Source organism: Canis aureus, chromosome 8, assembly GCF_053574225.1.
Source record: "Canis aureus isolate CA01 chromosome 8, VMU_Caureus_v.1.0, whole genome shotgun sequence".
NCBI lineage: Eukaryota > Metazoa > Chordata > Mammalia > Carnivora > Canidae > Canis > Canis aureus.
This window is the reverse complement of record NC_135618.1, coordinates 29,651,292-29,939,649: the sequence shown is the minus strand read 5'-3', so window position 1 is coordinate 29,939,649 and position 288,358 is coordinate 29,651,292. Positions and strand designations below refer to the sequence as shown.

At 35.5% G+C, this 288,358-nt stretch overlaps 2 protein-coding genes and 2 pseudogenes across 2 annotated transcripts; 1 reads left to right on the top strand and 3 right to left on the bottom strand.

Annotated features, from left to right (window-relative positions):
• Positions 1 to 64,302: 64,302 nt before the first annotated feature.
• LOC144319165 (ADP/ATP translocase 2-like) lies at positions 64,303 to 209,037 on the bottom strand (annotated as a pseudogene).
• Positions 209,038 to 243,590: 34,553 nt separating this feature from the next.
• On the bottom strand, positions 243,591 to 258,249 carry LOC144319164 (uncharacterized). Its single transcript, XM_077906995.1, has 3 exons — positions 258,240 to 258,249; positions 252,169 to 252,824; positions 243,591 to 246,012 (listed from the first exon to the last, which is right to left on the bottom strand). Exons 1-3 carry the CDS (start codon positions 258,247 to 258,249, stop codon positions 245,860 to 245,862), a joined length of 819 nt encoding a protein of 272 aa, XP_077763121.1. The 3' UTR covers positions 243,591 to 245,859.
• LOC144318567 (uncharacterized) lies at positions 247,929 to 252,095 on the bottom strand. The gene is made up of 2 exons (XM_077905643.1): positions 250,854 to 252,095; positions 247,929 to 248,058 (listed from the first exon to the last, which is right to left on the bottom strand). Exon 1 carries the CDS (start codon positions 251,545 to 251,547, stop codon positions 250,996 to 250,998), a length of 552 nt encoding a protein of 183 aa, XP_077761769.1. The 5' UTR covers positions 251,548 to 252,095; the 3' UTR covers positions 247,929 to 248,058; positions 250,854 to 250,995.
• Positions 258,250 to 260,801: 2,552 nt separating the features above from the next.
• LOC144318058 (tubulin alpha-1B chain pseudogene) lies at positions 260,802 to 262,482 on the top strand (annotated as a pseudogene).
• Positions 262,483 to 288,358: the final 25,876 nt, after the last annotated feature.

The following is a 288,358-nucleotide window of genomic DNA, read 5'->3' as shown; positions in this document are numbered from 1 at the left end:
ACACTTTCACAACAATAAATATTCTCTTACAATGTAATTTATAGTAGCACCTTTTTTCTAGAATAAAAACATATCTTTTCCTATTTAGGTAGCTCTTAGCTTTTTGAAGTTGAGATTCAATACATTTAATAACACAAAAAACACTACTCCCAACATCCAGTTCAATATAATTTTGTGCACCTTAATATTTTCCTTAAATTTTTTCTTGATATAGACATATTTAGTCAGATCATATATACGTTTAATTCTTTAGCTAAGTACTGTGAAATTTCTCCTAATAATAATTATACTAACTTCCTCTTCAGTCAGAAGTATCTGAATCTATTCTATCTCCTTATGCAGTTATTGCACTTTAAATATTTTCAGCATGCTATGTGAAATTGGTATCTCATTTTAATTTTCATTGTACAATAGGCTTTTTAATTGCAGAAAGATAGATATACAACTATTATTTCTAGAACTATTAATATTAAAGTCTGGCTTATGAAAGAGATAAATCTGTAAAATAGGAAAAAGAACAGCTTGTTGCTTCAAACTAATGGGGGTGATGGTCTCACTATAAATAAGTTCTAAGCATCAAATACTTTCAATCTGGTTCCAAATCAAAATTTTCTCATTTATCATAAATGATTATACAATATCTAAGCTATATAAACAAAATTTCTTTTAAGAAATTGTCCTTAATCAAATAGAATTACATTGTAAAATTACAGTTGATGTGCAGCATATGTCCACCTTTAAATCCAAAACACTTGAGGTAACTTTTTACTTTGCATAGAGAATATTTAAGATTTTAAATATTTTACATAAAAGACCAATGAAGTGGGGAGCCTGGGTGACTCAGATGGTTGAGCATCTGTCTTTGGCTTGGGTCGTGATCCCAGGGTCTTGGGATCGAACCCCACGTCCAGACTCCTTGTTTGGCGGGAGTCTGTTTCTTCCTCTCCCACTTCCCTTGTCCCTCCCTGCCTGTGCTCATTCTCTCCCTCTCAAATAAATAAAATCTTAAAAATAAAAATTAAAAAAACCCCAATGAGTATGTATGTATTGTTCACATTTCAACACTAATAAGTTGTTTATATCATTCACAGTACTCATTCTTGTTCATGTTCATGGGACCATGAAATGCTTCAATTTAGTCCTTTTTAGATTAGCATTTATTTCTCAATTATCTGGTCACTTTTGCTATTACTCCATAGGTGATTTCACAACAGAAATGCTGATTAAGCAAATCCACCTGGCCTCCACCTGAACCACAAACTATATCCAGGCATAATTTTACATTCTATGTTAAATATGAAACTCAAAGTGCAATTTAATACCTTCACCAAGTGTAGAAGGATAACGTTGGTAATTTATAACTCTTTTTGATAGAGAAGAATATTATATAAAATGTTAGGGGTGGTTCCCAGGTGCTATAGTTTCACAGTGATTTATAATACGATGTTGTTTCCTTGTCTTTTATTGCAGGGAGTTAAATAGGAAAAGATTGATTTTGCTACTATTGTATTTAATCAAGATTTTTAGAAAGTGAAAGACAGCTGTCACTTGCTACATGAAATGCATAAAGAAAGAAACCTTTGCTATTTTTAGATACTCAATTCAAAGAGCTTTTTATTTCCTCCTGTGAGATACAGGCCCTTGACACTATGATCACATTTTTTAATGGATCTACTTTCTAAATACTAACGAATAAAAGCTTTGGAAATAAAATACAAAGCTTTTCCTCATGTAGATAAAACGACAGTCACTGTAGTAAGTGGTCACTTAATAGTTATAATGATTATGGCCATTTCATCATATGAAATTTTCTTGAATCACAGTTTTGGTTTTCTTCTGAGATCTGTCCCTTGGAATTGAAGAACTTGTATACTAAACATTTGTTGTATAATGTTTTGAGCTCCATAAGAATAAAGTACTAACTGTGTCTAGGCATGCTTGGGGAATGTATACTACACAATGACATGCAGAGCATTACTCATGGGCCTTTGGCCACAGTCTAGTAAAACCTCCCTATAATTCACAAGCTATCGAGACAATTTTTTGGTTTCCTCGGATGGATAACACATGGTCATTTCTAACTCTGCAGTTCTAGCCAAAGTATTTTAAATTATTGCCAGAGGAGCCACTGGCAGTATGATTTTCTTAGAATTTAGTTTGGTTGTATGACTGAAGACTTTAAAGATAAACTTCTACCTAAAGAGTAAGTGTCTCAGAAGTTAATTGGCACTATGCCAGTGTTTGTTTTTACTAACAAAATCTCCATACATTTAATGCTTTAGGTTTTTTGGTTAAATCAGTATGTATATAACTTTTGGATATACCTTTTTTAAATGATTTTAAGAGATGAGAGAGAATGTGTGGCAGAGAGAAGCAGAGAGAGAAAGAGAGAATCTCAAGCAGACTCCCTGATGAGCACAGAGCCAGACACTGAGCTCCATATCACCACCCTGAGATCACAACCTGAACCAAAACCAAGAGTCAGGTGGTTCAACTGACTGTGTCACACAGACGCCCCAGATGTACTTTTGCTTAGTCTTACTCCTATGAGTTGTTTTCATTTATACTTACAGATGTATTAGGCGCCTAAATGAATGCATATTCACTAGTGTTCTTGTTTTTTTTCAACTAATTGGAATAGATTTGTCCCATTTTGGGGTTCCCTTGATGTTTTAAGATTATCCTATTACTGATCTCAGCAAGAGGTACAAATTCATTTCACTATTTTACATTTCTACCAGAAAATTATGAGAGTTCCAGCTGCTCCACAGCATTGTTAGCAGTTGTTGCTGTTTCTAATTTAATCCAGATTGATGAGTTTGTTTTGTACTTTTGGGTTATTATTTGATTTTTGTGAATGATTAATGATATTAAGAAACATTTTGTATTCTTTATGGCTTTAATTTAGATCCTCCATAGTTTATTTTTTAGTAAACCTATATATAGGTTTACTTGATGCAAGTTTTTCTTTAAAAAAAAAAAACAAGATATGTATAGTGAAATATTTTCTCAGTCAGTGATTTACCTTTTTAGTATCTTACTGGTGCCTTTTAGTGGACAGACCTTTATACTTTTTGTACTGATTTATCAGTGTGCCTTTTATTGTCTGCGCTTATTGTTTCATGGTGAAGAAAAATCTGCATGGGGCCCCTGGATGGTACAGTTGGTTGAGTCGCTGACTCTTGATTTTGGCTCAGGAAGTCATCTCAGGGTCACGAGATTAAGCCCTGTCTTAGGCTCTGTGCTCAGCACAAAGTCAGCTTGAAATTCTTTCTGTCCCTCTCCCTCTGCCCCTCCCTACTGTGCTTTCTCTCTTTCTAAAATAAATAAATAAATCTTTTTAAAAACATGTATATATATATGAAGCTATTTTCCTGTAATTTTTATGGAAGCTATATATTTTACTTTTCACATTTAGATCAATGAACTATCTGGAATTTTTTTTTTTTTTGTATGATGTGAAGTAATGATCAAAATGGATTTTTTTCTCTCATATGTACACACCCATGGATGGAGTCTGATTTGTTGAAAAGACCATCACTTTCCAAATTCACTGCTCTTTCATCTATTTTGTAGTCAGATGGCCTTTGTGGAGGTGTTTTTTTGATTCTCAATTCTGCACAAGTAGTCTATCTATCCTTGAATGAATGTCATATGGTTTCAATTTCTATACTTTATAATAATTAATATTTTCAAGTGCAAGTCCTTCACTGTTCATTGTCTTAGAATTTTCAAGGCCTCTTTCAATTTTCAATTTTCTTTTAAATTCTAGAATTATCTTATTTCCAATGCCCCATTCCTACACCAAGAAAAACAAAAGAACAACCTTGTGGTATCATGATGGAGATTGCAATGAATCTCAAGATCAGTTTGAGAAGAATTAGCATTTTAACAATTTTAAATCACCCAAAACATCAATTTGGTATCCTTAATTTATTTTTCTCAAATATCTTTTATTATACATATTCATAGGTATTTGATCTTTTTTTGATCTTGCAAGGGATTTTTTTAAAACTCTTATTTATTAAGGTATGATTTATAGACAGAAAATTCACACTTTTTAGATATACACTTTGATGAGTTGAGACAAATGTATAAAATTATGTGATAACTAGCTCAATTAAGATATAGAATAGTTCCATCTCATGAAAAAAACTTTATTTGTATCACTCTATGGTTAACCCTACTCCTTGTTCTTAGCCCACGATAATCCCTGACCTAACCCCTATTCTGTAGTTTTGCCTTTCCCAGAATGTCATGTAAGTAAACTCATACGGTATATGGTCTTTGGTGTCTGACTTCTTCCACTGAACATGATGCTTGTATCAGAAATTTTTTCCTTTATAATGCTCAATAGTATTCTATTGTATGAAAACAATTTGCATGTCCATTCATCGGTTAATGAATGTTTGAGTTGTTTGCAGTTTTGAGCTATTATCTGTAAAGCTTGCATAAACATCCATGTGGACATATGCTTTCTTTCTCTTGTACCATATGGTAAGTGTATGTTTAACTTTATAAGAAACTGCCAAGAAGTTTTTTGAAGTCACTATATACCCTTTTGCATTCCCATCAGCATGTGAGTTGAGGTCTTCAGCTGATGTGCTTCTTTGCCAGCATTTTGTCTTCTGGTTGCTGTTGTTTTTAAAATTTTTAACCATTCTTCTAAGAGCACAGTACATCTGGCTGTGGTCTTAACTTACTATACCTAAAGACTAGATGTTGAACACCTTTTCTTATTGTTATTTGCCATCTATATCTCTTCTTTGATGAAGTTTCTGTGCAAATCTATTGACCCCTTTTTTTACTGGATTGTTTTTCATCTTACTAATAACTTTCAGGCATCCTTTATATACTTTGTATATAAATTATTTAACGGATATATGTCTTATGACTGCAGGTTCACAGCTTGGTTAGCAGAGTTTAGGGTGGATTTTAGCTTCCATTTACTCCATCAGCCAGATTTAACTGTGCAGGGAACATCCTGCAAAATGTATACAGCAGCCATTGGATATTTTTAGAAAAGTAACTCTATAAGTTTATGATACTGTTCATTTCTCTTTAATCTACTATATCCTGAAAAGCAGTGTGGGCATTGTTTTTTTTTTTTTTTGGTCTTTGTTTTAATTTTAATTGAAGAGAGGGAGTTTATGAATGAGAGAACAGATTTCAGTGATAGGAGAGTACACATGATACCAGGGTTAGAAGGCAGCAAATTTACAAAGAACTCTTAGGTTTTCATAAGAATGGATTAGTGGATTTGGGCCAGTTAATAGTTACAATTCTAAGGAGGTACATCATTGGGATTGTTTCTGTTTCATTACAAAAATATGTATATTGTTATGTAAATCTTCTCTATATGAGACATATTAAGCATTTTCCTGGTAATCCCATGTTCAGTTTAATGACCTTAGTGATTTAAACCAAAAACATGAAGCTTTAAATATGATATTATACCATTTTTATATAAGTATAAGGTCACTTGAAAATTATTCCTTTTAATACTAATTATACAAATATATCCCATAAAAACGTGTCTCATATTTTTCTTCTTTTAAATTTGTACTACTATTTGGCCAAGCAGAAATTTTAAAATAAATTGTTAATGTTCATTTTCTTTAACTTTATAATTAATCTATATAATACTTTTTTTTTTTTTTTGACCACCTAACTAAGATCCTTGCTAGAATGTCTTCTCCACCGCACCACCAACCCCAGGACTCATTAGCTATTTCAGGAAAATAAAACATGGTAGAGCAGCTTAATAGAAGTATAACAATCATGATTTATGAGTTCTGTAATTCAGGTCAAGCTAATAGCAAATGGTATATTTTTATTTCTGTATGTACTCACATACTGTATACTATATTTAAAAACAAAATAAAAGATAAAGTGTTTATTTAAATATAAACAGGTACTCACACATATTCTGGGTAATGATCTTTTAACTCTATGTTACCCTCTGACCAGGGCTGAGATATACACTGAATTTCAATTAAATTTGAATCTCAGATAAATACATTAACATGTGTGTGTATATATATATGTGTGTGTGTGTGTGTATACACACACACACATCCATGCAATGTTTAGGACATATATGTAGTACAAGCTCTCCTCTAGGTTTGACTCAACTCCAGACACATTGGACCATCAACTGTTTCTTAATATCACAGGTCTTACTGAATCCCAAATTTGGTTGCCTATTTCTCTAAAGGCCAATACGCAGTGATGACTATTGATTAGAAAAGGAATTTGAACTTTATTCAGAAGGCTCGCAATCTGGGGAGAAGATAGGTTTCGTCTAAAAGCCAGCTCCAAGTTTTCTGCTTAGCCAAGGGGGTTCTAAAGGGACAGGGTGTTGTTAATCAGTGAGGGGCAGAGCGGCTTGTGACCCTTCCGGATTCCATGTAGATTTAGTGGTGCCTATTCAGTTTTCAGTGCTTGCAATGGTGCAAGAGGTCTAATTCCTGTTCTGTGACATGTGAGAGCTTTCTGTTCTCCTAAAAAGAAATGTCAGATTTATAAATACACAAGCAGAGTTAATAAATCTATAAATACACAAGCAGACTTAATAAATCAAGCATGTAAACTTAAGTACATCTATTAAAGATCCCAGGCTAGTTATGAAGCAAGGCAGCCTCACAGGCATATGTACCTTAAAGCCTTGTCACCTTTTCTGATATACTGAATGTTCTTTACCAGAATCCACTTTTACTTTCTTCCAATCTCTACTCCACCACTTTCTCAGTGTGAGACCTGTTTTCACCGTGTTATTTACAACTGCATCCCCTACCCCTCATCTTGCTCTACCTTTTTGTTTTTTCATGATACTTATCAAAAATCTTCTTATAATTATTTTATTTCCTGTTTATTGACTATCTATCCTTGCCATAATGTGAGATCCATAAAAGCAGAGATTTTTCTGTTTTGTCTGTGACTATAGCCCAAACATTTAGGCCCATAAGAGACACCAATAAACATTTATTAAATAAATTAATGAGTGCACAAATAATGATCTAAACACTTAGAGAAAAAAGGTTTGCTCTTTTTGATTGGAGATATGTGGATTTGCATGATGCATAGAAAAATTATTACAAATCTACTAAAGTAACATCCAGAATATTTCCATGAATATTTATTTGAATCCCATTCTGATATTTTTATTTTTAAGCTTGGGTCATAACTCAGCTGATTTTTCCACAGCTGCATTTTTTAAATTAGTTCAAAAATATTCTGAGAAAGCTTTTCTCATTTTAGTGACAATACATATATGAATAAAGTTTGTAATGACCTGGGAATATTTTGTAAGCTATATAGTATTAATTGCCTATGAACTATTTTATATGGTGGTCTCTTAAACACCAATACTAGGCCACCTATTAAGCCATCAACATGTTACTTTGCTTCTATATATCATTTTACCTCCCTTTTATTGAAACCATAAAGATTTTGAGGATCTTCACTATATTCCACATGAAAAATATGTAATTATAAGTACTAGTGTTAGGAATAGTTTAGCTGCTTCTGACAAGTATGGCATTAAAAGCCTTAGGACAATGTTGAATCATATAAATGAGTGTATTTTCCTTTGCCCTGGTTGCTAAAAGCTCAGACAAATTTATGCCATGATGCGGACATTGGGCTAACATAGTAAGCTCTCTGATCCCAACTTCTTAATTCTTTTTTTAGTATTTTTAAGTTTTCTTGATTTCTCGTTTAGTCTTAAGATCTTGTAGATGTAAATGCATTTTTAAAGCTATGTTCAGGGTTTTTAAGGGAAAAAAGAAGGACATGACTAAACAAATGAAATTAAAGGAAGAGTATAATTTCATCTAGCATTTTCCCTAGGAGCTACCTGCACAACCTGACGGTATACAAGATGTCATCTCTGGAAGACCCATTTGTCCCCACTTATTCCTTAATGTTGCCCCACAGCTTTACTCAGGGACTACATGCAACCCCATCAGATATAGCAATTATCATAAAATCAGTCTACATAATTCTAAAAATGGATAGAAAATTTGAAAATCCCAAAGCACAGTTATCAGTTTCTACAATTTCAAACCTATTACTGGTTATGTAGCTGGTATTCCCATGCAGTGGTTGAGTTTCAAACTACACTCAGTAATCCTAGTGCCTTAAGAGGCATGACTCTTCAATCATTTTATTTCCCATCCAGGCTTCTTATACTCTTTTATGGACGATATTTATTCAAGAAATAGCTATTTAGCTACTATTAAAACCCTCCATCATTCTAAGCCATTTAGACATGAATTGGTCAAATCTTCAGTTCTCCAATTTTGTCTTTACTTCTGTTTGACATTTTTCTTACAAGTAATAATGCCTTATTTTTTATTCACTCTCCTTTTCCTGACCAGAACCGATGAAATTAAACATCTGAAAGTCAGCAATGCTAAGGATTTTGTAAACCCACAAGACACATTTTATTTTCAATTTTATAATTAAGACAGCTTTTCACCCTGAGATTTAAATTGTATGACTCAGATAAAAAGAAAAATTTTTCATTTTTAGTAAAAAGTGTGTGACCCCAAACCATAAATCATACTTATGGGGCTTAATTTACAAGACCATCATCATTTTTCCTTCACTTTTAGAAAGCATATCTAGCAAAGAAGTTAAACATTATAGCTCTCTGTGTATTTGTGAAAGGGTTTATGTCCATTAAACTCTGGGTAAGAAGTACATAATAAATATTTTTAAAATCTAAACTTTTCAAAATGTCAAACAACAGGTTAAGTTGTTAAATAATTTTCTACTCAACCCATTACAAAATAATAACTATAATTTTTTATTCTGAGCATTTCCACTCAATTTTCTCTTACCACATACCACATCAAAAATCTAATTACTCATTGGGTATCAGAAACCACTAGCTCATCTAGAGAAAATGTTTAAATATGAATTAGCTTTCTCTCTGGCCAAGACTTTCCTTGCTTACTATATGATAGACAATATATTTCTGGCACAATGTCAAAATTTATGCCTTGAGGTTGATTTGATCTTGCAATTTAGGACACACCTGTGCCCTAAACCCAGTGTAGCATTGTTTCACCATGTCTGGCATTATTGTTTTACAGGTCTCTTCATCTCTCAACCCAAATGTGAAAACCATCATGAAACCCTTAGGCAATTCATTTGTTCCTCTTCAGTGCTCTGATAATGTTGAGTATGTACTTCTATTTCAATACTCATGACACTGTAATTGTATTATAATTTTCATTAATATGTTTACTGAAAACTAATAAAATACAGAGCATTTCTGTGAACTGGCTAAATAGTGACAAATAAGACAAAACCCCTATCACTGAGATGATTGCATTGACTTCGAATTCTTTATTTTTATTTACATCATCAAATTCTAAGCCTATTATGGGCAGATATCATGGCTTACTATTCATTTTTACACTTGTGGTATTAGTAAGTTGGTACACATACAGAGTACAGAAAACATTCAGTAATTAAAAATATGTATGACTGGTTGGGAAAATGAAGTAATGGAGGTATCTGAAATCATTTTACAGAAGTTAACATTACTGTAGACAGCTCTAGAATTGAGAGTATTTAAATAAAAATACATAGTTGGAAGGGAAGAAAAGCCTGGTATTTGGTCTATAACATAGGCATCTGTGATATTTTGCAAATTGGCACAGGGTCTCACAATCATTATATAAGACAAAAACCTCTAAATTGTAGTTAAAACTGTCAAAAAAATAAAATAAAAAATTAAACTGTCTTAACTCTTACATTAAAAAAAAAAATTGTAGTTACTTCTCCATAAGGCTTGATGTGAGATTGATGTTTGTCACTCTTACTTCTACAGCCACTGAAGAGGGCTGTGCAAACCACAGAGCATCATTCTTCCAGATTAACTAGAAGCACTCCCACACAATGTTGGTTAAATAGTCGAGACAAGCCCTCCATTTATGGGGGACAGGGGGTTGAGCACCATCCCAGAAACGAATTCTGGTTGTTTGTACTTTTTTTGGAGGGAGGTTAACTGGGATCTGATTTTTTTCTCCAAATCAATTCAGAAAATGAAAACAATAAAACACCTATCACATTAACTTTTGACTCTGGGAGCAGCTCTTTAGCTTTAAATTTGCCAAAGTTATCTTCAGTGTCTTTGGTCCAAAGAACCCTGAATTGATAGTGTACAACAGTAAGGAAAGTAGGTAATCAGATTTTTTTTTAACAGATTATTTAAGGGAGGGAAAGACTCTAAGCAAATGATAAAAAACAAGTTCAAACCGTGGGATCCCTGGGTGGCGCAGCGGTTTGGCGCCTGCCTTTGGCCCGGGGCGCGACCCTGCAGACCCGGGATCGAATCCCACATCGGGCTCCCGGCGCATGGAGCCTGCTTCTCCCTCTGCCTGTGTCTCTGCCTCTCTCTCTCTCTCTCTCTGTAACTATCATAAATAAATAAAAATTTAAAAAAAAATTAAAAAAAAAAACTGGGACACAGATGTGAGAACAAGACAAGTGGCATCGAGAGCAGATCAGATTAGAAGCTGTTCGGAGAGAGAAATATTTAAATCAAAATACTGCTGTACACATTTTATAGTTATTCCTTTAAAGTTTATAAAGTTGAACTGAGTTTCTGTACATATATAGACCCCCCCCCCCCATTGTGTTGATTAAGTACTTTGCAGTAATCACTCAGCTTCATAAAAATCTCGAAAAGTTCCCACAGGTATTGGTGAAGATCGATGTCTAGATCGGGTTGGTGTTATTTAACTATCTCAGTCAATGTTGTTGTTTGTAAGGTGTCAATAACCAAGTACTCTATATTCTGACAGACTTTGGCATAGTGTCTGGATAAGTTACAGTATATGTTCTGAAAAAAAAAAAAACACATGTGAGAAAAAGATAAAATTGAGAAATGCTCTCACATTTAATGGATGATTTGGTAATTTACCCTAGAAAATAATGTTTCTAAGGGACAAGTTAGATCATTGAATAAACTGGGGAAAAATGGGTATCAAGCCTGGAATCCAAACTTGTGCAACATTGTGACCTTCAAACTCATAAAAATCCTATGCCCCATCTTGCTCATTTCACAGTTCTCTACAATTATTTTTATCAACCCCAGAAAGTGTCTTTTGAATTAGATTTTAATAAAATTGCTGGATTGTAGCTACCAGTTGAGGATGAAAGGATATTGTCACAATGTTTGTGCACAAACAGAAACCTGACACTATTTTATTTTGCCTTGTAAATATAAGTAAAAATACAGGTGAAAAGCATATGCTAAAGCAATTGGTAAAACTGAATGTACTTTTTTCATGTGATTCTCCCCAGAGACTCCTTAAAAAAAAAAAAAACTAAATACATACATACATATACCAAAAATCTACTATATAAAACCCTAAATATCAAGCTTACAAGCTGTGGGTTAAAGCTAAATGTCAACCCCTGCTTTTACACAAGCCTGACATGTTGAATCAGAATAGTTTGAAGGAACAAAGAGATGAAACATGCACAAGTGAATTTGATTCTCTGACAAAACTAAGAATTTCATACAGATCACTCACTTCTTTATAACATTTTGTGTAGGATCCATTCAGTGCATAGTTTTAAAATAATTTGTGTTTTAAACCTAAGCATAGCAAACAAAGTACATGTATTTATGTTTGGAGATTAAAAGAGAAATGAAAGAAAATTGTCCTCTTTATGAGCATTTGATCTCTGAGGGAGAGTTCTTTTCATTCGTTTATCCAGACTGAATAAATAAAAGTAATAATTTGCTTCATTTAGAAATTATTTACCCCAAAGAAAAATTGGAAAATTTGAAAAAAAAATCTGTCAAATCTAATTTTTCTCTGATAAGTGAAATAAGACAAATTATAATCTTGTGAGTATTAAGTAAGGTATCTGAGGCATATAGCATATGCTCAACAAATGTTGTCCAATTAACCCACCTACAATAAGATAGAAAAGAAACATTATTTTACTGTGATAAAACTACAGCTTAGAAACACATCTAAACTAATTGAATTGGACCATTTTGACATGCTTACTCCGAGTGTTCATTACATTTCAGCCATTAATCATGACACAATAAACATCAAAACTTTAAAGATAAGTCTGATTTATGAATAAAGTGTATTTTCTGATATATGATATCTAGCTAAACGTGTAATACAAAATGCTTACTATTTTACAATTACATCTCACCAATAGGTGTCACTATTGGTGAGTTTAGTGCAAATTCAAATTACTTGTTACTTAATCACACAAAATAATATTAAGAAATGGTATCAAGAGGAATACAAATTGATAATTTTCAAGAAATGAAATGAAAAAAAACATTGCAGAGTATGTCTTTTTAAGTAGGAATCATTAAATAATCACAAATAAAGAAGTATAAGCATGAATATTATTGCAGCTGTAATGTAGTATACCCACACCGCTTAATGGCATTTAATTTTACCCTTATACCTGCGAAATAAGGGAAAAAATGGTTTTTTAAAATCATCTGTAATCTTCGACTTCTGGGATAAACATATCACTGAGTGCAATACAGTGTATTCCTTCTCAATTTGGGTTCAGAATGATGAGTAAGTGATACACATACACATGTAGATGTTGTGTGTGTGTGAGAGAGAGAAAGAGAGAGATTGCATGAAATGTCAGAATTTACCCTAACTGCTAATTGTCTCTAAGCATAAACTGACTTTTTTTTTCTTTTTTATGGCCCGTACACCAAAACTATGATATTCTTCACATCTATGCCTTTGCCTCTAGCAATAAATCTCATCAAAAACGGCAGACCATTTTTAAATGAAGCCATCTTGACCAGCTTCCCTTGAGTGTAATTTCTGTCCCTTGGGACAGCCACATCTGCCTAGCAGCAGCCAGCCATCCGCCTCAAAGAACTTAGGAACATCAAGGAGCCTAAATGTCCAAAGATAATCAGAAGAAAGGTCATTATTAGATATCTAAGCAGCACTAACTCACTTCGCTAGCAAAACTCTATTGTTAGCCTCCCTAGAGTCTTACCCAACTAGAAAATTATACCTACCTAAAGGAAAAAGAGGGAGAGAGAGAGAGAGAGAGAGAGAGAGAGAGTTTAGTTTATTAAGGTGGTCTTTTTTTAACCTAAGAATACTTTTTATTAATTTTTCTTGGATGTGAAAGGAAAAAGATCTAGAACAAAAGCCAAAGAAAACAACTCCAATATTCTGGTTAGTTTTCTCGTTCAGACTGTAGAAAAGCTATAGCATGATACTTGAGAATGATGGTTGGCTAATACGGGAGTCTGGGGTATATTTTTTATTAATTTATATATATAACTAATTATTAAAGTTCCCTTACAACTGGAAGTTATTATATAATTGCACTTTTATCAAATTATGTTGTAATTATTTGCTTTTGTTGGGACCGTGCTTCTCAACGCACATTTTTCTTTCAGATATTCAACTGTTGTCACATTCCTAGTCTGAATGAAATTCTTGACCATTTTATGGTCATGTAAGTGATACACGTAAGTACGGGATTTATCCTTACATTGTTGGTGATGTGCATGTAGCATAATGAAATTTTACACTCTTCTGGGTTGTTCAATGCATGTGAAAATCACTATGTAATGAGTGAAAATGTTTATTAATCGGACCATGTACTTCACTACCACTCAGTGCCATTCTTCAAGATACCAAATGGGAAACGTTGGGCAAACTGCCATCTCTCACTAATTCCTGTCCTCTGAATCAATACCTACCCCCTTCCTTTCCCTCTCAGTTTCTTCCTTCAGAGGCAAGTGGTTAACAGCTTGACTCTAGAGTCTTATTAACTTGACTTTAAAGTCAAGCATTGCCACTCTCCCGCTATGCACACTTTGATTAATTTTTTAACTTCCCTAAGCTTCATTTTTCTCTGCTAAGTAAAATAAGAAGAATGGCAACCTCTTCATTGCCATGAGAGATAAGTAAGGTATTTGAGGCACATAGCATAGCATGTGGCCTCCAATATGTGGTCAACAAATGAGCAATTACCAATTAATCAAGGAATGTTTACATTCCCCTCCTAATTATTTCTTCTGATGCGTTGTCTCTATAACTTCCAGCTCTTACTAGCTCTCTTATATTATTCTAGTAGTCTCACAACTGGTCTTCTTTTCTTTATCCTTCAATGTTTAAAAACATGTGATTCAAAAGCAAATACCTGATTTCATAACTTTTTTATTTTGCATGACCTTCCACCTTCTACTACCATCCTCTTCACGTACCTTCAAAATACTCACATATACTTATTTATAAATCATATACAAGACCTAATATGTTGCAGGAATTATAAGATATAAGATATAAACAAAATCAGGAAATAAGGTGAGATACATATAATCAGAAAACAATATTTTTCTCCAGACATCCCAGCGAATTATCTTGCATAATTCGTAAGGGGATGTGTCCAAACTTCGAGGCTCCTGAGAAGGTGGCTAGTGAGTTAAAGCTTCTTAGCAAGCCTTTACATGTTATCATACTTTCTTTGCCTTTTACTACCTTTCCCTGAAATGTTAATCTCTAGTAATATAGAATAATTCTGCTGCACAAATCCTGCTGTTTCTAGTCTGGGTGATTTTCCTATTCACATTTCTGGAGCACGTTCTCCAGACTACGCTCACCCTTCATTAACTTTCTCCTTCTTTTGCCACATGCAGATTTTATTATTCTTTCTTCAATATTCCTTTTAACATCATGCATAGTCCTGGGTTATTTTTTCACATTATTTTTAATTATTTGGTTACTTCTATTAAGCTTTTAGATTAGATTTCTTACAGGGAAGAAATATTATTTTTTCTTTGTATTACCTAAGAATTACAATTCCATAAACATTTATGGAATTAAATTATTCAATATGTATTTTCTGAACTAACTGAACCATTTGTGAGATTTCATGGACTTCTTTGCACGCTATGTACTAGACGGTGTGTTCAACTCCTACTCATTTTTTAAGACTCAGAGCAAGTATTTCCTCTATAATATCATTTTTTGGTTTTTTGATTTTTCAAGGTGGAGTTGATTTTCTCTTCTTGGAATTATTCCTTTAGCTGATACTACATATACTAGTGTTTACCTCCCAAATTGAAATTTTTGCTTTATAGGTCTGATTTTTTTCCCAAGAAAACTTGATTTTATTCAAGTCAAAGACAATGTATCTATTTCTAGCTTGTTTCGACATTGTTTCTTGATTGAATCAATAAACAAAGAAATGAATGAGAAAGTCTTCAAATGATAACTGAATAATTCAAGATTCACTGTCTTAAGTGGTCTCATTTTTCTATTACAAATCTTAAGAGTGTTTGAAATATTTAATTACAGAAGGAAAATATTTTGTGTCTCCATCTGGAGTCAGAAAGACCTAAATTCCTTAAACCCTGGTATGTAATATCTGTACATATTAAAAATTTAACATTTATTTTGATGACATATGAATAGAATCAGAATTATATATTTAAGTTTAAAACTTCACTAAAAACATAAATAAAATCATGGAATTTTTTCCCTAACTGTCCCCACATTTGCTTCAAATAAAATCATAATCATCAATACTGTCATCCTGATTATTATTACTGATATAATACTATTATTCACTTAATCTAAATATGGTTGTTGTGAATACATCCAGCCTATTGCTCTTTACAGTTTAAAGGCATATGCAAAGATGAAATTAATCTAAAACCAAATGAGAGATATATTACAACATAATACTTTTTACTCTTTTTTTTTTTCTTTGAGTAGCTATAAAAATGGGCACAGTGGCTAAATGCCACGTTTCTTAACACGCTATTGGCCATGTCTCATATAATATTATTGTTCCTGGTGGGCCCTTTAAACTTAATTAAAACGTGCAGTTTTGCTACAACTTAGAAAATAAATCTGACATGCTATAATTCAAATATAAGTACCCTCTTGGTGGCTATCAATAATTGGCGAAGCAGAGAGAAAGGTCTTTTTTTCCTCCAAATTGTGCCTTATGAAGGACTGTTATGTGGTAAAATCCCATGTTTTACTAAATTCAGCTGTCTCATGATTTTATCCTTACAGTATAAGTTCTTATAACTGGTACTCTGATATCAGAACATAAGCCAATATATCAGGTTACTGTTTTAAGATAGGTCAAGTTTAAGTCCATTTTTTCCTGAACATCATGTAATTAACCACATAACTGATTAATTAATTACTCATTGACTGAGTGGTCATAAAATATCATGATTCACTTACTAGGTGAACAACTTTGGACAAATTGCTTAACTTCTCAGCGTCTCCTTTGCTCATCTGTAAACCCTTTCTCATAGATTGTTGTGAGAACAAAAGGCTGGGTTCATAGAAAAGGACATATTTATTTTTTGCTAAATTCTGACCACACTGCATTCAAATCACCATGCTTGTCTTACATTTAAATATGAGTAGAAGAAAAAAAATATGAGTAGAAGAAAATGTAATTTAGGATCATCTATATCAGATAAAGGGTTTTTTTGTGTTTGCCCACTAATGAACAGTCACAGAATTTGAATCCCAGACTCTGATTAATAGCTTTTGAAGACTGCAATTAACATAGGCAAAATTTTGATGGATGGGCCTAAATTTATTTTTCTCTGGATTCATTTGTTGTTGGATGAATGAGGGTGCTGGCCTCCTGGGACTTCATTATCCAGGGTGATAGAGTGATAGGGTGATACGTGAGATTTGTCAGACAGAGAGGTGGATCAGAGAGACCTGAGGAAAGTCCACATGCTTAAGCTTGGAGCTTCTGTAGCAGAAAGGAGCAGAAACTGAAACAGGAGGCAGGAAGACAGAAGAGAAGAAACAGTGACCGAATATTGGAGCAGAAAGTTTGGCCATGGATTGCTGCCAAACTTGGTGAATAACTGGCACATTTTTCATGAAAACCAGTAAAAAACAACAAAACACTGAATTTAGAGATGTGGATCATGAATATGACCATGTGTAGGGCAATTTGATTACCATACAAAATATAGTCACATGCCTCAGATGTCAGAGAAGGGGGCATACAGCCCCATTTCATCTACTAAAGGGTGACAAGTCACTCCTCAAAGGGATGCTGTAGCCAAAGTAATCAGGAAGGATGTCTGGCGGGCCAAACAACAGATGCCACTCCGTGATTTATTTTCCCACAACTGAAGCTAAACTGTGCATATATTAGCACCTGTTCATTTTGCCTATTATCAGTGAGGCGGTGCTAGGATCTCAATGTTGGTGCACTCCCAAAATTCACAGGTTGAGATCCTAACCTTTAAAGGTGATGACATCACTAGGTGGGTGGGGTCGTTGGGAGGTGTTTGCATCATGAAACCCTCATTACAAGGTTAGTGTCTTATAAAAGAAGCTCCACAGAGATCCCTAGCATCTTCCAAGAACTCTGCCATCCAGAAGAGCACACTCGCCTGACATGCTCACTTCCCTGACTCAACCTCCAGACCGTGAGAAATAAATTTGTTTTTTAAAAACCGTTCAGTCTGAGGTATTTTCATAGACAGCCCAAGAGACACATACTGCCTCCTTCTCCTAAAGACTAATCCCTCCACTTGTCTCAATTTTTCCTCCTTCTCCCTTTATAAAGGCCCTTGCAGTGAAAAACAAGGAATTCTATCAAAAGCTTCTTAGACCTTTAGGAAAATAAGTCACAAAAAGTGCCTCTCTCTATGAAATCATACCTACCTGGTTTTCATCCTCATTCTTAGATTGTTCCTTCTTAAAATTCTTTACTGCCTCTTTCTCACCCAAGCTGAGAAAGAGGCAGTAAAGAGGACTTAGAGGACTTTCTCTGTGTTCAGTCCTGAGTGTCCTTACTGTACATGATCAATCTATCACTTCCTATGATCCTCCGCACACGCCTCTCTTTGAGGGCCACGTCCGTGTACTCTACTACCTCCTGAATATTCCCATACTGATTATTTCCCATGCATCTTCAATTAAATGTCAAAACACAGTGATCAATCCTCAATGACTCCGCCCGGTCGAAACTGCTTTTTTTGTTCCTTGTTTCCAACAACTGTAATTCGCAAAAAACACACACTTGCTCAAGCTAGAGACGTGGAAGTTATTCTCAACATTTTCCTCTTTTCCTTAACTGATCCATCCAAATTTCCAATGATTCCACCAGAAAATATGTCTTGATTTCATCCATCTCTCTCCAACGTTACTGCCACTAAATCCTTACAAGGTACCATCAACTTACATGTGTGTGACTGTATCATCTTAAATTGGTCTCCCTGTTCTACTCCCACTTCCATTCAATATATTCACCTAGTAGTGACAATGTACCTAAAACATAAATTGGAGCATGCTACTTTTCTGCCCCAAAATCTCTAAATGGATTCTTATTTCATTTCAGAGAAAGAACAAACTCCATATTTTACATGTTTATGAAGATTTTCATGAACTGGCCCTGCCTATTTCTAGTTTCGGTGAATATCCACCAATACAATATACCATCCTGCCAATGAAGTCGACCCTTACCTCATCGCTTCCCCTCGAAGGCATTTTCTGAGCCCCCCCAAAGAAATGAAATCCTCTGCTATTTCCCCTCATAATACCTGGTACATTTGTATCAAGTAAAATTACAGTTTAGTACTATGTATTTATACTATCATTTACTATATTTAATAGTAGTCTTTTAATGTATAATACATTTAGTTTCTACTCCACTGACATTTTCTTTTTTTTTTTTAAGATTTTTATTTATTTATTCATAGAGACACAGAGAGAGATAGATAGAGAGAGGCAGAGACACAGGCAGAGGGAGAAGCAGGTTCCATGCAGGGAGCCAGATGTGGGACTCGATCCCAGGTCTCTAGGATCAGGCCCTTGGCTGAAGGCAGCAGCGCTAAACCACTGAGCCACCCAGGCTGCCCTCTGCTGACATTTTCTTAAAGATAACATTTGGTTCGGTTCTAAATTGTAACTTGAGGGGGCACCTGGGTGGCTCAGGGGTTGAGCCTCTGCCTTTGGCTCAGGTCATGATCCCAGGATCCTGGGGTTGAGTCCTGCATCAGGCTCCCTGCATGGAGCCTGCTTCTCCCTCTTCCCGTTTCTACCTCTCTGTGTCTCTCATGAATAAATAAATGAAATCTTAAAAAACTAAATGAAAAAATTGTAACTGGCACATATTGGACATTAATAAATACATGTTGAATGAATAATTAAATAAAACTAAAATTTCAAAGGTAAAACTACACAATATTCTGTCCCCTAACATAGATTTCCTTTATTTTGAAATTTCTGATATTTTTCTTTGGTTCTAGTAATCCTCTTGTCTGTGTCTTATTAGTGACTTCTTCTAATGCTTCATTCTTGAATTACAGGACATTTTTACAACTTTATCAACGTGATACTTAGTTTTGGAATTTAAAATTTATCAATATTGCTTTAAGCATCAAAGTCTATATATTGTGAAGTCTTTATCAATTGATTTCTATAGAGATTTGTTGCCTCTTATTTATTATGTAAAACACTTTCTATGATTTCACTTAACTAATGGCATCTTTCTAATTTAAGAGCTTTTTTCTGTCCAATTCAGAGTACTATGCAAATGGAAAGTCTTTACGGATTAGTGTCTAATCTAAAAATGACTCTCTTCACCATGGATTGAAATATGAATACCATAAAGTACCCTTAAATTAAAATGGATACGGAGGAAAATGGAGATTGAGGATGACTTAACTAGTATTTGTTTTTTATAATATGTACAAGGTTTATTATTTAAGCCTTGCAAATGATAGTTTTAACAAAGCTCCTCAGTGTCTATCTTTCGTTGACTATCAAGTGTCTTTATATGTCCATATTGGATCTCTATGAAATATATGTTAGTTAAGCTTCAGTATGCCTTTTGCCTGAAATTTGATATACTGCTGGATCTAGGTTGATGAAATCTGGCATATAGACTTTTAGAATGACATTGAAGTTCCACTAGTCACTTCTCTAGAGAGAAGTGTCTTCTAATATATTTACAAACACTACCCTTCATGTTATTTTAACCTTTTACCTTTACACCCAATGTTTCTATGACCATAAAACAAATATTTATTAATATTTTGAATTCATTTTCACCATTACCATAATTAAAAATTCTAATGCAATTGAATTTTTTTTTTTTTTTTTTTTTTTGCAATTGAATTTTTAAAGTACCTAAATTATTTTAAATATCATCACTCATTAACTACATAATACAAGCAGATTTTTTTCACGGATAAGGAGAAATTTTTTAGTTTCATATACATTTTGACATATACTTGGCTTCACATATAGATATAGTTTCGTATATATTTTTTGACAGTGGAAATGATCTCAGTCTGCCATCTTGCTAAGTGGGACCCATCTCTAGTTTTTACTCAAATATTGTGTCTTATATACTTTCTGATAAGACCTCCATTGAAATCTCGAATTTATTAAAAAGAAAAAAAAACAAAAACAAAACTTTCAGTTTAGTTTTCCCAAAGCAAATGCATTTGGCAAATGTCTCCTCCCCTCTTTTTTATTTCAGCTATCTCTCCAAGCATCCAATATTTTGAACTTAAGAGTTTAATAAAACCCATGTGTTCATCTGCTCTGGTTATGTCAGAAGTATGCTTTGTACTGACGAATTTTCTTCAGAACGTGACATAGATTTTTAAAAAGTTATTTCTCAAATTAATAATTCCATTAAAAATGTTTAATTTTGCCATTTAGGAAGCTCTCGGTGGTATAAGGGTTGATGAGCAACTGACAGTTCTATAAAAAGATGCTGTTTACATTCAAAAGGATGTTTATGTATACATCATAACATTACTCACTCTGTGTCATGATTATAAACTCTGCTGAAAGGAACATTTCTTTTCCTCTCCTGATCTTCCTTCTCCAAGAAGGGAACTCAATTAGCATAATACATTAGCATCCTTCAGTCCTTCAGCCCTTTATCTCTCTCTGCCCTAAGTTAATTTGAGTGGCTTATCTAATTGGTGAATTTCAACAGAATGGGGGAGCGGGGAGGAGAAGATTGCCTCTTTTCCAGACTCTTCTTGCCTGAGAGCAAATGTGTTCATTTATTTCAGAGAAGAGGAAATTGCAGAGAAATGAGCCTGAGCAAGTGTGTCCAATTTCCCTAATGTCACTGCTGGTTCCAAACCTTGTCTGCAAGGACAAGATTCCAATAAATTCCACATACTACAGGGCTTGGAGGCAAAGAAGCTGAGTTTCCATTTGTGGAATCATTTGGATTGGTGAGACAAGAAGTCTGACTTCAGACCCAGCCATGTGAGATGAGCCTTAGTAAAGTCACTGGGCTTACAGCTGAAATCTCAGAATGGTTATGAAGTCACCTGAAGAGTGGAAAAAGGAAAAAGAGCTACGCAAATCTGAAATTGGCCCGCCCTAACATAGCCTAAAACCAAACCTCCTCAAGCAAAATGATTGGCCAGCATTCCACCAAGTACCAGCCTTACAAGGACACCTCTCAGGAGGAATGTATCATTCACCCTCTGCTTCATTGACCAACAATTTCTGAAACCAATCGAAATTTACAAAAGCTAAAAAATGTGAATAAATGGCAAAACAAAAACAAAACAACAACAACAAAAAACCCAGGAGAAATAATTGAAACTTGAAGTAAGAGAAAAGTAGAGCGATTTTAAGTAGTAAGACAGTACAGGGCAGCCCCAGTGGCTCAGCAGTTTAGGGCGGCCTTCAACCCAGGGTGTGATCCTGGAGACCCAGGATCAAGTCCCATGTCAGACTCCCTGCATGGAGCCTGCTTCTCCCTCTGCCTGTGTCTCTGCCTCTCTCTTTCTGTGTCTCTCATGAATAAATAAATAGAATCTTAAAAAAAAAAAAAAGTACAATCACTAGAGCTTCTGGTGATTGTAGATATCAAGAGAGGAGTTGACTTGGAAGCTAGATTGCAGGCTTGGAAGAGAAGAGAAAGAGCAGATTTGGTTAGAAGGGGAATAAAATAATTTCAGGCACACAGAATTTGAGATATTTGTGAGGCATCACATTTCAGAAGTAATATTAGGGACTGCATTCTCAAAGTTCAGTTCAGGGATACCTATTATGGTGGGATACATAGTTTTGAAATAAATACTAGTGAAAATACTAGTGAAAATTATGTGACTGGATAAGGATGCCAAGACACAAATTATTGAGGTTGGTAAGGGGTGTTGGAGAGGAAACTTGGAACCCTAGCAAAGGCAAGAGAAAGAAGAATCAGAAAAGAAAACACAGGGCATAGTTTCAGAGGTATACATGGAAGAGAGTAATACCATAACAGAATCTATATTTTGCACAAAGACTCAGCTTCATCAGATATACTCAAGTCTATCCCAGATCATTAATTATATTATCCAGCAGTAACACATAATCCTAGATATATTCATTCACGGTTTTACTTGAAATTCAATTCAGAATTTAGAAAGGATGTATTGTTTTTAGAAATAAGCCTTCCTGAAGCTCGGCTAAGCATATATTTATATACCCTACATAATACTTGGAAAAAAATTTAAAATAAGCCAAAGACCTTCCCACCTAGAATGTGAAGTCAATTATTTGAAAACAGACTCATAGGGTGGGTGACCTACAGAAATAATTTCGTTGAAGTGTGATTTCGTTTTTCTTGTCACATGATTTTTAAATTGCCTTTATCATATACTCTAGTATAGGTAGTAGGTTGGGAGTATTTTGTGTAAATAAGTTACATAAGAGGAAGAATTTAGGGATCCCTGGGTGGCGCAGTGGTTTAGCGCCTGCCTTTGGCCCAGGGCGCGATCCTGGAGACCCGGGATCGAATCCCACGTCAGGCTCCCGGTGCATGGAGCCTGCTTCTCCCTCTGCCTGTGTCTCTGCCTCTCTCTCTCTCTCTGTGACTATCATAAATAAATAAAAAAATTAAAAAAAAAAAAAAAAAAAAAAAAAAAAGAGGAAGAATTTAAACATGTTTAAGTTTTATTTCTACCACAGTTAACTATTAAGCAACTCATCTGGATTTAAGAACACAAACTCCTAAAGTGAGTTTATATCATGTGGTAAACCTTACACTCCGTTTGTTTCCATTTTGGCAAATGCTTCATGGAAGTGCTTTCAGGAATTATTTTCCTCTCAAAATCAAGCTATAGTAGTAACAACATTAGACTTGTAGTCAAGAAGCCTGAAATCAAATTTGCACTGTGTCACTCTGTCACTATCTATATTATTGTAGACAAGCCACTTTCAGTAGTGAACCGTCTAAAGTGTGTAAGTGATCTATTTATTTCATACACCATGTCCGTTGCAAAATGAGTATACATGTTTCAAGAACTACAGTGATTCAAGCATGTTGTATTGTCGAAAGATCTGCTATATTGTTTAAATATGCATAGAAAGGAACACTTTCACAAGCTATGTAATATTAATGGGGAGGAAAGCTCATATATTCAGTTGGTTGATAGTATTAGGCAGTTCAAATGGAGAATTGTGTCCATTATTCATATAATTAATGCAAAATATAGACTTGCCACAATTCTAGTGAAGTTTTAAATCCAAACTCTGCATATTGTATCATAATCTATAAAGGTAAATATATTTTATTTCATTGATGTGGCTTTGCCTGTTATTAAGTACATATGAAAGTACATATTGTTCATGTCTTTACATAATTTGTTTACAGGAATAGGGTGTTTTATGAAGATTCTGGGAGTGCCAGAGATCTAAGTGGTTGTTGGCAATAAAATAGAACATAGGGAGACGATTATTAATTTTACCTACATATGTCATAATTATGAGAAATATCTGCTCCTAATTTATCAGTTTTAAAGTGTAGCTTTTTGCACACTGTACATGTAGTTGACATACTGAACAATAGGTCTCAAGTAGATCTTATAAAAGTAAATTTTGTGTTGAATAAGTAGGGGCTTTGCTATTTCTCTATGATTTTTCTAAGTATACTAGCTATCCTGATGAAATATAAGGCACTGTACACAATTCTTTGGGGGTATCAGAATCATGGAAAGAGGTGAAGTATATGGAAATGAATATCTGAATTATTAAAGGTCCAGTAATAGGTTTTGTACTTTGCCAAGTTTATTTCTGCTTTTAGTCACTATGACAGACTAGTTATCACCCTAAATGTCAATAATTATTCTTTGTTTAAAACATTAACTTGAGAGTTGAACTAAAATTTCTACCTTTCTTTTTTTAAAGATTTTATTTATTTATTCATGAGAGACACAGAGAGAATTTCTACCTTTCTAAAAGTAAAGACTTATGTTAGTTACAACATACTTCTAAATGTTCTCTGTATTTATTTTTGTTTAGCTGTATTCTGTGAAAATTTTATTTTGTTAGGGTAACGAATGTTTACACATTAAGATGGTACATAACCCGGAATAAAAATACATTAACAAGAATCGAAAAACTTTACACCAAGTACATCAGCACTTACCCTTGGGAAGGAGAATGAAAATTTGAGAGGAATTTTTCACTGTATTATTGATGGTCCTTGAATCTGGTTGCAATGAATCAGTTTGGGTATTCTAAGATATCATATTAATTCTAACCCATGGGAGCAAAACATTAAAGTTAATGATACAGAAATGTGGTGAAACAAATTTTTGTATTAGCTGTAGTATTCGTCAATCTCTTTTTTGTCATGAACATATATGAAGGATGCAAAAAAAATCAAACAGAAAATATCCAATGAAATTTATAAATACCTAGGAAATTCATTCAACTGAATCATTATATTTGTTAATACAGGTCTTGGAAACAAATATTGAAAGACCGAAACCAATACTTTTGATATATGCTGTCAAAAGATGTGCAATTGGTCATGGAGCACTTTCCAGAGGAGTACAAGATAAAAGCTTAACGATCAGGCTAGAGAAGAATGGCTCACTGACAGCTAGGAAATCTTTCAGCTTGACAGTTTTTCATAGATAAAACATTAAAAAAGAAAAAACCTCTTAGTGAATCTTGTTGGGTAGGCAGTTCAATATCTATCAATCTATAAAAAAGAATTATAGAAGGAAATACTGAATAAAAACAAGTAAGTAAGTAAATAAATAAATAAGTAGCAGAGGAGGAAACACTTTCCAGTTCATACTTTTGAGGTCAGTATTATCTTAATACCAAAATCTGATATAGTAATAGTAAGAGAAAACTGCAAACCAATGGCCTTGATGAACATAAACCAAAGCACTTTAATGAAATAACAGCAGGTTAATTATAGACAAATCATATATATATATATATATATATATATATATATATATATACTCATAACCAAGTGTAGTGTATCTGAGTTATCTGAAGTTGGTTCAACTTTCTAAACCAATTAAAATAATCCACCATATTTACAGACTGAAAAGAAAATCCATAAATGATCTGAATAGAACCAAAAATTTGTCAGAAGTTAACATCCATTCTAGATAAAAACTTTCATTAAACTAGAAATAGAAGGGAACTTCTTCAAACTATAAAGCAAATGTTGGAGGCTAGCAGCATGTAGTATTCTCCATGGTAAAAGACAAGACGTTCTTCCTAAAATCAAAAACATGTCAAGAATGTACATGTCACCACTTCTTTTCAACTTTGGCTAAAAAGTAGTATGACAGTGTAATAGGGCAAAGACATAGTTTACATGACATATTACACTAGAAATGTAATATGACACAGAAAAAATACAGCAGATGGCACAGAGAGTGAAAAGGAGGAAAAAACATAATTATCTATGGAAAGAACTAATCAAACTGAAAGACTTTTAAAAACTACTAAAATGAATACATGAGTCCAACTAGGTTGCAGAATAAAATAGTACATTAAATTAAATATATTGTTATATGCTAGTAATAGACAACTAGAAATTTAAGTTAAAATAGAATATCATTTACAATAGTACCAAAAACATGAAATCATAAAGGTAAATCTAGCAAAGTATGTGCAAGATTTGTATGCTACTAATTATGACATTAATGAGAGAAATTAAAGATATTCTAAACAAATGGAGAGATATAGTGTGGCCAAGGTATGGAAAACAGTATTGTTAAGATATCAAATCTCTTCAAATTGATCCATACATATAATAATAACAGTAAAAATCTCAGCAAACATTTTTTTAGATTTAAACTGCTTTCAAAGTTTATAAGGAGAGGCAAAAGATCTACAATATTCAAAACAATTTTGGAAAAGAGGAATACATTTAGAGAACTCACACTTCCATGCTTTAAACCTTTTGACATCTCCCTCTTTCCCTATAGGATGAAATCTAAACTTGTTGGTGGAGCAAGCAAAGCTCCAAATAGGCTGGGGCAAGCCATCTCTTTCATCATTCCATCTTATAAACCCTCCCAACCAGCCATTCTGCACTTCTCAGCAGGTCTTAACATGGCCTTTCCTAGATTGCTTATCTTTGTACCTGTTACCTCTTTTGTGGAAATACTGACACACACCCACACACACACACACACACACACACACATACACCTACCTATCCTTCAAGACAAACTCAAATGTCCCTTCTGAATATTTTTCCCAGACCCTCCCATGCAGTCAGGTGTTTCTGAACAACTTATTTGTGCCTCCTTCAACTATTCACCACATTTTATATCACCTTATCTATTTTAAGACTCAAGAGCATCATTTGGAAACTAGCTTCTTTACATACTTAATTGTGAATACTATTTCTTTTTTCTAATTGCAATATAAGAAGTCTCTTTATATTCCTATGATTGGAATCACATAACATTTTGCTTTCAAGACAAAGGTAAGATCACATATGTCCTATAGATTCTAGACCATGACTAAATTAGTCCTGCCAGCTTAAATGATCCCGCAGATTAAAATGTGACTAACTTTAGAATGAGAGAATTAGACAATGAGGAAACAGTAGTTAGAATTTTAAAGTTTTTATAATATTAATGATTTTTAGTTTTTTCAAGTTCCAAAAAAGTAGCTGGTAACAAAGATGATTATTATTGAGTCTTAAAAAATTAAATCTCAAACATTTAATTGATAAATAAAGATTGTACTTCAATGTGCTGCATTCATCTAATAATAAGAAGAAAGAAAACTGAGGTTATTTAGGGAATGATTTCAATGTTATAGGATTGAGCCAGAGAAGGTTTTTATTTATATAAGAAAGTTGGCATTAGCTTATTTGGATACACTGTAGAGAGGAAAGGGTAAGTTATTTTAGCAAACATCATTGTAATATTTGAAAGCCTTAAAAAGAAAAACACGAGTTGGAATTTGTTAAGCTATTGAGAGTGATGTTTTATGTTCCATAAAAAAAGTGTGGTTGTTGTAGTTCAAAAGTATATTTTAAACTAGACAATAGTTTAAGGAATGACAAAATTTGCTTGGCTAAAACACATAGCTTAGAAGAAATTAAGTTGGTGTTAGCAGGTGTTTTAATTAATTAATTAATAAGTATCTTATACAAGAAAAGACTCTAGACCTTTATATATATATGCTTAGACTTGTTTCTTGAATTCTGATCTTCTCTGTGTATATATCAAATCAGTCACAAAATTCTATTAATAGTATCTTTGCAGTATAGTTTGATTTTTCTTGTTTGAATTTCATTCACTTCTATTAAATGCTTCTGGAATATTCTGATATGACAGAAAGGAACATGAGGAACATTAAATATTTAAGACAGGGAAATGAATTTGTGGAGAATGTCTACCTTGTTGCATCAATATGCAATGCTTCAACTATTTTGTTATAGTGAGAGCTAACTTTTCTATAGTCAGGGTTTAATCTAATTTCAACTGTGTATTTTCAATTTGTTTTACATTTTCTTTTCTTTTAAGAGGAGTGAAGTAACATGGTCTGCTAGTTTCCTCTCACAATAAAATTCAGCAGATGTCACAGGAAAACTAAATATAATTTGGAGGAGAATTTTTTACTTATTTTCATATCTCTTTCCTGCCCCACCATCAGTGAGTCTATTGCCTTGCTAGTCATCCCTAAAAGGAAAAATAAAGAGAAAGTACTACTGCTTAACACTGAGCACTGGGTGTTATACTATATGTTGGCAAATCGAGCTCCAATATAAAAATATACCAAAAAAAAAAAAAAAAAAAAAAAAACACTAGCAGCAGAGGCACTAATAATCAGCTGGAACAGGAGTCAGATAAAAAAATAATAAAAAAATAAACTTATTTTAGGCTATTGTTTTAGGGATTATGTTTGAGTCATTTATGTAATATCATGTATCTTACTATTTCTTACACATAGTTAATAAAATTTTCAAACTAAAAATTAAAATGCGATATGCAATACAAGTTTTCTAAAATTTTTAATAATTCATGTAATTATATGAGTCTTTGGAGAAATGCAATTAAATGTTTTCTAATAATTAAAGAAATCGATTGCATACAAACTATTCACCAAACTACATGGAAATCATTATTAAAAGTTTTTTAGATCCTACAGGCTGCTCTGGAGTTTAGAATAATATTGAGTTATACACATATACATGTATAGATAATTAATATACATGTATGTGGGCATACATATAAAATATACATGTATAAATACAATTATTTAATCTTCAAAAATTCCTATTTTGTTGATGAAGCCATTTGGTCCCTACAAATGTTAAATAATTTACTTCATGTTTCACAACTAGTTAGTGAAAGAACCAGAATTTAAAATCTGCTCAGTCTAAATCTAAAACACTTCCTGTTAAATATTTTTAATATTGCACTCTTCGCCTCCTAGATAATTTACACAAATGTGGGCTTTGATTAAAGATCTGGCATAGATTTTAACTAAGTAAGTACTGAGATGCAGGAAAAGAGAAATCTTAGTCAAAGAGATCAAGTTTGTACAAATTGATATTGGAGACAAAACACAAACTCAAACTCCATTGTTTTCCACTCAGTTTTCATTGTTTACTCAACTATAAAATGGAGATAATACCAGTATTCTTCTCATGAGGTGTTGCTAGAACCTATGAGACATGTGCCTATGTATATGCATGTGTGTACATACATACATCTTATGTGTGTTTGTGTATATTACATATATATACATGCATATATGGTTACGTATAACTGTGCTGGTCACACAATTAGTATTCAATGAAGGTTAAATATCATGTTGTGTCTATAATTTTATATAGCCTGATTTACACCTTGACTTTTCTATTAAAAAGCTATAATTCAGGCAATATCCTGAAAGGTGTCATTTTTTAATGTTGTTTTTATGTCAGTGTAGTATGGTTTGAAATGTGTCTAATAACCTACAGTGGGAGGTGGGAAGCAAATGACAAGACATCTTTTGGCAAGCAAACCGAGTGACAGCTTAGCAGCATCAGCAGCAAAAATCAGAGCCACCCCAAGGAAAATAGAGGCATTCCAGAGTCCCCCAGTCCCAGGCAAACCAGGAAAATTGGTCGCTCTAACATTGATGACTAAAAACCAATGCCAAAAAAAAAAAAATAATAATAAAAAAAATAAAAATAAAAAAAACAAAACAAAACAAAAAAAAACCAATGCCAAAGTATATATGGTGGCATAAGGAGAAGCTGGCCATGACCAGAGAGCATCGGGCACAACAGTGGCAATGACAGAGATATTTCTTCTATAAAAGCAGATACTGCAGAATATTCTCTCCGTCACATGTTTGATGGCTAATGCTCCCTGTTAGCTGGAATTATATTGCACTTTTAATAGAAGGAGCATCAAAAGGATTTCATAGCCTCAGGCCTCTTGGTTCTGGATTCCTTTTGATAAGTACCATATTTCAGAGATTCACCGACGCTTCTCTGTGTATAAGTAGTTTGCCCCTTTTTATTACTGGGCTGTATTCTGTTACCTAGATATGTTGCAATCTATTTATCCATTCATTTGTGATGAACATCCTTATTGTTCCCTGTTTGAATTATTTTTTTTTTTTTAATTTATGATAGTCACACAGAGAGAGAGAGAGAGAGAGGCAGAGACACAGGCAGAGGGAGAAGCAGGCTCCATGCACCGGGAGCCCGACGTGGGACTCGATCCCGGGTCTCCATGATCACGCCCTGCGCCAAAGACAGGCGCCAAACCGCTGCGCCACCCAGAGATCCCTGAAGTTTTTTTTTTTTAAAGATTTTATTTTTATATTCATGAGAGACACACAGAGAGAGGCAGAGACACAGGCAGAGGGAGAAGCAGGCTCCATGCAGGGAGCCGGACTTGGGACTCGACCCTGGGTCTCCAGGGTCACTCTCTGGGCCGAAGGTGGCGCTAAACCACTGAGCCACCCGGGTTGCCCCCTGTTTGAAGTTTTTATGAATAACATTCCTATAAATACTTATGTGAAGGCATCATGCGACTTATGCTTTTATTTCTCTTAGGTAAACATAGTGGTGTATGGGATCATATAGTAAATGTATTTTTAACCTTATTAGGAAGTACAAAACTGGCTTTCCAAATGGTTGTATCATTTTACAATCCCACCAACAATGTCTAAGGGTTTCAGTTGCTTCACATCCACACCAATTCTTGGTATTGTGGACATGTTAACAGTAACTCATTGCTCAAGTCTTTATTTTATTTCCCTTCTCAAACTTATGCCGTTGAGGATCTTTTCATGTGCTTATTGGCCAATTTCTTTTGTCAAGTAATCTATTCAAGTATGTTGCCTATTTTTTTTTTAAATTTTATTTATTTATTCATGAGAGACACAGAAGGAGAGGCAGAGACACAGACAGAAGGAGAGCAGGCTCTCCACAGGGAACCTGATGCAGGACTTGATCCCAGGACTCCAGGGTCACGCCCTGGGCCGAAGGCAGGCCTAAACCACTGAGCCACCCAGGGATCCCTGTTATCTATTTTTTCATGGATGATTTATCTTACTGAATTTTAAGATGTCTTTACATATTTTGGATATGAACAGTTTGTCAAATATAAACACTGAGAAACATTTTCTCCCAGTCTATAGATTGCTTACTCATTTTTACTGCTGTCTTTGAAGATGGTAGTTTTTAATAATTGATGTATAATTTATCATTTTGTAAAGATCATGTTTAGTGCTGGTCTGAGAAATATTTGCTAAACCTATATGAGATTAATTTTACATTTTTTTTTAGGTGACATATAGTTAGAGCTTTTCATTTTGGTCTACCATCCATTTCAAAATGACTTTTGTACATGAGGTAAGGAAAGCTTTAAGGTTCATTTTTCTCCTATGGATACCAAGTTTTCCAATCATTGAAGGAAACTATCATCTTTTCAAAATGAAAATTTTGGGCATTGTAAGACACACACACACGCACACACATCCTTTTTTGACTCTACTTTGTTCCATTGGTTTGTATATTGGTTTTTATGTCTACTTTTACACCAATACTCTGTATAGATCATAAAAGCTAGAAATTAAGTCTTGAAAGTTTTCCAATCATTGAAGGAAACTATCATCTTTTCAAAATGAAAATTTTGGGCATTGTAAGACACACACACACGCACACACATCCTTTTTTGACTCTACTTTGTTCCATTGGTTTGTATATTGGTTTTTATGTCTACTTTTACACCAATACTCTGTATAGATCATAAAAGCTAGAAATTAAGTCTTGAAATAATAGTCAAAATTGTTTTGGCTGACCTACATCCTTTGAATTTCCACAGGAATCTTAAAATCGACTTATTAATTTCTACCAAAAAAAAAAAAAATCGGAGTTTCAATGGAACTAGTGTTGAATGCCTAAATCAAGTTAGAGAAAATAGATATAATAGTCCCTGGGTGAGTGGTGCTGTAATTGTTAATTTTTCAATTTCTGGGGATTTTTCCAAATCCTTATTATTATTGATTTAAAATTGAATTCTATTTCAGTGAGAAAATATGTTGTATATGATGTCAATCTTTTTAAATTCACGGAGACGTGTTTTATGGCCTATCTTCTATGTTCACTTCACAAGAATGTATATTCTGTCCTCGTTGGGCGTAGTGTTATATAAAAGTCAATTAGGTTAAGTTGGTTGAGTGCGACGTTCCATTCTTGTATGTCTGTATTGATTTTCTGTCTACCTGTGCTTTCAGTTTCTGAGAGAAAAAAAGTTAAAATCTCAAACTGTAATTTCGAAGTGTTCATTTATCTTTTCAGGTCTATCATTTTTTGTTTTACATATTTTTTTTTTGTTTGTTTTACATATTTTAAACACTTTGGTAAAGTGTATAAACATTTAAGATGGTTAGGTGCTCTTGATGAACAGACTTTTATCGTTAAGAAATCCTCCTTTTTATTTCTGGTAAGGTCTCTTCTTCTGTCTGATATTAATATAGCCAACTTTCTTATCATTAGTGTTTACATAATACGACTTCCTCTTTTTATTTTTATCTGTGTCTTTTTATTTAAAGGTCAGATATTGTAGGCAGCATTTGTCTGTGTCTCATTCTTTCATCCATTTTGACAATCTGTGCCTTGGAGTAACCATGCATATGTGATGTGATTATTCATATATTTGAGTTTACAACCACAAAGATGTGACATATAATAATCGCTGCAGATTTTTCTCTTGGCAGGTACCAATCTTCAGTTCTAGATTATTCCCATATTTAAATGATTTCCATTTCTGCCCAATGCTAGAATTACTTATATACGTTTTACCAAGAAGCATTCTCAACTTCCAACTATTCACACCCTTCCTCACTATCTTTTCACCTGGAAAATTTCTACTTGATTTGCAAGATTCATCTTATAGGGAATGAATCTGCCTTCCCTATTTTGAGCTACCAAATCTGTCCTCTGTCCTGCCATGTTTCTATTGTGTGCTATATTTTCATTTCTTTTCCTAGCACTTACCACATTTTTATTTTTTTAACTGAGTATTGTCTGTTCAGGCTTCCATAACAGAATACCACAGACTGGGTGGCTTGAATAACAGAAATTTTTTCTCATGTTTTGGAGGTGCCAACGTCAAGCTGCCAGCAGGGTTAGTTTCTGGGGAGACCTTTCTTCCTGTCTTGCAAAGAGGCCTTGTGGCTGTGTCCTCACATGGCCTCTCCTCTGTGCACATGGACTTCTGGTGTCTCTTCTTCTTATAAGGACATCAGTGTTCTTGGAATGAGTCTGTGCCCTCATGGCTTTATTTAACTTTAATTACCCCCTATAAAGCTCTATTTCTAAATATAGACACACTGGAGATTTGGGGTTTGGCATATGAATTTAGGGAAAGCATAATTCAGCTTTTAATATTCTTCCACTGGCCCCCTCCCCCCAATTCATGTTCTTCTCACATGCAAAATACCAACACCTCATCCCAACAGCCTCAAAATTCTTAGCCTACTCTAGCATCAACTCCACGTCCGAAATCTCATGTAAATATCATCTAAATTAGGTACAGGTGAGACTCGAAGTATGATTCATCTTGAGTCAAAAATTCCTCTCTAGCTGTGAACCTGTGAAACGAGGTAAGTTATCTGCTTCCAAAGTCTAATGGCGAGACAAGCATAGTATAGCTATTCTCATTCCAAAATGGAGAAATTGGATGTAAGGACAAAAAGGGTGAAAGGTCCTAAGCAAACTCCAAACCTAGCAAGATGAATTCCATTAGAGCTTACGGCTTGAAAATAATCCTTTTTGGTTAGTGATGCTCTGCCTTCCAAGTCCACAGGGTGGTGGCTCTGCCCCCCTTGATAATGGATGCAGCCTGGCCTTGAAGTTCTCAGCAAGGGAGGCAAGTCCTATTGAAATTTAAGAGGAGGCTCCCCTTTCTGAAAGCAAAGAGGAGACAGCATTGCCCCCAAAGAGGTCAGCAAGGCAATGGCAGCCCTGTTTAAATACCCTTGGGATCATTTTTCTTTTTTCTTGAAAAAAAAAATTTTATTGGAGTTCAATTTGCCAACATATAGCATAACACCCAGTGCTCATCCCGTCAAGTGCCCCCCTCTGTGCCTGTCACCCAGTCACCCCCACCCCCCGCCCACCTCCCTTTCCACCACCCCTTGTTCGTTTCCCATAGTTAGGAGTCTCTCATGTTCTGTCTCCCTTTCTGATATTTCCCACTCATTTTTTCTGTTTTCCCCTTTATTCCCTTTGCTTTCAGTCAAATAGCTCTATTGTCCTGTCCAACAGAATTCCCAAAGTCCAAAAGCTTTCTTTTGTATCCTCCTTTCTTTTCCTCTTTGATCCAAACTAACAGTGGTATAACCCTACTTCTATTCCTGGCTTCAGCTGAGATGGCTAGTTAAATCAATGGGTCATTTTTTTCAGAGAGATTGGCCAGCCATACATTTACTGCTCTCTCCAGAATACATGTCCCCATTTTTCACAATGTGGGTAGTCTGAGAACCCTCTACATCTTCATGGTTCCTTCTTGCTTAACAGTTCCTTCAGTTCACTTCTTTCTTGTTACATTTTACTATAAGCAATAAGCAGGAGCCAGGAGGGCTTTAAAAAAATAAGGAGGAGCCAGGTGGGCTTTAAAACTGCCTAGGAATCTCCTCTGCTGGGAGTCCAAGATGTCCACAGTCTCTTTGAAGTGATCTACGTTATTTTCAACAGAATTCAGAAATTCTCCCAGATTCTGTTCATCACTCAGTTCCAAAGACCACTTCTCTGTTTTTATATTTTTACTACAGCAGTGCCCCGTTTCTTGGTACTAAAATCTGTGATAATATGTTTGGGATCCCATAACAGAATACCACAGATTGGTTGGCTTAAACAACAGAAATTTATTTTCTCACAGTTCTGGAGGCTGGAAGACTAAGATCAAAAGACCATCAGGTTTGGTTTCTGATGAGCTCTTTCCTCCTGGCTTACAGATGATCACTTTCAATCTGTCCTTAGATGGCCTTTTCTCTGTGCATGAACAACTCTGGGGTTCTAACATTGCAGCTTAGGGCTGCAATATATGAATTTGCAGGGGGACATGATTCAGACCATAGCAAGTGTATGCTTGTCTGTATCAATTACTAGACTATAATCTTAAGAGGACAAGGAATGTGTTTATTCTGTTCACAAATCGTACTATGGCTTAGTACAGACAACACTACAAACCCTTAATTAATATTTAATGTATCAAATTTCATTGAAGTATGAAACATGAAAAGGAATTATAGCCATTAGCCTGGTAAGAATCAATTTTGAAGGTTTCCTGAAATTCCCTTAGCTAAATTTTAGTAATCTATCAAGCCATGTATTTGGTGGATTTAAGTATGGGTGAATAGTGACAGCAACTGCAAGGAAAGATTGTGTTCAGCTGTGATCATCGTTAGAGATTTAAAAAATATAAAGGCGATAGTGGAGGAAAATGAAACAAGAATTATCCATAACAGAAGCAGAGGCACGAGGGAGGGCCCTTTTTCTGAAGTGGCATTCTTGCAGTCATGTCAGATGGCACTACAGCGAAAGTACAAAACGGATAGCTCCAACTGAAGAGTAAACACTTGATAGTATTGAAGTAGGAATAGGAAGCGACAGTGATAGTGGAATAAGAATATAAATCACTATGTGTGTCTATGCATGGGGTGACAGTCCGGTGGAGTGGAATTACAAAGAGTGTGGCTGTGGCAATTGACTCACTGGGCAGCAAAGGAAAGAAAGGAGTCAGATTAGTACTAGTCCATTATACCTCTAGAAATTCTCCTGTATAATCAATGGCTATAATTAAGCAGTACTGGAATATTGGCAAACGGAGCCCACAATAGTATGGAACTCAGATGGCTGTGGTGAAAACGTTAATTACAGAGTCTCAGTAGTTAGAAAAGTAAGGCTCAGAGAACAACAGGCAAAAGCAGGGGTTAGTGATATTCTTGGGACACCTTCCCGATTGATGCTGCTGGGATATTGAGCCAGAGGGTGCAGGATATTTTTTATTTATTCCTGTAGGTTCATTCTTTACCCTTCCATACTATACTCTTGATCCCCAAAGCCTTATATGTATGGACGCTATTAAAAGAATCTGTTGCCCACTGCTTATTGGTTGAATTCTTAAAATGAGACATCCAGAAGAAAGTATCAGGGCAGGAGGAGAAGTTTGAGTTATTTATTTTTCTGGATCTTTCCTTCTGTGGCCCCCTTTGCTGACTGCATCATTCACCCGAAGGTCATCTTTCCCTTTAGGATCCCCTTTCCATTTGAATTTCTTCATTCAGGTTTTGGTGATCTTGGCCCTCCATTGACACTTCTGGCCTAAGGACATCTATGGCCCCTTCTTTCCTTACCAGATTCAAGATATTGTATCATTTTTCCTGGCTTTACTGTAAATAATTCACATAGAAATAATACTTCTGCAAACTTTCCTTACATTACCCATCTTGTGTATATTAATTTCTGCTTCAATTCTGATGAATACAGACAGGGGCAACAATGATGTTATTGTACTAGAAGGCCAACCCATGTCTGTTCACTGCAGGTTAAGTCAAGCTCACTGAAAAATACAACAGTTAGTTTCCCAAGGGGGATTTTGGGCTCAAAACTCTAAATGAGAAGGGCCAGGTAGTAAGAGTGAGTCTCAGGAGACTTGAATTCCTCACAGCATGCATGTAAAGATCTCCGGTCCTAGATTTGTGGACTAAATCAATGACTTTTTTTACTTAAATTATTTGACAGCTACAACCCCAGTGCATCAAGTTATATCATCTCTTCCAGAACATGACTAGAGATTAGAAGGACTGACATGAGGATGTTAATCATGTTCAAAATGATGACCGTGGTGTCACCTATTTTCTTTTGCTCCTTTATGTTAATTATATATTTAAAATTCAGTTAAGGACAATGGTAACTCCAGAAATGACAATGCTCTGGCATTTTCCTTGTTTTTAATGATAACTTCCATTACTCTTTCAGTAGGTAAAATTATGCTCCCCTACTGGTACCTTTTTACTTGATTTCATAAGTACATAAATTAGAGAAGATTCTGTAATGAATTTCTTTCTAAGAGAAGGCATACGTGTTCCTTTATTATATATGTCTCTAAAGATTGCATGGAGTTTATTGGTTCAGGTCTCTTTTTATTTGCTAACTAACTGGTATTCTAAAAAAAAAAAAAAAACAATGCAAACTAGGAGCTCAGTATCTATGGTGAGTTTAGCAAGTGTTTTCTTATTCATTTATTATTTACTGTTTGTTACTCATATATTTTACCATTAAATAGGAGCTACTCTTAATTGTTTTTTTCTCCCACCAAACAGTTTGAAATGGCTTTTTGCAAATTTTGTACTGTAGGACAAATTCACAAATTTCAAAAGTGACTATATTCTCACTACATAAGGAAAAACAGGGAGACTACCAACACTGGAAACTTACAACATTATAGATGACAAATTGGCTGATAAATGTTAGAACATACTGAGTTTTTACAACAAATAGACGCAAATGAAATCAATAGTATCTTACAATGTTTATGGTATCTGTGGCCATCTGAGAAGGGTCTATTATCTATTCAAAATGATAGATGAGAACAATGCTATGGGGATGCAATGATCAGCAGCTATCAAGGTGCTGTAGGCTGAAGGGTGCTGAAATAGACAACCTCACATGAATGTGCTTCATAGAAATGGACATTCCCACTTATAAACTACAAACTGGAGGTAAGAGTTGTGGTTAAGAATCATTAAAACAACAATAATGACAAGATGAGACAAGAAAGAGGAAAGTAAGCTTTAAGGGGCAATCCAAGAAAATACAGGCAAACATTGCTAAATTCAGGATAGTGCTGATAAATGCAAGACCTGCACCATTCATTTCAATCAAAGGCCATTCTGCATAAGAATGCAATACCATATAATTACATTCATCTGATCATTTCATCCATATTACTTTTAAAAATGTATTATCCCCTATGCCCCATATGCCTTTACTTTCTTGTATTGATCTTCATAGTCATACAGAAAAAAAATAGTCTATGGAATACTGTCTCTAGAATTTTAAACCGCAGTGAGTGTGAGAAAAAAAAATCCCCCTTCGTTTATAGAAAACTTACTGATTTGTTTTTGCAGAGGTTTTTAGATAATGTTACAATAAATGAGGTTCTTAGAATCATGACTGACTTAACAATGTATATATTTCAATGTCTTTTCATTAAGCTGTCATGAGCCATATGTCATCCTTCAATTAAAGGCTGAAATTAAATGTTAGTGACAGAAAGAATCTAGTTGAGATCCTTGAAAAGCAATTCACTATCTTCATTTGACAAACTTTTTGTAAGAAGTTAACCTGTAAGCATCTAAGTGTCCGTTTTGTTGCTCTTGTATGTAATCAAAGAATCACAGACTTTAAGATTAGCCATTCAGTTTACAGGGAAAATTTTCATTTCGTTTTCTAGCCTGATACTCTTTTCATTTTTTCACGAAGAATGCTAAATATGTGAAAGAAATAGGTAGAAATATCATCGGTCCATTATTTTAACTGAGAAGGATTATAATTGAAAAGTCCTATCTTTTATCCAAGCTCCGCCAAGAGATGTCCTATTGAAAACAAATGAGAAAGTTAATAATGATAATGATGATGATAGGTAACATTTTAAGATATTTATTATGTCAACAAATTTGCACATATTACTTCATTTCATTCTCATAACAACCCCCTGAGGCATGATGTGGAAGTTAATTAGATTACTCAGGAAGCAGAATTCAAACTCAGGCTGTTTTACATCAGAGGCCGTTGGTTGTTTTTGCTTTTGTTGTTTGTTTCTGTTTGTTTTTTAGTTTCAAATTTTTATTTAAATTTAATTCGTTAACCTATAGGGTAATTTTAGTTTCAAGAGTAGTATTTAATGACTCATCACAAATGTAACACCCAGTGCTCATCACCAGTGCCCTCCTTCATACTCATCACACATTGAGACCATTGTTTTAATCACGAGGCTGTACTTCAGATAAGATGTTCTCGCCCATTTCCTCAAAGAGGAACTCTTACATCAGAAGTAACTGACTTTTCTTCCTGTAACTGTCCTTCTGGTGGTGTATTTGTATTTTCTTTTGTCTTTATCCTATTAACTAACACATCTCTTTGTTACAGAAATTCATTTAGTACCCATTTTATGTGCTCAGAATTCTGACTCCTAGACACTCTTGTCTCTACAGCTGCAAATCTTTCACTGAAACCTTGTATTCTCCAGGTTGAATGACACTCTAAACACCTTTTTAGTTGAAAATTTAGCTCAGTGAATTCATCTGAAGGAGCTTCTACTCCAGCAGCGCTGTAAATATCCTTGTGCCAACCAGCAAGCTGTGTGTCAACAGTACACCAGACAGTATGGTAGTTTCTACTGATGCAACCATTTCCATACTTAAAGCTTCAAAAATAGATTTTATTTCTACTTTTCTCCTCACAATGCAAGGTTATGGTACACATTTATGCCTAGATAAATAGAAAGACTGATATATACACATACATCCACATACAATTCTCAAATATGCATACTTTTCAAGAGATATATTATTTAAAATGTAACCATCATATAGTGCAACCTAAAACAATAAATATTTTTTCAGTAACTGATATTTGTAATTCTAAAACTAATAAATGGATTTTTTAAATGATGATTTACAGATATGATGACAAATGAATTTCCAGAATCTTTTCAAGAAATATGCAAAGGAAACACAAAGGCTTAGGGTCAGATACTGTTAAAACATAATAGGCAATCTGCTTATTCATTGTAAAACAAACTCTTAATAAATTCTATTTCCCTTCTATATAAACTTTTATATGCTTTATTTCCATCCTGGTTATTGAAGTATTAATACCCTTGTGAAAAGGAATGAGAATGTATAAATTTAATTACCAATATTGATTATATATATACATAAGTATATTCTTCTTCAGTGAATAATAACTATTCCAATTAGGTTAAGGACTCGAAAGGGGAGACCAAATCTGAATGAATTACTTGAAGTTTCATAATAATCTAAGAAGTAGCTCCAGCTTACTTGTTACTTATTGTTAGCACTTTCCTAAATTCACTTGCGTAAAATGATTTATAATAATTTCGTTGGCCATTTTACATTATAAGTTTGTAGCTTTGTCACATAAGCAACGTGTGATATTGGGGAACTATCTTCATATTTTATTTGTAGACAGCTTCAAACATAAGTGACTATTAATTGTTCTTTCGATTGCAAGAAACAAACACACAGTGGCTTTATCCGTGTTCATTGACTTTCTCAAGTATTGCTATAAACTTTTCAGTGCTGTATACTACTGAATTTTAGTGTTCCATCATTGAAAACTTAACTTCTCAAGAGGTTGTCTCTGGTTCTCTTAAAGCTGGGATCCCTAGCCCTAGACCAATCTATTATGATCACTTGGACAAGAAAATTTGCACAGCTTGACCTCTGGGAAAATCTTATGAGCAGAAGGCCATTCCAATTTGTATGTATGGCAGACTAAGTGATATTCAAGGTAATTTTCAACTCTGATAAAATATTCTATTCACCAAAATAGGTTAAAGGATAAAAAGACTTTTATAATTTCTGTAACTTGTTAAGTGATGTGCTACCATTTATGTCTTGGCCTCTTTCTTTAACCTCAACTCTAGATTCTTTCCAGCTTAGGTCAAGTACTGTGGTACAACACATGAGACCTAATATTCATCTGAATTTGTTATAGATCCAACATTTCGAATCAGGATATTATCTGTTTCCAAAATCTTTTCAAAGAGTACCCCTGCCTCTTTAATCTTTTCTTCTGGTCTATCATGTATTTTGTTGTCGAATGATTACTTAACACTTCATCTTAATAAGGCATACCCAAAGCAATAAAAAAGACACCATTCCTTTTATATAAAAGAAAGAAAAAAAGCTTTTATTTCTACTTCTATGCATCCTTTTACCTCAGCAACTATCTGCTCCCATGTCCTCTAGGGAATTGTTATTTCATCTGCCCACCTTCTTCTTAATTTACATCTTTAGTCTCCTCATGAAATATAGCTTCTTTCATACATCTAGCCATCTATTTTATAACTCTTGAGATAAACACAGAGTTTCCCCTTCTGACAGTAATCATTTTCTTGCTGGAAAATACAATTACATGATGTTCAAGCTTTTCAACCTAGCACAAATAAATAAAAACCTTATCTTCACCACCAACTTCTCTAGAGTATGGCTAATTATGTCTATTTCTTACTGTAGAAAAGCACTTTCTAAAATTTTCCAATGTTTTCATAATTCTTTTTTTTTGTTTGTTTTTTGTTTTTGTTTTCATAATTCTTTGCCTAACTCAAATGGTGAAATGTGATTCTAATATTAGGCTTAAAATATTACCAATCCTTCAAGATCCCTTCCATGAATCATTTCTTTAAATCTTATAACTGATTGGGATTTTTCTTCTTTTCATTCTTTAAAAGTTGAAAGTTTTTTGTTTGAAGTGCTCTTATGGTATATATTTTCTTGGACTCCAAAATTTAGGAAAGACATCATAATGTAATTTTATAGCTATGACTGAATGCTATCATTCAGATCATACTATTAAGATAAGAGGTTTTAAACAAATGAAACAGCGATTATCAATTTAAAAAATATCCTTTATGTCTGTGACTGATTTAGCTCTTTAAAAAATTGTATTATTTTATGTAAAATTTACAAATAGTTTTCTAAATATAAGTGTGTATGTGTAATAAACAACATCCAAGTTGGTGATGTCACTATTTTACCATTTCCTTATTCCTATTTATGGTGGCTTCTAAATTTTCTTCACCATCCCAGTTATCCCACACTATTACACTAAATATATTTTGCCACACTATATTTTTTCTATAATGCCACTTATTTAATAATACCATTTTCAACCTATTATTTCCCCCTTAGTAAATAGTTCTTCACTGCATGAGTTAAAGTTAAAATTCTCCAGGTTTGCATTCAAAGCTTTTCCCATTCTCATTCACCTCTGCCCATCATTCTGAGTATATTTCCCACTTTTCTCTCAATGAAGATTTATAAACAATACAATGGTTTTTGCTTGTAATATCATTTTTATGTCATTCTTGTAACCACTTCTGCAATGTTTTATATGCTGTGGTCTTCAAATGAATCTATTTTTCCCAAGCTATTCTTTACATATCTGGATTTATACAATTTCATTCTGTCTTTTCACAGACATATGCCTTGTATCACACACTGGGTTTACTATATTTCAAATATTTATAAATTAGTAAAATCACTTTTTCAAAGATCTCATAGTCTTTCTAGGGAAGCCATTAACAAATAATTGCCATCTAAACAAATAATCACAATGCAGTTGATAATGCAAACACGAAGGGACATGTAAACTCAAGGGGACATAAGTTTATTTTTTTGACTTTTTTAGAAGTTTTTATCTATTTATGAGAGACATAGAGAGAGGGGCAGAGACATAGGCAGAGAGAGAAGCAGGCTCCCTGCAGGAGACCCTGATGCAGGACTCTATCCCAGGACCCTGAGACCATGACCCAAGCCAAAGGCAAATGGTCAACCACTGAGCCACCCAAGCACCCCAAGGGGAAAAAAAATTAAATCTCCAACAGAATGTAGAAAAGTCAGGGGAATTTTTTGAAACTGAAGATTCTTAGGACTGTCCTAAGGTATTTTAATGTAATAGTTCTAGGATAGGGATGTAAAATTCATGCAAGACACCTAGAGAAATATTTCTGTTTTCTCAAGCTCATCCTGTAATGGGAATAGTATGAAGAATTAATGCAAGACATAGATGAGACCTGTTTTAACAATATAGAATGGTACTTTTGCTAGGAATAAAATGATAAACTGGGGATGTATTTTATTTTAAAAAGGACTAAAATTAGTGTTCTTGGTGCCAATAGGTTAATTATTCAGAGAAATTTTTAAAGTTTCAAAATCTAAAAAGTGTGCTTGGTATTTTTTCTACTTACTTTAATATGCTAGATTTAGAACGTCACTCTGTATCTTACAGAGGATCATAGCACTAAATTTTAGGATGGCTTCCAAGCAAGGATAAAACTTAATGACTAACTGGCAAAACTCCAACAGATTTTAGATAAAAATCCCTAATTAAATCTCTGCAGTATAAGCATAATTTATTGCAGATTTTCCCAAAATTCCCTACAGATTTCTACTGTCCTTGGAAATACTGCCTGAATTGAAAATTGATTCAATAATTTTCAAGTCAGGTAATAATAGCATATCCAATGCTTTAAATAATCAAGATTTTCTACTTTTTATTCTTCTATTAAAAATAATTATATTTTAATTGATGATCTATTTGTTTCACTCTTTCTCCCTTAAAATACCTTATGTATATGTAACAAAAGGATATCTGGAAATACTTTGGGGAATTAACCATACTAGTGCATTCAAGGAAATCATTTAACTCTACTTTTTACACTACTCTATTTACTATGACAATCAAATGGCTAGCATTCCATATTGAGGAAAGAGTGGCAAGGATATTATTTTTAACTACTCTATAATGTCAAAAACATATAATCCCTTGTAGTTCTCTATTTAAACAGTTAAATAATTTTGTAATAGGAATAATGACTTGGTTGCATGGGTGGTGCTAACTGGTATCATGTTTCAAAACATTTAAAAACGTTTACAAATATCTTACTGTAGCTGGACATCAACCTTGCCAAAAAGGTTTTCTTTTTATAAGATCGATTTTTTAAATTTAAGATACACGCATGGATTGGGAAAATTGGACAGCTACATGCAGAAGAATGGAACTAGACCATTTTCCTACACCATACACCAAAATAGATTGAAAATGGATGAAAGACCTAAATATGAGCCAAGAACCCATCAAAATCCTAGAGGAGAACACAGGCAGCAACCTGTGTGACCTGGGCCACAGGCAACTTCCTGCTGGACATGTCTCCAAAATCAAGGGAAAAAAAGGCAAAAATGAACTATTGGGACTTCATCAAGATAAAAAGCTTTTGCACAGAAAAATAAAAGTCAACAAACCAAAAGACAACGTAAGAATGGGAGGATTTATTTGCAAATGTCTTTTCAGATAAAGGCTAGTATCCAAAATCTATAAAGAACTTATCAAATTCAACTCCCAAAGACCAAATAATCCAATCAAGGAATGGGCAGAAGACATGATCAGACATTCATCCCAAGAAAACATTCAAACAGCCAACAGATACATGAAAACATGCTCCACATTGCTCAGCATCAGGGAAATACCCCTGAGATACAGTATTTCATCAAAACCCCAAAGAGATACCACCTCACACAGTCAGAATGGCTAAAATTAGCATGTCAGGAAATGATAGATATTGACAAGGATGCAGAGAAAGGAAAACACTTATACAGTGTTTCTGGGAATGCAAGCTGGTGCAGCCACTCTGGAAAACAGTGTATAAGTTCCTCAAAAAGTTGAAAATAGAACTTGAAAATATGACCCACAATTGCACTACTAGGTATTTACCCCAAAGATACAAATGTAGTGATCTGAAGGGGCACCCACACCCCAATATTTATAGCAGCAATGTCCACAATAGCCAAACTATGGAAAGAGCCCAGATGTCCCTTGACAAATGAATGGATAAAGATGTGGTATATGCATATATATATATATATATATATATATATATATATATATATATATAATAGCATATATGTATGTGTATACACACACACACACACACAATGGGCTATGACTCAGTCATCAAAAAAAATGAAATCTTGCCATTTACAATGTGTATGGAACTAGAGGGTATTATGTTAAGTGAAATAAGTCACTCAGAGAAAGACAATTATCATATGATTTCACTCATATGTGGAATTTAAGAAACAAAGCAACACAGGGGCAGGGAAGGGAAAATAAAACAAGATAAAATCAGAGAAGGAAACAGACCATAAAAGACTTTCAATCATAGGAAACAACCTGAGGATTGCTGGAGGGGAGGGGTGGGTAATGAACATTAGAACATTAGAACATTAGAGAGAGCATGTATTGTAATGAGCACTGGGTATTATATAAGATTAAGGAATCACTGACCTCTACTTCTGAAACTAATAATATGCTATATGCTAATTTAAATAAAAATTTAAAAAGAAAGATATGATACACACATGGAGTGTTGGGGTCACAAACTTAGATGCATATGATAAGTGACAAGTGAAAGGTTCAGCTCATGGTCCGTCTACTGAAGATTGTTAACACCTGGCCTTGCTTGCATGTAGCTCCAGCAATGGGGTCATCTTTCTGATGATCTTCCTTCCTGAGAAGATCTATAAGGAAGTGAGGTTTATCTTCCCTACAGATGTAGAAGGATTGTTACCTATGTACCTCTTAGAACTAAAGGGAGCCCTAAAATTAATGCAGCCATGGAGTCATTCATTCATAAGTTTCAGAGTTGGCCTTTTTCAGTGCTATTCATTGATATGCCCTCTAAGGGAGGAAATCTGCCTCCATGGAAATCCCTGGGTGGCTCACCAGTTTAGCGCTGCCTTCAGCCCAGGGGGTTGATCCTGGGGTCCCAGGATCGAGTCTCACATCAGGCTCCATGCAGGGAGCCTGCTTCTCCCTCTGCCTGTGTCTCTGTCTCTCTCTCTGTGTCTCTCATGAATAAATAAATAAAACCTTTTAAAAAAAGATCTGCTTCCTATCTATCTATCTGCCTCAGGTCTATGACCAGGTAGACAAATTAAACTTCCATAAAACAGATTAACAAAAGAAAAGTGTACAAATCTTATTTAATATTTTTATATGCACACAGGAGTCTTCAAAAGGAATACAAAGATCTGAAGAAGCTGATAGCTCCAAAGCTCATACACCATTTTAAACAACATGACATGTTGTGGGGGTGGGACAAGACAAGGGGGCTTGGAATAGGGGCAGTAAATTGGGGACCAGTAACTAGGAAATATATGGTTGAAACTAAAAGAAGATGAGGGGTGTTTTAGCAGGCAGGTCTGTTTACAGAACACAGTTGTTTACAGCTAGTTAGTAGTCCAGATCCATTCTGGTGTCAACTCCCAGTCTCTGGTAAGAAGAATATTTCTTCTCTTCCTGCTAAAAAAGATGATACTTTTCTCATGAGAGTTTTTATGACATGCTTTTAGGGAAAGAGGCAGAGGTTGGATAACACCTTTCTACATGTGCTATTTTTAAAGCACCATCAGTTGAGAATAACCAATATGCCAAAGTGGCATATTTTGGAGTGGCATGTTCTGAACTCCCTCAACACCATTTTGTACATCAAATTTGCTTGTTATAGCGTTGTTTACTCTAATTGTTTTCAAATCCTCTGTTCACTATGGAAATCAAATCAAGTTAAATACATAATCATGGAATGCCTGGGTGGCTCAGTGGTTGAGTATCTCCCTTTAGCTCAGGTCATCATCCTGGGGTCCTGAGATCAAGCCCCACATTGGGCTCCCCATGGGAAGCCTGCTTTTCCCTCTGTATATGTCTCTCTCTCTCTCTGTGTCTCTCATGAATAAATATTTTTTTAAAGTTATATGCATAATCATAATCCTTTTTTTCATGTTATTATCATATTGCCTCTGTGATATACATTCCTAAGCAGATGTCACCTTCTCATGATATAAATAATTGATATAAATAATTATAGATAATTATAGTGTAAAATCTTGATATAAATAATTATAGTGTAAAATCTTTCTTCCATAAAAGATTGTAACATTTTCATGTTCACTGTTTCAGATACCTGGAGACTTACTGAAATTTGACTTTGTAGAAGATACTATTTTTTTTTTTTTTAAGATTTTATTTATTTATTCATGAGAGATACACAGAGAGAGGCAGAGACACAGGCAGGGGAGAAGCAGGCTCCTTGCAGGGAGCCTGATGTGGGACTCGATCCCGGGCCCCAGGATCACACCCTGGGCTGAAGGTAGATGCTCAACCACTAAGCCACGCAGGCGTCCCTGTAGAAGATAGGTATTACAATTGTTCTTACTGCTAATTACCTAAAGATGAATTTTGAGAGATAAACAGAAGCTAGAATGTAAATCTTTGTTTGACTTGCTAAGAGATTGAACTTCACTTACAAATACTGGAGATCACTGAATAGTTAATGAAATGAGCAGGATATGACATGATCAGATCAATAATTAATTCAATTCGACCAGATGTCTATAACATAATTTGGACAATAACAAACCCTGATTGGGAAAGGGCATGAGTGGAAAGCAGGAAAAAAAAATATGGATTCTAGCTCTTATTGAGATCTAGGAATTACTATTTCCTGACAGAGCAATTCTGAGCCATAAAAATTCTTACTATATTATAAGTATACCTACAAATAATCATTTTTTGAGGCAATTCAGTTGCTTAAACTATTTAATCTCATAACTGTAAATCCAAATTGCAAAAACAAAAATATCTAGTTATTAATAAAATTTAATTAGCCAAATTATCTGTTTAATGGACAATTTTGTTTTACAAAGTAGGTTTGTTTGGAGCTCTGAGAGATGTGTGGGTATTTCATGGTGCTGTATTTATAGATCCTTGCATTTGCTTCGTTCATTTATTATTATGATTATAATTCTCTTTTTAACCAACTTGGACATGGTTTTAATTTTTTTTCAGGTTTGAATGGTGTAGATAAAAGTTTAATCACTTTGTACCAGCTAAACGCAAACTTATCCTTTCTTTTCAATACTAATTATTTCTCCTTGACCAAGGTTATGCTCCTCACCATTCTCCTAGGCTAGAATGACTTTCCTTCACTAATATTATTCAGTCACTCCTACTTAACAGGGCACAGGCAGGCTTTCCCTAGCAATTCTTAAAGCTTTTCCAAGTGGACAAGAGGCTGCCAGTTCTCTATCGATAATTTATTGTCCCTTCTATGGAGCAGAATTGTTGCCTGGCCATGGCTTCCCAGGTGGTAACTACATTTCCCATCCTCCTTTGTTTCTGGGTGGAGCCAGTGGTATATGGGCAGAAGTTATGATTATCACTTCCAAGCTTAATAAACCTTCGGATCTGTCATTCACTCACTTTATCTTTCCCATCTGTTGGCTAGATATTGATCCCATGGGTGAGCTTAGAAGCCGCAGATTGAATGTGGCAGGGCCTCCATTAGCCTGAGTCATGAATGGTTGCACAGAACAGAGCTCCCCATTATTCCTGCTGACTTTACCTGGGTGAGAAATAAATTTCCATTTTCTTTAACTACTGAGAGTTCATTGTTGATTGGTTACAGCAGCTATCTAGTGTTACCTTAAATTAAATAATACAACAGGGAATTCTGAACCACAAGCTGTAGATAGCTTAGGCCCTTGGGTTGAGTCTCCTGTTAAAAATATCCCCCGAACCAGCCTTTGATAAAACTCCAATCTAACTTTGTTTGCAAATCAGGTTTCTCTAACATTAGCATCCACAGGTTCCTTTAAAGAAATATGGAGAGAAAAGGAAAGTGGCATTGTTGGAAACACACTATGCATTTAGTTCTTTAAAGGTCATCTCACTTATTTCTCATAGAAACTCTGAACTATTCCTATGTGAATAAAATCAAATAAGTCATTTTAAAGTTTAAAAAAACCCTGAAGATCAGAGAGATTAAGTGACTTGCTGAAGGTCACAGAGCTATTGTTGGAATTGGAGTTTATACCCAGAATTATATAACCCATGCATGTTCTTTCAACTACATCACACTATTTTCCAACAGATATAGCTCTGAAGATTTCTGTTTCTCTGTTTCTCTACTACTTCTTAAAGAGACAAATAAAACTAATTTCAAAAATTCATTGCTCAAAAAATATAAGCTCTGAGCAAACATTTCAGTGTAGAAATAATGACTATTCAGGGGTACCATAACCCACAACAACCACCATATAAAACAGTGTCATTTATTTGAAAGATGTATGTTTCTTCTTTTTTTTTTATTGAAGGATAAAAGATGTGTGTTTCAGTAAGGTGCAGCCATGCCTGCAATTTTGTTATTATGTATATTCATTGGCTACAACTTTCAAAGGATTAGGAAAGAGCAATCCCATTTGTAATACTCTACACGCACATATCAATAAAAAGACTCCCTGAAGGTAATATAAAAGCCAGTGAAGATTGAAAAACCCTCTCAGAAATACAGATAGAGTCATATGGGGTCACCTGCATTGTCAGAGAGAATATAAATTTATTTGAATACACTGAATCTGAGAACACTTATAAAATAAATGGTAAGAATATAAATTCAGGACCAAAGAGCTTTGTAGAGTGAAATAGATAATCTTGACTTGCTTTCTGTTGTAACCCTTTTGTGGTTTCATATTGGATGAGGATAGGAAAGTGGGCTTACTTGGTATAGAAGGTACTTAATGAAGCACATTTTCCTTTACAACCAAAGTTGACATAGAGCCTAAAAAAAAAAAAAAAAAAAAAAAAAAAAAAAAAAATCACATATCTGCAACTCATCTATTGAACAACCAGACTGTTATAAGAAGAAGAAAAAGATGAGGATAAGTAGGAGGATGAAGAGGCTAAGGAAAAAGAACCAAGGCATATAATTTTAAAAATAAGTCAAGGATAGCTGTCCTCCTCCCTCCAAAGTTACACCATTTTATCATCAATAAATGATGGTGTTTCACTAGTAGTAAAGAGAATCCCTCAAGTCCTACCTTCCATAAGATCAGTTAGAGTTTTATCTTCTGGTTTCCAAATCTATATAGAAGTAAATTAGAGAGCTGAAAGAAACTGCAGTGATGTCCATGACAAATGCCAGCATGACAGCAATGGTAAAAGAGGAAAAATAAAACTATGACAGTAATACTTGAATGCTCCAAATTGGAGATATTTGGTACCATTAAAGAAAAGCATAAACACATTTTATATACCCGAGAGCCTCATTATATTAGGAAATATGTTATTGTTTCCATTGATGCAGCTTATTCTTCAAGAAGTTAAGTTGCTTGTGTTCTTTTGAGGGAAGATATGGATATATGCCTTAATATACTTTAAAAGATCTACATACCTTCATTTATTCAACCAATATATATTTATCATCTTCTATTACAAGGTCCTAAATGTTGGGACTTTAATAACAAAAAGAAAGGGAGAAGCAAACCAAGAAACGTAACTATAGAGAACAAACGGATGGTTACCAGAGGGGAGGTGGCTGCGGGGGTGGTTGAAATAGGTGATGGGGATTGAGGAGCACACTTGCTCTGATGCCCTCTGGGTGTTGTGTGAAAGTGTTGAATCACTCTATTGTATACTTGAAACTAATATTACATGTTTGGTAACTACTTGGAATTTAAATAGAAACTTTCAAAAATAAGACATATAGACCCTAATCTCTAAGCTATTAGGGTTTGGATAATGGGAGGCAGAAAATTATAAATTGTTTTAAAAATATTGCTATCATGATGTGCATGATGCAGAGGAGGAAGATTAGTGTCCCCAGGCATCTTCATGCAAATTGGAAAAAGACATCTCTTCTTCCTTGAACACCATGGAACATCATGGAGCATAGCTTGATGAGTGTATTATATATAGGTTGCATTTCAGTCACCCTTTACCGGTTGCCACAACCATCTGTTTGTTCTCTATAGTTATGTTTCTTGGTTTGCTTCTCTCTTTCTTTTTGATATTAAAATCCCAACATTTAGGACATTGTTTTTAATAGAAAATGATAAATATATATTGGTTGAATAAATGAAGGTATGTAGATCTTTTAAAGTATATTAAGCATATATCCATATCTTCCCTCAAAAGAACACAAGCAACTTAACTTTTCTTGAACACAAATTTGCATCAGTGGAGTCAAGAATATATTCTAAAGTCAACCCCATCGAAATTAAAGATGTGATGGTTTTTAAGTTCTAGGGTGAGCTAGTGAAAAAGTACTAGTACATTGTTGGGGGAGAATTTTTTTTTTTAATTTTTTATTTATTTATGACAGTCACACACAGAGAGAGAGAGAGGGGCAGAGACACAGGCAGAGGGAGAAGCAGGCTCCATGCACCGGGAGCCCGACGTGGGATTCGATCCCGGGTCTCCAGGATCGCGCCCTGGGCCAAAGGCAGGCGCCAAACCGCTGCGCCACCCAGGGATCCCTGGGGGAGAATTTTTAATGACTTATGTGCATTATTTCAGAATTTGTGAATGTTTTCCTCTGTGGCTAATCTGTGTATTTTTCTCTATGATTTGTTGTATACTGATTGGTGCCTATGGAAGTTAGGCTCCTACCTTCCCACAGATACTGGAAGATAGAGGAGGTTTCTTTCCTGATGTTTACATTTCAAAAAAAAATGGCTCCTAGGTCCTTGGGGAAGATATTCCTTGTTTTCAACACTGGCAAGAGGCTTTTCAAAAAATTTATGTATAGGAACGCACCTAGGTGGCTCAGCAGTTGAGCGTCTGCCTTTGGCTCAGGGCGTGATCCCAGGTCCTGGGATCAAGTCCCATGTTGGGCTCCCTGCATGGAGCCTGCTTCTCCCTCTGCCTGTGTCTCTGCCTCTCTCTGTGTGTCTCTCATGAATAAATAAAAATCTTTTAAAAAGTTTACATATATATCAAAGGGATAGAGAAAGAATTCACAACCACAATTTTCTTAAGAAAATGCTCTGATGGGACACCTGGGAGGGAGCCTGCTTCTCCCTCTGCCTGTATCTCTGCTTCTCTCTCTGTGTCTCTCATAAATAAATAAAATCTTAAAAAAAAAAAAAAAAGAAAAGGAAATGCTCTGAGAAAAGGGAGTCAGAGTCTAGAGTCAGGAAGAAACCTGACTGAGGGAAACAAATCTGAGGGAAATATTAAGGCTGTCTTGTTGAACCCAATTCTACCCTTAGTTCTAAATTTAGACCAAGTCACCTTGTTCATGAAGGATTTCTTAATCTTCTAAAGGTAGGTTTTCTTAAAAAATATTCTTGTGACTCTCTCTTTGAAATGTAAAAGCCATATCCATAACTTCAGCTATTATGTATAAAATTCATTTGGTTTGAGTATCTAGTGAAACAGACAAAGACCTTATATTTGTTAAGAAAAAAAACAAATCTGGATTTAGGTAAGAAGAGATTTTTATTCAAAAGATGACTGCAGTAGGGGGAAATAAACTATTACAATAGAGAAAATGTTTCCATGTTAAGTTCTGTAAGTACCTCAAAGGTCAGGCATAAATGATGAGTAAGTACAGATAGAAAGAGCAGGGTATGGGGAAATGGGATGAGCAGATGGTGCGATTGTACAGTTAAACACAAATAGGTGTTGTTCTAGGATCCAACATTTAGTTAAGTTTCCAATACTTGCTCCAAATCAAGAGTGAGTCAAAGTTTAAGGACCTGGGGAGAAGAAGAGATGCCTGAATAAAGTTTGGCCAGTCAAACATTTAGAGGATGTTTAATTTATTTAGGTTGGTTGGAACAAACAATTGTTTAGCCTTGTCATACGTAAAACACCAGTCACCTGTGAGTCTTTGCTCAATCAAATAGGAAAGGATGGTTCTTTGCAATATACCATTTTCTAGGACACAAAATTGGGACATGAGTTTTTAACCATCAATATTTCCCAGGAGCACAAGCTTAGATAAATCTCATCATTCTCATATTAAAACCTGGGCATAAGAATATAATATATTTTTATCATTTGATATTTGAATCCATAAATTCAAGTTGTAAGTAAAAGAAATTGAACCAATAATGAATTATTGTGAGATTACCTTCTATATCTTTTAAAAGTAAATAAATCAAGAAATATAATTCTTACTTCTGCTATTACAATATTGGAGAAGTTGGAGCAATTTGAGTTAGGACTCCTTCAATGACCAGGACCTGTATGGGGCACTTAAAACTATCTGAGCCCTCACTGTAGGTTGGAACATTTGGTGGTTGAATTGCATTGATCCAGTTTCACTGAATTATTGATATTACTTTTACATTTCAAAGAGACAATCACAATAATATTTTTTTAAGAAATCCTACCTTCAGGACCCTTCATGAATAAGGTGACTTGATGTAAATTTAGAACCAAGGGTAGAATTGGGTTCATCTGAGACCCAAACTTAATTTTCAAATTTTCCTCTACCTAAGCAGCAGTTACTGGGGGCCAAGGGGCACAACAAAGTAATCATGATGCTAGTAGAGCCGTTAAGACCACCTCCGACAATACTTCTATTAAAATGTTTCAATTTTGATGCAACATTCTTTCTATTCATGTCCCTCACAACACCTAGCACCTCGTCTTAGCCTATGGTAAACTGTCTTTATCAAAAATCAGGGCAGCCCGGGTGGCTCAGCGGTTTAGCGCCGCCTTCAGCCCAGGGCCTGATCCTGGAGACCCGGGATCGAGTCCCACATCGGGCTCCCTGTGTGGAGCCTGCTTCTCCCTCTGCCTGTGTCTCTCTGCCTCTCCTTCTCTCTGTGTCCCTCATGAATAAATAAATAAAATCTTAAAAAAATAATAAAAAATAAAAAAAAATAAAAGCACCAATGAAATTCTAGCTCACTATTTACATAATAACTGTCTTGTGTATTGTTGTTCTTAAATATATTTAATTGTTGGAAGTTATATATTTGTGAAACACTTTACCTATCAGACTAGAAATTCCTTGAATATGAGACTTTGGAAATCTTTTTCAAAGTCCAATATTATTTGTAAATAATAAATTAAGATGTCATTTATTATTTAGTTTTTACATATGTTTCATAAGCTTGCCTCATTAGTGTATCTTTAGATATTTTCTGATATTTGATAAGTTAATATGTTATGTTTCTTATAAACATAGATTTTTAGAAAGCATCAGACACTGAAGTTTGTTTAATTCAACTCATTTATTTCACTGAGGGGGAATTTGATATCCAGAAAGATTAAGTTTTTACCTCAGTAACTAGTTGGGTAGCATGTAATAAACAGTTCTGATGGCTACTTTATTTAAGTAATGATATTCATCATTTCTTCATCTATTCAAAGGGTCTCCTGACCAGCCCAGCAAATGGTTAAGAAGTACTGACCTAGATGATTTCTTGGGGCTGCCATATTCTCACACAATTTAAGTACCATTTTGCTCCGTATAGATACTCATGTAAGTGAGAAGTTGAGATAACTAAGTTATTCAAATTGCAATAGTTCAAATAACTCAGTTCAAAGTGTCACAGTATCTGGAAACATTGCATCAATTCTTTAATTTATAACTAAATCTATCTTTGATGAAGCATTGTTGCATAATAAATGTTTCTACCCAGACCAAAATGCTTTACAATTACAAGACATGAATGATTGTTGGCAAGATTAAGCCCTTCAGGCCATAGATAACCCACTGCAATCTCAGTCACAGGAGATGCCGGACAAGTGCCTGCATCAGTAGGAATCAAGAATAATTTGAGGACTCATGCAAGCAAAGAAAGGCATATTTCCTTCCAGAGGAACACAGAGACATAATTAGATACAAGCATGCCACATTTAACTCTTACCTGTGCCTTTTAACTAGTTACTTAAAATTATTGAACTGCTATTTCATCATGGACTAAAAATAAGTGCAGGTGTACATAGTTCTTAAATTAAAGAAATAGTTCCTTGGAATAAGCAGTTAGGAAAATATTACAGAAATGCAAAATTCATAGACATGAAAATTGCACAAAATTAAATGGTAACTTGTGAGATTTGACATTATGTTGCCTCTATTCAGAGGCCTTCCCTGCTTGTCTACATGAAATCATTTGAGAAACAAAAATAAAACAAGCAAACAACAGAAGCACCTGGTATATCTATTATCTATTGATGATAAAAAGGGATAATATGGATAGATTATTTTTTAAGTGCCCTAAGGTCTTAAATCATATGTGTGGGAAGGCAAATATTCTGCATTAAAAAATATATATGCATAAGAAAAAATTTTGCATACTTCTTGCAGTATTCTTTATTAATTCCAATTAGGATTAACTTAATAACCATTGACTTGACCTGGATAAAACACTTAAATTCTCTGAGGATTAGTTCCATTTTCTATAAAAGTTATGCTAAATTAAAAAAAAAACTAATTTGGAATGCAGGGGGAAAAATCTACTTTCTTTTGGTGCTTTAATAATGCATTTCCTAGTGATCTTCACTCTTGAAAAAAAATATTCTAATAAGGCTTCAGCATAGGATTAAAAGACTATTGTTTTTAATTTCACCCTTTGAAACTGAGTCACAATTATGACGTTTTCAGCTGTCTGTGAAATATAAAGTTGAAAATGTTCAGTCTTTGTCTTCAAAGAGCTTACAATTGAATATTAGAATCAACCGTATGAATAATTATATTACTGGATAAATGAAATTAAATAAGAAATATAAGTATATGGAATCATAAAAGAGTGAAATAACTCTGCTAGAGAACATGAAATAATTACTAACAAAGGGGTAAGAACTTTGTCTGCTAAAATATATTTACAATATATAGTAGGGTGAAAAGGCTAGTTGGAGAATGGCATGGAACACAGGACACAGAGTTTATAAAGAATTAGGGAATGTCTGAGTACTTTCAAGAAACAAACTTGTTAGAGTCCAAAGCAAAATGCTCAGAATGATTATCTCTGTATGATGTTAAAAAAAATTATTCTGACCCTTCTTACAATGGTAAAGAAGACTATATTCAAGACTGTTTTAATGGGTGGAAGTGTTAAGACCATTGCATTTGGGGAGAGATCAAGCTCTACTCTACATACAAAGAGAACAAGGGGGATTTATAGCCAGGAAGCGGGTTAGGGGAGACATCAGCGGATGGAAAATTACTAAGAGGAGACATCAGGGGAAGAGGAATTCTTGCTAAAATTAACCTAAAAGGATTCTTGTTGAAGGCAGGCCAGGATGAGGACTCATGCAAGTAAAGAAAGGCATATTTCCTTCCAGAGGAACACAAAGACATAATTAGATACAAGCATGCAACATTTAACCCTTACATGTGCTTTTTAGCTAGTTACTTAAAATTATTGAACTGCTATTTCATCATGGACTAAAAGTAAGTGCAGGTGTACACATTCATACATTAAAGAAATAGTTCTTTGGAATAAGAAGTTAGGAAAATATTATAGAAATGTAAAATTCATAGTCATGAAAATCCCATCATATATCCCCAGGTGGGAAGATTTTCCCTACACTGACATAGTGGGATTCTTGCTAAAATGACTCCTAAAGGATGATCACAGAAACCTAAAGTCAAGGCCTAGTCAAGAAAAGGGCTCAGAGGAACCTGACTAACCTTTGTTCAAGGAGAGTGTTTGTCACTAGTAAGTGCTAAGGGTGGCAGGAGTGGTTGAATATAAAGGAACAAGAGGGAATATTTGGAATGTGATAGTGCTTATACAACTCTATGTATTTGCTAATATTTGTAGGACTGCACATTAAAATGGGCGTATTTTCATGTAATTTATATTCTACAATAAAAATATAAAATCAAGAAATTAAATGTATAAAATGTAAGATAAATAAATGTGTGCCCCAGAAGGATCACACACACACACACACACACGCACCCTGAGGACTGCTTTGCTGCTGAACAAGCAGATGATCTATTTATAATCTGGGACAGTAGAAATATATAGGAAGAGCTAAAAGGGAAACAGGCAGATTTTTGCTCAATTAAAGAAATGCTGGTAATTAAAGTATCATAATAGAGTATCAATGATACTGTATCATGAATATCATTAGGAAGGGATTTGAACATACAATTGGGATTGTACTAGATAATCCAAGCTTCTTCCACATCCAAATTCTTGTAATTCTATGATTTTAAGTTTTTCAATCAAAGTGAAGAGTGCTGGTGGTTTGTCAAACCTTCTCCAGTGGGAATCAGAGAGGCAATCATAGAACATAAGCAGAGAACATAGCATAAAAATAAGCTTGGAGCCTTCCAAAAGACCTTTCTAGTTCTATTGATTGGAAAGCACAACACAAACTTGAAGGGAAAATGAGTCATACCTCTTACTGTCCTACCTCCTAGGAGCATGCAAACCCATTTTTGTATTTGGAGGACACTGCAAGAGTAACACTCTTCTTTTACCCTAGATATTTTTGGCTCTTGTTTGTTTTCTGTCTATATTTTAACTGTTTTCTTTTTATGTTATGATGGACAAAGAAGCTATGTATACATGGTAACTACATCATTCAAATGGTTATAATAACTTAGATAAATTTGACATTTTATGCTCAATGACTTAACCCATTATATGGGTAACAAATATTCATAAGTGAATGTGGTTATAAATTATGAGTTTAAAACATTTACTAATTGATTGCAAACAAAATAATTCAGCAGAGTATTATCAGAAACTTTTATGACTCCTAAATGCAAAGATGAATTATTGCTTATTATCTAACCTTTGATATTTTTTATATCTTACCAACACTCTTTAATGCAAAGAGAGATTGATATAATCTTCCTTCTTAATTACTTTCCATAACTAGAGGCATGATACAATTCCTGACAACTAAGCTTTCTTATCTGTTTTTCATGTAATTGTTGGCATAATTGGAAATTTTCCTTCTGAAAATCTGTGTTGATTCCCCCTGCCCTCTTTTGATTACAGTTCCCAGAATTATATTCTCTGTACTTCTCTTTTCAATTTTTCAATATTACACACACATAAACACACATGCATTTTAAGGAAAGAACACAGTTAAATTCTTTATAATCAGTCAGAATTCATGTAATATATCTAGAATAGCACATAGAATAGAAAAAAATATAATTTAATAATGATATATTTATCTTGATATATAGATATACATATATAACTATATATATATATATATATATATATATATCACCATAGTTCATAGAAAAAAAGTATTATTGTCAAAGAGAGCCACAGGAGGTAGCTTTTTTATTCTTACAAAGTTAGAATCCTAATTCAATCCATACTTCCTCAAGATTACGTTATATCTCCCCATAACTTAGTGGCCTAAAAATGGAAAACAATCATAAAAAATGAAATGTATTTTCTTTTGGAATTAAAAATACAGTAGAGATATAGTAGAAGATCATTTTTAAATAGCTTATTTAATATGGATTTAATATCACATTATATTCACTATTATGTAGGCAGATTCCTTACAGATACTAAAGTTCAGCAATTGCATTTAAACCTATATCATAATCCCTAATAAATAAAAATAAGTCATATAATTGTCAAATTCTTATTTGAAATCAAATAAAGTCTTTAAAAACTTTTTAATTTAAATTTGATTTAATTAACATATAGTGGGTTATTAGTTTCAAAGGAAGAATTCAATGATTCATCAGTTGCGTACAATACCCAGGACTCATTACTTCCAGTGCTCTCCTTACTTTCCATCACCCAGTTACCCCATCCCCTACCCACCTTCACTCTAGCAACCCTCAGTTTGATCCCTAGAGTTTAGAGTCTCTTATGGTTTGCCTCCCTCTGTGTTTGTGTCTTATTTCTTTTTTCCTTCCCTTCCCCCATGTTCATCTTTTTTGTCCTTAAATTCCACATATGAGTAAAATCATGGTATTTGTTTCTCTCTGACTTATTTCACTTAGTATGATGAATGCCCTCTAGTTCTATCCAAGTCATTGCAGATGGCAAGATTTCATTCTTTGGATGGCTGAGTAATATTCCATTGTATAGATTAAGTGAATCCATCCAACTGAGCCTCTGATAAGGACACTATCAGGGTTTTGGGGTGGCTCTGTCAGTTAAGTATCCAACTCTTGATTTCAGCTCAGGTCATGGTTTCATGTTCATGAGCTAGAACCCTACATTGGGCTTCCTACTCAGGGACAGTCTGCTTCTTTCTCTCTTCCTGTGGTCCTCTGCCCATGCAAGTACTCTTTCTATCATTCTCTCACAAATAAATAAATAAATCCTTTAAAAATGACCATAAATAAATAAATAAATAAATAATCTTTTCAAAAATTCACCATCAACCAAAAAAAAAAAAAGTGACTAATTAGGTCCAATTAGTTAGACCAAGGACTAGATCACAAAATTCTGATTCTCAACTCGTTTTCTTCATTATTTATCAAGTACTATCATATATATTTCAGAATAATTATCTGTGTGTACCAGGGATGTTATTATTAAACTCTTTTTGTAGGTAAAAAAAGTGACACTTAGAATAATTCTGTGATTTTACTGGGGTTGCACAGAAGGCCTTACCTCAGAAAACCTTCTGAGACATTATTTAACTTAAAAAAATAATATAGATTCATTATCTCTTGAAGCTTCTTAAATAGCTTTCTTCACCTTCACCTCTGTAATAGTTTGAATTCAGTCCAACTTTACACTGCCTGGAGGAAAAACTCTTCCCTACCACCTTAGATTCACTAACTGGGGATTTCTGAATTAAACTAATAAAAGACAAATTAATAGAAGAAAAGGCACGTAATTTTTATTAATATTTATGTGCATGGGAGTTCACAGAAAAGAAACAATACTCATGGGGTATTAGAATTGGGACCTTTTTAACGAAGGCAAGGGGTTTGGGTTTCAAGGGACAGTAATTTATGGGGAAGTAACTAGAAAACTTATGAGGGAATTCATAATGGAAGGTAGGAGCTATTTTAGTAAGGGTTGTTTACACAAATTGATCTTGGTATCAACTCCTCATCTGAGATGATAAGAGTCCCCTTCTCTCTCTGATATAGGATTTCCTCAAAGGGAAATGTATTCCCAGCTTTTGGGCAGATAAGAGAAGGAGGAGAACTTTTTGCATCTGTGAGTTCCCAGTTGGATTCAGATTAAAATAATACTCATGCCAAAGTGGCATATGCAGGACTTGGAGGCGTTGCACAGTTATCAGAGACCTACATCCCTCCCATATATCTGCTTTCAATTCCCACTGCTGTCAGAGCATTGGTCAGATCCATTACAGGCTTCAGCAAGAAGGGTGAGGGGACAAAGGGCATATTCCAGCTAGCTATATCCCTTTTGTAAGGAGCATGACTTGAAGTTCCACCCAACAATTTCTATTCATATCTGAAAAAGAAGGTAATCCTGTGGCTATGCACAGATAGATGCAAGGACATTAGAAAAGCAGTCTTTTGGCTGGGTGTAAATGAGGACCATTTAATAAACAGGAAGGAAGAAAGATAAGCAGTTCTGCTGCATGATTTCTATTTGCTCTTCCAAACTACTTCATATCATTGTCTACTCTGTTTTTCCCTTAGGAGGTTAACTTATACAAACTGCATCATCAGTAGACTGTTACCCTCTGGCTGCCAATTAGATTTAGCCAAGAGGACAAAGAAAATTGAAGAAGTAGTAAGTGTTGTGAATATTTATTCTCCATGCTTCTCTCCTGCCAGCCTACAATTATTTGGCAGCTGCATTAAACTTAAGACCATCGCTTCTACAAGGGAATCTTTTTACTACAGTTATAACTGCCCTTGGACCTAGAAGTGGGGACAGTTCTTTGATTTGTTAGTCTGGAAGTACTCTACCATTCTTAACTCTGCCCAAACATTTATGAATAGACCTGTATTGGTTTGCTCAGGCTGCCATAACAAGTACCAGAGACTGGATGTCTTAAACAACACAGGTCTATTTTCCTTACAATTCCAAAGGCTAGAACTGTGAGGTCAAGGTGTTGGCAGGATTTCTGTATTCTGATGGCTCTCTCTTTGGTTTGTAGATGGGCATCTTCTCCCTGTATCGTCTCATGGTCTTCCCTCTCTACCCATCTACCAGCATCCATATTTCCTCCTCTTATAAGGACACCAGTTATATTGCTTTAGGGCCCACCCTTATGACCTCTTGTTAATTTTATTACCTCTTTAAGTACCCAATCCACAAATACATACACATTCTGAGATACTAGGGCTTGAACATAGAAATATCTGGGCAGGGAGAGATACACAATAACAGCTTATAACAAGTCACTTCAATAACATTTCTTCAAATACTCCTTGGGAGTCCATTTGTCCTTGCTGGGAGGCTAGCAATCTCTGTATTAGTCTCCATAGTGCTTATGGCAATGTTTCTCAAACTTTAATGTTTGCACATTACTTGGACATCCTGATAAAATGCATTTGGATGCAGTAAGGATCCTGCATACTTCGAATGATATCATATAATATACCACATCTTGAGTTGCAGAGCGCGCTCTCTCTCTCTCTTTATATACATAAATATTTATATACATAAATGGAGAGAGTGTATGTATATGTATACATACACACACACACACACACACACACACGCACACTTTTTAAAAAATTCCCCCGTTGCTGGCATGAATAATCATTCCACTCAGTTGGTCTCACCTTGGACTTATTGAGGCTAATTGATGTTCTGTTCTGTTTTGTTTTTTTTCTGGGTTCCCGCTAAACATCTTGACATGAGGATTCATACATCTTTACTTAATAGAACAGTGTGGCCTAACTTACTGGAAGTGTGAGTTCTGGTTTTCAGTGCAGTTCAATATAACATAGATAATGTTTATTGTAACTTGTTTATTAATGTCTCCCCAGAGTAACGTTAATGAACTTTTACTTTAATTCTTCAAAGTTGTTTCAACTAGAATACATTCTAAGTGACATTATAAAATAAAGATTAAACATAAAATAAAACATTATAAAATCTTTGTAAATTAAATACATTGACATTTCCTGGGCTCTTCTTCTTTTATAATAGCTCATTAGCACAAAAATAAAATTATTTTAATTTAGACTTAGGAATTACTATCAGTCACTCTTCTGGGAGGTAGACATTACTGGTTTTCTTAGGAAGTTAACATTTTTAATCCTAAATAATAATGGAGAAGAGGGATGCTGCTGCCAGCATTACGTTAAATACATAATGGCAGGCTTTTAATAACCATTACCTTATAAAACTAATAAATACTAACATGTTAATTGAATAAATGGATGGATAAATAAGGGACTGATTGGTGGAGTAAGTTAGTATGATATATTTACAAGGTATCTCAATATGGGTAGCAAAACAGTAAAAATATAGTAAAGCTAGCTTCAGTTATACCAGCAGAATGCAGAAACAGCAGCCCGTATTCCTCAGTTGAAGGAAACTCATGTGTTTATGCACGCTCCTGAGAGTCAGCAGCAGAGCATCTGCCAATCTTCTCTGTTATTTGTTTTCTTTAGACTCCGGATAGCAACTCCTGCTTCTTGTCACAAGCTTGATACGTTCTATATTGGCATCATCTCAAATTTTTACTGTCACCATTTTGAAGTGAAGGAATAGCCCTATTACCAGACAAGTCAGAGCTGCCTTAGGCTCTGAGTGAATGAAGATACCTCTGGTGTAAGAAAAACACGAGGAAAATAAGAAGATGAATCCGGGGGTAAGATCACTATACAAATATACACTGTCACATTCTTCTTCACACTAGCCAGGGGTAAGTCACAAATTATCATCTGAAAAAAAAAATCAGCTACATTAATCAGATTATATTCAACCATAAAACTTGCCATTTGTTGTATATAGGAGTATTTTTCAGGCGCTGGAAACTACTGAGAAAAATGTGCCCCTCAAGAGTTTCTCAGAATATGGCAACATGGAATGTGACTAGCATTATTGCCTGTCCCATAGACATTATTGAATGTATTGAATATGTATTGATTTATATAATCGGTTTGCCAAAACACAAAGTAGCTACAACATATTTGTTATAGTTCCTCAGTGTAGGCTAAATAGATATTTGTATAGCTATATAAAACTAATTTAACAAAGAAAAGAACATCTAGATTCTGAATCTTTAGTGACCTGACTTATCCGAAGTTTAAAATTTAGAAGATCTAGAGAAATAAGCCTATTGCATTTCTTTCAGTAAAATGTGTTTACTATCCCATTATTATGGGCTGAGGATATGGTTTCATAATTGCCTATAATTTCCCTGATGAGAGAAGCAGCTATTTTGAATCACTAGTCTTGGGTGGCAAAAAAATGTACTTCAAAAACAAAGTGGTAGAGTTCTCTAATTGTGAGAGGAAAGACCTGTCAATTTGGGATCTTTTTTAAGTTTATATGACTTACATGCCACGTTAACTCAGGGTTCACTTACTGTGAAAGACAGTAACCTCTTAGGTACTGAGGAAGAATAGGAATATGAAGAGGCTGTATCTACAGCTCATAAAATAAGGTAAAGATTTGGTAGACACAATAAGCAGTTTTATTCGTCTAAACCCAAAAGTTTGTTTCAAATTAGGTTGCATGGAGTCTATAAAATTATTGTATACACATTAGAAATTGTACTCAATCCTCTAAGTAGGTTATATTAAAAGAGAGAAAGTGAGCCCCACGACTCCAGGAAACTGTTTTCTAATAATTACAGTGACCCAAAAGGAAGTGGTTCATGCCACCAACAATAGGTAATCAATTGTTCTACAGAATTAAGTTTAGACAGTCCATGGAAAACATTTGAATTCTTTCAATACAATTAGGAAGGGATATATCTTTCAATTTATTTTTGCTTGTAATATACTGATGTTTGCCCATATGTTCAGCTACTTAAAAAATAAATAAATGTTTCCATATCCCACTAGAATTTCAGAGCTCCCTAGGGTATCTATTGAGTGAAAACATTTGAAGGTGTAACATTCAGTGAATGAAAACATTCAGGGTAGCACTTAAATAGTTTTAAGAAGGTGTAAACATTACTCACAAGTTCTCTAAAGAAGTACAGACCTTTACAAACTAATATTACGGGTTCGGTAAATGGACAATGTCTTTGAGGGGCACATACTCTAAGGCAAGCCTATTGATGTCCATTTAATTAATTTGGATATTCAAACATAAAGCTGGTTTCTTAACTACCGCTTATCCCTAGAGAATTATGGTGGAAGGATTTGCTAAGGGTTAGAGCACAAAGTTACTCCCACTGCTTAATAGAAAAGGGGCTAAATCACAGCGAAATAATTGTAACAGGTGGCATGAAAGTAATGTAATCATAAAGTAAATCCAAAGACAAATCTGTTTACAAATGGATATGAAATTACTGAAATCAATAATATTCTGAGAAAGTTCATAAGAAAAATTAGGGGCATTCTTTAAAACAAAAGATTATATTGAAATAAAATTATGTAAAAATAATAGAAATGTTGAGAATCTTCATTTTAAATGTTGATCTTCATGGAGTGATACTATCTTTAGTTCAAGTATACTCCTAGAGCCTAATCATGAATTATAATGAATTAGTTACAAAGAATTTTGGAATCTATTCCTTGTTTGGAAAAAAAAGGATCAATATTCATTACGAAAAAAAGTAAAAGTAATTGTTTCTAAAAGGCAGTATTATTTCATACATTTTTTTATTTCTTCAAACAAGAGTGACTGAAATAAAAATATAATTGTGTCTCTTCATCATGGAAATGGCTTTAAGAGAAAACCAATCAGATGGATATTATGGCTTCCCATTTGGAACCAGTAAATAGTTACCACCGATAAATAGACAGCCAATAGTCTGTCAAGAGTGTTTAGGTATATTGTATAATACAACATGCCTGTTCACCAGGGGGAAAACTAGGAAATAACTTGCCTGAACTTCTAGATTTCATCACACGACAGGTGCAAGAGCACCACCCATGCCTCTGAAAACATTGCACCATGCACCCTTGAAAAAACTTTGGCTCCTTCATCATGAGCAATCGTCTTCCAGCAGTCAAGCCTGCCTGCGTACATGATGTCAGTCCTTTGCCCTCTACCTGCATCATCATACCACCCCGGGAAGTCAGCCCAGCAATCACTGTGGTGGATTGTGCCATCGTTCAGTTGATGAAGATGTGAGTACTCTTGGGATCTGGAAACATGCCCTTTAGATACCAAGGTAGGCAGCTGGGTAGATGATAATACCCTGCACAGATTAAAGCCAGTTCAGGCCCTTAATCCTATTGGATTTGTAGATCTTAACCAGGTGGTCACCAAGCTGAATTTCCTTTCAGTTCCAGCTTTGCTGACATCAGCTGCTTGATGGGTACGGGCAAAATCAAGAGGATACACAAAACACAACGCTCTGCCCCCAGTGGCACCATCTGGTGCTAAATTCCCTGTAAAATAGTGACCAAACTAGGTTCTCCTGTCCACACAACCCAGGAAGACCTTTGAAGGCAAAACTGAAAGACTGAGTGAGGAAGTATCTGATGACATTGGCCAAGTTACCACACCAGAAGAACAGGACTCCCTGGTCCTTGGGGAATCTGAACCACACAGTCTATAAGGCCCTCATACTGCTTCTCTGTGTGATTTGCCTGCTGGCAGGCTGCACTTGCAGCAGCGGCTTGACCTGCTTGATGGGCACTACAAAGGCCCTGGAGGTGGCCACCGCCACTCCACCTGCCAGACAGTCCTTGACTAATGAAGGACACTAATGAAGGACACGCCATCTGTCATGTTGAAAAGAGAGGCAGGAGACCATGGGACTGTGGTAGGAACTGGCTGGGACTTTAGGAGGTATATTTTAATATTTAGGGAGTCATTGTCGACTCCATAGAGCAAATTAACATGCTTTTGTTAGCTTGCAATTTTTAAAAGCTTTAAAAAGCATTATTGTCAAAGAAATCATTGACAAAATGAATTACATGTATTTAAAGCTCTAGGAGCCCTTTTTAAGATAATCTTTGTGACTATCTGTATAGACAATCATGTATTTTACTTCTCTTTGTCTATTCTATATGGCCTTTATTTTCCTTTTTCTTTTTGCCTTATTGCAAATATTTCTTACTAGCACATCAACATAATGTAGAATATGAGGAGGGAAAGGAGGCATCCTTGCCTTATTCCTGATCTTTTTTTTTTAAGCTTTCATTTATTTATTCATGAGAGACACACACAGAGAGAGAGAGAGAGGCAGAGACACAGGCAGAGGGAGAAGCAGGCTCCATGCAGGGAGCCCGATGTGGGACTCGATCCTGGATCCCAGGAAGGATCACTCACTGAGCCAAAGGCAGACGCTCAACAGCTGAGCCACCCAGGCATCCCAGTCTTATTCCTGATCTTAGACAGAAAGTAGACTCGTATCTAATATAATGTTAGCTGTAGGATTTGTGGATATTCTTTATTGGATTAAGAAAGTATCCTGCTTCTAGTTTGTGGAATGTTTTTTTTTTTTTTTTTTTTTTTTTTAATCAGGGACAGATGTATGATTTTGCCAAATGATTTGATTCTTCATTTGTTGATAAAATGTTTTTTTTTCTTATTTAGTAAGTCTATTAATATGATAAAATACATTTTTTTTTCAATATTGAACAAGCCTTGCATTCCTGGGACGAGCGTCACTTGGCTGTGATATAGGGCTGGGTTTGGGTTATCTTCAGTGCATCAAGCCTACAAATTCCTCTAGTAATACCTTTTGTTTGTCTTTCTACTTAGTTGTGAATTGTCCTTTGCACTTCTTCCTAGAGAAAGCCTGTGTCTTGGAGTTCTCCCAGATGTCTTCCACTATTAGTTTTACTAGTTGTATATTAGCTTGTTGGTAGGGTATTGGGTGGGGTGTTTGATGCTCTGACCAGCCTCAGTCTTAAGCAGACACCATGAGCCTTGACCTCAGCCATGTGCCCTTTGTACGTATACTGTCTCTTCTCCAGATACAAAACTAGAGCTAGTGCATTCCCTAGCTCCTTCTCCAAGTAGAAACTTTTTAAAAAATTCTTTGTTTTCATCCTTAACTTCAGTACTTTTCCACTAATGCTGTTAGTTTATAATTTTGAGGCCCTAACTCCTACAGATTAAGGATTTTGCTCCTTAGATGAGATAGGGGATACATCTGGGATGGGGAAGGGTGGCAGCCACCCATTTCCACCTTGGGTTGCAATGAATTTCCACCTCTGCACCTAATCTACAAATTTAATTGTTTTCTACCCGAAAGATCTGCAAAAAAACAAAAACAAAAAAATATTTTATTTCATAAGAGAGAGAGAGAAAGAGGAGTCTGGATGGAGTTCTGGCAGTGGTTATCATTCTTCAACCCCAGGAAGAACCATGAAGGAAGTTCTTCTGTTTTTGTTTTGTTTTGTTTTGCATTATTCAGATTTCTCCCTGATATTCCCTGAGAACCTCGTGGGGCTCCAAGAGAAAATGCTCTGCAAAAGGGACACGACTATCTTATGTCTGTGGCCCTCAGGGGCTTTATAGTCTAACATTAAGCCTACTCAGCCTTTTGCAATTAATTAAAAATGTCTAGCTTAATATTTTCACTGACTTATATGGCATTTGGTGGCATCTAACTCAAGTAAACAAATGGCTGTGTCCTGTTTCTCCCTGCTTGTGCTGCTTTTTCTCCAGATTTTGGATGAACTTCTTTCCTTGCCATTCCAGTTCTCTCCAGAGTTCAAGAAAAATCTAATTTGCAGTATGTTCAGCTTTTTTTCTCTTGTCATAAGGGTGACAATGACATTCTAGCTCTCTATATATCTGAGCTAAACCCAGAAGTCTCATGTAATGAGATTTGGCTACTAAATTTACAAATGATGCTGTTCTGAGACATCTAATATGCTGTCTGCATTAATATATTGTCCAAAGAGGTTGAAGTAATGGAGAACAAAATTTCTGTGTTTTTTTTCATTGTATACCCATGCCTAGAACTTAGAAAAGTGGTTAATTCAAATTAACCCTATTATATTTTCTGTTATGTATAGCATGTATACACTAGAAAAATTCAAGAAATGCAAAAGAATACAAAAGACAAGTTAAAAGATTAACTCATCAAAATCAGCATAGAATGATTTCTTTTGCCTGAATAGGAGACATTTAAACATGACCATATCAGTACACAAAAAAAGATTTAGATGATAAAATTTGAAAATATTGGTGAGGGAATAGATCATTACTGGAGCATGTGCTCCAAGGCAACAAGAAGAGGTATCATATAAATTTAAGGCATTGGGATTAGCCTTAGATGGGAGGAAGACTATTACCTTTTCACTAAGTTAGGATGAAGAGAGAATAAAGAAAGAAAAGTGGAGGACGGAAAATAGAAGATCAATTAGCTAGAGATGACAATCACTTTTCAGAAGACAGCAGAGAAAAAGACAGGATTCCTACCATGATTTTTCCATGAAAGAGGAGCCAAGATCATCTAAGATCAGAAAGTGTAGGGTAATAGGACGTTGGCAGATCGATCTATTCAGGAGAAAAGCAAGATGGAGAAAAATACATAAGGAGAAATGATTGACTTGCCTCATGCAGGAAAGAATGTAAGTAGCACTGAAGGAGTTGTGGAAAGATTGGCAACTGTCAAATTGTAGTAGTTTTGTAATTTTTTTTTTTTGAATTAAAGTGTTTGGTAATCAGAGAGCAAAAACCAAGAACTCAGGTTATTGGTTTGAATTGAGTTGGATTCAATTGGTTTGAGTTAGAAGGGAACCATTGGAAAGACAGTAGTTATAAAGGTAATAAGGCAAAATAATATTCCCAATTATAAGGCAAAACCTGTGATTCTAATATATGCTACAAAAATAAAGAGGCTTATATTCTGGTTGCCATTTGCTGTGTAACAAACCATCTAAAATTCAGTGGTATAAAACAATAATTTATTATGGTTGCAAATTCTGTGAGTCAGTAATTTAGAGATGGCAGGGGAGAGTAGAAAATCTTTGGTTCATGTCTGGGGCTTCTGCTGGGAAGACTTGACCATGTCGGGATGGTGGGGCGGGAAGGCATTGAGCATCATTCTCTTGCTCTATGTAGTATCCAGGCATCTTTACATGGTCTTTCTGTGAGACTTCTCTGGCATGATAATCTTAATCTAGAAAGACTTTTTTCATGAAGCTCCAAGAGTGAATGTTCCCATAAAAAAAGCAGAGGCTGCATGGTCACTTAATGACTTCATTTAGGACATGACATTGTGTCACTTCAGAAATACTCTATTGACTGAAGCAGTCACAAGCCCACCAAGATACAAAGGGAATGGAGTTTAAGCACAGCACCCACAGAGAGGCACCAAACAATAGTCGTATTCTAAAATTGTCACAGCTGGACAAATATTGTTAATACTCAATGGAATGCTTAGTATATGCCAGGCCCTGTTCTTGGCATTTTTCATATATTAACTTATCTAATCCTCCCAATACTTTATGAGGGTGAAATTATCATGACCCCCAATTTGTGATATGGAGTTTATGTAATTTGACTATAATCACTGCTGGGGAAGCAGCTATTGCATACCTGTTGCCCTTCACTGGGCTTGCCCCATCAGTGCCCTGGCCCTGGAATATTCCCCAATATGGAAGCCATGTCCTGAACTATATCATTGGTCCATATTCTTATTCTTATTAAGAGAAAACATTCTGTTCTGGATACTCAGTGAGCTTCCTTGTATAACTTAAGAGTATCATATGTCACCTGTCCAGTGCCCTAGATGGAAGGAAATGGAATCTTCCCCTACAGCATGAGAAGGGTGTGTGCATTGGGAGAGACCTACCAGCTGTGGTAGATCAGCACACACCAGCAAATACCAATCTCATTCTGTTGTGTCTCTTCTGCTTTCTGTGAGTAAAATATCTCAACCAATGCTTTGTGTGTTGAGTCCTCCTCTGGGACTCTGAACAAATAGAAGATGCAGTGAGCCAGTGTGCAAGCTCCTACTTCTGGTGGCTGGCTGTTCTCCATGAGGTAGGAATCCTCACTTGAGATTGGTAGCTGGATATTCACACTTGACGATCACATCATCAGTGACCTCTCTAAGATTAACCTAGCCAGGCAGGCTGGTCTCAGAGTTTTGGCCTGAACCAGTATAATATGTCACCTTTAAAGCAGATAGAAAATGATAATAACAGTTCGAAATAAGCCTTCATACATTCATGTATCTCAAGAGAACAGGAAGTCTTTTCTTGCTCTAAACATCTCTTAACCAAAGTGGTTTTCTCAGAAACCCTTGCCAGTTCTCTATGAACAATTCTTGTTCACTAAATTGCTATAGCTTCATGATCTACATCATGGTACAGACCAATAATAAGAGAATAACATTTCTAAATGAAATAAAATATTATTATAAGCCAATCTGTGTATTTGTCTAAATAAAACTTGTATACCAATTCATCCTTGAAGTTAAAGGTGAAGGCTAATAATCTGTTTAAGAAAGAAAATAAACTAAAATATGTGGCTAGAAATTAGAGCACCAAGAGATACTTGGGTGGCTCAGTCAGTTAAGCAGCTGACTCTTGATTTTGCCTCAGGTCAGGGTCTCAGGGTCTTGAGATAGGGCCCCAGGTGGAGATTCATGCTCAGTGGGGAGTCTGCTTGAGATTCTGTCTCTCCCTCTGCCCCTCCCCATTGCTCTCACTTTAAATGAATGAATGAATGAATGAATGAATGAATAAATAAATGAATGAATGAATGAATAAATGAATGAATGAATGAATGAATGAATGAATGAATAAATAAATAAATAAATAAATAAATAAATAAATAAATAAATAACATCTTAAAGAAAAAAGAAATTAGAGCACCAAGAAGAAATCAGGGGCAACAGGGCATAAACTTTGGTTTATGAGAGCATAAACATCTATGTCTGAGTTTGAATTCTTACTCAGATATTTAATGAGCTGAATGATTTGGAGTTAATTATGTAACATTTAAGGCCAAGTTTTCTCATCTCCAACAGGGGAATATACTTACCCAAATGGGTATTTTAAAGGATTAATATAAAGTAGATATAAAAATACCAGCAGTAAACACTTAACTTCATGGATTAGACATTGAATAAGTTATAGTAACAAGACTTTCAAAGGTTGACAGGTAGGTCATCCAGAGAGACAGAGACATTGTGTAACAATTCAATAGAAAATATCAGATCAATACAATGAGACAAAGTGCAGTGATTCAACCTAGTTTACGAAATACTGCAATGTCTTATTACAGGCCAGGAAAAAAAAGGGCCCGAGACATTCTGAATTGTAAAAACTTGTAAATTCTTGGGAGTAAGAGATTGGTAATTGGAACCATGACAGCATGTATAGATATAATTGTATATAAACTAGAAACATATGTAGCTTTGCACATTTTTAGTAATAATAATAGTTAATATCTATATATATTACTGTGTCCATGTGCTTTTTAAGGATTTTACTTACACTACTAACCCATTTAAACTCCTCTCTCCTAAATACAAACTGATGAGGTAAAGATAAACACAATCCCTATTTTACAGCCAAACAACGTGAGGCACTTGTTCAAGGTCAAACAATAAAAAATGATTGGGGACACCTGGCGGCTCAGTTGGTTGCATCACTGACCTTGATTTTGGCTCAGGTCATGATCTCAGGGCAGTGAGATTGAGCCTCTTGTCAGGCTCCACACTCAGCAGGTCATCTGCTTAAGATTCTCACTCTCCCTCCCCTCTGGGCTTCCTCCTTCCCTCTCTAAAAAATAACAATAACAACAGCAGCAGCAGCAGCAGCAACAATAATAAATGATTGACCCTTGTATTTGAAACCAGAGACTATAACTTTTTCCCAGTTTCTTAATCACATCACCATTTCACCTCTGAAAAAATTTTTAGTGATAGGTGTCTCTAAACTTGGTTCATATTAACTTTAGTCTCATGTAACTGCAATGATACAATAACTGCAATGATACAATAAATGGCCAATCTCCTTCCTTAGCACTGATGGAAACATCCTAATTAATTAATTATTATTATTATTATTTCTAATTAATTAATTATATCCATACTTCCTTTTTCAGTCATCCTTAGCAGTGAGCAAAAACTTCTGTCATTATATCAACCATCACTGATTCTCTTTAAAATACCCACTCTTCCTAACAATTCCACTTTAGTAATAGAATAACTATGAGAAAATCCTTAAAAAAGCATAGATTCCCATATTATATTACTTGAATCCTCAACTTCCTTACCTTTCATGATATTTTCCTTAAATATTTTCACTTCATATTCATCCTGCAATCTCCTTCCTTAATAATGGGAGCAGGATAGCGAGCTCCCATTTAAATCATGTAGATGGGCACCTGAGTGGCTCAGTGGTTTAGTCTTTGCATTTGGCTTGGGTCATGATCCTGGGATCCTGGGATCAAGTCCTGCATCAGGTTCCCAGCAGTGGGCCTGCTTCTCCCCCTGCCTATATCTCTGCTTCTCTTTCTGTGTCTCTCATGAATGAATAAATAAAATCTTTAAAAAAAAATATCATGTAGAAATACTTAAGGAAAGTTGAATGTCCCACCAGAGTTAAAGTATTTCTATAGAGTTGAGAATGCCAAAAATTCATATTTTATTTATCCATTCATGCCTTAGGATATGCTAAATACTAGGTTAAAAAGCAAATTCATTAATTAGAAAGGTAGCACACATTAAATCATTTTCATCTATTAGTGGTTTATTATGATTTGGGATATGTAATTAGCAGGCCAGTAACCTAATGAGGCTTTGAAAATATGAAACAAATTAGTAGTGACTTTTAGCAGTGAGAAATTAGCAGGGCAAGGTGCAGGGTATTAGCTTCATTTGAAATGTAGAGGCTTCAGGCTTCAGTAACAGAATATTGGTAAACAGGGAATATGGGGTTTCTGGTTGTCTTCAATTAGGGGTTCTGTAATTGGTCCACACTAGAACCACCTGGAGACCTCCCCCCCCCCCCCCCGGGGAACTTTTAAACCATACAGAGGTGTGCCCTTTTTCTGGACCAGATATTGATTGAATCCATTTCAGTTGGGCCAAACAGCCTTATGTGTTGAAGTCTTTCCTGGTAGGTTGTAATATGCAGCCAGAGCTGGGAATCCCTCCCTTAGCTGGAGATTTGCTATAAGGGGCCCATCAAGGGCAGCCTGGGTGGCTCAGCAGTTTAGCACTGCCTTCAGCCCAGGGCCTGATCCTGGAGACCTGGGATCCAGTCCCACATCAGGCTCCCTGCATGGAGCCTGCTTCTCTCTCTGCTTCACTCTCTCTCTCTCTCTGTGTCTCTCATGAATAAATGAAATCTTTTTTTTTTAATTTTTTAAATTTATTTATGATAGTCACAGAGAGAGAGAGAGAGGCAGAGACACAGGCAGAGGGAGAAGCAGGCTCCATGCACCGGGAGCCCGACGTGGGATTCGATCCCGGGTCCCCAGGATCGCGCCCCGGGCCAAAGGCAGGCGCCAAACCACCGCGCCACCCAGGGATCCCAAGTAAAATCTTTAAATAAATAAATAAAAGGGGTCAGTCAAAAAGGTCTAAATATATTTACTTTGCATTTTCATCCAAGATCTGCCCTAGGTGGGGAAGATCACTACAATTTCTTTCCCTTGAAGTGTCTTGTGCTATTCCTTTTTGCATCTACTTGGCTGAGACAAACAGCATGTTGTACTCCAATAGTTAAAACTGGTTAACTTGGTAAGTTCTATTTAGGCCAAATAATTGTTTTTTAAAACTCATAATTCATAACTTGTAGGTAGTCATTCTGTTAGTAACCATCACATCCTTGATAATTTAATAGTAATGAACATTTTCCCAGCTTACAGTCCTTAATAAGTAATTAGACACATGATGTAGACTGGATATGGTATTGCATTCAGTAAGATATAGTACAATAAATGCTTTAACAAGTATTTTTAGAATTCTGTATTATGTAGAATTTCGTCTTATCATTTATTTTTTATTTTTAAATGAGAAACCAAAGTATGACAAAGATGGCATATAAAAATATGCCATCTAGAATCATCACAGTGAATTAACATGACTGATGTCATTCTGCCACAAGTAACAAAGAATGCAATACGTACTATATGTCTTAAGTCTCGATGTGAAAATATATGGTGTATATATATGGTTTGAAAATTAGAAAAAGAAAACTTCTTATGTCATAAATTCTCATTACAACCACATATATAAACAGATATGGGAAAATAGGCTGGAAATAAGAAATGTGAAAGGTAAAGATAACAGAGCTTGCTATTCATCTGTTCCTCATCGATATCTTATTTCCTGGCGTCCTTTAAAGATAGAATATTAATGAATTCTAGAATCAATTTATCAAGATCATTTGGCCATAAAGAGTGCTTATTTATCTTAGAAGCCCAGTTTTTCAAATAAGTTTTGGACTCAAGTAAACATAGGCAGTATTCCAGCACAAGAGAGAATCCCATAGCCTGGAAATGTGGCTTTATCTGAACTCCAGAAGTAATGGTCACAGTTCCCCAGTACACAGGGGAACTGTGGCTGTCACTTTTATTTTATCACAAATAACAGTATCAGAACAGCTCCTGTAAGTCTAATCTTAAGGTAGTTTTCACACAGTGGATGTCATTTAGAAGATAACAGAATTAATTTAATATATCTTTTACTAAATCTCCTCCATTTTTCTTTGAAACTTACCTGACCCTAGCTACATGAATTTCAAACATTCTAACCCAGTGCAGTTGGATATAAATGTAATGTGAACTACAGACTTCTAGATTTTCTAGCAGTCCAAACAAGTAAGAAGAAATAAAATTACCTTTAATAATTATCTATTTTAACCATTTAGACAAAATTAATATTTTCAGTATGTAATTAATATAAAAAAAGATTCATGTCATGTGTTATTTTTTTATTTTTCATACTAAGTCTATAAAATCCAGTGTACATTTTACACTTATAGCATGCTATAAATCATACTAGCCAATTTCAGGTGCTCAATAGCCTCGTGTGACTAGTAGCTACTTTATTGTTCCGTGCTGCTCTCACTTCCTTAGTAGTGCATAATGTAACCTGAACACAGAAAATCATAAAAGTGAGTTTGCAAATCTTATTACTAATACAGTAATAATTTAATCCTATTTTCTTCAGAGCACTTGATTAAAAAAGAAATTTTAAGATTTTATTTATGTATTTTCATGAAAGGCACATACACAAAGAGAGAGAGGCAGAGACACAGGGAGAGGGAGAAGCAGGCTCCATGCAGGGAGCCCGACGTAGGACTCAATCCCGGGTCTCCAGGATCATGGCCTGGGCTGAAGGCAGTGCTAAACCGCTGAGCCACCCGGGCTACCCTCAATTAAGATTTTTATGTGTGAATCTCTTTAGATTAATATAACTCTTGTTATCTTGAAATACTTGGGCATAGATAGCTCAAATAAAAAATACGAATATAAAGAGGTAGATATATAGATAAAAAAATAGCCATTGGAGAGCAATCAACCAACAGATGATATAAAATACACATTTGCAAACAACTTCTAAGTTGACTTTTAACCTAATTTGTACAGTGCCCAGAAGAGCAATATGGAATATATGTGTTCTAATGATGAGAATGATGATTATGGTGACTGATTGTAATTTCGTAAACGGCGAATTAATGTGTCCTCAATGAGAGGACATTCTGATTCTCTGTATTTCATAATAAGTAGTTCTGCCCAACACGTCAACATCTAGTCATATACTGTTATGTGTTGTAACCACTTTAAGATTTAATGATAATACCATTAATGAGAACATTTCTCATTTTCATGTGTATTCCCTCACCCATGGAATGCTATTCACACCTAAACAACTGGGATAATGTCTTTCAGAGTGCTGTATCTGTAGAATATTGAACAACTACGGACCTACAGTACACCTATAATTTTTCCTTAAGGGTATTTCATTATATCTTATTTCCCTTTTAGTCTGCACACAGAACTGAATCGTTGATGGAATGGTGAGATCCTCTCGCAGGAGAACAAAAATAATTTACAGTTCAGCCGCAGGCCTACAGAATAAAATCAGATATCCTAGATAAAAGATGTAACCAAGGGCAATGCTGTAACAACCATTTAAATATGTTTTGTTCTCATACTTCTGGAGAAGCTATAAGCATATTTTGTTGAAAGCAAATTTGTTGAGATCCCAAAAGTAATGTAATTTTTGCAGACATACCTGGGAGAAAAAAATGACTAATTTTTGAAAGGTAATTCATTGTATTTAACTCAGAGATGGGAAACTATTCCATCACTTTGTGTGTGAACTCTCTTACTTTAAGATATTTATATTAATATAACTCCATATATATATAATATATATATCCATATGTTTACTCATTACTTAAAGCTTTCAGAATTATATTTCTCCTGTTTGTAATAGTAATAATACTATTAAAACACATCAACCAGTATTTTCTAATCACTATTAGAAAGTATGTTCTTATTGACAATAATTATAAATAACACTTTTAACTCTAAATTACAGCCCTAGTCAGGGTAATATTTACTGAATGTAGATGCACAGCTTCTCCCACTAAATGCCAAGTGTATGCTTAGAGTTGTAATAAAATAAATAACAGAATAAAATTTGTGCCCTCAGGAGGTTAAGAGACAAACACATGCAAAGATCATTTTAATAAAATTCATAAAAACAACTACCATTTTTGAGTCCTTACTACCTAACAGACACTAAGTATTATACAGATTATATATGTTAAATTCACTGAGAATACCAGGGAGTAGGTGATTAATTTTAGCCCCCTTTTAGGAAATGCTGTACTGATATGAAAAATGAGTTGAATCTTAAATGATGATATTTCCTGGAAGGCAGGAGGGATTGGTCACTCCAAAAACCTTTGCTTAAAGACACAGAAGCTTGCTTAGGATTGAGAATGTGTTTAAAGTGGCTAAAGGATGTGGGGTACAAGAACAGAATTTTGATGGCAATAATGGATGGACAGGAGAGTTGGATAAAAAGCTACTGCTATCACTCAGATGGGAAAGAAAATTACCATATAGTAGACTGAACCAGTGTTGATAAGAATGAAAGAGAGTGTGTAAGAGAAGATCAAGAAAAGGTATGTGAAATGATAAAATGGGTTTAATATTGCTTGTGTTAAATGTGAGATCGCTTCAAGATATCCCCTTGAAGATGGATAGAGGCCAGCTAGAAATAGAGGTTTGCATATTATGGGGAGATGGGATTTGGAGATCGGATCTAGGGGTCATCAGCACACAGGACTGATTGAAATAGTTCAGAGGTATAATGGGCAGTGCATCTTGTAAGATGTCCAAATTAGTATTCACAAGTTTATAACCAGGTTACAGAAAACATCAGTATAACTTTTGTGTTTTAACTTAAAGAGCTGAAGGCACATTAAAAAATAAGCTATAAAACTATGAGAAGGAGATTCAATATATATATAAGGTAACTGTATAGACATTACCAACCTATAAAGTAGGTTTTATGTAAATAGTAATGTCTTCTGGAATATCTAAAATAAGTTTTAAGTGACAAAATTCTCAATTGTTTCATAGGAAAATTTTAAGAAATATACTTACTACATAAATAAGGCACACCTAAAATCTAAGAAATACGTCTTTGTAAAGTATATAATCTTCCAATTATGGCTACACAAAACAAAACAGTAACAAGGTGGCCTTCCAAATACTTTTTCTATGATAGAAATGTAGGCCTCTCTCCATCTGCTTCCCCTCTGGTAAATTATAATTGAATATCTCCTGAAAATGCAGTTGTGCAATACGGTCCTGATGCTTGCCATGAGTCTAATAATACACTGTGAGGGAGGAAAACTTTTTGTTTCTTCCCTTCTAGGTTATTTGGCTGGTCTATTAATTAAATTGACATAAAACAGATTAACAGGAGAAAAACAAATTTAATCTCTTATGTATAGGAGCCCCTAAAAATATGAGACTGAAAAAAATGACCAAAGCAGGCAGCTTTTATACCTTTTGGACAAAGAAACGATAAATTTGTGAAGAATGAACAAGATAAAGAAGTGTGGGTTTGGGGTAGTAAATTAGTGAGAAAGTAACAAGCTTTGTTTATACAACCTTCTAGGCCTTAAATTTCCTCTCTCTGGTGATGAGGATGCTTTCTACCTTTCTGGTACAGGGAGGGTACCTTTCACATGAAAGATTTATTTCCTGCTTTCGGAGGGACATAGTGGGGGTCAGAGTGTCCTTCTTGCATTTGCTGTTTCTTAAGTAACTTTAATTCAAAATAATCAATATGTCAAAGTGGTATATTTTGCTTCCCTTCAATACATAATTCCAGCAGTTTCTAGTTTCTACAAAGTTATATATTTTTTATGTTTTGTTTTGTTTTGTTTTGTTTTTCCCTAAGGTAAACTCTCCATTCTGGAGTTTGTGCAGGAACGTGGTTTATCATAAAGTCGGGAGAAAGTTTAAATTTAATTGTTGTATCTACTCACCTCCCAAACTATTGTAAACATAGGCATTTTACTAAAGGTCTCTTGCTGCTTTCTTTTGACTTGGTGGAAATATGATTTATAACCCAGAATACCATGCATAATTATAATAAAAAGTTGTGATATTTTTATTTATAATAAGAACTATATTCAGTCTTCCACTGTTGCTGGCACAGAGCTCCTAAAACTCTTGGAATTTCCTGTGATAGGAGAGATAAAAGGGTCCTTTTTTATGTTAATGAGGTGACTTCTGGGAAGCCCTTAGGTCACCTAAGGATGAGTTGCCCTTGGAACCAATCCTGTGATGAGAGGGTTGGAAATTTTTAGGACCCCCTTAACCTCCAGGTAGGGGTAGAAGCTGGAGGTTGACTTAACCACCAATGGTTAATAACTTAATCAGTCATGCCTATGTAATGAAGCTTCCATAAAAACCCACAAGGACAAGGTTTCAGGAGCATCTAGGTTGGTGAACACATGGAAATTTGGAGAGAGCAGTGCACCTGGAGAGCTGGAGAGGAATGGGAGCTCTGCACCCTTTCCCCATGCCTTGCTCTCCGTGTCTCTAAGATCTGGCTGCCCCTGAGTTATATCCTCTTATAATCAACCAGTAATCTAGTAAGTAAAACATGTCTCTTCGTTCTGTAAACTGCTCTAGCAAATTAATGGAACCGGAGGAGAGGGTCTTGGGAACCTCTGATTCACAACCAGTTTGCCAGAAGTGCAGGTAACCAACTGGACTTGTGACTGCTATCTGAAGATGGGGTGGGGACAGCGGGGGATTTGTAGGATGAAACATTTAACCTGTGGAATCCGAGGATCTTTCTGGGTAGGTAGTGTCAGAATTAGTTAAATCCTAGGCTGCCTAGTTGGTGTCTGAGAATTGCTTCTCCAAGTGGGAACCCACCTCCTCCCCACCACATACACAGGGATTGGTACCAGACCTATTTAAAAGACCCTCTGCATTTTAATTTATTTTGCAGAAGTGTTCTTAAATGTAATAATTATGTACCTGAATATGTATTTAGCGGAAACCGGGCAATCCGAAACTACAATTTCATAAACTAGAAATTTATGTATATGTGTATTTTCATATACATAGAAAATTTAAAGCAGTCTAAAGACATGAGAAGGTTTGGGTGGGGAATAGCATACTATAATGAACAGTTCCATGATTTACTCCTTTTGTACTTAATTACTTAGACTTTGGCTCATTAAACGTTGAGTACATGTGGAAATTCTGATGTTCGTGACTTTTCCCAGATTTTTCTTGGCTTCTTGAATTTTATATGTCTCTTAAAAATGTAAAAGAAAAAAAATCTGCATAAGCGATAGCAATATGCTAATGAACATTTTTCCTACTATACTTTCAACATGAAGAAACAAATACTTCAATCTTGAAAATATCACTTAAAACCAAATTCTGATATTAATCTTATGCTAAAATGAATATGACAAACATTATTGAATGTTTTTTATATAGAAGTTAAAATTAGGGATGCCTGAGTGGCTCAGTGGTTGAGCTCAGTGGTTGAGCCTTTGGCTCAGGGCATGATCCTAGATTTCTAGGGCAAGTCCCACATCGGGCTCCCTGCATGGAGCCTGCTTCTTCCTCTCCCTGTGTCTTTGTCTCTCTCTGTGTGTGTCTTTCGTGAATAAATAAATAAAATCTTTAAAAAAAAGTTAAAATAAAATGATAGATATTAATTTTCTTCTTGAAAATCACAGACAAATATAATGCAAAATTAAGAATAGCAAGCTATACTTCTAGATACTTATTTCTTACTACTTGTGTCGTGACTTTATTTTTGGCATAACTGGCATGATTTAATGCAAATAGCCTTATTATTGTAGAGCAATGCAGAAACACATCATAAAATGTGGGAAATATTCCACTAAATAAAGAGTAAAATATGCTTTGCTTTATTTTTCTTCCTCTGTGTTCTTTCACCCCGACCTTCTCCTTCAGGAGCTCTCAGAGCTATTTTGTAATTGAAGTCTACATATCTGAGCCCTTTTCAAGAGTTTGAATGTGTTAACAACACACCAAAACAAGCCAAAAAACTCATAAACAAAACAAAACAAAACAAAAAGATAAGTTTCCTATTGGTATTTTTAACCCTTTTATTCTATGGGAATATTATAACATCACCAATCATTACTTTTTGAATGACACGGAGAGATAAGAGTTCTTAATAAGAACCTTTATTAGTGGATCCTTTCAATAAACAACTCTCCTCCATGCAAAATAAACTCACCCAACTGATGCCCCCAAAGGTGTCATATCATTATAGCATCCAGCTCAGATCTTCCCAACCAAATCAGGTATAGTTTATGATACCTCACAATTGTGTAGGTCAGAAATTTGGACAGAGTGTAGCTCGGTGTTTTTTTTCTACTCCCTGGCTTGCACAGAGGTCATTTGGTAGAATCAAACATTTAGATAGCCTTGTCTGGAGGGTCTGAAACAGCTTCAATCACCGTTGGAATCTTTGATGGTAATAGCTGAAAGCCTGGGCTCAGTTGAAACTGTTGAACGGTAGGCTTACTTGAGACCTAGCCAGCAGAGCGGTCTCAAGGTACTCAGAATTGTTATATGTCAGTCTAGAACTCCCAAAGAGAAATTCCAAAAGAGAGGAAGTGGTCCCTTAAACTGGTACAGCATTGCTTCTATTATGTTCTTTTGACAGAAACAGAGCCCATGCAAGGTTCAAAATGAGTGGCAAATAAAAAAGATATGGTTTGTTAGATACTCAAAAGAATCTTCACTATTGTCAATAAATAGGAAGATGATGGCTGCAGGTCCTTCAAGAGTTGAAGCAATAGGGTTAACTGGAGATGGAGTTTGATGTAGCTGTTACTTCTTTGGAGTTAGGCACATCTGGGCTTGCATTCTGGCTTTGCCATTTGCTAGTTCTCGGAGTTAGCAAAATTACTTAGCATTTCACTCTCCGTTTTCTCCTGATGATGGTAAAATCTATTTTACAAGATTAAGCATTAGTCAAAATATTTCCGTGTTAAGTCTTGGCACAGAACTGTGAACATAGCAAGCATTCAGTGTCTTGCAGTTATTATAATTGAACCGTCAGTGGATTGTTAGTAAAAGTCCAGGCATTTCCATGCAGATGTGCAGCATGATAAGAAGAAGGCTTGGTCAAGAACAAGAAAATTCATTTTATCTGGGAATTGATAATGTTAACAATCAAATCTACCCTTATAGTTTACGGTAAAAAGAAGGCTAGAATGTGTTACTCAGTGTAAAATGCTCTATGATTGATACATTTAAGAACTAGTAATATGAAATTTTTAGGCTGTTAAAAATTAAGCTACTCATACAAAGTAAGTCAGTAGAGAAAGACAAATAGCATATGACTTCACCCATATGTGGAATTTAAAAGACAAAACAAATAATCATAGGGAAAAAAAAAAGAGAGAGAAAGAGGAGAACCAATAAATACACTTAAAAAAAAAAAAAAGACTTATTTGAGAGAGACTAAGAGGAGGAAAGGGGCAGATGGAGAAGGGGAGTAAGATCCTCAAGCAGACCCCCCCACTGAGCAAGGAGCCAGCTGGATGCAGGCTCAATCTCACATTTGAGCTGAACTCAAGAGTTGGGCATTAACCGACTGAGCCACCCAGGTGCCCCAAAACATGCTCTCTTAACTATAGAGAACAACACACCAAAACATGGATGGTTACCAGAGGGGAGGTGGGTGGGGTTTGGGTGAAATAGGTGATGAGGATTAAGGAGTGCCCTTGTGATGAACACTGGCTTTTGTATGTAAGTGTGAGATTGCTATATTGTACACTTTAACTAGGATTTAAATAAATATTTAATAGAGAAAAGAAAAAAAATAAGCTAGTTATAGAAGCTACTGTTTGGTGATAAAAAAATAGATTGAAATTAGTTTGAATAGGGATAGGTCACAAAATTTATTTGCGATGGTGGGACTAGTGCAGAGATATCATTTCCTATGACGCAGATACTGAAAAAAAGTCTTTCAAGCCCTCCCTTACTACCAGGATCAACAATCTTTAGGAATCCTCCCAGATGCATATATAGCATTCTATAAATAACACACATAAAAAACAGATCAATATAATCCTTTTAGGCGTTACAGCTCTAGTGTTTAACTTTTTCAGAAGTTTTAAAACTACTTTCCAAACTTAATTTATATAGAAACATTTTGAAATCCTACTTAACCCTAACCTAATGTTAATTCATTCCCTCAAGAGTAAACTTGGTGCAACCCAAAATAATTCTCCTGAAAAGCCACTTACTCTGATTAAACCAAGTGTTTTCATAGAAATCTACTTTATTGGAAAGCAATATTCCAAGAAATGGCCTAAATGTTCCTTTTGCTAATGCCACTCGAATGCTGTTGGTCCTGAAGGAAAAACTTAAAGAGATATAAAGTTAATTAGAAATGCCACATGCAAACGATTATGATTACTTAATTAGCAGTATCCCTTAAATTGGCACAATATGTAACCTAATATGTAGCTTAATGGCTTTGTTATTAATCAATTCTTAATGTAAACAGTTTGAAGCTCTTGTTGTTTTGTAATGTTCATTATAAATAGTCCCTGTGGGAATCACAACTTTATTTCATTAAAACTCCTGCCTGCTGCTAATTGCTGCTAGGAAAACATGCACGAATTAATTGTGTTTTAGAAGCCAATGATGTAAATTTATAAGCTTCTGCATTGATTGCTGGGGACTGCTGGGTTGTAGATCATTCCTTCCCACTGTGATAGATAGCATGCTGTAGTTGGCAACACTGACCTGTTCTAAATCAATAACACTCGGTTAGTAAGTCTTACTACTATAGAGGTTAAAAAAAAAAAAATCTGAAAATTCTGTTTATCATGCCAGCTGGGGCATTATATGAATTTAGGTTATGGGCAATTAATTTGTAAGTTTTAATGACTTCTTGTGCAAAACAAACATTTGTCTTTAGCAAAGATGACCGACGAACATTAAATTGGTTAGTGTTTTTAAAGAAATACTGAATTTTTTCAAAAAGATTGCTCAAATATAAATATAGTCCTGCTTGTTGACAATTCCCCCCTAATCTTTTATTGTTACAAATGGCCTGTCCAGTATATACCACATGAGATGAATTTAAAACCCCAAATATTAAAATGCAGAACTGGAGGGGAACAAACCACACTTGGCTTTCAAGTGCAGATTGAGACCAATGAGAAGAAACCTGTTTGTATTCTCAGTTGATTGCTGATGTCTTAGCTTGTTGTTTCCACAATATTTCAGAATAATAAGACCATCTGTCAACAGGGAAAAAGAATAGCAACAATATGGGCAGAAATGTCTTTATACATGATGAAATAACATTTGCCTAATGTTTTCTTTTTGGGGGGGGGAGCGTTGGTCTTAGATGATATTGTACACACATTTTTTTTGTTTGCTTTTTTTCAATTATTCAAAAATGAAATAAAATTATACGTTTCTGACTAATTGTTTTCATTACACTAATCCTTACAATATTTTTTTGTGAAATTGGCCGTTTACATTACCTGATCTCTGCTAAAAATACCCTTGGAATCTATGAAAAACCAAAACACATGTGTAAATTGGATTTGTAGCACCCATAGCCTAGTTAAATGGGGGAAGTGAGCAAATCATTAAGAATCATCAAACACATTATGTAAATATTTTACCGAAATAAGATGAGAGATGAAGCACAACTGCCTTTGTCCACCTGTAAAAGTAATTAATTTAGAGTTACAGATAGTGATTTTTACAATTAGCTTACTATTTTAAATTACTATACTTAATTTTTAAAATGCTTCAACATATATGTGGCTCAAAAACCGAAAAGCATAAACAAATTATACTGTGAAAACATTCTTTCACCTCCTGCTATTTTCTTTCCTTCCAAGACAGGGATCTGCACACACTGTAATATGCTTTCTTTTATTCATGCCAATGTGTATTTTGGAAAGCTTTCCAATTCAGCATGAGGGTTTCCTGATTTTCTTTGAATATTTTATAGATGTACCAGAACTTAGATAACCAGTGCTCTATTAATGAATTCTAATTTCCTGTATTGTGTTAGAATTTTGTTAGTGATAGTAGTAATAATAATAACTAATGTTTATAAATAATCCTACACATATTATTTCGCACAGATGTGAATATATCTCTAAGAAAAAGCTCCTCTGAGTAGAATTTCTGGTTCAAAGGGTATCTACATTTTTATTTTTGATAGATATTTCCAGAATGCTCCAAAGCCACATACCAATTACACTCCCACTAAAATGCCTGAGATTATCTACCCACAGTCTTCTGAGACAAATGTTTTCTAACTTGGATTTTTGACAATTTGATAAATTGAACAGTGTCATCTCCAGATACTTTAAACATACATTTTCTAATTATCAGTGAAGATGAATAATTTATAAATGTTTAAAAGCCAAGTCTAATTCCACCCCACTGCCAAATAACCACACACTTTTTTTTCTTTTTTCCTTTTCTTTTCTTTCTTTTGTTCTTTCCTTTTCTCTGTGAATCAGTCCTTCATTTTCTGTGCCCATTTTTTGTTTTCCTTGTTAGACTTTTTTTTTTTACAACTTCTAGTGAGACTTTATACATTAGAAAGATTAGTACTTTTGGGGATCCCTGAGTGGCTCAGTGGTATAGCCCCTGCCTTAAGCCCAGGGCATGATCCTGGAGTCCTGGGATCGAGTCCCACATTAGGCTCCCTGCATGGAGCCTGCTCTTCTCTCTGCCTGTGTCTCTGCCTCTCTCTCTCTCTGTCTCTCATGAATAAATAAAATCTTTAAAAATATAAAATCTTAAAAAAAAAAAAGATTAGTACTTTTGATATGAGTTGCAATATTTTTCCCATTTGTATATCTATATTTTGCTTATGTTTATTTTGCTATTCTAAAGGATCAGGTTTTTATTCTTAATCAGCCATATCAAGATATACCTAAATCCAGTTTTAGTTGAATAAATTTTTATAAAATATATAATCACCATAATAATCAAGGTGTAGAACATTTCAATCACTCTAGAAACTCCTTTTTTGCCCTTTTCAGAAATATGCCTGACTTTTAGTCTGGATACCGTTTTTCTGTCATTATAGACTAGTTTTGCCCATTCTAGAATATCATGTAAGTGGAATAATTCTGTATGTTTCTTTTATGTTTGGCTTCCTTTGACCTACATGATGCATCTAAGATTCATTCGTCTTGTTGTATGTATCAGTAGGCTTTTGTTTTATGTTTTTTCTTGTCACTTCTTATTGCTCAGTAGTATTCTATTATATAGATAAACCAAAGTTTATCAATTCACTTTTTGATAGTTTCCTTTCGGATTGTAATTATGACCAATAAAGTTTCTATGACCATTAATGTAGAAGTCTTATGGTGTATGCATGTTTTTATTTATTTTAGGTAAATATCTAGGAGTGAAATCCTTGTGTCATTAATAAGTGTATTTTAACTTTCTAAGATAATATCAAGTGGCTGAACCATATTACACTCTCAACAGCAATGTATGAGGGTCCCACACATTGGTATTTTAGGTTTTTTAATGTAGCCATTCTAGTTGGTACACAGTGATAGCTCATATTTTTAAAATTTGCATTTACCAGGATGCCTGGGTGGCTCAGTGGTTGAGCATCTGCCTGTGGTTCAGGTCATGATCCTGGAGTCCCAGGATCGAGTCCCTCATTGGGCTCCTGGCAGGGAGCCTTCTTCTCCCTCTGCCTGTGTCTCTACCTCTCTCTCTCTGTGTGTCTCTCATGAATTAAAAATAAATAAATAAATAAATAAATAAATAAATAAATAAATAAATAAATAAAAATAAATAAATAAATAATAAAATTTGCATTTACCTGATGGCTTTGATGTTGATCATCTATCATGTACTTATTGGCTATTCATACATCTTCTTTTGTGACATCTGGTCAAGTCTTTTGTCATTTTTTAAGTTAATTGTTTTTTATTGAGATATAATAGCTTATTGTGTATTCTGCAAGTCCTATATCACATGTACATATTTCCAATAAATTGGCTTACTTTTAAAATTTTCTTATCAGTTTTTTTGAAAAGTAGAAATTTCCATTTTGTTGAAGCCTGATGGATTATTTTATGTTTCTTATGTCATTACTAAGATTTCTTATCTCAAAGTCATGAACAGTTTTCTTATGTTTACTTCTCTGTGTTGTTGCTTTGTAGGTATATATTTTTATTTTACAGAAATAGTATTAGTTAACATTTTATTCTATTCTTACTATTTTCACTAAATACTCTAATGTTGGTAGCTATTCATAATACCATGCATATGTTTGACCTGTGGCTTCTGTTTAATATTTTATGAGGTGCCTCCACTATATATTACTACTGACAAAGAGGGTGGCCTATATGCAAATTAGACCATCTTTTTCCAGACCTTGAACCTTAATGGACTAGCTACAGCCCTACATACTCTGTTCACAGTTTTACTCATACAGTTCTTACATTGGAAGTGAATTTCCCAGGCACCTATCTATCTGTCTCTACCTTTAACACTCACATCTGTGCCAATACTATCTACCTTTAAATTAGTGCAAATGATTTTACTATCCCTCCATCCCTACTTCTGTCATACACCTGAAGAAGATACACATTTCTAGGTTAGTATCTCCATCCTGCATTCTAATTTCCTCCTGGTTTTTTTTCATCCTTTCTTATATCCTCATTTTCCATAACATTTCTAAAAGTCTCTCTTGCCTTTTCAAGCAGTTAGACAACAGCAGAAAGCCCTATATCCCCATCCTTTGTGAGTTTTCCTTACTTTTTTCAACAAGCCCAAACCTGACCTCTCCTTCACATTAATTCCCTTGTAGCCTTTTCTTTTCTTTTCTTTTTTCTTTTTTCTTTTTTTTTCTTTTCTTTCTTTTCTTTTCTTTTTCTTTTCTTTTTTTTCTTTTCTTTTTTCTTTTTTTTTTTGTTCCCCTGTAACCTTTTTACATTGTAGTCACTTTTTTCCTCCTATAGCAATGAGCCTTGAGATGAGCTAGGAGTCTTTCTTGTTTCCTATTTCCACTTCCAAGTTGTTCTTCCTCTGTCTTCTATGAATACTCCCAGCACTGAGTCTTTGCCAATTTGACTACACAGCCACAGTCTGTCCTTTTAGTCATCTACACACACCTCACATCATCTCTGTCCTTTATTCAAGGTTTTTCACTCCTGTCTTATTATCACATTCTTCACCACCACTCCTGTCTTAGTGCCTAATGACTACTGTCTCCACAGTTAGCATCACACCAACACCCTGGCATCATATTTCCATGAACTTCCTTCCTCTAATGTTCTTTTCCTGTTTGTCCTCTTCACACCAACCTCAGTCAGTCACTCACTGAACATGCTCCTAGAACTACCCATTACCAAATCTAGAACCCTTCCATGCACTCAATTTCGATTATCTCCCTCTCTGACTGCCATACCCCTTCTTATAAGCTAACTGCTTCTGGCACAAGATTCTGATAATCTTTCAACCTCACAGGGACTGTCAGTCCATGAGTACCACCAACATTTCCTGTGGCTTCAGTCTTATCTATTTAACCCTCTCCTTATCAAGATAAATTCCACAGGAAATCACAAATATATTCATTATTCTCTCTCACATGTCTTCAGTTCTGCTGCGTGCACTTCCCTCAATTCCTTGTAACTCCAACCTGGTGTAATCTTATTGTCCCCTTTCTCTGTTCCTACATGGTCTGCCTGAGGGCCTTTCGATCAAATGCACTTTCCCCAGACATCTGGAAGGGGTACTCCTTTCCTTCGATAAGACTTGACAAAAATATTATTTCCTTAAGGCCTTCTTTTTCCTCTTTTTAAATATTATAAGTACTCCTCCTTCACCCTTGGGTTTCCTATCTCCTTGTCTTCAGCTCTGCTGCATTTTCCTCCATAACAACTGCTACTTTCTAATATTCCAGGATATCATTTATTTTATTTATCTACTGTTGTCTCTTCCCTACCCTCTCACATACAAGATAGAATGTGAGCTCCAGGTACCATTGTCCACCATTTTTTTCACTTAGTATTCTCTGTTCCAAGGACAATGCTTGGTCCATAGAAGTAACTTCACAAATATGAAAAAAAAAAAAAAACTGTTCAAGAAATGAATGTGTGGGGCACCTGGGTGGCTCAATGGGTTAAGCAACAAATTCTTGATTTCAGCTCAGGTCATGACCCCAGAGTTGTGAGATCCAGCTCCTCATTGGACTCTACCCTGAGCATGGAGTCTGCTTAGGATTTCTCTCTCCCTCTCTCTGTCTGCCCCTCCCCTGTTCTCTCTCTCTTAAAAAAAAAAAAAAAAAAAAAAAGAAGGAAGGAAGGAAGGAAGAAAGAAAGAGAAAGAAAGAAAAGAAAGAAAGAAAGAAAGAAAGAAAGAAAAGAAGAAAGAAAGAAAGAAAGAAAGAAAGAAAGAAAGAAAGAAAGAAAGAAAGAAAGAAAAATTGCCCCCCAATAATGTGATTGCAGCACTTGATATGGACATAAGTGTGCCTTTCACTTTCTAGATAATTTTGAGGATTTTCAAGTGTTTTCCCAAAGTTGAAGCAACTCCTAAATGAACAAGTCAGTACTAAAACCTCAAATCTATAATTCTTTCCACAGCACTATCTAGCCACAGGGCAAATTTAATTTCATTAGATGCCTAAGTGTGAAAATATCTGTCCTCCAGTATTTGTGGTATGTTGTACTTTCATTAAAATATTATTACCACCTATTCATGTATTATAAATACAATAGGGAGACTGAGCAAGAAAAAACTTGTGACTCCAGATATCAAATTTTCTATAATAGAGAATGGATAATGAAACAAAATGATTCAATTCATTTTCAGGCTACTTTCAAAAAGGAGAGATAATATTATGAAATAAAATGTATGTATGTTCTTTTCTAGGTAAGATGATTTGCTATAATTGTCCTATTGGGATTTTAATAAGCTCTTAGAAGCAAAGGAAGTTTATTTTTAAATTAAAAAGTATTGTTTGTCTATCTTCCATAGCAAACCTCAGCAATTTACTTTGTTACACAATGTTCAACATAATACAAACCATTATTATAGATATAATACCTTGATTATACAAGGCTCAGTACTCTAGGAAGCTTAACTTTCTTGAGCCTATGCATGTAGATTTCTCCTGTACATAGCCACATATTGCAGGGGATTAATAGCTAGTAGAAATTTGATTTACGTTTAACATAACTTCATATTCATTTTGTACATTTCTTTCCAGATTACTAATCAAAACATCAATGGCTACCCTTAAAGGTATTAAATCAACATTATTTTTTTCCTTATCAATCTTAAACATCTTGATGCAATGTGCATAAAAACATATATTTCCTAAAACCTTTGCAGATGTGCATCTTTTTAGCAACACTTCCTCCTGCACAAATTTAAATTTAAAATAGTATTTAATTTAATTAATTAATTTTTTAAAGATTTTTATTTATTTATTCATGAGAGAAATAGAGAGAGAGAAAGAGAGAGAGAGAGAGAGAGGCAGAGACACAGGCAGAGGGAGAAGCAGGTTCCATGCAGGGAGGATCAGACCTCGAGCTGAAGGCGGCGCTAAACGACTGAGCCACCCGGGCTGCCCAGTATTTAATTTTAATAGGCAAAATAAGAAGACCCTCAAATAACAGCCTCTTCATGAGAAAGACAGGAAAGTTGGTAATATTTTCTCTAGTTTATTCTACTACTTGGTTAATGAAAGTAGCTATAGTGCCTAACTGCTTTCTAGAATGTAGAAAAATTATCAATAAGTTCTTTTTTATCTTTCTTAAAAATGGATCAGTTCAAGTCACCAACACTTTAAGACATTAACTACAGGATACATAAGTGAGTGGTACTTGAAATAAATGGACCTTTTTGAAAAACACATAAATCAGATTTAGGATCATCATTGAGTTTCAGGAAAAATGTTAATTTTGATAATATCAGACTAATTAGATTGTCACTCTTATGAGAATTGAAGGACTGATTCAAACTTAATTTACTATTTTTTTTCCTTGGCCTATAATTCTTAATCTAAACTTTCTTGAAATGTGGAAATTGGACAATGCCACCCAAGGTATAGAGATCCTAATCTCTGCAACCTGGAATGTTACCTTACATGACTAAAAAGAGAGGGCAGACCTGATTAAGTTAAGGATGTTCAGAATGTGAGGTTATCCCGTACTATCCGGCTGGGCACTACATGCAATCACTTAAGTCCTTAGTAGAGGGAGGAGAGAGATTTGGCACAGGAAAGACCATGTGACCTAAGTAGATGGAAGAAGAGGGGGGAAAGAAGGAAGTAGAGGCAGAGACAGATGGTACTTGGCTTGCTCTGGTGTTGGAAGAAGGGAACTGAGACAAGGATGACAGTGATGAAGTTTCCAAAGCCTGAAGAGACAAGGAAGTAAATTGTCCTCTGGAACCTCTGGAGGGAGTGTGGCCCTGCTGGCATCTTGATTTTGGCCCCATAAAACTGAGCTTAGACTTCCCACCTGCAGATTATAAAAGAATGCATTCCCATTGTTTTAAGTCATTGTTAAAGAAACCATAGGTAAGTAATACAATGAAACAATAACGTACACTAATGAAAAACACTAATACACTGACAAAAAGGGTCTACAACATAGTGGCTATTGGTGTGTCATCAACTGGAAGACTGTAAGACTCAACAGTAGCCTGCAACTCATAAATAACACACACACACACACACACACACACACACACACATATATATACACATACATACACACACATACATACATTCTGGGGATAAACCTACGATTTTGATGAAAAATGTTTTGTTAGGTTTTCATGAATACATGTTTTTATATTATAAATTTTATAATTGTATATGTACCTATTAACAGGTTTCAAAGAAGAAAAATAAAGATAAATACTTTGTTTCCTGCAATTCTATTTTAACTCTACATTCTTGCCTGTTAAGAACGCCTTAATTTTCTTTGTAACTTTTTTCCCCAAAGCTGATAAATATGATCACATAAGAGTGGATAGGATTTTAGTGATGCCAGCAGAAAAAGAAATGTATTCTTACTGTGTTATTGTACAAGCAGGGTACTTTCTGTTTAGGTATACATTAATTTTTAATACCTCTGGAAAACCAGGAGCTAGGCATTACTGGAATATCTTTTTTAGGCCCTAATGTCCTTTTCCCATGCTATCCCTTTCCTACCATCTACCATCTTACACACCTTGGGCATCTGCTAATGATTGGCATTTCTAAAATTTGCAGTTTTCTTTTTCATCTGGATAGATTTGAAAAAGCAGTTACTGATTCTTATGATATAAATAATACCAAATGTACTTTTGAAAATTTCTTAGGCAGTTGACTTCATATGATTTATGTTCCTCTATTCCTTGCACACCTGTGTCAAACATCTAGTTGCTCTCATCCTTGAAATGGTGCTTATGTGTTCTGCTGTGGTAGAGAGAGACACTGAGGACTACCCTTACCTACTGAAAGCCTGATTTTACTGCAGAAACCATTTACAATGATTTTAATTCTGATTTGAAGACTTCTCGAATTAATTTTTAAAGTTTCTGGATATTTGAGTGTGTTGGGGTTCAGGGCAATGTATCCCAAAATATGACATTCTTATATATTGCATTTTTTAAGCTAAGGTATGGGAGAAAAAGACATAAAACCCTTCTGTGAGAGATGCTCTTTCCCCCATACCAAGAGAAAAAGAAGCATCTATATCTTCAAAGATAAAGGGAAGCCAAGAGGAATTCTAACAAACTAAGCCTTAAGTGTCCACTATGCAATAAATATTATTATTACTTCATACTGGTTAACTTACCATATTCCTTTATGTCTATCTTTCACCAACCTTAAAGTAAAAACACACAGGCCCAACTGTTCCTATAGTCTTCATTTCCTTATGAAGGCTCCCACTTCATGTAAAATTTATAATAAGTAAATCTGTATGCTTTTCTCCTATTAATCCAGCTCTGTCATTTAATTTTTGAACCCAGCCAGGGACCCTAAGAGGGTCAAGGAAAACTCTTCCTACCCTCCAGGAGTAAATATCAGGAAGTACATGTAGAATCTTCATATTGGGTAAAGAGCGATGAGTCTAGTTACATGTGCTCATTGATAAGAAAAATGACAGGGGCATCCGGGTAGCTCAGTAGGTTAAGCGTCTGCCTTTGGCTCAGGTCATGATCTCACGGTCCTGGGATGGTGTCCAGCATCGGCTCCTTGCTGGGTGGGGACTCTGCTTCTCCATCTCCTTCTGCCTACAGCTCTCCCTGCCTGAGCCTGCTCTCTCACTCTCTCTCTCAAATAAATAAACACAAATCTTTAAAAAAATAAAATAAATAAAATTGACCAAATACACCTCAAGTGCCTCAGATTTAAGAATAATTTGATCATCTACCTTCTGTTTCCCAAAAAGATTTTAGAACTTTAATGTTGCTAATTATTTTCACTACCATTCAATATCTCCATGATTTTATTGTGAAAGCTTCAGTATCTAAGCCTATTTAGCATCTCAACGTGTAAAATAATAAGGCATTTGTGATCACTTTTCAGGAAAAGGGTAGAGTACCCAAATTACCCTTTCTCATGATGCTTCCTTTCTCTTTAGGCTAGACAGACCAGAAACAAACAAATAGACGCAATAGTGTGGAAGAAGACAGTAAATGCTGTGACAAAAAATAAGGCATAATAGGGACTCCTAATCTTCCACTACAGTTCACACTGATACTCCTTTATCTGAGGAAGTAGCTTGCTGTATCAAACAGTTCCCAGTTGAGGTAAAGTATAGTCATATGATGGCACTTCATTCACAGAAATGTGAGCAGAAATTATGTGTATAGCCCTTAGATCTGGCCCCTAAAAAGCAGCAAAATAAAACAAAACAGAAAACTACTTTGCTCTCATGGTTTTCCTGCTCATAAAACAGGTCACAAAAACAAGTTCTTACTTGTAGTGATGGCAATGACTCCAGCAAGTTTGCAAGCTCCATATTGAAAATGCTATAGCCTAGCCCCACTCAGCCTGAGACTTTGAGCAAAGTCGTAGAGGAAAGTCATACCATGGACATGTTCGTATGCTCACTGTTAAGTGAGTAAATTATGAACTTCTATCATGTTTGGGTCTATGTGACATACCATTGCAGTGACCCAAAGTAAGGGAAGTGGCATTTCACCCAGGCTGGTTAGAGAAGCCTCTCTAACAGAGTTGGGCTGACAGCACAAATGAAAGAGAGGTCAAGTCATGCATCCATCAAAAGAGGAGTGTAGCTACCAAAGCAAGAGATAGCTGCAAAGAACTGGGGGCAAGGGTATATTTGTCAGTTTTGAGGAAGAATAAAAAGGACACTATTGCTGAAGCGCTGGCCTCAAATAGGAGGAAATGAGGTGGAAGAGATATCATGTGTCGTGTCATACAGAGCTTTGAAGACCATGATAAACTTTTTGGATTTCATTCTTCATTAGATGGAGATCCAGAGATATAGCATAATCTAATTACATGTAGAAAATCCTCTTTTGGGTTGATAATTTAATACAGGAGGCAGGTGAATAATTAGAAGGATATTCTAATATAAGTAATTAACATTATAATTTTCCTTGTAAACACTGCTTTACCTTCATCCCATAAATTCTGATATGTCTTTTCCTTTTTAATTCAGTATAAGTGTTTTTAAAATTTCTTTTGGGACATTGGATGGCTGGGTGGCTCAGTTAGTTAAGCATCTGCCTTCGGCTCAGGTCATGATGCCAGGGTCCTGGGATCTAACATCTTGGGATCCTGGCTCAGAGGGGAGCATCCTTGTCCCTATCCTACTGCTCTTCCCCCTCACTCATGTATGTTTGCTATAAATAAATAAAGAGATAGATGATAGATGATAGATAGATAGATAGATAGATAGATAGATAGATAGATAGATAGATAGTTGATAGATAAATCTTTTAAAAATGTTTCTCTTGGGACTACCTTTTTGGTTCACGCATTACATAGAAGTGTATTGATTAATTGCTAGCCCTTTAAGGGGATTTCCATCTATCTTTCTGTTTATTCATTTTAGTTTAATCCATTGTTATCTGAGAAAGTCCTCTGTGTGATTTCTACTTTAAATTTGTTAAGATTTGTTTTGTGGCCCAGAATATGGTTTACCTTGGTGCATATTCCATGTACACTTGATAAAAATTCTTATTTTATTGTTGTTCAGTAGAATATTGTATAATTTTGGTCAAGTTTGTAGATAGGTTTTTGGGGTCTGCTATATCTGATTTTCTGTCTACCCTTTTGATCAGTTATTGAAAGAGGAAAATTAGAAGTCTCCAATTTTGATGGTGGTTATTTCTTTGATTTTCCCTTTTTATTCTATCAGATTTGCTTCATGTATTTGAAGCTCAGCTTTTTGTGTCCAAACACATTCAGGATTTTTAAATCATCTTAGAGAATTGGTTACTTTTTCATAATGCAATGTCCCTCTTTATCCTTGATAATATTCCTTGTTCTAAAGTCAGCTTCATCTTATATTAATAGAGGTTTTACAGCTTTCTTTTCATTAGTATGCACATGACATATTTATGGGGTGTTTGAAGGATTTGGGGGCTGATCAAGGGAAAAGCTATGACCATGAGGTGGCAACTTTATTGGGTAACACTCTGACATATTTGTATTGTAGGGGCTAGGGAACTACCCATAGGCTGCTCAGGGAGGCTCATGTGGGGTTGCTACTCAGAAGGGAAGGCAGGGAACTCTCAGGAGAGAGCGGGTTTATGAGTCTAGGTGATAGCATGTCAGAGTGCTGCAGAAGGACAGCAGTAGCTTGGGGTTTTTATGTCCCAGGGCTTATCCTATCTATTGTTAGCAGATGTTGCTGAGGGTTCATGAGTATGCAAAGAAGGCAGGCTCTGAATGGCTAAAAATCTGCTTGTTTGGGTTATTTCAAAAGCAACCAGATATGTAAATATTTTAGTTCAGCACCCAATGGCTTTTGAGCTAATGGGTTGCAGCCTGCAGTAAGGAAATAAACAACCTAGGGACTAATATACCAAAACCATCTTTTTGCCTTATTTATATAACAATCCATCCTTGGTCCCAAGTTGCCCTATAATCTAAAGCCTATGTTGTTTTGGAGTGCCTGAATGTGAAGCCAGTGATAAGGCATTTCTAATACCCAGCATCCTAGAAGAGCACGGATGAGGATTTCAAAACTCAGTCACAGTCTGCCCTTTCCATGGGAAAACCAGGAGAATAGGTAAGAAAAGAAAAGGATCAGTCCCATCCACTAAGTTAGCAAAGTGTTATGGTGGCCGATTTGGTGTGTGGCCTGGCTACCTGTGAAACTTGGTTTTCATTATCTACCCACATGGAGCAAGAAGTGTCAAAAGTGCATGGACTCCTTTCTCAAGTGGTTCTCGGGTGAAATCCTTAAGGATAGACTGGAACTCAGGGTGTGAGAGGACACATGTTTTCTCTTCCAAGGGAGAATTGGCTTCTCCTTTTTTTTTTTTTTTTTTTTTTCCTTTTCTATTTTTATTTCTCTTTGTGGGATCACCAGCAGAGAAAGTAAATGATCCCAGTCCTTGGTGATACCACCTTCCTCTCCAAGGTCTTCCCTCTTGTCTCCTCTCACTGGTTCCCACCTTCCCTCTGGTCTACCCCAGGAGCTGGACTCCATTCTTCTCTCTGGGAGGTACCCTTGCTGCTGTGAGCAGGGTCCAAGACATGTCTCCTGGTTTGGAGCACTCCTTCCACAGGATAGCCACCTCCTTAGAAGTCTGAGAAGAGGGGGGAATAGAGACATATTGGATTTAGTCACTTTAAATAATGCTTTCCCTGATCAGCCCAAGGGTTGGGGCCCTGACAGCACATCCAAGAAAGAGAGGAGCAAAGCCCTGTTAGCTGTTTACAAAGGCACCTCTCCTTAATGATGCTTAGGAGGCCAATCTTGACCTGCCAGCCCTGCCTCTTGGGCCCTTTCATCTGCTAGTGGATTCCCTAGGGGCAGGATGTCCACATCTCAGACAATCTCAAACTACCAGCCTGACTACAAAGTGCTCCTCTTGCTATAGACTATTACAAGGTCAGGGACGACCTACCCTTGGTCTGGAAGCATGTACCCCCCTCCTTTTGCAAGTAAGCCCATAAATCTTAAAATTTCCAGTGGCTGCCTGGTGTGGTGGGGGCATGCCACAAAGTACACTGTGCGGTTTGAATCACAATAGGCAGAGCTAGGAATACTCGGGGAAAATTAAATATTTGTGAAATTTGGATCAATGTATGAAATAACATTCTAATAACAGTAGTGATTAAAATCTGTGATAAGCTCTCTTTGAAGAAACTTTGCCAGGAAATTGGAGATAATTTCATTATTCTACTAGTAGCTTAATCAGAGTTATCTGAAAAAATTTCTTTACAATACTAACACTAATAATGTGCATGTAATTTATATCAGACTTCAAATTATGTCAAATTATGTCATTTTAACAATTGTAAGCAAAACAATTGTAAATAACATACTCACACTGGAAAAGAACAAAAGATCAGTCCCCAACACTGACTTTTCTTAATGTTGTCTAAATAGCATCTTCTTTTTGCTCTTTTTTTCTTATATTTATTTTCTTATATTTACTACCTAATCATTTTATGATAAACATTTCTTTTATTTTTTCTTTTATTTTTTAAACCACTCACTTTTTTATTACATTTTTAATTTAAATTCATTTTGCCAACATATAGTATAACACCCAGCGCTCATCACATCAAGTGCCCTCCTCAGTGACCATCACCCAGTCACCCCATCCCCCACCCACCTCCCCTTTCACAATCCTTTGTTTCCCAGAGTTAGGAGTCTCACAGTTTGTCTCCCTCTCTAATGTTTCCCACTCAGTTTCCTTCCTTTCCCTTATAATCCCTTTCACTATTTCTTATTAAACATTTCTTTTACAATAAAATCCAGAGAGATGCCAGCTCAAAGGTCATATATAATGTACTATATCTATAATAAATATAAATATATATATTTATATTTATTTATTCTATTTGCTTTGGGTATTATGCCAAAAGAATGCACTTATCTATAAAGGAAGTGAAATAAATTATATACCTTATAAATTCTCTGAAAATTAATAAATATTTTGCAAATCCAAATCTGCAGCCAAAATAACTAATACTCATATCATACTAAGTCTCTGAATCCATTCTAACTATTTAATCTTCACAGCAACCCTGTGATGTGGGTGTTATTTTCTTCTTGTTATTCAGATGAAGAAACTGAGGCACAGAAAATTAAAATACCTTGCTCAAGGTCCCGATAGATCAGTGACTCTACTTTGGGAGTCAGTTTTGAGAATTTGTGATTTTAAGCACTCCTCTGAATTATCTCCATATTGGGATCCCTGGGTGGCACAGTGGTTCAGCACCTGCCTTTGGCCCAGGAGACCCAGGATCGAATACCATGTCCGGCTCCTGGTGCATGGAGCCTGCTTCTCCCTCTGCCTATGTCTCTGCCTCTCTCTCTCTCTCTCTGTGTAAATAAATAAAAATTAAAAAAAAAAACTTTTGAATTATCTCCATATAACAAACATAATCATTGCAAAAAACTGTATCAGTATCAACAGATTTGTGTATTAATTTCACATAAATGATCTCTTTTCTCAACATTACATTACTTACTTTAAAATCAAAATGAGGTCTTGAGCGCCTGTTATTGCTACGCAAGGCACTGTTACTTGAGGGTATTAAAACCTACTAGTGATCGCTACTTCTTCTTGCAGATATGAGATATTCACAATACTGTAAATCATATTCAAAACATTCTGAAGCCAAAAAGCATTTTCCTCACTTTGCAGATAAGAAGTTTGAGTCTCAGAGTGCTTTTAGGAAACTTTTCTAAAAGCATGTGGCTACTAAGTGGCCTTGCTGGCACATGAGCTCAATATTTTGAGCCTGGTTTCTTCCTTTCTGTTATATACCAAAATGTTCCAGGTTTCTATCCTTAGAAAAAAAAAAAAAACTCCACTGAGATTGTCTTTCGACCCTCAGTGCTCTCTGAACATGCTCAGGGGAAACCATAACTGCTATCATCAGATGTAAATTCCAAGAATAATAATCTCCTTTTTTACTATCTTCTCCCTTTCCTCCATTATGAAGTTGTAGTACAGAAAATATGATGTACATAGAACAAAAAAACTTTTTAAATACCTCCATATTTCCTCACTCTTATTCCACTTGCCTTTTAAGGTAATGCATATGCATTTTCCAGGTACAGATATCATATTATGTCTTTCTTCTGGTATTTAGTATTAAGCACTAATCTACCGTTGAAGTCAAATCCTTGAGAAGTTGTTACAATTTGTGTTTTTAAATATTATTACATTTAAACTGAGTATTTAGATCTTGAACATTTTAGGATTCACTTTCAACTTCATGGTTTCATTTATGTATTTTTAAAAATTATTTGCCACTCAGAGCATGTGAAAGGATGATTAAACATCAATTTGAGCCAGTTCTAGCAAACGGTTCATTCTCCCAATGCAGTGTGCAGCCATGTGTGTCTATGACTTCTGGTTTAGAGTTCCCAGAGAACACTGGATGATTGAATTTGTGCTTATCAGATTGAAGTTTGAAAAATTTAGTGCCATTAGATTGATTTTTTTTTTCAAAAAGTACATTTATATATATTAAAGCCTAACTTGAAACCCTTAAAAAGTAGCTCCAGAGTGAAAACTTACTGTTTTAGTTATGAAGCTTCTGGCTTAAAAAATGAATTGATAATTTTTCTTGATATATATGAAGTTTTTATAAATAGAATATGTCTATATGTGCTAATTTTCTTAAAAATACAAAAATTCCTGTGTTACCTCACCTTGCGTGTGTGTGTGTGTGTGTGTGTGAAACAAAATCAAAGAAAGTCTAACTTGGATCTTTGTAGATAAGCAAAAAATAGATTCCTGATTACATTCTAATACAACATAACATAGTTTTAAGAATATTAATTGAGGAGATGACTTGTGGTTTGAAGCCACAAATTCCACCCTAAATTTCCATGCTTCACAAGTATATTAGAAACAAAGGAAAACATGTGGTTCTTTAAGATCAAGAACAAGTTAACAATATCCACAATCCCTGCTTCTATTCAACATTGTACAACAGGTACTACCCAGTGGAGTAAGGAAAATAAAGCAGAAATGAAAGTGTATCAGGATTGGGGGGAAAAAAACTGTGTAATTATTCACAGGTAATAGAAATTTAAAGTCAATATCACATACTCAACTCATTTATATGTACAGGCATAAACAATTAGAAAATTAAATATATTTTAAAACTAGTATTTGTAATGAATAACAAAAGCTAAAGAAACCAGGAATAAATCTAACATATTTTAAAGACCTATATGTACACAATTTTAAAAATTATTGAAAGACTTCTGTGAAAACCTAAATATTCATGGACATGTAGGTTTAATATTGACAAGATGCCAATTCCCTTCAAATGTAGTATGATGAAGACATTTAAAATTGAAATCCAAAAGGATTTTCTGAAGAACTTTTCAAGTTGATTTTAATGATTATATATTGAAAAAGAAGTTTTCAAAATAGCCAACACATTCCTGAAGGGGAAAGATTACAAAGAAATACCTGCTTATTTAAAAATTTTACTAATCACTATAGAAGATCGAAAGTACTTTGCTTTTATGTGGGAAGAATTGGAGTAAAATTTACTTTTTTCTCCTGTGACTATATTCAACTTTCATAGGTTCTGCATCGCACTGGTATACTCTAGGAATGGCATTATGTTAATAAAATTTGGTGGACAGAAGGTAGTAGGTAACTTAGATGTCTTCAAGTGTTCCAAAGAGTGGATTGCATGAAGCTTTTAGGGGTCTATGGTCTGGAGCATGTGGTAAAAATAAAGTACCCATGAACTGTACTCCCTGTCATTAAAAAAATTTGTTTCTTTAGATTTTGGAGGCAACATATACCAAACCAGGGGATACTGTTCCAACCTACTTATCATGTGACTAAGAAGTCTCAAGTGAAACACAGAGGAAAAGAAAACGTGGTAATAGGTTCAGGCTGCAGTGCAAGATGCGTTTATGGGTGCCATTATGTCCCAAGAAACCAGTGTGTTAGAGATGTCACATTTGCATAAGGATGCTGTGTGGAGTCCTTGGTAAACCCAATAGCAGATGTCCAGAAAGGTTATAGGGAAAGACAATGCCATTTGTGACAAAAAGCAAAACAAACAAACAACATGAACCACATTCTTTTTTTGTAAAAGAAGTCCCACTGTGCTGGGTTCCTCTCCATGGGACCTGTGTTCTCCCTTTTAGGTTGTTTTTTTTTTTTTTTTTTTTTAAGATTTTATTTTATTCATTCATGAGAGACAGAAAGAGAGAGATAGAGAGAGAGAGAGAGAGAGGCAGAGACACAGGCAGAGGGAGAAGCAGGCTCCATGCAGGGAGCTCAAGGTGGGACTAGATCTTGGGACTCCAGGATCATGCCCTGGGCTGAAGGCAGCACCAAACCACTGAGCCACTCAGGCTGCCCTTAGGTTGGGTATTATCAGATCTACTGAATGTAAAGCCTCCAGAACAGAAAAGCAAGCTTTTGTGCAATGGAAATAGAATAGTATGAATTGGACTTGATCAGATCCAGGAGGCATGCATGAGTAAAACTATATGATTACATGGTGTGCACGCGCACATACACACACACACACACACACACACACACGTTTTATTTCAGCCACTGATTTTGGAGGAAAATTTTGAAAATGAAAGAGGGAGAGTGTGTCTTTAGAATCTTATGACAGATGTTATCCAATATATGAAATTGCAATTAAGAAACAGGAAATGAGGATCCCTGGGTGGCACAGCGGTTTGGCGCCTGCCTTTGGCCCAGGGCGCGATCCTGGAGACCTGGGATCGAATCCCACATCAGGCTCCCGGTGCATGGAGCCTGCTTCTCCCTCTGCCTGTGTCTCTGCCTCTCTCTCTCTCTCTGTGACTATCATAAATAAATAAAAAAATTAAAAAAAAAGAAACAGGAAATGAAGAGTTGTAGACATTTTATTAACTTCTTTTTGCCCATTATGTTTAGATTTCTTTAAATATCGAGTCCATGTGCAGTCTGCAGTCTACTTAATAACTAAATTAAAAAAAATAACTAAATTCAAAGATTATTAACATGTATTTGTGATAAATCTAGCACAAATTTTGTCCAACTTAATATTCATAGCATTGCTTTTTTTTTATTCTTTATTATGCCTTGATTATCTGTTCATTATGTTAAGGCACATTTAAGGTCTAGCAATTAATCTAATAAGTGAGTCACCACTAAATATAATTATTAGCATTTTAAAGTTATTGTTTCCTTATATGAAAAAAATTTATTATTACAAAACTGAATTTTAGCCTATACATATTCTTGTACTTTCTAAATGACTTACTCTTTGTGAGGTCACATACCCAGGAAGTTTCTTTGTCCAAAATGACAAAATAAATCACCATGTAGAAAGAATCAAAAGATCTCATAATAGTCTAAATTAATACTATAACATGCAAATAGAGCTAATGTGTTTTACTAGATGAGAATCAGTCATATGTTGTAAACCTAAAGAATTTGTGTGTATTTTCTTTCTTACCCAGAAATTCAGAGTAAATGTGAGTTGGTGGAAGAGGAGCCACTAGCAAGATAGCAAGCACATGGTGAGAAGCAAGCATGTTGATGAGCGAGAGGAGGTGGGAGACAGCAAAAAGATCAAGGATTTAAAAAGCATGCAAAGCAGGAGAGAGGAGCAGGATGGCGGAAGAGTAGGGTCTCCAAATCACCTGTCTCCACCAAACTACCTAGAAAACCTTCAAATTATCCTGAAAATCTATGAATTCGGCCTGAGATTTAAAGAGAGACCAGCTGGAATGCAACAGTGAGAAGAGTTCGCGCTTCTATCAAGGTAGGAAGACGGGGAAAAAGAAATAAAGGAACAAAGGCCTCCAAGGGGGAGGGGCCCGCGAGGAGCCGGGCTGAGGCCGGGGCGAGTGTCCCCAGGACAGGAGAGCCCCGTCCCGGAGGAGCAGGAGCTGCACCGACCTTCCCGGGGGAAAGGGGCTCGTGGGGAGTTGGAGCAGGACCCAGGAGGGCGGGGATGCCCTCGGGCTCCCTGGGACAGTAACAGAGCAACTGCGCGCCCAGGAGAGTGCGCCGAGCTCCCTAAGGGCTGCAGCGCGCACGGCGGGACCCGGAGCAGCTCGGGGGGGGGGGGGGGGGGGCTCGGGCGGCGGCTCCGCGGAGGGGGCTGCACGGCCCCGGGAGCAGCTCGGTCGGGCTCGGGCAGAGGAAGAGGCTCCGTGCAGAGGGGCCTGCGCGGTTCCAGGAGCAGCTCGGAGGGGCTCGGGTGGCGGCTCCGCGGAGGGGGTTGCGCGGCCCGGGAGCGCGAATCCACCAGCGCAGGCTCCGGAGCACAGGGCGCCGGGACACAGCCCAGGATCCCGCCTCCCCCGGGACAGGCAGAGGCCGGGAGGGCCCAGGACCGCGAGGACGCTCCTGCCCCAGCTGAGCAGATCAGCGGCCCCGCCCCGGAGCCTCCAGGCCCTGCAGACGGAGTTCCTGCCGGAGCTGACTCCAGGTTTCCAGAGCTGCCCCGCCACTGGGGCTGTTCCTCCTGCGGCCTCACGGGGTAAACACCCCCCACTGAGCCCTGCACCAGGCAGGGGCACAGCAGCTCCCCCAACTGCTAACACCTGAAAATCAGCACAACAGGCCCCTCCCCCAGAACACCAGCTAGACTGACAACTTCCAGGAGAAGCCAAGGGACTTAAAGTACACAGAATCAGAAGATACTCCCCTGTGGTTCTTTTTTTTGTTTTTTTTTTTGTTTTGTTTTGTTTTGTTTTGTTTTGCTTTTTGATTTGTTTCCTCCCCCACCCCCCCTTTTTTTTCTCCTTTCTTTTTCTTTCTCTTTTTCTTCTTTTTTTTCTTTCGTTTTTTTTTCTCTTCCCTTTTTTTTCTCTTTCTCTTTTCTTTCCTTCTTTCTCTCCTCTCTTTTTCTCTTTTTCCCAATACAACTTGCTTTTGGCCACTCTGCACTGAGCAAAATGACTAGAAGGAAAACCTCACCTCAAAAGAAAGAATCAGAAACAGTCCTCTCTCCCACAGAGTTACAAAATCTGGATTACAATTCAATGTCAGAAAGCCAATTCAGAAGCACTATTATACAGCTACTGGTGGCTCTAGAAAAAAGTATAAAGGACTCAAGAGACTTCATGACTGCAGAATTTAGAGCTAATCAGGCAGAAATTAAAAATCAATTGAATGAGATGCAATCCAAACTAGAAGTCCTAACGACGAGGGTTAACGAGGTGGAAGAACGAGTGAGTGACATAGAAGACAAGTTGATAGCAAAGAGGGAAACTGAGGAAAAAAGAGACAAACAATTAAAAGACCATGAAGATAGATTAAGGGAAATAAACGACAGCCTGAGGAAGAAAAACCTACGTTTAATTGGGGTTCCCGAGGGCGCCGAAAGGGACAGAGGGCCAGAATATGTATTTGAACAAATTCTAGCTGAAAATTTCCTAATCTGGGAAGGGAAACAGGCATTCAGATCCAGGAAATAGAGAGATCCCCCCCTAAAATCAATAAAAACCGTTCAACACCTCGACATTTAATTGTGAAGCTTGCAAATTCCAAAGATAAGGAGAAGATCCTTAAAGCAGCAAGAGACAAGAAATCCCTGACTTTTATGGGAAGGAGTATTAGGGTAACAGCAGACCTATCCACAGAGACCTGGCAGGCCAGAAAGGGCTGGCAGGATATACTCAGGGTCCTAAAGGAGAAGAACATGCAACCAAGAATACTTTATCCAGCAAGGCTCTCATTCAAAATGGAAGGAGAGATAAAGAGCTTCCAAGACAGGCAGCAACTAAAAGAATATGTGACCTCCAAACCAGCTCTGCAAGAAATTTTAAGGGGGACTCTTAAAATTCCCCTTTAAGAAGAAGTTCAGTGGAACAGTCCACAAAAACAAAGACTGAATAGATATCATGATGACACTAAACTCATATCTCTCAATAGTAACTCTGAATGTGAACGGGCTTAATGACCCCATCAAAAGGCGCAGGGTTTCAGACTGGATAAAAAAGCAGGACCCATCTATTTGCTGTCTACAAGAGACTCATTTTAGACAGAAGGACACCTACAGCCTGAAAATAAAAGGTTGGAGAACCATTTACCATTCGAATGGTCCTCAAAAGAAAGCAGGGGTAGCCATCCTTATATCAGATAAACTAAAATTTACCCCAAAGACTGTAGTGAGAGATGAAGAGGGACACTATATCATACTTAAAGGATCTATTCAACAAGAGGACTTAACAATCCTCAATATATATGCTCCGAATGTGGGAGCTGCCAAATATATAAATCAATTATTAACCAAAGTGAAGAAATACTTAGATAATAATACACTTATACTTGGTGACTTCAATCTAGCTCTTTCTATACTCGATAGGTCTTCTAAGCACAACATCTCCAAAGAAACGAGAGCTTTAAATGATACACTGGACCAGATGGATTTCACAGATATCTACAGAACTTTACATCCAAACTCAACTGAATACACATTCTTCTCAAGCGCACATGGAACTTTCTCCAGAATAGACCACATATTGGGACACAAATCGGGTCTGAACCGATACCAAAAGATTGGGATTGTCCCCTGCATATTCTCGGACCATAATGCCTTGAAATTAGAACTAAATCACAACAAGAAGTTTGGAAGGACCTCAAACACGTGGAGGTTAAGGACCATCCTGCTAAAAGATAAAAGGGTCAACCAGGAAATTAAGGAAGAATTAAAAAGATTCATGGAAACTAATGAGAATGAAGATACAACCGTTCAAAATCTTTGGGATGCAGCAAAAGCAGTCCTAAGGGGGAAATACATCGCAATACAAGCATCCATTCAAAAACTGGAAAGAACTCAAATACAAAAGCTAACCTTACACATAAAGGAGCTAGAGAAAAAACAGCAAATAGATCCTACACCCAAAAGAAGAAGGGAGTTAATAAAGATTCGAGCAGAACTCAACGAAATCGAGACCAGAAGAACTGTGGAACAGATCAACAGAACCAGGAGTTGGTTCTTTGAAAGAATTAATAAGATAGATAAACCATTAGCCAGCCTTATTAAAAAGAAGAGAGAGAAGACTCAAATTAATAAAATCATGAATGAGAAAGGAGAGATCACTACCAACACCAAGGAAATATAAACGATTTTAAAAACATATTATGAACAGCTATACGCCAATAAATTAGGCAATCTAGAAGAAATGGCCGCATTCCTGGAAAGCCACAAACTACCAAAACTGGAACAGGAAGAAATAGAAAACCTGAACAGGCCAATAACCAGGGAGGAAATTGAAGCAGTCATCAAAAACCTCCCAAGACACAAGAGTCCAGGGCCCGATGGCTTCCCAGGGGAATTTTATCAAACGTTTAAAGAAGAAATCATACCTATTCTCCTAAAGCTGTTTGGAAAGATAGAAAGAGATGGAGTACTTCCAAATTCGTTCTATGAAGCCAGCATCACCTTAATTCCAAAGCCAGACAAAGACCCCACCAAAAAGGAGAATTACAGACCAATATCCCTGATGAACATGGATGCAAAAATTCTCAACAAGATACTGGCCAATAGGATCCAACAGTACATTAAGAAAATTATTCACCATGACCAAGTAGGATTTATCCCTGGGACACAAGGCTGGTTCAACACCCGTAAAACAATCAATGTGATTCATCATATCAGCAAGAGAAAAACCAAGAACCATATGATCCTCTCATTGGATGCAGAGAAAGCATTTGACAAAATACAGCATCCATTCCTGATCAAAACTCTTCAGAGTGTAGGGATAGAGGGAACATTCCTCGACATCTTAAAAGCCATCTATGAAAAGCCCACAGCAAATATCATTCTCAATGGGGAAGCACTGGGAGCCTTTCCCCTAAGATCAGGAACAAGACAGGGATGTCCACTCTCACCACTGCTGTTCAACATAGTACTGGAAGTCCTAGCCTCAGCAATCAGACAACAAAAAGACGTTAAAGGCATTCAAATTGGCAAAGAAGAAGTCAAACTCTCCCTCTTCGCCGATGACATGATACTCTACATAGAAAACCCAAAAGTCTCCACCCCAAGATTGCTAGAACTCATACAGCAATTCGGTAGCGTGGCAGGATACAAAATCAATGCCCAGAAGTCAGTGGCATTTCTATACAGTAACAATGAGACTGAAGAAAGAGAAATTAAGGAGTCAATCCCATTTACAATTGCACCCAAAAGCATAAGATACCTAGGAATAAACCTAACCAAAGATGTAAAGGATCTATACCCTCAAACTATAGAACACTTCTGAAAGAAATTGAGGAAGACACAAAGAGATGGAAAAATATTCCATGCTCATGGATTGGCAGAATTAATATTGTGAAAATGTCAATGTTACCCAGGGCAATATACACGTTTAATGCAATCCCTATCAAAATACCATGGACTTTCTTCAGAGAGTTAGAACAAATTATTTTAAGATTTGTGTGGAATCAGAAAAGACCCCGAATAGCCAGGGGAATTTTAAAAAAGAAAACCATATCTGGGGGCATCACAATGCCAGATTTCAGGTTGTACTACAAAGCTGTGGTCATCAAGACAGTGTGGTACTGGCACAAAAACAGACACATAGATCAGTGGAACAGAATAGAGAATCCAGAAGTGGACCCTGAACTTTATGGGCAACTAATATTCGATAAAGGAGGAAAGACTATCCATTGGAAGAAAGACAGTCTCTTCAATAAATGGTGCTGGGAAAATTGGACATCCACATGCAGAAGAATGAAACTAGACCACTCTCTTTCACCATACACCAAGATAAACTCAAAATGGATGAAAGATCTAAATGTGAGACAAGATTCCATCAAAATCCTAGAGAAGAACACAGGCAACACCCTTTTTGAACTCGGCCATAGTAACTTCTTGCAAGATACATCAACGAAGGCAAAAGAAACAAAAGCAAAAATGAACTATTGGGACTTCATCAAGATAAGAAGCTTTTGCACAGCAAAGGATACAGTCAACAAAACTAAAAGACAACCTACAGAATGGGAGAAGATATTTGCAAATGACATATCAGATAAAGGGCTAGTTTCCAAGATCTATAAAGAACTTATTAAACTCAACAGCAAAGAAACAAACAATCCAATCATGCAATGGGCAAAAGACATGAACAGAAATCTCACAGAGGAAGACATAGACATGGCCAACATGCACATGAGAATATGCTCGGCATCACTTGCCATCAGGGAAATACAAATCAAAACTACAATGAGATACCACCTCACACCAGTGAGAATGGGGAAAATTAACAAGGCAGGAAACAACAAATGTTGGAGAGGATGCGGAGAAAAGGGAACCCTCTTACACTGTTGGTGGGAATGTGAACTGGTGCAGCCACTCTGGAAAACTGTGTGGAGGTTCCTCAAACAGTTAAAAATAGACCTGCCCTACGACCCAGCAATTGCACTGTTGGGGATTTACCCCAAAGATACAAATGCAATGAAACGCCGGGACACCTGCACCCCGATGTTTATAGCAGCAATGGCCACAATAGCCAAACTGTGGAAGGAGCCTCGGTGTCCATCGAAAGATGAATGGATAAAGAAGATGTGGTTTATGTATACAATGGAATATTACTCAGCTATTAGAAATGACAAATACCCACCATTTGCTTCAATGTGGATGGAACTGGAGGGTATTATGCTGAGTGAAGTAAGTCAGTCGGAGAAGGACAAACATTATATGTTCTCATTCATTTGGGGAATATAAATAATAGTGAAAGGGAATATAAGGGAAGGGAGAAGAAATGTGTGGGAAATATCAGAAAAGGAGACAGAATGTAAAGACTGCTAACTCTGGGAAATGAACTAGGGGTGGTAGAAGGGGAGGAGGGCGGGGGGTGGGAGTGAATGGGTGACGGGCACTGGGTGTTATTCTGTATGTTAGTAAATTGAACACCAATAAAAAATAAAAAAAAAAAAAGCATGCAAAGCAGACAGTAATTATATGGCTCTTGGGATTTCTGCAGTGATGTAATGAAAGGCAAATGGTTCTTGAAATCTCAGTCTTCTCTGAGGACTCCATCATGTGACAACAGTTTCACAGATTCAGAAAAACCTCAACTTCAAATTCTTAACATCTCAGTTCAACAATCAAACTCAGTAACGTTCTTAAAAATTTGCTTCAGAGTGACATGACTACATATTTATTCTGAGATAATAAGTAAATGTAAACACAAAATTTTATTCATAATTTACATTCACAGAAATAAGCATGGCCCTCATGTGCAACTTTGTAATGTCCAATTTGACATTCTAATACATGAAAAAAGGGGAAAGGAATCTCATTTATTCAGCATCATGAGAGAATACTAAATTTTCCGTAATTTTCCAGATATCTATTTATTTCAAGGGCAAAATAATCTTCATATTCTCATATTAAGTATTATTTATTTTTTTCTCATCTATTCCAATACTTATTTTAAAAAGTATGCTAAACATAGTTTAGTATTTTCCATTTTTTTCTTTTGAAACATCTTTTTTATCACCTTCGTTGTCATTGCCAACATTTAATTCAGAACTAAATGATTAACTGCAACGTCATGTAGAATTTTCCACATTCATTTCCCTGTGTCTGCCTTCTTTAATATTCCCCCATTCTCAGAGTCATATAGCATATGCAGCACAGTAAATTTTGTATTTAACTCAATGATATTTTGTAGTGCTCTTAGTATTTTATGAATATTAATTTTGACTCTCTGACCTGTAACTATACCATATACTCCTTAAAGGCAAAGGTAATAGCTCTCATTATTTAATCAGTACTCTATTTCTTTTAAATCCTAGAACAATATTCAATACATAATGCCTTCTGAATAAATAACTATTTTATGTTTAAATTCAATTACTGTAATCCAAAAAATATCTTACACTAGCTTCATATGAATAATTTCAAACATGCTAAAGCCACAAACTCTTTGATGGAATGAGACATATTTAAACAAGAAAAAAGTTAAGCATAACTGCTTTCATTGAAATGGGTTAGGGGTAACAGAGCCCTCACATTTTCCTTGCTTTCAAACAGATTGCCTCTGATATACGTGAGTTTTAAAAATGTCTTTTCTATAATATGTAGTCTTGCGAAATTCCAGTATTGATTGATTAACAGTTTCGGAATATAAGGATGTCAAAAATATAAAAACACTGTGATTAGTATTTATAATAATTTACCACTTCTGTAAACCTTGCGTTCCAACTATATTCGAAAGTGTGTTTTAGGCTTTGGGTAGTTTGGGGGATCAGAAGTAACATGGTCAGTTATCCAGCCAGCCAACACTCATTAAGTACATTCTATATGCTCTATAGGCACTGGAGATAAATAACAAAAAAACAACAAAATTTGCAGAGGGGTCTGTACTCAGGTATCTTGCATTTTGCTAGGGAAGACAAATACAAAATACACATAATGTCAGGTGTAGTTAGGGCTCATGAAGAAAAAAAAAAGAAGCAATGTAAGATTGAGAGAGATGGTGAAGATGAAGCTACTGCTATATCAAATAGAATGGTTAAAGCACAATCCGTGTAAAAGTGAATTTTGATCAGAGATCTGAAGGTGATGAGGTGAAATGTAGTCTGTTTATTTCAGAAGCTGCTTCATATGTTTGTTGTTGAGCAACAAAGTCTACCATGTTATAGAATTAGTGAAGGCATTTTTTTTTAATAATCTTAGCTTTGATGATTTTAAGATTCTCAATTCTAGTCTGATGTCCAGGATCAAATAGGAGAATACTCAGGACTCATGAGTATCCACTTATCTTGTACTGGAAAGATCTGACAAAGCCATTTGTATCTAAAGCATGATGGTTCTTACAGAAAAGGGATTCAACCTTGAAGCTCCAGGATTGAAATTTAGTGTTTTTAATCATTTGTTCATAGAATTGTAAAATTGCATAATAAAACGATATTAACAATGTATGGTGAGTATATAGCAATTCTTTATTTTTAATTTAGAGTAAGGACTTAAGTGTTTTTTTATATGTAGTTTGTATCTTCCCCACAAGGATGTCAAAATCAATCATTGTCATCATGGGATGCAGTTTTGAAAGGGCTGAGCACTCCCAGTTTGATGTATGGTTCAAACATAATAGTAGTAGATTATATTTATAAATAATCATTTTCTAGGCCACTGAAAGCATTTTAGAGATCTTTCTCATTAATCCATACAACTTTAAGGAAAATTTAGGAGCCCACAGCCACTGTTTTTTCTCCCAGGGACTAAAAGTAAGGCACAGTCAGATTAGCCTTGCCCCCAGGTCAGTCAACCTTTTAACAGAACTGAGAATAGAACTGAGCCTACTGACTTTTTACAAGGATCTAGTTTCAAAACCTTGCCTCACCGTTAGAAGAGTGTCATTACCAGAGGCAGAAAGGTAAAAATAAAAAATTGCCTATGTCAAAATCATGCCACCTTTAGAAAGGTTAGCTTTCTCATGGTTCACAAAGTAGGATTTTTGCCTTTCTTTTTTTTTTAATACAGGAATCCAGAAACTCTAATAAAGTTTTGGGAAACCATTGAATTTGATTCCTCCTATTGCTAATATATTAATGTCAATATTTTCTATAAAGGATCCACATTATAACGGACATTGTTAATAGCAAACAAACATTTGCTAATTAGTTTGTAAAGCAGCCGTTAGTCTCTTTAACAAATGTCATTGAGACCTACTTAGTTGGAGTGGGTTATGTATCAAGAATGATAATGATATTTAGAAAAGATTTTGCCCATTGTTCTTGAATAGAACTTCAAGCATAGTCAGGACAATAACTACATATATACAGAATATTATAATGTCATATTGTATTATATATAAAGTACAGTTCTACTTCACCAGAGTGAAAATCATTTCTCAGTTGGGTTTCACAAAAGTTTCATGAAATGCCATTGAAACCTGAATGCTAGTGGCCAGATATTAGGACAGTAGGAACTGCAAGAGAAAAAGCATATTGTGTAGGCAGCCGATGGATTTGGGCAGAACCCTAACCATGTCTTTTATGAGCAGGATTCTAGGTGAGGATCACTGTTACTGGAGGTCTTTCTTCTCCTCTGGCTGTGGCCTGTGAACTAGCTCTGCTGCTTGCTAGAGAGCATGCGCTCTGAACTGCCGTGCTTTGGCTGGAGTGCTTGTTGAGCTATGTGGCTGTCAGCTAGCAAGCTTGTGCTTTGACCTGTACTCCCTTTGTGCTGCATCTCCCAAACCTAGTACACCTCTGTTACAAATTTAACTGACCAAAGTCAGACATTTTGATAGTAGGCAAATAAGGTACTGGGACATGGGTTGAGGCCCTTCTTAAAGTGGCCATGGGTTGCTTGTCTCTACCTGTGTCTGTGTGTCTCAGATTGAACTCTGTTTCAGCCAAAGGAATGGTTGATATTAAGCTTGGGGAATGACTCTTATACTGTGACTAGTGGTTGTACATCCCATCTAGGCATTGGGGCTGTACTAGACAGCACTTAAGAGAAAGAACAGGACACTATGCTATAGATGGGCTTATCAGGTGATCATTTGTATAAAGGAAGAGTAATTACTATGTGCTGAGAGAGCCATACTCCTCAAAGCCCGTGGCTCACCAAGAGTCTACGAAATGTCTTTGCTGCTGCTGCTGCCTATACCTCTGTTGCTAAAACAAAACTCATAATGTACAAAATGCTTAGGACTTTCCAGAACTACAGATAGCCCAAGAATGACTGAAACATAGAAATGCACATGAAAATGGAGTGAGCAATAAGAGTAATAGTAATAGCGACATTAACAGAAGTAGAAATTACTCTCAGTGACACACAGTGCTCTAGGTAGCAGAAAACCAGTATAAAATCATCAGTGGTTCTACAAGAATAGACTTAGGATTTAAGATATTATTAGAGGTATACCTGGGTGGCTCAGCAGTTGCGCCTCTGCCTTTGGCCCAGGGCGTGATCTTGTAGTTCCAGGATCGAGTCCCACATCAGGCTTCCAGCATGGAGCCTGCTTCTCCCTCTGCCTGTGTCTCTGCCTCTCTCTCTCTCTCTCTGTGTGAGTCTTTCATGAATAAATAAATAAACTCTTTTAAAAAGTAAGATATTACTAGAAAACATTGAACTACTGAAGTTTTCTGAGCAGAGTTGAATTTTAGAAACATTAATCTGGTGGTGTTTGTAATACTATCATAGGCTTTATAATCAATCAATTATTTTAATTAGATTTTTCTTCCTAATAAATCAGACACCAACCAAGTTTTAGAGTTACTATTGTAGGCCACTTACTATAATAGTTATATAGACATATCACTCATTTTATATGAACTAACATTCATGTTCTGCTTTTCACCATTATGTGAGTCTGAGAAAGTTCATATTCTCTCTGTATTTGGGTTTCACAATCTTTAAGATGAGGATAGAACTCAGATCTACTTCACAGGGCTTTGATGAGAATTAATTGGATTAATATGTTTAAAATATTTACAACAGTGTCTTACAGATAGTAAACACTGAAATGAAGGTTGTCATTTAAAAAATACTTATTAAGGGGGGCCGGGGTGGTTCAGTTGGTTAAGCAATCAACTCTTGATCTTGGCTTAGGCCCTGATTCAGGATTGTGATCTTAGGGTCATGAGCTCACGGTCATGAGATGGAGTCCTGCCCCACGTTGGGCTCCATGTTTAGAGCAGAGTCTGCTTGTCCCTTTCCCTCCCACTGCTGGCATATGCTTACTCTCTCTCTCAAATTAAAAAAAAATTAAAATATATATATATATATATATATATATATATATATATATATATATATATTAAGGAATATCCATTCAACAAATATTTGTTGAGTGTTTATATTCCAGGGACCATTTTAATATCGAGCAATATGGCAGGGAATAGCAGATGAAGCAAACAGACTGTCCTCATGTATTGTAATAAAATACACAAAATTGTCCTCACATATCACAAAACAAAATAAACTGTCCTAGGTCTTGTAACAAAATAGTTATATTATATTTGAACTGTTTGAGGGTTTGAGGAAACAGGAGGATTTTGAAATAGAGCTTTTGCAGATATATTGAACGGTTTAACATCTGACCTCATCTCTGCTTGGGAGGAGTGCTTGTAGTGTGTGCCTGTTGGTAGAAGGCAAGGCCCCACCTCACACTAGGAAATATAAAGTTTCTGTAGTTTCTTCTCTCCGCCCTCTGGCAGTTGCAGCATGGGACCGTTACTGAGGTTCTCCAGTCTGATGCTCTCAACAGGGAACAATAAAGCAATAAGAGCTGAGGATTATTTGCTCAGTGCACAGGGGAGTTAAGAGTCCAGTGGTGCTAGCGATCTTGGGAGTTCAGTGTGGCTGGGCCACTGGCAGCACGGTGTGAATGACAAGGCCATGACACAGGCTATTTTATTTGATAGCTGTAGCTTCCTTTCATGGTCTTTGGGCTTCTTGGATATCCTTCCATATGATTTTCACTTTTGTCGGTCAGTCTCTTTGTTTCCAACCAGGTACATTCACTGGTATCCCTTTGATGATAGCCAAATCCCTGTCACTATATCATAGCTACAAGAGTGAAATCACAAGAAGACTTGAATTCATTCAACCAGAATATATAAGCAGCTTCTCTGAGTTAATCACTATAAATGAGCAAAAACAGGTATCATGCCTGCCCTCTTTCATCCAATATTATACATATAAATTTAAAATTGCAGCTACAATAAATCTTTTGAAGGAGAGATATATTATACATGATTATTAAAAGCAGGAGGATTTGACCTGATTAAGGATGTCGAAGCTTTCCTGAGGTTTTGACAACTGATTTAAAATTAAGTTGTCAAATGGTTGAATGTTTAACCAAATAAAGGTTGGAGGGGGCAGGTGGGCAATAGTATACCATGATCAGGGCACTGCTTATGCAAATTCCTTAAAGTGGGAAGAAGGATGGGGAAGGCCATTTAAGAATTGGGGAAAAACATGTCAAGATTGTTAGATTATAATGAATTATAGAGTGAATCCAGAAAAATGGGGTGCAAAATAACCAGGAGTCATTGGGTTTGGTGCAGGAATTTATAGCCAAAGTAATCACTTTCATTTAATGGTTGGTTAGAGCCTAAAAGCAGAAGGAAAGCCAATGAAATATTTAAATTGTGTGTATGAGTAGCTTGGGTTTTTTTATTTTTTAAATTTTTTTAAAAGATTTTATTTACTCATTCATGATAGAGAGAGAGAGACAGAGACAGAGACAGAGAGAGACAGAGAGGCAGAGACACAGTCAGGGGGAGAAGCAGGCTCCATGCAGGGAGCCTGATGCAGAACTCGATTCTGGGTCTCCAGGATCAGGCCCTGGACTGAAGGCAGGCGCCGAACCGCTGAACCACCCAGGGATCCTCAGCTTGGGGTTTTTTAAATTGTATTTTAAAAATCTAACTTGTGTCCAGTGTGAATAATTAATTAGATGGGGAGTAAAATAGATTTAGATAGAACACTTTAGAAACAGTAAAATCTAACAATAACTTCTTCAGTGATGTAACTGTTATATACCCAGGCTGTTTGCTTGAAATGTGACTGAATTTTAAGTTTTAGTTAATTTAAATAGCTATTTGTGGCTAGTGTCTACCATGTTGGATAATGCAAAAAGCTATTGCAACAGTTCAAGCAAGAGCTGATAGCATCAGTTTATACTTGTGACAATGGGGGTGAAAAGAAACAAAGATTAGAGAAATTTATGAGATAACATTAGATTTGAAGATAAAGGGGAAGGAAGAATCAGGATGACTTGGTTTCTGACTTACATGGTTGGATTCATATTGATGTCATTCACTAAATGGAAAACTCAGAATATACCACCTTGTGGTTATGAGAATCATGATTTCAATAATGGTCTTTTTATATTTCAGGTATAAGGTATCAAGTAAGCAGTTGTATTTATTAATCTTGGGTCAGAAGAGAGCTCTGGGTTAAAGATTTAATTTTATGAATATAATTTTATGGATTGGATGAGGCATGAGTGTGTCTGAGACAGCCTAGGGAAAGAATTCGAATGAAAAAAGCAAGGAGGATAAAATGCACTTTAAGAAGCTCTGACTATAAAAAACAAACAAACAAACAAACAAAAACCCCCACAAAAACACTCTGACTATTAATAGGTGAGTACAGAAGAATGAATTATCCCATGAGGAAGACTAAGTAAACATCATGCCATTATTTTTATCTCTTTGTGAGTCAAATTTGTTTGTAAAATAAATGGCTTGAAGATATTTGGTAAAAATCATTATTTAATCACTAAGGAAAAAATGATATTTTTTCACTTCAGATATTAGTGGTTCTATAGAGGATATAATTTTTATGTCTCTGTATGGTTTGAGCTTTGTGAATAAATTTTATTGGAACTTGGGTTAATAAACAAGACTTGGAAATTAAAAGATGACTCAATAAGTTTTGAGAACTCTGGGAGATCTGTCTCCATGAGGTATGTGTTTACATTTAAAAGGGGATAAAACCAATAACTATGAAAATATTACAAGGTTTGTGAAAGCAGAGACACTTATCTCCCCCTTGCATACATTTGTTTTATCTTTCAATGAGTAAGAGTCCAGAATTCTTCTCCTACACTCCCAAGGAGAATTTCATTATAATAAGGAGATATCTCCCTCTCTCAGGAGGGAAAAGTTTCAACATGTTCATATTTTGAGGTTCATCTCCTGTAATGCAGACCCTGTTGTATGCATAGGAATGTCCCATCTGGCTTTCATTCGGTGGATCCAGCGGAAGGGAAGATTAGGGCAAGAGTAACTATTGCAATTATTGCTATAGGAAATAATAATTTTCTTGATGAAGAAATGTCATGTTTACTTTTAGTAAATATGAACATTTAATATGATTAATATGAATACATATTAAAGGTTAGCCATTTCACTAATATTTGTTACTCTTTTGGCAGTTCTTCAATATAAGTACGTCCTTGCAGTTTGAAAATAAGTAGAGATGGAAATGATCTTTATAAAGACAACATGTAAAAAAAAAAACAAAAAACAAAAATCTTAAAATTTTCTATCTACATAATCTTACATGACTTTGAGCTACTATCATACATTATTCATGTTTAGTCGTGCTTATTTTCCTTGATATTATTCGCATTTGCCTATTTGTAGTAGTCCTTGTTAAAATCATAAGCCAATTGAAGAGTATGTTACATTTATTTTTGCTTTTATTTGTGTATTGTTTTGCATCGGTGAATGTTTTTGTATAGTCTAAATTGAACTAGCCAGAGTAGATATGGTTTGAAAACCTATAAGTGTAGTGCTGAAGTTCGTGAAGAAAGCCTTACCTCACTCTCCTTCATCCAATTTTCCCATAGTTCCATATTATCTGTATAAATCTATTCAAACCATTACTTTGGGAATATTTTTTTAGAGTTTATTTTATTATTATTATTATTTTTTTTTTTGAGAGAGAGAGAGAGAGAGCATGGGGTAAGAGTGAGGCAAAGGGAGAGGAAGAAAGAAAGACTCTTTAACAGGCTCCACACACCACTGGGCGCAGAGCCCAACATGGGGCTTGATCTCACCTGAGATCATGACCTGAGCTGGAATCAAGAGTCAAGCACTTAACTGACTGAGCCATCCAGGCACCTCTACTTTGGGAATATTTAGCAGATATTCTAATTTATGTGTGATGAATAGGGCTTGGATTTGTTGGATAAATTTACTATTTGGACAAAAATCATCACTAAAATAAAAAAGACTCCAAATTATTACATTAGTCACATGTATCACTCCATGAATATTTAAGAGTTCTGAGAAAGAGTTTTATGGTGTCTTTCCCAAGAGATAAGTAACTTGGTCTCATAAGGAAACAACTTTCTACAGAAAAGAGGAAAGGGTATTCATAGTTTTTTTTCCTTTCCTTCTGAGAATTTCATTTTATGCTTTCCATAATACTTTAGTTGGAGAGATGTAGGTGTAATCATTGTAAGAAATTATTTCTTTTGGCTTATAATTTCCTTGGATAGATATTTTCACTGATGACCTTCCCATAGCAATTCTATCTATAAAAAAATTGAATCTAGATATTGCTGGTCCATTGAATTCTTCTGATATCATAAAGAAAATCTTGTAATTGAGTCTGTCTAAAATTTGCTGGGATTCCATCTCATATTACATGGTTAAATGATAGTATCAATGAAAGGACACTGTAGCTTTCTTTCTTTTTTTAAGATTTATTTATTTTATTGGAGAGAGAGAGAGAGAGAGAGCACAAGCAGGAGGGGCAGAGACAATCTTAAGCAGACTCTACAATGAGTATGGAGTCTGACATGGGGTTTGATCTCGAGATCCTGAGATAACCACCTGAGTTGAAATCAGGAGTCCAGTGCTTAACTGACTGTGTCACCCAGAGGCCCCACTGTGGCTTTCTTAAGTCTAAGGTTAAATGATAGGGGCTATGAGAGAGGAAGTAAGTTAATGGTCCCAATATAAAAACCAAGAATAGGTATAAGAGCTAACAACTGTTAGTAATAGAAATACTTGCTCTATAACTTCTTTTCTATCCTTCAAATTATTTTAGAAATCCTTTTGCTTCTTTTATTGAAAGAGAAGATAATTCCCCAATTTCTTTTAAGCCTAACTTGGGACTCAGGTTCCTGATAACCTACATTTCCCAATCCAAATTAAGTATACCTCCACTGCCAATATTAAATATTTACATACTGAGAAAAATGGTTCAAACTTTGACACAATCTCAGGGTTTTAATGATTCTTCAGAAAAGAGTAAGTGGACATAAAATATCCATTCACCTTCTTTCTGCATACATTCTGTATCTACAGGACAGTGTAGGACTATATATGTATTTACTGAATGGCAAGTCATACTATAAAATTTTCCAAAAAATCTTCAAACATTATTTGAAAAGAAATAATTAATAAATTAAATGAGTTATCAATATAGTCTATATGCCAGACACTGAGCTTACCTTTTAATGGGAAGAAAAATATAACAAACAAAGAAATAATAATGAGTGGGGTTAAAATATTATGGAGAAAAATAAAGCAAGGGAGAAGGGAGATAGGTTGCTTATGGGAGGATGTATCAGTTTAGATAGTGTGGACAGGAAAAGCCTCATTGACAAGGTTCCATTTTCAAAGCAACTTAACTGGACTAAGGGAATAGAAAAATTGGGGGAATAGCAGGTAAAAAGGCTCTGCTGATTGAATGTACTTGATTTACTCCAGAAATACCGTGGGACTCAGTGTGGGTATGTAGGACCAAGAAGGGGATGAGAGGGCAGGTAAGAGATATATATGTCAAGTGCCTAATTACACAGAACTTTTATGGCTATATCAAACATTTCGGATTTACCTTGTGTGAGATCAGCTATTGAAGAAGGTTTAGAGTGAGGAAAAAATACCCTCTCACATTTTATTTTATGTTATTTGTCTTAAGATTTCTTTATTTATTCATGAGAGACACAGAGAGAGAGAGAGGCAGAGACACAGGCAGAGGGAGAAGCAGGCTCCCACAGGGAGCCCGATATGGGACTCCATCCCAGGTCTCCAGGATTAGTCCCTGAGCCCAAGGCAGAAGCTCAACTGCTGAGCCACTCAGGCATCCCACCCTCTCACATTTCAATAAAATTATTCAGCTTTATGGAGAACACACTGTAAAAGAACAAGTATAAGAGAAGGACTTCTCCATGGGAGAGATGCTAATGGTTTAGACAAGATGGCAGCATTAAGGTCCTGAGAAACAGTTAACCTTGGGTGGATTTATTTTAAAAGAAGACACTGGGATCCCTGGGTGGCACAGCGGTTTGGCACCTGCCTTTGGCCCAGGGCGCGATTCTGGAGACCCAGGATCGAATCCCACATGGGGCTCCCAGTGCATGGAGCCTGCTTCTCCCTCTGCCTATGTCTCTGCCTCTCTCTCTCTCTCTGTGACTATCAAAAATAAATAAAAATTAAAAAAAAAAAAAGAAGACACTGTTACACCGCTGATGGGTAAGATACGGAGTTTAAAAGGGAGAATGATGCTTTAAATTACATAGAGAAGAAGAATATAGGAGGTGAATATTTGGGGGAAAGGCATCATTCAGTCTGAGGACACATTAAATTCGAGGGGATCTAGACTTTGCAAAGAAGATGTAATGTAGGCAGCTGGACAGTCAAATATAGACTTCAAATAAGAGATCAGAGATGGAGATAAAAGTTGGTGGTCATAACTTATAGTTAATACAGTTATCCCAAATCTTATGGGATAAAGTGATATTATCTGGGGACAAAAAATAGAGGGAAAAGAGAACTAAAGACAGAGCCCTGGATCACTCCAATATTTAGAAGCCAGAAAGCTGATAAATAATCAGCAAAAGAAGATTGATAAAAAGTATCTGATGATGAAAGAAAAACTTTCAAGGAGAATTCATTAATTCTGTCAAATGCTTCTGAAAATTGAAATAAGAAAAAGAATACATTTGACCATAAGTTTTAACAGTGTGTAGGATATTAAAGGAAGCATTATTCCATGTGTATTGATATGAAGTTTATTGCATATTTTGTAACTGTGCTACAATCCCATTATAATATCTGGAGCAGCAGCTCATGGGGAAATTTCAGACAATTAAATCCTGAAGTAAAGACAAATAATTCTGGCTTGCTCATAAGTAGCAACATAACCCAGCATATACTGGATTATATAAAAACTGTACCCAAACTGAATGTGCAGAGGAAACTGGAGAGAAATACATTGTTCTACGTAAGAAAATAGAATTTGCCTTTAGAAAATATTTATCTCTGTGTTTGCCTTTTTTGTGGTTAATTTATACATCCAGAGAGAGGTGTGATGGAAGAAAGAAGGGGGAGGAAGTTTATGGACACAAAGATGACAGAAGCATTCAGCAGAGTGACTCAATAAATTCTTTTACCTCAAAGATAGTACTCAATTTTATATTTGTGACTTGTAAACCCCTTTATCACACCAATCTTTCTGTAAAGTCTGCTCCATCCACAAAAAGCTTGTGTATTTTGTTTTTCTTTGAATTGAAGGAATGGAGCTGAATTGTCAATTGCTATCAATTTCTACATGTAGAAAAATTAGCAAATGGAAAAAGATACAGCGTTCAGAACCAAGAGTAAAAACTCAATGGGAAATCATGTGAATAACAGCATGTAAATTCCTCTGTTATTCACAGGAGTTTATTTATTCACAGGAATAAATAAAGGAACATCACTAGACTGGCCATGAATATGACTTGGAGCTTCAAAGAAAACTTATCTTAATGTGTTAAAGACCTTGTGACCCAAGCTGTGTCTTGGGTAATATAAAGTATTAATGCAAATAGATCCACCTTTCAAAGAGAAAATCAATATGCCACTTTCATCAATTGGTTTTGTTTGGTTAATTATTAAGTTCCTCCAAAGAGAGAATTATTTTTAGAAGTATGAATAATGATATAAAATTAAAGGAGAAAAATCATTCAGGCTCACCTTAAATAGGCCATAGCCAGATAGCCCAGAGACATAGGATCAAGATTTTTTTTTAAAACAATCATGTTTCCATGTTCATAAGTACCATACATTTTATTTTATTTATTTTTTTAAATTAGCTGCACACCCAATGAGGGGCTAGAACTCGACTTTGAGATCAAGAGTCACATGCTTTTTGGGTCATCTGTGTGGCTCAGTTGACTAAGCCTCCGACTCTTGACTTCAGCTCAGGTCATGATCTCAGGATCTTGAGATGGAGCCCCACATAGAACTCCATGCTCAGCAGGGAGTCTGCTGGAGATTTTCTCTTTCTGCCTCATCCCCCACTGCTCTCACTCTCTCTTTCTAATAAATAAATAAATCTTCAAAGAAAAAAAAGTCACATGCTCTATAGACTAAGCCAGCCAGATGTCCCTAAAGTCAAGATTTCAAAGTATAAATAAGGAATAAAGTCATTTTTATTAAATTTAACACTCCCTATTTTTACAATCCAGTATCTTTAGATTTGCAAATGCACACTAAAAACCCTCTGGATTTTGTCACACAGAACAAAGCTTTGGGAAATGTCTTATAAGTGCTACAAGTTTTTGTGGAATGAGGTTTTGGGAAGGTTTAGTTCTTAGAGGTTTGGAATAATGAGTTCTTAAGAATTTGCTGTCTATTTAAAGCACAAACATTCCTTCCTGTTTCCAAATCCAGTGTTATGGGGATATGGATTATTGCCCACAACAAAATCCTCAATTAGGTGCTTATTTTAATGTTATTACTACTTTTTCCTTTATCTAAAAGTTTTTATTGATGTTGCTGGTATATGTACATTTTAAATGTTTTTATCTCTACCTGCCCATTTTATAGAAGGTACTATGGTTCTTTTTTATTTTTTTTTTCTGATTGTCTTCAGTGGCTCTAAATTTCTCTACAAGATGAAGGCTACAAGCAAAGGGACTCAGTAAATATTTGCTTAATAATTGATAATTTGCCTACAGACATTAAATTTAAAAAATAAATAAATTTTATTTTAGCATGCCTGAATGGCTTAGTTGGGTTCAAGGTCTGCCTCTTGATTTCAGCTTAGGTCATGATTTCAGGGTCATAGGATGGAGCCTCATGTCAGGCTCCACATTGGGCATGGAGCCTGCCTAAAATTCTCTCTCTCGTTCTGGTCTTCCCCTTCTCTTCCCCTCCCTCTCTTAAATAAATAAATAAATAAATAAATAAATAAATAAATAAATAAATAAATAAATAAATAAATTTTGAGAATAGCTTTAGAATTACGGAAAATTGCAGATAGTATAGAAATTCCCATATCCTAGGCATTGTTCCCTCTATTAACATCTTACATTAGTATACCCATTTGTCACAATTAACAAACAAATATTGATATATTTTTAATATATTTAATAATATTTAATATATTTATTCAAATTTCCTTATTTTCCCCCTAATCTATTTTTCCTATTCCAAGATCTCATTCAGAATATTGCATTAATTTTAGTTATAATGTCTCTTTAGACTCCAATTGGCTGAGGCCGTTTTCAGACTTTTCTTCTTATTGATAACCTTGACAATTTTCAAAAGGACTTATCAGGAGTCTCCTAACTCTGGGAAACGAACTAGGGGTGGTGGTGGCGGGGGGTGGGGGTGACTGGGTGGCAGGCACTGAGGTGGCACTTGATGGGATAAGCACTGGATGTTATTCTGTATGTTGGCAAATTGAACATCAATAAAAAATAAATTTATTATTAAAAATTTTTTAAAAAATAAAAAATATATAAAAAAGGACTTATCAGGTATATTTTGGAATATCCTTCATCTGGGATTTGTCTGATGTTTTCCCTCATAGTAAGGGTAAGTTATGTGTTTTTGGCAGGAAGCTCCAGAGGTGAAGTGCCATTTTCATCACATCATACCAAGGTTACATACTATCAACATGACAGTGCTATTGATTTCTATTTTGATCACTTGGTTGAGGTTGACAGTGTTTGTGAGGTGTCTCTGCTGGAAAGTTAGTCTTTCTTCCCTTTCCTTATTGTACTTATTGGAGGAGATTACTATGCGCAGTTCTCACTTGAGGAGTGGGGAGTTATATACCACTACTTGACTAAGGTGAGAGAATATTTACATACATCATTTGGAATTCTTCACAGGGTACTTGTCTATTCTGTCCCCATTTATTTGTTTATTCAATAATTTATTTATATTGATATGGACTTATTGGTATTTGTTTTATATTTTGAGTTATATAACCCAATATCACTTATTTTATTGCTCAAATTGTTGGAATCTTAGCCATTTGAGTTTCTCTGAGCTGGCTCCTGTGGCCCCTTGCTATCCCCCAATCAATGTGTTGTTTGTTTTGGTTTGGTTTTGAGTACTTCCTTACTTTCTGTTATTAAAGGACACTCTAGGCTCATCTTGTATATTTACTGCCCCAGTTCCAGAATCATCCATCTCTCTAGGGAACCCTGGTTTGAAGAATGGTATCAGAAATCATGAGCTGGGCTGAAGTGGGCTTGTTGCTACTGGAGTGTCATTGCTTATAGGCCATTCAGGATGACAGAATAGACAAGTACTCTGTATTGATATATATATGTATATTAACCTATATGTAGACACAGAGCTATAAATATTTCTATATGAAAGCATCTGTATCTATATTAAGCTAAACGCAAGTTCAGACTAATGTCTCCAACTATAATCCAGCACTATATAGATCACTGTAGTCTTCCTTGCTTGCTTGTAAATGACTTCTGTGCCCTTGACTTCTCTGCCAACTGTGAGAAACCTGGCTCCCACAATATGCCATCCCTTTACTTAATTGGTCAATTTCCTGTATATAAGTATAATCATATCAAATATCAAATTGTTAACCCTGAATCACTGGTGAAACTAATTTTATCAACTAGTGCTTATACACAGCTTTTTTTTTTCTTTTTTTTTTTTGCGTTAGTCTTACAGATCTCAGATCTCAGTAATTCCTAAGGTTTATTAGGTCAGTACCATTCCTCCTACCCTCTTCCAGGTAGTTGTTTCATACATTTATAATAAAGTTAGATTGTTTTGTCTCATTCTACATCCTGACTTCCACTGACCTTCTAACTGATATTCAAAATTTGCAAGTTAAGGTTTTCTCTTAGTGCAGTACATTTCCATGACTTTTGGCAAATGGTTAATGTCATGTATCAATAATTACAGTGTAATACAGAATAGCTTTGCCAACCTAAAAAGATCCTCTCTGTTTCAACTAATCAACTCTCTGCCCCATCCTTAAATTCCTGGCAACCATTGGTCTTCACCTTAATTATAGTTTTGTTTTTCCCAAAATGTTATACAATTGGAATGACATTTTATGTAGCTCCTTCAGACTGGTTTATTTCACTTAGCGGTACACATTTAAGATTCATCCATATCTTTTCATGCCTTGATAGATATTTTCTTTTTATTACTGAATAATATTCATTGTATATACGTATCAAAATTTGTTTTTCCATTCAGCTGTCGAAAGACATCTTGGTTGCTTCTAGTTGTCAGTGATTATAAACAAATCTACAATAAATATTCAGGCTTTTGTGTAGACATAACTTTTACAGATAAATTGAGTAAATACCGGAGCATGATATTTGGATCTTATGTTAAGGCTATACGTAGCTTTCTAGGAAAGTGCCAACTTGTATTCCAAAGTGTTTGTACGTCTTGCATTCCCACCAGCAATGAATGAGAGTTTCAGTTGTTCCTCTACTTTATTTGGTATTTTCAATTTAGCCATTCTAATATGTGCATAGTTGAATCTCATTATTGTTTTAATTAATTAATTTAAATATTTTATTTATTTATTCATAAGAGACACCGAGAGAGAGAAAGAGAGGCAGAGACACAGGCAGAGGGAGAAGCAGGCTCCATACAGGGAGCCTGACATGGAACTTGATCCCGGGTCCCCAGGATCACACCCTGGGCTGAAGGCAGGTGCTAAACCACTGAGCCACCCAGGCTGCCCTATTGTTTTAATTTATAAAGAACTTTTGACTGAGCCTATTCACAATTCCCCCTTTTTATTTGTTAGCCAACATTTCATGTAATATTATATTACCTTTCCTCACTCAAACCAGTTTAATCACTGTTAAACATTACTTCTCAAAGAGACCAAAGTTTCTTACTCAATGATAATGGTTAAAACATAGTTAAATTAATTAAAATACATAAAAAGCCAAACCGGCAACATTTAAGTATATTACAATAAATTATACATGCAAAGGAAGCAGCTGCAGCAAGAACAGTGCACATTATAGATTTATTAAAAATGAAAATACAAACAAAACTATGAGTATTAATATGCTAAGTGTCCTACTATGGTTGGCTAGTACTAATGGAATGTCATCCAAATCATAAATTAAGTCTGAATTGTTAATGCCACTTCGTATTCCTTTTTAGTTAATGTATGTCACTGATGCAGTGTCCAGTGAGGAGAAAAATAATGCAACTTATGGTTGTCAGTTTTGGTGATACTTGGAAAAACGATAAATGAGAAAAGGAACAACAAATGTAAGTGATATTTGGCATTACTTTCAATACAATTTTCAGAAAGGACGTCTTCAACTGTTACCAAATCCTATCTGCATGATAGCCCTCAAATGGACAATTTTGCATGAAGCTCAAGTCAAGTGACTTAACAGTTGTGAACTCTTTTGTGAAGTCATTTTGCACACTTTTTTGCTTAGTTGATAGAATCATACCATGTGGGAGGTTTAGAAGTGATCTAATCTCCTTACCTTTCAGATAAGAAAATTGAAGCCCCGAGAGACTTTGCTAATTTTAAAAATCACACGAACAGTCTACCAAATATGGAGTGAGAAGCCCAATCTCTGGATTCCACTCTGTTTTGTTCTCCTAATGGAAGTGTGGAGGAGTTGGCCAAATGTGCAATTCACGTGCAGAATGTACAATTTAAGGTGGAGGGAGGGACTGACTCTGGAAATGGCCCAGGAAATGGGATGCTCAGGGAGGTACTAGACTCAAGTATCTCTGACCCTCATTTGTTTGTTTAGGTAATGGGCTTTTCTGATTAGATAAACAAAATTAGTTCTAAACCTTGGCTTCTCATTTCAGTTCTGACAGAAATACTGTCCTGCATCCTAGTTATATACTGAGCTCTTGATGACTGGTCATAGCTATCAACAATGATAGATCCTTATGTAGGCTATTCTTTTCCTGCTTTACTTTTTCACTAACTCTATTTCTTGTCCCTGAAAATGCCTTCACAGATAAGTTATACATAAGCCTTTGTCTCAGGTCTATCAGCTGAAGCATTTTAAATGTACAATTTTCAGTCCTGCTACTCATTTGCTAAAGTTTGAACTTTTTTATCTCCTTTTTTGATGATTATCTTCATTTTTCTAATTATATTCTTATAGTTTTTTTCCTCTGATTTCCACTTAATGTAAATGAAAACTTAGCTCACTTGCATAATCAACTCCAATTTCTCTTCCCCGTCTTAAAATATTAACTTCACTATTTTTAGTTAAGTTAAAAATCACCATTTTCAGCCTCATGATGATTTAATACTGTTGGTTATATGTTTCCTTGCTTGAAAAATTGTTTTCCCCCTTGAGTTAATTTACCTCTTTTTTCATTTGTATAATTTTGTAATACCTATCCATAATTCTTTCTACATAGTCTATAATATTAATTTGCATATCTTTTCTAACATGTCACATTTTTTCTGAAAATCAGTATAAAATTTTATGGGTTGCTGCTGCCATTTGGATGATGCTTACATATTCTAAAGGCTCATCTTTGCTTCTTTCTATTTCTGGAACACTCTTTCCCACGCTTCCTGTTTTTGGAAGCGTGGCCTCTAGTGTATTCCAAAGAAAGAGGACATGGAAAGTAAAGTTCTTGAGTCCTCTCCATTCTGAAATGAGTGTTTAAAATAATTGTATCATTATTTTCATTTATTCATAGTTTGGCTGGGTATAGAACACTCTTCTTTTAATCTATAGTCTATATTCAAATTTCCTCTAATATCCTCCAACACAGGATTTTTTTCCTTTCTTCCTTTCTTTCTTTGTTTCTTTCTTTTTTTGGCTGAGGGGGATCCAAAGTTTTTAGTTTCTTTTAATCTAGAACACTTTTCATGTTCTTTTCCTTGTAAGATTATTTTTACAGACTAAGAGCTAGTTGTTTTACAGACTATCCTTCAGTTTGTATATGTGATGATATTGACTTTCTTAATGCATTAAAACGGGATGCCTAACCTGTGAGTTTATCTTATTAGTGAACTTGAGTTTGATTACTTGAATATTGTACAAATATTTCAAATATTCATGTATGTAGCAAATAATAAAATATATTTATATATAAATATATATATATATATTTCTCTAGAAGCTCCTTTCTGTTATTTTCTGGGTCTCTTTTTATTTTTTAATAGCATCTTGTTCTTGTTATATGGTTGTTATGTCCTCTTGTATCTCTGAGTGTGCAAACTCATTTCTGTTTTCTTCTGCTCCCACTATGATCTGTTTCCTCTGAAGCTATTTATTTTTTCTATTTTTTATTCTGGTGTCTTTCTCACTCTTCTTTGTCCTCTCACCCCTTCATCTACTTTGTGTGGAGGATTTTCCCATATGTCTGAGAATTTTTTTTGTCTGTTCATATTCAAGAGTATAATACTTTAAAAAATATCAGTTGGAAAGTGTTTGTGAGTATCCTTATTGATTCACAGATTTCATTTTAAGATAATTGGGAGAAAATTTTTCCATTAAACTTGAGGTGGCGGAGTAAACCATTTATTTAAAAGAACCCCAAATATCAGTTTGTAGAGTTCTTTTCTGTGCTGCTATCCATTTTCTTGAGATGTGAACACCATTCTTCTGCTTAGTTCCTGGCATTCTCATCTGAAGCAGAAGAGAGGATTTAGTGACCTGTTGACAATTATTTTTTTAATTTTTAAGATCTCTTTTTCTTCAACCTCCCAAACCATCATATCTGCCATTTTTATTTGTGAGTGTATTCCATTCAATCCTCCTGAGAATAAACCTCCTGTTCCCTAGGTCAGAGGCATATGTGTGGCTGATATAATTTTTCAAGCAGAGATGTTCTAGCCTGATGGTTAGTCTTTTAAATGACTCCTGTTTTGAGTCCTATACTTGGCATATGCCTCTATCAGTTCATTTCCTTTCTCTTCCAAATCAGTTACCACTTGTCAACCTACATTGCAAAAAAATTGTTGTAATTTGTGATCAGGTAATGACCCTGAATCCTTTCCCTTTGCACTTATAACTCTATTACATTTTTATTTCTTAAAATAATTTCAGTTGGTGCCTGAGTATGAGACTAAATACACAATGTGTCAAGCCATCATTTTAAGCTAGAAGTTTCTGCTCTCTCTCACTGAACACCTAACATGGATGATCTCTGTGCCCCATACTTCCGTTTTATATAACCAGCCTATGTCTGGAATATAGGTACTATATTGTACCTGTTTTATATATGTGGTGACTGAGGTTCACAGAAATTAATACAGAGTAACAGATTATAAACAGATGATTAGTTTGCCTTTTTCCACCCACACCTGTTTTTTACTTGTTTTTACCCTGCTCTGTGCTTCAAGAAATTAACCCTATATAATGCACCTACATTATAAGTGCTTTTTTATTGGGTTTAATCAATGGAAGCCACTGGAAGAGTAGAATAAAAGAGAAGAGAATGTTTTAGGTGTTTCTTTTCTACTCCTTCCTTCTTGAGGCTTTGGAAAGACTTGCATGTCTCTATGGCTAGAGTTGCTGCCACCTGCTCCCCTCGTCCAACTCCTTTTCTTTCCCCAATTCCTCTTCTTCGTCTTCCTTCCTCTATTACAGCTCCCAAGGATATTAATGGCTTCTGCTAATGCTACTCTAGGATGCTTCAACATCCCTTGCTGTTTTCCTTAACTCTGCCAATACTTTATAAGTAATCTCTTCCTCAACTTCCCCCTATGTGAAGCATCTAAGTTGAATTTCATTTCTGATTAAAGATTAATTCTTGGGGCACCTGGGTGGTTGAACGTCTGCCTCTGGATCATGATCATGATCCAAGGATCCGGGGATCATGATCCAAGGATCCAGGCGGGGATCAAGTCCCGCATCAGGCTCACTACAGGGAGCCTGCTTCTCCCTCTGCCGGATTCTGTCTCTCTGTGTGTCTCTCATGAATAGATAAACAAAATCTTAAAAAATAAATAAAAATAAAGCTTAACTCTTAAAGATGTAGAGTTTTATACATGCTTTGTTTTTTTCTTATTCCAGAATCCAAATATTTATACACAGAATTATAAGGCTTATACCGAGTAGTATAGGTTCACAGTTTCATTAAGGACTGTTAATTTATATGTGAAGGAATTGAAGATGTGTGTTTGGCTACAGAAAAGTAATGACATTCAGTAAAAAAAAAAAAAAAATTAAAAAAATATATAGCTTCACTAAATCTTCAAGGCTTAAATGGCAAAGTGATATCAAATCAAGCAACTATAAATATACAAAGTGACTACAAAATTTACCTAAACTGATAAAAAGCACATAATATGTACTGATGAAAGGATCTGAAATTACGACATTGATAGATTGTACAACTTCTCTGCAGAGACCCTATATCAGGTGAAGGCCTAGGAAGGAATGCTGTCCTACTTCTATGCAGAGCTTGGGTTTTCTTCTCTCTGTTCTTCTCTCAAAATCCCATAGGAAGCTATGTGAGGGCAGGCCATTCTAAAACTACTAATATTTAGAACACTCATTTCCTTCCCATTAATTCTAATCTTCCCTAATACGTTTGATATTTCCATGTTCTCCATCTGGGCAAAATAATAGGCCCCTCTTTTTTCATTATAATATATCATGAAACTCAGACTAAATTAGTATCTGTGGAATATTTACTTTTAAATAAGAGTAAAAAAATCTTTCTCTGCAAAAGGCATATATGTGCAATGTTCAGGCCCTGCTTTCTAAGAACTTCTAGTTTAGTTATAAAATGCCTCTATGATGTATTTTTCTATTTTATTGAAATTCTATTTTAGCCCCAATTGGTTTTGTTTGGTGTTATCTGTCCTAAGCTATTACAAAAATATATTCTTGGGATCCCTGGGTGGCGCAGCGGTTTGGCGCCTGCCTTTGGCCCAGGGCGCGATCCTGGAGACCCGGGATCGAATCCCACGTCAGGCTCCCGGTGCATGGAGCCTGCTTCTGTCTCTGTCTGTGTCTCTGCCTCTCTCTTTCTCTCTGTATGCCTATCATAAATAAAGATAGAAAAAAAAAAGCGCAAAAAAAAAATATATATATATATATATATTCTTGCTCTCCCAATCTGCAGCTCTTAACATTCTTTCTTTTTTTTTAAGATTTTATTTATTTATTCATGAGAGACACAGAGAGAGGCAGAGACACAGGCAGAGGGAGAAGCAGGTTCCATGCAGGGAGCCCATTGTGGGACTTGATTCCAGCACTACAGGATCACACCCTGAGCTGAAGGCAGGTGCCAAACCACTGAGCCACCTAGGCATCCCAATAACTTCCCTTCCTATCCAGGGATCTGAGCATGCTCCAGCTTGGCCTTATGGAGGTAGGTGGGACAGCATAATGGTAAAGAACAGAGACTTGGAGCCAGTTTTCTTGTTGTTTCTCAAACTTGTGAGTTGTCCCAGGTGAAATTCGAAAGTGGCCCCTATGCATAGAGGGCAAGAAGAGAACAAAGAAAGAGGCAAGCTGTTCCAGTTTGGCAGGTGGAAGGTTTAAGCAAGGGAATTTACATACAAAATTTGTCTTGAGTGGCTGCAAGATGAGTACTTCTCTATATCTAGGAAGTCCATAAAAAGTTTATATAGATGCCTTAACTAAATTTAGTCTTAATCAGTCCACATAGTCTCAGGGCAGGGGTTGAGAAGACTTTGATTGCTCGGTATCCCGCTCTCCTCAACCAGAGGTCATGTTCTCTTGGGGACTTCCTCTAATACTTTCTGAGTCCAAACTCTGATTCCACCATTTATTGTTTTCACTGAATTGAGGCCAATTAATCAATCTCTGTCTTCCTCATGTGGCTCATCAAAAAAAAAGACAATACCAGCATCATTTGGAGAAGACTGTTAAATGGATGAAATTAGTCAATATGTACAAAACACTTAGAACATACTGAAGCATTTACTGGTATTACCAATCATTCGATATGAATGCACTTTTCTCACTGCAGTCAGGGATGATTTTTCTCAATTTCTCTTGCCCGTTTCCTAGGACCCATCTTGAATGCTAACTTCTCAGATCCCATGGTCACAATCACATATTTACTCCTTGGGTATCTGGAAGAGTTTCTTTGCAGTTCCATGTAGAGTAGCTCTTATATTCTTTTGTACTTTTATAGTACTACTCAGTCAGAGGCTTTTCCTCCTCCCACTGTCCCTTCAGTTCAAGTTGTGTTGCAATACTCCACGTTACCATCCTGCCTTTTTCTTGCTACTCATTTTCTCGTGTATGGCCTGACATATATTGCACATATTCTTCAAAGAGATCTGTCTCTTTCAGTTTTATGTAAGACAATGTATATATGATATTTGTGTATTGTTTCTCAGAAAGGGATTGTATCCATCTGAACCTCAAATGTTGTGTGTACCCAGGTAAAGAATCACTAATCTTTACACTGAATGAAATAAAAATGCCATTATGCTTGGTGTGTTTTCAATATCTTTCTCATCATTCTCTCTCACTTCATCACTATGTATATATGCCATTTTAATTAAACTGATTTAATTGAACTAATTATAAAAGTAATTCAAAGGAAAAAAGCGGAGCCTCACCTCATTATTAATAAATTAAGAACAAAAAGATGAAAGATGGGCATTTCAAAGAAAAGAGAGGGGAAAAAAAGAATACAATGCAAAAGGAATAATTATATTGTAATGGAGTGTTCAGCCCAAAAACCTAAGCTGTGTCTATGACTTAAGAAAAGTCAGTTGAACTTGTGCATCAAAGAAACAAAGACCTGAGCATTTGCAAACAGAGATGAATGGATACTGTCAAATAGCCAGAAAAGGACAGAATGCTTATAAGTGGAAGTTTTCAAGGAGAGACAAAAGAAATGGATTATAGTAAAGCACCAGATATTGAATTAAAAGAAATAGATGGTATTGTGTTAGATGGATATCTACTTGAAATGTATAACACTCACTATCAAAAAAGTTAGTGACCAAAAAGTTTTGAGAAGAAAAAAAAAAAAAAAAAACAGAAGGAAAGAAAATGGATAGAAACAAAAAGAGGAAGAATAAATGAGGCAAACAGCATTCAGACACAAATGGCTGTACTGAGAACATTGTCCCCAAGCACTAGATCATTCCACACTAACAATCTACATCAGAAATTCCAACTTTTTGTTTTTGCTATACCTATGCTTTCTTACACAGTAATTTCTCTTGAGATTTCACTTTTCTTTTCTCATGAAAATCTGTCAAGCTCCCAACGACCTATTTAGATAGAAGGAGCAAGATGAGTCTCAGCTAGTACCAGTTAATTGCTTTTTTAACAGGAAAGTAGAAAACGAATATCCCTGACATTTTGCCAGGGATCAGATATAATTCTTGGACCTTCTTACACATTATCTTATGTCACCCTCAAAAGAGTTCTCTGAGTCACAAGTATCTATACATTTCAGCATCTACAGACTTTGCCTTGATATATAATTTTTATATGGCTTTTCTTATGAAAGAACTCCAACACTCTGAACTATTAAGGCATATGCCTACATATTTTCTTTCCTCCTAGTACCAACACTTATACGTGTTTATGGTTAATTAAAAACAGCTTATGGATAATATCCAAAGAAGTACTGTCATATGTTTTCTATTTTAGAACACAAATGACAAAAAACATAAATTTAATAAGAACAAATGTACATTTTTTCAAATATTCAGTTTTATGTAAATTCTCTGGAACTTCATAATCCCAAGGAAAAGCCACTAAATACTTTTACATAAATAACTAATTTCAGGCTGTTTGAATAGAATTTTTTTTTCTGATTTTATAGATGAATAATTTAATGTTAGGAGAAGTTAAATGGCTTTAACTGGATGGTTCATCCAGGATTTCAACGTACAGGTAAAATCTATGATTATCTTTTCTTGAATATTCTGTGTTTTCTTAGTAGTTTTTTCTATTTGGTGCAGGGAGGATATTTGGGATAGAGTAGAACACTGACAGATAAACATCAATTGTTTAATTGAATGATGTCATTGGTATTTCTCCCTCATCGTATTATTTTATATTAACAGATATGAGAAAATCTATAACATTATTTGTAGAAAAATGCATAACAAAGTTTTATTTTAGAACTTGATTATGTGATAAAGTTATAAAACAAGTTTTTGATTTCAGATCATATGTTTGGACTCAGATTACACAGTAGAAAGTTTTCAAAAAATTACCTATTGGCTTACTTATATTGCCCAAGCAAAAATATATTTTATAAATTTATATCTTTGCCCTAACAAAGAAAATCAATATTTACAAACAGGAATCTAATTAATGAGATTAAATCATCCCTTCAGCTCTGAAACTTGTTTTTCTTTTTTCCAGGCAATTCTTTATTCTAACCTTGTAAAAAATGCATTTGTATAATAACTTTTAATGCTGTTACTATATTCTGTTGATCAGAATAACTATAATTTGCTTAACCAATTTCTTTTCTTCATTCATATAGATTGTTAAAATTATTTGCTGTTATAAAAAAAATCCTGCAGTATACATGAATTAAAAATATTACAGCCCCAAATTCATAACCTAAATTTAATTATGAGACCACATCAGACAAACCCAAGCTAAAGAATATTCTATAAAATGACTGAATTTCATTATTCAAAAATGTCAATATAAGCAAGAGTAAAAACAGATTTGGGATCCTTCCATAGTTTAGAAGACTAAAGAAACATGATGACTACTTCCGATGCATAATCTTAGATTGTATCCTGGAGTGAGAAGAGATGGTTATAAAGACATTTTGGGGATGTGCATTAGCTATCTACTGGGAAATAACAATTTAACAGCTCAAAATTTAGCGGCTTAAAAGAGCAAACATTTATTATTTCACCATTTCTCTGGGTCAGGAAATTGAGAGAAATCTGATTCAAGATCTCTTGTAGTTCTGTCTCAAGATCTCTTATGTCCCTGTAGTTACTACTTAGGTGTCATTGTTTCTACATCATCTAAGCAGACAGAAGTAGAATATATTTATGAATACCAACCAATACATACACATATACCTCTAGTTGTTTCTGAATCTATTCATTAGAGTAAATACTAAGCTAAACATAACTTAGTACTGATGTCTGTCTCACATTCAATTCTAATGTTGTTAGGTCAATTGACTCTCTTCAGTGAAATTATATTATTCATTTGTAAAAAAATGCTATTGGATTATACAGTTTGTGCTGTGTCTTGGCTTCCCCAAAAATGCTGGTTGGATTTTTTTTTAAATTTTCATACATTTAGGTTCACATTGTGTACGTACTTTTCTATGGGTTTTGACTACCCCATATCATACAGAACAGATCTACCACCCTAAATTTCCTTGGTAGATCTCCATTTCAGTCAATTACTTAGCCCTCTACCAATTCCTTGCAAACTCTGACCTGCCTTCTACAACTATAGTTTTGCCTTCTCCATAGTGCCACATGAATAGAATCATACAATATGTCTCCTTTAGAGTCTGTTTTTTCCACTTAGCAGAATCCATTTATGATTAATACATGGTGTTTAATGAAGGAATAGGTTGTTCTTTTATACCATCAAATAGTATTCCACTGTATGGATGGACCGCAGTTTGTTTACACACTTTTCCCAGTAGAACCATATTTTGGTTGCTTCCAGCTTTTTGCATTTATAAATGGTTGTTATAAACATCCTTATACAGGTTTTTGTGTAAACATAAGTGTCCAATTCACTTGAATAATTTCCTAGGAATGCTATTTCTGGGACATATGTTAAGTCTATGTTTAATTTATAGCAAACTGACAAACTGTCTTTCATGGAAGCTGCACCATCAGTATTCCCACCTGTAATGAATTCCTGTTGTTCCACATCATTGCCAGCATTTGTTATTGTCAATTTTTTAAGTTTTTGACATTTGAATAGTCTAGTGGAATCTCACTGCGGTTTTAATTTGCTTTTCCCTAATGACAAATGATGTTAAGCCTCATTTCATGAGTTTATTTGATATCCATACATCTCTTTTGGTAAAATATCTATTCAGCTCTTTACTTATTTTTAATTTTTTTGCTTGTTTTCTTGAGTTTCACAAGATGTTCATATATTATGCATACAAGCCCTTTATCAAATATGTGATTTGCAAACATCTTCTCTGTTGCTTTTCAAAAAGTAGGATGTTTTAATTTTGAGAAAGTTCAGTTTACCAGCTTTTTCTTTCATGGTTTATGTTTTCAGTTTATATCTAAAAATTCACCATCAAACCCAATGTCATGGGATCCCTGGGTGGCGCAGCGGTTTGGCGCCTGCCTTTGGCCCAGGGCGTGGTCCTGAAGACCCGGGATCGAATCCCACGTCGGGCTCCCGGTGCATGGAGCCTGCTTCTCCCTCTGCCTGTGTCTCTGCCTCTCTCTCTCTCTCACTGTGTGCCTATCATAAATAAATTAAAAAAAGTTTAAAAAAAAAAAAAAAAAAAACCAATGTCAAGCATATGTTCTTCTATTTCTATTTCTTAAAGTTTTATGATTTAATGTTTTAAGTCTATGATTTTAAATTTATGATTTAAGTCTATGATCCATTCTGAATTAATTTTGTCTAAGGTGTGAGATATGTTTCTACGGTCTACTTTTTTTTAATACTTTATTTATTTATTCATGAGAGACAGAGAGATGGAGAGAGGCAGAGACACAGCAAAGGGAAAAGCAGGCTCCACGCAGGGAGCCCAATGAGGGACTGGGTCCCGGGTCTCCAGGATCATGCCCTGGGCTGAAGGCGGCGCTAAACCGCTAAAGCTGCCCTCCAGGGTCTACTTTTCCTGAAAACAAAAACAAAAACAACCTATCCTTTCTCAGTTGATTTGCCAAAGTTATGTTTTTAGTAAATTATAAAGAATCTTTGGAATCAGAAAAAATATCTAACATTTGATGAGATATGTAATTACTTTTCTAGGGCTTCCATAGCAACTTACTATAAACTGGGTGTTCAAACAGCAGAAATTTATTATCTCATAGCGCCATAGGCCAGAAGTACAAAATTAATGTGTAGGGTAGGTTGGTTCCTTCTAGAGCCTCTGAGGAAAATCTGTTCCATGCTTCTTTTCTAGCTTCTGATGGATGCCAGCAATCCTTGGTATTTCTTGTTTATTGATGCATCACTCCAGTTTCTATTTCTAACTTCATATTGTCTTGTCCTCTTATTAGCACACTTGTCTTTGGATTTAGGGTTCAATACATCCAGGATGATCTCATTTTGAAATTATTAACAATTATTTCTGTAATGACCCTTTTTCAAATAATGTCATATGAATGAGTTCCTGGTATACAGACTCTTTTTTTTTTTTTTTTTTTTTGATGGGGAAGGGGGGAGATGCTGCTCGACTCACTATAATTCATAACAAGAATATTAATGAAAGAGCCAAGATTAAGTCTTGCATAATTGGAATATTCAGAAAGAGACTGATTTACTTCACATTAGATTGGAAGTAATTTTTAAATGCTATTTTGAACATTTGTGATGCTGCTTTGAAATTTTTATTTTAGGGACACCTGGGTGGCTCAACAATTGAGCATCTGCCTTTAACTCAGGGCATGATCCCAAAGTGCTGGTATCAGGTCCTACATCAGGCTTCCTGCATAGTGCAAGCTTCTCCCTCTTCCTATGTCTCCGTCTCTCTCTCTCTCTGTGTGTCTCTCATGAATAAATAAATAAAATCTTTAAAAAAAGAGAAATTTTTATTTTGGAATACTATTATTTGCTTACCTATCTTTCAGCCCAAAACAAATGCATGTCATTCTAGTTATTCAAATACACAAAAAATCCAGTGTCTTGCATATAAAATAAAAATATTTTATATTTTGTAACTGTAGGTTAAAATGAGTTGGTAAAGATATTTATTTAATGAGAAAATGATAAACATTTTGGAAAGATGACAGCTGCAATGGATAAGTTTTTATGTCCTAAATTTGGGAAAAGAAACAAAAGAATGCTAATATAAAATTAAAAAATCCCCTACAACACAGCCAAATAAAATAATTGACAATCAATTTCATGAACTTCAAAATCTGAGCAAGTAGAAAAAAACCACCTTATGCTACCAGACCAGGAAGAATCAAGCCTGCATGCAGCAAAGACAACAGGACTTCTGATAGTTTTAAGAATTAGAGAAACCTCCACATTCCCAAATGGAGCTTATTGGAAGTATAGAAAGGTTTATCTCATAATAGCAGCTAAAATTAAAAGTATTACTCCAATTTATGGAGACCAAAAAGCACCTAGTTAGAGCAAATGGCACTAGAACAAGATAAACCCTATGAGTTAAAATTAGAACTTGAAGCTTCTTTCATGCTGCTTCAATCTCTGCATTACAACTACCTTCTCTTTAGCCACAATCATCACATTTCAAGTGATGTGTAAGGACATCAGAGGCAAGCATAACCTCAAGATTCCCTACTCAAAAGAATTTTGCATTTCTGCTAGTTCACCAAGAATAATGAACTTTCAGGCATAAAATATAGTAAGAACCTAGTCTTCATTTTTCTTGGAACAGATTCAAGACTAAAAAAAAAAAGAGTTGAACTAGTAGGAAAACTGTACATGATTACTGGCAAATGTTTATCTAGTCATACAGCTCAAATTCTTCCTCTTATCCATTCCTGGATATCTTTCAATGCGTAAATGACACTTTGTATTCTCATCCCCCCTGTCTTTCCAAAATTAGCTTCTGATATCCTCTTTAAGCACCTTAGCTTCTGATCTTCTAGACTATCTAACATTCTCTGATGTCACTGTGTTCTTTTGGTAGGCACTTAATTAATCTGTAAAATCCTTAAATGGTGCTGAGTATAGCCATGAGGCAAGGAAAAAAAGTCCAGTAGAGAAAGTATATTGAATATGAAATAGGAAAAAGAATAATTAATAGGGAATAATCCTAGAAGAGATAAGAGACTTTGATATTAATAATATGCTGGAGGGTTTAGTTTCATGAACATTCTACATGGTGGTCTCCTTGAAGGCTGAGGTTTGTCTCACTCATCTCAGATCCCAAGGGCTTGGCATAAGGCCTGGCTTATCATATGCATTCCAGGATGTTAAGAATGAGAATGTACTTGAACTTAGATAGATTTGGAAGGGAAAAAGAAGGACATTTAAAGATCTCATGCCCCATTAAGTTTCTGACTCTTTAAAAAGAAGGCAAAAATGAATGGAGTGGTAAGGTGGATGAACGCAGAGAAGTGTTGAAGAATGAACTACAAAATATTTAAAAGAAATGTGAAATAAAACTGACAGTGCTGTTGAAGCTAATTAATGTGTTTCAGAAAAAAAGCTAAAAATCATAATGCTCAATCATGACTTTGTGTTTAACAAAAGATGATTTTGATCACTTAAATCAAGAGAGCTTTGTTTTTCCAAAATACCCACTGTGAAAAAGATTTCCTTATTCTAAGTATCAAATAAATTTCTAGGAAGACTGAAAGAAAAGAAAATGGTGCCTTGGTGGCTCAGTTGGTTAAGCATCTGTCTGCAGCTCACGTTGTGTTTTCAGGGTCCTGGGATAGAATCCTGTCACCATTGGGTTTCCTGCTCACCAAGAAGACTGCTTATCCTCCTCCTCACCCTGCCCTTCCCCATTTGTGCTCTGTCTCTATCTCTCTCTTTTATTAAATAAATAAATAAACAAATAAATATTTTTAAAAAGAAAAAGAAAAGAAGAAATAACCTCCTTAGAGCTTCTATGCTAGACAATTTCAGCTGCAAAGACAAATTTCCAAGCAGGTAATGTCACCAATGTGAGCTACTTTGTAATGAATTTTATGATCTATAAAGAGGACTTTAAAGGTAAGGTGATAAAGGAGAACAGCTAGCTAAAGTGTTCCACTGAAATGAAACAAAGAATAGAGCATAACTTAGGGGCACCTGCGTGGCTCAGTAGTTGAACGTCTGCCTTTGGCTCAGGTGGTGATCCCAGAGTCCTGGGATCAAGTCCTAGGATGAAGTCCCACATTAGGCTTCCTGCAGGGAGCCTGCCTCTCCCTCTGCCTATGAGTCTGCCTCTCTCTCTCAGTGTCTCATGAATAAATAGATAAAATCTTAAAAAAAAAAAAAAAGAATAGAGCATAACTTCCTACTCCTTAAGTGTAGGGTATGCATAGCGACTTCCTTCCCGTGAGCAAGGTATGAAGACAGGGACAAAAATGAGTAATTTTACTGTAAAGAATTTACACTAAATAAACCTGAAAAACACTGCCTCAGCCTGGTCTTTCAAGGCAAACATCAACAGTGATAAGTAAAATTAATATATGTAGCCTTGCTGTGATGTGGTGATAATGGCATTTTACCTCTGTAGTCTTCTTCCCCGTGTTCCCGGTATAATCATGAGAAGAACATGAAAACAAATCAAAATTAAAGGACAGTCTATAAAATACTCCTCACAACTGTCAAGGTCATTAAATTCAAGGGAATTCACAGCTAGGAGGAGCCTAAGGAGACATTTTGATTCAATGCAACATGGCAGCCTGGATGAGATCCGAGGACAGAAAAAGAACATTATGTAAAACTAAGGAAATCTAAATGAAGTATGAACTTTAGTTAATATAATGTCTCAATATTGGCTCATTAATTGTGACAATTGTGCCATATTATCGCAACACATTAATAGGGGAATCTGGGTGTGGAGCATGTGAGAACTCTATTACTTGCTGAATTTTTCTATGAATCTAAACTTTTTTTTAAGTTTATTCTAAAAAAGACTAATGTGAGTTGCTTGTGTTTCCTCACTTTATTTCTGATTTTTCAGTTCTCACTTTAAATAAATTCTGGAGGTTTTTTTTTTTAAGAGAAGTTTTGGAGAAGTTTTATTTTTTAGAGCAGTTTCCAGTTCACAGCAAAATTGAGCAGAAAGTACAGAGATTTCCCATGTATCCTACATTTTATTTTATTTTATTTTATTTTATTTTTTGAGAGAAATTTTTTTTCTTTCTTTCCCCAAATTTTTATTTAAATTCCAGTTAGTTAACATACAGTGTGATAACAGTTCCATGTGTAGGATTTAATGATTCATCACTTCCATACAGCACCCAGCGCTCATCACAATTGTCTTCCTTAATCCCTTTCACCCATCTAGCCCATCCCCTCTGCCAATCCTCAGCTTGTTCTCTACAGAGGTTAAAAGTCAGCTTTATGGTTTGCCAGAGATTTCCCAGATAGTCTCTTCTCCCCCCGCCCCATTATCCCATTATCTATAAGCCCCATCAGAGTGGGACATTTGTTAAAATTGATGAACCTACATCGATACATCATTATCATCCAAAGTCTGCAGTTTACATTAGAGTTCACTGGTGGTGTGCATTCGATGAGTTTGAACAAATTTATGATGACACATGGCCACCTTTATAGTATCATACATAGTAGTTTTACTACCTTATATTGCCGTTATTTTGAGAGCAACATCATGTTGATGGTAACCTTCATTTTTATCAAAATAATGTATGTGTACCATTGCAAAATAAATGAAATGCAAGACTTACAAACTTCTTATAAAGCTTGTCTTTGTACATAGACAAACATATCAAGGAATTTGTCAGCCACCCCCTGCTTTGGAGGTTTCCCTCCTAGTATCTCCATTCTCCTCTGATCTGGACATACTGTGCCTTAGGCTGCCCTGCCTTTCACTATGGAATCTTTTTCAATATTATCCTTTTGATTTCTGTCCTCTAGGAATACATCTTTGTTTTCCCAATTCTGTGTCCTCCTCTTTTTTGCTTAATCCTTTCTTTTTTCCTGGAACATCTTTTCCAATATATTTCTGAAGGACAATACCTGAGAGGCAAATTTTGAGACATTGTTTCTCTGAAAATGTCTCTGTGTTATCTTCATATTTGTTGGAAAACTTGGCCAACTGAAGAATAAGTTGTTATAAATCAACTTTTTTTCCTCAGGAAATTTTATGACATTAATTATATTATTATTTTTTTTTAGTTTCTAACATTGTTTTGCAAAGTCTAGTTCCTTTTTTGTTTCTGATCCCATTATATTTCCTATTGCTTTTTCCTTTGGGAAGCTCTTAACATCTTTTATTTACCTATAATATTTAAAAATTTTCCCATGGCGTACCTTGATGATTTTGTTTAAACTTTATTGATTTGGGCTGTTTCATGAAATTCAACAGTGGAGCTTCCCTATATTGTTATTAATTATCATTATCAGCATCATTATTCTTTTACAATTTCTTTTTTCCTCTTTCTCTGTTTTCTCTTTCTTGAATTCCTAGTGTAAAACTTCCTTCTAAGTTTTGGTTTACTCTTGAAAAATTCTGAAAAGTCATTCAACTTGGAATGAGAGTGAAGGATAAGGAAAAACCAATAGAAGAATTTGTTAAACATTTGTAAAAAGAACATTCAGACCCCTCAAATTCCCACCTTTCTCTGATGCATACTCATAACTACCCCTTTCTCATAATATTAGGAGATGGAGAAATGGAACCAGAGAGGATTTCAATTTTTTATTTTTATTTATATCAGGTCTACTGAAGAGAGGGGACAGCAAGAGAAGTTTTACATTCTCAAGAGTGGGACTTCAGATACCTATACCTTATCAACTCCTGCAACACTAAACACGATTGTGCAACCCAGCTGGCTTTCTTTTCAGCATCTCCTTCTGCCTGTGGTTACATTTTAGATTCCTCTACACGTCTTCTCTTTGTTATGCTTTGCATCATGCAATTTTATACCATTTTTAATTTTGTTTGCAATTTCAGGAGACAAATTCATAAAGGTTAAACTTATAATAGATTGATATATATCTTTTAAGCCAACAAAAGTCAAACACAAAGGCTTACATCATCGATGTATTTAGCTTACATCATAGATACATTTAAAGGGAAGTGAAAAACTGAAAAATAGAGCTTAACAAAAAACACAGGGAATACCCCTAAAAAGAAGAGAAGGTCCTAAATCAAATAACTTTGTCCTATTTTTGCTGCAGTCTCTTTTGGAATATTCTACCCTCCTGCTATTTTTTTGTTTTGTTTTGTTTTTCCCTCTCCACTTTCTTCAGTTCCTCTTTATCACATGTTTCTTTAATTTTCACAAGCTGGCATTTCTGGACCTACAAGAAGATGGTCCAGGAGTATATAGAACTCCCTCTGTGATAAACACTAAACATCTTCCAGGAGCACAGATCTTATTGCAATAGGGTAGGAAAGGAAGAATACACTTTAAAATAAAATAAACAGATATTATCTAATAAAATTAAAAATTTTACTTATGTTTTCTAAAGAAACACAAAACCTTCAAAGGATGTTTATGACTGTCCTTGTTCTCAGAATCTCCAGGCATCTGAACTCTCAATTCTCTGCCCTCAGGCACTTGAAGAGAGAGTTTCTAGAAACTCTGCTAGAGGAAATAAAATGGTTGTTAGAATTGGGCTTTTCCAGAGTCACAAAATCTTTCACTGCAAATAATAATCTCAGAGGAAATTCACCTTTCAGAACATGCATTGTATACATGAGAAAAAGCAGAGTTCAACAACTAGTTTGAATACTATATTTCTCTGAAATGTATTACAAAGAATCTCTAGGGCTGTCTCTAAGGCAGACAGCTATTCCTCAGAGTTTTAATCAGTCAATCAATTAAATCAGTCTGAATCTCACGAATAAGAACTATTGTGCTCTGTGAAAATTCTCTAAAATATATGTATTAAACTTTTTTGAGTCCTTCCACAAAATCAGTGGTCTACATATTGACAACTACAAGGCATTTACATGCCCAACTTTTCATTTCAATCAAATGTTACTCTTTATTTTCTATAAAACATCATAAAATAAGAAGTCTAATACATTAGTTTAGGCTGTGTTATTAGCATGTGAGTTGTCATATACAATTAGCAACAATGCAATGAAAATCATGAGGGAAATTAAGCTGCCTTATTTTGCAATTTGAATCTCTGTCTCTTGTTTTCTTTGTCCTCACTGCCTCTTATTTTTTTTTTTAATTTAAATGCATGCAGCACAAAGAAATAGCAAACCAATTAGAATATAAATAGGAATCTTTGATGGGAATAACTTTAAAAGTTTGGGTGGATGGGTATTGTAGACAAAAAAATTAAATAACAATGGGTGATTTGGTAAAATCAGACAGGGTCATTAAGTTATCATTATGACTAGACTGAGAATGTAGACTACAGCAGGTTGGCCAAGGAAATTGACATAGTATTTGTGAACAAAGAGTGACAAAAAAGGTAATAAATAAGCCATAAGCAATTCAATAGGACCCTATGGTGATGTCATTTCTGAGCCCCAGAATAAAAAAGGAGTTGCAAAATTAGTTGACCTTTGATAATATTCTTGTAAGACTCCTGACTTTCACACAGTGTATCTTCTGTTTTTTTCCCCACATCTCCAGCAACTGATTCTTCTAGTAATTCCGTATTTTTCCGACATATTGAATTTCTAAGATTTCATCTCATCTCCCCTTATTGTCTTGGCTTTAGGAATTACCTATATATCACAGGCTCACAATTTTTTTTTTATTTTAAGATTTTATTTATTTATTCATGAAGACACAGAGAGAGAGAGGCAGAGACACAGGCAGAGGGAGAAGCAGGCTCCATGCAGAGAGCCTGATGTGGGACTCGATCCTGGGTCTCCAAGATCATGCCCTGATCTGAAGGCGGCACTAAACCGCTGAGCCACCCGGGCTGCCCCAGGCTCACAAATTTTTATATTCAGTAAGAAACTTACTTCTGACCTCTAGACCTGACCATCCAGCTATTTTCTTTATACCTTCACTTAGATACCTCACAAGCATCTGAAGCTTAAGATGTCCAAAATTAAAATCAATTTTCCATATTAAATGTATACATATCCCAGTCTTCCACACCAACAAATCACACCGTCATCAATCCAGTTTCTCAAGCCAGAAAAATGAAATACTCTCTTGAAGAGAAAACTTGGTCTTCTTTACTTCATATATAAGCATTTTTATTGTGCCTCCAAAATACTTTTTCTACTTCTTTCCATATATAATTCCTGAATTGAAACCCATCATTTTCACTTGGGCCACTCTAACAATTTCCTTATTTATCTTGTTTCATTCATGACCTCCTGCAATCTATTGTTATATAGTAGCCATAAAAACCTGTTTCTAAAACTTAAAGTGTATTATATCACTTTCCTTCTTAAAAACTTTTAATGCATTTGAAATACTTCTTTAGAATGTTCCTTTCGACATGCCAAGGTTTGTTTTCATTTACTTCAGAGATAATATTGATTCAACAAATGCTTTTGGAGGATTTGCTATAGAGCAGGTCAGGTTCCAAGCATTGCTGGGTAAACCAAACGTAAAAAAAGAAAAAAAAAAGCTACTACATTCAAATGTACAGTTTAGTGAAAATAGCTACCCTATTTTGAATGATTATTATAGACTTTACACATACTCTATTTAAACCACTCAATAGCCCAATGGGATAGTTAAAAGTTTTCACATATATCTTCAACACAAATGTCTTTATATCAGCAAACTCTATTATTTAAGTGGCTAATACAGTTTTGCAGAATAATTGATTTATTATGCAAATATTCATTGAGGAACTATTATATGGCAAACATCTGAACAAAAATAGAAACAAGAATTCCCTTGTCTTCAATCTGATTACATTTTAGGTATGGAAATTGACAGGTTATAATATAAATAGATAAAATAGGTGTAAGACAGTTATAAACATCTCAGAAAAGATGAGAAGGGAGATGAGGAAATGAGAGATGGAGGTTGTATTTAGGTGGTAATTGTAACAAAGTGAATGATGTAGAGGCTAGTATAACATAAAGAGAGAACTATGGTGTCTTTAGGTTTCTAGGGCGGCTGTAAAAAGTACCACAAACTTGGTGGCTTAAAACAAAAAAAAAAGTTATTGTCTCACAGTTCTGGAAATGTGAAATCAAGGTATTTTCAGGACCACATTCCCTCCAATCTTTCCCCGCAGCTTTCCTTGCCTCTTGCTGTCTTCTTGTTTTTTGCCAGCAATCTTTGGCATCCTTTGCTTTAATGGCAAGAACTCCCAACTCCTGCCTCTAATTTCACATGGCTGTCCTCTCTCTGTGCATTTCACTGCATCTCTGTTTTATTTTCCTATAAGGATACCAGTCATGGAACACAGACTACCGTAATCCAGTATGACCTTTTCTTAACTGTCTTTACCTGCAAAGACCTGATCTGCCAATAAATTCACATTCACAGGTGCCAGTGGTAGTATTAACATATGTATTTTTGGAGGGGAGTTGCAACTCAATCTGTAACAGTCACATTCCAGAAGTTCCAGGAGGGTATGAATTTTAGGAATACAATATTCAACTCACAACAGTCCACTATCTGACCTCCAATAATTCACATTTATAATATGTGAAACATTCATTCACTCTATCTCAACTCTTCCATATGCCTTAGCTCATTTCAATATCAAACATCTCATTTGGAATTCATTCAAGATACTACATTATTGGAAGACAACAGCAAGACCTGAAGACATGAATATACTAAGCACTGAGTAGAACCCATGTATAGTAATATAGCAATTTTCCAATGTAGTCAATACAATTCTTTTATGTGGCTTGAAAATGCTACCATAGCTTAAGCTTCTGAAATGGTACAATAAAAATTGATGTTGAAAAAAAGCAATAGAATGATATAACCAGATTTTTTTTTGTTTATATTGTATATTAGATCCATATAATTCGCAGACACAAAATTAAGGGTTAAGTATGCATACAAGAAAACAAATAGTTCTATTAAAAAAAAACCTATAGGCTTAGACTCTAATGATAGAAACCTTTCTTTTTTTTTTAATTTTCATCTGGTTTATTACATGGTATTAGAAAATTGAAAAAAATGCATTTACCTAAATTTTTAAAGTAAGTAAATGGGTTTTTCATACTTCTAGGTGATTTTTTATAATCAAGTGTTATTTATTTATTTTTTTCCTGGTTGTGAATTTTTTAATAATAAATTTATTTTTTATTGGTGTTCAATTTACCAACATACAGAATAACACTCAGTGCTCATCCTGCCCGTCGAGTGCCGCCCTCAGTGCCCATCACCCATTCACTCCCACCCCCCCGCCCTCCTCCCCTTCCATCACCCCTAGTTCGTTTCCCAGAGTTAGGAGTCTTTATGTTCTGTCTCCCTTTCTGATATTTCCCACACATTTCTTCTCCCTTCCCTTATATTCCCTTTCACTATTATTCATATTCCCCAAATGAATGAGAACATACAATGTTTGTCCTTCTCCGATTGACTTACTTCACTCAGCATAATACCTTCCAGTTCCATCCACGTTGAAGCAAATGGTGGGTATTTGTCATTTCTAATGGCTGAGTAATATTCCATTGTATACATGGACATCCACATGCAGAAGAATGAAACTAGACCACTCTCTTTCACCATACACAAAGATAAACTCAAAATGGATGAAAGATCTAAATGTGAGACAAGATTCCATCAAAATCCTAGAGGAGAACACAGGCAACACCCTTTTTGAACTCATCCACAGTAACTTCTTGCAAGATACATCCACGAAGGCAAAAGAAACAAAAGCAAAAATGAAAAAGAATTTAGAAAAAAATTTTGGGTATTGCAAAATCTGAAATTATTATTAGGAGAAATTATTACTGTATTTTAGAAGTATAAAATATTCTCTAAAATCATTCATTCCCTCTGACAGAATGTGATATACAACAAATTTTGGACTATGTACTTTATTCTTAAATATGGAGTCTGAAAAACTGCAGTTAAAAAGATTACCTTACCATGAACAGTGTAGCATTAAAATTTAAAAATATATTTTATTTGCTATTATATAAGAAAAATGTAATATAAACTTCTGACAAATTTAATAAACTATATGAATTGAAATATTTTATTTCTCTTTATGAATATATCTTAGAGATAAATTTATATTTGATAGTATCACAGTAGGTTTAACATATAATTTTTATTTTCTTGAATTTTATCTGTGGATAATAGCAGAGACTATATAAATGCAAATATTAATTTTATATTCTCATTAACTTCATGTAAAACTTTAGGGCAGCCAGGGTGGCTTGGTGGTTTAGTGCCGCCTTCAGCCCAGAGCATGATCCTGGAGACCTAGGATTGAGTCCCACGAAGGGCTCCCTGCATGGAGCCTGCTTCTCCCTCTGCCTGTGTCTCTGCCTCTCTCTCTCTCTCTCTCTCGGTGTCTCTCATGAATAAACAAACAAACAAAAAACAAAAACAAAACTTTGAGTGCCATGATTGGTATATTAGAATCTATTATACCTTGTCCCTTCTCTCTCTCTCTCTCTCTCTCTTAAAGTACTTCCTTGAGAAGTAATTCAAGAAATTCCTCATTTTGTCTTAAGAGTCAATTTAATGTGTTACCTTTTAAAAAAATTATTTATTTTATTTGAGAAACAGAGAGAGAGAGAGAGAGAGAGCATGAGTGGGAGGGGCAGAGGGAGAGGAAGAGAGAATCCCAACCAGACTCCATGCTGAGTGTGGAGCACAAGGCGGGACTCGATCTATACCCCTGAGATGGTGACCTGAGCCAAAACCAAGAGTGAGATGCATAACAGACTGCATCCCCAGGTGACCTTAATGTGTTGCATTTTATTTTTTTTTAATTTTTTTATTTATTTATGGTAGTCACAGAGAGAGAGAGAGAAAGAGGCAGAGACATAGGCAGAGGGAGAAGCAGGCTCCATGCACCGGGAGCCCAACGTGGGATTCGATCCCGGGTCTCCAGGATCACACCCTGGGCCAAAGGCAGGCGCTAAACCGCTGCGCCACCCAGGGATCCCAATGTGTTGCATTTTAAAACAAATTTTCAAAGGAAAATAATTTTTCATTGAATTTCCCTTTAGTTTTTTATATTTGCCAAGAATTTGTTATCTCTGAATTTATCTTTTTTTTAATATTTTATTTATCTATTCATGAGAAACACAGAGAGAGAGAGAGGCACAGAGACACAGGCAGAGGGAGAAGCAGGCTCTATGCAGAGAGCCCGAGGTGGGACTCGATCCCAGGTCTCCTGGATCATGCCCTGGGCTGAAGGTGGCGCTAAACCACTGAGCCACCTGGGATGCCCATTATATTATCTATTCTATCATAATTTTTATAGCACTTATCATATTCTGAAGATTGGTGTTTACACTATTGGCTTTCCTTTTCAATTTAATTGTCTCGGTTCTTAGCTCTGTGCATGGTTACTGCAGTAAGACTGTGTTGAATAAAATACAAATGCTTTGAATTAAATATAAATGTTTTGAGGTCACTAAGTGGCTCAGTCAGTTAAGTATCCAACTCTTGATTTCCACCCAGGTCATGATTTGAGCCTTGATCGGTCTCCCTGCTCAGCAGGGAGTCTGCTTCTCTCTCGCAAATAAATAAATCTAAAAAAAAAAAAAAAAAAAATCCAAACAAATGTTTTTGATAGTGTGCCATGTTTTGACTAACTTCTACTAAATATTCACAAATAACACACAGTGAATAGTGTTCTGGATATGTTCATGTAAATGTATCTGGAGGGGAGACAAACAAGTGTGGGTCAGAAGAGATGGAGACAAGAGCTCTGAAGACTTCCTTGTGTGCTCAGACAATAGACAAAAGTACGATAAAAATGAAATAAAAATAAGTTATCTTCACCATCTAATCACGAGCCAACATTATTTATCATATGTATGTATGTAAAATATATCTATATATAAATATATATGTGTATATTCAGGCACACATACAGATATGTGCATATGCAAATTACATCTCTGCAATTTCTAGATAAATGCCCAGGTTTCAAACAAGTTTAAGCTAGAGAAGAATTGGCAAAATGGTTATTATTGCAGAAAAAAAAAAAATTGTTGTAAAGGTCCCAAAGTTGCATGTGGATCATACTATGTCTGTTCCTTTCTTTAGCTTCAGAGAGAAAGGTAATGTCAGAGAGAGAGTTTGCAAAGCCTTAATTTGCAGTGATTATCAAGATCACAGAGACAATGAGTCAACTTAATAAACCTTTAAAGAGTATTCATTTGTGCATTGGAGAATATAAAGGCTAATTTACTGAAAAGATAATGTAATGGTTAAACAAATGCAAGAAATTGCACAATGATTGGGTGTACAGTGAATCATAGATGAACATATTATACTGTTAACCTAAGGAGCCTTTTTATTTTTAAATTTTAAATCAACAGAAGGTGGTAAGCTGTGCCAAATAAAGACAATTCTACTTAGATGTGAATATAAAATTCTATCTTCCTCTCTCTAGTTGATTTCAACGCACTGGTATAAACCCTCAGGCAGAAAACTACTTATGACAGGTTGACATTATAGTTAAGGGTGGGAATGACTGGGCTAGAAAATACAGAAGGAATTCAGGTCTCCCTTTTTTCCTTTTGTTGCATCTAGACGTTCACATGTGAGAACATCTCTTGGATATTGGTTTCTGTGTGAATTGCAAGTGGATTGAATGGAAATGGACATAAAGGGATCATTCTGCTCATTGCTTCCTGCTTGTGTTCCTATGATGTATTTTCTTTTGAATAAATCTCTTCCTTATCTCAGATTCAACCCAGTCAAGCCAAAAAATTTACATTTGACTTAGTAATATAGCTCTGAAAGAGGGTAGTAAAGTTCATTCAAGTCTAAACTTATTATTTTTCACTCAGTGGAGTCAAAGGTACTAAATGACCAGGTAGGTAGAGACATTTAGAAAGGACACTTTTTCTAACTTCTAATCCAGTACTTTTCCCACCATGATACGCTATTCTTGTCAAAACATTATATTCTTTATTATATCAAGAAAGAAATTGTTGGACATAATCATGCTTAAATAAGACTAATAAACAGGGGCACTTGAGTGGCACAGCTGGTTAAGTGTCCGATTCTTGCTTTTGGCTCAGGTTGTGGTCTAAAGGTGGTGGGGAAGAGCTCCACAATGGGCTCCATGCTCACTGTGGCATGTGCTTGAGATTCTCTCTCCCTCCCCATCTTCCCCTCCCACTCGGCTCTCTCTTTTTCTCTCTCTCACTCAAACAAATAAATAAATCTTAAAAAAGACTAATAAACAAATATATTCCAAAAATGGAAACCAAGTTTCAAACTCATAGCAATATTTTACAAAAATATATAGTATGACTCCTCTTCCATTTTTTTTTAAATTCTGGTAAAATACATATAACATATCATTTACTATCTAAACCATTTTTTAGCATACAGTTCAATGATATGAAGTACATCCATGATGCTATGTAATCTTCACCACCTTTCATTTCTAGAAATCTTCTTTTCTTGCAGAACTGAAATTCTATACCTATGAGATAAAAACTCCTCATTCCATTCTTACTAAGCCCCTAGCAAAAACTATTTTATTTTTTTTTTCAATGGAATTCACTATTCTAGTTTCATCATACAAGTGTAATCATAGACTATTTGTCTTGTTTCATGTTTGGCATATTTAACTTAGTATAATGTACTCAAGGTTCATCCATGTTGTAGCATCTGTTAGAATTTCTTTCCTTTTTAACATTGAGTAAAAATTGTCTGTTTCATGTATACACTGTATTTTATTCATCTATTCAGTGTCAATGAACATTTTCATTGTTTCATCCTTTTAGCCATTATAAATAATGTTGCTATCAAAATGTGTGTACAAATACACACTTCTTCGAGACTATTTTCAATTCTTTTGGGTATGTACGTGGAATTGCTGGATCATGTGGTAATGCTATTTTTCATTTTTTGAGAAAGAGCCATACTGCTTTCAACAGTGGTGGATCGTTTTACATTTCCACCAACAGTGCATAAGTGTTCTAATTTCTTCACATTCTGTCAACACTTGTTACTTAGTTTTATTTTTAATAATAGTCATCCTAATGTGTGTTAGGTGATATCTCATTGTGATTTTGATTTACATTTCTCTAATAATTAGTCACATTGCACATCTTTTCATGTGTTTATGGCCATTATTTGTCTATGCCTATGTCTATTGGTCTATTCAAGTCATTGCCCATTTTTGAATTAGGAACTTTTGTTGTTATTGAACTTTAGGAGTACTCTATATATTGGATATTAAACACTTATCAGATATATAATTTGCAAGTATTTTCTCCCATTCCATGGGTTATAACTTATTATGTTGATAGTGTTTTGATGCACAATTTTTTTTTAATTTTCATGAAATCCAATTTGCTTGTTTTCTTATTTTGTTGCTCATGTTTTTGGTGTCAAATCCAAGAAATCATTGCCTGGATTGTGAAGCTATTGTCTTCCAAGAGTTTTATAGATTTTAGATCTTATGTTTATGTCTTTGATCCATCTTGAGCTATTTTTTCTATAAGGTGTTAGATAAGGGGTCAGATTCCCAAATTCATTGTTTCAATATGGATATTTTTTCCAACATCTTTTATTGAAAAGACTGTCCTTTACCTATTGAATGGTCTTGGCACAGTTGTTGAAAATCATTTGACTATGCTATAGTCTCTTTTTATGACTTAAACTTCATTGTAGAATTAGATAATCTGTAATGGGTCAGTTTTAATATAAAGAGATTTTCTTTCTTGATAACATTTAATGGATTTTTAAAAACTAGTCAAGACACTATATTGATAGTGTCTTAGATGCAGAAGCATCAATGACTAAAAACATAAATAATACAGTTCAGTCTCAGACTACAGCCATTTTGTAAACCAATGTAAACTATTCTTATACATAATAAGTTTATTTCTCTTCATTTTCACATTTCTATATATTTGAGCATAAGTGCTGTAAGAATCTATTTCATTAGACACACCCATACTCACATACATAAGACTATTCAAACTCCTGTATTTATCCATTCAATCATTTTTTAATTGCAGTATAATTGACATGCAATATCAGATGTACCTCATAGTACATCTGATATAAAACATCTCAATAGTTTTATACATTATGAATGATCCCAAGTCAAGTCTAGCTACCAACTCACTATACCACATTATTACAATATTATTGACTACATTCTCCATGCTATATATTAACTCCCCATGACTTTTTTTTATTTTTTTAATATTTTTTACATTTATTTATGAGAGACACAGAGAGAGAGACGGGGGCAGAAACACAGGCAGAGGGAGAAGCAGGCTCTATGCAGAGAGCCTGATGTGGGACTTGATCCCGGGACTCCAAGATCACGCCCTGGGCCAGAGGCAGGTGCTAAACCACTAGCCACCCAGGGATCCCGACTTTTTTTATTTTGTAACTGGAAGTTTGTACATTTATTCATTCTTTATGTATTCATATATTCAAGCAGCTCTTATTGAGGACCTGGTAATGACAAAGCATTGTGAGGGGTTCTGGATCCACACAGGTAAAGGAAACCAGACATTGGCTCTTAAAGTCACTCTACGTAAAAATAAGTAAAGATCCTATGAAGTCATAGGAGCTATTATTTAAAAATTAAAAGGGAGTGTATAGAAGATATCCATAGCTTAGGGAAAGAACATTGAGGAAATATTAAAAAAATAAATCCTTAGCTATATACAGTATACTGTACTATATACACATATGTGCATATTGTACATTATATATGGCAATGTAATATATCTATGCACTAATGTACTATATATAATTCTATCTTTGTGTATAAATATTCAAATGTAAAATAATTTTCTATATTGAAAACACTCCCAATATTCATGTGAGAATAAACAAGGTAGATATAAACTGTCCCACTATAATGAACATCCACCACATTGCCTAAAATAATTCATGAAATTACTTTTAAAAATTCTCTAAAATTTTTATCTATAATTCAAAATCTCCTTCCTTCAATAAAGAAGTAAGCTTCAGATTTCAACTCCTTACACTGCAGGTTGTTGTTCTCCTTATAAGAGAAAAAAAAACTTCTGCATCAAAAAGTAGATCTAGCATTCCCATTAAAGATAAATCTTCCTTTGGAATTACATCAAAGGAAATTGATTCCAAACAAGACTGTCCATATGAGGCAAAGCACCTACATCACACCCTTAATAGATACCTTTTGTTCAAGCTATCATCTTAGAAAACTTTAAAAGCAGTGACAAAAAAAAAAAAAAAAAGCATAGAGTTTTGTGAACTATAGTCCATTAGATTGAAGAGCTGAAACAAGAACTTCAGTTTCTCAGGCTTTGATATATACTCAAAATATGTGTTGCTTTCTTCTGGCAAATTAAAGCTGCCTTCTTTATTCTCAACCCGTCTAGGTAAATACATTTTTGGACTTCTCAGGTGAAGCAGAGCAAACCTCACATCATGATCACACTTTTTCCCTCTAATGCTCCTCAATCATAAACTGCTATTCTATTTGAACACCTTTCTTAAGACAGATATAAGTGAATCTTGTCAGTGTGATGTGAGGTGCATGTGGATGACTAGCATAATCTCATTGAGGGTATTCTGAAGGTGTCATGATAGTGAACGGAGATATCCCAACCCATTCTGCCACTTGCCTTTCAGGGGCTCTAAGTGTAGGAGAGACAACATTGTAGAGAAGTTTCCAACTAGAAGTCAATGAAGGCTATGCATGGTCTTAGCAGAGAATAAGCTGGAATGGAAAGATCATAATGACACTATTTAGCTGTGTTTCAGCTCCACTTAACCAACTCCCATTAGAAAATCTGCCATATTTCAAAATTTAACAAATATATCCTAAGAAAATAATTAAAATAAATTATTGCTTTTGTATTTATTTCTATAAAAGGACTTAAAATTGAAATGCTGCAATATGGTAAAATACTCATAAGATTTGCAGACATTAGTTAAGTGAATGCTTTCAAAATCTATTGAATTAAGCTTACTCTTCAAAAATTACTGAGCTAAAAAAAAAAAAAAATATTACTGAGCTAACGTGGGTGCTCAAATGGAGCCAGATATAGCAGTATGGCTTGTAATGAAGTATGAGAAAATCAAGTAGATAGAAAGTACCCGGTTTAACTATTATTCTTTTTTTTTTTCACTATTTTTCTTATTTTGGAAAATAGTTATTTTATATAAAAACATGTGTGTTAAAATGTGTTTGCATTTACTAATTTCAAGTTAATAATTAGGGTTTTTACATTTTTCCTTTTTGTTTTTTTAAAGATATTTATTTATTTATTTATTTATTTATTTATTTATTTATTTATTTATTTCTGAGAGAAAGAAAGAGCACATAGGAGAAGAGGGAGAGAATCTGAAGTGTACTCCATGTGGAGCCTGACACAGGGCTCCATCTCACAAGCTTGAGACCATGACCTGAGCCAAAATCAAGATTTGGGCACATAACCAACTAAGCCACCCAGGTGCCCCTTAAATTTTTCATTTTAATTCTAATGTTAATTATTGCTTGTAAAAATTATTGAGGAATAATTATTTTTCATTCCATGCAGCTAACATGTCCGAAGACAGCTTCCATTTAGCTCTTCTACCCCAATCAGCACCTTCTTTTCTTTCTCCTGCACTCCTTCATTCTTTTGCTTTTTTATTTTCCCTCTCTCCTTTTTCTGTTTTTCTTTTCTTTTGAACATTATTGAAAAAAACCTTGGTGCCCAGTAGGAAAATATAAACAACATTTCTCCCATCCCAGAAATTTAGAGTTTCTGTTAAGGAACTGTGACACTTGAAGCACATTCAGCTGTCCTTAAAAATCAAAGAAAACACCCTTTTTAAAGACAGGAATGTTATTTTTTACTCTCCAATAATGCCTAACAGGACTTGAAAAATGCTTCTACATTCAGTCCTTAAGAATAAAGAATACAAGTCTATAATCTAGACTCATCATACTATGACATGGAAACCTATTCGCTCCCTCCCTACCACTTGACATGCTAGTCTTAGGCATTTAGCATATACACGCCTGTAATGACAAGTTATATTGGAAAGTAGGGAGAAATCATCATACATTAGTGAATTAGAATCACATCTATAGTTCAATTACAAAAATGGAGTTGTGGGCTGACTTAAATAGCACAATCTAATCTTCATTATGGAGATCAGTATATGAAACCTTGGTTAGAGTTCTGACTTTCCCTTTACTGATCCTAAGCAATGGCCTCCATGTATTATAGCGAAGCTCAAAATTTTAGGTAATATTAAATTATAAAATCTGCAACTTCTCAGCGCTAAATGAACTAGTTCTTAAATTCTAGTTTGTAAAATGCCTCCCTAATATTTCCTCTCCTCACCACCCCCTGAGACTATCATTATCTCTCTCACCTGGTATTACTGTCACCACTTTTAGTTGGCTAGACCCCTCTCTACTCTCTTCTTCAGTCAGCCCATTTTCCATACTGCCAGAGTTTTATTTCTAAAGTGAAGATTAAATTATATAGCAACTCAGCTTAAAAACATCTAAAGGCTTTCAGATGTCTGGATCAAGTCCAAATTTCTCAGTGTGATAGCTTAGGCCTTTCATATTCTCATCCTAGCTACATTTACCTCTGGCTGTTTATATCCATTATTTTAACATAGCCAAAATAACAGTGTCCTAAAGTATCATGTTCTTTGATGCCATTGTGCCTTTAGAAACTTCTATTTCCATTTTTTGGAATATGTCTTCCACATATCCTCCTAAAGGGCACTTAATGATACTATGCTTTGAGATTCAGCCAAATATCAACCCTGTCATGAAGTCTTCTCCCCTCCAGCACTCTTCTTCTGACCCACACCCCTTAGAGCATTTAGAACTTTGTAATACAAGTATTTATTTCTATGTGTGTCTTCCCTACAAAGAAGTTTAGCTATGCCAAGTCACTATCATCACATTTATTCTCTGTACAAAGTTTTTCAAGACCTTGCATTCCTTAACTCAGAATTTATCTTTTATTTATTAAAAGATAAAATATTGCAGGACGCCTGGGTGGCTCAGTGGTTGAGCATCTGTCTTCGGCTCAGGGTGTGATCCTGAAGTCCTGGGATCAAGTCTCACATCAGGCTCTCCACAGGGAGTCTACTTCTCCCACTACCTTTGTCTCTGCATCTCTCTCTCTGTCTCTCATGAATAAATGAATAAAATCTTTCTTAAAAAATAAAATAAAATAAATTCCTAGAAGGAATACGAGAGTAGTGTACTTTGTGGGGAAGCTATGTAATTATCATTAATAAACGATTGATTAACTAAATAATCAATTAAAATGAAATATAACCACAACGGGCATTGTATTTGTTTAGTGGAAACAGAATCACTATTTAATAAAAAATAATAATCATTATCCATCTAGTTACAAATATGTTTTGAAAAAAAATGGGCCTAATATTGGCTAGTTTGAAGACTATCTTCCTTGAGAACGGTAATCTTAAGCAGCTGAATTTTCATTTGCCTCTAAATAAAATCCCAGTGCATTCATTTCAATAATTAGCATTTTCTTCCTATCTCATTAGTTTATGTATTCAAGCTATATTGTCTCTTATTTGTTTCCCTCTATGTCCAGTCAAAGGAATAGAAACAGCGTAGATTCTGGGATGGATGGACGGAGATGGAGAGAAAAGGTAGGGAAGAAGTGTAAGTGGAGTAATCAAAGGGAGATCATGAGTTCAGATGAATGATAATATGTTTCTCCCCTTGGGCTCCTCTTTGCTACTCCTGAGATCAGCTATTTTAGGTCTGGTATCTACAGACAGAGAAGCATACTAGAGAACATGAAACATAAGAAGGCTTTTTACAGAGATATCAAAAACATTTTATTTAATAAAAGACTTATGACATGAAGATTTGATGGTATCTTTCTTTTTGGTGAACCTAGAAGGGTGGGGTTAAAATGTTCTCATGGTGTTTATTTAAAATATGTATTTAATCTAACACTTAGATAATCACTATCATTATGAATCTGTACAGATAACAAAAGGATAGTCAATACATCTCAAAATGTAGAAAATTTCAAAGATTATGTAGTAAGCACTGATATTTGTCTCAAAGATTTGACAATGTTAATATTAGAAGGGAGTTTAGATATAAGTCAAGTGCCACTTCATTTTACAAGAAGGAAACTGAGTATTAGGAAATTGAGTTCTGGAACCATGAAATACATACTTCAGATTACACAGCCAATTAGTTGACAAGCCAGTACTTGAATCCAGATCCCATTTATTATTTGCTTGCATTTTCATACATTGGTCTATTTTCATTGGCTAAGTGACAGATGCGTCTTTTTTGCTTACTCTTTTGCAAAATATGTTCTCCAAGCCCTTTCTCTCTTTCCCTCTAAGATTTGCCTAGGATTTAATTCCTTGACCAACAAGATTCCCTTCCAAGCTTCCTGAAAGTCAATTAAACTTTTGTAGGATCCTTAATGCTGTAGAACATGAAGCCCAATGACTTAAATCACATATACAGATTTAAAAGCAATTTAGAGGGTATTAATATTTGTTGGCAAGTTGCAAATCTTTCCTTTCAAAAGAAAATAGCGATGTATTTCTACATTTACTGGTTATTAGACAGTTGTTTTTATCATTATTGCTTTTCAGTTTGAAAAATAGAACCCATGATCTTTTGTCTGCAGTAAGGAAGGGAAGAGATATAGGGATCTTGACCAACAAAGATTGTTCATGAATTCTCAATTAGATTCTCTCCAAAGGATGGTTGCATATTTAATTAGGCTTTTATAAGTTATGAAAACATTGAAAAGGTTTCCTTTTCAGAGGACATAATTTCTGTATTTACAAATGAATACACTAATGATTTTATTGTACCAAACTGCACCCATCACATACTTGAAATTCTTCCATAAAAACTAAAAGATGATACTTGAAAGAACAAATTTAAAGTTACTTTAAACTGTTGTCAGAATCAATGATATTTCAACTTGAAAGACAAAAATTATACATTTATCAATTTAATTGATGTATGTAAACAGAGTTCATATCTCCAGTCATAATTTGGCAAACACATGTATTTAGATTGTCATTAATTGGGCAATTCAGGTATTAAGTTACAGAAATAATTTACATAATCTTCATAAAAGTAGGATAAAAAAGAATTCCATCCATTTTTAATTTCAGAATTGGAGAAAACAAGATTCAATATGTTACGGATTTTTAAATGCTGATTGACTGGCCAAAAACAATGCTGCCCATGTAAAGACACTGGTTGCATAGACAAGGTGCTCTTATAAGCTAAAACAAACAAAAGCATTTACTTTCAAAACATTTAATAATTGTATTTAATTGAGAAAGGAGATTATAATATCTTCAAAAAACCACTGAGGAAATACATATAGTTTAAAATTAACATTCAATTTCTCAAGAAAAATATTCTCAAGATTTCATCTCTCAGGAATATAAGACTTTGTAATTTACCATATCAGCTGAGTAAAAAATAACATGCATTACGGATAAAATAATATTTTAATTGTGCGATTTTATTAAATATTTATAAAATTATCATTTACGGTACCATACATTTATAAAATTAGTATTAATATCGCCCTTGAGTCAGTTCAATGTCTTATCCATATCTCAGCCCTAGGAAGTGAATGAATATTTATTTTTAAAGTAATCGGTGCCAATATGTTTATCTGAACTACTTTTCTAGGGAATTTTATACTTCCAGAATTTATAATAGCATATATGAGAAATAGATTTTGAACAATAAACCAATGAATTTTGTATTTTAAACCATTTCCTCTATTTTTCCAATACTGTTGTTAGAAATTAATCATTAAAAAATTTTTTTAAAAAAAGAAATTGATCATTAAAAATGTTTTAAACCACACACACCATGCCCGGAGTAGCCCTTGCCTAAAGCTTTTTTTTTTTTTTTTTTTTTCTCAGCATATCTCCCAGGTTAGCTTTTATCCCAGCCTTATCATTTATTATTGTTAGTAGTAGTGGTAACAGCAGCAGTTGTAAAATCAGCCAAAAAGAGTTTAGTAGATTTCTAATTGGTACTTTCAGAATTTAATAAGGCGTCATTTATTAGTGTGTATGACAAATATGCGGGAACTATTATCCTCACTTTAATATGTCGCTGCAATATGATCATCAATAAATGGTTTATCTTTTTGCAATCCTTTCCAAATTCAAAGTAGCTTTCATCATCCTTTTGAGGACAGCATGTAGGCCTTTGATGAAGTCTCCTGGGATTCAAGTGCCTAGAGAGAGCTAACTTTTCCAGGACTCTGGTACAATAAGAAATACTCAGTGCTGCACTTGTGCCAGCCTCTTGGTATATTAACCAGATATGCCTAGATATGCCTTGACCTAGGAGATGCTCCAAGGTGCTAGGCTACCAGTCAGCAGAGCTGTAGGAAATCATGGCTTATGTGTATGAGAAGCCTGGAGGGGAAACAGGGCTATGTAGTTGTGCCATATAGCATATAGGTACTGCTTGGGTACTCATTCTACATGTGATATAATGCAAAATTCCCCTGATGTTTCCTGAATTATAGCAGTGGCTCAGTTAAGTGTACTCTTCCTTTTCCACTCAATCTTTACTATGTTATAAATACCAAATCGCATAATACCAAATTTCACAATTATCATAATTCACTTTGTGCACACACAAAAGTGAATAAATAGAGCCTGCTATCTAAGAAGGTACAATCTCACTGGAGATTCCAATCCCTACAAAATAATTATAATATAAATGCACTGTGTTAACATGGAAATAGATGCATATGTGAGAACTGATAAGGAACACGGTAATCTGTTTCAAAGAAGGCATTCTGAATGAAATAACAAGGAGTCTAAAGAATGTGTAACATTTAGCTACTTTATTTTTTTTTTAAGATTTTATCTATTATTCATGAGAGACACAGAGAGAGTCAGAGACACAGGCAGAGGGAGAAGCAGGCTCCATGCAGGGAGCCTGACATGGGACTCGATCCCAGATCTCCAGGATCGGGCCCTGGACTGAAGGCAGTGCTGAACCGCTGAGCCACCAGGCTGCCCACATTTAGCTACTTTGAATAAAGTTGGAAGGAAAGTTAGTTTATAAAGGAAACAACAACGGGCAGCCTTGGTGGCTCAGTGGTTTAGTGCCGCCTTCAGTCCAGGGTGTGATTAAATATTTATAAAATTATCATTTACGGTACCATACATTTATAAAATTAGTGTTTTATAATACTTAAGCCAGTTCGATGTCTTATCCATATCTCAACCCTAGGAAGTGAATGAATATTTATTTACAGTAATTGGTGGCAATATGTTTATGGAGTCCCGGGATCCAGTCCCACATCAGGCTCCCTGCATGGAGCCTGCTTCTCCCTCTGTCTGTGTCTCTGCCAATATCACTCTCCCTCTCTCTCTCATGAATAAATAAATAAAATCTTTAAAAATACATATAAAAGAAACAACGTAAGGTATAGACATCATGTTGTATTACAAGCAATTTGATATTACTAAGAAATAAGGCAAGAATCAGACAATAATGAGCAATAAAGTTAAAGAAAAAAGTAGAAGGCAAATAATGAGTAATCTTTATGTTATAGAATTTAGCTTTTTTGTCACTGTATATGATGTATGTATTCTGGCATACTGTCATATTTTACTCAAAGTAAATCTCAATGACAGGATATGGTTTTGGGGGTGGGAGAGTGGATCCATCTCTTGAAGGGAAGGGTTGCAAAAAATTGTGTCCATTATTGAAATCAGCCACAAGCAGTGAGCAACTTAATCAGAATTATATTTTAGGTTGGGGTTCATAGCCTCAGGTGCACATTAGAATAATTGTATGTCACTCTTCACCTACTTAATCAGAATCTCTAAAGATAGAATCAAGGTATACTACTTTGAAAAAAGTTATCTAAACCTATTTCACATGCAGTCTTGGTTGAGAAATACTATCTTCAATATATCACGTTGATGGCAATATCAGAATACATTTGAGTCAAGTGTTTTTATTTTTCTTTTATTTTTTGTTCTAGCAGAAATTAATCCATTAGGCCAAGCAAAAGGATACGTTGGCCAACTATTGGGGTATTTTATATGATCCTAGGATGATGTGAAAAAAAACTAAGTTTTGGGAGGTACAGAAATTAAGACATTTGTGCAGAACTCAACTGTTGTTGTTAATGTATATGACTTCCTAATATACTGTCATTAAAATCATTTAGGAACCAAGTTTCTACATCAAAATGTTGGGGAAAGAAAATCTGACAAATCTTATGTCATGTATCCACTGCTGGACCATGGACGGGACTATTAAGCAGAAGCATAGCTCTCCTATGGATGAAGGAGAAAGTTGTCAGAATAATACATCTGGTCCACCAACCTAATGTTGTCCATTGTGCCAGTATGCAAAGTATGGAATTAGAAAAATACTTTAAAGGACTACTCCAGTAACTCAGTTATAAGGTGTTTAAGAACTAACCTGTGATATGGTGAGGAGCTATGAGTCTGGAACTAGATGTAACTTTTAATAATACAAAAAGTTTTTAAGTTATTCTAAAGTACAGAATCATAACTTACATAGTCAGACAATCAGTTGATAGTTATAGACTTTAGGAATCTGAGACCTTATGAAATATATAATATAATGGTGTAGTGATCTCAAACATTCCAGGAATGGTACAATTAGAAAACAGAAACAATTCAACAAAACAGAAACTGTACATTCTAAGGCAATTTTATAATTCACTTTTTTTTCTGTTTTTAGCTGATTACATAGGAATCAGTTTTAACTGATTACATAGGGATCAGTAGAAATATAGCTTGTATTTAATAAAAATCAAGTAAACAAAACTATAGTATGCATTTAAATATAAAATATAACCAAATAAGTACAAATTTTCTTCAAGTGCTCAGTTATATTAAGTAGGTTTCTGAGGGAGGGAGGAAGGAAGTCCAAAATAATTCAGATTTAGGGAAAGAGTCTGGATATTATATATATATATATATATATATATATATATACACACACACACACACAAACACATAAACACATATACATACATATAAACTGCTATATATATGACATATATAATCTGCATATATTATCTACTAACATATAATCTGCTAATATATGTATTTGTTGGCGTATAGAAGTACCTTGAATTGTGGTGAATGTTGAAGAAACAAATTAGAGTAAGACCTCAAGAACACCGCTAAGTGAATATATATTAAAGTAGTGAAATCACAGTTTAATAATCCCCCATAGATCCATATGGAGGCACTAAATTATGAAGTTCCTTGGAAAGGTTATAAAGCTTGAGACAAGAATATTTTATTTTGACAATTTTTATATTTGCATATTTGATGACCATACATGATTGTGGGGGGAAAAAACAGTCATTTTTGGTATTTCAGAGCTGTACTGAAGAAAGATTTAGAAAGGTCCATAAAAAGAAAAAGGAGAACTATATTGCCTTGATGTACTGACTTTCATTTTGAAAGATCACATAGCTTTTTACAGATTTAACAACCTGACATACAGAGATCACTTCAACCTCTACTGAAATACAATCAGCCTAGGGGTGAAACTCACCTGTTATTAAACTGCCTCTGACAGCACTACAAAATAGTTTAGTACAGAAAATAAAAGAGAAGGTCAAACTTCATTAAAACTTCTACGAGAAGTTACCATAGGGCTGGTGAATCTTATGGGAAGAATTGGTTCCAACCTAAGTGAAACTGCATTATTTGAGAAGAGATAGTAGAAAAACAACAACAACAACAACAACAACAACAACAACAAAACAAAAAACAAAAAACAAAAAAAGAAATCATACATTCTCTCAGTAACAAGGAAGTAGATACAGAGGTATCAGGCCAATAAAATGAAAACATCCATACCATGGATAAATGCCTCTTGACTTCCCTTCTTCCCCCTGCCTTAGCCATTCGGAGTGTGGAGGTGGGGAGTTGTTAAAAGAAACTATTCTGTCGGAAAAAATAAGAGATTACATTAATGGGACACCTGGGTGGCTCAGTCCTTAATCATCTGCCTTCCACTCAGGTGAGGATCCCAGGGGCTGCGGTCCTGGGGTCCTGCTGTCCTGGGGTCCTGGGGTCCTGGGATGGAGCCCTGTGGAGGGCTCCCAGCTCAATAGGGAGTCTGCTCCCCCTGCCCTTCCCCCCACAGTGCTCTCTCTCAAATATATAAGTCTTTTAAAAAGAGATTACATTAAAAATAATTTTGCTATTGTTAGGACGTGAATTTGAAAGATTTTTTGGTCTCAAGATTTAATCAGAAGTAAGAAGGCATTGGCTAGATAGCTTTAAGTGGTAAAGTCTTAAGGTACCACATCAGCTCTACAAGAAATGCTCACTAAAATAATCCTTTATGTACCCTTAAATCTCATTTGTCAGACTGAATAGGATTGCAGCCCAGTGCAGGGAATAAACAAGCTAACCACTACTAATTAAGAGGAAGTAAGAATTATACCTTTCCAATATGCCTCACCATGGGATTTCTTTTCTAGCATCTAAAAATTCAGAAATGATCTGCAAGAAGAATGCTCTTGGGTCTTTATTTTGCTGATACAAAAATTGCATATTAAACTTCTCTGGGAGAAAACTGTTCTTTTTAGGAGATATAAATATCTGTCCCTCAGAATTATAGTAATCCACCAGGAAGAGAAGAAGTAGAGACACATTAGTTGTGAGCAAGCCATGACTAGATTACTTGGAAGCAGTCAGACTGAAAATTCAGATCATCTGACTTAAGGAAAGCCTGAGAGAGACACTCTAATGAGTTCGTAATGGCTGCTGGCCAAGAAATCAGTCGACTGGTCTCTTTCAGAGTCTATCATTCACCTCATTAGGCGAGTGAAAAATGGAGCCCCCGAACTCCCCCAACTTCATTCCCCATGGACTTCTGACCCATTGAAAGGCTAATCGTGAAGAACACTAACTCTGATTTGACAGTAATGCATTTCAGGCTAGGTATGATACACTGTGGAAGAGTTTGAAGGCCCAAGTCTCTAGTTTTTCTTTACAGCCAAAAACTAAATTAAAAACAACAACAACAACATATCGAACTATTGAATGAGATTTCCAATTAAGATACTATTTTAAAGGTGTTTTGCCGACCACCTGTTTTCTGCTCAGAATTTAGCTACTGATACTCTGATGAACTGAAAGATCATTTCTTCTCAATGACCCCTCTTTGAACATGATTTCTTCTACTTAATTTCTCATCTTTTATTCTCTTGTTCTCCTTGAACACTTCTACTTTTCATTCACTCATTCTCCTAGCCAGCCACTTATTATTCTGTTTCAAAAGTCTGTTCAACCTTCTGTGTATCAATTACTATATTTTTGACAAATATCTTATTGGAATGTGGCATATATAAAGTTTATGCAAATCATCAGTGTATGGTTATCACGCCGCAAAAATATCCATGTCAATTCTATCCAAATAAATAAAATACTACCAGCACTACAAAAGCATCACCTTTTTGGTCCCTTTCTAGTCATTATTACCTTCTCCTAGAAAGCAACCATATTTCTGATGTCTAACACTATTAGTTTTGTCTATTTGAACTATGAAATGGAATAATAAATTATGTAATCTTTTCTGTCTAGCTTTTTCTCAAGACTTTATTTACCTGAGAGAGCAAGAGAGACCACAGAGGGAGAGTGAGAGGAAAAAGCAGAGCCCCGCCCCCCACCCCCCCAGCAGAGAGCCCCCCTGGGGGCTGGATCCCAGGACTCTGAGATCATAACCTGAGCAGAGGGCAGACACTTAATGGACTGAGCCACCCAGGCTGCTCTTTTTTTCATTCAACATTAGGTTGTCAAAATTCCTCCATACTGTTAACTGTAGTTCTAGCCTGATCTTTTTCTTTCCTTATGTTTGATAAAATGGATAAATTCCGATTTGTTTTCTATTCAGAAGTTGATGGACTCTTGATTCTTCCAAGTTCTGGGCTATTAAAAAATTGTTCCTGTGAGTATTTTTATCCATGTCCCATATTATTTCAGCTGTCTTCCATACCTAGGAATGGAATTTCTGAAGAGTAACATCTATTTATACTCCCCTTTAGCAGAAACTAAACAAACATTTTCTTTTTCTTTTTTTTTTTTTTTAAAGATTTTATTTATTTATTCATGAGAGACACAGAGAGAAAGAGAGGCAGAGACACAGGCAGAGGGAGAAGCAGGCTCCTCACAGGGAGCCCGATGTGGGACTCGATTCCGGGTCTCTAGGATCAGGCCCTGAGCTGAAGGCGGCACTAAACCGCTGAGCCATCCGGGCTGCCAAAACAAACATTTTCCAAGCTGACTATACCATTTTATATTTCCATTGACAGTTTCTTAGAGTTCTATTTGCTTCATATCCTTGACAATCACCCTAATACATATTTTATCAAACTATAAATCACAGTGGATAAAAAGTGAAGTAGCGAAAATAGCAAAAAGAAAATAGCAAAAAATTATATTTTATAATGAAATAAAAAGCATCCAATCCAACAATTACTCACATTGTTTATACTCTTCATTCTTTTAATGGCAGTTTTCTGGTGCTACTTAAATTTCAAGTATGACTAATAATGTTTATTTCAAACTTTTTGCCATTTATCCATCTATTTATTTGAGCTTACTTTTAACCAAAGTATCAGATTGTGTATTGTTTCAATCCGTACACTATTGGGAGTGAGAAAGAGTACTAGCCAGATAATATTGTTTTAGACAACTATTTATAACACTACTCTTAGCAACTACACTGATTTCTCCAGGAAATTCAAACAACCTGCAGGGACTGTTTTTCATTCTACCAACCATACAGCACATATCTTCCAATTTTATGAGATGAGGACACCAGTGCTACTATGTGTCTTCCTCATCCTCCTTAATCAACTGTATCTCTCAACCTCCCTAATTTATACCTACAACTTGCATTTCGTCTTTGTTAACCAGATTTACATTCCACTATTTAATTAGTATTAATCCTTATAATTCATATAAATTGGTTTAATCTACTTTTTTTTTTTTAGTGAGCACTAAAATGGTATATTATATTTTCTTCACTATAGAGAAAATATCAGGACTATGTATAACTCAAACAGAGTAGTATAGTCATGGCTAAATGAATTTTCCTATATTCTTTTCACCATATCATCATGTTTTCACAGGAATTAATCATCCCATTTATTTTTCAAAAAGTTAATAATCCTATTTATTTTTAATGAGAAACACTTCCTTTTTAATTCCAATATAATTAACACACAATGTTATGTTAGTTTTAGCTGAACAATATAGGGATTCAACAATTCTATACATTATTCAGTGTTTATCATCATTAGTATACTCTTAATACCCTTCACCTAATTTACCCATCCTTTCACATACCTCCCCTCTGGTAACCATCAGTTTGTTTTTTATACCGAAGAATCTGTTTTTTTTGTCTCTTTCTTCTTTGTTCCTTTTCTTAAATTCCACATATAAGGGATATTATATGGTATGTGTCTTTCTCTAAATTATTTAACTTAGCATTATACCCTCTAAATCCATCTATGTTGTTGCAAATGGCAAGATTTCATTCTTTTTTATGGCTGAGTAACACACACACATCTATCTATAAATATCTGTACATTTAAATATATAAATTATATTTTATCTATTCACCTATCAATGGACAATTGGGTTGCTTGCATAATTTGGCTATTATAAATAATGCAATAAACACAGAGGTGCATATATCTTTTTGAATAGGTGTTTTCGTATTCTTTGGGTAAATACCAGTAGTGGAATTACTGGATCATATGGTAATTCTATTTTTAATTTTTTGCGGAACTTCCATACCGTTTTCCACAGGGTCTATACCAGTTTGTATTCCCACCAGTGATGCTGCATGAGGGTTCCTTTTTCTCTGCATCCTTGTCACACTTGTTTCATGTGTTTTTTATTTTAGTCATTTTGACAGGTATGAGGTGAGGTTTCATTATGGTATTGGTTTGCATTTCTCTGATAATGAGTGATTTTGAACATCTATATGTGCCTGTTGGCTGTCTGTATGTCCTCTTTGGAAAAATGTCTGCTCATACATTCTACCCATTTTTTACTTGGATTATTTGTTTTTGGAGAGTTGAATTATTTAATCTTTATATATTTTGGATACCAATCCTTTTTTTGATGTCAATCACAAATATCTTCTCGTATTTAGTAGGTTGTCTTTTACTTTTTGTCTCCTTTGTTGTGCAGAAGCTTTTTATTTTGATGTAGTCTTAATAGTTTATTTTTGCTTTTATCTCCCTTGCCTCAGGAGACATATTTAGAACAGAATTGCCATGGTCAATGTCCAAGAGTTTACTGCCTGTGTTCTCTTCTATGATTTTGATGGTTTCAAGTCTCACATTTAGATCTTTAATACATTTCAAATTTATTTTTGTGTATGTGTAAGAAAGTGGTTCAGTTTCATTCTTTTGCATGTTGCTATCCAGTTTCCCATTTTTTTTTTTAAGTGTTTTTATTCATTTGTTCATGAGAGACACAAAAAGAGAGGCACAGGCACAGGCAGGGGAGAGGCAGGCTCCCTGAGATCAGCCTGATGAGGAACTTGATTCCACAACCCTGGGATCAGGGCCTAAGCCAAAGGTCAACCACTGAGCCACGCAGGCACTTTGCAGTTTTCCATTTGTTGAAAAGATGGTGTCATTTGTTAATTTCTCTTTTCATTTCTGATCCTTTGTATTTGTGTCCTCTCCCTGTCTCTGTCTCTTTTCTTTTTGATGAGTCTAGCTAAAGGTTGATCAATTTTGTTGATCTTTTCAAAGAACCAGTTCCTGATTTCGCTGATCTATTCTATTGCTTTTTAAGATCCTATTTAATTTACTTCTATTCTACTCTTTAATATTTCCTTCCCTCTACTGGTTTTGAGTTTTTTCTTCTTTTTCTAGCTCCTTTAGGTGTATAATTATATTATCTAGTTAAGATTTCTATTACTTCTTGAGGTGGGCTTGTATTGTTATAAAAATTCCCTCTTAGGAAAGCTTTTGCTGTTTGTTTTCCCCCAAATTCTGGACCATTATGTTTTCATTTTTATTTGTCTGCATGTATTTTTTTTATTTCCTCTTTGATTTCCTGGTTGACCCATTCATTGTTTGCCAGTATATTATTTAACCTCCATGTATTTATGGTCTTTCCAGAATTTTTCTTGTGGTTGATTTCTTGTTTCATAGTGTGTGGCTGAAAAAGATGCATGGTATGACTTCGATCTTTTTGAATTTGTTGTGAAATGTTTTGTAATCTAATGTGGTCTACTCTAGAGAATGTTCCACATACACTGGAAAAGAATGTGGTTTCAGAGCACTTGGGTGGCTCAGTTGGTTAGGCTCCTGACTTTGTCCCAAGTCATGATATCAGGGTCCTGTGAGTGAGCCCTGAGTTGGGCTCCCCACACAGCCGGGAGTCTAGTTGTTCCTCTGCCCTTCCCCCACCACTTGTACTCTCTCTCTCAAATAAATAAAAATCCTTTTTTTTTTTCTTTTTTTTTTTTTTTAAGAATGTGTATTCTGCTGTTTAGGATGAAATGTTCTGAATAGCTTTGTTAGATCCACCTAGTCCAATGTGTCATTCAAAATCAGTTTCCTTATTGATTTTCTGTTTATACGATCTATTCATTGATCATTAGTGAGGTGTTAAAGTCCCCTGCTATTATTATATCACTATCCATTACTTCCTTCATCATTGTTATTCCCTGCTTTATGTATTTGGGTGCTCCTGAGTTGAGCGGTTAAATATTTATAAGTATTCTATCTTCTCATTACATCATTATCTTTATGATTGTGTAGTATCATTTTTTGATTCTTTGTATCTTGTTACAGTCTTCATTTTAAAGTTTGCTTTGCATTTCTATCTATCTTTATTTTTTTCACTTCTGTTTGCATGATAAATGCTTTCCATCCTTTTGCTTTCAATCTGCATGTATCTTTAGGTCTGAAATGAGTCTCTTATAGGCAGCATGTTGATGGGTCTTGCTTTTTTATCCATTTGGTCATCCTATGTCTTTTGATTGAGGCAATTTATTTACATTCAAAGTACTCATTCACAGATATGTACTTATTGCCATTTTATTACTTGTTTTATAGTTGTTTTGTAGTTCTCTCTTCTTCACTTGTTCTCTTCCTTCATTATTGGCTTTCTTTAGTGTTATACTTGGATCCCTTTATCTTTATTTTTTCCATATCTATTAGTAGTTTTTGATTTGTGGTTGCCAATAGGTTTATATATAGCATCTTATGCATTTAGCAGTCTATATTAAATAGATGGTTGCTTAAATTTGAACCTATCCTAAAAGTACTAAAGTTTTACTCATCACCTCCCCCAGTGTTTTAATTATATAAAGTCATAATTTATATTCTTTTATTTTGTGAATCTTGATTTATTTTTATAGATATACTTAATTGTATTGGTTTTATGCTTCCTACTTTTCTTAGTCTTGTTTATGGTCTTTACACTCAAAGAATCCATTTAACATTTCTTTGGGCTTTTTTGGTGGTGATGAATTACTTTAACTTTTGTTTGTCTGGGAAACTCTTTTATCTCTCTGTTTATACTGAATGATAGCATTGCTAGATAGAGTATTCTTGGTTGCAGGTTTTCTCTTTTAGTACTTTGAATATATTATTCCACTTTCTTTTTGCCTGCAAAATTTCTGCTTAAAAATCAGCTGATAGCTCCTTTCCATATATATAACTGTTTTTCTCTTCCTGCTTGTAAAATTCTCTTTTTATCATTACTTTTTTTTTTTTTTTGTCTTTTTAATTACTATGTGTCTTGGTGTGGACCTCCCTGGGTTGATTATGTTAGGGGTTTTCTGCCTTTTGGATTTGGATTTCTGTTTCCTTCCCTGGTTTAGGGAAGTTTTCAGCTATTATTTCTTAAATACATTTTCTGCCCCTTTTTTTCTCTCTTCTATTTCTGGGATCCATGTAATGTGAATGTCATTATGTTTGATAGTGTTGCTGAGTTCCCTTAATCTATTTTCATTTTTCATTATTCTTTTTATTTCTCCTGTTCAGCTTGGTTGCTTTCCTTTACTCTGTCTTTCAGATCACTGATCCATTTTTTCTACTTCTCTAGCTTATTATTTATTCCCTCTAGGATATTTTTATTTTCAGTTTTTGCATTTTTCATTTCTGAGTTTCTTCTTAATGTTTTGTCTTTGTTAAGTGTCACTGAGATCCTCCTCTCTTTTTTCAAGTCCAATGAGTGCTTTTATGACCATTATTTTAAATTCTCTATCAGGCACATTACTGATCTCTGCTTCATTTAGCTCTCTCACTGGGATTTTGCTCTGTTCTTTCGTTTGCAATATATTCCTCTGCTTCCTCATTCTGTCTAAATCTCTGTGTCTGTTTCTATGTGTCAGGAAAGTCAGTTATGTCACTTGCTCTTGAAAGTAGTGGCCTTATAAAGAAGATTCCTATAGTGCCCTGTAGTGCAATGTTCCCTATTCACCAGAATCTGGCTCTTCGGGGGTGTTTCCTATGCATATTTCATATACCCTACTCTTGTGGCTGAGCTTTGTTTGCCTTTAGGACAGTAATCAGAAATGGCTCTCTTTGCCTGTTATGGGCAGGAGTTGGTTCCTATGATGTTAATGGGCCAGTATGGGGACATCTTGGGCTTTACTAGGGTCAGACCCGCATTCTCCCCAGTTTCAGTAGCACAGAACTACAGGGCTCTTTCCCTAGATTGTTCCCCAAGAAGCGTTCATTGGTGGGCAAGTCCTCTAGTCAGATCAGATGTCTGCCCCAGCCCACTGGTGGGGCCACAGTCCAAAGTGATATGTGTGGTTTTCTTCTCCTCTCCCCAGGGCAGGAGTCACATCAGGAGTCACATCAAGCTGCTGACCCTTGTTGGGGCTGCTTGCATACAGCCATGCTTATGGTGCCTCTTTGGATCAACTGCCTAGGCCAGGTTGGAGGGGACAGGTCCAAAGGAGAATGCAGAGTTGGGGTACACTATAAGCAAATTAGGTGGAGAGTATTCATGCTGTGCTGGTTCCTGCAGGTGCCTGTGTGTCTAGGCTGGGGAGGGGTAGGGGAATGTCACTACTAGCTCTTTTGTTCTCCGAGTAATCTGCCAAAGAGTGCTGTCCTTCCAGCACATGCTCTGAGATTAGTAAATAAATCTCCAGGTTTCAAAGCCTTCTGGTTTCAAAGCCAAATATTAGGGAGATTCATTTTCCTGGTATGTGACCCCATGCTTAGGATGCTAAGGGTGGGATCTGCTCCTCTGTCCTCTCCTTGCCTGCAGCATCCCTCCCTCCTATTGATAGTCCCATAGGTCAGTTTGGCTCCTCCTGACTGCAACTCTGCCTTCCTACCCACTTTGATGTGGCCTCTTGTCTATAGTTAGCTGTGGCATATCTGTTCTGCCAGTCTTGGGGTTGTTTGCTAATTTATTTACAGCGATATGGGTGTTAGAAGGGGAAAGAACAATAAGGCCAGACATAATCCAAAGATCATATTTTATATTGGCAAGCAAAGCTATCAGATGAGAGTTCTGTGAGTCTTACCAATTTAATGCCAATGTAGAGGAGAAGGAGATCTCCAGGAAAACTTAAGAGACTTGATAAATTAGGTTTGGATGTTGGAACAATAATTGTTACTTATTGACAGAATTCTGGAGCAATTAAAAATATTAACAATGGATGTATAAAGACATATATTTCAGATATGTTCTATTTCCATAATAGTAACATATGAATTCTGTCTGTTAAGTTTGTTATAGAACCATATTGCTTCTCTTTTCCCCCTCAAATTGTGTAGATATATTTCATCCTGTGGTGTTTCCCAATGTTCTCAGAGTAAAGTGTTTATACTTCAAAACATGATACTATTGCTATCGTTTGACTGTGTACTCAGGACACAGAGTAAATATTTTTAAGTGGCCAGTCTGCCATCTTGTACCAGAAGTCTAACATTGCATTTTAATTATCTAGTCACGATCCTTTCTCTCCTACTAGACTGAGTTCTGAAAAAAAGCAAATCTAATTTATCTTTGTATTAACAAAGACTGCTCAATGCCTATGACTTTATTGAATTTTGATTATTTTATGTAATGTGCTGTGTACTAAACCTCTTTTTAATCCATTCATTTGAAACCTGTGGCTCTTTCAACACAACCTCATATCTTGTACAGCTTTTTTATCTTTAGTTCATTAAAAATCTATTGTTATCATTCTTCACATAACCTCATGAACAGTTTATTTTGAAAAATGCGCTCTTGAGCTACATATAGAACTTCCTCTTGAAATAGTCCATTTCTATAAAAATATGTAGCAAAAATAAAAAATAAAATAAGGGCCTAAGTTAAAGCAACAGTGTTAGGTGCACCTTTTAAATATATCCAACAAGTTTTTGAAACAAGTTTATGATGATAAATTGGTTTGTTTCATAATAATCTATCACTTCATGAACTTGATATGATTTTAAAGATCTTACCCCAAATATTCTTCTGGTTCTAAGATTTTGATTTTAAAATTTTAATTGGACAAGAGTTTGCATAATCAATTAAAATTATGTGGTCACACACTTGTATTTATAATTATGGTGGCACTGTAAAAATAATTTCTATATTGATAAAATGGAGACATTTTAATTTCATATAAAGATAGTTGATTATCATGCAGTCATCTGACTAAAATTATAGCAGAATAAGAGTATGCATGAGAAGACAAGTAAAATAACATTCAGTAGTAGGCAATCTGACCCAACATTTACTAGGTCTGAATGAAAACTAAGGATTTTCTAGAAGGTACTTCAGAGCCCTTATTATCAATTTGACATGAGACATTAAGGTCCAGACCACGAGATTTTATTAGTTTGAAAGGCTGATTTTCCATCTAGGCACGATCAGTAACAGGCCAGACATAATCCAAAGATCATATTTTATATTGGCAAGCAAAGCTATCAGATGAGAGTTCTGTGAGTCTTACCAATTTAATGCCAATGTAAATGACACAGTGTAAACTCTATTTCATTCTATGTACTAGAATCCATTAAGTTCAAGTGGGCAATAAAATCCTTCTTTCAAACTCATCTATCCTTGTGAATAATGACTGTAAAAGACTCCCTCCTCTCCCCCCAAAACAAATGCATCAAAAGACAATATGCAAAATTATACTTAAAAAATAAATGTTTTTTTCTTATAAGAAAAATAAGTCTATGAATTCAACCAGACTATATTATACAATATTCCAGTTTTAAAGAAAAAAAAAACACGACAAGGTATCCTAGGTATTAGCTCAATTATATAACTTATAGTACATTTGAAAGACAGCAATTCTACAAGTAATACAAAATATTTGTATTACTATCATGCAGTCAGCTTAACTTCTCACTGTATGCAATACAATAAATATGTGTGCATATATGAAAGAACATTTCAGAAAATTCAGACCACAACTGGATATTTGGTGGTAGTTCAAATTTTGCAAACCTAGGGAATACATCATATGTAGAAACAACATGAAAGCATTTAACTACTACTAAGTTAGCGACAATTTTTTAAACATAAATAGAAAACTATATCAAAGATGTGATAAATGGACATACTCCTTCACTTGGGCAGAAGTGTAATTTTTTTTCAAAATGTACATTCTTTTAAGTTTTTAAAGACCTGTTTTCCACAGCAGCTGACTACTTTACATGCCTACCAGCAGAATACAGGAGTTGCAATTTCTCCACATCATTACCATCATTTGTTACTCATTTCTAATTGTTCTATTTACCTTGTACAGAAAATACTCAACTAGATAGAGCATTGCCAATCTGAGGCTAATATTTTGTTTAGAGAAATTTATAGAAAGACAGAAAATCAGAAGTAAATAAATATCCCAGATAAATTTCAATCATTACAAGTGGTTCAAATAACATAAAACAGAAAGATCTGGAAAAAAAAAAAAGTGTGTGTGTGTGTGTGTGCACGTGTGTATGTGTGGATGCACAGACAAATGTAAGGAGAACTGAGTGAAGACAGCTTTAGTTTGGAGAGTCAGAGAAAACTTGTCTGTGATATTCTTTGAGCTAGTTATTAAAGATTTGGACACAAAGTGCTCCATGTTGAAGAGAAAATAAGGTCACACTTACCTAAAATAAGAATGTAATAAAATTCTAAGAAGAGAATAATTGGCCAGTAGGGCTGAACCATAGTAAGCAGATGGGAGGAAGAATGATAAATGATGAAGTTGAAATAGCATGTGTGATGGGTTATGAATAATTGTAGTCCCTCCATAATCTTGTTGCAAATATCACATTTTCCAACTACCCTCCAATCTCCCATGTTCTTTCTTGAAACCTGAATCCACAAACCTATTGCCCCACTAGAATATTAAATTAATTGATCCTCAACCTTTTTACTTTTTTCTCAGACCTCTCATGTACTTACTTTCTTCCTTGCCCAACTTAAACTCCACAATTAATCACTATTAGTTAAATCCTTTGATGCAACATCAAATTTCTTATCTCTCACTTACTTCATCATATTATTTTTATCAAAACCTCAATCCTGACTTCTATTTATCTATCTGCCTACACCACACATGGTATCTGTGACTTAAGAACAGTACCCTATTATACTAACTGGTTTCATTCTAAAGATGTGACGGTAAACCTAACAAGGTTCCAATAGTTTTGGTCAATTATATTGTTTTCCATTATACTGACTCTCTTCATCTTCAAGATTGTACTTCATACCTGATAACAAGACTCCAAACCTCAAAATCTTTATCTCACAGATTTTTTTCAACTGATGAGATTACTCATATATAACTGAAAAAAATAGAAGCGGATAAATGGCTGGGAAAATGGCAGAGTTGGCAGCACCATGGGCACATCCCTCTGGAGAAATGGCAAAAAATCAGGCATATGCGGAATCGAGAAAAAGCAACTTTAAAAAGGTAGCAAAACTTTGTGGTATTTTTACTTACCTTTTCCTCACCCTCTCCCAAGATCAGTGGTGGCCTTGACAATGGTGGTCTGTGTTCTCAATGTGGGACCCCGGTCTTTGTTCTGAAAGGAGAAGAGCAGAACTTATTTGCAAATAAGTGTGCATGTCCGTTCTAGCCTAGGTCTACCTAAAGTCCTGACACAGGTGCTTGTCTTTGTTTCACCTAAGTAGAACTCACTCATGGCAGAAAAGCAAAGGGCATTCCTTGAAAATGTTGAAAGGTGGTAAAAAAAAAAAATATCCAGTAACTAGGGACAAAGGGTTGTAGTTATGTGGCCCAGAATTTTATTCCTACATATACACCCAAAAGACTTGAAAACAGGTATTCAACCACATGTACACTCATGTTTATTCAAAGTCAATCTACATAGCGATGTCCACATTTTCCTGCACTGTCACTTTTTACCTCTTTACTGGATTATTTCCATCAGAGTATAAGAAGCTAATGTTTCTCAAAAGTTTTATAGTTTTATATAAAAAAAGAATATAAATAAACTAAAAGCCTCTGGCTCACATTTTCCAATAGCATTCACTCCATTCCATTTTTCTCACAGCAAAATCTGTACTATTGAAAGAAAGGAAGGAAGGAAGGAAGGAAGGAAGGAAGGAAGGAAGGAAGGAAGAAGAAGAAGAAAGAAAGAAAGAAAGAAAGAAAGAAAGAAAGAAAGAAAGAAAGAAGAAAGAAAGAAGAAAAAGAAAGAAAGAAAGAAGAAGAAAGAAAGAAAGAAAGAAAGAAAGAAAGAAAGAAAGAAAGAAAGAAAGAAGAGAGAAAGAAAGAAAGAAAGAAAGAAAGAAAGAAAGAAAGAAAGAAAGAAGAGAGAAAGAAAGAAAGAAAGAAAGAAAGAAAGAAAGAAAGAAACCATATTTGTTGTCTCTTTTGCCTCACATATGCTCTTAAACCCCCTATAATTGGGTTTTAAACTCTACAACTTCAACATAACCATAATCATCACTGCTACTAAAGACATCCATGTTTCTAAAACCTCTGTTTATTTCTCAAGCTTCATCTAACCAATGTTTCAATAGTGTTAGGTATAATACTATTGTTGATTATGCCTTCAGATAGATGAATACACTCCCCTCTTCCTTCACTTGTTTTTCAAGAGACCTAGATTTCCCTCTTCTTTCCCCTTGCCATGTGTTTTAGTATTTTCTTCTGTGTCTCCTTGTCTCCCGATGTGGATGAGCTGGGCTGCCGGGCTCAGTCCCTGGACACCTCTGCCTCACTTGTGCTCCTTCTGTAAGGAGCATTCCACCTTCCTCTTCCATGCTGAAGATTGCCATAGTTTAATTTGCAGTCTTGACCTTCCCCCATATGTCCCAAATTATATTTTCATCTCTGTATACATGTGTTAATACGTAACAGGCAACCCTATATATTCAACTTGAAGATCTGATCTTTTGCCCCAAATCTATTCCTTTTCTAACCTTTCCAATTCGATTAGGGCAGTTTCATCTTCCCAGTAATTTGGAACAAAATCTTAGCACGATACTTAGTTCTGCTCATTCTCTCACACTCTGTTTTTATGTCAACTAAATCTATTGCCTAATTACATACTTCTCCTTGCTGTTAGTGCTTCTTCTCTGGCTTAAGCCAACATTATTTCTCATTCAGATTATATTGAGATAGCTGCCTACCTGGCCTCCTGGCTGCCCCCCTTGTCTTAATGTGTTATAGTTTCACTACAACTGGACTTGAGTCCTCTCTTCTGCAGCCATATTTACTCTCCCTCCTGTTTCTTCACAATCCTTCTTCTTTTATTTCCATATTTCTCTGGATTCATTCTATTACTTCCTTCAAAGCTATTCTGAAAAGCAACTTTCCCAGTTATGCCTCCTCTATCATATTTAAAACCCACGCTAAAAAACAACAACAAAAAAAACAAAACAAAACAAAAAAAACACGCTCCTTCCCTAATCTCTTTATCCTCTTTCCCCATGTTAGTTTTTCCTATGGCATTTTCTACACACTATATAATTTACTTATCTCTTTTTGTTTTTTGTAGGTTCCAAAGCCTTAGTGACATGAGGGCAATATTGTTTCTATTTTGTTCACTGGATGTATCACCAGTGCCCATAGGAGTACCTGGCACACAGTAGATGCTGGAAAATATTTTTTAAAGGAATGAATGAATGATTATAAAAATATATTTGCCTCGTAGTGTGAAGAAATATGTTATGACTTAAACCTTGTAAAATTTTACATGAATAAGAAAGTGAAAGGAAAATTACCATGTGGGTCAATGAGTATCCTTTTTCCATGAGACTATAAGTTCACTTTTTACTCCTTTATTTTATACCTCTCAACATTTGCCACAACAAATGTATATTGCCTTCATAATAAATATATATAAGAAAAAATATTTTATTAATTTACGTACTGGACAATGTATAGGTATCTATAAATATCAAATGGGCTCCATAAAATAATAATGCATAAAAAGGAATCATTATCATTCCTATTCATTGCCTCTGAGTTATATTTTTAACTCTGCAGAGGCTAAGTATTTATCAGGACATTCTTTAGACTTAGAAGACTAGCAAATATAAACATCATCAATGTCATGTTAAGGTGACTGTAATAATGAAAAACATTAACCCAGAATGAAAATTTACTTATGATATCAGATGACTTAGAGAACCAATACATTAAAAAAATTTTTTAAAAGCTCCACCATTCATTTTTTTGTGTTCAACAATATCCTGTGGTAAGGGTTTTATGCTAAAAACAAAACAAAACAAAAGGTCCAATAATAAGATGGAAATAAGATGATGACACATCATATATTCTCAGGTGAATAAGATTAATAAAATAGCTCTTTCTTCGAAGGATGAGAGAATATTCTAGTTACTCTTTTTTTTTTAGTTTAAATTTGTACAAACATTTTCATTTTTTCATTCATTTAGGCATGCACTTGACAATCATTTCCTGAACTCTTATTATCTATCACTATGTTAGGCACTGTGGAGGAAAAAACTTTAAAATACAAGGAACTTTCAAGCAAGAGGAAAATAAATAGACAAATGCATAAGTGAATGTAATGTAGTAGGCATTGTGATAGATGAGTTTGCAAATTTCTTTCTGCTCTGTGAGTTTGTAGAAGTCCTTAAGTAAGCCAGTTAGCTGGGATCAGGAGTTTCTTCCTCCTGCAAACTGAAATGTTCTCCTTAGTATGCACAGTGCACTCAAGGACAATATGTGTTTATTGATTGAGTTTTGGTAATTTCATGCTATCATCCATAACATCAATATTTATTACACTAGGTTGTAGATGGAGGTGTGAGAAATTAGGCTGGATCTTTACTATCCCAGGCCATTCCCTGAAAATGTGTTTTCTATAAAATTCTGTTATCAGCTTTTTACCTTTTATTTGAGATTTTTAAATCTAAGTAAAATGAAAACTCCAAGCAACTTGAAATTATAATTAGTTGTGCTATCTAGAGATAAGAAATAAAAGCATTTTAAAATAGCCTAAATTTAAAAATACCGATGTCTATAATGTATCTAGAACTATTTTTGTCCTTACAAGCTTTTAGGGTTTTTTTTTCCAAAAGTTTTTAGACATGACATTTCCAATTATGTATTAAAATATTTTAAAACATATTAAAATTTCCTTAAAAGGCTCATATACAGTCTACACTTAAAGGAAGTGTGATTTTTATTTTGCATAATCAGGTATTTACAAGACAAAAAATCAGCTCTTCGGTAGTTCAACAGTGTATATTGATCTAGAAATATTATGGAATCATCAAGATACCCATTTGAAGGTTGTTTAAATACCAATTTTTACAGAACTATCAGTTCATGTATTACTTTGTGATATATGTGATTATTTGTGGTTTTTCATTTGTGTGTATACCTGAGTGCTGACAGATAAAGAGAGCATTTCAGAAGATTTAGATTACTTCCTCTCAGATATAAGGTCTATGCTCTAATATAAACAGAGATGGAGGGCCAGTTGGCTCAGGAAAACAAATCGGAATCTGCCATTGCTCTAGGCCTGAAATGGTCTGAGGATTGTATTGAATTGAGTATCTGTAAAAGAGATGATAATATTCAATGTGGAAGGAAAACTATGAATTAGAAATGTTTATCGTTGACATACAATAATGTATGCTTCTTCCTTTGGAATTAAGTAGATCTTAGTATTAACTAACAGGGGGAAAAATAAATTGAAAGTATCTTTCAAATATCTATTACTGCAACTTTGGGAAATGAAAGCAAAAATGGCAGTTTCACCTGAAAATGTATCTCATAATAAGATTCCCTGTCTTTAAAAATATGAAATACCTAATTTGTATACCTGTTGTAAATATTTGCCGATATGCAATCACCTGCTTACATAAATTTCTTCCTTTGCTGCATATAGGACTCTGGGCTGGGCAGGAAAACCAGGAAAAAAAAAAAAAAAAAAAAAGAAGAAGAAAAGATACAGATTGTATCCTCCAAAGGTTGGCAATCTGGGAAGGAGGGTACAATTGTATGAAGAATCAAGGCACAGAATGAAAAGTGAGAACTATTAGAAAGTTTTGGATGAATTTCCTTATGTGAGACTTAAAGTTTTTGATAGTTGTTATATGAGCTTCAGGTTAAAAGCCTCTCCTCCTTTACTGTACCTTGAACTACATTCATGTTTGGTGAATTTTGGTAATGCGCTATTTATCTTTTTAGGCTTGCATATTTACACATAAATACAATGATATGTTATTAATGCTAGGGAGGCACTCACATGCAAATAGATCTCTTATCACTTTAGCCTTTTAAACTATGCATTTTCTTTTTAGAAGTCTATTCCTAGGACAAAACCACTCTGTTCCCAAGCCTAAACCCACATAATACTGTCATATCTAATTCAATTATTTTGGAAAATTCAGTGTAGACATTGCGTCTTTTGGGAGGTCTGTTCTCATTCCTTAAGACTGGGTTAAATTTCCACCTATGCTCACATAGCATCCTGTATTTGTCCATATAATAACATAGTTGCTTATTTATTTCTCTGTGAACTACCACCAGATAGTAAGCTTCTTCTAGGCAGAAACTTTTCTGTTCCCTGAAGAATCTTTAGTGCATAGCCTAATTCCTGACACATAATAAGTGCTCAATGAGTAATTTTGAAATAGAAGGCAGTTGCCCAATTATTTATAAGGACATGAGTACAATACATACAACCACCTGATTATTCAAATATTTGTATGCACTATTATATGATGTCCATTGTATGTATACTCAAAGGAGGAGAACACCCATGCTCAGAGACTCAGTGTAAATGAAGGGCCGTACTCATGATTTTCTATATAAGAATCTTCATGTAACTGTGAGATGGTTTTAATACAGGGGTTTATTCTTACAAGTTTAGGAAACTAAAATTTTATTCAAGATATTTTAGGTTATGGTTTTATTAATACAAAAAGATACTTTAAAGATTAAAAGATTTCTCTGTGGGTCATATACATATGGTTTTTAGCTGAGCCACTTAATGTGCATCAGAAAACCAGCAATGCAGCAGCAAGTGAGAGAAAAACAAGCAACAGAAGGATCTAGTACATGCAAGAGTTGGGCAGTCTAGATTTTCCAGACAGATTAGGAGTAATGGAAGGACACCACTTTAGTGCAAATAAAAGAAACAGTCTTTATAAACATTTTGCTAATGCCTTAGAGCTTTCACTAATAAGAATTTTCTGAAAAAAAAAATAAAGTCAAGATTTTGACTGGAGGGGATTTTAAAATCAGAAAGATGTTGAATTATTAATGAGCCAAACTGGTCTTTTTTCATTTTCTTTCCTAATCCAAGAAATCTTCAGGGTAGCTGTTTGAAGGATTTTTTTTTTCCCATCTCCTGCTTTAGGTATTCATAAATATACTTGAAAACACGATCTCAGATCCTACCCAATCAAATGATCAAGGTCACTTAGGAGACTAAATTAAACTTCTAATACATATTCACTGTTGTCATTTCAGCACATTTTGGATGAGGCTGTGGAAGTGCTTGCTTTGAATGTTATCCCTGCTAGCTCTCTAATGGTTTGTCCGCCAGCTTATTGCACATCGGATTTCAGAGCCTCGCTGAATGAAATGAAGCCATCTTGCTCAAAGTGATTTTCCTTCCTACTATATTAATTCTTGAAGATAGTGCATCAAAGATTTATTTCAAATTATAGTGTAATTAGTTAAGCTCTTGAGTTACACAGTCACTCGAAATAACACCCCATCCCCACTGTTCCATTTATTGGAGGGAAAGCTCTGGCAGGGATTACACCAAAGCACAGCTTGTTGACAACATATGCAAATTAGGAAGACAGAGTTTAGTTTAAATGTCTGCAAAAGCAGGAATCAACATCTGTGGGAATGATATTCAAAACTGCAGTGGCATAGAAATCATTGCAAGTGGTTAGACAGTTACAAATAGACGCCTGGCGGTGGTCCAGAAATAAAATATTCTTTTTTTTCTCTTTGCACATAAGAAGAGTCCAGCTCATTTTCTGGTTTGGAATTAAGTGCTAATGATAGATTCATTATTAATTTTTAAATCTGCTGAATTCAAGTTTCACCTCCCTCCCCTTCTTTTCCACATCCTCCCGTAAATAGTTATAAAGAGCGATGAAATAGGAAAAGAGCAACACCACGGGATATAATGAGAAGTACAATGGCTAAGTAATCTAAAACCCAGTTTAACTGAAGGTTATTGTAATGCACGTCTGCTCCATTGTGAAATGTCGTCTTTTCAAAAATGAGAGTCTCTTTAACTGAACCAGTTATCCAAATAACTATAAGTAATCTTTTCCTTTGTAAAGCACATGCATTTTCAATTTTGAAAAGCATTAAGTGTGCAGTTAAGAAACAAATATAATATCTCATCAAATGAATCATAGCTATAGTCAAGAACTAATGGGATTCTTCTTTACCTGTTCTATTTTTTCTAAAGATTTTATTTATTTATGTGAGAGAGAGAGAGAGAGAGAGAACATGAGTAGGGTGAGGGGCAGAGGGAGAAGCAGTCTCCCTGCTGAGCCGAGAACCCAATGTGGGTCTTGATTCTGGGACTCTGGGATCATGACCTGAGCCTAAGGCTGACGCTCAACGAAGGAGCCACCAAGGCGCCCCTTACCCATTCTATTTTTAGAAAACATTTTGTTAGACTTGACCAAAACTACATCATTGATTACATAGCCAAATTCTCCATTCTATTTCTTGCTATTTCCTTCTTATTTTATGGACTACTACTGATATAAGAAATGTATGATGCGTATAAGGCTAAAAACTAATAAACACTAGTGTACGATATACACATTAGTGTTACATAACACATCATCCATTTTAAGAATTTAAATACTACCAACACTCTTGAAAGATTTGTTTTTCTTCTTTGTGTCTTTTTTTTTCCAGCCATATGTAACTGCTATCCTGAAATTTCACTTATTTCATTTATAGCTTTACCTCATACATATGATGGACTTCTAAACAATATGTTGTTAAATTTTCCACAGTCTGGGATATTTTACAAATTGTAACCTATGAATACTTTCTTCCACTATTAGCTTTTTCTTCACAGGGTTGTTTGTATCTAAATCGTGGTTCATTCATCTTCGTTGTTGAATAACATTACAATTGTATAAATGTGCTACAATTTATTTATTCATCATTTGCAATTTTTCTTTCTTGCAATAGCAAATAAATCCAAAATGTGAAAAGCATCAAATTTATCCTCAAAATGTAATTCTATGTTCCCCTTGCATCATTCCTTTAAACTTTATTCAATGTGGGTAAACTTAAGTCAAATTTTGGCTTGAGTTAACATTAAAATATCTCCCATTCCTTAGTCTGGAAACAAATTGATGAGTTAAAAATACTTCCTTCTTTCAATTCTGAAAATGTTTTATCTGAATATGTTTCTATACTACTGGCAATCAAGACTTTATGAGGGTCTCTGAGGAAAACTGCCTACTTCTTATCTCCCTCTGGAAACATTTAAGTTTCATTTTCTTCTTCTCTGCTTATTCTGACATTCTTCCCTCATCCACCTGCCATTTTTTAAAAAGTTTTAAAAAAAAGTTTTTTTTTTTTTAAAGTTTTAAAAAGTTGTTGACATCTCTTGTCTGCTATTGCCTCCTCCTCTCCCATTTTCAATGCCTATGAAGTCAGGTATATTTTATTCCTTTCTTGTATTTTTAAATAAAATTTCATAAAGAGGTGGCAATTTGAGGCAATTCTGAAGAGCCATCCCAACTTCAGAGCTCCCACAGGGTTGCAAGGTCACCACAAAGCAGCATCATACTTCAACTTCACTGGGTGTTCCATACTGTTTTTTCCCATGCTAACAACCCAGATATTGATCCTTCCTCCTCCTTTCCCGTAGCTGCTGATCCACTGAGCACTCCAAAATAAATTTCCTATATACTAATCTCTGTCACAGAGTCTGCTAGCTGGGAATCCAACTTAAGGCAGTGGAGAAAATGCTGTTCTCTTCAAGTCCAGTAATATGTTTAATAAATTTTCTCAAACCATTTGAAAATTTCTATTTTATAATATATTTGCTTATATTTTAATAGGGAAACACATTTTCTTGCTAAATTTGAAGCCCTAGGAATAGGAGTTATGCTGATCTTACATATTTTTTTCATATTCATAATTTGCAGAGAACTGTAATAGAGACTTTAGCAATTCAGAGCCAAGTTAAATATTGTCCCATTGATTGAAACTAGGTAATTTAAAAGCAAAGTAAAAAAAAAAAAAAAAAGTCCCTAGAAAGAAAATAATCCCCCATTAGACTTCAGACTTGCATCACATAAATTTTCAAGAATATATTTGAGGAGTAGGTGTTAACATTTTTAAGTACAGAGAAAATAAGTTTTGAGGTACGGTAAGTTCTCTGAAGGAACTAACTCACAGTTAATACTTCTGATTTCCACAACATGTTTAAAACAATCTGTATGTTTGTTGTTTGTTAAATTATGTTACTTCTATTCAAAATAGAGCTGGTTTGTTTCCAATTGACAGTAATACTACAAAAATACATGATTATTGCTCTTCACTAATCAGGTTAATAATTTATATAACACTGTCTCATGATGTGCTTTTTAGTAAAAGATCTGAGAGTTCTTCTACCAAATCAGGCAGATAAATTGATTTGTGTGCCATTTTTTTATGTGAATTATTCACTATCTTCTTGGAAGAATTCACAGTGTTTTATACAAGAATATTTATAGCTGGAAAAAAAAGAGAACATATATAGCTGAATAAAATAAATGGAAATAGTTGTAATAGCTGCAATTTACTTAGTGTCTGATTGATGTTTGGTGCTGTTCTTTAAAAGTGATTCAATCCAAAGCATTTTACACTTTTCTATATTATAAAGCAGTCAGGGCTATCCAGTTAAACATCCAAAAATAAAGACATTTTGTATTTCTTTTGAAATCCACTTAAAATAACAAAAATAATGGGAAACAGATGAAAATACACAAAAATATAGTCTTCGATGAACCAAAAAGAGGATTAAAAACTAAAAGCAGAAATTAACCAAAACTATCCAAAAAATAAAGCCAAATATGGCCCAAAATGGAAAAAAAAAAAAAAAAGCAATGGATATCTCTATCTGTATACCTACATCCATGTCTATATCCTTATCCCTATTACCAATCTATCTATACCTCTCTTTCATCTACCTATCTATGCTCACCTTTTTCCCTTTTGGTGAAGATAAATAATAACAGAGATAAATATGACTAGGTATAGCTATAGATATGGATATAGATATCACGTAATAGGATATGGGCTTCTAAAGGAACTACCCCGAGATGTCAGTGGGACCAGGTCTGGAAAATCCACTTACATTGAGTAGGAAAGCAGGAAAGGGGACTATGTCAAGGGTTAGGACTTACAGGATTCAAAAAAGCTGCCATACTCATTGTCATATGAATGGATAGAGATCACAATTAGCAAAGGAAAAGAATACATTATTTGAGGTCCAGAAGAAACCAGACTTAAACTTCAGGAGTACCCTTCCAGTGGAGTCGCCCAGGGACATGCTAAACTCTCCCAGCAATAAGGTATGACAATACTTCTGAAAAGTTGCCAACCAGGAAAGCTCAGCTCATGAATTACATTGTTAGGATAAGTCTGTCTGGTCAAATTTGGGCATGACCTAAGACCTCAGACATACAAAAATGCTGTAGCAGATAGTTCAGAGGCTATATCCCAGGAGTCAGTGAAGAGCCAACACTGAAGTCAAACATTTCTTTGGCACCGGTAGGAACTGAGCAACCCTGCCTTGCTGAATGAACCCTTTCCTGCTCATTCTACCCCGATTTGGCCCGGCTCTCACAAAAGAAAAAAAAAAATCATATTTTTCTCAGTATGCACCTTTAGTTTAGCATTTATATAATAAACATAATAAATGCATTAATATCATATGCATAAATAGCCTAAAATCCAGAGAAGCCAATGTAGAGTACAGATAAACAATGAATGTACCCTAAAAAGCCATTACATACATTTTCACATTTTGTACTAATTTGATTACTCATTTCTTCACTTGGTCTAGTATAACATTTATCCTGAGATAAATCTGACCAAACTTTTTAGTGCAGAATTTGCCTCGTAGCTACATAAATACAGTTCTTCCTCAGGCCACACATTTGTATTGGTAACATTTCCTGAAGAGGTTTTAACTCGATTTTCCAATACATTCAATGGCAATCTCAGGATTAGCATATGATTTAATTACACAAGGTGGTTACATATGGCTTAATTACATAATCTTACCAACAAACCCAATGTGATGCTATTTTGCAGTATTGTCATGACACAATTCAGTTTCAAGACACAACAATTCAGTAAGAATCACAGAGATATTTGCTATGCTTCCCCAAAGAATTGGACCTTGTCCATACATCCGATAATATGAAGGATAGGAATCATTACAGTTGACCAAGATTTGGTTATTTTTTACTCCAAATAAATTAAGGACAAAGTCGACACCCTGTCTTGATTTACAAGCTTATACTGAGACTAGTTTTCATCGGATGCTGCTATATAGCAAAGCCCACCTTCCTCCTATGGGAGGACATGGATGTTGTTCAAAATTGTCCCTATCTCTACTAACTGTGCTATAGAATATGTCTTATTCTGATCTATTCTCCAGGAAATAACAATCATGGTGCATTAGTATAAGTTACAAGTATCTCCAGAGGCCCTCCATACATGTGGAAGACATAAGATTCCCATAATAGTGTCCCTTGATTCTTAGCCATTAGGATGGAAAGCCATTGTCCCATGGCTTTTTGGGCTCTGTCTATACTAAAATAGTCAAAAGGTCCTTCACATCAGATCCTTACCCTGTCGCATCAGGTTAAAAGCCCTGCGCCGGCGGGGGGGGGGGGGGGGGGGGGGGGGGGGTGTTGGGATAAAAAAAAAAAAAAAAAAAAAAGCCCTGCGCCGAAGCTCCACTCTAGCATCATCCATCAATATTTGTCGAGACTGCCTGACCCACTTCACTAAAGTCCCAATCTGTGGACTGTAGAATGTGTTCCTTAATCTAAAGAAAGGTAACTCAGCAATCCACCCTGGTACAGTATCTCCTGTTCCAAGACTTTGGAATAGTCCAAGGGTTCAGAGATTTTATCTCAGGGCCTACTCAGCAGCCCATCCTGAAGACAGACATATCTTTGCTAGGTGTAGGGTGTAGAGTAACCCAGGACTGTCAAGTTAACCCTTTCCTCCCCAGAACTTTAATAAATAAAACAAAATGGTCCCATTTTTTTTTATATGTCCTATTTTACTTTGATGAAAAACTCTGACAGAAGGATAAAGGAAGGAGGAAGAAGAGGTGATCACCAGATCATCAGTTGAGTACTTCAACCTTAATGGGGTTCTTTGTACAGTTCATTGCTCATCTTCTACCCAGAAAGGAACAATAAAACCTGAGATAAGAAGTCGTCTTGTTAGAAGAAGCAAAGGATAATTGAGACAATTGTCATTTGATGTCTCTGAATATATACTTTATTTCCCTTCACTCTACCTGAGCAGGAGATAAAACCTATTTTCTAATCATGCAAATAAATGTATAATTAGACCTGAGGCAAGAGACCTTTAAATAAGATACATGGGGGATCCCTGGGTGGCTGGGTGGTTTGGCGCCGGCCTTTGGCCCAGGGCATGATCCTGGGGTCTTGGGATCGAGTCCCACATCAGGCTTCCTGCATGGAGCCTGCTTCTTTCTCTGCTTGTGTCTCTGCCTCTCTCTCTCTTCCTGTGTCTCTCATGAATAAATAACTAAAATCTTTAATAAATAAATAAGATACATGGGTTTATTTTAGTATATGAGAAGAGCTTGTTTAAATGACCAAGGAAATGATACACAAAGCTAAGATCTGAGACATACTAAATAAAGACAAGGCCATTGTGCATGTATTTGTGATGCTTGAACAGCATTAATGAATTGCAGCCACACGGGGTCCCTTTCCTCCATGGCCCCAGTGCTCTAGCCTACAGAGCCTATCTGATCAGCACCAAAGTGGTGGTACAAAGCTCCAAAGGAGGGAGGGGACCTGAGACGGTTGTCACCAGAATTTCTAAAACTAGAGGTTTTTATGGGCTTGGTGAAGGGCTATTTTAATCTGATTAACACTCCTTGTGCCTTTCACCCAATCAAGTTTTTGTCAACTACCTATCACATGGGAGAGGGTGGAGGGCTCCCTCCATCGTGGTATAAAATCCTTTTAAAGGTGGTTTCCTCTTGAATGGGGGAGGGAGGGCAGGGGAGTGGAGGGACAGACATGGGTGGTATTTGTCCCTTTCTTCCAACTATCCTTCATCAACATCATGGTGATTTGCATGATATTTCCATGCAAATACAATAGATTTAAATAACCTCAAGATAACAGAAAAAGTAAAGTATAGTAAAACAATTCCAAAGTGATAAATTTTAGGTACTTTTCTTTGTTTTCGTGTAATTTTAATAGAATTTGTCTAATTGTAAGTATGTGGTTTAATTTTTAATAATGCCTGTGTTTAAAAACTAGCTCACATAATTCCTATAAATCTAAATATGAGCTCTTACTAGCCATCTCCAGAACTGTGCTGCTTTTAGTTTTCGTAATTATTTTATTTTTCTCCTGCACTCCGTTTCTGACTACTGCAAAGATATTCTCATTTCAAATCTCTTTGATATTTTACATTTTTATTGGGGATATTTTTCACAAGGAACTTTGATTTTCAAGTTCATATGGTTTCCTCAGATTTTTTTTTTTGTCTTCTTTTCTTAACTTACTCTTTATATATTCCACTTTATGTGGAAATGTAAATTATGGAAAATTTGGAATTTCATTTATGGTACAGAGAGACTTTTCTTGGCATATCCCTTTATACTTTAAAATTTTAAGTCATATGAATTTATTAATTCATCAAAAATCAACTAAATTTCAATAAATATGTATATCACTGTCTCACTTTTAAAACCATTTGTCTGTCTATACCTATCTAATTCTTTTTATTTGATATTTATTAAGTGCCTATTATGTGCCCAGTCCTATAATAAGGGATCAGGATTCAGCATGAACAAAATTTTTAAAGCTCCGTTTCCTCATGACCAGACAAACAATAAATAACAACAACAAAAATAAATAAATAAACATAGCATGCCTGGTAGTGATCATTGCTATGGAGAAAATTCAAGTAGAGGAAGAGGATAAGGAATGATAGTACATCAATCCTTGTTATTTGAACATTTCATATTTGCAATTTTGCCTACTTGCTAAAGTTTATTTGTAGGGTCCAAATCAATACTCACAATGAGTTCAAGGTCATTCTCAGGCATATGCACAGTGGCAAAAAACTTGAGGCCCCAGACACACATATTCCCAGTTGAAGTCAATAAGATTGTGTTTTACTTTCTTATTCGAACGTTCAATATGAAACAGGGGTCCTTTCATGTAACGTCATATTTTTCACATTTTGTGTGTTTTTGTGATTTCACGGTTTAAAATTGTCCCCGAGTGTAGTGTGGACATGCTGTCTAGTGTTCTAAGAACAGGAAGGCCTGTGATGTACCTTATGGAGAAAATACAAGTGTTAGATAAGCTTGTTCAAGCATAAGTTATAGTGCAAGTGACTGCTAGTTCCGTGTTGATCGATCAGTAATATATCGTAAATGAGTTGTCTTTAAACAGAAACACACATAAAACAAAATTATGGGTTGATCAATTGACAGATAAATTATCATAAGAGGTTCTAAGGACCTAACACTGTATTTTTCCCTGAGAGCCATGGTTCAGTATTCTTTACTTCAGTGTTCACAATGACTTTATAGAACATAACTACTGCAAATCAAGAGAATCAAATGTTGTACAATTGGTTATAAGTTGTCAGAATCTGAATATACTTTAAAGATAGAATCAACATGTCTTGAAAAGATGCAATTAAAATGAGAATAGTAAATGTTTTAGATCTGAGAAATTAGAAGGATAGAATTGCCCTTGATTGAGGTAAGAAAGCCTGGAGAGCAAGCAGGCTTCTGAGAAAATCATCAGTGTTGAAACATTTACATTAAAGACACACATTAAATATCCAAGTGTCAATGTTGTATGGCCACTTTAAAAAAAAATATATATATATATATATTTTTAAAGATTTTATTTATTTATTCAAGAGAGAGAGAGAGAGGCAGAGATGCAGGCAGGGGGAGAAGTAGGCTCCATGCAGGGAGCCCGAGTGGGACTCAATCCTGGGTCTCCAGGATCATGCCCTGGGCTGAAGGCGTTGCTAAACTGGTGAGCCATCTGGGCTGCCCACCACTTAAATATATAAACCTGGGAGTTCGTATTATAGGTGATACTTAAATTCAGGAGATTAAATGGGCTAACGATGTGAGTTAGAGAAGTCCAGGAATATAATCCTGAAGCCCTGTAATATTTAGAAGTCAGAAGAGTGAGAAAAAAATCATAAAGGAACAGCTTTAGCAGGCCACCCACTATCATCTAGGGAAGGGCTTTGTTTTTACAATTGCCTCTGCTTTTGCCACACAATTTTTCTCTTCTTCATCCACATCAGCATAAAACATGCCATAGAATACTAGTTTAAAAAAGTAGTCATTGTTGTGACATAATACCCTGTAATTATCTTCTCAAAGAGAACTTTTATGTTGCTCTAAATCCTCATTTCTTTGGTCTTTCAAATTTATGCCAGGTAGGCTTTTGTTGCTATTAGTCTAACAAAAGTTTTCATGAGGGTCGCCAGAAACCTCCAGGCTTCAAAATCCAATGGTTAATTCTCAATCTTTATCTTGCTGGTTTCTCAGCTGCTTTTGAAACAGTGGTCATTCCTTTTTAAAATACTTTCTTCACTTGGCTTCCTAAATAGCATTTATTCCTAGTATTCGTGGCACCTAAGTTTTCTGTCTTTTCTGATGGCCTTCTTCTTCTGGATCTCTCTGTGTCCATGTGCCATGAGTTCACTCCTCAACTTCACTTCTCTAAATGTTTGGATCCTATGCTCTCATCTTATGCCTCTGAATGTTAATAAATACTGATGATTTTTCAAAACATATCTACAGCAATCATTTATTTCTGAATTTCAGTCTTACAGGTTTTGATATGCTCTTCACATATTCTACTTGATTATCAAATAGCTACCTAAAAGAAAATCAAGCCTTAATGTTTTCATTGCTCCCCCAAAATGTGCTCTTACTTTAGCATTTTTCAACTTAGTATGTTACACTGTCATTTGCAGAATTACTCACTGCAAAAATCTTCAGAACCATTTGTGGCTCTTCTTTCTCTCATACTGCACAGCCAGTCCAACAGCAAATGCTGTAGATTCTACTTTCAAGAGTCTTTTCAACTTTTCATTACCTCCATTTTATCAGCCTACTTTAAGCTACCATCTTCTTTCATCCAGACCTTTGTAGTAATCCACTAATGGGTTCCCTGGTTTCTAAACTTTCCCTTCCTCCCAACATCCATTTTTCACATAGCAAAGAGACATTTTAAACATATAAACCAGGTTGTGGGGTGCCTGGGTGGCTGAGTCAGTTCAGCATCCAACTTAATTTCGGCTCAGCTCATGATCTCAGAGTTATGAGGTGGAGCCCTGTGTCAGGCTCTGTGCTTAGTGGGGCGTCTTTATATATATATATATATATATATATATATATATATATATATATATATATATATATCAGGTTGTGTTACTCCTTGCTTAGATGCTTCATGTTTTAACATCAAAGTTTATTTACCTTTCTCATCTATTTGGTTTACATTTTCTTTTAAGATTGTATTTATTTATGTATTTATGTATTTATGTATTTATTTATTTATGAGAGAGAGAGAGAGTGAGAGGCAGAGACCCAGTCAGAGGGAGAAACAGGCTCCATGCAGGGAGCCCTCCGTGGGACTCAATCCCAGGTCTCCAGGATCAGGCCCTGGACTGAAGGTGGCACTAAACCGCTGAGCCACCTGGGCTGCCCTGGTTTACATTTAATATGTATTTCTGATTTACCATTGTCTATGCCACTCTCTTATTGAATATATACCAATTTCTCATCAATAATATCTACCTCATATTTTCATTTATTCAACAAACCTCATTACCTTTTAGAGATACTTTAATATATTTGACTGGAGAGAGGACATTCTAGGAGGCCATGTTATAAGGGCTCTGCTTAGCCAAAATCAATTTTTTTCACCACATTTTTAAAGAAAGTATAAAGACATAACACATTTTTACTTATCTCCAGATCTTGTCTTCTCTAGTACTAGCACCAATCCAAATTATTAATATGAAAGAAGAAATAAGGCACTTTATATGATGTTATAGCCCTCTTTAATTTTGTTTGTTATTACACTTCTTCCATCAGGAAAATTCTCAAAAAATAAGAAGGTATTTAGTTCTGTTATTTCTAACTAAGTGGCTCAGAGGAGTGAATCAGTTTGTCTTTACCATGTTGATTAATACATTCTGATGCTTTGCTGAACTAGTTGGGCCAAATATACACAGTAAAAGAGCATATTAGTCATTGGATTGTTGCTCTATCTTGGGAGGTTACAGAGTAGGAGTTTTGTAATTCTCTTGGTACAACTTAAATTATCTTTTAATTTAGTATAGCATGATTTACAAATGTAGATAATTTTGGCATTTTATTTGGCATTAATTTGAAAACACCATTTAATGATTTCTTTTGGTCTTTTTTCATGAAGTTAACTAAATTAATAGTAGAGAGCATTGATTCCCTTATATCATACAGGAGAATATATATAAGGTGATATGTATGTATATGTATATATATATATATATAAAATATATATAAAGTGAAATATATATATCTATATATATATCTATTTCTAAATAGCCTTATAACCATTTATACCTAGAAAGCTCTGTATGGAATCAATAATTTCATGATTTGTTAGTTAATAAATACATCTTAGAATTTTTGTTGTCAAATTTTCATAATCACTTTTTCCTATTTTGTGGACTTTCTCCCAGCTGTAGTCTAGTACAATGGAAGGCATTCATGACTCTTCTAAAAACCCCAGCAGAGGGGCGCCTGGGTTGCTCAGTTGGTTAAGTGTCTGACTCTTGATTTCAGCTCAGGTCATGATCTCAGGGTTGTGACCACGCCCTGTGTTCAGCTCCATACTCATTGGGATTCTGCTTCAGATTCCCTCTCGCCCTCTTGTCTGCCCCTCCTGCCACTGCTCACACACTCTCTCTCCCTCACAAATGAATAAAATCTTTAAAAACAAAATGAATAAAATCCTCAGCAGACTCAAGAGAAGAAACTATCTACACTTGCACAAAGAATTATAATTATTGCTGCCATTGTTAAAGATGATAAAAATCACCAATTATTGGGTCCTTAAAAGTATATGAGTTATGTGATGTAATGCAGTATGCTAAGTGAAGTATGTAATCTATAGTAGCTAGTTCCATGGACATTTCATTTTCAATTTTTACCTAGGAGAGTCATTTCTAGGTGTTCCCAATCTCAGAGGGCTTCCTTCTCAAAATCAATAATCACAACAAAGCCATTTCATGGTACTTGTGAATTAGAATGTTACTCTTATGTTATAGCATTGTGAACCTATAGATATATACATGTTAAATAGGTTTCAATCTGTTGCAATTATTAGATTACAGTTCAATGTGTCCCTTTTTGGTCCAGTGGGAATCTAAATATTGTATTCTAATAGTTTCCTCAAGAAATGTCTGTGAGAATACTATGTCCTGGGTTCTGTCTTGTTGATGGCTATTTACTAAAAGTTTGTTTTTCTGAATAACAAATATTTGGGTCATACTTTTCTTTGATATCTTGAATATATTATTACATTTTTTTTTTCTGTCATGAAGTATTGCTGTCAAAAAGTCTGCAGATAATTTTATTTCCTTACAAGTTTTGTGCCCTTTAAAATTTTTTTAAGATAAGGAATTTTATTAGAATGTGTTCTGATATTGGTTGTTTAGGGTCAATATTATCAAGACTTCAGTGTGCTCCCTTAACACTGAAATAATACAGATACAGATAACACTAAAAAAGAAAAATCAAAGCACAAAAACAAAAAATTAAAACCTGTAATTCAAAGATACTTAATCCCAAACAAAAACTTAAAGAGTAGGAGTTTCTCATCAGTGTTATCTTGTGTTATCTGTGAGTCTTTTTTACCTATCTTCAATACATGCCACTTTCCTCCCCACTTCCCCCCCCCCTTTTTTTAAGATTTTAAATACACTCTACACCCAATGTGGGGCTCAAACTCATAACCCTGAGATCAAGAGTCATCATGCGCTCCACCAACTGAGCCAGCCACATGCTCCATGCCATTTTCTTTCTAATCCATTTTTTTCTTCATTTCTTTTTGTTTTTCAAAGTTTTCCTTGTATTTTCCTCATACTTTCTGCTTCTTTTATTGATTAAGTATAGTATTTATTTGCTTTAGTGTTTCTTCTATTTTAATCATTCTCAAATATTTTTGTTTCTAATTTTTTCCTTGGTTTTGCCACCTTATTTCTGAGTTTATCTAATTCTGATTGATAATGTATTTTCCTGTTTTATGTCACTTTGATAATGTCTTTAAGCTTATTTTGAAATAGTTATAGTTTTGATCTTACAGTCTGATTTTTTTGTGTGTGTGGCACATTTTTATAGGTACAGTTTTGGGCAAAATTTCACTGTCTGGAGATTATTCTGTTTATTTTGTTGTTCTTATAATAACTTTACTGGGATTTGATCTTGATTTCTTTTCTTATTTATTATGTGAAGTTGGTTTCACTGATTTTTTGAGAATAGCTTTTTCAACTTCATAGTACTCTTTCTTTTGTGTTTTGTGTAGTGTTCAAAAATGCAACTGCTTGAGATTTTCTGGCAGTATTCACCTCCACCACTTTGGTCTAGCTGTTCTCTTTCCTTGCCTCTGTGATCTCTGACAGTTAATTTTAATTTCACTCAGCAGATTCGTCTCACTGTTAAATGTTGTTTTCAGTATGTGTCTCTATCCTAGAAGGAACTCTGGTAGGTCAAAATTGTGAGTGTATAGGAGTTAAACTACTGATTCCTCCTTATGATTGGCCCTTGCCTTGTCCATATTAGGGAAGGTAGGGGGAAATGTGTCTTGGTTTCAGCTTCTTTTCTCAAATTGGCCTCCTGTGCTTTCTAGTGAATACCCGTTGGCTATTTTAAAGATTTCCTTTTCTCAGCCCAACACACGTCACCATATTGCTTCTTTCATCCTCCCATATAGAAAATGACATCATGTAGTCTTGTAGCAGTTGGAAGTCTTCCTTGCCTTCTTATATTTATATTTGGGGTTTTACCGGGTACTGTGTTACTTTGTTTTGTTATAAATCTATTCCATGGGCTTCTTGGTTTTGATTTCTAGTTGTTCTGTCCATTTTTATGTGGGGTTTTAGAGAGACTGGTAAACAATGCTGTCCCACAGCCATTCTTCCAGAACTCTTTCAGTTATTTTTTAAACATTAGTTTAATATAGCTATTTTTATCCTCTTTCTTTGGAACAGAAAACTTCATGAATCCAATGTCTTATAATCATGAAACTGTGTTATTATAAAACTATTGTTCTTTAAAACATAGTATTGATTTCCCTCTCCTATTACCCCACGTATCTCTGGAAAACTCCAATTTTGGAAGTAATGGTAAGAGCAGAGTGCCTAGATTAATATGGATCTTATATCCTTACACAGGACACCTGGAGAGTAACTTTTTTTTTTTCCTTTCCAAATTGGATATCCAGTATACAGTGTTTTCTTTCAAATATCAATGATAATGTAAGATCAGGCAAATATATATTTATTTTTATTTATTTAATATATATATATTTTTATTGAAGTTCAATTTGCCAATGTATAATATAATACCCAGTGCTCATCTTGCCAAGTGGCTATATTATAGCTACACTAATACCATTTTAGTACTTATTACTGAATTTAACCAAGTTTTGGGGATACCCAGAAGTATCTAAAACCTCAAGCTAATTATTTTATACATATCACATTCCTTTTGGTAACCTCATTCTCTGTGTGTAGCATAAACTTATTTTAAGCATTTTCATAGACAATTCCACAAGTAGATCTAATTAGACAATATTAGTTGTTTTCTTTACATGTAGAATTTTTCATTTCAACGTCATTATCTCTATAAAAAAGCATTATTGCTTGCTCAATAGGAGTGCAATATTTAACATATGCTTTTCATATCCCATGCTATTGAGTACCATCACTCTTGAGGTTTATATAATTCAAACAAAATCAGTTATACTTTTTAGTGTTTTGTTTGTTTCTTTCTAAAGTACCTTTTTCTTACACCTTCACAGTTCCTCCTAGTTTACTAATTGTGGTTTTCCATTTCTCTTAGATCTTAGCCATTTGCTATTTCTTTAAACCATATATTCTCTCTTTGATCAATACTGTGTTCAATATATACCATATCTAAATCACAATAACATTATAGATTGCAGTAGTAGGTCTTGCATTAATGTGGGTTTGTTGCAACATTTCTCAAATTAGTAGAGAAATTCTTTGGAAGTAGGTCCGATCCTTCAGATAAAGGCCAAAGACTTTTTAAACAATTTCCTAGTCTTCAAGGAATTTCTAGTCTCTGAAGCTCTACCTAAATGCAATTGATTGCAGAATAAAGTGTTCTAAATTAGGAAAAAGATTTCCTCATTTCCCAAAGGAAAGATAATAGCAGCCTTTAGGAATTGGTCACAGGGGATTTTACCTTATGAGATGAAAACATCACACTGTGGCCTTGTATAGAAAATATGTGTAACACAAATATTATGGAATCACGTGCAAGACTCCTAGAAAGAAGCTATGGTGTTTTCTGTATGCTTAGTTCATACTTATTAATTCTTTACATTCATTTCTATATTCCATTCAAAGATATGTGAATCAATCCGGATATTAAGCTTTAAAAATATGTATAAATTGCATGAATGCCCAAAAGAACAATTCCTACATTTGTTTTGAGTTTCAGAAAATATAAGCCTATGTCCTCAAAGTCCAAAAAAGTGGTTTTCTTTCTATAAGAGAAAATAACTTTCAACCCATTTAAGTCAATAAGTACACTTAATCCATGCATAAACTCTCAATTTCTTTAGATCTATAGTCTGTTTATTCCTTTAAGAATTTGATGAAGTTTTAATCAGTTTAGCATCTCTGTAAACCTGGATTTCAGTTGTGTCTCTGTGGGAAATTACTTAAGGGTTGTTTAAAATTGCCATAAGAGTCTCATCACACTGCTGGTTTACACTTCCCTGCTATTTATAGTCACATGCTTTAAAAAAAATTAACTACGGAACCCCTGCAGGACTTCTTATTTCTAAACAAGTCTCCAAGGAGCAATAAAATGTTATATATTAGATACAAAATCCATTATGAATATTGTAAAAAAACAACACATTTTTGCATCTTCCATGGAACAAGTTCAGGCAAGACAGTGCTGTAAAATAAGCACATGCAGAATTTGACTGGGAAAAAATCTTTTTCCACATTTATATTTCAGTTATCTATTGCTGGGTAACAAAGCACTCAAAAATTTAGTGGCTTAACACAGGGGTGATTTGTTATTTCTCACAATGCTTTGGTTGATCAGCTGTGCAGTTCTCCTTCACATATCCTATCTGAGGCCTCTTGTGCAACCACACTCAGATGGGAGCTCAGTGAGGGCTGGGGCAACCAAGATGACCTCCTTCCCCCAAAATCTCTCTCCAGATAGCCTCCCACATTTACTAATTGCATCGGAACTTCTTTATAGCATGGCAACTGACTTCCAAGGAGAACTTACTGAGAGGGTAAGCTTCCATATGTGTTTCATTACACTTTCTGATCTCTCATTAGACCAACAAGTCTCTTGGCCAAGCCTGGGATCACGGTGGAAGGAGTTTACCCAGAGGAGTGAATGCCAGGGGTTATCATTCTTTGTGGGCCATAATGTAAGTCTACACTTTATGTGTGTGTTAAAAAAATTACCAAAATATGTTAGGATAATTAATTAGACAGAATATATATACTTATTATTTAGTTTTACTGAAATTTACATCCACTAAAAATTATATTTCTGTTTTTCTCTTAGTTTGGTAGCCAACGTTTCAATTTTTCTTTAGATTAAAAGTCCTGTAATACTGGAATTAAATTTTTTTAAAAGTCCTTTAAATGTATTTTTTTTTATGAATTCTAAGTAGGGAGAAGTATCTACCCTTTCTGTCTCTACTTCATATTCATATAAATAATGAATTTTTGTGATGATTACTATATTAAAGATGTGGCCAAAAAAAAAAAAAAAAAGATGTGGCTGATAATTGTTTATACTGTGTACTGCAAAGAGTGCTGGATCTAAAGGGGCACAATTCTCATGATACAGAATTGTATTATTTAAATGTTCATATATGTCAATATAAAATTATGCCTAGGCATGAGAAATTTATAAATTTATAACAAGAACTTCTCAGCAGATGGGAATGAACTCTCTTGCATCAATAAAAACAAAACATTGAAATAATTTTATGAAATCAGAAAGTGTGGTTATTGTCAGTTTAGGATCATTGAAAGTGAGCTTAATAATCAAAATTCTAATATTGTTTAAGCCACATTGAAAATAAAATGCACAAGAAGCTACTTTCCTAACCATGTAGATCATTTGGTACATTAGTTACTGAATTATTTTGCTATTCACATTTGGAATTTATTTTGTTTTGATGTTTATTTACCAAAATAATATAGTTTACTTCCTAATTCAATGTACCAAAAGTTTCATTATGACACAAAATACAGTGGCTAATAGACATTTACCATGAACAATTTTAAAAACAAATTAAGGTTTCCATGTTGTTATATGTCAATTATACCATTATTGTTTAATTTTTACAGATTTTGTGATTATATGTATTCATTTTTTACATTTTAAAAGTTTATTATATAGCAGTTAGAAAAACTAAGTGTTAAAAACAACTTTGTTTAAAAAAGATTATCAATATTAGAATATATAAAATGGGAAAATAGGGAAAAATGCGAGAAAAATATTTAGTCATTGCATTCTGTTAGAAAATGAAAAAGTCGCCAGGAGAAACATAAAGAAGAATGTTTCGGTTCTATTTGTTTCAGTGGAAGGAAATCCTTGGGAAGCAGAATATGAACTTCACTTCTACTTTCAGGTCAGACTAGATTTGTTTTAAAAACACACATAGGAAAAAAACCTGGAGGAGTTAGTTTAATCAAATGAATTTTATGACAATTTAGATACTTTGCCCTATAGTTTGAATATTGTAACACTATGCATTGCTGTAGAAAAATTTCTGTCCTTTAAGACATTTTAACTTTCCACAGAAGAGTACAAATAGGGGGTTCTCTAAAACTTCTTTAGTTCACCAATCATTTGAAATGGTAGATGATAATTATTTATTCTAACTTTAATAATTTGGAGATATTTCTATATCATAAATTTATGTAAAGTTTATTAAATGAAGAAATATCAGAGGTTACAAAGTTTGGCAGCATCTGTCACATATCCATAGTAAGCACAAAGAAAATAAATGCTTAACATATCAACAATAACATATTAATCTAAAATTGAAATACAAATTTAAATTATGTATGACTAACGGTGCTGCGGAACAGAATGTATATGAAATTGAGAAAAATGTTGTTATACTAATGTCAAATGTACAGTATACATTATTCTAAGTTTTGGTGAGTTAGGTATATGAGATATATTAAATACAGAAACTAGTCCTGTAGAAAATGAGATATTCATTAAGTAACATTGAAACACTCATAAAATTTTATTTTATAAGTGGAGGTAAGAGGTAAAGCTTTTTAAAACAAGTTATTATTAAAAATGAATTGTTAAATACTCCAATTAAAATTTAAATTTTCTATTATCTTATGTTTAATAGATTTTATAATCTATACATAATAACTTTATGCTTATTTTAATTATTATTATAGAGAAATTAAGGAATTTCCAAAATCAAGTGTCATATTCATTCTTTTAGGTAGGTGAATTACAAAGTCTATTGAACTTTTATATGAATGTTTAGGTACCAATTGGGAAAGTGGAATATTGACATTTGGGATGATATTTATGAGAAAATGTAGAAGATGAATCAGAATCTACTGAATTCCCAACCACTGACTCTGAGATTGAAGGAGTCCTTCTTTCCATGTATAAGTCTATCCTTCACTGTTTAAAGACTCCAATACTCGTCTTAGAGAGTCACTTTGCAAGGAAAACCATGTCATCCTGTAGTCCACCCAATACTCCTTTTCCCCAGACATTTATCTTTAGTCCAAATCTATCTTATTATAAAATTATATTACCAAACTCCAGGAGGGAAAACAAACAATAAAAAATGAATGATAGAAGTAGCAAACTGTATCTAAAAATATGGTGAATATATATGGAGAAAATATGTCCTTAACAGATAAGTGAAAGAACAAAAGTTTAACTAAATTCAAGTTCTAAATATAGATGCAAGATATCCCAGACTCTCAACTCAATTTACTAGGCTAAGTAGCTGGGAGAAGTTGTAATTCCTTGCCTAATTGATTGATATCTGTATTTAATTATTATGGCCCATAATAAATGAAGGTAAGATATCAGAAATAATTTGTTATAATACACGGGAAGAAATATAAGATAGGGACACAGGAATATGGACTGATATTACCAGATGCAATTCAAATAATTTTTGTTCCTATATACCCTGGAAGAACACAGGAGATACTTCTATTACCAAGGGATTGAAAAATAAATCACTGAAGTGAGTACTTGTGTTTTGAAAAACCTTGCAGTGGGTGTTCTTGGTAGTCTGAGAATGCTAGTAGGGTATTGCAATTGAAATGGACTCAAAGTTCCAAAATATGTCTCTGACTGTTGTGATAGAGGCAAGGGAGCAGAACTATTCTAAAGTCAAGTTTGATATTATTACCTTGGGTAAAAGATACAACAATCAAAATGGGTTCATGAGCAGGAAGATTGGTTGCAGCTAAATATTCATGAAATGCCAGATAAGCAGCACACTAAAGTTAAGAAAGTTATTTAGGTAAAGAGAAGTCTGATGTGAGTCCCAGGATATAGAGCCAATGCCAGTCATTCAATCTGACCAGAGTCAGTTCATACATAAAAACCCTTCAAGGAAATAAAGGTTTTTCTCTTGAAGAGAAGCCATACAAACATTGTAAGTGGCACAGTGTAAATTTCCCTTCCAGCCTTTCCTAAATGTTTCTTCTTGGTATCATTCTCCAAGATAACTGTGCAATAGAAAAAGCAAAGCTTCAGACAATATAGAGGTTAACATGCACTGGCTCTGTGTTTGTTTATATTGTTTCCTGAGGAAATATGATATCACCTCCACTGATCAAAACAAGAAATAGAGTAGCCAAGAAATAAATGGAGAAGTTGGTTTTACCCAAATTTGCTTCAAAATAGGTCAGCATGAAGAAAATTTTCCTCAGTTCCAGACTGTAATGGTAGAATAATTTCATTGGTAACTTGACCCCTAGCATAAGGACTATATTTTTTGCAACGAAATCTAAGTAGAAGGTTGTAGAATTCTCTTTCCCTGTCATAGAAAGAAACAAAAACCAATACTACATCTCTGAAAGAATTATGAAGTTAACTACCATCATCAAAGACTTGAGAGAATCAAGGTTGGTGATTCTTATCAAATCTCCATTAACTTGCCAGTTTTGCAATTATTAAAGACAGATTGATATAATGCAACGACAATGAATTATTGAAACCTTAATCGGGTGGTGACTCCAATTACAGCTGCTCTTCTAGGTTTGGTCGTTTTTAGGAAAGCAAATCAGCTCAATCAATCGCTGGCGCTAGGAATGTGACTAACTTCTAACTGCTATTTTTCTGGAAGTCAATAAACAAGGAAAGGAAGTACTTTGTCCACCAAGCAAAACACTGTACTTTTTAACCTTCTTATGATATAGTTGAGTCAGCTTGCTGGTCCTGTGCCAAAATTGAGTCCACAGGGACTTTGATTTTTTTCACCACCTTAGAGTTCATTGTGCTAGTTCATGAGAAGAATGACATGGTAATGGTATCAGGTACCTGGTATCTACTGGTCAGATAAAAACATGTCAAAGAGTAGGAGGAGAAGCTCATGCAATTATGCAGGTACAGCAACACATTCCTTGATGCTAGGGGATATAATTTTATGTTATGGGCCTATTAGATAATATCAAATTATGTTGAATATGTGAGTGTTAATTTGATTTTAATAGCAATGCATTTCCTCAGTTGGCCAACATATAATGTCAAAGTACAAATGAAACTATACAATGTTTAATGTAAAAATAGACAAATATGTTTCACTTTTTGTGTAAGTGCTCTGCATGCATTTTCCGTCATTTATCTTGGCTTACAACTTTTCACCTACAGAATTAGAGGAGGTCTTCATGTATGCAGAACACTACCCTTTTGTTGCTTATTTTATTGGGATATCTTGTCAAATTTGATATTTTTATGAGTATTTTAATGTATCTTTTGATAAGCAGAAATAAATTATTAGTTTTAATGTTGTGGAAAATATCAGTTATTTCTCTTATAATTCAAGTTTTTGCATCTTGATTAGAAAATTCTTTCCTATTCTAACAAAGATTTTCTCAAATATCTTAAAATGTTCTGAGTTTTAAGTTTTGTTTTATTGATTAAACCCTAGCCTGGATTTGATTTGGGATAGGAGGTGAATCCAGAGTTAATATTATTTTTGGTTTTCATATTTTGCAGTTCTGTTTATTAATAGATGGTTAAGTAATAACAACTAGATAATAATCATGGGTAAAATCTTCTGCAATCTCGTAAATGTGTGAAGCTTCACTTGTTAGTGATCTATTTATGCACCAATTCCACACCATCTGAAGTAATTCAGATTTGATATAAACTAAGACAGCGATAACTATCCTGTGTCAATACTCCTTAGGGAACATCTTATAGGCTTTGTATTCTTCTATGTAAGTTTTAGTAAATGCTTACCAGTTTCTAAGAAAAATTCTATATTTTTGTAAGTAAAACTTTTATTGAAGTATAAAATAGTAAAGGTGCACATAAGTCTGTTGATTGATAAATTTTCACAACATAAACATACTCATTGTGCCAATACCAATATATAGAAAAATATATTATCAGTACCCAGAAGACCCCACATGATCACTGTTAAAGATAACATCACCCTGAATTTCAGTAGTATAGATTAATTTTGCATATTTTTATATTCTCTATAGGATAGAATCATATAGCATATATACTTCTGTGCCTGATTTCCTTTGCTCAACATGGTTTTGGTGTTTTATTTCTAACTTTAACATTGCTATGAAATGTTCTATTATATGAATGTAGTACAATTTTAAAAATAATTTTACTGCTGATGGACATTGGGAGTGATTTGATATTTGGCCTATATAAATAAACCTTTTGTGAACACTATTGCACATTTACTTTGGTGAACCCATGTATGAAATTCTACGACTATGCAATTAATAGTGAAGTATGCTCCACTGTTTTTGTTAAATGGTTATAACAAGGATCCCTGAGTGGCTCAGTCAGTTGGGCATCTGACTCTTGGTTTCAGCTCAGGTCATGATCTTATGGGTCATGGGATCAGTGGGGAGTCTGCTTGAAGATTCTTTCCCTCTGCTCCTCCTTCAACTCTCTCTCTCTAAAATAAATAAATAAATATTTAAAATAATTTAAACTATTACTTAAAGAGAGAGAGAGAGAAAGAAAGTGGTTATAACGGTTTGTATACCCACCAGTGGTGTTGAAAATACCAGTTGCTCTACATCATCACCAATACTTGGTATTGTCTATTGTCTCTATTTTAGCCACTCTGATGGTTATCTTACATGGTTTTATTTTGTATTTTCTTTGATAATTACTAAGAACGTTGCCTCAGAAATAAAATGAACATTTTAGTTTCCTTTCTGGTGAAATGCTCATTAAAACTTTATATTTCTGTCGGGTTCTCTGTCTTTTTCTTACTGATATGTGAGGTATTTATGTGTTCTGGATAATCTTCCCTTATTAGATAAATGCATTAAAATAAACTATTCTCACATTAAATACCAGAATGCCTGAACTTACTTGAGCATCTCTCAGTTAGGGGCCAAATTTATTTTTGATATGGCCCATATTAATGTTTAAGGTTTATACAGTGATAATATTTTTGTTTAAGGTCAGGGATCAAAAGTGCTTTGTATTAATCAATGTAAGCTTGTGAGGACAATGCTTGGATCTGTCAACTTTTAAAATATTTTCACAGCTCTCTAAAAGTGTATTAATAGAAAATATTTGAAAGATAAATTCCCACTTGAATGTTTCATACTTGGGGAATTATCAGCCATATGCGAGTGTGCTTTTAACATAGAGAGACAGGGGAGAAAAGAATAATCTAAGAGGCCTGAACCCAGGCAATTGAATGGACCTGACAAAAAAAACAATAAAAATTAGTGTCCCTCTTCAAGAAATATTCATAAAAGAATAAGTCAGGAAACCCAAATGAGCCCATAGTGTAATCATTGAGACAAATCCATTGCCATCTATTTATATCCTAAGGATGAAAATCAAGATTGTGACATTAACATATTAGACCAGCAATAAAATCTTGGGGCAAAGGCAGTTTTTAAATTTCCTTTAGAGTATACATATCTAAATATATGAGACTTTTTTTTATTTATGAGTACTGTTTTTTTTCATGTTTTATTCAGTTAACAACATTTGAGTAGGCAAAGGAGAATTGAAAAAACTATATATATAATTACACAAGCTAGTTTTAAAGTAACTTTGCTCAAATTATCTTCTTGATCCAACCCTTACCTATATCATTGCATTTATTCCTCATTACACTTGCCTCAAATCTCTCAAATCATAACATGCTACCTAGGTTTCTATTAAAGGCAACCTGCTGTTTTGCACCTTCATAAACTGCTCATTTACTCCTCATTTGTGGGATCTCCTTGCTTCCTTTCCTATCCTAGCTAATCACAATATTTATTAAACTTTCTGAATCCCTTTATAACCAAAAAGAAATGACCAGTGATTGTTTTGTGTTTTTGTTATACTCTATAGTACCTCAGTCGTATCACCTATCTTATTGTATGTGCTTATTTATATGACTTCTTCATTACTGGACTATAAGACCTTATTTTTTTTTATTTTTTTAAAATATTTTTAATTTTTTTTCAATTTATTTATTTATGATAGTCACAGAGAGAGAGGCAGAGACACAGGCAGAGGGAGAAGCAGGCTCCATGCACCGGGAGCCCGACGTGGGATTCCATCCCAGGTCTCCAGGATCGCGCCCTGGGCCAAAGGCAGGCGCCAAACCGCTGCGCCACCCAGGGATCCCTGGACTATAAGACTTTAGAAAGGAAGTGTAGTCTGATGTATCTTTACAACTTTGATGTTTGGTATATAACAGGCATGTACTGGATTACTAATGTAACTTGGTTTCCAGCTCAAGCCAAAGCTATATTCTCTATAGGATTTAGATATTCCTAGACATGTCTCAACAACTGATTGGGGCACATCATGCAGGCATCCAGTCTAATGTAGAAGAAAATGATTCCTGGCTTAGTACTTAAGGTGACACATGAAAGAATTGAAGAATGAGATTTATCCAAAAACTAAACTCCAGTTAGTGGATTATGTGTTGAATTTGCACCAAACAGTTCAGTTGTCTGGTCAGGCCCCAGGTTTTTGTATGACAGGAAGGAAAATAAGCTATAAGTACACTTCAATATTCTTCTACATTCTTCTACATGCAATACATACACTAGAATATACTACAAGACAGAGTACATGAATTGCATCCATTCATCTAAGAAGAGTATATAACTACCAACGTTAGTAGCTTAGCTTGGTGAAACATTGATATAAATGTGGATTGATATAAATGTGAATTGCATCCATTCATCTAAGAAGAGTATATAACTACCAACGTTAGTAGCTTAGCTTGGTGAAACATTGATATAAATGTGGTGAAACATTGATATAAATGTGGAGGTGCCAGAGCCTAAGTCGTTATCTGTAACAACAATAAAACAACTTTACAGGGGCTCTTGGCAACCACAGGTATCAATGACAAACCTCACTACAGGAATACAAAGTAAGAAGTGGAGAAGTATTAAAAAAAAAAAATAAAGCCAGGTTATGGTAATCTAGAGCCTGAAGTAAGAGCTGTATTAAAGAGCTGTGTTAATGTGTGCACACATCTAATATTTATTTGTCTTATGTTTTTATTATATTTGTATTTTTCCTCTGTCATCTGATTTAAAGTTAGGTTTTGTCATAGAGGAGAGGGTGACAGAGTGACACTGTAAGGCCAGATCAGGAGAAAAGACCTTCACATCTTGATTCCGTCAGCCTTTATGCTTTCATTTCTTTGGCACAGGCCAATGGATCAGCTGGCTTGCATCCTCCTGTGTATTTCTCCATTGCCCAGTGGAACATTACTGCCTACTGCTTATGGCCCAAGACCTTGGTCAAAGTTCTTGGCTAATAGCCTGTTCCCGTGCAGTCATACCCTCTTCAATGAAGTCTGAAACTTAGCCTCAGTGGAAAATATTTCTAAGTTCATTCTTCTGTCTTTACTTCTTTCTTGTTGGCCTGATTTTTGCATCTGCTACGTCTTTATACCTTAGAGACTTTTACTCCTTTTAGTAATGAGCCAAATGTATAGTGTGCAGTTCTCCATATTAAATATTTTCAGTTCCAATGACTGCTATGATTTCTTCTCTCTGACTGAACCTTGATTGATACATTCATAAGTTTTGTTATTGTTGTTTAATTTTAGTAACTGTAAAGTTTAACTACAAAGTACAAAACAAAAAACAAAAACAAAACAAAATAAAATAAAAACAAAGTACAAAAAACAAAGTACATCAAAACGAATCCTTGTTATGAGCATTATTGGCTAGAATTAATCTAAGTCAAATTTCAATAGAAGTTTATATAAAGAAAATGTTAAGCGTAGAATGGTATAGAGGAAATATATAAATGTGACAAATTCATAAAGATTGTTTTGAAATGAGTGAACTTTAGCAAACCCTGGACTTTATTCATATTTTATAAGAATGCCATGCAAATGTTCATTTATTTAAAATTAATTTTCAGTTTGCCAATAAATTCCAATAAATCAATTTTTATGAAAAAGCTCACTTTATACTAACTAAATTATTTATGAGAAACTACCTATAAAATATCATGTCTACTATTATTAACTGACATTTATAATTATTGTTATAAACTGAATGTTGCTTTGAGCTGAAAGTTATGGACTGAATGTAAGAGAATAAATTTGTGTTGTTTAAGCTACTCAGTCTATGGTATATAGTTATGGCAATCCTAGCAGACTAAGGAAACTGTTCATAATATGCTCCCTCATAAATAGTTTTTATAACAGTTTACAATAATCTTGAGAAATAGCCATTAAGTTCATCTCTTACATGGGAGGAACCTGAAGCTCACATAAATACAAAACCTACTTGTATCATGGTGTGGGCCTTACCTTCATGTTCCCCTTGGAAGAGAAACACAGGAGATTTCCTATGCAGAATAAACTGGCAGTAGTAGCATCAAGTTTCTGGAGGGCAAGTTTTGAATAAAATTGGCTCTCAACAAGAATAAGATGCCAATTAATTCCCACACATTTGAAAGTGGATTTTCAGGTTTATTGGTAGCTTAGTGATGGTCATGAATAAATCAGAATTTAGGGCCAGGAAGTAGGTTACCTCACTTCTCCAGAACCATGAGAGCTAAGACCATGCATTCTAGTTTTTAGTTTGGAAAATATATTAAAAACAAAAGTAAAAAGATATTAGGAAAGAGGAAATGTATTATCAATACTACTCATTTAAAAAACTTTTAAAACCTTATTTGAATGTACTAAATTTTGGTAGCATATCATTGGATTATGGCTAACCATTATTTTATTATTTAGTAATCCTGTGTTGTTGTGATCATTAAATTAACATTTGTTGGGATCCCTGGGTGGCTCAGCAGTTTAGCATCTGCCTTCAGCCCAGGGCGTGATCCTGGAGACCTGGGATCCAGTCCCACATTGGGCTCCCTGCATGGAGCCTGCTTCCTCCTCTGCTTGTGTCTCTGCGCTCTCTCTCTCTCTCTCTCTCTCTGTGCCTCTTATGAATAAATAAATAAATTCTTTAAAAAAATTAACATTTGTTAAGTAGAGTTCTGAGTGTGGGGTGGTTAGCCCTGGTTCAACAAAAGAACACAGGAAGTTGAAATAGAGAAGGTGTTGGAGGAGGTACGTGGCAGCTCTCCAAAGCCCACTTGAGGAGGTGAAGGCAGGATGAAGGCTGAGACAGAGCAGGACCTGGACCATATGCCTTTAGTAGGGTCCACTGGTAGAGTGCTTTGGGGTTCTCAGGCAAATTCTATCTTGGTCAATTCAAACCAAAAAGAGCAGGGATTTGGTAAGCTATGGGAGGGTCTTATCTAAGAAGGGAACAAGGGGAAGGCCCTAGGAGCAAGGGGAGAATGTTATGACAGCAGTGGTTAAGGGAGTGATATCAGGAACTTATATTTACTAATGACTCTGTGAACTGTTATCTGGAGCATGAGCTCATGATGGGAGCTTATGTCCAGTCAAGGCCCAGCAGGCTGCTTGGCCACACAAAATGAATGCCAGGACCTCAGTATTACATAGTATTTCAGCTATTCTGTAGTATCTCCGCTTATACATATGTGTATTCTATTAGATATTGCACTGGGTAATAATATTTTAAAAGAATTACACTTGGAATTCAAAATTAGCAAACAGAGATAGATCTTAAATATTATCCTCATAGAGATTAGTGATAGAATAAAACGAGAACTAAAGCCTGTTATGTAAGCTAACAATAGGAAAGAAGATAGCAAAAGTGCTCATTTAATAAGATTAAAACTTATTTTGTCCACTGAGTCCCAGAATCATACTTTAAAAATTATTGCAAAGTATAGTTTTTATGCTAAAAATTCAATATGGAATATTATATCAATATCATATGTGATATATATGTCTTGAATAAAATTCAAAGGTGGAACCAACTTAGATTTTGAAAATGATATGAATTAAATGTTACATAATGTTTTTAAGCTTGCTTTTCATTAAGTCTGTAGGAAATACTGTACTCTATCAATCAATATTTGGACAGCACATTTATTGGGCTTCTAACACCCCTTCAGAAGACAATATGACAAAGGAATTGTTATACAGAAAAAGTTAAATTGTTGATATAAAAGAAAGTCTAGGCATGTGTCCAAAAGTCCATATCTGAGAATAAAGTGAGGAGAAGAGGTGGGATCTTGTTCTAGAGCCAGTATTGGCAGAGTAATCCAGTCTACCAAGCCAGTGACCCATGTGGGGTTCTGCTATCTACACAAGAATCAGGAAGCATTACTCACTCAGGGGATCTCCTGAGCTCCACTTCATCCTCGTGTATCCAACCTCAGAGCTGGAGCAAAGAATCTATGCCTTGTCTTGACACCTGCTTCCACATCCTTTGGGTTTGTTCACCCCAAGGCATATTCTAGGCTCTCTCTCTTTCTCTCTCTCTCTTTTTAAGATTTTATTTATTTATTCATGAGAGACACAGAGAAAGAGGCAGAGACATAGACAGAGGGAGAAGCAGGCTCCATGCAGGGAGCCCGATGCGGAACTCGATCCCAGGACCCCGGGATCACGACCTGAGACAAAGGGAGATGCTCAACCGCTGAGCTACCCACGTGCCCCCAGGCTCTTTACATGCATCCTATCATTAAACTCACAAGATAATCTTATTTTATAGTATTCTTCCATTTTATAAAGATGGAATTCAAGGCTTACGGTACTCATCCAAGGTCACAAAGAAAGTAAATTCAGAATTCCAAAACCCATTCTCTATCTTTTATAAAAGAGCAGCTAGGGGTATACTAGTAAATTTTCACAGTGCCAAATACACGCATGCGTGCACACACACACATTTACCTGTATTTTTTCTGCTTGAGAATCTGTAAGACTGTTTCGGATGTTCCTATAAGTCATCTTTACAGAATCTTAAGCTACATAAGCCCTGAGTATAATCATTAAATAAGGGACTTTTCTTATAAAATCTTCAGCCTCTTTATTTTATTTATTTTTTTTAATTTTTATTTATTTATGATAGTCACACAGAGAGAGAGAGAGAGAGAGGCAGAGACATAGGCAGAGGGAGAAGCAGGCTCCATGCACCGGGAGCCCGACGTGGGATTCGATTCCGGGTCTCCAGGATCGCGCCCTGGGCCAAAGGCAGGCGCTAAACCGCTGCGCCACCCAGGGATCCCTATTTTATTTATTTATTTTTAATTTAATTATGATTTGCCAACACCCAGTGCTCATCTCATCACGTGCCCTCCTTAATATGATGGGGTAACTGGGTGATGGGCATTAAGGAGGGCAGGTGATGGAAAGTCCCTAACTTCTAATTTTCCTATCCATTAGTGATCCCTGCTTTACAACTAAACAACTTGCATTGTGGCTTAGTTCTTGTCCTTTTCTTTTTGTCCAACTGTATTCTCATTTCAAGAAATAAAAATCAATATTAGACAATACAAATGACTGATACAAGCTACAATCTTTGTGAAACATATTTGCATTTAAAAACTTTAAAACCACAAGATAGAGAAATTGTAGGGGAATCCTTCCTAAGCTTTGAATAGAAAACATATTTTGGGATGGGATGTAACAGTCCCCTCAAGAAGGTCAGAACTGACATAATTCAAAAAAGGTTAGTAGTCAAGTTTAAATTAAAACAAATAACTAAAAGTGGGCTACCTCTTTGAGTACTTTAACCTTTCCCTTTGGGAAGGATGCCAGTCAGTTTAAGAATATTTAAAATCCTAAATATGTAGCTGATTTAAAAATTGATGTAAATAAGATCACCAAAATAATAACTGAACTGAGTACCCTAGGAATATATTAATAGGTTTTCTTCATATTTGTGTCTCTTAAGTGAATCCAATTTTAGCATCTGCATTATTTTACTATTTGGAAAATAGTATAGTCTCTCTAATAACCATATAATACAATCCTGCCAGATTTACATAATAGACCATAAGAGAAAAAAATAACATGAGTCAAGTAGACAGTTTTAAATATCAAATGCAAGCAAAATCTTAAGACTATTCAATATCATTGAAATTATTCTGTCAATCTTAAAGATGTTAGAGGTCAAGGTTATGAGTATAGACAATCCAAAGCAGCATGCCAGTGTGCCACATACAAACTCAAATTACCATTGGTAATACAAAGTAATCTTTAATATCTGAATTGAAAGAATGATTAGATTCAAACATTAAATATGACTAAAGGGGCAGCCCAGGTGGCTCAGCAGTCTAGCGCCGCCTTCAGCGCAGGGCTTGATTCTGGAGACCCTGGATGGAGTCCCACGTCTGGCTCCCTGCAGGGATCCTGCTCCTCCCTCTGCCTGTGTTTCTGCCTCTCTCTCTCTCTGTCTGTCTCTAATAAACAAAAAATAAATAAAATCTTAAAATTACATATATGACTAAAGGGGCAGAGACACAATATTGTAAGGATAAATACATGTTATTGTTGGTTATGAAAATTTAGAATGTATATTGTTGGTTACGAAAATTTAGAATGTATGAATATGTTGAATTAATTTTCCTTGCAATTTATAATTAAATTAATGGTGTGTCTTAAAACTGATGATGGTTTGGAGACAAAGAAATACAGGAGCTCTACCTTTTCTTTTTTTTTTTTTTTTCTTTTTTTTTTTTTTAACTCTACCTTTTTGTTAGCAACTTTCATTCAGTTCTTGGGTTGTTTCTCTAAAGTTAAATAATTTCCGCAGCACAATTTCCATTAATTGGACTAGATGGACTTTTACTATATTTCAGTGGAGTCCAATACTTTTAAGAAGCAACCCCAAAGAAGTATCATTTGTTGGCCACTTTTATCTTGTTTATATTGGCTACATTTTATTCCAGCTGACTGACTTTCTATTGGCCACGATAGCTAATTCTATAGCTCTTAATTGGCAAAATCTTGTCTGTATATGTACATTATCTTCTAATTCAAAAATTAATGTTAGGTAGCCAAAATGGTATTTGTGACTTCCTTACATGTCAAAAAGGAGTAGCTTTTAAAATTAAACAGAGTAGGGGCACCTGGGTCGCTCAGTTGGTTAAGCATCTGCCTTTGGCTCAGGTCATGATCTTGGGGTCCTGGGATTGAGCCCCACGTCGAGCTCCCTGCTCAGCGGGGAGTCTGCTTCTCCCTCTCATCTGCCTCTCCCTCTCCATCTGCCTCTCCCCCAGTTCATGCTCTCTATCAGATAAATAAATAAAATCTTTAAAAAAATAAACAAATGAAACAGAGTAGCCTCACACTATGCGGGACCCCCCAGTAGAATTTTCTGATGACATATTAATGATCCCCTTATCCCTTCTAACTTCCAGTTTTTGGAAATCACACACAGAATATTTCTCAATCCAATCATTCACGGCAATGACTGCAAAGAAAAGATTATAGGAATACTGCTATATGCTGTCTAACCAGTAATTAAATCTCTGTTAAAAATGAGTAGTGCATTTTTAATAGTTTTACCGGTTTCATGAACAACATATGTTCTTTTAAGCAAGAGCTCATCTTTCATCAACACCTAAATTCACACCAAAGCTCAGTGGCTTTTTTCAGTTGGACGCCTGCACATTATATCATCCATCATGCTGGCACAGCAACAGTAGTGGAACAGAGGCATTAACCTGTCACAGTGTAATTCAGGAAGGAATGTGGTTTTCAAAGGAGCCTCAGCTTGGTTACCAGATCACAGCTATTGAGTGTGGGGGTTTATGTAACCATGTACACAAATATATCCCAAAGAGGGCCTTAAAATTCACATTGACAAAAAAAAAATATTCAGACTACTGGAAAAACAGCTTGGAGCACAGATGAATGTTTAAGTAACTTAAACTTTTACTGACAAAGCTCATTCCTTATTCTGTAATCTATTCTTTTCTTGCTTAGCACGTTTCTATGCACATGAGAGCCCTGGGCTAATTTCTACAGTTTATATGCGGACAAGGAAAATAGCCTCACAGATGAGTAATAACAGCTCAACAGACAAAGGCAGCCTGAGGTGTGCATGCAAAGGGGAAAATCATCCTCGGGACATGCCATAACAATATCCATTATTGCAGCCCAGGTATGGGGCACTTTTGTTCTAGAACAATCTGAATGTGTAGTGAACTGTAGAAGGGTATCAGGTGAAACCAGTTTTAATTATCAGCACAATTACCAGTAGAGAGTGCTGAGTACTACTACTTTCTGGGGCCAATAAATTGATCCATGAAACAACTGCTTTGTTAGAATCCTGGCCCTACTGCTTCCTAATTAATATGGCTTGGACAATTCACTTAGGCTATCTATGCCTTTGTTTCCCCCTCATTAAATTAGGAATAATATCAGAACCTACTTCACAGAGCTATGGAAGGGATTATGCAGTTTTCTTTCTTGGGCATAAAGGAAACAGTCCACTTAGCTAAAAATCCAAATGGGAAGAAAAATGATTTCCCCAGGGTATTTTGTGTAATAGTAATAGTATTTTCCTCTAGGTCACTGGGGAGGTGTTTAGGGTTGAATTTCGTCCCCCAAAAGGTACATTGAAATCCAAACCCTGAGCACCTCAACATGTGATCTTTTTTGGAAATAGTATCTTTTTTACATATAATGAGTCAAAATGTGGTCATACTGAGGTAGGGCAAACTTTAATTCAATGTGACTTGTGTGTCCTTATAAGGAAAGGAGAAGAGACACAGAAGGAAGGAAGAAGGCCCCATGAAGGTGGGGTCAGAGCTTGGAAGTACACTGTCATAAGGTAAGGAATGCCTGGAGCTATTGGATGCTGGAAGAGGCGGGAAAGGTTCTCCTCTAGAGGCTTCAGAGGGAGCAAGGCTCTGCCAACACCTCAAGTTTGAACTTTAAGCCTCTAGAACTGTGAGACAATACATTTCTGTTGTGAAAAACCACCCGGTTTGTGGCACGTTGTTATAACAGTCCTAAGAAATGAATACAGGAATTTTGCCATTGTTTGCTAGAACTTTCTTTCTTTCTTTTTTAAAGATTTTATTTACTTATTCATGAGAGACAGAGAGAGAGGCAGAGATACAGGCAGAGGGAGAAGCAGGCAAAGGCAGATGCTCAACCACTGAGCCACCCAGGTGCCCTGCTAGAAGTTTCAAGTTATTTAAACCATCCTACAGCAATGAGAAGGTCATAACAGCAATTAATTATTTATCAGGTCTATGAGTGCTCTCTTCTCACATGATGATGGAATCATTTTGCTGGTATTCAATCATTCTAAGTTTTCTACATCTTCCTGAAACATGTTCTGTTTTCCCAGAATACCATACAATTAACGGAGACATCAAAATGTATTAGCATAGAATTTTCCATAGTGGTCTCTTAATTACATAGTGGTCTCTTCTCTCTTCCATTTATGGAAGGCTGTGGCCTTTTTCATTCATAATTGCATATCATTTTACTTTTTTTCTTTTAATTTTTTAGTAGTAGTTCTTTTAAAAAATATTAAATTACAGTTAAAGGAATAATATAAAATTCACTATAGTTAATCATTAGCCAGGATACAGTTCAGTGTGGTATATATATTTTTTCTTATATATAAATATATATAATTTTATAGAAAGTACTTAATTTTGAAATGTATTAATGTATTTGAAAATGATGAAAAACGAGGTCTAGAACTAAAGAGAAAATGACTGCATTTGATTAAAAAAAAAAAGAAATCTAGAGTTACAAGACTTAGATGAAATGGCATTGATTGAGAGAACTCTTGTTTATTTTATTTTATCCCCAAGAATATAACAGCCTTCATCTCTGCTACTGTGGTATTTTTTGGTGGTATTTTTCTTTGAAAATTGCTTTTGGCAAATAAATATATTTATATGATATATGCTGCTCTAGACTAATAGGACAAGTTTAATAATGGCAACCACAGATTTTTGCTCTAACAATAATCAGAACCATGAATATACAAATGATTCACTTAAATAATGTATAAATAATCTTCTGAAATTAAGTGACACTAAGCAGGCACCTGCGTGGCTCAGTTGGTTAAGCATCTGCCTTCAGCTCAGGTCATGATCCTGGGGTCCTGGGATGGAGCCCTGAATTGGTCCCCCTGCTTAGCAGGGAGATGGCTTCTCCCTCTGGTCCTCCCCCACGCTCATGTTTGCACTCTTGCTCTCTCTCTCTCTCTCTGAAATAATTTTTTTTTAAATCTTAAAAAAATTCAGTAACACTGAGTAATCAATCCCTCCTTTCTTTGCCTAAGATTAGTTTTTTTTTCATTTTTTAACAGATTTATTGACAAATGGTTGACATACAATAAACAGCACATGACTTGTACAGTTTGATAAAGCCACGACCTACGTATACAAATGTGAAACTGTCAAGACAATGAACATATATATAATCTCAAAAGTTTATTTATCCTTGATGATTCCTCCCTCTTACACCTCCCTAAGTCTCCTCACTCTGGGAATATACCAAACTGCCTCACATCACCTTTGAATAGCTTAATTTTCTAAGATCATATCTAAATGGAATTATAGTATATAAGCTTCATGTTTTGTTTTGTTTCTTTCACCAACCATAATTATTTTAAGATTCATCCAAGATATTCCATGTTTCAGTTGTTTTTCCTTCTGATTTCTGGGTAATATTTCATTTCATAGGTAGACTACAATCTGTTTTCCTATTCCTTTTTAAATGACCCTTTGGGTTAATCCTTGTTTTTCTGGAAAGTAAAAATAAAGCCACGTTTATTGATGAAGATTCATTATGGACAAAACTTTCATTTCTTTTGAGCAAATACCTTCTAGTGGAATAAGTAAAAAATGGTAGATACTGCTGAACTGGTTTTCAAAGTGTTGGTGTATTTTACTCTTCTGCCACCAGAATAGAAGAGTTCTAGTTTGCACCACATCCTTGCCAGAACCAAGTAGAGTGTTTTTCTTCAGATTTTAGATTATCTACTGGTTGTATAGATGTGTCACCCTGTGCCTTTACCTGTATTCCCCATATATTGAATGATATCCATTTTCTTTCCAGAGGCTCATTTGCCATCATTGTATCATCCCTAGTGAATTTTTTTTTCGAATCTTTGTCAATGCCTTGTTGAATTTCTTAAAATTATTATTAGGTGTGAGAGTTCCTTACATATTATTGGGACAAGCCCTTTAACATATATGATATTTACAAATATTTTTTTCAACAAATATTTGTCTTATGTTCATAACCACGTCTTTCAAAGAACAGAAGTTCTTAATTTTGTTGAAGCTGTTAATTATTTTTTCCTCATATTTTTCCTCATGGTTGTGGTGTTTTGTTTAAGAAATCTTAGTCTAAAGCAGGGTCACAAAGATCTTTTCCTAGGTATTCTCTAGATGTTCTATTTTAGTTTTTTACATTTAGGCCTAGGATTCATTTTGATTTAATTTTGGTATACAAAATTGGACTGAAGTTTCATTTTGCTAATAATACTGATTGATGCAGTATATTTTGTTGGGAAATACTATCCTTTACTCATTGAATTATATGTGCACCACTGTTGAAGATCAACTAGCGGTGTGTGTGTGTGTGTGCGCGCGCGCGTATGAGTCTGGACTTTCTATTTGGTTTTGTTGGTATATTTGTATATCTTGATGCCAATAACAAATTTGTTTGATTATCATATCCTTATAATAAATGTGAAGGCAGATAATATAAGTCTTCTAACTTTATTTTTCTATTTCAAAGTTGTTCTGCCTATTATAACTTTTTCCTTTTCTTTTTTTTTTTTTTAAAGATTTTATTTATTTATTCATGATAGTCACACAGAAAGAGAGAGAGAGAGAGGCAAAGACACAGGCAGAGGGAGAAGCAGGCTCCATACAGGGAGCCCGACGTGAGATTTGATCCCGGGTCTCCAGGATTGCACCCTGGGCCAAAGGCAGGCGCTAAACCACTGCGCCACCCAGGGATCCCAACTTTTTCCTTTTCATATGAAATTTAGGATTAGCTTGGCAGTTTCTACAAAAAAACTAAAATCCTGATTTTGATTGCAATTATAGATCAGTTTGTGGAGAATTAAGATCTTGACAATATTGGCACTTTTGATCCATAAGTATATTTTTCCATTTATTTAAAGATTCTTTAATTTCTCTTAAAATGTTTTATAATATTAATGTATGAGTCTTTCAAGTCACTCATTAGATTTAGCCCTGTGTTTCATATTTTTGCACTACTTAAGTATTTTTTTCAATTTCTGATTGTGCCCTTGCTAGATATAAAAATAAAATTGAGTTTTTGTATCATTCAAACTTGCTAAGCTCACTAGTTTTAGTACATTTTTGGAGATTAAATAATTTTTATGTAAGTAAATTATACAATCTGGAAATAGCAACAGTTTTCATTCTTTATTTCCAAAGTGAGTATCTTTTATTTCTTTTTCCTTCCTACTTATACTCATTCAAACCTCCAGTTAAGTGGGAAATAAAAGTGGTAAAAGTTGATATCTTTGACTTTTTATTAATATTATTTGGAAAGTATTCAGTTGTCTTTAATTGGATCATTAGCTGTAGGCTTCCATAATGCCTTTAATTAATAGAAGGAAACTTTTTTCTATTCCTACTTAGTCAAAAGGCTTTGTCATGAATAACTTTCTTGGGTCAAATGTCTTTTATACAGCTGTTGAAGTGGTTATGCATTTACATTTTTTCTGTGTATGGAAGATTACATTGTTTGAGTTTTAAATATTAAAGCAACCTTGATTCTTGGCATAAACCCAATGTGGTCATGATTAATGATTTTTTTAATATACGTTGGATTCAATTTACTAAATTAAAAAAAAATAGTTTGGCAACAATGTTTAAGAGACATACTGCTCTGCAGTTTTCTTTTAATGACTTTTTCTGGTTTGAGTAGTAGAGTAATGGAGACTTCATAAAATGAATTGGAATATTCCCTCCTCTTCGATTTCCTGAAAGAGTTTGTGTAGCATAATTTCTTCCACGAAAGTTTGCTAGGATTCACAAGGGAAAACACCTGAGTATGAATTTTTCCTTGTGGAAAGGTTCCTAACTAAATTCTATTATACTATTTATTTATTCACATTAGTGACAATGTTTCATAATTCATTACTGTTATTTCCTGAATGAGCTGGACAGTTTGTATCTTTTATAGAACATATTCACTAAACCCAAATTGTCAAGTTTGACAGAATGGTTTTAATAGAATTACCTTATTATTCTTTTAATACTGGTGAATATCTAGTGATATCTTCTCTCTCATTTCTGATATTGGTGATTTGTATCTTCTTCTTTAATCTATAGCAATACAATTACATTGTAATCAGAGAACATGCTTATATAATTTAAATTCTTTTATGTATATTGAAACTGTGGATATCCCAGAATATGATTTCCTTGGTAAATAATCCATATACATTTGATAACTATGTGTATTCTGGTGGTGTTAGTATTAATGTATTATACATGGGAATTAGGTCAAGCTGGTTGGTAGAGTCTAAAAGAACTCTGTATACCTATTGATTTCCTGTCTACCTGCTTTATCAATTATTGACAGGGGTTGCTGAAATTTTCAATTATAACAGACAATTTATATCTTCTTGCAATTTTAACTAGCCATATTCCTTTCCCCAGTCTTCCACATCCATCTTTACCAGTTTCTTTTTTTACAGCATTTCATCATTCTTTATTACTTTTCCCTTGAGTTATTTCCTTGGTTTATACTTGGAATTAGTAAGGAAGCTCAGAGACAAACAGGCCTATGCACCTTTTTGACTGGAATTCAGAATCAACTTTTAAAGTGAGTTCAGGTTAAGCAGAACACAAAAGCCCATCTCTTACAGAACGATATTTGAAGAATGATTATTTCCATTACTCCTTGCAGTAATGGAGCAGAATAGAACAACATATGTTCAGAGTCAGATACATAAGAGAAAGTTAAAAAGGAATAATGGAAGCATTGCTACTTCACGTCATTGAACTTCCTGTGTGTGGGAAGGTGTGAAGTAGCAATGTATGTCAGAAAGGTAATTTACCTAATAGTGATCCTTGTAATAGAACCTTGGAACTTCTCAACCCCACCCCATGAAGGAAGCATGAATTTCTTGGCTTTAGTACAATTTCTCAAATTGGGAAAGGACAATATACAACTCAGAGTTAGGATAGATAAATTTTGAAGTAAGGAAGTGCATTTGTTCCATGAAGACAGTTTGCCAGAATCCTCTTCTTAGTGGAGATGAAAAAGTAAAACAAAATTTGTTTTTGTTTTGTTTTTATACCACTTTGGTCAGTTTTCGGGAAACTGAGTTGTTCTCTTTGTCAAAATAAGGCTAACTGTGTACTCCCAGAGTATCTTCAAATATTGACATTTCTCCCCCTGAACTCTGGGCCCTTTCTCCTGGGACGACTAGTTCAAACCCTAAGAAATCCCAGGCCAAATCACCATTAACTGCTGGTTGTAATCAAGCCTTTGCTATTTGGTATGAAAAGTGACCCCACAGTTAATCCCTTCGAGCATTCTTTATTTATTCACGGTTAACTAAAAACAGAACTTTTGTTAGCACTGTGATTTGGGTGCCAGAACAAACAGAAAGTTCAGGTATATTTTTGTTCTGCAGCTGTAAATAAATTAGTAAAACAAAGTAATCAAATGAAGCTGATGAACATGACCTTAAACCAATGGAAAATTGTGGCATTAAAATCAATATTTCAAAATTGCTGTAAATCTAGAAATAATGACCATTGGAATATCAGAAAATTAACATTTAGTTGTTGAAGGCCAGATGCAGATGCAAATTGAGAAAAATCAGAACACTGTTCTTTCATGTTAGGAATTTTTTTTTTTTTTTGAAGTAGTTGTGCTTAGATAAAGTAAATAACTAAATGATGAGCTCCCTTCTTTGGAATCTTTCCAAGTACACTCCAAAGTACTTCTTATTCAAACATAGTATGTTATGTGGCAAGACATCTATTCAAAGCTGGCATCAGAGAAAATGATGTATGAATAAGTATGCTAATTCATAAGCCACCCTCTCTGATCTTGATGTGACAGTGGGCCGTTGGCTCGGTGAATAGAACAATATATTTGGTGTTTTAACACCTAATTTCCTGAATTAGAGTGAATAGCAGGAGGAAAAATTAAGAACGTTCTTATGTTTCTACATGGTAGCTCCCAGTTGTGAAGTTTTTCTTTCAAGGGTCCTAGCAGTGAGGCATCAGATGAGAGAGGCTATTGTTATTAAATAGAAATACGCTGAGAAGCTCATTTGAGTAGTGTAAAATATCAAGACTTCTGCTGGAATAGTTAATGCAGTCCTGCATTACCAGACTTTTAGTATCCCATTATGACTATATCTATCATGCAATGCACTGTTCATGTAAGCCACTGTTTTCAAATTGAAAAAAAAAGAAAAAGTTGAGTCATCCATAAGCTCTGTGTGTATATTAGTTATTTTTAAACAGAGATATAATTAAAAGTACATTATATACAATTTTATTATTCTCTATGTGAAGAATTTTATTATTGTCTCTATGTGGAAAACAGACTCTAAGGTGATCCACATTAATTTTCACCACCCAATTCTGTGTAATCACCTCCCTTTGTGTGGAGAACCTTTGAGTTGCATCCAACTATAGAATATAGCAAAGATAAGGAATGTCATCCCATCATTATATTACTACACATATAATCCATCTTCCTAGCCAACTCACATTCTCTCCTTTTTTCCTCTGTTGGCTTTAAAAAAGTAAGATTTCATGAAGTAGCTCCTGTATGTAGATGCCCATGTGGCATCAAAGTTAAAGGAATCTCTAAGTCTTGACAGTGATCTCCAGAACAAAACTGAGACCCTTAGTCCTGCAACCATAAGGAAATGAATTCTGTCAACAACTAGGGAGTTTGGAAACATTTTTGCTCAGTTGAGCCTCTGATGACGTTGCAGCCCAGATGCCAACTGAATTGCTACCATTCTCCCTTATTTTCTTATTTTTTGTTTTTCTATTTCTTGAACATGTTAATCACAATTATTTAAAAGTTATTTTAGGATAAATCTCATATCTGGATTGCTTAGTCTTTGTATTTGTTTTCTTGGCTTTTATGTCAGATGATCCTATACCTTGGAATGTGTGTTAACCTTTTAAAAATGTAGAATATTGTTTATAAAACAAATAAAATATCATAGAGAATCCAGATGATGTCATCCTTTAAGAAACAGTTCAGCATTTCTTCTAGTAGGTAGAGAGATGGGAACCTGATTACTTTAACCTAAGCATGGGCTGATCTGAGTCAAGCCTCAGTTAAAGTATCAGAAAATTCACTCTTACCTTCTGTTAGAATCTGCTCCTAGGATGGAGCCCTCTATAGCTTTGGAAAGAACCATGGTCCATCCTTGTAGTCACCAGGAATCTTTCCCCCATGAAGACGTTAGCATAATTATCTTCTATGCTTTCTGAGAACTCTCTTCTGCTTAGAAATGCTTTCTGCTGTGTTTTAGACACTTGCTTCATTTGGCTTCAAAATTCAAATACATTTTGATGGGAAAAGCAGACACAGATTTTAGGGCTTTCAAATTTCTAACTCTGTATGTCCAGCACCCCTTACGCAATATTAAAAGCACTAACGATTTCCTTGTCATTCCAGGAATGGCCTTTGTTTGTATATATTCTGGATTTGAGAACGAACCCTTGGTTCTCACCATTCTGTCATGTGTGCAGAAATGGAAAATTTTCCTAGGGAAACGTGTCTACACAGTGACAGCTTAATCTTCATGTTCTTTCCTCTCCACACTCTTGGCCCATTCTTTCTTTATGTTTTAGAATCTCTCTAATGCATTTAAACAGATTAGTATTTTCCCATCTTTTTCTAGTTATTCTAAGTGGACGCATTAGTCTGCTCTAGGCTACTCCAAACTGCCTAAAAATAAAAGTACTTTCACATTTATATTCATTTCCTAATATATAGATGAGAGTGAGAGAGAGAGACATACAGACAAAGATTTTTCTTGCAGACATGAAATAATGGGATTATTTTCTTATGTGTTTTGTGCTGGTACTTCATATTTACTTGCAAATTATTCAACGAATTTATGACATGCTTACAAATCATTTTTCAAAACACTGAAGTGTGTTTTCAACTTTTTTAATTTCTATTTATATTCCTAAGGAACATTTGCACAGCATGACATCATAGAGATTTTTGATACTTTCTTACTAGTTTTCTTAAGAGATATTTTGCTATATTGTTTTAATTTTCTGTTTTTTTCTTATGATTTGGATATTTCTTATACTTTTTATTCTACTAGTAATTGTATATTCATATATATGTTTTTTGATGTCTAAAATAAAATACTAAAACTAAGAATAAATAGATTAATTTTAAAATACTAGTATAAAATGGTTCATTTTCCTTTTTGTTTTTCTTAGGAAACACTGTGACTTGAATGCAGATTATTATAATAAATTTGTTTTTAAAAATGTTGTGCCTTACCTTAAATAAGTGATACATCTTAACATATGTTCTATTTATGATCACATTACAGAGAATAACTTAAATATTGACTCTGAAGTATTACTGTTTTTTGATTATTCCCTACCATTTCTTTTAATCTTCACATTTCTCGCTTCTTTATATGATTTCTTTCTCAAAATGCTAGAATACTTATCTGACATATTTATTGATCAGCAATGTAATACTTTTTGCTCCTTGTATTAACTTCTTTCAGAAGTACATATTAGCCTGGCTGAATATATAATTTTTTTTTACATATTTGAGGGGGTTGGGGGAGAACTGCTGTAGATATATGGTTTTGTAGTGTTCTCTAACCACCACTCACCACCTTGATCCCCTGAACACTTGAAAGGCATATTACTTTCTCTGAAATGATAATAGTGTTACAAAACAGCAATGGTTTCTAATGCTAACTATCCACCTATGGGAGAATTCATTAGAGATCATGAGGAATTTGAGATTAGTAAAATTTCCTGGAAGTTTCACCTTTGTCTTCTCTTTGATATTTGAAAAAGAAAAAAGTAATTGTCATGGATTATTGATTCTGGTACTTTTGTTTACAAAGGAGAAATTTTAGATATGTGGGACGGAGGGGGGTTACATATTATTTTTAATGTATGTGGGGGGAGAGAATTGCATATTATTTTCTGTTCAGATCCTTAAAGAGTTTTTCTTTCATTCTGAAAAAAGAAACCCAACATGTTTAAAACATGTTGACTGATGATTTGTGACAGCTTTTGGGCTTTTTCATATTGGAGAAATTTTCTTTATAGTTTCTTTAATAACTGCTTCTTTTATGCTGTTATATTTTCTTATTATTTAAGTATTTGTGTAAGTAGCTGACTTTTCTTGACTTTCCTCATATATTTTATATTTTTGCATGCCGTTTTAATCCATGCTTTGCCACTAAACAATTACTGAACACTTTAAAAGTTACTGCTTTCTTCTGTATGATATCTATCTGATGTATATAATATCACTTACTATAATTGCTTTCCTTATGGAGTGGGTGATCTTTCTTTAAAAAGAGCCATAACTCAAGTTTGAAATGTTTAGTGACACATTTTGGCTATCCCTTCATGCTATGTGAAGGAAGTATGGAGAGAATGGGATGGTGTCATCAGGTTACTGCAGAGTGTACAAGTAATGGTACAGATACTGATGGCATTTGCTTTGCCTGCTATCACATGTACTTATTTTAGCATTTTCTTACCACTGCTTCCCAAAGCCTATGGTTTTGGTAGTGGTACTGGTGGAGAGGTTATTCTCTTTGGGAGAAATCTCATCTTCGCAATTCCCAGGCAAGTTTTCTTTTAGCAAGTGATTGGTTAGTACTTCACACCAAGTTCCTTTTGAACTCAGTAAGAATCTCTCAAAGTTTCTGACATATTTGGTCATCCTTTAGTATCTACTCCAGATTTAGCTTGAAGTAACTGGAGTCACATGTGTAGGTTCATATAAGAACCTCAAAATATAATTGTTTGCCTTGTTTGTTTTGCTTAGATTTGATGTTTGAAGATCTACCAGCATCTTATACTAATATAAAGATGAATGGGATCCCTGGGTGGCGCAGCGGTTTGGCGCCTGCCTTTGGCCCAGGGCTCGATCCTGGAGACCCGGGATCGAATCCCACGTCAGGCTCCCGGTGCCTGGAGCCTGCTTCTCCCTCTGCCTGTGTCTCTGCCTGTCTCTCTCTCTCTCTCTCTGTGACTATCATAAATAAATAAAAATTAAAAAAAAAAAAAGATGAATGGCCATGTCCTTTTCACTTACATTTATGAAAAGTCAGAAAATAAATACATGGCTTTCAAAGGAGTAAAGAGAAGGAATTGTGGTTTTCTGACAAGGATAATTGTTGTTAAGGATTATGAAGTATAGAAGTTTAATTTATTAACTAATTCCACCAATATTTATTATATAAATTTTGTATAAAGCACAGTATAAAGTACTGAAAATATAGACATAATACTATCTTCATAAGTAACTTTAGCACTGTCATTCAAGATGTATAATTTATTCATGTCATTTAATAAACTTCTTTATGTATTTTAAGACTTAAGATTTTGCCATCTGGAAATTATATTAATATTTTTGCTGAATGAATTTTAACATTTCATAGTTTAATTTCTTTCAGGAATAAGACAATTTATTTTTTACTACTAACCAGTTAACACATGAATGGCTTTCTGTGTGACTTTTATTTTGAATATCACTTGCTGCACTTGCTTGTTACTTGCTTGTATTATATTACAGCTATGATGACACATTTAAATAACTACCTAACAAAATTGGTATATAGATCAATTCATTAGAATATTTATTTTTAAAATATGTATTATAGATATTGATTGGAATCATAGGTCCAATATTTTGAAGACATTTTGGATTCAATGTTCAAATGATTTGCATTGTTTTTTAACTGACCCAGCTCAAGGATCACTTGTAAAGCTCCTATGTTCCAGGCACTGTCAAAGTTCTGAGAATACAGTTGTGGAAACCAAGTGTCTCCAAAATATTGAGGGTAGACAGATAATAAGAAAGTAAATATGTCAAGTAAAGTCAGATAGAAATAAAAGTCACAAATAAAACATGGCAATGTGATAGAAAGTAACATAGGATGGGGTGAGGTTACTTTAGATAGGCTGTTCCAGAAAAGCCCTTCTGATAAGATAACATTGACCAGAGAACAGAATAATAGAAAGAAACAATCCATTAAGAAACCTCAGCAAAAAACATTCCAGATAAAAGGAAGAATATTTGAAAGCATTCTTAATTAGGAGTAGCTCAGCAGATTTGGGGTTCATAGAGGAGGACACTGTGAAACACAGTGTGCAAATGGAGAGAAACATGAGGTGAGAGTAGAGACCAGGACAGGAGATGCACATGTTTTTATGCCATGTAAAAAATTTTGAATTTAATTCTAAGTGTTATTAGAAGTCATTAAATGATTACATATTAGGTAGTAAGATGATCTGATTTATATTATTAAAGATTAACTGTAGGTGAAGGAGGTATAGAGGAGAGTGAATGCAGAGAGACAAGAGATCCTATTGCAGGAGTACAGATGACAGGTACTATTGGTTTATTTTATGATTATTTCAGTAAGGATAGAGAGAGGAAGAGAGAAAACACAGGAGTACACTTTGGTGTCACAGCAAATGACTTGCTGAGGAATTGGACCTAGAAACTGAGAGTAAAAAGAGAGAAAACAAAGATAATCATGAGGTTTTAACTTAAGCAACTAATTCTATTATTGTGAAAAAGACTGAAAAGGAAGCAGGAAGAGTTGGAAAGGGGTGAAAGAATTAATTTTTCAGCCATTGACTTTAATATGATGTTCAGATATATACAGGGGGTGATTGGATCACAGGACTGGGATTATGGTATAAATCGGTATAAATCTGTGGCACTGGTTGAGATTCTTAAGGGATAGTATATAACAGAGAGGAAAAAAAGGTGGGTCTAGATAGAATCCTTTAATTTGGGCTATTAAGAGCTCTATAGACAATTTATACTAAGTATTCTCTGAAATCAATCAAATTGCTATTAATCTAATATTTTGTGGTCCTGTTTATTGCATAATTATAATTATTAAAACATATGAGTATTATGTGCCCAGTGCCATTCTAAGTGGTTTACTTGTTTGAACTAAGTCAAAGTTCTGAGGTAGGTTCTAAAATTAGCTCCATTTGAAGGACAGAACAACCCAGGCTAAAGATAAATATGCTGAGCACATTTGAGTAGGTGGTAAAACCAGTGCTAGAATCCAGACTGTTGATACCAGTGCTCACTACCTTATTTTACTTCAAAAGTCATTAGATTTGCCTACTACATCCATTAGGCTTATCCTTCCAAAAGATCAACATTAAATTTCCTGGAGACACTAGGATTTTGGTGAATTGGTTAAAAATTTTGCCTTGTTTTTCTACTTACATCCATGTCTGTTGAAATGTGATTTTATAGTTTAGTTCCTCACATCAAGAGGCAGTATCAATTCACCCTTACCCCTTGAAACTCTGAAGTCCATGCAAAAGACTTTGGCTAGTATAATAAAATAGAATACATATAATACATATAATATAAATAGAATATTACTTTTGAAATAAGATCACAAATATCAGGTCAATGTCAATTTGATTGATTTCAGAACCTACTCAGAATTCACTGTGTCTGTAGGTTCTTAATAGAGCATTTCACATTAAAGAAAGGTATATGGGGAAAGATGAAATTAGAATTAATTAGGATCAGGATATATTTTGAGAATGGCCCTAATAGCATTTTTTGTTCATGTGAAGACTTTTGGGATTAACTAACATAGAAAACTATAGAAAAATAAATAGATTTGAAAGTCATGAATCTGTGAATCTAGGTCCTACTTTGGGTTTATTAGGTGTGTAGAATCAATTTTTCTGAAAGATATTTGGGTATATGAGCCTGAAAATTAACAGAGAGGCCATAGCTAGGGAAAAAAAAATACTTAGGAGCCATCTTTTTTAGGTCAGAAAGAAAGTCGGGATAATGAAACATCCTAATTTTTAATATCATCAGTTGAAGAGAAAAACAATTTACCACTCATACTGAAAGAGAACTATTTGAATGGTGAGAGAAAATGGGTAAGATGCATCATAGCAGAGAGAAACTCATTAAAATAGGGTTTGACAGTTAAGATATGGTATTGGTTCTTGCTAGAAATGTTTCAGTGGATGGGGTAGGAGAAAGCTTGGATCAGATGGTAGAGCTGGATTAGGGAATGTATTGGAAAAAAGGAATGGAGATTGAAAAATGTGAAAATAATGAAAATTTTAAAATTGAGAAGATTGTATATACATATGTGATTTATGATTCATATTGAATAATCTCAAATTTTACATTTTCCTTATTTTTATATTTATTCTGTGTGTGTGTGTGTGTGTGTGTGTATGCACTACTTTGTTTCCAAGAGGTAGACTGAAAAGAAGAAATAGGAAAGCTGGAAGGGAATATAGGATTGTAATAACTTTTATTTTTCAAATGGAAATGTCATGGATATATTTAGAGACTGATTTAAAAACAATGTCAGTAAGGACATATTGTTAAAAATAAAAAAGAGAAATGTAACTGATAGACCAAATACTTAAAGAATATGGGAGTAGGTAGGGTAAAATAACAGATTGAAGAAAGTGTTAGTTGCAGTCAATATTGAATATATGTCAAGTAATTTGCAAAGAATTTTCCTATTTATTTGATGTTTGCAAAATTATGATACAATCTTTGGATGTATGAATTTTAAAAAACAAGTTTTATTGTGGTTGAATAATGTATTGAAGACTTGAGAACTATGTAATGATAGAGCTTGTATTACAAACTTAATTCTTTTTTCTATTTGCTCTTCTCTTTTGTCAATTAGGTAATTTTTAATCTAATTCAGATATCTGGTGGAAGGTAAACTATTATTGAAATAATTTTTAATTTACCTTGGTCCATCAATAATTGCTTATTTCCCAGTAGCTTAAGAATACAAATTTACAAAAGAGTAAGAGGTATATCATTCTGAAAGCCATAGAAGTGATGCCCTAAAATAATTTTTTTCTAATTTGTTCTGTTTTGCTCCTGAATTATTTCTGTTTTACTAAGCTTACTACCTTGTCCAAGGAAAGGAGAGACTTGAGAAAAGTAAGAATTGAAAAACAAACAAACAAAAAAAGATAAAATAATAAAGAGCAAAAAAAAAAAAAAAAAGTAAGGGCTCATTTTCAAAGGAAAATGTTTTAAATGTTAAAATAACAGAAAAGAGGATGCCTAGGTGGCTCAGTCACTTAAGCACCTGCCTTTGGCTCACATTATGATCTCATGATCCTGGGTTTGAGTCCCACATCAGTCTCTCTGCTTAGCGGGGAATCTGTTTCTCCATCTCATTCTCCTTTTGTGCTCTCCCTCTTTCTCTAATAAATAAAAAATAAAATCCTAAAAAAAATAATGAAAAAGAAAAGGTTAAGATATATGTATTTCAAGAAGTAGGTAAAAACGGTCCATGCATTAAAAACAAAGCATTTGAAAGAAAATTTTCCTGTCCTTGCAAGATAGGAAAGTAACAAAACTACTTTGTAGAAATTTCACTGACATTATTAGTAATCAAGTCTTAGATCTATTAGTATAATATTCTTAAACCCTCCTCTCTAATTCGGCTTTTGTGAATACAATCCCTGTTGATTATTTTGAGCTTTATAATGGACAGTGAGTTTCTCATACTTAGGGCCTGTTTGCATCATTAAAAGAGAAAATGTTCCTACCTTAAGGGCTGTAAACAACTATAAAAGAAAAAGCTGAAAGTTTTCTTTTCCCAAAACCCTCACCATCTGCAGAGACCTTTTACAGTGAAGCATTATGTGTAGCTCTTTCTAAATGTAGGAAATACCTGAAATGCACTTACTAAAAGCTACAGCTTCATGGATATACATGGACTTATACATCACTATGGTAGGGTAGAAAAAAATAAGCAAACTGTAGTGTCTGAGACTCAAAGAATAAAGGCAACAAGTAAACACAGTGAACGATACAACTGTACTTATACTAGGGTAAATAACTTTTAGCTGCTAGACACTTAATTTAGATTGTCAAAGTGAATACTAATAATACCATTTAAATCATTGAGGCCCTAACTTTTCAAGAAGTTCTTGTCATATACCTAGGTTAAAAAAGTGAAAAATTATAAAATCTCTTTGGGGTACCTATGATAAAAAAAATTACAACTACTTTTTTTTCTCTTCTTTTTTCTTTTCTTGTTTTAGAGAAAGTGTGCACAAGTGGTGGGGGAGGGGCAGAGAAAGAAGGAGAGAGAATCATAAGCAGGCTCCATGCCCAGTGCAGATCCAGATGCTGGGTTCAAGCTCATAACCATGAGATCATGACCTGACCTGAAATCAAGAGTTGATCATGTAACCTATTGAGCCACCCAGGTGTCCCTACAGCCACTTTTTAAAAGGAAATAAAAATAAATCCTTTTGAGTATATGTGTCTTTTTGAGATGATATGGACTGTGTTATAATTATGTCAATGGCTATCAATACCATATAATGTGGAAGTAGTAGTGACATTCTCAAAAATCTCTTCTTAATGTATTTAATATGTCTCTTAGAAAAGTAGTAACCTAGTATTGAGCAGAGTATTTGAACATACCATAATGTAGAACAAAGGTATAATTTTCTAAAAATGATGGATCCTAGTATTAACAAAAGATCTCAATTGTTTGAAAACAATGAACATTTACTGTGAACAAAAATCAATGGGTTAGTATTTTTGTATCCTTTGGAGAAATGCCTAGTACTGCAATTGGTGGAAAGTAGGATAGTTCTATTTTTAACTTTTTGAGGAACCTGCAAACTTTTATCCAGAATGGCTGCACCAGTGTGCATTCCCACCAATAGTATAAGAGGGTTGCCCTTTCTGCACAGCCACACCAACACCCGTTGTTTCTTGTGTTGTTGATTTTAGCAATTCTGACATGTGTGAAGTGATATTTCATTGCAGTTTTGATTTGTATTTTCCTGGTGATGAGCGATGTTGAGCATCTTTTCATGTGTCTGTTGGCCACCTGTATGTCTTTTTTGGAAAAATGTCTGTTCAAATCTGCTAATTTTTTTTTTACTGGATTGTTTGTTTTGGGGGTATTGAGTTTTATAAGTTCTTTATATATTTTGGATATTAAAAATATCTCTTATCAGATATATCATTTGCAAATATTTTCTCCCATTTCATAGGTTGCCTTTTCGTTTTGTTGATTTGTTTCCTTTACTGTGCATAAGCATCATCTACAATAGCAAAGCTATGGAAACAACCCAAGTGTCCATCAACTGTTGAACAGATAAGAAAACATGGCATGCCATAAAAGGAATGAAATCTTGTCATTTGCAATGACATGGGTAGAACTAGGGGGTATTATGCTAAGAAGAAAAAAGAAGTTAGAAAAAGAAAAATACCAGATGATTTCATTCATATATGGAATTTAAGAAATGAAACAAACAAGCAGAGGGAGGATAAAAGGGGGAAGAGAGAAACAACCAAGAAACAGACTCTTAATTATAGCGAACAAACAGTTTCCCTCTGAGTTACCAGAGGGAAAATGACTGGTGTTGGTGGGGATGGGTGAAATAAGTGAAGAGGATTAAAGGGTACACTTATCATGATGAGCACTGAGTAATGTATAGAATTGCTGAATCATTACATAGTACACGGAAACCAATATTATGTTAACTAACTGGAATTTAAATAAAAACTTAAGAATCATTGGGATCCTCAAACTATTATAGTCAATGGTCTAGAGTATGTAGCTATTTTTTTTTTTTTTTTAGTGACCTGAACTAAAAGAACCTCTAGCTTTGTGTTTCAGTTATGCTTCCAAATAATCAATCAGTAACCACAGTATTTGAGCTGAAACTTTAGGAACAAGTCCTGGGCATTGGAATGGATAGACCTGTGGAGTTCAGAACACAAGAGAGCTCTTTGGGTTCTCCAATAGCAGGGTATTATGCAGGTAATATATTTGGTCATAATTAAGCACTGACTAATCAGATGCTCCTCTCTCCCTTGCTGAATCTCACAGTCCATCAGAACCATCCTTACTGATTGAATGATTGATTATTTGTGAAAGAATTGCATCAGGCACATGTAAAGTGAATTCCCAAAATGATATAATTTCACATGAAAAGTTCTTGAGTTGCCTAAAGTTGAGAACATACTGAAATATAATTTCTATTCTTGCTAGTTTCCAACTAGATATTTCTTTAAAATGTTTAAAAAAAAAGAAAGAAAGAAATGAGTCTGGTTTTAGAAGGAGCAACAAAGTCAACTGCTTTCCAAATCAATGCACTTGTTCCAGTCATTTGAACAGAGCAGCCACTCATCTAACAATTACTACTATACCAAGCTGCCACTAAAATGATGAAATCAATTACTAATCACTCATAGAGTGTTTAACTGTGGTTTAAATGGATCTGCAATTTTTCTCAACTCTTTGGCAATATACATTACATGCACATATAGATTTATACAAATTAATTACATTGCTATAAAATTCTTAATATTAAGGGTTTCTTTCTTGCAGTTTGTAGATTTCCACATCTACAAGATTTTACAAAGAAAAGCTTTATTGTTTATAAAAAGGAAAAAAATGACAAAATGTAGAAGCAATGAAAAGAAGCAAAGGTATACGTAATGGAAGGCACTACATTTTGCTGTGATTTCCTGACAGATAATAGGAACCCATAGGTTTATCTAGTTTACATTGTATTGCCATTGTTCTGAAATTCTTCAGTATAGATATTTTTGTGGCATAAAGAAGTTAACCTTAAATATTTTAATTTTTATAACTAATCTTATCCAGAAACATTTGTCAAATAAAAACAAATCTGGACTTAATAGAAACTTTATTCAAAAGGATAATCGCAAAGAAGAAAAGGGACACTTGCAATAGGGAGAATGGTGTGCAAGCCTCTGAAAAGCTAGACAGAGGTTTTTGGGTTTTTTGTTTTTTTTTTTTTTTTTTGGGCTTTGTTTTCTTGTTTTAATAGAGAGGATTAAACAAAGCTAGAAAGAAACAGATGTGAGGAATAAAACAATGGAGTGACTGGATAGTCCATTAGAGAATTTTTACCCCCAGACCAGCCTTTTCTTAGAAGGCTGGCTTAAATACAGGAATTTGTGGGAAGAAGAGAAGCCTAAACATAATTCAGTTAACAATGTTTTCTTCCCATTGATCAGTTCAGCTAATCATTCATTAAACAAAGATTAAGAATTTGAAGAGTCTTTGGCCTGTTATAAGTAGTCAGGAAGAATCATCTGTGATTCTTATCTAAATCCTGTGGGGAGGGACAGGTCTTGGCCATAAGCCATTTCCCAGAATACAAAGGGTAGGAGGTTTTCTTAACCTTTACTGTCTTCTAGGATCACAGGGCTTGGATAAAGTTCAATATTGTCACATTCCAACATTCTTCAAATGACATTTCTTTTAGTGACATTGTAAAAGGTGTAGACAACAATCATTTTCATTTTAGTAAAATATTTCTGATGAGAAGTAAAAGTACGATAATCTAAGTACTTTATTAAAAAATTTAATAAAGAGATTTTGGATAATCTAGAATAATAGTTAACGTGTTGCAATGTTCTGAAAGTCTGTGTTTTCCCAAAAGTAACATGTTGAAATCCAAATGTCCAAGGTGATAGTATTTGAGGTAGAGCCTTTGGGAGGTGTATAGGCTAAGAGGTTGGGGTCATCATGAATAGAATTAGTGCCATTATAAAAGAGGTATCACAGAGACCCATTTTACCACGGGGGAACTTAGCAAGAAGGCAAAGACTGTGAACCAGGAAGAAGGCCCTCACCAGAATGTAACCAGGCTGGTGCCTTGTTCTCAGACTTCCCAGACTCTAGAACTGTGTGAAAAAACTTCCTGTTGTTTATAAGCGACTCAGTTAGTGGTATTTTGACATAGCAGCTCAAACAGACAATGACATATATGTTTATCATAATCTCTATCTCAAATATCAAGTTAAGTCAAATAAGCATTTGGCAAATGCTAGGTCAGTGAAATTAATGGTTGAGTTCTCTGAAAAACATTTGAAATACTGGAGATCTGTGTTTTTGATTGGCAAGAATTTTATGTTTCATGTCTCATATTAAAAGAAAAAGGGTTTCATTTGATTAATGGTATTTAAATGTTTGATATATGTGAGAAAATATGTTGAAGAAATGTTCTTTTATCCAAAGAGTAATCACTTATGTTTTCAAAGTAGGAAAGTAGTATTGTTAAATTGGATTTAAAAAAATAAAAACAGTGTTGTGGAGTTTATATTGTAATAAAAAGATCTATGTGACATCGATTCACATAGGGATACTCTCATTTGAAAACAATGACCAGAGGCACCTAGGCAGCTCAATCAATTAAGCAATGGATTTTTTATTTTGGTTCGGGTCATGAGCTCAGGATTGTGAAATCAAGTCCCACGTCAGGCTCTGACACCCAGAACTTAAGATTCTTTCTCCCTCTTTCCCTCTCCCTGTCTCTCATTATCTAAAAAAACTAATAAAAAATAAAATAAAAAATAAAAACAGTGGCCAATAAAAACACCTTTCTGCCCCCTTAGATATATAGATCTGATTTTTCTCACATACTTGTACCCATGTTTAGCTGAAATTCCAGAATGCAGTATCTTACTAAATGGAATTTTTCTTTTTTTTTCTTTCTTTTTTTTTTTTTTTTGCTAGAAAAAAAAATCAATTAACCTTCAAGTTCCTTAAAATAATCTTGGCATGAACTCAATAGTATGCCTAATTTTTCCAGGGCCAGCATATTGATGGGCCTTAAATAATCTACTTCACAGCCTTTTATTGAACATGCATGTATCATTCATGAGAGATGTTGGTGAACGATTCACTCCTTAAAAAAAATGGCCAAATAAGTCTGGGATAGGAAAGTAATGATAGAAATGGTAACTGAGATAAGATGGTTTGCTATTTGTGTCAACAAGATGTACAACCTGACAGATGGCATAAGGAAAGGACATCAGTAATATGGTTCAATAAGATGTCGTTTCTTATCCCCACTTCAACTACAGCTTGGCATCCATCTAAGGACAAAAGTGACTGTGGGATTTTGGGGATCCACATAGGAGACTATATGAAAACCCAGGACAGTCAAAGACCAAGGGAAGCCTTTCGGGGAACACAGGCTCATGGCCAAGCAGCCAACACACCAACTGTGGTCTCTACTACAGCCCCAGAAACAGCTCCATAGCCCTGAGGACTCAGCTACAGGGGTGGCTTGGTCTTGTCACCAGCACCCTATGCCAAAGGACCTGGGAGCAGTCATGTTTATCTATGCATCAGGTGATAGGCATACAGAATTCATGCTACTTACCCTGAAATGTTCTGTAAACTGGCTCCAGCCCCTCTCAGCCCCAGTCTGAGAGAGCCTAGAGGTAAGCCCACCAACTTCACAGTTCCACTGTAAATCCTGACAGGCCCCTGCAAGTGGGCTCCTATCCCAGCTAAAGTCCATAAATAGTTTTGCTGGTACAGAGTCCCTGAGGGAGACAGTACCATCTATATTGCTGGAGATCCTGAAAGGGGTTTATATGGGGCTCCAACTTCCTCACAGCCACAATCCACCAGTCTGTCAGCAACAATCCACTCCTGAGGGTTCAAGTTCCAGTGGAAGACATTCCTGTCTGTGTTTCCAAAGATCCTGAAAGAGCCATGTACTCAACTCCAGGAGACTCTCAACCACAGTCCGTGAAGACCACAGTCCATGAAGAGGCCTGCTGGCACAGGGATCCAGGAGGAGAGACTCCTGCCTGAGCCCCCTGAGACCTTGAAAGGGCACTTTACAATGCATAGCTCTCTCTCAGCCACAGGTCAAAAGCAGGCCTGCTGGAACAGGGACCAGATCAGAGACTCTCTCATGTGTGTGCCTCCAAGAATCCTAAAGAGCTTCTTTTTTTTTTTTTTAAAGATTTTATTTATTTATTCATGATAGTCACACAGAGAGAGAGAGGCAGAGACACAGGCAGAGGGAGAAGCAGGCTCCATGCACCGGGAGCCCGACGTGGGATTCGATCCCGGGTCTCCAGGATCACGCCCTGGGCCAAAGGCAGGAGCCAAACCGCTGCGCCACCCAGGGATCCCATCCTAAAGAGCTTCTGCACAACAAAACAATCAATAGTATGAAGAAGAAACCTATGAATTAGGGGAAGTTCTTTGCAAATTATAGATCAGATAAGAAATTAACGTCCCAAATATTTAAGAAACACATACAACTCAATAACAGGAAAAAAAAATCCCAATAATCCAGTTAAAAATGGGCAAATGACCTGAATAGACATTTTTCTAAAGATGACATAGAAATGTCCAACAGGTACATGAAAAGACATGTAACATCACTAATCATCAGAGAAATGCAAGTCAAAACCGCAGTAAGATATCACCTCATGCCTGTTAGAATGGCTATTACCAAAGAGACAAGATATAACATAATGGCAAAGATCTGGAGAAAAGAAAACACTTGTACACTGGTGGAAGTGTAATTTGGTACAACTCCTGTGGAAAACTGAAGTATGATGGTTCCTCAAAAAATTAACAGTAGAGGTAACATTTGATACAGGAACCCCATTTTGCTGTATATGTCTGAAGGAAATTAAATCATTATCTCAAAAAGATATATGTACCGCCATATTCATTGCAACATTATTCATAAAGCCAAGACCTGGAAAGATCTTAAGTGTCCATCAACAGATGAATGGATAACAAAAATGTGATATATACATACAGTGGAACATAATTCAGCTATAAAAAAGAATGATATCCTGCCATTTAAAACAACTTGGATAGGCCTTGGGGGCATTATGCTAAGTGAAACAGTCAAATAGAGAAAGAAAAATACTGTATGATCTACTTATCACGGTGAGCATTGAGTAATGCATAGAATTGTTGAATTGCTATGTTTTATACCTGAAGCTAACATAACATCTTATATCAGCTATACTTCAATAATAAAAATAAAAAATTTTTTCAAGTAAAAATTTAGAAAAAAATATATATTGCATGAATTCACTTACATATGGAATCTTAAAAAAAAAAAAAAAAAAAAAAAAATCCAGGGCAGCCCAGGTGGCTCAGCAGTTTAGCACCACCTTCAGCCCAGGATGTGATCCTGGAGATCCGGGATCGAGTCCCACATAGGGCTCCCTGCATGGAGCCTGCTTCTCCCTCTGCCTGTGTCTCTGCCTCTCTCTCTCTCTCTTTCTCTCTCTCTCTCATAAATAAAATATTTTTTTTTAAACATCCAAATTCATAGAAACAGAAGAGAGTAGAATGATGTTTCTCAGGGCAAGGAGTGATGAAAATGGGAGGATGTTGGTCAAATGTGCAAACTTCCAGTTATCATATACATATAAGTTCTGGGGATCTAATATTCAGCAAGCTGTCTAAACTGCATTATATACTTGAGAGTTGCTAAAAGAGTAAACCTTTAATTCTTTTTAAAAAATTATTTATTTATTCATGAGAGACAGAGGGAGTGAGGCAGAGACACAGGCAGAGGGAGAAGCAGGCTCCATGCAGGGAGCCCGACGTGGGACTCAACTGAGTCTCCAGGATCACGACCTGAGCCAAAGGCAGACACTCAACTGCTGAACCACCCAGGTGTCCCTAAATCTTTAATTCTTACCACACACACATATGCATACATAAAGTAATTATGTGAGGTGATGGCAGTGTTAACTACCCTCCCTAATCCTGTTATGGTAATGATGTGGTAATTGATGCATGTGTCAATGCTGTATGTCATTTGTCTCTCAATAAAGCTGGGGGAGGATAAAGAAAGCACTGATGTTTATTTAGTCTGAGGTTTGTGGCTTGAACTAGTGGGCGCTGATGTAGTGTTGGGAGACAATGAAAGTTCTACTTCAATGACACCTCTAGCATCTATTGATTCCTCCTTGTCCCTACTTGGTTCTCTTGGTCCAAGAAGATAACAAAGTCTCAATATCAGGGATCGTGAGATGGCATAGCTGCTTCGCAGAAACCAAACCAGGCAGAAGCTGGAAATTTGAAGAACGTTCTCTTGCATTTTTTGAATTTTCCATTTTGATAACAATTGCTTTTAAGTTGTATTTCCTTTGTCCTCCATTGTATTATTTTCTCTTACTTAAACCTCTTGGCCTGTTCCCTTTGCATTCACTGTTAATGTTTCAATTGAATTCTATTTTTCAGCCTTATTTACCACACTTATGAGTAAATAATAATTCTGTAGTTATGTTAGTTTGCATCCTCAAATTGTTTCCTTAGCTTGTCAATTTCTCTTTTTAACTCTAATTCTACTTCGCTTAAGTATTATCTCTTTGAGCATTTACTTTATTGATTTCATGATTTTAGTAATTTATTTCTATAGCATATAACAACTTGTTGTAGAAACTAAGGTTTTTATTATCTCTGCTTCTTATCCTTTGGATTACATTTTCCTATAGCCTGAATTTTCCATTTATCTTCGCAACATCAGTTTTTGCCACTTTGTTACTTTTGTATATTTGAATGATTTTCAGGCTGTTCTTCTTAATTTTGTTTTTGTTTAGTGGCATGCCTTATTCAATCTTCCCAGTTAGTCCTCTGTAAAACAGCTGTAGATTATTTTATTCCCATGTTCTCAATAGAGTATGACATTAGGAAATTGCGTTAAATTGACCTTTTTAGAGTCCAGGAACCTGTAGCACTTCTTGAGGACCTGACTTGATCTCTCCTTTGAGATGTTTTCTCTGTGTTATATACTAGGTGTCATTTCATTTATTTTGGGCTATTCTAGCACAATAGATTGATACTTGTAAGCCTCAGAGAATTTCCTAATCTGGCATGAAGCTTTATAGCCAATGCTTACCTTAGTTTGTCATCATTATTCAGTACCACATTTCTCTCACCCATCATTACAAGTTCAAAGAGTGAAAAGCTTAGGGCATCTCATGGTTTGGACACCGTTTTTATTAGTACATTGCAGGAAGGGAGAATTTCACCTGGAGCTCTCAATGTGTCTCCTTGTTTCATACTCCTATTCTCTCTGGGGATCCCAGTTTTTTTATTTTCTCTTGTCCAGAGTACTTTTCAATTATTATTTCTTGTGGAAAGAATTAGCACTCTGTGGTTATGATAACTGCATTTTCTCTCTGCTTGCCCAGACAGGAAAGATAAAGTTTTGAGCAGTTATAGTTCTTTCTGCCTCTGTTGAGATAGCTTAGTATTGACAATAAGATATTTTTCAGGGACAGTCTCATGGGCATTAGGGAGATGTTTCTGGGTTTTGTCAACCCATCTTCTTTATCTAGTGCTGAGGAGAAAGAGCTTATCTTCTTTAAATTTAAGGTTTTTATTTATCATTGATCTAGAGATAAATACTGTGGTGGATTAAATTGTGGCCTCAAAATAATAATAATAATAATAATAATAATAATAATAATAATAATAATAATAATAATAAATAGGGCAACCGGGTGGCTCAGCGGTTTAGCACTGCCTTCAACCCAGGGCGTGATCCTGGAGACCCGGGATGGAGTCCCACGTCAGGCTCCCTGCATGGGGCCTGCTTCTCCCTCTGCCTGTGTCTCTGTCTCTCTGTCTCTCTCGCTCTCTCTCGCTCTCTCTCTCTGTGTCTCTCATGAATAAATAAATAAAATCTTTAAAAATAATAATAGTAAGTCTAAGTCCCAACCCTTGGAAACTATAAAAATGATAGTATTTAGAAAAAAGTACTTTGTACTTGTAATTAAGTAAGAATCAGGAAATTCGGTCATCCTGTGTTTCTAGAGGAGAAGCAAAGGGACAATGTCACAGTCACAGAAGAGATACAGGAAAGAAGGCCATTAGAACGTAAAGGCAGAGATTACTATTATGCTGCCATAAGCCAAGGAATGCCTATGAACACAGGAAGGTATAAGAGGCAAAGAAGAAATCTCCCCTAGAGCCTTCTGGCCCCCAGAATTATAAGATAATAAATTTCTGTTATGTTAAGTTACGAAATTTGTGGTATTTCATTGCAGCAGCCTTAAAAAAACAATACCTGTCAAGTGGGATCTTCTACCAGATGCAATGTGATGAGTAGGCCATGAATTTCCTACTCCTATAGAGATGCCAGCAAAATCTATTCCCATACCTAATTTAGTCATTTTACTAGTTCTGCATTTCAGATGTTTGGGATCTCAAAAAACAGCGTACCACAGTGATACAACCACAAACTTTAGAGAAAACCTGCCTGGATTCAAACTGTGTCTTTATTACTTCTTAGCTATATGACTTTGAACAGATTACTTGGTATCTCTTTTCTCCAGAGAATGGGAATAATGATAGTACACATCTTCTATATCGCATGAAATAAATGACCTAATAATATGAAGGACTCAGAACAAGATCTAGCACACAGTTGCTGCTACATATGGCATAGTTATTTAGCTTGTATGATTTTATAATGGGTCGGAAGGATGGTTATGTAAAGAATAAAAATTTCACTGAGAATGAAAACCATCATTTCCCATCTTGTTTAGTATAGCCAATTGAAGAATAACTGCTTATTAAAAGTTAATAGTGTTGTTAGAGATGGTAGATGAGATGTATCCTCTGCCTACACAATGGGATGATATTTAACATTATAAGGATATAATGAGAAATGAGTTTTAAAGAAGCTGTCCTATTTGATCCTAGGGAAATGGATCACAGGAAATAAATCTTAATCCACACATCTTATAGACAAAATAGGCCTAATGCCAATTTCAGAACTTAGTTACTTTAAATATTGGGCATATAAAATAAATATATTTAGACATTATTAAATTTAAAAATTCTATTGGATTAAAGACAACTAAACATTTAATATATATAGTATAACCTATCTTTTGAGCATAATTCCAGAAAGCTGTATCAACCTTTAGAAGAATTATCATGCCATATGGATAAAATAATGTAGGAAAGACCCCCAAATGTTAGCAGACAAATTAATAATATGCACTTATCTAAGTATCTGAACATATATTTATCATATATATCTAAAACTTTGTAATTTTAATACATTTTAATGTAATGGATACTATAGACAGCAATCCTCATAAAAATATGGCAGGATAGGATTTCATGTGGTTGATAAAAATGAGCCTCAAAGAAGTAAACAGGCATGCTCAGGAATCCATGCCCTCTGAATCATTAGAGAAAATCCTCTGTTAATTAACCATCCAATTCATCTCACTTCATAGAATGGGAAGAGTACAGATTTAGAATTAATAGAACAAGTAGCCTATAATTCAGATAATGATGCAATCACAGGGAACGACATTCTTCTATTCAGTTATCTTTGGGCCGACACTTACTACTCACCTGGATAAAAGGCATGGAATTAAAATGAATTGCAAGGGGCTATCACTTTCATCTAAAGTGATAAGCCCTCACAAGAAGCAAGAACCTGTGTGAACACAGTTCTCCATATCAGGGAGATTGGGCTTAAAGTGGGATCTGAATGAAGCATCAGGCAGTTCAACCAGGAATAAGGGCTAAAAACCTCTGTTTGGGAGAGACTGTGGTTTGTTTTTTTTGTTTTTTTTGTTTTTTCTTTCTTTGTCTACTCTACAAACCTTTATTTAGGACCTACTAAGTGTCAGAAATTTAACATACATATCACAGAAAACAAAAATTTTTTTCCTACCAGTTTGAAATGTATGCTCTGGCAAGGAACTACCGATGTAATTAAATCATTTTGTGTCTAGCTGTTCCCACTGAGATGCTATGAATGCAAATGCTGAGCAGTTGTCCTTCAGTACTGCTGCTGTGAATGTTATCCGCTTGAGAGGAAAACACTACCTCTAGTGAAGTCTTTAAAAAAAAAGTAGTCCTCTTGAAAAAAAATAAGGCAAGTGATTTTGCACCAAAATAAGTAAGCTTCTGTTTGGACTTTGCTGAAAAGCTTATTTCTTAGTTTTTAAAATCCATAACAACACTAATCATATTTTAAAAATTAAAAGAATAATACAATGAATACAATTATATTTACTGTCTAGAGGGTTTTTTTTTTTTTTCAATTTTTTCTTTACGTTTGTTAAACCGAGTCTCATGATAGGAAAAAAAAGTATAATTCAATTTGTAATGTGTGTATTTTAAAATCATGTAGTAGTGAGTACAAACTTTCAGGTATAAAATAAATAAATCCCAGGGATGAAAAATCACAGCATAGGGAATATGGTCAATAATATTGTAATAACATTGTATGGTGACTGATGATAACTACATTTATTGTAGTGAGCATTGTGTAATGTGCAGAATTGTCAGATCATTATGTTTACACCTGTAATTAGTGTAACATTGTATGTCAGCTATACTTCATTAAAAAACAAAAAAGATGAGTAGCCATCACAAAGAAAATCAAAGATAAAATCAAGTAAATGTTATTTCTTTCTCCTATTACAAGATTTTGGAGCTTGTGAATCAGCACAGCTTAAATAATACTCATTATGCCAAATTTAACAGTATCTCTTTGGGTCACATCTTTAATAAACTAAAATATTAGATCCACAGACATGCTGCTTGTGAATATTTTGAGAAGCAATTATCTGATAACCTATCAGATCACTATTGCTGCACAATAAATTATATCAAATCTAAAACCACGGTCAATTGTTGTTGTTTACAATTCCATGGATTGACTGGGCTCAATGGAATAGTTCTCTTTTTTTTTTAATTTAAATTCAATTTAGTTAACATATAGTATAGTATTGATTTCAGGAGTAGAATTCAGTGATTCATCACTTACATATAACAAATGCACTCTTTAATGCTCTTCACCCATTTAGTCCAACCCCTCATCTGTTGCACCTCCAGCAACCCTTAGTTTCTTCACTATAGCTAAGAGTCTCTTTTGGTTTGCCTCCATCTCTGTTTTTATCTTATTTTATTTTTCCTTCCCATCCTCTATGTTCGTCTATTTTGTTTCTTAAATTCCATATATGAATATCATATATTTGTCTTTCTCTGACTGACATATTTCACTTAGCATAATGCACTCTAGTTCCATCCATATTGTTGCAAATGGCAAGATTTCATTATTTTTGATGGCTGATACCATTATTTTGATTTTTTATATATATATATGTATATATATATATATACATATATATTAAACATTGGAGTTCATGTGCTTCAAATCAGCATTTTTGAATGCTAGTAATGTAATTGCTGGGTCAGAGGATAGCTCTATTTTTAACCTTTTGAGGACCCTTCATACTATTATACAGAAGGGCTGTACCATTTTGAATTCCCATCAACAGAGCATAAGAGTTTCCCTTTCTCCACTGTCTCGCCAACATCTGTTGTTTCCTGTTGTTAATTTTTGCCTTTCTGACAGATAGGAGGCGATATCTAATTGTCTTTTTGATTTGTATTTTTCTGATGAGTAATATTGAGCATCTTTACATCTGTCAGCCATTTGTATATCTTCTGGGAGAAATTTGTTTACGTCTTCTGCCTTTTCTTAACTGGATTATTTGTTTTGTTGTTGTTGATGATGATTTTGATGAGTTCTTTATATATTCTGGATGCTAGCCCCTTGTCTGATATGTCATTTGCAAAATTCATCCCTCATTCCATAGGTTGCCTTTATTGTTTTGTTTATTGTTTCTTTCACTGTGCAGAAGCTTTTTATCTTAAAGAGTTCCCAGTAGTTCACTTTTGCTTTTGTTTCCCTTGCCTCTAGAGACATGTCTAGTAAGAAGTTGCTGTGGCTAAGGTTAAAGAGTTTGCTGCCTGTTTTTTTTCCCCTAGGATTTTGATGATCTCTTGTCTTACATTTAGGTCCTTCAACCATTTTGAATTTATTTATGTATATGGTGTCAAAAGTGGTCCAGTTTCAGGACACCTGGGTGATCAGTGGTTGAGCATCTGTGTTTGGGTCAGGGCATGATCCTGGAGATCAATTCCCCCATTGGGCTCCCCACAGGGAGTCTGCTTCTCCCTCTGCCTATGTCTCTGCCTCTCTCTCTGTGTCTCTCATGAATAAATAAATAAAATCTAAAAAAAAAAAAAAAGTCCAGTTTCATTATTCTGCATGTCACTGTCCAGTTTTCCCAACACTATTTGTTGAAGAGGCTTTTTTCCCTTCCACTATCCTTTCCTGCTTTGTCAAAATTAGTTGTGAGTCAGTGGAATAATTCTCGCTCAGGGTCCTCATGTGACCACAGTCAAGTACCAGCTTATGTGGAAGTCATTTACTAAAAGACTAGATTCAACTGAACTGCATGTGAGTCCTAAAACTCACAGGACTAGAAGTTGATACTGAGGTCATTGGCCAGAAGTTCAACTGAGGCTATTTACTAGAGTAATCCCATGTGTCTTTCCATGTAGCTTGGGCTTCTCACAGCATGGCAACTGATTCTAAGAGTGACAATTCCAAAAGACAGGAAGTGGAAGCTGACAGTCTCTTAAAGATAGGTCCAGAAACTTAAATAGTGTCATTTGTCCTATATTCTTTCAGTCACAGACATCAATAGCCTGTCCATATTATAAGAGGAAAGATAAACCTCACACCTTTCATCATCTTTAATCCACAACATACAGAGAAGTTATACACTAATGTATATGCTATAATCTTAAGTATTTCCCTACATACTCTTTACTCTGACAGTATCAGTTCTATATTCATTCATTTCCACGTGTGTTTCCATAAGCTATTTCCTCATCCTAGAACACTTTTCTCTTTCTCCCTCCTTTTTGACCTAATTCATCCTTAAAGACCTGGGTTTAATAGTAAATACTATTGTATCTATTAATGAAGTTATAAAATTTAAGAGAAAGCAAACAAGAATATAACAGGAATAAAAAGCATAAAAGTTAAAGTCTAATATTAGACCTACAAATCAATATTTATTCTTCCTAACATACAAAATATATTATGGTCTCTGCAAGCCATAGCTTCATTTTGAATGTTTTCTCTTAACTTGTTTATTTGATCTGAGTTTAATAATTAGAATAGCAAAGTTTTCTGGTTCACATTAGTTAGTAGAGAATAGTGGTTGACCAACTCTTGTTTAAAGGGCCAGATACTAAATGTTTTCTGATTTTCAGGCCAATACTGTCTGTCACCTCATTCAACTTTGTCCTTGGGCCATTAAGGCAGACTTTGATAACACATAAATAAATGGGTCTAGTGATAATTAAAAAAAATCTCTGGTTATCAAAACAGATAGCAAGCCAGGTAAGGCCTATAGACTATGACTGTAATATTCCACAGCTATAGAATAATTCCATATGTGTTGAAAAAGACATTCTAATGTGAACTCATTTATGTGAACTCACATAAATTAAAGGAATAGGTGGAGAAAGCATAATTACAATGAAAGAAGAGACAATATTATTTAAGAATCTTAGGATTTTTTTCAAAGCTTTTTTTTTTTTTTGAAGAACAAAATACAGAAGAACCTGTCAACAATGTTTTACTTTTACTTTTTAATATCCGTGGAAAAGTGGTTTAATGTAGTACATTGGAATGGATATTTGATATTGAATTAAAATATCTAATTTTAAAATATTTCTATCTACTGACATCAGGTGAGTGTTGAAACATCATCTTATCTACTCAAGTTTATTTTTTCTTCTTTTTTCTTCATAAATACAGAGTAGTTGTGAGCTTTAAATGAGATAATAATGTAAATATATTTTGTAGAGTACAGTAGCTTTTATGAAAGAAATTTTATTTATAAAGTTCCAAAGACATTTTTAGTACTTTATATAGTTTACTTATTTGGGGGGAAATACATCAGTGAAAATCAATAGACAATTTTAAAAAATGATGTAAAAGTATAATAAATAAAAGTTCAAAAAGAGTAGAATTGGTCTTAAGAATGTCTCTGTCCATCATGAGCTAAAATGAATGGAAAAACAGCTTAACCTAATGAAATAATTGGTATTTGTCCCACACAGAACTTCTGTTCATTCCTACATAAAGAAGAGAAAAAGAAATATCAGAGAAAAGTAGGGCAATTGTACACATAACAAGATTTTCTTATTTTTTCTATCTCCAATTTCAATAGTTATAACTCCATATAGGTTAAAAAATGCTACAGGAATTATTATGCTACAAAATCAGAATGCTCAGAAATCTGACAAACTATCAAAACAAAGTTTAAACTTTAAAATTTTATAGAGATAATAAAAATAGCTAAAGGTTACTTGTTATAGCTGTGTAGAATTAAACAGAATAAAGAACTGCTAATTATAATAATTAAAGTGGGAAATTAAGAGGTAACAGGTATATAGGGCTTATTATTTTATTTAAAGAACCCTTTAAATGATCTATTAATAATTATTTAATTATGAGGAATAAAAATCTCATGATGACAAATTTGAGTCAATTTAAGTAAAGAAACAGCCATATTGAAACCGCTATTCAGTTAATGAGACCAAAGCTTATCCAGGCACAATATCAAGAGACATTCAGGTTCCAACTCAGTCTCTGAGCTTATTAGTTACATGTTTAATTAAAGAAATTATAAAGCATACCTCATTTTATTGTATTTTGTTTTACTGTGCTTTGTAGATACTGTATTTTTAACAAGTTGAATGTTTGTGGCAACCCTGCATCGACCAAGTCTATGGGCACCATTTTTCCAATAGCGTTTGTTCACTGTGTCTCTGTGTCACATTTTGGTAATTCTCAAAATATTTTGAACTTTTGCATTATTATTATAATTGTTATGGTGATCTGTGATTAGTGATCTTTGATATTACTATTGTAACCGTTTTGGGATCTCATAAACCATGCCTATTCAAGACAATAAATCAATAAATATGTGTGTTCTGAATGCCCGACCAACCTACCATCCCTTAACTCTCTCCATCTCCTCAGGCTTCCTATTTCCTGAGACACAACAATACTGTAGTTATGCCAATAAAAACCCTACAAAGGTTCCTAAGTCTGTAAGTGAAATGAAGAGTTGCACATCTCTCACTTTAAAATATAGAAATGATTAAATTTAGTGAGGAAGTCATGTTGAAAGCCAAGATAAACTGAAAGTGAGACCTCTGACACCAGTTAGCCAAATTGTGAATGCAAAAGAGAAGTTCTTGAAGGAGATTAAAATTGCAACTCCAGTGAACACACAAGTGATAGATAAAGAAAGTGAAACATCCTTGTTGCTTATATGGAGAAAGTTGTAGTGGCCTGGATAGAAAACCAAACCAGCCACAACATTCCCTTAAGCCAAAGCCTAATTCAGAACACGCCTGTAACACTTCGATTCTAGGAAGCTGAGAGAGTGTTAAGTTTTTTAGTAACTAGATGGAAATGAGATCGCCAAGGCAAGCGAGGGTCCAAGAACAGATTTTATTGCAGGCACCCTCGGGTGAGGTTCCACGACTCACGGGGAAAAAGAGAGTGAGTCGAGGAAGTCGCGCCAAGACAAGGTGGTAGGGGGTTTACATAACGTTGTAAGGCAGAACGGTTTCCTATTGGTTGGCTCATATGCAAAGGAAGGATTGCAATCCAACCAGTCAGAGTGACCCTCACTATGCAAAGGAAGGATTGCAATTCGACCAGTCAAAGGTGACTTCCTCCTCTGGGGTTTGAAGGGCATTGGGTTCGGTTGAGGAAGTCCAAAGGAGAGGTGTAAGGGTCTGCTCAAGCTGTCATCCCAAGTGGAGGTGGTGACAGGAACTTCAGCCATTTTGGCGTATCCGCCATCTTGAGGAGTTTCCCTTCCCGCCTGGCCCCAACATTCCGACCTTTTGTTTTATATAATGGTGTCGGGGGCGTCGACTCTGCTCTGGCTACTTCCTGCTGACGGTGGGGCGTCGTTGTAGGGGTAGTCGGATGTGGGCAGGCGAGAGTATGGGTGAAGTAAAAGTTGGTTGACAGATACCCGGGTGAGTTCTTGCAGGCGTTCCTGTAAACATCAAAACAAGCAAGGGGCGACAGAGATGAGAAGAAGGATTAGGCATAGGGGTCCCGCCAAAGGGAGTAGCCATGTTACCCAAGTGTGGGGGTCTAGGCCCCAGAAAGACGAGCCCTGGCGCCTGGTCTGGATTCGGTCTCTGAGTTCTTTAACTTTGGAAGTAACTATACCTGATTGATTAACAAAATAGCAACATTCCTCATTTAAGTACAGACAGGTTCCACCTTTTTCGGCGGTCAAAAGGTCGAGAGCCCGTCGATTTTGCAGGGTAACAGCTGCCAAAGTAGTGACCTGAGTCTGTAGGGCCGTGAGGGAGTCAGCGATCCGTTCCATGTCATCGTTCAGAGCTTGGGAAAGTTTATAATAAAAGTTTATGGAAGTTCCCATTCCCGCCACTCCTGTAGCGACCCCAGTAGTTATTCCTGCTCCTATCAGAAAGGGGAGAAAGGCAGCCCTTTTTCTCCGGTATTGGAGAAATAATGTGGACTGGAGCTGGGAATCGGAGTAAATGTTGGTTGAGGGAGACAGGAGGATGAACGTGCAGTCTAGGGAATCATTAGCAGTTAAACAACGGTAAGTGCCCTGGGGGCACGAGAGAAATATTCCCGAGGGGGCGCAGTATGGAAGAGAGGAATTAGTGATGTTGGCAGCTGCAGGGGTGAGAGAGTTAGAGGAATTAATGATCGGTATATTCCCCCCAATAGGTCCAATATGGACTGTCTGATTGGTGATTGTGGAGTTGGGGAGCGTCCAATTAGTTGGGAGAGGGATTCCTATGATATTAGAGAGTGTAGAGAAGGGAAAACAGATCCAGCAGTTGCTGTCCCCGGTTTTGGAGAAATTTCGCCATAAGTTATAGCTGGAATTTAGGAGGGCTGTCGTTAGCTGCTCGGTGGTGGGAACTTTCTTGATGTCATCAAGGGAAATACTCTTATAGGTCAACTGGTTTGAGGTCTGGAGTTGGTGGATGACCCTTTGTCGGGTCTGCTCCTGGCCAGCCTGGTCTTGGACTCCCCCCCCGCCATCAGAGAGGCCCACATGGCTTAGATAAGTCCAGCATACTTTACCAGTCTTGGGGTACCGGCTGCAAGGGGATCGGCTGGTTTGAGAAAGTTCAGACATCCAAAAGGTTCCTTCGGCATGTCTTGAAGTACAGGTGATGGGTGTCTTCCCTGAGTAACAAGTTCTGGGCATGTGGGTATAAGATGAAAAGTAGCACGAGGTACCGCTGCCTTTCATGCAATCACATTCTACCGCTTGGATCGGGGGGCTCAGGAGAAGTGTGAGAAGGATCCCTAGCCAGGCGGAGTTTGGTGGGTCCCACCATCTGGGAGGTCCATTCGATACCTGTGGGTGCCCGTTTAAGGTTGTTGATGTGCACCCATGCCGTAGGTCCCAGCAATTTTGCCGCGGTTGGGGTGGTGAGGATGACCGTGTGAGGTCCGGTCCATCAGGTCTGCAGGGAGCCTGACTGCAGATTTCTGAGAAGGACCTGGTCCCCTGGGGATAAGTCTCGTGGAGAGGCTTCCTCGGAGGCATTGTCGGTCGGGGCCAGAATGACAGCATCGGCATGGGCTCTCAAGAGGGCCCGGAGGAGGGTAAGGTAAGGCAGATAGGATAAAAGAGGTGGAGGAATGGCCGGGAGGTTGTGGTTGATAAGGAAGGGCCGACCGTACAGTAACTCAAAGGGACTCAAACCTGATGGTCCTCGGGGGGACGCCCGGAGTCTGGTGAGAGCTATAGGTAACAGTGTGGGCCACGACAGGTGAGTCTCCAGGGTAAGTTTAGTGAGTTGAGCCTTAAGTAGCCCGTTGGCCCTTTCCACCTTACCCGAAGACTGAGGGTGGTAGGGGATGTGCAACTTCCAGGTAATGTTGAGGCTCTCGGCCACCTGTTGGGTCACACTGGAGATAAATGCCGGCCCGTTGTCTGACTGTAGGGTCCGGGGTAACCCAAACCTCGGGATGATGTGCTCGATGAGGATTGTGGCCACCACATCTGCAGTCTCTCTGGCTGTGGGGTATGCCTCAATCCATCCTGTAAAAGTATCAACCAAAGTCAGTAGATAACGAAAGGCTTTATGGCGGGGCATGTGAGTGAAGTCCAGCTGCCAGTCTTCACCGGGCTGATGGCCTCGGAGCTGATGGTTAGGCCCCGGCCTGCAGATTCCTCCCTGTGCATTTACAGCTGAGCAGGTTTTACAAGCCCTATGGACAGCCTCAATCACCTTAGGTAGGGATGGATAGTAAAACAGGGGCTGGAGAAACTGGTTCAGTGCCCTTGGGCCAATATGGAGAGATTGGTGGATATCAGTAATTAGGGTATGGGCCAGGTTTTCTGGGAGGGCAATCTTCCCTCGGATGTAAATCCATCCTTTACTTTCTGCCTTTCCTCCCAGGGCCTGGAGGGCTTGAGTTTCCTTTATAGAGTAGAAAGGTCGATGAGGGGTATTAAGGAAGAGGATGGGAGATATTGGGTTACTTAAGGCCGTTTCCCTGGCCACTGAGTCGGCCTTATTATTTCCTATGGAGACCATGTCTTTAGAAGTCTGATGGCCCCTACAGTGAACGATTGCAACCTCAGTGGGCAGACTAAGGGCCTCAAGCAATTTGGCAATGAGAGGTCCGTTTACTATAGGCGTCCCCTTGGTGGTTAAAAATCCCCGCTCCTGCCAGAGGACGGAATGAGTATGAACGATGAGATAGGCATATTTTGAGTCGGTGTAGATGGTGACTCGTTGTCCCTTAGATAGATGTAGAGCCCTGGTGAGAGCTATAAGTTCAGCCTTTTGGGAAGTAGTCCCAATTGGGAGGGGGACTGTCTCCACTACCGTCTCTAGGGTGACTACAGCATAGGCGGCGTGTCTCCGACCATCCGCAGCCAGGAAGGAGCTGCCATCTACAAAGAGTATACGGTCAGGGTTGGATAATGGCTGATCAGAGAGTCCAGGGTGGGGAGGGGTGAGATCCTCTATGAGCTGCGGGCAGGAGTGAGTGGGTTCAGAGGTAGGCGAAGGTGTAGGCAACAGAGTTGCAGGATTTAAGCGGGGAGAGGTAGAGAGGGAGATTTGAGGGTTTTCGATGAATAGCAGATGGAAGAGTTGGAGACGAGAGGGGGTTAGGTGGGCCAGGGATCGGTGGCTAAGAAGATCCCCAAGTCGATGGGGGGAGTAAACCACGAGGGGTTGTCCCAAAGTCAATTTGAGAGCCTCCTTAGTTAAGGAGGCAGCAGCTGCGAGCGCCCTAAGGCAGGGCTGCCATCCGCGGGCGGTGCTGTCTAGCTGCTTAGATAGATAGGCTATAATCCGGTAAGTAGGTCCAACCGGTTGCGCCAAAAGGCCAGTAGCTGAACCCGACCGCTCATCAGTGTAAAGGTGGAATGGTTTTGAAGGGTCAGGCAAAGTTAGTATCGGCCCAGCGGTGAGACAGTCTCTTAACTTGGAAAACAGGCGGCGGACCGAAGAGGGATCAGTGAGAGGACCCTGGGGAGTGTCCTTTGCCGCTTGGTATAAGGGGCGGGCCAAAATAGAAAAGTTTGGAATCCAGTGTCTAAAGAAGCCAGCCAACCCGAGGAAGGAAAGTATTTCATCTGCCGTCTGAGGGGGTTGGAGCTCTCGTAGGAGGCGGATACGGTCTCCGGTAAGAGATATAGAGGTGGGGGTCAGGTGGATTCCCAGATAAGTGACCGAAGGGGTGCAGAGTTGTGCCTTAGAGGTGTGACCCGATACCCTTTGCTCCCTAGGAAGTTAAGTAGGGAGGTGGTGTCATCCTGGGAGATGGTGAGGGCAGGGCTGCAGAGGAGGAGGTCGTCTACATATTGTAGTAAGGTACTAGCCTTAAGGAGGCATTGTTGTAAATCCGCAGCCAAGGCCTGACCAAAAATATGGGGGCTGTCCCGGAACCCCTGGGGTAGGACAGTCCAGGTTAATTGTCCAGAGGTATGTGTGTCTGGGTCTTCCCAGGTGAAGGCGAAAAGAAAGTAGGAATCGGGGTGTAGGGGAATAGTAAAAAAGGCATCCTTCAGGTCCAACACCATAAAGTGAGTGGTGCTTGGAGGGATATGGGATAGCAGGGTATAAGGGTTAGGAACCACTGGATGGAGAGGGACTATTGCCTCATTAATGAGTCGGAGGTCCTGAACCAATCGATAAGCTCCGGAGGGTTTACGGACCAGCAGGTTGGGGGAGTTACAGGGAGAGCTTATGGGAATCAGAAGTCCCTGACGCTTTAGTCGTTCTATGATCGGTTTGAGGCCGAGGCGATGGAGGAGGGAGATAGGGAACTGGGGTCTAGAGGGGAACTTGGAACCGTCCTTGAGTTTTATTTTGACGGGAGGGTGGTGGGAGGCCACTACGGGTTCCGAGGTATCCCATACTTGGGGGTTCACGAAGGGTAATTGATCCGGGGTAGGAGTAGATGGAGTGGAGAGATATAGGATGAGACGAGCTGAGGGTGAGGAGGGAGGAGAGGGGGACAAATGAATAGTTGCCCCTAGCTTTTGGAGGATATCCCTACCCAGCAGGGGCACTGGGCATGAGGGAATCACCAGGAATGAGTGAGAGAAGGGGAACCCATCCAGGCTACAAGTAAGGGGAGGTGTGGCCCTAGGAGTGGAGGGGTTCCCGTCGATCCCCATAACAGCGACTGGTGAGGGTAGAGTAGGTCCCGCGTAGGAAGGCAGAACAGAATAGGCAGCCCCCGTATCCAGCAGAAAGGAGATGGACTTACCCGCTACCTGGAGCATGACCCTGGGCTCGGCCTGGGTGAGAGGGGCGGCCGAGGCTGGGCTCCGTCAGTCTCCTCCAGCCCGAGCAGTTGGAAGGCTGGACTCACCGTCTGGGTCTTCCCCCCGCGTTGAGGCGCCGAGGATTCCCTGAGGCCAGGGCAGTCGGATTTCCAGTGGCCCATCAAATGGCAGAGAGGGCATGGTCGGGTTGGTGCCCTCGGGGTGGGGCACTGCCGGGCCCAATGGCCTTCAGCCCCGCCTTTGAAGCAGGCCCCCGGAGGGGTGCGGGTGGGTCCCCCTCTCTGCTGGCTCCTGGAGCCGCGGCCGCAGGGCTGCTGCCAAGGCCTGGGTTTGTAGCTGGACCTTCTGCTGGAGTCTGGCCTGTCGCTTCAGCTCTGCGGCTTCCTCACGGGAGTTAAAGACCTTAAATGCCATTCTCACTAGGTCAGAAATGGGGGTCTGAGGGCCTTCCTCGACTTTCTTTAATTTTTTGCGGATATCTGGGGCTGACTGAGAGATAAAATGTGTGGCTAGAACCGTGGCCCCCGCGGGACAGGCCGGGTCCAAGCGAGTGTACTGAATTAATGCCTCGGTCAGCCGGTTAAGGAATATAGCCGGGTTTTCGTCAGGGGCCTGTATGATTTCTCTGATCTTGTCATAATTTACGGCCTTATTAGAGGCCGCCCGCATGCCGGCGATGAGACATCGGACCACGTGGTCGCGGCGCCGGCGGCCATCTTGGCCGTCTTGGTAATCCCGGCCTGGCTCTACGGCGGGGACCGCCTGAGCACCGACCGCCATTGTGGCGTCCGTAAGGTGGACCTGATCAGCGTGTCCCCGGGCAGCAGCCTGGATACGTTCCCTCTCCTCAGTGGTGAGGGTGGTGGTCTGGAGGACATGCAAGTCATGCCAGGTTAGGTCATAGGCCTGCGCCAAGTATTGGAATTCCTTGATGTAGTTGTCGGGATTGGCCGAAAAGGAACCTAAGCGTTTTTCTATTTGGGATAGGTCTTGTAGAGAAAAGGGCGCATGGACTCGGACAACCCCTTCAGCCCCTGCAACCTCCCTCAAGGGGCAGACCAGGTCCGGGGAAGAGTTTTTGGATCTGGTACGGGCAGAGATAGGAGGAGAAGGGAGGGGGCTGGAAGGTGGTTGAGGTTCTGGGGCTGGGAGGAGAGGAACGGTTGGAGAGGGTATGCTCGAGGCTGGGCCTGGGCCTGGAGTTTCGGAGATTGAGGAAGGAGTCGGGGACACAGGTTGTTGGGGAGCGGGTTGGTAGGGAGGAGGAGACAGGTGTGGGGCCCTTACAGGGGGCCTGGAGAGATCTTCAGGAGGCTCCACGAGGGGGGATGGAGGGGCCAAGTTGGAATCTCTAGAGGTGGAGTGGGGAAGAGTCGGCGGGGGAGAGCGGGCTAGGAGTACCTGAAAGGTTGAGCAGCTAGAGCAGAGTTCTGGTCTGGAGCGCAGGGTCCAGAAAGCCTGGACATAGGGCACCTCAGACCATTTGCCTTGGCGTCTACAGAGATTATCAAGGTCCGTAAGTATCTGATAATCAAAAGTGCCTTCAGGTGGCCATTGCGATTGGTTATTCAGCCGATATTGAGGCCAAGCGACGGTACAGTAATGGATAAGGCGTCGCCTTCGTAAGTCCTGGTCTAACTCCAGAGTTCGGAGATTAGCCAGTAGGCATCCTAAAGGCGTTTGGGAATCGAATTTGGACTGGGAGGTTCCCATGGCTCCTTCCCGTATCAGCTCAAGACTTGGAGGAGGGCGTCCCCTCGACTGTGAATTGAGCTGCTGCTTACAGAAGTGGTCACCGTGGAGTGAGGACGTCTCCTTTACTCCCCGGAACCGCGGAGCCACCAGGTGGCGGAGGAGGGTTTGCCCTGACGCGGCCGCGATTAGGACAGGGCGCCCCGGGAGAGGGTCGGAAACCAGGGAACACCGCAAGGAGTCCGGTGACCCCAGCAGAGAAAGAGCAGAGTTCCAGTCCGACGGAAGAGGAGAGAGCCTCCGTGCTGTTGCAGGGGCTCGATCTCCTCCCGGGTTTCGGCACCAAATGTTAAGTTTTTTAGTAACTAGACGGAAATGAGACCGCCAAGGCAAGCGAGGGTCCAAGAACAGATTTTATTGCAGGCACCCTCGGGCGAGGTTCCACGACTCACGGGGGAAAGAGAGTGAGTCGAGGAAGTCGCCCCAAGACAAGGTGGTAGGGGGTTTACATAACGTTGTAAGGCAGAACGGTTTCCTATTGGTTGGCTCATATGCAAAGGAAGGATTGCAATCCAACCAGTCAGAGTGACCCTCACTATGCAAAGGAAGGATTGCAATTCGATCAGTCAAAGGTGACTTCCTCCTCTGGGGTTTGAAGGGCATTGGGTTCGGTTGAGGAAGTCCAAAGGAGAGGTGTAAGGGTCTGCTCAAGCTGTCATCCCAAGTGGAGGTGGTGACAGGAACCTCAGCCATTTTGGCGTATCCGCCATCTTGAGGAGTTTCCCTTCCCGCCTGGCCCCAACAGAGAGGTGAGGAAGCTGCAGAAGAAAAGATTGAAGCTAGCAGAGGAAGGTTCATGAGATTTAAGAAAAGAAACCATCTCCGTAACAAAAGTGCAACTTATCCAGAAGATCTATCTAAGATCATTAATGAAAGTGGCTATATTAAACAATATATTTTCAGTGTAGAGGAGATAGGAGATAGCCTTATGCTAAAATAAAATGCCACCTAGGACTTTCATAGTTCTAGAGAAGTCAATGCCTGGCTCAAAGCTTCAAAGGACAAGTTGACTCTTCTTAGGGGCTAATGCAGCTGATAACATTAAGTTGAAGCCAGTGCTCACTTACCATTCTGAAAATCATAGGGCCTTTAAGAATTATGTTAAATCTGCACGTGCTCTCTCAATGGAACAAAAAAGCCTGGATGACAGCACATCTGTTCACAAGGTTTACTGAATATTTTAAGCCCACTGTTGAGACAGACCTACTGTTCAGAAAAAAAGATTCCTTTCAGAATACTATTGCTCATTGACAAAACATCTGGTCACCCAAGAGTTCTGATGGAGATGTACAACAAGATTCATGTTGTTTTCATGCTAATGAGACATCCATTCTACAGCCCATGGATCAAGGAGTCATTTTGACTTTCAAGTGTTATCTTTTAAGAAATATATTTCATAAAGCTATTGCTGCCAGAGATAGTGATTCCTCTGATAGATTTGGGCAAAGTAAATTGAAACTTTCTGGTACAGATTCACTATTCTAGATGCCATTAAGAACATTTGTGATTCATAGGAAGTGGTCAAAATGTCAACATTAACAGGAGCTTGTAAGAAGTCTGCTCCATATTTACACATAACATGATACCCTATATAGAAAACCCAAATGACTCCACCCAAAACTGCTAGAAATGATACACAAATTCAATAGTCACAGGATACAAAATCAATGTAAAGAAATCTGTTGTATTTCTAAACAGCAATAATGAAGTAACAGAGAGCTAAATTAAGGAATCAATTCCATTTACAATTGCACCAAAAGCCATAAGATAACCTAGGAATAAACCTAATCAAAAAAGTGAAAGGGGGCTGCCCCGGTGGCCCAGCAGTTTAGTGTGGCCTGCAACCTGGGGTGTGATCCTAGAGACCTGGGATCGAGTCCCACATCGGGCTCCCTGCATGGAGCCTGCTTCTCCCTCTGCCTGTGTCTCTGCCTATGTCTCTGCCTCTCTCTCTCTCTCTCTGAATAAATAAATAAATAATCTTTAAAAAAAAAAAAAAGTGAAAGAGGGATGCCTGGGTGGCTCAGTGGTTGAGAGTTGGCCTTCAGCTAAGGGCATGATCCTGGGTTCAGGGATCGGGTCCCAAGTCGGGCTCCCTGTAGGGAGCCTGCCTCTCCCTCTGCCTATGTTTCTGCCTCTCTCTCTCTCTCTCTTTCTCTGTCTCTCATGAGTAAATAAGTAAAAATCTGTTTTTAAAAAAAGGTGAAACATTGTACTCTGAAAATTATAGAACATTGATTAAAGAAATTGAAGATGACACAAAGAAATTGGATTGGTAGAACATATACGGTTAAAATGTCTATACTACCCACAGCAATCTACAGATTAAATGCAATCTCTATCAAAATACCAATTTTTTATAGAACTAGAACTACAATCCTAAGATTTGCATGGAATCACAAAAGTCCCCGAATGGCCAAAGAAACCTTGAAAAAGACAAGCAGATATGGAGGTATAATCAAAACAGTATGGTACTAGCACAAAAATAGATACATAGATCAATAGAACAGAATAGAAAATGCAGAAATGAACCCATAACTATATAGTCAATTAATTTCCAACAGAGCAGAAAAAAACATCCAATGTGAAAAAGACAATCTCTTCAACAAGTGGTGCTGGGAGAACAGGACAGCAACATGCACGAGAATGAAACTGGATCACTTTATTTCACCATACACAAAAGTAAATTCAAAATGGATTGAAGAACTAAATGTGAGACCTGAAACCATAAAAATCCTAGAGAAGAACATAGACAGTAACCTCTTTGACATCAGTATAGCAACTTTTTCTAGATATGCCTCCTGAAGCAAAGGAAAGAAAAGCAAAAATAAACTACTGAGACTACATCAAAAAAAAAAAAAAAAAAAAAAACAACTTCTGCACAGTGAAGGAAACAATCAACAAAACTAAAAGGCAATCCATGGAAGATATTTGCAAATGACGTGTCTGATTAAGTCTTAGTATCCAAAATACATAAAGAACTTATAAAACTCAACATCCAAAACCAAATAATCTGCCAAGAGACATATGAAAAGATAATCAACATCATTGATCACCAGAGAAATACAAATCAAAACTACAAAGAGCTATAATCTCACATCTGTCAGAATCACTAAAATCAACAACACAAGAAACATCAGATGTTGGTAAGGATGTGGAGAAAAAGGAACCCTCTTGCACTGTTGGAAATACAAACTGGTGGGTTTTTTCTGGAAAGTAGTATGAAGCATACTTGTGATGAGCACCAGGTGTTGTACGGGAACTGTTGAATCACTATCTTGTACACCTGAAACTAATATTACATTGTATGTTAACTAACTGGGATCTAATTCAAAACTTAAACAAAAAAGAAAGTTGATTACAATCCCCATGAATGACTTTGAGGGGCTCAAGACTTCAGTGGAGGAAATAGCTATAGATATGGTGGGAACAGCAAGAGAAAAGCCGTGGAGCCTGAAGATGTGACTGAATGGCAGCAATCTCATGATAAAACCTCAACAGCTGAAGAGTTATTTTTCATGGATGAGCAAAGAAAGTGATTTCTTGAGATGGAATCTGCTCTTGGTGAAGATGCTGTAAAGATTTTTGAAATGACAACAGGGAATTTAGAATATTATACCAACCTAGCTGAAAAAGCAGCAGCAGAATTTGAGAGGATTGACTCCAATTTTGAAAGAAGTTCTACTGTGGGTAAAATGCTATTAAACAGCATCACATGCTACAGAGAAATCGTTCATGGAAGAAGAGTCAATTGATGCAGCAAACTTCACAGTTGCCTTATTCTACAAAATTGCCACAGCCCCTGCACCGTTCAGTAACCACCACCCCATCAGTCAGAAGCCGTCAGCGTTGAGGCAAGACCCTCCCCCAGCAAAATGATGCTGACTCACAGAAAGCTAAGATGATGGTTAGCATTTTTCTAAGATTTATTTATTTTAGACAAAGAGAGAGCACGATGAGGAGGAGCAGAGGAAGAGGGAGAAAGAAAATCTCAAGAAGACTCCCTGGTCTGCAAGGAGCCTGATGAGGAGCTCAGTCTCACAAGCCTGAGATCATGACCTGAGCTGAAATCAGAGATGAATGCTTAACCCACTGAGCCACCCAGGCACCGAATGATTAGCATTCTTTAGCAATAGAGTATTGCTTTAATTAAGTTATGTATTTTATTAGACATGATACTATTCCACTTAACAGACAATAGTATAGTGGAAACAACTTTCTTTTTTTTTAATATTTTATTTAATTATTCATGAGAGACACACAGAGAGAGAGGCAGAGGCACAGCAGAGGGAGGAGCAGGCTCCACGCAGGGAGCCTGATGTGGGACTCGATCCCGGGACTCCAGGATCATGCCGTGGGCCGAAGACTGGTGCTAAACCACTGAGCCACCCAGGGATCCCTGAAACATAACTTTCATATGCATTGGGAAACCCCAAAAATGATTTGACTTACTTTATTGCAATATTTGCTTTGTTGCCATGGTCTGGAACTGAGCCCACAGCATCTCTAGGATATTCCTGTACATTTTTCCAAACCAATAAATTACAGCCTTTCTTTACTGCAACACTATTCCAGTTCTTAAAGTTTTCTGTTCATTATGTCCTTAGGGCCTCAATTTTTTTGTGATGTTCATAAGCCAAAAGAAATATTCAATCATTCTGTTTATTTAATAATTAGATTCTGAAAACTTCATGTTTATATCCTAAAAGTGTAGTAGACATTTGAAAAATAAATGTGCATAAATTGAAAAAAAAATATTTTTATTTCATTCTTAAATAATCTCATTAACTTATTAATGGGATGCGTGTGCCTGTTGAGTGCTGCACTACTTGTTAACCTTTCAATTAGATTGGATGTTGCCACTCTCATTTTCTCTTTCAAATTTATTTTTGAGTAGTAATTGCTTTTTAAAATGTTTTTTTTTATTATGGCTATTTTTAGAGCTGTTTCAAATTCACAGCAAATTTGAGAGCAAGATATAGAGATTTCCCATATCTCTTTTGCCCCACACATGCACAGCCTGCCCTGTTAGCAACATCCCCTGCCAGAGTAGTACATTAATTACAATTGACAAACCTTTGTCAACACTCTATAATCGCCCAAAGTCCGTATTTATGTTAAGTCTTACTCTCGATGGTTTACATTTTATTGGTTTGGACCAATGTATAATAACATCTTTGCATCATTATGGTACCATACAGCATGTTTTTACTGCCCCCAAAAGCATCTGTACTCTATTTATTCACCCCTCTCCCCTCCTCCAATTCTGCCAACCACTAATCTTTTTGTCTTTGTAATTTATCTATTCAAAAATTTCATATAATTGAAATTACAGTCAGTAGCCATTTTAAATTGCATTCTCCACTTAGTAATATACATGCACATTTCTTCTATATCTTTTCATGACTTCATACCTCATTTCTATTTATTTATTTATTTTTTATTTATTTATTTGTTTGTTTGTTTATTTATTTATTTAGGAGAGATCAAACAGGAGAAGGGGGGAGGGAAAGGGAGAGAATCTTAAGTAGACTCTGTGCTGAGCATGGAGCTCAGCTGAGGCTCCATCTCACAAACTTGAGATCATGACCTGAGCCAAAACCAAGAATCAGATGCTTAATTGACTGAGCCACCCAGGTGCCCCAATAGCTCATTTCTTTTTATATCTGAATACAATTCCAATGTCTAGATGTACCACAGCTTATTTACTATTCACCTACTGAAGGACATCTCGGTTGCTTCCAAGTTTTGTCAATTACAGGTAAAACTGCTATCCACATCTATTTGCAGGTTCTTATATGGACAGATAGTTTTAACTCCTCTGGTTAAATACTAAGGAATGTTGAGTGCTGAACTATATGGCAAGAGTAAGAGTAGTTTTGTAAGAAAACATCAAATTGTCTTCCAAACGGCTATATCATTTTATATTCCCACCAAACATGAATAAATGTTCTTGTTGCTCCACATCCTCACCAGCATTTAGTTTTGTCAGTGTCCTGGATTTTGTTCAGAATAATGGGTGTGCAGTGGTATTTCCTTGTTGTTTTAATTTGCATTTCTCTAATGACATATGATGTGGAACATCTTTTCATATGCTTATTTGCCATCTGTATATCTTCTTTGGTGAGATATGTCTGTTAAGGATTTTGGACCATGTTTTTAACTGAGATGTTTTATTTCCTTATTGCTGAGTTTAAGAGTTCTTTGTATATTTTGAATAACAGTCCCTTATCAAATGTGTCTTTGAGAAAACTTTCTCTCAGAAAAATTGCAGAATTAAAACTTTTCTAATTTTCTTGATACTGTTTTTTTTTTGTTTTGTTTGTTTTGTTTTTGTAGAGCAGAAGTTTTTTTTTTTTTTTTTTTTTTTTTTTTTTTAATGAAGCCTAACGTATCAATTCTTTCTTTCCTAGGTCATGTCTTTTTTTTTATATCCAAAAAGTCATCACCATACCAAGGTCATCTAGGCTTTCTCCTATGATATCTTCTAGGAGTTTTAAATTTTTGAGTTTTACATTTACTGCTATAATTGATTTTGAGTTAATTTTGGGAAGGGTTGTATGGTCTGTGTCTAGATTGGTAATTTCTTTTGACCATAAGAAACAACAGAAAACTAGCTTAGCAAACATGTTATCATTCAAAAGAATATAGCACAATCTAATAGTAAAACTGTAAACTTCCTCTGGAAAGTATTTTACGCATTGTTCAATAAGTGTTCTGTGTTGCCGAATTCCCTTTGAAAATATAGAATGTCCTAGAGCACCCTTGTGAATTCAATGAGGTATCCTGGAGTGTCTCCGGACAGTTTGGGAATCAGGGCTATCTGCCATCAATGGAAAAACCAAGGTATATAAATGTCTAAAAAATAATCTGCAAACATTGTTAAAAGTAAAGATGCAAAGTAGCAGAATATATTTGTAGTATGTAATACAAATATAGAATTAATATCTAGGGTAGATAAAGAAATCCTACAAATAAATGATAAAGGAGAAATAATCCAATAGAAAAATGAGTAAAAACCTTACATAATTTTCAAAAAAAGCCCTATTTTATAGGGGGAACATGAAAATGCAGTTGATCTCGTTAACAATCAAGTAAATGTAAAGTAACAGTGTAATAGATACCATTTCACATTCACTGTGATGAGTATCTATTACATATATTTTAATACATTAAAATCATAAATAATTCTATTTATCCAAGAGTGTAGAGCAAAGAAATTTTTATATACTGCTATTAGGAGTATAAACTAGCATACTGACTTTAAGAATAAGTTTGGAATTGTCTGGCCAAGTTAGAAATTCACATAATCTATCAAATACAATTCCACTCCAAATATACACTCCTTAGTTACCCTCATATGTTGTTGGTCATATTGAGAAAATAAAACAGCCCAAATCTCTGTCAATAATAAAGAATTAAATTATATTCATTAAATGGCACTCAATACAGCAAGGAAAAGTGCGAACTATGTATTTGAGTTTAAATTAGTATCATGTCAAGTGAAAAACAAAATATATGGTGTATGAATCCATTGATATATAAATTATATATATTTATATATAAATACATGAATTTCAAAAATGGACAAATTAGGGGCCCCTGGCTGGCTCAGTAAGTGGAGCATCTGACTTTTGATCTCAGGGTTGTGAGTTCGGAGCTCCACATTGGGTGTAGAGATGCCTTAAAAATAAAATCTTAAATAAAAAAATGGACAAAACTAGACTATATTATTTATAATGCATAGATGGAAACTAAACTTAACAAAACAAGGGAAACATTGTCACAGGAGTCAGAACAGTAGTATTTAATAGGGAGTAAGATTCTATGGAAACGGGACAATTGAGAATAATCTTAAGATTTTATTTATTTATTCATGAGAGACACACAGAGAGAGGCAGAGACATAGGCAGAGGGAGAAGCAGCTCCCCACAGAATGCCTGGTGCAGGACTCTACCCCAGAATCCTGGGATCATGACCTGAGCCAAATGCAGATGCTCAACCACTGAGTGACCCAGGTGTGCTGGGAATAATTTCTGAGATTCTAACAATGCTATATATTTTGACCCAGGATATGTTTATACAGTGTTCATTTTGTAATCATGCATTTAAGTGCACATTATTTTATTTTATACTCTTTTCTATGTATGTGTTATATATCCTAGTTAAAAACATAAATGGATAGGTTCTCTTACATCTACCACCTAAGAGTCATGCTTTACGAAGCAGCAACCTCTCCTCTTCCTCTCTGCCATCTGCTGGGCAGTTGCAAAGCAGCAACCATGTGTGAATGCATCTCCATCCTGTTGGCCAGACTGGTGTCCAGATTGGCAATGCCTGCTGGGAGCCCCATTGCCTGGAACATGGCATCCAGCCCGATGGCCAGATGCCAAGTGACAAGAGCATTGGGAGAGGAAATGACTCTTTCAATACTTTCTTCATTGAGACAGGTGCTGGCAAGGCAGTGTTTATAGTCCTGGAACCCATAGTCATTGATGATGTTCACACTGGCACCTACTGCCAGCTCTTCCACCCTGAGCAGCTCATCACAGGCAGGGAAGATGCTGTCAATAACTATGCCGGAGGGCACTATAACATTGACAAGGAGATCGTTGACCTTGTCTTCAACCAAATCTGGAGACTAGCTGACCAGTGCACAAGGTCTTCAGGGCTACTTGACTTTGACAGCTTTGGATGGGGATCTGGGTCCAGGTTCACCTCCCTGCTGATAGAATGTCTCTCTATCATTTAGGGCAAGAAGTGCAAACTGGAGTTCTCCATTCACCCAGCCCTCCAAACTTCCCTAGCTTTAGTTCGACCCTAGAGTTCCACCCTCACCACCCACATCACCCTGGAGTACTCTGTGCCTTCATGGTAGACAACTTGGCCATTTACGACATCTGTGGTAGAAAATTGATATTGAATCCTCAACCTAAACTAACTTGAATAGTTGATAGATCACATTGTGTCCTCCATAATTGCTTCCCTCAGATTTGATGGAACCCTGAATGTTAATCTGACAAAATTGCAGACCAACTGCATGTCCTATCCCTGCATCCACTTCCCTCTAGCCATATATGCCCCTGTCATGTCTTCTGAGAAAACTACCATGAACAACTTTCTGTAGCAGAGATCACCAACGCATGCTTTGAGACAGCCAACCAGATGGTGAAATGTCATCCTTGCCATGATAAATATGCGTCTTGCTGCCTGTTGTACTGTGGTAACCTACTTCTCAAAGATGTCAATGTTGCCCTTGCCACCTTCAAAACCAATTCAGTTTGTGGATTGGTGCCCCACTGGCTTCGAAGTTGGCACTAATTACCAGCATCCCGCTGTAGTACGTGATGGAGACCTGGCCAAAGTAAAGCAATCTGTGTGCATGATGAGAAATAGCACAGCCATTGTTGACGTCTGGCCTCACCTGAACCACAAGTTTGACATAATGTATATTGAATGATATATGGGTGAGGGCATGGAAGAAAGAGTTTTCTGAGGCCTGAGGACATAGCTGCCCTTGTTATTATGAAGAGGTTGGTGTGGATTCTGTCAAAAGAGAGGGTGAAGAAGAAGGACACGAATACTAAAGTTAAAAATGTCACAAGGGTGCTGCTTTTACAGGCAATCCTATTCTGTTTTAAACATCGAATAGTTGTGCTCTGATCAGTTCATTTATGTGTAGCAGTCTATGCTCTCATATACAATTACTGACTGATGCTTTAAAACATGACACTTTGTTATAGACCCAAGCTGTCCATTTCTTTGATGGGTTTACATAAATGTCTTCAATGAAGAGAAAAACAATAAATGGATAAAAAAACTAGAAAATACAAACTCAAAATGGCAATTTTCTTTGAGACCTGATTAAATGGAACTAAATATATCCATGTTTTTTTTTGTTTTTGTTTTTCAAAAATTGGATTAAAAGTATAAATGGTAAAAGTTAGCATTTGTAATTTTGGATGGAGAGAAATTAGTCTTGGTTGTATTTTCTACCTTTCCACTATGTTTTTTTTTTTTTTTTCACTCCAAGAAACATCAACAATAAACAAATCAAAACAAGTCATGTAAACCAAGGGTGCTCACTCACTCTCAATACCTTCTGTAGTTGTCCCTACTGCATAGTATAAGGATGTTTTAAAAGTTGTTTGTACAGGTTTTATAGGTTGCAGAGTCACAGGAGACAAAAGCAAGCAAGTTCTGTGAATCAATAGATGGAATGACCTATCTAGGGTGGAATGCATAATAGCAAATGGTATGAATGGCAGGTCTGATTGGTAAAAGAAAAAAAAAGGTTTGGGAAATGTCTGTATAAATAAATTATACAGGTAAAAATCAGATTGTTTCAATACAGAAAAGTTAGAAGGAAAATCTACTGTATGTGAAATTTGTTTGCTAGGCTACAGATGGGGAAGATCTACATTTTGAGAGTGAATATAAGATGTAAATTTCATAAGTATTTATAACCCAATGAAACAATTATAATCATTTGTGATTATCTAGACTATGATTGTCTTAATCATATAAGACATATATTTGACAGTGGTAAGAAGCACTGAATAAAACTTGGAATATATTTTTGAAACAATTTCTAGAATAGAAAATTGGTTTTACTATACATTGTGGGACATATGAAAACACTTCTATTTAATTTTTTTTAAGGGGAAAGGGAGGAGGGAAAGGGAGAGAGAGTCTCAAGCAGGCTCAGAGACCCGGAGATCATGACCTGGGTCAAAATCAAGAGTTGGACACATAAGATTGAGCCACCCAGGAACTCCTAAAAAATAACTTTTTAAATAAAATTCCTTGTGTCTGCCTTCAGCTCAGGTCATGATCCCAGGGTCCTGGGATCGAGCCCCAAGTCAGGCTCTCTGCTCAGTGGGGGGCCTGCTTCTCCCTCTCCCTCTGTCTGCCACTCCACTTTCTTATGTTTGCTCTGTCTCTCTCTCTCTCTCTGTGTGTCAAATAAATAAATACAATCTTTAAGAAAATAAATAATTAAAATCATTTGTTAAAAATATGTTCATATACCCTAAAGGAAAATTTTTAAAATTTAATATATTGATAATATGTATAATTATGATTTTTGTTTTACTTGAATTACAATAATTCTACGTTCAGCCCTTTTCTGTAGTCCTCCTGCAAAAGTGGTAATGCCAAGAGTGATGCCTTCCCATTCAAATCTTTCGTTTCTGGATCAGGAATAGAAGAACATATAGACCAATAAAAGGTTGTTCAAGGCCTCTGTCAGCCTACAGGTAATTTTTTCATAAAGAATGATGGTTTCATCCCCACCAACTTCAAACCACCCCCCAACATCTCTGAAGCTAGGTGCCTTGTAAAATATGTAGTCTGTAAGACTACATGCAGTTGATGTGGGCAGGCTGGTTCTAATGGCCCAGAGCAAGGTCCCTCAGGACCACCAAGAGGGTCCTTGGCTTCTTACAGGATAGAAATCAAACACAAGCCAAAGACATTGAAAGCAGAGGTTTTTGAATAGTGTGAGTGACATACAGAGAAAAGCAGACGGAGTGTCTGGGAGACTCAGAAAGGAAAGGATTATGAGTCTCCCCACCATGTAGGCTTAGGGATTTATATTGGAAAGGGTCTAGAATATGTGTTTCTCCAGGAATCCAGGGTAGGGTCTGATCAAAAGTGAGTGTCAGACGAACAATAGGTGTTGTTCCATAAATCAACAAAGGTAGGGGGTATCGATGCTAGATTCATTAGAAGCTAATGTCCTGGAACATGTTTGTGATCCCTCTCTTCTTAGATATTATCAGGTGTTTGGGGGCCTAAGACAAAACTCAGAGAATGATTAACTGTTTTACTTCCCCCTTGAAGTGGGAGCATAGCTTCTTTGTTTTTCTCTCAGATGCAAGTTGAAATACAGAACATGAGTAAATAGGGCCCAGCCGGAAAAGGGCAGAAATGGAGCCTTTTTAAAATGGAATCCTTTCAGCTTCCCTATCTCACAATCACTCCAAAGACAAGAGAATCTAGGCTCAAGAGTTATTTTAAGGTGATACTGATTAAGCCACTGCTAGGTTGACAGTTATGTTAAATAGTATATATATATATACTATATATATACTATTTATATATATACTATATATAAATATATATACACACATATACATGAAATTGTTATTGTTATACTATATAACATATAACATATAACATATATTATATAACATATAATAATAACATATAACATATATGTTATTATAACATATAACATATAATATATATAATATATAATATATAACATAACATATAACATATAATAATATATATACTATATATAAGTATATATATACACACATATACATGAAATTGTTTATTTAAAAACATATAAACAAAAAAAACTTCGGGCTTATTTAATTTCTATGTTCTGATGAGAGATCTATATTATTAAATGTTTTACTAAATCTTTTTGTGTGAAGTATTTTCAACAGTTTCTGGGATGCCTGGGTGGCTCTGTCTGTTATGCATCTGCCTTTGGTTCAGACCATGATCTTGGAGTCCTAGGAAGGAGCCCCAAGTCGGGCTTCCTGCTCATCAGGGAATCTGCTTCTCCCTCTGCCCCTCACCCCACTTATACTCTCTCTCCCAAATAAATAAATGGAATCTTTAAAAAAAAAAAATAAAATTTCTGTTTAGACTGATAGATTACATTGTTTCACTTCCAGCTCTTTTTTTGAAGAGTCTAGTATCGTGACTATGTTGTATTATAATTTATTTTGCTAAGGATTCCTTTGAATATCTTGAATTCTGTTTCTTGTGATTCAGGACAGATTTTTTTAAATGTTGAATATTTTATATGCAAATGAAATAATGTACTTAATCGAGGCAGTGTGTCCTACATGAAAGCAATAGACTTCAAAATTCTGCTACAGACAACTATTTCCTACTTTAAAAGCTAAAAAAAAAAAAAAGAAAGTATACAGCACCATAAACAGCATGTAATAAATACTTTTCATGATCTAACTATGGTCCCAATAAAGACATTATTGTCCCAAGACTCACAGCTCATTAGAGGAATGCTACCAGCTTGTAAACAAATATGCAAACCATCAAGCTTTCAGGTCAATCTTGATCACTAGAAGAATTTTAATCAAAAATGGCTGAAACCCCAAATACCCCAAATCACTGATATGAAAAAAAATAATGTGAATTTGAAGCTTTAGAATAGAGGAACATTTTTCTTTCATTGATTCCTTAAAAAAAAAAAAAAAAAAAAGCCAAAGTAAGGATTTTTTTATAAAGAGATCAAACAATCAAATTTATTTTAAACCTTCTATCTATAATAGCTTGTCCCCAGCTTCTTGGAAGGAGGCTGAAAGCAAGAATGATTGATCACCAGTTACTCTCTACGGTACTAATTCTCCAAATATCCTATAATGTAACATCCAGTCCTTGAGTTAAATTTGGTAGACCTTTGTTTCTGAGTAAATAATCTTCTGATGTTCCTTAGAAAATGGTATTCCAATCTTTGTGACTGAGAAGCACAGGGGAAAAAAAAAAAAAAAAAAAGAACATTTTCCATTTTGATGCAGCATATGTATGAGTACACACGTGTATGCATAAACAAAAGTTTATATACACACACACACTAACACATACAATGACCTTACTCAGTGAAATAAGCTTGTATATAACCTATTCTTTGCTATTTGATCTATTCTATCATTTTCATTAATATTAATGCCATTCTATTATTTTTCATTAAGAATCATTAAGATCAAACATCTCCCCAGTTTTACTGTCTATACTGCAAGTTTAGGAAACATTCCCTGGACTGTCTAGTTTAATGATTAAGAGCATTTGCCTTACAACACTTGATAAACACTAATGAATAAATAAATGGATGGTGTTTAAAATTTCTCAATTGCAATTACAGTCCAGCCTTACCTTTCTGAGACAACATCTCACCTAGTATCTTTGTTTGTTTGTTTTTTAAGATTTTATTTATTTATTCATGAGAAGACACAGAGAGGAGAGAGAGAGAGAGAGAGAGAGAGAGGGGCAGAGACACAGGCAGAGGGAGAAGCAGGCTCCATGCAGGGAGCCCAATGTGGGACTCGATCCCAGGTCTCCAGGGTCAGGCCCTGAACTGAAGGCAGTGCTAAACCACTGAGCCACCCAGGCTGCCCTCACCCGTATTTTTGGAATTTTCACATGTTACTCAAACTCCTTAAAATTCTTTTAAACCCAGTCTCCTAAGCTGCTCCCGCAGGGGGTTGTTGCAGATCAACAACAAAGTGTTCATTTTACTACTAAAAAAAAATATAATAATAAAAAATAAAAAAATAAAAAACATACTTTTGAAAGAGGACCTGGGTTTTCCCTTAGCTGCCTCCATTTGACCTCAATCTCTACTTTCTAACTGATTATGTTCTTTCCAGCTTTTCTTTAACTCAGGCAAAAGATCTAGTAGGCAAAGCATCCAGAGATGGGGAATCCAAGCTACCCCTCCAGCAATAATGACTCCTCTGGCACCAGCAAGACCCCACTTGATTGACCCCAAGACAATGATGAACCTGACTTTTATTGCCCAGCTGCACATACCTACTAACCTTTGTTCCACATTTTCCTTATATAAATCTAGAAGCTTTTTCAGCATTTTGAAGACAGACTTTGGGACGCTAGTCCTAAGTCTTCCTGATATGCACTTCACTGAAATAAATTCTTGTTTCACCACCATTTTTCTGCCTTTGGATTTTGTCAATGGCAAGTGACTTAATCTGGTCTGTTTGGAACCCCCAGAGCTCTGGCTACATCTTGAAGCCAAGACAATCAGATTTGTTTAGATATCAACTCTGCCATGCATTATCTGTCAATCTCTAAGATTGCTTCCTCATTTCTAAATCTATACAACTAATAATTAACATGTAGGTTTGTTATATAGATTAAATGACGTGATGAATGTGAAGCTCTAAATTTCTGGGAAAGTCAATACATGTTAAATGATGCTAATGCTGATGGTTATCTTGTAATACACAGTATTTCTTCTGCAAACAATTTTGTCTATGTTTTGTGATCTCTCTTCCTCCTTTATTATATTTTTCTCTTTATTTTATTCTTATATGCTTAACCACTTTAAACAACTCCCATGACCCCACTAATATGAATCCTATGCTCTGATTAAAATAATTTGTCAAATGTATGATCACAATTTTATCAGGTCAGAAAAACTTTGTTAATTATGCTAATTAAAACAGTGACCTGCATACACAGAACTTCTAAAAAATTACTCATGTATGACTTTATTAGACATACACAATGTGAGTAGTCTTTGGTGAAAATACCAAAGGTATCTATCATAGGATCAGTATGATACATCCATTCAAAAATTATTTCCTGGGGATCCCTGGGTGGCTCAGCAGTTTAGCACCTGCCTTCGGCCCGGGCATGATCCTGGAGACCCGGGATCGAGTCCCACCTTGGTTCCCTGCGTGGGGCCTGCTTCTCCCTCTGCCTATGTCTCTGCCTCTCTCTCTCTCTCTCTCTCTCTCTGTGTCTCTCATAAATAAACAAATAAATTAAAAATCTAAAAAAAAATTATTTCCTTTTCCTCCAAAAAAAAAAAAAGATTTCATGATCTGTCTACTTTTCACATGTTAAAAAATATATGCTTAGTGAAAAATAAGAGAAAAAGGATATTTCATTAGCCCTCAAATACAAAATGGACATTGTGGTATAGTATCTTAAAAATCCTGACATTATGTTTTCATTTTAAAATCCCACATTTTGGAGATGGCAACCTTCTGCTTCTGACTATGATGGAGTACCTTGTATCAGATGAATGATTCCATCAAGAACAACTAAAAAAACTGAATAAAAATTATGTATTAAAAAAAAATTTAAGGCCAGTAGAGAGTAACAAGGACACTTCTCCACCCTGAGTGTGTTCTCAGTTAGGCAAAGCAAAGACAAGTGCCTTGCCTGAATCATTCATGTGCATGTCAATACAATTCTCTGATAATAAGGCCTGCTGTGCATCCTGCAGATACCGGGAACTGCGTCCAGCCTGGAAATGTGGGCTGTTCTTCAAGACTACAGTAACCAAGGAGGGTGGTGGCAAGGGTAAGCAAAAATGTTATTAATGCATCCCAATCATTTTAAGTTGTCTTTTTCTTGACCAGTATTTGCAGAACCTCGATATATTAAAATATTGCTTAAGTTGGAGCAATTTAAAATGTGAAGGAGGAAACAGAGTCCAAAATCTCCTTACACAATCTCCCTGAGGATTTTAAATGTAAGTATTATTGAGAAACTGCTTGAAAATCAGTGATAGAAATCCATTTTATAAAGAAGAAGAAGGAGGCTCAAACATGTCAAATAACATTATCTGACACCGCTGATAGGAAAAGACAAACCTGGGACCTAAATCTAGTTATTTTGGCTTCTTTTATTCTGTTCTTTTCACCATGCTTTTCCGTCATATTTCCCCCTCCCTCACTCTTTAGTCAACAACTGTGCACGACACCAATGAGTTTCCATGTAATTTTGAAAATAAGAATAGGCATGAAATAACAGCAAAAATGATAAGATTGGTGATGGTATTAAGGGAACTCAGACAAGTAACAGATCAATAAAATACTAAGCAGTTCAACAAGAAATAAGGTGGAGCAGTTCTAGAATAAAAACTAAAATTTGGTTAGCAGTATGCACTAGCGGGTACAACCACATTCTCCAACTTTTTATCTAGTATATTTTCTATTGTCAAATTAATACTAATTATGAAGCCGCATGCCCAGAAAGGCTGAAATAATGAAATTGTAGTGGTATATACTACCCACAACATGACTTTATGTGAGTTTTCCACAACAGTCAAAAAAGTTCTACTTTTTCCTCCAACTAGACAAAGATTTCCAATTCTCTATTTAGAGTCAGGTTCCTGTACCTCGAATTCTCTTCCTACCTCTAAATACACATTAGCTCTCTGAATTATCAAATTTCTCTCAAGGAACTTCAATTTAATGCATTGTAAAATTTTAAACCCACAGTTATCTTGGCTTACTTTGAACAATAGTTACACTATTAATATTGGTGTCATTTCTTCTTGTGTGTAGCCTAAGGCTCTTGGTCTATTATTTTATCTAATTAACTTGAGTATATGTTTTATAAACATTACTTGCTGACATGCTACTTTCGATATTTTGATGCTGATTTTTCCCCAGATAAGCCTCCATAAATTCACACAACAAACTGATAACCAAATTTGGCAAATTGGCAATTAAAACCACAATTTTACAGGTGCTATTAAAAATGGATGATATATCTTACTTATTGCTTTATAAATTTTCCTATAGTAATAGTAATAATAGATAGCATTGAAGGGATTCAGTTCCCAGAATGTTCTACTTTGGCATGTGGATTATTATGAGTTGAAGGTATTTGAGACCATGCATGTGGGTTCAAGAGAAACTTTTGCCCCTCTCTTAACTACATAGAAGGATCTAAATTGGGGATAATTCCCAGAATAAGATTTATTAGCAGAGATTAATTTTATCTGAGTGACAGGCAGGGTGAACATCTAATTACCAAACATCTGCTCTACTTACCGTCTGTGAAGTGCATTCCTTTCCTCTGAAGTACTGGACCCTTATCCCTCTCTTTGGTTTAGAAAGACATATATACCTCATTTTGCCTGAGTGTCTGAAATTTCCATGTCTATGTGAATTGCCCATAGGTATGCCTATTAAATATGATTTTTACCTGTTAATCTGTCTCATGTCATTTTGATCCTTGTACAGCTAGAAGGATCTAGAAGAGGAGAGGAGTTCTTGCTCCCAAGAAGGAGACAAGACATTCTTGCTCCCTGACAGCATAGATGAAAGTGCAAAACCAAGATACATTTTTACATTTTTATATATCCATATGATCATATTTCTATAGATTTTTCCCCCAAAAAAACAGACCTGTTTTTCTGCCCATGTTTTTATATACAGGAATTGAGTTTGTACATCATTTCATAAATCTCATTGGAAATAATAATTTAAAATTGTTCACCTTCATAGAATACAAATATAATACGAGTTTGAAATCACTACAGGGCATTTTAAAGAAATTTCTACATTTATTCCAAAAGCAATGGACTTCTCTTTAATACGCTTAAGATTTTTTTAAACAGGCCTCCTAACTTTTTTGCTTTATAATCATTTCTCACACCACCTAAGCTCCCCACAAGTAACATGATGTTATAAAGATTGTCTAAATACATATAAATGTGGAAGATATTGCCATTTCAATTCACTCTGAGATGGTAATAGCACATTTTTTCTAGGGATTCTATTGTCTGTTCAAAACTGGAACTTCCTCAAAATAGCTTTGCAACTGCCATTCAGTATTCATTCACTGGAAATGGTACAATGGGAGCACCACATGATGGAATGTTGTGCAAAAGGAACCAAATGTTCTATAACTCAGTAAGAAAAGTGAATTTTAAAGGATAGGCACTAAATAAATGAGGCATGCATTTCCAAAGATTTCTTTTTACATTTCGTATGGTAGTGTCTCCTACCACTACTTTAACTAGCCACAATTCACAAAATGCTAATTTTTATGGAGAGTGAAAAAAGCAGGTGTTCTCTATGAATACTGATCTTACTGCGCTTCTCATGTTAATTACACGAGTCAAGCCCAGCTGCATTTACACTCCTGCCTTACGTTATATTTGCTGGGAAAGGATTTTTCACATGTAGATGATATAAACTACTGGCACAGATATAAGATCTTTTATTTCTTTGGAATTTGTTTATCCTCAGAAATAACAAAGACTTTCATTTGTTTTGTTTTTGAAGCATAAAGGAGTCTAACTGTCAATGTAACAGGGAAATTACTCAGGTGTTTTTTTAAGAAAATACCACCGCAAATTCAATCACACTCCAGAAAAATAATTGAATTGTGTCAATTGGTTTAATGGACTGATTCTTTAATCTTTACATTTCCTTTGAGAATACTAGCGAATCAAGACACATGGTTTCAGGGGTCAAAGTTTTGATGACCGTGTGTGACAAGCCTCTTTTATTCTGATGGAAGGCCTTTTAGCTTGCTATTCTGCAAGTTTATTCAGTCAATTTCTGTAATAGGAATTCAATTTTTCAAAGCTTTGAAATAAAAACAGGAAAATTTAGAACTAAAAGTTTCTTTAACAATGACATGAATGTCAAATGCATTTTGAAAAAGCAATTAACACCGGCAAGAATTTGATGGCTACCATGAATGCTAGATTCCAAAATCATTTAGGTATGGTGTTTTCAGATCGCAGCTTTCTGCTTTAATGATTAATAATTTAATGATGAGAATGTGAGGAGCCTTAAAAATGCCTGGTATTTATAGACATTAGAAGCTCTCCTAGTATATTGAAGCATCTTTTTCAATTGATAAAGGAAATTTGTATATCAGGACCCACAAAATGGAGAGTGCTCCAGTGGTAGGGCCTATATCACAAATCTGAACCCAAGTCATCCTGTACTTAATGGGAAACACCTCACAATCTAGGAAACCTAACATAGAACCCAATTACAATCCTCCAACTCAGCTTTAGCTAGCTTACCTTACCCTATAAAAAAGGGCCTTCTAGGGGGTCCTTGGTGGCTAAGTGGGTTAACCGTCTGCCTTTGGCTCGAGTCCACCCCAGTTTCCTGGGATTGAGCCCATGTTGGGCTCCCTGCTCAGCAGGGAGCCTGCTTCTCCCTTTCCCTCTGCCCCTCCTACCCACCCATGTGCTCTCTCACTCTCTTTCTCAAATAAATGAAAGTAAGAGAAAAACAAAAACAAAAACCAGGACCTGCTAGCCTTACCAGGAAACCTCAACATCTTAGCCAATCATCTGCACATCTAATGCTTAATAGACCCCTGATCTTGCCCCAAATCTCTCCAGAGTGTTTCAGTGCTTGTGAGGCACTGTACTTCTCCAATCCATGGATTGTTTTTCCCTAAATAAAGGACATCAAACTCGTTACTAAATTATGTTATTTTTGTCACTTGATATAATATACTTAAAACTCTTTGCTATTAAAACCTGTATTGTTACTATGTTATCATGACCACAAGATAGGTTAAATACACAGTTTTAAAAATAGTATTACAGAAACAAAACCCAGATATCATTTGTGATATCTCTTGAGGCTCAGGACAGCCTGCTCCCAAGATATGCCACACTGGTATATAGATTATTTTGATTTACAGTTACACAAAAAGCAGCCAGTGCAAGAAGGGCATCTTGATCCCTCATCTCCCTCCATTCAGGTAATAAATTTCCCATGTGAAGGGTGCTTCCCCTTCATCTGGACACTGAGAGAAGCCATCCTTATCACCAAATATGGGAATTCAGGACCAAAGTAGCCTATATAAACAAACTTTGTTGTTTTTGTTAATTTACTACCCCAGGTCAAATTGTGCTTAGAATATCTTACAAATTGAAGCTCCCAAACATTAATTTTCTTCGTCTTGTCAATTCCTCACAGATTTACTCTACTTTTTCTAAAAAGTATGAAGACAGCCTGCCTTGGCCACTTCTTAGGTCTCAAATCTATGAGACCTCCATAGCTGAGAAAAAAGAATTCTTTTAGGATGTTTATTTTTAAGAAACAACAGATAGAGAAAAAGCTCTGGAAAGTGAGTAGAAGTTTTAAAGACACATACATTTATAGGGAAATCTCCATTTGTAAGGGTGTCTCCCCCCTTGTCCCAGATAGGAAAGGATGTCTTTAAAATCTCTAGATAGCCTTACCAATGGACAAGCTTACAGCTGCACAGCCTGGGTGGCTCAGTCCATTTATTGTCTGACTCCTAGTTTCTGTTCAGGTCATCACCTCAGGGTCCTGGGATCACACCAAGTGGGGAGTCTACTGGAGATTCTCTCTCTCTCTCCCTCTGCACCCCCTTGCTCTCGTGTTCTCTCTTTCTCTCTCTGAAATATACAAATAAATGCTTTAAAAAAAAAAAACCCACACTTATCCTTTTTTACACTGCTTTTCTTAGTAACCTCCCACAACTGTCCCCCAACCCTGCCTTCTTTTGTCTTTAGCCGGAGATGGTATATAAGGTGATGGTTCAGGCCATTTCAAGGAGTTATTCAGTTTTCCTGGATATTTCTCATGTATACAGGAGTTACACAGTTGTTGAATTTGTGTTTTTCTCCTATTAATCTTTTTATTATAGGGAGGTCTCAAAAAAAAAAAAAAAAAAACCTAGATGGATAGAAGGAAATTTTTTTTTTCTTTCCCGCAAAAACTTCTGTTATTTTTTTCTTCAGCTTTTGTCTTATTTTATTCAATATACTTGGAGTAATCATCCACAAAGTTAACCTATCCTTAAAAATAAGCACTACTTATTTTAGTATAATCCCATTTATGTACAAAACAAACCTTTTACATATTCACACTTGGGTAAATGCACAGACAAAAAGCATAAAAGGATATATATTATCCAATGCAAACACCGGTAACCTTTGGGAAGGTAACGTGAGAAGAGATCATAACATTTTATTACGTGTATTTCAGGAGGCTTGAATTTTTCACAACAAACATGTATTTATGGATTACTCATATGACATTTTCTTATTGTCCCACAGGCCTCTGAAGCTGTTTTTGGGGTTTTTTAAAATCTATTTTTTCTTTCTTCTTCAAATTGGATCATTTTTATTGATCTAAATTCAAGTTCACAGACTTTTTCTGGTTCTCCTCAATCTTTGCACGGAAAGGTTGAACAGCATAATATATATTTTCTTTCTTAGAGGCTGACTAATTTGCTGATACCAAGTATTTTCTTGATGCTTATTAATGACTGCTGTTTTTTCAAAAGGTAGAATGTTTATAACCAAGATAAAGTTCTCATTCTGGTATCATATTACAAATCACTTTTTATTTTCCAGCTTCATACACTTTCAACATCAAACTCTAGTCTGAGTCCTCTTTGTAGAGGTCACTTTGAGACAAACAGCCTTGAGCAATGGAATGCAGAAAGGGCCCAGAGCAAGACCACCAGGCTGAATAGAGACAGGCTAGGCAGGCGAACCACCTCAAAATATCCACAAGCCCTAACTAACCAATGGGCTACTTACAACCAGACACAGTTACCAAAAAAGGGAAAATTCTACACATCGCTATACTTCCTCCCCTCTCCATTTTACAAACAGCCTCCCCCTACTGCCTCCTGGCAGACAGCCTCTCCTCTGCTGTCCTGCCCACCTCTCCCCTGGTGTGTATTCAATACCCACTGCCTTGAGGCCAACCGTATTTGCTTTGTTGTCCTGCAGCTGCTCCCTTGTGGTGCATTCAATCAACTTCTATCTCCTTTATTCTACCTTGGGTGGATCCTATCGCCATCTGTGTCACTGGCTTCCACTTGATCATAGCCCCACATTTGGGGGCCCCTGTCCAATCGTGAGAGACACCACACTCTATATAATTTTTTCTTCTTTTTTAAAAACTTGAATTAATTTATCAATTTTTCATTTTTTCTAAAGCTACTTAAAATTTTGTTAAAACCTCTCAGTGTTGGTGAGTTAGAGATACCTTTCTTTTATTTCATCAGAAAGACTTAGATTTTATATCTGGTCCATGTAATTTTAAGGTAAGAGAAAATTATGGCATTTATACTCTAGGAGACTAGCTCAGTCTTGTAATTCCTTCATCTAAAGATGATCTGTAATTTTTATGGTTCCCCTACTCTCTTCCCCCTCTACCCACAATGTATGGTGGTAAATTACCCGTTGGGTAGTAGCTCCTGATCTTCATAGTAATTAATGCAATGTTATTTCTTAAGCCTGCTTCTCAGATCCTGTCTCAGATACTAATGTCTGTTAATCTTGTTGTATATTAAAGAGGTTGTCTCATCATTTTCTCAAGTTCTTTGGAGATAACTTGTACAGCCTTGGAAATTTCTGACTCTTATGTCATCAGGAAGACATCTGGAAGACTGGCCTAACACATCTGAGTGTAGGCTAATGAGTTCACTCAGGATGGTAACAGGCCAGAAAGACCAATCAGGTATGAACCAGGTGATATCGAGCTAAACTCCTTCAAGGAGAGGAGGAAGATTGGAAATTCAGTTCAGTCACATGGTCAGTGATTCAAACAATCATACAAACATAATAAGACTCCAGTCAAAGCTCTGGACACTGGAGTTTGGGTGAACTTCTTGGTTAGTAAACATGACAATGGCTGAGAGGGTGACTAATACTGATTTGATGGGGCAAGAACACAGAAGTTCTGACTTCTGGACCATCCCAGACCTTGCCCATGCATCTCTTCATTTGGCTAGTCCTGATTTATATCCTTAAAAATATAACTAATTGTACATATAGCACTTTTTTTAGTTCTATGAGATACTCTAGCAATTATTAAACCTGAGTAGATTGTGGGAACTAATTATTATAGCCAATTAGTCACTGTGGGTCACCTGGGAACTCTCAAATTTGTGGCTTGCATCTGAAGAGAGGGCAAACGGTTGGGGACTCACTTAATTTGTATACTCTGTATTAAATCTAGGTGATTGATATTAGAATGGCATTGTAGTATTACAGTCTGTGAGCCATTATTTTAATTATTAAATTTTACTTGGAAGATATGCTATAATCCTTATATTTTGTATAAGCCTTATATTTTTTTACTCACAGTTGTTACTTATGAGAATAAAATGGAAAAATGTCCTTATGCCACATTCAATGTTTGGTATTTAATATACATTCAGTGAGTGGGAAACATTTTTATTTTTATAAGTGATTAGCAAAAATTAGAGCTTGCAAGACATCAATCCCCACCTCCTTTGGAAGCATGGAAGATTGACAGTATTGACAACAACATGGCAGATTATTCTGCTCACCTATTTGCAAAAGGTTGAGCTGTTCTGAATTTAGAGCTTTGAATTTATTGGAGTTTTATACTCTGATCACCTGCATGCATTATAAAGTTAAATGAGAAATTATGTAAGTATACAAAATGAGGTATTTCTTAGTTTGGTAAAGCTAATGAAATTGAAATATATATTATTCTCACTGAAACTCTGAGGGCAGGGAAAGAATAAGGAAAACAGAAAATCATCATCAGAATACACAGTGATATTGCCATGAACTCGATTTACTGTTGGTTGCTAAAATTAGTGTGAAGAAGTTTGAGCAGAAGCCGGATGCTTGTCTTAAAGATCTGTGCCTCAAAGATTGTTCCCATGAGGCAAGATGACTAAATGCAAAGTAAGATTGGAAATTCAATCCTGGAATAAAAGGGGGACACTAGTGGAAAATTGTTGAAGTTCCAATTAATTTCGTTGTTTACTTAGTAGTATTATACCAAGGCCAATCTCCTAGTTTTGATCATTTCCTATCACTATTTAATATGTTAACATTAGGGGAAGGTGGATGAGAGAATATGCAAAAACTCAGTATTATGATTACATTATATGATTCTAAAATGATATCAACATTTGGAACATTTTTAAAAGCATAGCTTATTACTATTTGCCTTGTGCAGCAGTAAGAACGTTGACTCCAAAGGACACAGAGAACTTTTGGGGATGATGAAACATGAGGAGGTGGATGACACTCTTGGCCAATGTCTCTACATAGGGGTTCCTCCAACAGCCAATTATGTCACTCCCAACTGTATATGCATACAACAGGGAATGATAAGTTGGTAGTTCTGTGGAGTCACTGAAACTCACTATAAAAATAATTTTACTAAATTCACATTTACCTCTCTCTCCATCTGTTCCCACTATAAACTGAAGAGCTATGATGTTTCAGGTACCCGCGTATCAATGTCAACTCAGATCTTGTGTTCAAAATCCTTAAAATGCTTGAATATTCTCCTTTCCCATATAAATTTTACCTCATCAACTTTTTCTAGTTATTACAAGTGTGAAGGTCCTTTAACATCTTTCTCATCCCAATGGAAGCAAACGTCATCTAGTTTCTAACCATTGATTTGGTTAAAAACTAGTCAAACAAAACATCTTTGAATATCAAAAGTTCCTAACTGTTTAACTATCTCAGCAGTCCTTTCTTTTCACACTTTAACTTTCTAAATTTGCTATATCCTCCTTTCGCTCCTGATTTTTCTACACATTTTCTGCTAATAAAACTTCCACATCTGAACTATGCTCTTTCAAATTTTTGTTCTCTGATAATATCTGCCCCAGTTTATACTAGTGCATTTTATAGTAAGGTATAATTGAAGCTTACCTATCTCATTAAGTAGTTATAGATTTCAAAAGGAGCACATTTGCCTAAATTAATTTAAGCAGTCTCTTGGTTCTCCTTGCTGCCTTTTCAATTTCCCTTCTCCAATTCCCTACCTAGTTTGCTAACAAGAAAGAGGCACAAAATGTTCTCCACAACTCATGGAATCCTTGATTATCTTTACTGTGTATGAGCTATATAAGCTTAGGGAAGTATTCTTATGTATTAAATGAGGATAAAAATAGATCTCTTTAAATGATGTTATGATTTAAGTATACAGTATATGACAAGTGTTGACTATATAACATATTTGATTGACTTTAGGACATACATTTTTTACATTTTAAGACCTCAGGAATTAGAATTAATTTTACATGGTGTGATGTTTAAGGTGTCTGCTAGCCAACTCGCATTTCTCATTTATTTTTATGGAAAAATATATTATTATCCTCTAACAAAATATTTAAAAAACAAATTAATATAGGTTTGATTCAATAAAACACAGAACAAGATAGAATCAGACTTGTAAATACAGAAACTGATGGTTTCCAGGGGAGGACAGTGAGAAAATGGGCAAAATGGATAAAGGGGAGTGGGACATACAAGCTTCCAGTTATGAGATGAATAAGTCATAGGTACAAAAGGCACAACATAAGGGAATATAGTCAATGATATTGTATTTGTGTTTTGTGGGACAGACGGTAGCTCACCTATGGTGAGCACAGTATAACATATAGAGAAGTTGAATCACTATGTTGTACACCTGAAAGTAATATAGCATCATGTGTCAAAACACTTAAAAAAAATCAATAAAAAAGTACAAGACACGTGTAACAGTTAAGATTTTTTTTAATGTCTCCAAAGATATACAAGGCAAATTTGAATGGATTAAACCAAAAAAGAATTCATTGACATTCAGAATGAAAATTCAGATGCAGGATCATCATTAGACACAGCTTTATCTGGTAGTTTAAATAATACCATCAGGAGCCAAGGACTTCTTTTTCTCTTATCTCTGCTTTCCTAGGATAGACTTAACTTTTTGTAATACATATGGTACCTACCTACCTACCTACCCCCCCTCCACTACACACTAGCATATCCAAACTAAAAGGTGACTTCAAGGTGTTGCCTTATTGTAGAAAAATCATCACAAACTGATGGTTACCAGAGAGGAAGTGGGTGGGGGCAATGGATGAAAGAGATGATGGGGATTAAAGAGTACACTTATGATGAACACTGAGTAGTGTATAGAATTGTTGAGTCACTATATTTTACACTTGAAACTAATATAATACTATATGTTAACTATATTGGAATTAAAATTTTAAAAGACCCTAAATGAATGATTGCAGCTCTCAAACGATCATAGCATGATACTGAGAGTAGGAGACTCAGATCCTCTTTCATAGACATAGGAGTAAATGTCACCTAGCTTATTTTTTACCCTGAATGGCCTACTTCACTTCTGGGGACATTTATTATGGCTAGGGAAATGGGCTGGACTGATTGATTAAAGCAAGTAGGTACTGCTCTGGAACTAACATTGGGATAAATCTCACACAAAATTTAGTAAATTCATTAATTCATTTCTTTTATTTCCATTACTCTTTTGAAAGCGCTCTCGTCAAGGTTACCAAGTACTCCTATATAACCAGTTACCTTGTTGTCAATTGATAGTCCTCATTTGATTTGAATAGTCAGCATAATTCTTCAAAATTTATTACTCCCTCCTTCTACAAATACTTTTTCATTAAATTTTCAAGACAAAACACTCTCCTAGTTTTCTCCCTATCATACTGGATGCTTCTCCTCATACTCAAAGAAAGGTGTTTTTTGTTTTGTTTTGTTTTGTTTTGTTTTTCAGAAAAAGATGTCACAATGACAACTTTTGCACATTTTTCTAAATGATGATTGTTTGGAGAGCATAAAGGTTAGGTCTGTGATCCTCTCTGCCATCCATTTATGCTTATTCTACAGGTGGCTTCATGAGATATCATGAAATACTATCTCAGCACTAATGAATCCCAATTGCACATAACCATCCCTGACCTCACTCTTGAACTGCAGATTTATATAGCCAATAAATGGCATGATGAATTCACTTGGAAAATAATCATGTTTTAAGCTCAATAGAACAAAAAATTTAATTCTTTGTTTTTACCATCTAAAATAGGCTTCCATCTTCAGTTGTACTTCATTCAATAAATGTCATCAACATTCACTCATTTGCTTATGGGAAGAACCGAAATTCTAATTTGTAAATCCTATTGACTGTATAATCAAAATATATTCGAAGACCTACTGCAAGTCATTGCTTGCCCAGAATTCACTCTGTTTGGTCATCATCATTTACTTGGATGATGTCAACTGATCCCTCCTGAACAACTTTGTAGAGCATATTCTACAGAGAGTAGCTGGACTAACAATTAAAAATTGTGTGTCACATGATGTCATTTTTCTGTTCCAAATTTCCAGTAGCTTCCTAATCAATTTTAGAATAAATCCAAAGTAATTACTATCACCTCCATGCAATTAAATGATCTGCACCCTTTTCTAGTATTATCCCTTATTTCCTGTGCTCTAATCATACTGACCTCCTTTGCAGTTTCTTTAAAATACCCAACTTACTCCTACCATAAGTCTCTGCAATTGCTATTCTTTTTTCCTTAAAAAATTTGTGCACCCCAGAATTAAAAGGTTTTTTTTTTTAAATAAATTTATTTTCTATTGGTGTTCAATTTACCAACATACAGAATAACACCCAGTGCTATCCCCTCAGTCCCCATCACCCATTCCCCCCCCACTCCCCGCCCTCCTCCCCTTCCACCACCCCTAGTTCATTTCCCAGAGTTAGGAGTCTTTATGTTCTGTCTCCCTTTCTGATATTTCCTACACATTTCTTCTCCCTTCCCTTATATTCCCTTTCACTATTGTTTATATTCCCCAAATGAATGAGAACATACACTGTTTGTCCTTCTCCGATTGATTTACTTCACTCAGCATAATACCCTCCAGTTCCAATTTCTGTATCACCTCAGAAACACCTTCCCTAATAGTTTTTTTTTTTCAGATTTTATTTATTTATTCATGAGAGACAGACAGAGAGAGGCAGAGACATAGGCAGAGGGAGAAGCAGGCTGCATGCAGGGAGCCCGATGCAGGACTTGATCCCAGGACCCCGAGATCAAGAACTGAGGCAAAGGTGGACGCTCAACCACTGAGCCACCCAGGTGCCCCCCTAATAGTTCTAAATGGTATCCTGTTTTATTATGCTCCACCACACCTTTCATTGCCTGTCCTTATATTTGCAGAGGTATTGTTCTTTTGATTATAGACTCGTTGAGTAAAACTCAGGACAAGAGGGAAGGAACTTTGTCTCTTTTGTGTAATTCTCTATCTTCTCTATCTTATATGTATTTATGTGATGCCACATAATAGGCATCAAATCACATTTCTCAATTGAATATATGATATTTTTTACTATATTCCAGATTAATTTAAATGTTATTTTAAACAACACTTACAGTAACCTTTTTCTTCTGCAAGGTAACTGGTTATATAGGAGTACTTGGTAACCTTGACGAGAGCGCTTTCAAAAGAGTAATGGAAATAAAAGAAATGAATTAATGAATTTACTAAATTTTGTGTGAGATTTATCCCAATGTTAGGTCCAGAGCAGTGCCTACTTACTCTAATCAATCAGTCCAGCCCATTTCCTTAGCCATAATAAATGTCCCCAGAAGTGAAGTAGGCCATTCAGGGTAAAAAACAAGCTAGGTGACATTTACTCCAATGTCTATGAAAGAGGATCTGAGTCTCTTACTCTCAGTATCATGCTATGATCGTTTGAGAGCTGCAATCATTCATTTAGGGTCTTTTAAAATTTTAATTCCAATATAGTTAACATACAGTATTATATTAGTTTCAAGTGTAAAATATAGTGACTCAACAATTCTATACACTACTCAGTGCTCATCATAAGTGTACTCTTTAATCCCCATCATCTCTTTCATCCATTGCCCCCACCCACTTCCTCTCTGGTAACCATCAGTTTGTGATGATTTTTCTACAATAAGGCAACACCTTGAAGTCACCTTTTAGTTTGGATATGCTAGTGTGTAGTGGAGGGGGGGTAGGTAGGTAGGTAGGTACCATATGTATTACAAAAAGTAAGTCTATCCTAGGAAAGCAGAGATAAGAGAAAAAGAAGTCCTTGGCTCCTGATGGTATTATTTAAACTACCGGATAAAGCTGTGTCTAATGATGATCCTGCATCTGAATTTTCATTCTGAATGTCAATGAATTCTTTTTTGGTTTAATCCATTCAAATTTGCCTTGTATATCTTTGGAGACATTAAAAAAAATCTTAACTGTTACACGTGTCTTGTACTTTTTTACTGATTTTTTTTTTTCTTTGAACATCCTTTGTGAGAGCAACTCTAGTGTCCACAGTGTTAAGGGTAAAGACAAACCCACCACCTGGAGAAGAGTCCTCTCCTCTCTTTTGGTTTATCTCAGCATTTTTTTTTCTTTTTTGACACAGCTCCCCCCCCCCCCTTTTTTTTTTTTTTAATTTTCCTTCTTTTCTCTTCTCAGCCATCAGAGCCTGTTCTGGAATGAAACCAAACCGTGCACCATCTACCCAGTAGTTTCTAGCTTCCCAGTCTGAATGTTCTGGATGGAAACCATTCTTTTCCCCTTTGATATTACTGTATGCTTGACCTTCAGGCTCTCAGCAAAGAGGCATATATCATAAAGTGGAGTCCCACCGGGCCAGCCACCAGCAACCCAAATTCCAATATCATGCTAGCAAGTGTGTTGTTTGATTCTATGGTTCAATTGTGAGTTGTGGAGGGAGGCATTTGTATCCGCCTGCTAACCAACACCAGGAACTTGTCTACAGTGTAGCTTTTAGCCCTGACTGGAGATATTTGTCCAGTGGCTCCTTTGACAAGTGTGGGCATATCCAAATAGAGTGGAAGTCTTGTCCACAGCTACCATGGTACTGGCAGCATCTTCAAGATGTGCTGGAATGTCCGAGGGGGCAGAGTGGATACCAGTGCATCCAATGGCTCTGTGTGTGTTTTAGATCTTGGAAAGTAAACACAATATAATATAGAAAAGAATTCTAACTGACCAGCAGTGAATGTGTGGGTTTGCAACAGTTGTCATACACAGTTCTATCCACTCCAAAACTGTGCAAACTGAGCTTGCAATAGAGTGTACTTGGAACCAAGACATCCTTGGCCACAGGAAGTCTCAAGTTCCTGTGGAAAATGTGGGGGCCATTTTGCATGTCCATTACAATGATGCAGCTTATTCAGAAGCTATGAAATAGTTTTTCTATTTCATGGATATCATTATAATTAGATTCTCTCTCAACTTGAGAAAATATTAGACTTTTCACTAATTGTCCCATTTTACTGTGCACTCATTACTGCTTTGAGAGGATTAGGATGTACATGTAAGTTGGGTGAACAGTGGAAATCTTCAAATAAGATAATCAATACATACACAAATATTTGGAAATTTAACAATGAACAGTGGTCACTTTCAGTGGTCAGAATTGTTAGTGGAAAAATAAAGTTGTAAATTTCATTAATTAGGATCTCAGAGGATATGAATTTTTATATATGCATATAAAAATAATGTATTCTGTTATTTTTGAGGTAGTGTTCTATAAATATCAGTTAAATCAAGGTAGTTCTTATTGTCCTTAAGATCTGTGTCCTTGCTCATTTTTTTGTCCTGTTGTTTTATCAATTGCTGATGAAAGTGTTTTCATCTGAATGAAGGTTATGGTATTGTCTATTTCTCTTTCTTTTTAATTCTGTCAATTATTGTTTTATAGATTTTGAAGCTTTACTTTTGTGCATCTTTTTTTTTTTGTCCCTCCTATTTTTGTCTTTACACTTCATTTGAGAGCTTTAGAACTCCATTTTGATTTTTCTTTTGGTGCTATAAATTTTGCCATAGGGATTAAAACTCAAATGTTTATAGATTTCCACACTCAAAAGAAATAAAGTCATACTTCATGTAAAGTATAGACATCTAATAAATGTATAGTTCTATATACTCATGCATCCCTTAGGTTATAATTAAATGCATTATATCTAAATATATCACAGATCCCATAAGACAATGTCATGATTTGAAACAGTTTTACAAATGAATTAGAGGGACAAGGACAAAATATGTAATCTTTTGGGTTTTTTTCCCCAGATACTATTTCCAATGCTTTTGTATTTTTTTCTGAGGATATCTGCATTTCTATTTGATATAATTTCCCTTTAGCCTGAAATAATTTATTTAGCATTTTGTATAATACAGGTCTGCTTGCTGCAAATTCTCCTACTTTCTGTTTCCTAAAAATACTATTTTTCATCTTTCATCTTGAATTATATTTTTGCTGGAGATAGAATCTGAGTTAACCTTTTCTCCCTTGTTGTTTGTTTGTCTCTATCATTTTTAAAATGTTCCACCCTCATCTGACTTCTTCGGTATCTGATGAAAGGCCAGTCTCTGATCATAACCTTGTTTCTTTATGTGTAATGTGTCATTTTTCTCTTTCAGCTTCCAATATTTTTTCTTTATCTTTGGTTTGATTCTGATGTGCCTCAGCATGAGTGTCTTTGTGTTTATTCTGCTTGATGTTCATATATCATCTCATATATGGCATTCCCCAGTGTTCTTAAAATGTCTTTTCCTCTCTCATTCAATATTATTTAACAGAGCCTGGGGCTCTGTTCATTGTTTACACAAAATAATTTCTCTTCTTCTGACTTCAACTTTACTTAATCTTGCCTCAGTCATGTCCATCAAGCTGTTAAATCCATTCAGGTTTTGTGGGTTTTTTTTAACATTGTTTTTTCAATCTTAGAATTTCTATTTGGTTCTTCTTTTATTGTTTTTATTTCTGGTGACACTTCCCAATCACTCTGCTAAAGTTTTATGCATAGGAAACACATTTCATTTTACTTTTTGAGGACAGATATAATATCCACTTTAACATTTTAAAAATCAGTTTCAACATCTGATTTATCTCTTGATCAAACTCAATTGATTTTCTTTTCTCTTGAAAGTGTAATCCATTTTCTTGGTTCTTGGTTTATTGGCTAAATTTTTTATTGCATCCTGAACTCTATGAAAGTCAGGTTATAGACATTCTGGATTCTGTGTCTTTTCTGTGACAAATATTGTTTTGTTTGTTTTAGCAAATATTTTTCTTGGGTGAGCTTCAACAGCAAACTCTTTGCTAGTCTGATCTTAGGTCAGATCTTTCATCTTTCATCTTCAGCTGAACTGCTCTAAGTCAGTTCTGTACACATATAGTTCAAGAGTCAGTTGATCAAAGGATACAAACTTCCAGTTATAAAATGAATAAGTTCTAGGTACAGCATGGTGACTATAGTTATAATTAATATTATGTTATATTCTTGAAAGTTGCTGTGTGTCCTTACCACATGCCATAGGTAATTACACAAGCTAACGGAGGTGTTAACCAACCTTTTTGTGGTAATTATTTCACGTTGTATACATATATCAAATCACCATGTTATACACTTTAAACTTCTGCAATATTATATGTCAATTACATATCAGTAAAGCAAGAAAAATATTTTTAAAGATTTATTTATGTATTTATTTGAAAGATTGAGAGAAAGAGAGAGAGAGAGAGCACAAGTGGGAGGCCAAAGCAGATGCAGACTCCCTGCTAATCAGGGAACCTGATGCAGGGCTTAATGCCAGGACCCCAAGATCGTGCATGACCTGAGCTGATGTCAGACACTGAAGTGGCTGAACCACCCAGGCGCCCCTGGAAAAATGTTTTAAAAAGAAAGAAAAACCATCTACAGGCCAAAAGAAAAAAGTTAGGAATGGAACAAAATTATAAATCTACAATGAGTCGGAAGAAGGGTATGATAAAGAAAATATATCAATGAAAGAAGAAAAGAGAAAGAACAACAAAAGCAAAAGCTATTCTATTGAAAAGATTAAAAACCCATTCTGTAGTATGACTTTAAGAAAAAAAGAGAAGAAACAGAAAAATATCATTAAGAAGTTTAAAAAAGCAAATAGACATAGAACATAGTTTTTAAGTATAAAGTGATATTTTAAATAGCATAATGCCAATAAATTTGAAAAAAAAAGTCTAGACACATAAAATCACTATAATTGACTAACAAAACCTAGATATTTGAGATTTGCTTATCAAAATAAATTTATTAAATTGAATCTACATCCAAATTTTTCTTGTTATAAAAACAGCAACCAACAAACTTTACTGAAGAGACCTATCGAACCTTCCAGGAATAGACAATCGTGTTGTATTAATTGTTAACTGAAAAAAGCTAAAGAAGGAAAGCTTCCTGTATCATTTCTTGAGGCTTGTAACATCTTGATGGCAAAAGCAGATGAGCCAAAGAAAGAAAATTTAAAAGGTGCATTTCATTCTTGAGTATACATTAAAAAATAAATAAATAAATGAAATACCAGTATTTTATTTGATACCAAATCAAAACCCCTCCCCCCAAAAAAGAGTCAGTGATGTGGGACACAATGTGGGGGTTCCCCTCTCTGGCTTCTGCGATTTCCCCACTGTCTTCAGTGTTTTTGGTTTCCCCGCTTCTTTCTTCTCATTCTCCAGGCCAGCAAATCTGTGCTCTGAACAACCTTGCCACTGCTGCTTTCCCTCAGACAAAAAAAACCCAGCCCAATGGGACCTTAGCTGTAGAGCTCCTTTCACTTCTTCACCCAGCAAGAGGGCACCCTCCCCTTCAGTGGTGTGGATTCTGTACTGACCTGCATTTACATGATGACAAATCCTAGCTCTATTCAGATTGTCTTGAGCTGCTTAGAGATTATGTTTGCAGGGTAAATCAGAGGTGTAAGCATATAGGACCAAAAAATTCTCTTGACTTTTTCTCTGATGATCCCCCCACCTCCTTGGACATGCATGACACCTGACCACTTTTTTGGTTCCCTGAGTCAGAGAGATGAAATGGTTTGCTATATGCCCAGCCTTCTTGAGTGAGTGTAAACTTCCCATCACAGTCTGAGTCTGTCTTTCAGTTCACTCTTCTTTATATTTAGGTAGTTGCTTTTCTTTTTTTTTTTTTTTTAATTTTTTAATTTATTTATGATAGTCACACACAGAGAGAGAGAGAGAGAGAGAGAGGCAGAGACATAGGCAAAGGGAGAAGGAGGCTCCATGCACCGGGAGCCCGACGTGGGATTCGATCCTGGGTCTCCAGGATCGCGCCCTGGGCCAAAGGCAGGCACCAAACTGCTGCCACCCAGGGATCCCGGTAGTTGCTTTTCATGTGATAGTTGAAAAGCTTTTTGCTCCAGAGAGAGGATGTATAGTAGGGTCTTATTCTATCAAACTCAGATTGATGCTTTATCTTTGAAATCCTTCAAAAATTTATTTTACTTTTTTTAAATCAGTTTTTTTCCTGAACCACAAAACTCCACATGAGTCAGGAAATATATACAGTTTGCTTCTTATTTTTCATGAAATTAACCAATTTAAAGTTTACAAAATGGGGTTATTTATACATTCAAAGAATTGTGCCAAAAATAAATAAATAAATAAATAAAACAATAATTTAAAAATTTAAAAAATAAAAAAAAAACAAAGAATTGTGCAACCAACACCACAATTTAATTTTAGAATATTTTTAACACTCCCTCCCCCTCAAAAAACACCATACACATTGGCAGTCATTTCCCATACTCTTTGTCCCTCACCCTAGTCACAACCACTAATCTGTATGAATTTTTCTACACGGACATTTCATACAAATTATATAATATGTATTCCACATTACAAGTTCCTTTTACTGATTAAAAAAACCACACTTTAAAGACTGATCCAAATTATGTTATGTATCAGAACTTCATTCTTTTATATTGTCAAGTAATAACTCATTGCATAGACATACAGATTTTATTTATCCATCTATTAGTTGATGGCCAATTAGATTATTTCCACCTTTTTTACTCTTATGAATAATGTTGCAGTAGTATACAAGTTTTTATTGGGACTTAAATTTTCTTTCTTTTGAGTATATGCTGAAAACTGGAATTGCTGTACTATATGGTAACTCAAAGTTTAGCATTTTGAGAACTATCAAACTGATTTCCAAAGTAGCTGCACCATTTTATAGTCCTATCAGCAGCTTATAAAGTTTTAGTAGCTCCACATCTTTACCTTCACTTGCTAATGTCTTGAAATTAGCCATTCTGATGGGTATGAAGTGGCAATACTTTGTGGTTTAGATTTGCACTTCCCTAGTGACTAAAGATAGGAGCATCTTTTCACTTATTGTCCATTTCTTTATCTTTACAGAAATCTATTCAAAGTATTTGCCCCATCTTTTTTTTTTTCCTTTTAGTTGGATTATTTTTCTTTATCATTGAGTTGTAAGAGTCTTTATATTCTGTACGTCCCTTCTCAGATATGTGATTTGCAAATATTTTGCTCCATTCCGTGGGTTAGCGGTTAGCTTTTCACTTTCTTCATGGTGTCCTTTGAAGAGCAAAAGTTTTTATTCTGATGAAGTCTAATATACATTGTTTTTCTTGTCCATTTGTGCTTTTGATCCCACATCTAAAAAAAACATCGCCTAATCCAAGGTTACAAAG

Excerpts from the sequence above, each read along its gene's own strand:
- LOC144319164 (XM_077906995.1), bottom strand. Across the intron at positions 246,013-252,168 it reads CTAGCTGCTCAACCTTTCAG|GAACGCCTGCAAGAACTCAC; the intron begins GTACTCCTAGCC and ends TGATGTTTACAG.
- LOC144318567 (XM_077905643.1), bottom strand. The coding sequence starts at position 251,547 with ATGGCGGTCGGTGCTCAGGCGGTCCCCGCCGTAGAGCCAGGCCGGGAT.